This window comes from Babylonia areolata, chromosome 26 (assembly GCF_041734735.1).
Source record: "Babylonia areolata isolate BAREFJ2019XMU chromosome 26, ASM4173473v1, whole genome shotgun sequence".
Lineage (NCBI taxonomy): Eukaryota > Metazoa > Mollusca > Gastropoda > Neogastropoda > Buccinidae > Babylonia > Babylonia areolata.
Window position 1 is genome coordinate 33,284,531 of NC_134901.1, and position 258,730 is coordinate 33,543,260.

General features: G+C 43.3%; 6 protein-coding genes across 16 annotated transcripts in view; 3 read left to right on the forward strand and 3 right to left on the reverse strand.

Moving 5' to 3' along the window:
- The window catches only part of LOC143300447 (E3 ubiquitin-protein ligase Su(dx)-like), a 96,846-nt gene extending 95,929 nt beyond the window's left edge, over nt 1–917 (forward strand). For all 5 annotated transcript variants that reach the window (XM_076614124.1, XM_076614122.1, XM_076614121.1 and 2 more), the window contains exon 20: nt 1–917. This exon is cut by the window's left edge and continues 5,575 nt beyond it. The gene's annotated coding sequence lies outside the window, so the exon portion shown is untranslated.
- A 7,184-nt stretch (nt 918–8,101) lies between these two features.
- LOC143300446 (uncharacterized) lies at nt 8,102–46,656 on the forward strand. Its single transcript, XM_076614120.1, has 4 exons — nt 8,102–8,166; nt 10,595–10,957; nt 23,857–24,015; nt 38,716–46,656. The coding sequence occupies exons 2-4, from the start codon at nt 10,792–10,794 to the stop codon at nt 41,562–41,564; spliced, it is 3,174 nt and encodes a 1,057-aa protein (XP_076470235.1). The 5' UTR covers nt 8,102–8,166; nt 10,595–10,791; the 3' UTR covers nt 41,565–46,656.
- Nucleotides 46,657–50,625: 3,969 nt separating this feature from the next.
- Nucleotides 50,626–81,061, reverse strand: LOC143300449 (uncharacterized). Of its 3 annotated transcripts, none has more exons than XM_076614129.1 (7): nt 80,901–81,061; nt 68,815–68,954; nt 67,468–67,578; nt 66,727–66,807; nt 64,867–64,957; nt 63,123–63,255; nt 50,626–51,047 (listed from the first exon to the last, which is right to left on the reverse strand). In XM_076614129.1, exons 1-7 carry the CDS (start codon nt 80,949–80,951, stop codon nt 50,857–50,859), a joined length of 798 nt encoding a protein of 265 aa, XP_076470244.1. In that variant the 5' UTR covers nt 80,952–81,061; the 3' UTR covers nt 50,626–50,856. The 3 variants fall into 3 exon arrangements, with proteins under 3 accessions (XP_076470244.1, XP_076470245.1, XP_076470246.1); XM_076614131.1 differs by having other exon boundaries at nt 50,882–51,047; nt 63,085–63,255; XM_076614130.1 differs by lacking the exon at nt 66,727–66,807.
- A 15,475-nt stretch (nt 81,062–96,536) lies between these two features.
- LOC143300626 (epithelial splicing regulatory protein 1-like) lies at nt 96,537–186,812 on the reverse strand. 3 transcript variants are annotated; one of them, XM_076614423.1, is made up of 14 exons: nt 186,378–186,812; nt 183,406–183,898; nt 177,372–177,515; nt 168,039–168,267; nt 143,523–143,612; nt 136,627–136,681; nt 134,599–134,709; nt 125,486–125,661; nt 124,989–125,083; nt 119,330–119,545; nt 110,708–110,962; nt 108,680–109,043; nt 107,625–107,941; nt 96,537–106,102 (listed from the first exon to the last, which is right to left on the reverse strand). In XM_076614423.1, exons 2-14 carry the CDS (start codon nt 183,556–183,558, stop codon nt 105,944–105,946), a joined length of 2,364 nt encoding a protein of 787 aa, XP_076470538.1. In that variant the 5' UTR covers nt 183,559–183,898; nt 186,378–186,812; the 3' UTR covers nt 96,537–105,943. The 3 variants fall into 3 exon arrangements, with proteins under 3 accessions (XP_076470538.1, XP_076470539.1, XP_076470540.1); XM_076614424.1 differs by lacking the exon at nt 186,378–186,812 and adding an exon at nt 185,525–185,602; XM_076614425.1 differs by having other exon boundaries at nt 105,967–106,102; nt 107,755–107,941.
- Nucleotides 186,813–203,572: 16,760 nt separating this feature from the next.
- LOC143300225 (putative aminopeptidase NPEPL1) lies at nt 203,573–239,441 on the reverse strand. 2 transcript variants are annotated; one of them, XM_076613802.1, is made up of 12 exons: nt 239,320–239,441; nt 237,744–237,941; nt 237,235–237,417; nt 234,079–234,336; nt 225,245–225,326; nt 222,106–222,248; nt 218,756–218,934; nt 213,390–213,444; nt 210,617–210,698; nt 210,020–210,183; nt 209,618–209,728; nt 203,573–206,404 (listed from the first exon to the last, which is right to left on the reverse strand). In XM_076613802.1, exons 2-12 carry the CDS (start codon nt 237,888–237,890, stop codon nt 206,252–206,254), a joined length of 1,557 nt encoding a protein of 518 aa, XP_076469917.1. In that variant the 5' UTR covers nt 237,891–237,941; nt 239,320–239,441; the 3' UTR covers nt 203,573–206,251. The 2 variants fall into 2 exon arrangements, with proteins under 2 accessions (XP_076469917.1, XP_076469918.1); XM_076613803.1 differs by having other exon boundaries at nt 239,191–239,320.
- An 18,530-nt stretch (nt 239,442–257,971) lies between these two features.
- LOC143300650 (uncharacterized) overlaps nt 257,972–258,730 on the forward strand; it is a 238,561-nt gene continuing 237,802 nt past the window's right edge. For both annotated transcript variants that reach the window (XM_076614474.1, XM_076614476.1), the window contains exon 1: nt 257,972–258,462. In XM_076614474.1, coding sequence (XP_076470589.1) covers nt 258,363–258,462 — 100 coding nt within the window. In that variant the 5' untranslated portion in view covers nt 257,972–258,362. The remainder of the gene's footprint in view (nt 258,463–258,730) is intronic.

Genomic DNA, 258,730 nt, shown 5'->3' on the forward strand with positions numbered 1-258,730 from the left:
GTTTTTTTTGTTGTTGTTGTTGTTTTTATAGTGGATGGGGGTGTGGAGAGTTATTGTTGTTGTGATTTGTTTCTTTATAAGGAATGTATTTACTTCTATCTCAAGAAAATAGTGTTAAAGATATGTTTGTGAACACACAGTAGTCTGCTCAGTCTTTTCTGATATTGCCAACTGTGCAAAGCAAGGCCAAAAATACTGTTCCCTTCAAAGTCCATGTTGAACATGTAATATCAATGCCTGCCTTCCTCTTACCAGCCTGCTGTGGTCTCCAGAGCACCCCTCTCTCTTTCCCCTCCTCCCCCTTTGTTGTGTCCCTTGTTTCCCCCCCCCCCCTCCCCTTCACCTTCCCTGGAGTTTGTTGTGTGGTCAGTTTTGTGGCTTGATGTGTGAACACTGGTCAAAGTGGTGGTGGCTCACTGTCATGTGTTGACATGCATAATCAGTCCTTCTTACCTGGGACATGATTGTACGTAGTAATATCTCTTTGCTGCTCCTCTTCACACTTGATATTTTGGGTTTTTGTGTTTGTTAAATGTGCCTGCAGTGTTCCAAGTTCCAATACGTTTTTGTAACTGAGAGAAGTTCAACTTTCTTTTTGTAAATAGTCATTCTTTTCTCCCTTTTTTCCCCCATGGATCTTTCACTGTTGCACCATTCATGTTGTATGTCTTCAGGGCAGCGAGTAGATGTGTTTAAAGTTTGTGCATATGTACATACACACACACATACACACAGAATGTTTACAGGAATCTGTAACCCTCTTCTTTGTTGCTGTTGATTTGTCAGTCTGATGAATACTTTTTGATTCACTTGTTCTTTTTGTTTGTGAATTCATGTACTGGCAAATCATAGCTCAATTTATTTATTTGTAATATTCAAGAAAGATGTTAACTTAATAAAGTCTCACAATATTTTTATTTTGGATTTTGCATGAATGTTTGTTGGGTTGACATTTCTTGATTTTTTCCTGTTAGTTAGTTGACCAGAGTGGAAGAATATTCAAGACATTCATGTGCACCGGTGGCTATATTTGAAAGACAGAACCAAATTGTCTCCATCAAACAGAAACTTTCAAATACCCTTAGGTTTGATATTTCTTGGAAAGGAAATCAGATCTTTCTAAGTAGCTAAACAAATATAAGCTGATGTGGTAAAGAGGAAAGGTCCAGTACATGGGTACATCCCTCTGTCAGTGTAAAATGGTATCCTTATCTTCAGTACCAGAAAATTCCTCTTTTGTTATCTTTGTTTCTATCTTTTTAAAAATTTTCTTTTCTTTCTGTGGTCTCTTTCATTCTCATTGTCTGCTTAAGAGGTCCATTCATCTGTATGTGTTCAGGAAAACTTAGCACTTCTTGGATGTCTTGTCTTTTGTGGCCGTCTTCTGTTGGAGCAGACTGTGTTATGTTCCTACCAAAGTTTGCTGTTTGAATTTTCTTCACATTATGTAACAAACTGCTTTGTGTTCTTGTCAGGGTTAATTTCAGCAGAAATTAATGTGAAAACTGAATGAAGACAAGTGAAGAAGGAACAACATCTGATATAAACAGTAACAACAACAACAACAAAAATCTTGTGCAGCATATGAGCGTTTTGAAAATGAAATACTTAAAAAACTTTGGAACGCTGCGGAAATGGGAAGATTCGGTAAAGTACTGTTTTCTGATTAGGTTTATAATTATGCAAATTTTAATCATTACATTGCAGGCATATGCTGCAAATTGGATTTACTACATCAGCTATTGTAGCACAGCAGAGTTTGCTGTCGCAAGTTTTTTTGTTTTGTTTTATAATTTTTATTACATGATGATATTAAGGGCTACTTTGGAAATGTTATACTTTCTGCTTTGCAAAAAAACTTAAGTAGAATGTGTGCAAGTGCATGAACATGTGCAAGTGCTTTTACATCTGTGTGTGTGAGTTGGGGGGAAGGAGGGGGGTATTCGCAGCTTGTTCAGGATTGTCAGTTTGTTCAGCTGTGTTCTGCACCCCTCATTTTGGAGATGTCAAGCATATCCATCATACTGATGTTAATAAACTCTTCCATTGTTATCACTATGATGGCAGTTTCTTTATTTCATTTTCTATGATAAAGAAGCATCCTCTCTATTATAGAAAATGAAAAAGAAACGACCACAATAGGGCAGACTAGAATTTCTCTCTTCTACAACCCATTTCCTGATGCCCTCAAGTTCTTTTTTCTTTTAGATATTCATTATCTATTTGATTTCTCTTGTTCTTTCTCTCTCTCCAGATATCTGGTGAGGCATTGACTTGCTCATTTGTTCCTTCCATTTATTTATTTATGTATTTATTAGGAAGTGATCTGTATGTTCATTAAAGTCATTGATTTGATTACTCTATATCTTGATGCATCGGCTACCTTTAAGATGCCACATGCTTTTTTTTCCAGCTTACTGTAATGATGGAAAGCATGTGAAATCAAAATGATTTTGGCAAAAGCCAAAGCATAAACCTTGAGGATGTTACGTAGACAACTATAACAATCATTGTTTTGTGTCTGACTAGCTGAATGATGTCATGACTGTGCTTCATTATGCTTGATTGACACATTACCAGTGTTGATGGTTATTTGCAAGATCTTAAAGTAAACTACATGAATGTTTTTAGTGAGCACAAGAATAGTGCTCAGAGTTTCTCAGTGTTTATTTACTATTGTGAAACATGTGTTGTGCCATGACAGTTGTGTTCTCAGTGTCTATGTGAGCAGAATTTACATTGAATATTTGCCAGATGCAATTGCTGACTGGCAACAGAATCTATATGGGTGGTCAGTGCCCATATTTTACATAATGGATTGAGATCTATATTTTGGAAATCAGTTATAGTGTGGTTTGATGGCACAGCAGGAGCAAGAAACATTCATGTGCTCCCTTCTTATGGTTGACCATTATACACTGTCACTAACAGCACAGTTTCAGTGTCACATACATGCAAATAATGATTAAGTCTTCACTTAAAAGTGTACTCTGCCAAAGAAGTTTTAAAATACTATGCATGAGGAGCAGTGGAGTAATGATAGTTTTCAAGAAACTGCAGTCAGTTTCACTTGGAGATAGCCTTTAAACTTTTTTCTCATGTTTGTTTTCTTTATAAAAAAAAACAACAACAACATTACTAGACTGTAGACGTTATTTACCTCTTTTTTTTTTCTTTTTTTCTTGGGCTGTGAGGTGATCATTCCACATCATTTCCACAGTGGCTCCTGACAAATGTTTGAGGGGCTTCATTTCATCTTAGATGTAATTATTATATTGGAAAATTCACTGAGATCCATCTCTTCACATCATAGCATATCAGCTAAATGATAGTTGTCTCATTCCTTGTTTCTTCCATGTCCTATTTTTGACTGTTCTTATTGTGGTGTATTTCATGATTTGACCTAACTTAACAAGGAAAATGTATACAAACTGAAACAGAGAATGAATTATCAAATTTAAAAGAAAAGTGTAGAATGCCTTTTTTATATAGTTTATTTATTCATCAGTTCATTTTTTTATTATTTTAACCCCTAGGCTGCCTATATGACGAGATAACTCGTCATGGAAAGCATGTACGCTTCGCTGCCACAATGACGAGATAACTCGTCATCGAAATATTCTGACTTTTCCCTACTTTGTATTCAGTTCGTTGACAAAAATGCTGGTAGCTTTAGCTTGGGGAATCTTTCTAGATTCTATTCATAGCTAGAAACACCATCTGCGTCATAAGGCAGTCCTTTATTTGAACGTTTTGGTTGGGTTACTGGCTGCAGTCTTTGCCTGGCTCCTCTCCTCGCTCGCTCAACAAAATGTCGGACTGACTCCGTGCTCAAGACATGCGATTGTGGCGAACTAAATCAGCCAAGATTTCTTTCTTTAGCTGATGCTCAGAAAGAATTGAAGCATAAATTCGAAGGAGAAGACAGTGGTGAACATTTATAGGACAATTTGATAGAAAATAAAGGGAGCAATCAAGAGAGTGGCCAAGATACGACTATCAGTGAGTGACGCCGGCTGTTCAGCTTTAGCGGACGACAGAAGTCACCAAATTTTTAGCAGGCCCCGGTGTGGGCTATTTTCTTGGCACTCGGCCAACGCAGTCTGATGAGAACTGAATCAAGTGACCGTGTGAGAGGGGTGGAGACTGAGGGGGCGTGGCCTCACATCCATATTATCACTTGCAGAAGTCAATGCATTATGTATCTATTTCTTTTTCAGTTTTTTTTATATTGTGGTTGTTCTAGTATGATTTTGTGTGTGCAGATATCCATTTGTCCAGAAAATATGATATTTTAGTGCAAATTACCTGACTAATGTTTGTAATGAACAAGTTGAATATGTGACAAAAAACAAAACACTGATTTCAAAACAACAGCATGTCACTAAAAATATATAAAATGGGAAGACATCATGTGTTTTGTATTCTTTATTCATTTTCCTTTCAGAAAATATATACTTGTATGGGTCTTTCTCCAATAACAAAGAGCACAGAATTTTTTGAAAATGTATACCCGTTTTTTGTGAAAAAACCCTGGCAAATAGAATTCACTTAAATCTTATTTTCCTGGCAGCGAAAGGGTTAATGAATATGTGCAGTCATAGACAAGAAACCAGATACACACACAAAATACACACTACATAAAGGACATGCCAAACGTACTAAAGGGGAAAAAATGCATTAAGGAGAGAAAAGACTATCTTTTCCCATCAGAAAGTTTACAGTATTATAAAGTTTTTTTATTTGAGCATGCATGTTTGTTTCTTAACATTCAAGTTGATATTTTTATAATCTAATTTCATTATTGACATTTCTTTTGGTTCCCCTGGTTGGCTTGTATGGGGGAGGGGGGGTTGTTCTTTTTTGTGTCCAGATTCTTGCTTTTTTCATTCGAATGTGTGAGGGGTTTGTTTGTTTTTGTCTCTTTCTGTAAGCAAACCTTTCTTTTATATTGAAGCTTTTCTGAAGCTTACATGTCTGCTCCCAAATCCTCCCCAAAAATACGCACAAGTTTATTTTATTCATATGGTTTTCAGCAGTTCCTTTCAGTTTTCTGAATTCATTTCTTACATGTTTGTTCTTTGACTGTTTAAGAGGGTTTTTTTATGTTTGGTCATGGAAGGTATAATTGCTTTATGGCAGAATCATAACTTAGGAGACTGATTTTTTTTTTTTTTTTTTTACTACTCTGTCTAGAGCTCTTGTGTTCAAATTCTATGATGAGAGGGAAACATCAGGTTAGTTCAAAAATGGCTCAAGTACCAGACCTGTAATGTTAAAGCCATTTAGAACTATTGTTAAAGCCATTTAGAATTACCCCCAGGATCTCAGCGTATGTAAGGGTTGTGATTGGCTGGCTTGTGTCATGGCAGTGTCAAGATGGTGGCACACAGTACAGTCAGGCCATTGCAGACTGACATGACTGCTAAGAGACAGTCAAGACAACTCAGCAAGCACAAGAGGTTGCATAGTCCTGTCCTTCCCCCCATGTTTTCCCCCCACATATGTTTGGCCTGAGCTCGCAGCAACCATCAGTGTGAATCAAAAACTGATGTAATTACAGTGGACCCTGGTGAAGTGTGTGTGGTGCCAGGGCTTGATGCCAGGAACTACTGTGAAAATTTGGAGTGTGATCCTATCAGTCAAAAACGTGTGTGCAATTGTTCATCTCTCATTGTAAATTATAACAACTGATGCACATGCTTCTGTTTTATTTACAGTGTCTGATCTGGGAGGCATATGTCATGATATACTGTTGAGTGTCATTGCATTAATCGGGAATAGCTCCTACGATCAGTCTTGTCTTTTGTAAATAAACCAAATTCTTATTTCCAGTGTGTGTGTATGTGTGTTCGAGTGTGGTTTGCTGTTAGGTTGATGTTAAACCTGAAGATGATGTTAAACCAAATATTTTTTTATTCAAATGTACTATATATTTTAATCCAAATCTTTTTTCATTAACAGATAATGAAATTGAAAATGTAATGGTGAAAAGGAAACAGAATGAATTTTTAGTGGTGGTTCTTCTTGTAATCATCTGCTATAGTAGTTAATGTAACTAGATGTTCATCCATAATTTCTTCAATCAAAATGAAAATGCACACAATGACCTTTCGGAATATTGGTAAGACCTATGGACACAGATCGTTTTCTTTTCAATCGCCAAAGACGAGGAACAAACTCCCTGATAACCTCCGTCATTCTGATTCCCTCGCATCTTTTAAATCTCGTCTCAAAACTCACCTTTTCCCTCAGCAATAAGTTCAATTGTGGCAGGTCCACTTCCTTTTCGTTAGGTGTGCTTGACTATGTGTGTATACATATGTATGTGTACATAACTACATGCATGTATATGAATGTGTATTGTGTGTGCGTGTGTTTATGTAAGTTTGTGCCTGCCTATGTGTGCGTATGTGTTAGGGTAGCTGTTAGATACACATGTATGTTAAAATGTATGTATGCAGTGTGTGCGTGCGTGCGTGCGTGTGTGTGTGTGGTCACATTTTGGTGTGTGTATGTAACATAGATATAATGTTTTATGTTATCAAAAGCGTTTTTGTAAAGCACCAAGAGCAGATTTCTGGATAGTGTGCTATATAAGTATCCATTATTATTATTATTATTATTATTAATATTGCATGGAAAGGTCAACGATAAAAATGTTACTGATGTCATCAGTAAATCAGCTCTCCTCAATCCATGGATTTCCCCCCCTAAAAATGAATAGAATGGAGTCCATTGACTCATTTCTTTCTTTCAAATTAATTTTACACAGAATACTCACTGCAGAGTTACACAGAATGGTCATACTTTGGAATCCACGTACAGCTGCCAAATTGGTTGATAAAAAAAAAAAGGTTATACATGAGAAACCCCATTCCCAGCCATACAGTGGTATGTGGGAGTTACAGCCCATGAACACAGGAGTAGAGGAAAGGAGATAATACTCGTATCAAATCAGGTTTAGCAGCAAACCATCAACATGTCCCCAAGTCACCATAGATCAATGAGGTGAAAATATGCTATGAAGTTGAATGGAAAAACAATCAGGAAAGCAAATGCAGCACACTTTACAAATTTACCTCTCTAGCCTGATAGTATGGAAGTATAAATGACAGTGGTGTCAACTGGCTGATATCTATAGGCATGCCTGCAAATCAGCATGCCAGATGACTCAAACTCTGGGAGTCCAGAGTGGCATGATTAAAAGTACTACCTCCAGAGCTAAAAAGTACATGCACTTAACAGGCACTGCCTTGTATATGTAAGTATTGAGGGAAATGAGCAAGTCAACAGACTTGCTGGTAGTGCAATCGGCAGTCCACAGCTAGGAAGATCTGAAGTTGCTGGGTATGTTGAGAATCATGAACAAGGCCATCACATCTCAGAAATACTTGGCTGAAGAAAGAAGCTGGCTGCATTCATGTGTGTGTTTGTAATTCTGTGTATGAGTGTGGGTAGTGGGAGTGAGTGTGGCTGTGTAAAGTATGCAGGTGCTTTAAGAGTCAGTGGAATGTGCATACTTGTATGGTGACCTTTGTGTGTCTGCACATTATACAGCCAAAGACACTTAACGAATCACCAGAAACATTCAAAATTGCATCCAGATTTCTTTACATCCGACATGCTGGTTATAACAAATTTCTATCAGATTGCTTTGATATATCCCGTGTGTCCTCTCTCTCTCTCACACACACACTCATGTGCACGCCTGCATACATGGGCAGTATACAATCCTAATTAATCACTAAACTAATGTGCCACTATACTGCTTTTTTTCCGTGTATTTATCCCACAAAACAATCCATGGCAATGAAACCAACAAGTGCAATAATTTTGGACATTGCTCATTGCTTCTTTTAGAGTGCGAGTACAACTATTGTATAGGTCTTGCAGTACCTGCAGGCATGACATCCATGTCCCTTTTTTCCTTTTTTTTTTTTTTTTTTTTTTTTTGTTGTTGTTGTTGTTGTTGTTTTGTTTAAATAACAACAACTACAAAACAAAACAAACAATAACAAAAAAAACACTTTTTTTAAAGGGACATAAATGTTATCACGCACGATGTGATAGGATCGCCTCCCTTGGACAATCTGGGCGAGAACGCCAAACCGGATGTTTGACGCTGGTGAATATTTATGTCCGTGGTGTACCACACAAGACGAGGTGAGTCCACAAGTAATTCAAAGTTTCAGTTTTGAGTCGGGTCATTGTGACAATGACATTTTATATGCATTGTTATGAGAGTTTAGCATGTTCAACCGTGGAAACAAACAATATCACAGATTCGGTTCCTACCCATCTTGAGTGAGATTTTCGTGAGAATTTAGTTTCGATTTATCATTCTTTTTCCACAAGGCTAATTTCAGTCAGCTGGCTGATCTGATTTCACTGAAGTCAGTGCTGATAACATATGTTAATGACATGATAGAAGATATTGGAAAATTTTGTGGGGAAAAGTGTCTGGTCTTTGAACTTTAGCCATGTTTGAACTTGAAGAGAAACTGATTGGACTTGGTGGAAAATGTTTCTTGTATGTTTTTACTGCGAAGAAATCATGTTTAAAACTTTGATAATATCATGCACCAGTATGTGTGAACTGATGAATAACAGAAAACTGAAAAGAAAAAGTCTACAGGTCCAGGTACAATATTTGCTTTTCCATGTAGATATATAAATAATATATTAAAGGTATATTTTCCACCCGTACTTTCGTTTTGGTCTGAACACCTTGATTGTGAAACTGTAGTTTACCCAGTTTGAAGAAGCAGCCTATTATTTCATGATTGAGAAAGCACAGAGAAGAGTAACAAAGTGAAAACCAGGGATTACAAAGGTATTCTTGTAAAGACACAATGGAATAACAGTAACACACAGTCCCATTACTAAAATGAAGAATAGAGGTGACTGATGTTTAGAAAGGCGGTCAAGATGTAACTTTAGATAATGTAAAAATATAATTTCTTCAAATTAGTTCAGAATGACAAAAAATGGTGGTGCACTAACTTTAGAAAATTCTCCTTTTGATTATTATAACAGATTTTTTTCCTGGATGGAACACATTGCATGCAAACTAAAAGAATGCACAAAGTACCACACCCAAGGTCTTACTCTTATTCAATAATTGATGTTAATTTTTACTAAATAGATGGCAATGAAAGAAATGCTGTTTGAATGTGATGATTTTCTTAATATATATATATTTTTTTTTAAATCTGAGTACATGACCTGAAGCCATTGAACTTTGAAGAGGAAAAAAATCATACAAAGATATGGGATGTAGAAAACCTTATGGAATCTTAGTCATCCCAATTTTTAACTAAACTGTATTTGTAAGTGACAGGTGCAGTGGTCAAATCATCAGAGCACTATATGTCAGCTAGAAACAGCGCTCTCCAGATGGAAGAAGCGAACATTTATTGGGATTCATGCTGCTTGTATCATTGAAGAGTTCTGTTCCTTGGACAGCCATCCATCTCTTCTGTCTACATCAGACAAATAAAAAAGCTGGCTGGAGATGGCTTGTTGCCAGTGTGAACACTTACCGCCAGCATACATGGTGGGAAAGTGCTAAATGATGTGTGCACAATTTTCAGCCAGTTGCTGGCAGCTGCTGGCAGCAACTGGCAGGGTTTAGTGTGAAGGTAGCCTCATGCTTTCTCACATCCAACCTTGTTTTGTGATCAGTTCCTTTCTTTTGAGTTCATTCCTAAACTCAAAACTCAAGTTGCTGGTCAAAATCACACCAGTCTTGCTTATCATTGCATGCATTGTGTTGCTTTGCAGCTTGCAAGTAGCCAACATTGGATGTGCAAGGACAGTCAGTTCTTGACAGGCCCTCCACAGTAGTGGCCCCCTGTTGGTGATGATGGCAGTGATCCCTCAGACTGGCGATGGTGGCATAAACATATTCTTTATTGACAACGATAAGTCAGAGCAAAATGGCATGCAGTACATCACCCCTTAAAACCTGGTTAAGAATTAGAGGATTACAAACAGAAGTCAGCTAGCCCAGCCTGGGAGGCAGAGTGAAGAATGGAGTCAACCAATAATCCTAGCTCCCAATACACCCAGAAACCAACAGAGACAGGGATGGGTTTAGCTTCTACCATAAACCCAGCAGGTGACATACCCAACAAGTCCCTCCCTGCCTCAGTTGTGTGAAGAGGCAACAACAACTTGGTCAAACATTGGCGTGGTCCTCTCTTGTCATACCATATACCCCAGATGGCAAATTCTGAATTTTATTTTTTATAATATTTGAATAAGAAATGGAAATATTTCTTATGTTCCACCCCTCTTGAAGTCTTTCCATTCAAGGTTTAAATAAAATAAAAAAAAGATGAACCAGAATTGTACTGTTAAAACAATGAGAGACCTTTAGCCTGCATAGGTAAAGATACTTTCTTAAACTTTTCAAGTTAGGCATATGTTTTTCCTTCACTTGGACTTGGGGTATGAATACAATGCACTTTTTATATTGGTACTGTAGTGTTGATGGAGAATAAAGAGGCACGCAGGGAATGCCATTATGTTGAAAGGCTAAGATATTTACACCTTGCTCCGAAATTGATTTTTTTTTTTTTTTTTTCAGACTTTCAGATTCATCTCAAAATGAACCTGTAATCTTCACAGAAGATAAGGTCAGGATGCAGCTAAACCCATCAAGAGCTGAACCAAGTGATGGCACAGACATCACAGACATGATCTGATGCTCCAGAATCTGAAATCTTGGTTCCAGTTGTTGAGCGCCAAAACTTGCAAACCGTTCTGGCAGAGTCTGAGGAAGAAATGGATCAGAATGAAGAAGAGCTCAGACTTTCACCCATGGAGGAGGAAGAAGAGCTCACACTATCAGCAGTGGAAGAAGAGGAAGAGGAGAGGCTTGCACAAACATTGACTTTGCTCCAGACAGACCATTCCAGCTCTGAGGTTACAAAGATGGCTCAAGTAAATGGTATGTTCCTTCAGTCCTGTTTATCTTGCTTTGTAATTATTGCTCAAGAAATCACTTTTCTATGTCATTTGTTACTCTGCTTCTGGTACTTGCTGATTGTTCACATGCACATCCTGTATATCATGATATGTATAGTGTTGAGCTCTGTCATAGTGTCAGCATTCGTTTGCAGTCAACAAAAGCTAACAGCATATTCCGTTTGAGGTCTGACCGGAGTCTTTACTAGCCTATAACTTGATAAAACCATTTTTAAGAAAATAAAAGTCCTCTTGATCAGTCCAGTCATTTCATTATCTTTATTTAGTTCAACAGCAACAAAAAAGTTATAGGAATTGAAGGATAATAAGTGTCAAATATGACACCAAGATCATTTTTTCTTCACATTTATGAATACACCATTATCATTATTTACCAACATGGAGTAATCATTACAACTGTACAAGCATTATCATTTCCAGTATTCAGCACAAATATTATTAAAGCACAGGTTGTACTCCTTTGCCAGTTAATGAGTTATGTCTATTTGCAAGGTCGAAAGTTCCCTAGCTTAGCAGGCAAATTCCACACATTCAAGATTATCTTGTGAATGGACTTTGGGATTGGTAATATCTGTATCTTTTATTTCAGAATACTTTTTATTTCATTTTAAATCAAGCAGTCAGTTATGTGTGCTGAGTAATGGATTTGCAGTTGTGCCCCACTGAGCACTGATATGTACATGAAGCACATACACCTGTATGAGGGCATGCACACATTCATTGAATATTATATTATATATCACTGAAAATTACTGTTGTTGGTAAATGGAAAATCATTTTACAGGAAGTAGGTTCTTTGTTTAAATATACTTATGTGTCCTCATTATGTCACCTGCAGTCTCCCACCTTCTCCTGTCCCCTCATGGCAGTTCCGTCTGAGACATTTAGTTCAGAATCCGGCACATCATGATGTCGGAGGGTGAGAAATCAAAACGAGCACAATCTCACTGTTTGACCAGTACTCTAAACTGTGCCCGCTGTGTCTGCAAGTGTCTGTCTGGAAGCATGCTTAGCGAGAGAATAGCGCAGCTGCCACCTCCCACAAACCACATAGTGTTATTTGCAGAGCACCAGAGTCTGATATATAGATAGATATATATATATATACACACACACATACACACATATATATATAGAGAGAGATATATATATATATGTGTGTGTGTGTGTGTGTTTTGAGAGACAGATGTTTGTGTGTGTGTTCATCTTCAGTTTAACGTCTTTCCACTTGAAGTGATATTAGACGGGAAAAAAAGAGAGAGAGAGAGAGAGAAATATTTTCATGTCTTTAGATCCCAGTGGAAAGTTAATAATGGACTGCATACTACCTGCTTTGTGTATGTGAAGTTTGGAACCACATCATTAGACACACGTGTCAATAAGTACGAACAGCCATGACAAAAGGAGAGAGACACAGAGAGAGGGGGATAGGAGGAGGGAGGCGGATGATGGAGACAGATTTATAAATCATATGCACATCGCACATATCGCCGCATGTCATGCCATAGACCCTGACAGCAATGATACATAGATACGTACATCATCACACATACAAGCTGTTTTGCATATGTGTTTTCTTCTTTATGATGACTGACAAAGACGGAAACAATGACACCAACATTTAGACGCATAAGAGAGGAACGGAACGGAATGGTTTATTCACATATAGGCCTCAGCCCCGCGTGAAGGGGATCACATGAACATTGTGCAAACAAGTATAAATATGGATAACAAAACATATAATCATATTCATTTCACGAAATAGCAATTTCTCTATGTTTGAAAGCCTTATACAAAAACAAAGAAAAATCACGAACTTCCTTACTATTGCTTGACAACATAAGTAGACTTAATCTAAACAGGGAGGGGTGTTTGTAATATTTTGGTTTTATAAACATTTCACGAATATTTGTTAGTGCCGGGCAACAAAGGACAAAATGTACCTCATTTTCTTGGGATTCATTACACAATGGACAGACTAACTCCTTTTCACTAAATGATTTGTACCTTGAGCGATGCGTTGTCAATTCAGATATTCCTAATCTAAACTTCGTTATAATAAATTTCAAGTGTCTATCTATATCTAGCAGCAAATAATGTTTTAAATCCTGTACACTGCAGAACGTTCTATACATATCAAATCTATTGCTAGTGTGAATGTGATTATACCACGTTTGCCATCTGCAATCGATCAGCCTTTGGCGGAAAACAGATACAAAACCATTAACACAACCAACGCCCTGTTCCATCCACACAAAGCCAAATCCATATTCAAACAAACAAAGACGAACCTAAGTTACCCAGTTTTTCTTTCCCTTATTATCTAAATCATACAACATTTTATAAGCCTTAAACGGTATTCTGTTATCTTCCATTCGTACAATTTTAAGCCAGTAGCGAATACAGTTCACAATAGAGTTTATATATATTGGATAACGATTTGTTTCACCATAAACAAGGTCATTTGGCGTTCGCATATCGACTCCTAAAAATTTCTTTAAAGCCATTAAATGAACTGATTCACAATGAAAAACAGAATTATCAAGCCCCCATAACTCAGATCCATATTGCACTATTGGTTGTATTTGGCAGTCAAAAAGCTTAATGAATAAATGAAATGAATTATTGTTTAACGTATATAATCTTTTCATAGCACATATCAGAGCACCTTTTGCTTTACTTGCAAGTTCCTTGCAAGCAGCACCAAAACTTAAGCGTGTTGAAAATATAATTCCTAAATATTTATATACATTAACAACAGGTAATGTAGCACCATCATAAAACCACCGTTCTCTTACACTTAATATCCACCTTTCCGAAATACTGTGATGTTACTTTTAGACATATTTACCTTTAGCTGAAGAGATGTTGTTGCACGCTGTAGACTATTTAATTGTGTTTGTAGGCCTATAACTGTCTCTGAAATCAAAATGACATCATCGGCTAACAAAAGAATAAATAATTCAAAAGCATCAAGTGAAAGCATAGCGCCATGCCTACCATTATTAATTACTTCTATTGCTAATTCGTTTATGAATAAAGAAAAAAGAACTGGGCTGCATGCATCACCTTGTTTAACCCCAGAAGTACATGTTATGTAATCTGTCAGTTTGGCACCACATCGGACTCTAGCTTTAACCTCATCAGACATACTTTTGATACACCTATATAATTTACCTGTTATACCATTCTTTAAGAGAACTGGCCAAAGGAGATTTCTATTTATGGAATCAAAAGCCTTTTCAAAATCTATAAATGCTACATATAATTTACGATTGTATGAAAATTGTTTTTGAACTAGAGCTAGCAAGGTGTACATGTGGTCGATTGTTGAGTATCCCGTCTTAAACCCTGCTTGACATTCACCTGTAATATTATTTTCTTCCACCCACTCCTGTAATCTATTATTAATTATTATTCCGAATAACTTACTACTCACATTAGTCAAAGAAATTCCTCTATAATTATTGGGGTCACTAATATCGCCTTTTTTAAAAATAGGTTGAATTACAGATTCAGCCCAGCTATCTGGATATATACCATGATCAAAAATTCTATTAAGCATTCTAAAGAAAAAGTGCACAACCTGATCATTTGCGTTCTTAAATAGTTCGGCAATGATACCATCAGGACCTGCCGCTTTTCGACTTTTTAATTTTCTAAAAGCAAGTAATATTTCTTCTTTAGAAATTGGACGATTAACATATCCTTCTAATTCAACATCAGGTGTCTCATCATTCTGAATACCATTTGTATCTTTTTCTAATAAGGCTTGAAAATGCTGAAACCACGTGTCAACTGAAATGGTATTTCTAGGCTGTTTTCTTTTAAACGATGATCCACGAACAGCATCCCAAAATTCTTTTTGATTATTGACTGTCATTATAAGTTTATCTAACATAGACCTATTATACTGTTTCTTCTTTCTTCTGAGTAGATATTTATATTCACGTCTAGTAATTACATATTCTGTATTATCTTGAACCTTTAATGTATGACGACATCTTCGTAACAGTCTCCTAGTTTTCCGTTTAAAAAGTTCACATTCCTGATCAAACCAGTCATTCTTCTTCTTAACACTGTTGAAAGACACACGTTTTTTCATACATTCTGCACTCTCTCTGATACACTCATTGAACATTCCAAGAGCGTTATTAACATCAATATCAATTAAATTAATTGCTACGTCTATTTTCATTCGCTTATCTTCATTACATAGAGTAGTGGTATACACATCAGCATATTCATCATTCCATACAAATTTATCTGTAACACAACGTTTTTCTTGTATATTAACATCACAGAAGTTTTCATTTGGAACAGCAACTCGCATTCTCACAGGCAAATGGTCAGAATCAATACGTTCAATAACAGATAGTTCACATGAATCATATAATAATGTAAACAGTTCATTTGATAATATAAAGTAATCGATAACACTGCTTCCGGAGTCAGACATGTATGTATAGAAACCTTCTAGGTCACCTTTACACATGCCATTTAAAATGTTCAAACCTAAAGCAGTACACATATTCAGTAGTAATTTTCCATAATTATTCAGATTACAGTCATTCGAAGAACGAAAAGTATTAAGAGATTGTCTTTTGTGTTGTACATTAAACATATCTTCTACGGAATAATCTGGAGACATATTTGAAGTTCTGCTATTTAGGTCACCACTTAGAATAACATAAACTTCTTTCTCTAACAATAAATCAGTCAAACATTCTTCAAGAGCACTAATTCCATTGTCAATATCAAAATAAACATAAAAAGGAGAACCTTCCGTGGTATGTATGAACATACATAGAGAACATCTTTATCAAGTCCAAATAGCTGTTTATCAGTCAACAGAGCACAAACATTTATATATATCGTGTCAATATGTTTAACATAAGAAAGAAACTCATTTCTTACCAAACAAAGTAATCCACCTGATCGTCTCCCTTGTTTAGTGAATTTTACGGCTGGTTTACTAAAGACTGAATACCCTGTAAATACATCAAACTGACAATCTTCCACAAACGTTTCTACTAAACAAACGAAATCAAATCCACAAACAAACGAAATAAAATCAGGATTGACAATTTTAGGCAGCAAACCATGTACATTCCACAACAAAAAGGAGAAGGGTTTATTTACATTTCCACGCAACACATCCTGCACGTGCTCGTTTGTGTTGTCAGCCGATTGCTCGGCTTCGCTGACCTGACCTACATGACCGGGTTCGTGTGTGTCACTGACAATTGTGACAGGTGAACATACACACGGTGTGCGGTTATTTTTGTTCCCTTCCCCAGCAGGAGAGAAACATTTCACTGGCCGGCCATCTTCCTACCTGGATTCCTGTAAGGTATCCTGGTTGCCAGGAAAAAACTTCTTGCCATCGATTAGGAGGTGGTCATAGACCATTGTGGCCCTTTTCCCCTCATTTCTGGCCTTCTTCAGATGAGGGGAAAGCTTGCGCCTTACCTCCCTAACTCGATAGGAGAAATCCTCCCCCACAAACACATTAGTGCCCTGCAGTTTCTTCTTGGCTTTCAGTATCTGTACCTTGTCTTTGTAGAAACAACACTTTGCTATGATAGGGGAGTCTGGCCTACCATTCAGACGATGGACCCGGTCCAGTTCAACATGTTGACTCATGTCCAGTTTGTCAGTCAAAAGGTCTTGCACCTTTCCCTCACACTGGTCATTTGTCTCGTTTTGACCTCTGCTTATTCCATAAAATATCAAATTGTTCCGTTTAGACCTGCCCTCCAGATCATCAGTTTTCTGTCTAACTGATCAATTCTAGACATAAGTTCAGAATTTGTCCTGACTAGGCCCTCGTTTTCTTTTCTGAGTACCTTGACTTCTTCCCTCAGATCTTTTATTCCATCAGACAGTGTGCCACATGGTTCAGTGAGTTCTTTCATAGACTGTTCCATACCACAGACTGTACTGTTCATATCACTAAACTTACTGTCTAATGACTGCAGCATGTCGATGACGTCAGCAAGGGTAGGTTGCTGTGAGGAGGAAGTTGTCTGCCCACTGCTGTCGGAGGTGGTGGTCCTGTCCGTGCTGGCCCTGCGTCTGCTGCTGCCCAGCCTGGTCTGCCTCATGCCGTCCGACTTGGGTCCAGGTCCGGGTCCAGGGTTCTGCTCCACATCCCCACACCTCAACAGCAAACTGCCCCAGAACAATAAAGTGAGGAGCAGGCCAAGGGTGACACCGTGCAATTTTGTCCGCGGTGTCAACATGGCGATGCGCAGACTTTTCTTCTCAGCGGCCCGCTTCATCATAAAGGAGATGAATACAGAGATAAAAGAGCCACATACCGCCCGAAAAGTAAGCAGTGCCGAAGGCATGGTACCTTATGTCAGTGCTGGCAAGAGATAACCTCAAATGACTGCATCTGTGCGACACAATTTACGAAATTAGCAGGACGTCGTGACCTGTGACCTGCTCGCTTCGAAGGTCAGTTCACGCCCCCCTGCATAAGAGAGGGAGAGAGAGATAGACTGACAGGGAAATAGACTGAAAAGAGATGACAGACATAGAGAGAGAGGGACACACACACACACACACACACACACACACACACACACACACACACGGGTGCCAAATACATATGTCATGCCACAGATCCGGACAGCAGTGATGCATGGATACATCATCATGCATACACATTTTTTTGCATGTGAGTTTTCTTTACCTGAAGACAAAGACAGCAACAATAATACACACGCAAAGACCCATGCAAGAGAGAAAGAGAAGCAGAGAGTGAAAGTCAGACAGAAAGAGAGTGAGTAAAAATGTATTCCAAAATATTTCCCACGGGCGCACATGGAAAAAAACAACAAAAGGGTCCAAGGTAATCAAGAAAGCATGAGCGCTCGCAAGAGAGAGAGAGAGAGAGAGATTGCTGTACACATTTTGAACAAACCATGCCAGAGACCCAGACAAATTGATACACACATCTGCATGCATAAAATGTTGTTTACAAAGACAACACCAACACTAAATGCATCACGTAACAAGAACAGGACAACAACAACAACAATAGCCTACTCGCGTAACAGTCACCATCATCCTTGTTTTCTCCAGCTGTACACTGTGCCATCACTTGGTACAATCAAACTTGCCAGTACTTCCAATTGTCTCATTGAGAATGTGAGGTCACACACACTTACCTCAGTTACAATACCTTTCCGGCAAAATTCACACTGTTGACTTGCTGACCCACGCTGTCTTTTCACTTCATAACATTTTAGCAACAGATTTGCCAACTGTACCTATGTATACAAATGACTAGTAAACTTTTAGCCTGACTTCAGATAAAAGATAGGCTAGAATTGGCTGTGATAGGCCTGACTTTAACCTGTTTCTTCATCTTCAGACTCAAAGTCCTTAAAGTCCTTCTCTCACTGACTTAGTCACTGTTCGATTGCTTGAGATATTTTTTCTTAATCTTATCACAAGCTTAAAACCCAAGCCATGCATGGTTCTAGATATCTAATCAAATATTTACAACAATAACAACTTACATAGATGTCAACTAACACATAGATACATACAAAGTTTAGACATCCATATATTGCTTTCATGTGATTATGCACATGATAAGATCTATCATCTACACACACAAACTCCTATTTATTGTCTCTGGTGAATGAAATTTGCGTCCACTAATATATCTATCTATCTATCTATATATATATGTGACCAAGCGCGCTATGCTTGCTCCAACACTATTCACGCACAAGCTACAGCAGACGACGTTTTCCCTCCTAACCCGCACACAGAATGTGTGATGTCACTCCGCTTACATCATTTTGTCCTCGCCAGATCACCTGCTGAAGGCTCGACCAGTGTCGCGTCGCGGTACGTCATTGGCTGAGAAGAAACTTGTGTTTCTGTTCCACCGTAATTAATTAATAACTCTTTTGTCAGATCAGTAAATTACAAGTATTATATACTGGCAGAATCATCGCAATTCCATCTTTAAGTCTGTTCCATTTATGTTTGCCTATGTTACACTGATTTAACGCAGTTTGTAATTTTCAGCGACGAGCTTGTTAAAACTGACCCTGTTCAGGTGACTTAAATTAAGATTATAAATTCATCTTAAATAACCAACACTTCATTTTATACTCATTATAAAGTAGGTGTTGAGCTCTTTCTTTTGCAACTTATCCGACGTAAATCGGTTCAGGAATCATTTAGAAATCTGTCTCTGAACACCTTTAAACAAACACAATTGTCATCAGATTCTCCGTGATTAGTGACGATCTGCTTGCAAGCACACGTGACGGCCTTTGCAGTCCACTAAACTTGCATAAATTGGCACAGTGAGGGATGAGTGGTCATTTCATACCTGGTCAGTCATCTGACCAGAGCCTGCTCTCTCTCTCTCTCTCTTGCTGCATAGAGCAGTGTGTTGTGTCGTGTGTGCCCCCACAACGGCTGACACCTCGCTACGTATTGCTGCACTGTCTTCTTCTTAGTCTTCTCATTATTACTTCTTCTCAGTCTTCTCTTCTTAGTTTTCTCTTATGTTCTTATAACTATTGTAAATAAAACAATAGAAAACCCCATTTGTGACTGGCCTCTATATGTTCCTGGCCTGTGCGTGGGATCTTGTCTATCCTTTCATTCAATCAATCATTTAGTTAAGTCTTTTGTGCCGTACCCTTGAATAACCACTCGGTACACGGCCACAATATATATATATATATATATATTTTTTTTTTTTTTTTTTTTTTAGAGAGAGAGAGAGAGAGAGATTGCAAGTAAATTAGGGATTCAAAAGCTCAAGATCAAAATTAATTCAGATTGCACTCTCTTTGTCTCTCTGTATCCATTCTCTCCCTGTTCCCCTCTCTCTTACTCATATGCACCGATAACCGATCTGCATGTAAGTGTGTGTGTGAGAGAGAGAGAGAGAGAGAGTGCGTGCTTGTGTGCGTGCGTGTGTGTGTGTCTGTTTCTCTGTGTGTGTGTGTCTGTGTGTACCCGAGCATGCATGTGTGTGCGCATGGGATCATAACTCTTTGTTCTGTGGCTGAGAAAACACGTTCTGTAACGAGGGTGCTACAATTGTCAGCTGTTCTGTCAAGAGAGTCTTGAGCAGTTGTTTGCTCCTCAGCCCCCACACTTTCCTCAACAAATTGTTGACAGTGGCATGTGTCTCCTCGCCTCCCTGTTCCCCTAACAGTGCCATTCCTGTTCCCCATCTTCTGATCCAGGGAGTGCAGTGCTGTTAAAACAGATGTTGCTTTGGAATCACTGCAATGTTGGGGAAGACTTGTCTGTAAAATGCCATGTAGATGTTGCTTTGGAATCACTGCAATGTTGGGGAAGACTTGTCTGTAAAATGCCATGTAGCTTTGGATTGATTTTTCTATGTCTTCAACCTCATCTTCACAGATGGCTCGTTAGTGTGATATGCGCTGATGCACATCTGAATAAAAAGAGTTCAGATGAGTAAATTTACCGCAGATAACTCTGGCCCTTTCCTGAATGTCCTTGTTTTTGGTGGCCTCAACAGTCTTGTCAATGACACTCTGACAGATACTTCTGTACACATCTTTCTTCAGATATTTGTTGCAGTGGTTTCCGACCAATGCCCTTGCGTGGTAAGTTTGGGGGCAGATCCTGTTTTCCTGCAGTCTTGTCCAGATTTGCAGCAATTGGCCCAGTTTGAATTGGCAATGAAGTCATTTTTGTTTTGTTTCTTTGATAACTTCTTTTTGTTTCTCAATCTTTTTCTGAAGCTGTTTGCTGTTCTTGCGTTTTGCTTGGCAGTTGAGATTTTTCAGATAACTCTGCTGCCCCCTGAGCTTCTTGATGTCCATGACATGTTTCTGAAATGGTGCAGAGAAGCTGTCAAATTGGGTACCGTCTCTATCACTGGCAACTGATTTTGCTAGCTGTTCATCCAAATTATGACATTGTTCTTCCAACAAGTCATGATGTTTCTTGACAATGCCCAGCAAGATATGAAGGTAGGGTGGTGTCACCTGCTCCAGGTCTATGTCTAATACTGGTTTTCTGACCACATTGTTGTACAACTGTGCATTTTTCTTGTTTTTTCCTGCACGGCGATACTTCCTGTAATCACTCTTGATTTGAGCGACTGACCTTAGTTTGATGTTTCCTTCATTGCATTCGGGGGGATGTTGGATCACTGATTTTGTTGCTGTACAGTACAGACATGGATGGATTCCCTGTGCACCTGACAAGCCATACAGTTTGGTCAAGAATTCATAATCCCCGAAGGCAAAAACGCGTGTTTGTTTGCCTCTCCACTGCATGGTCTCAAGTTCAGTGATTTGGTCTTTGTATGGACCTAGTAGCCTTCTCAGGTTCTCTGGAGTGTCTTTGCATTCAGCAATATTAAAGACGCTAGTATTGAACTTTGAATTGGCATTGACTAGGTTTGCTAATTGGAGCATCAGTTTGAATGACCCACCACCATGATCACTGCCAATCTTAATCCAAATTTCGTCCTCTGGAATGCTGCCATCATGCCATGACAGTTGACCTTGACTGTCATAATCATCCAGCAGTTTGGTGACATAATGTGGGACATTCTTGATTCCTGCACACGATGTTGGAACCAGCTCCATCTGCTTTGCATCCTTATTCCAGATTTCTAGAGTTCTCATCTGGCCTTCTACTCCTGCATGCTGTGCTTTCAGTTTTGCTGCTTTTTCTTTTCACTGGCGTAATGTACCCCAAGCCTTCTGTAGAGACATTTCAGCATTCTGTATTTTGTCAAACTGATGCCTAATATTGAATGCACTGCTGCACCTTCTTCTGCTGTTACAGACACTGGGCCACATCGGGCCTCACTAAGGACCAGTTGTTACCGTGCCTTGCATGCTGTCTTCAGTTCTGTGCCCTGTTGCTTGGCTGCATCTTGTTCCGTGTCTCCAGATACATTCAGCCGGATTTTGTTCATAACTTTTGCTCTCTTCTTTCTCAGTGGTGTTCGGGCCTGTGCTGATCTTTTCTGGGGTTTCGTTATTTTTTGGAAGATGAGTGGTTGTCCACCAGTTTGGCACTTGATGGTCATTCTATCTTTGGACTCTGACAGCTTAATGTAGGCACATTTTGTGAAATACCTTTCTTCTGGTTTCGTCAATGGTGCCTTCAGACGACTCAAAGGCCTCAGAATGTGATTTTTGAATAGAGACAGTGCTTTATCTACACCAGAGCGAACTCGCCAAAGTTTAGGTGCAACTTTAAAATGTTTAACTGGCGTTGAAGTAGAATCCAATGTGTCAGAAAAGGAAACGTCTTGAACAGGCTGGTGATCTGGTTGGGGGCTTGGTCTTAAACTGAAACTTTTTTTTTGTTTTTTCTCTGGTCGTCTGCCTTTGCTCTGCTGTTTAAAATGTGAACAAGCTGCACACTGGCTGGCTGGGACACTGGGGTCAAAGTGACACCACAAATATGACATTGTTTCAATATCTGCTGACGTGCAGGCTATTGTTGTGGATGTGTTTTCACGTTTTGGTAGAAATTGTATCTTTGTGAAACAAGAAGCACAGATTGAGTTTGAGTGCACTCTCTCCGTATCTTCCAACACATTCAAGCTGAAAAACGTGTTGATTTCTGAAGCAACACTGACACATGTTTTCTGTTGTTTGCTCCTATCTTTTTCTGATCTCTTGGACCTTCTCCCACACAGTCTGCATAAGGAATTTAAACGCTCTAAACGTTCAGATAGTGAATGATCACTTTGATCCATCTTGATGGAATCGGCCCCCCAAAATAAAACCGACACGAACAAAACAGATAATATCGACAAACAAGTATTTGTTGTTGAAACAACTACTACTTTCCACAAATTAGAATGACAGACAACTGCTTGTTGCTACAACTAATTGATTCTACGACTTATCTCCATTTATACAAAAGTAACGCTGATATACAATTATTTGCTACAACAGTAACGTATTTATTCTACTTCTTCATCCTTATTCCAAATGACATACAACCATCTGTTACTTCAACAACTTACACTACTTTATTATTATTATTTGTATTGTTATTATCATTAAATAATATACGGTCTCAGATTAAAGCCAAAGAGATATTATGCCCCCGGCCCCGGCCACCCCTCCCTCTCCCAAGCGTGTCAGCATCAACACTCACCAGTGCACCGCGGGTGAGAAAACTTGTGCACAGGATCTTCACTGGCTGGCTCAGTGAACCCCAGCACACATCAGTTACACACACTTGAAATAACAAGTAAAATCTTTACTCACAGACCTATATTTTGTCCCAAATTTTTCCAGCTTACACAAGACACATTAAACAACAAAATGTAGAAATATCTAGTCTCTGAAAACTTGATGTCAAAAATTAATCAGTTTTAACACCACTAAACACAGCATGCCCGCTCGATACACACACAACAGCACAGTGCGAAAGCGTGGGAAAGAAGCGGCGGGAAGGGAGAAAGAGGCCGTGAGTGGTACAAAGGTCTGGCACAAGCCAGCTTCAGTAGATTTGGAAGAGGGTAAACTGCCGTGCCCTCTCCCCTCCCACCACACACACAAAAAAGATTTTGATTTATTTCCGAATGGTACATAAAAAATATGAGAAGAGAACAAGTTCTGGTAAACTGATTTGGATGGCAGCACATTTGAAACTGAGAGAATGTGTATTGTGTTGAACAGTGCATATTAAATAGAGTGAACATTGTGTATTGATAGATCTGAATGCATGTATGTCTTCCACACAAGGATTTTGCAAGGCTGTTTTTCTGTGAAGGTAATTACATAGTAAACACCTTCACTTTTTTTCTTTTCTTTTCTTTAAAAAAAAAGTTTTTGTTGTGTTTGTTTTTGACACTGTTTACAGATGCTCAGATGATCATGGTTTGGGGTCTGAACCCCAGCACAACTGATGAGTCAGTCAAGTACTATTTTGAGAACACAAGGAAAAGTGGGGGAGGTCCAGTGGAGACAGTGGAGAGACTGAAAGAAAGCACAGCTCTTGTTTGCTTCATGAACACACAGGGTGGGTGATTCTAACTGGTCCACAATCTGATGTAGTGTGCAATTTTTGTGATGTGCATGATGGAAAATAAAACTTTACTTATTTTTTTTATGTACAGTTTTCAACATGGAGTTGTTTATTTACCACATGCACTGAACACAAGATACCTTACTGATGTGAACGTAATGTCTACTAATGCTTTAATTTAACAATGATATTTGTACAATGTTTTATAAGTTTGACACTGTGACAGTTTAACCAGTTCAGTGCCAAAGAGTTTAACCCTTACATTGCCAGCTATGTTCAAGCTGCTAACATCTGCTAGCTGGCTAAGTCAGCTGTACAGTACAGCTGAAAACCGGCTGTGCAGCAGAGCAGCCAGTGGGAATGTGGGGTACTCGTTTTTTTCACTGCCATGTTGCATGAAGTCTTCTCCGCTGTCACTGTCAGCAGCAAAATCATTTTCTGCCAATACTTGCAGTTTGCTGTCCCATATGGCATGGTCTAAAGTGAGACTGCTGGTTAAAATCTCAATCGGTTGAAGAGCTCGCCATCGTTTAAAGTAAGTTTTAAAAAAAAAGCTGCTGAAAATCACTCCAGACCGCACGAGAGTTGATTCAACAAGGAGAAGGATGTTTCCGGTACATGTGGCAGGAAGTGCCCACTAAGTTTGGCGTTATTTTTTGAAGAGTAGCGCAAGTTTGTTAACTCTAATGCACAAGTTGCCAACCGGCAACAGCAGCATTCTCCCTACAAGTTGCCGCACGGCGGTGCGGTGACTGTGGTGTTCTTGATGCAAGTCGCTGAGTAGCGACAACAGCGACCAAAGGGTTAAAAAAAAAAAAAAGTGCTCTCCCTTTTCCAGGGGATTTTTAGGATTCAGGGGTAATTGAATTAAAAAAAATTGCACAAAAATTACCGGAGTTACAGAACAAAAATAAAAGTTTTTGTGAAGGAAAAAAAATAGTGAATTCTAAATCTGGGCTTTTGTACCAAATATTTTGAACCAAGATCACTATTCAGGCATTTCAAAGTGAAGATGATAATTTTTATGCATTTTAGAGTCTATTTCCATCTTCAGAGAATGATACTCAAAAAGAAAACAATCAAAATACAGCTGGAAATGCATGTTTAATTACACACACTTAACCGTGACCCAACTAGTGCAGACTCCGACAGGGGTCTGACATTCCTGTCCTGTGCAAGCTACTATCCGCCTATGCGGAGAAACGAAAGTACTATGGCCGATAACCTCCTGGAAGTAGGTAACCTCCCCTTTGTCCCGCTAGCTAGCGCCCTCTTTTTCTGGCAGCCATCATGACTCCTGTTCCTGTGCTCTTCATACGGCTAAGTTTTTTTGTATTTTCTGCCTGCCTGTCGATTCTCTGGCGTTCTTGTTTGTTGTCAAATTATGTCTCCAACCAGGTCACATAATTATGTAGCTCGATTGGGGAATCGTGCTAAAATCAAGGCGCGATCGCAATCGATTCGCTGACACTCTGGGCCCTCTACTCCTGGCCCTCTCAACAACGCCAACCCACCGCCTCCTCCACTTCTTCCGCTCCCTCCGGTCGACTCCCGACCTCCACCACCTCCTACACCTCCTCTGGTGACTTCTAGAGGTTTGTTGCCACACACTCAGGTCAGTGTTGCCTTTAATGTCATTTTTATCGATCCACGAACGCACTCGACGCGATCCGCGTTTTCTCGGCCCTGCCAGTCGGCAGTGTACGAGTCGACCTCCTCTATCTCTTTACCCATACCCACAGTTGCACCAATGGAATGTGCCACAATCCCTTTGGGGAAACAACACCACACACACACACACACACACACAAAAAAAAAATGCTTGTTTTGGATCTGCACGCTAGACTGGGCCCTATGTGCGATGCGTCCGTGGTGGTGGCCGTGACATTGGATCACGCGACCCCCCACACAGCATGCCTCGACCGTCTCGGATCCATTGGCGACCGAGGCGCGTAGGGATGCCCTCCCCTGGTGTAGGGAGGAAGGTGGACCACTAGGGGACACGCTTGCCCATACGCGTGCACCCACCTCCTCGTCCCGAGCCAAGGGAGGCAACCCCTGCTTCGGCACCCTTGCCGGTGACCGCCGCAGTTATTTCCCTTGCACCGGCACTGCTCCTCGCCTATTGTGTGGGTGCGTGCATGGTCCCACCAAGCTATGACCCCATCTGCCAAACCACCGCTTGCTGCTGTTTCCCGTCCACTAATGGCGTCTCAGCAAGCTGCTCAACCAAACAATCTGCAACTCATCGCTAACTTGAGGCAGCAGTTATGCACCACTCTGCTTCCCGGTGCCACACCTTGCGCCTGCACCGCCCCTCGCCCACAGAGCAGGCATGTGCACGCCCCATTTGAACTTCGGCGGTGCTGGATTCTTCTGCCCCATTGCCTAACTCTGCTGTTACCCAGACTAATATCGGCACTTCCACGTTGGAGTGTCTCTTAATAACTCGATCCTGCCTCTCGGCAGTGCTCAGGCCGATCTTGTCTATCCCTTTATCCGTCAACACACAACAGCTGAATGTCGGTCCTCTCGCAGGAGCTATTCGCGGGAATGGACCGCCGTTCAGCTAAAGGGGGATGCACATCCCATGGCAAGCTGACGGACTTGTCACCCCCTCGTCCACGACGCCCATAACACTGGATTATGGCGCTGTCATGCCACATGCCCCAACTGTCTTGCGTCCAATGGCGACCGATTCGGGTTGGGATGCCCACAGCACTAAGGGACATTATAATTATTCCCCTTGCGGCCGTTTTCACCTGTGTCAGTTACGGTGGCATTGAACCACGGACTCTCACACGCAGCATGACACTTCTCCCTCTACAGCGAGGACATATCGCACCAGGGGATATGTGCTCTAAAGACACCACCCTTTTCGATGATTGTCGGTGCCAAGGGAGGCAACTCCGCATTTGTAACCTAGGCGGTTGAAGCTGTAGTTACTTTCGCCGACACAGCACGTCACTCCTGCCCCCCGTACTGTCCACCAACGATGTTTTCTTTCGATTACTCATTGGGTCCTGATGCCCAGTCATGGACTTTATACATCTTTGCATAGCAACTGCACCTTTCTTGCTGTTTCTCAGGCTATTGGCCTCTGAACTTTGGGGTTCTTCATCCCCCCACACTTGCACACAGTCCTCTGCAGGCAACCATCCCTATTACCATTCTCTTCCGGTTATACACAATAACAGGAAATAAATCACAATAATTCCCCTTCTATTCTTTTTGATTTCTTATCAAAAAAAAAAAAAATATATATATATATATATATATATATAATAAAATGAAAATAAAATAAAACAAAAAATATTGTGTTTATATATATATATATATATATATATATATATATATATATATATATATATATATACCATATCTTGCTACATTTAGACACATTTCTATTTACACTTATAGATGTATACTTATCCCTTGGTATACATATGTGTGTGCGCTTACGGGATAGGTTCATACGACTTTCATGTTAACATGTACAATTTTATTTCTATCTCTCTTCATAGACATCTATTCATTGAGATTCCCTACATAGCAATATAGACACACTTGCAATTGCATCATTCTGTTCACATGCCCAGATCTCTCTGTGTCTACATACTAGCACTATATTCATATGCGTATGTACATCTCTTATATATAGGTGCATACACAGATGCCTTCCCATGACGGATTATGCACACTTACCCATTTACTTGGGTATATCTGTGCACGCTACACGTTTGCTTACACAGCCGCTTATTTCTCGTGACTAGATCTCTTGTCATGTCATTGGCATATTCCTGACACCATCACTTTAGTTGATGTAAGTTTATAATCCCATTGCACATATATGTATTCATTTTCATAAATTCATCCCTACCTCGCTTTCGGAGGACGACTGCACTCACAGACAAAACTGCCTCATTCACACCTGAATGTATGCTCTTTCACATATCAGTAGTGGCTGGTCCTTAGGGACCCACACACACTCCCTTCCCACCCACAGGGCTAAGGATGCCCTCTCTTGGTGCATGGAGGGACAAGGCAACCCAACTCATTCGCCTGCAACAATCACCCACAGGGCTAGAGATGCCCTAACTTGGCACAAGGAGGGATGAGGCAGTCCAACTTAGAGGTGCCACTCCGGACATGCATGCCCTTCATTCTTTCCAAGTTTTAGCGGGCCCAAAAACTGCCCACTGAGCAGGAGACAATCACCATCTCTTCCACTCCTCACCAGTAGCAGAAGTCCTGGGTAATAACTGTTTGGTGTCATATACTGTACCATGTCAAACTGATGCAAACTAGGCCTATTGGTTTGCTCTGCTTGGCCAAATTTCGCGCGGCTAACAGTGAAAAGATGGGCCCACCGCTCTCAGCCAATCAAACGCCTCTAAAAACTATAAGCGCTTAATCATTCCTTTGGCCAAGGCTCTCCACGCCATCTTGTCAGGTTTACGCTCTGTCTCGTCTTACGCTTTTTTCGGCTGTTCAGCGTATCCTTTTGGCCTTATTTTGTTGCATGCGGCTTGTGTTTATTGTATTCTTACATTCTGTGTACTCGATTCGACTCGGCACCCTCGATTCGTTCGATTTTTTCTGCCTCTAAGTCGATCCTGTCTTTCCTTTCTCTGTTGGGGGTCGGATTTTCGCTGGGTGCCTAAGCGCGGGTTCCATGCCTCGTGTGCCATACCACGAAGGCAGGGAATCATGATGCTGGGATTGAGACTCGGTAAGAGACTCTCCCAGGCCCGGAGCTCATGATTCCTCCCGATACGGACCGCGGCGATGCGTCGTTAGACGCTGATCGCGGAGGCGACGTTCGTACCAGTAAAACGGTCATGAAGGGGACCGGGGGGAAAGAGGTACGAGCGTCGCCTCCCGAGGTGTCCCAGCGCGAGGCAGGGAGAAGGGGGAATGGCAAGTCATCTCCGTGCTGTGGGGACTCGCAGCTAGGCGCGGACTCCCGAGGGGAGGCCGCGCCCGGCCATTACCCGGGTCCCCACTCGGAGACGGCCCTCACGTGCCCCATTGTTGTTCCCCCTCCTCCCTTCTCTGTCGACCCCCCTCCCCCACCTCCTTTTGGGGGGGGAGAAAAATTTGGTTCCGGGGGGGGATCTCTACTTTGCCCACCCCGGGCCAAGCCACCCCAGTCTCCCCACGGGAGGGGATTCGGGGCGCGTGGCAACCTGCTCTGCAGGTCTTCCCGCTATCCGGCCGGTCTCCCCTGCTGGGGGAGGCCCGTGCGTGTCAGGCGGTTCCGGGCAGTCAGCCCGCTCGTCTTCGGGCGGGACTGACACCCAAGTCGGACCTGACCTCCCTCCGACTTGGCCAGGTTGTTCCCTTCATGGAGGTCAATGCACCAGTGACCCTTGGGGTTTGGGTCACAGTATGGCTGGTGCCCACGGGTAGTTACCCCCATTCTACCCGTACTGGGGCGCATCTAGGATGCACACTGGGTTGCCGGGAGCACCAAGGGCCAGCCCCTTGTCCGCTCCCCACCGGACCCAACCCAGCACATCTCACAGGGTGACACACACAGCCCCGACAAGTGGGATCGACTTCTTGTCGGTCAGGTCGAGTTCCTCGACCAATATTGCCACTCTGTCCACAAATCGGGCCTCTGTCAACCCACAGGTGACCACCACGGTCACAACGGCCTCCTTGTCAGGACCGACGGCTGCTCAGGGGCCCTACTCGGCCCGGCGGAGCCGGCAGTCCCCACCTGCCCAGCCCTCGGTCCTACAGTGAGATGAGTGGGTGTTTGTCCCCACACAGCACTCGTGGGTCACTCTTGCATCCAGGGACGCCCTCTCTGAAAAGGTGTGGCACCCACCATCCCAAGCATGGTTGGACCTACGGTCCACACGCTCCCCACCCGCTTCAGGTGTCAAGGACATAACAGTGGCGGCCATGGTCCCGGCTCGGGATCGTCCCAGCTCATCCCGCTGGGCTGACCACAGCTCACAGGACGCCCCAGTGGGTACATCCACTTGGGATGGCACCCAGCAGGGGATGGACTGCGAACAAGAGTGGGAGCCCCAGTCTTCGGATGAGGACGAACAAGCAGATGAGCACTCTTCGCCCACATCCCAGGGGGGACAGATTGAGCCCGTGCCTCCCTAGGGACCAGCCTGAACCAAACCCGGACTTTGCCGAGCTCGAACTGACCCTCCCCAATAGGGCCACGTATGCCGAATCAGTCCCTCAGGCTACTTTGTTACCTTTGACCCTCCTTACGCCATGTGACTCTAACTCCAGAACCACAAGGCAACTCAGAGTGCCAGAAATGGTGCAGGTATGGCTTATTAAGTCAGCCCGCACTGTCAGGGGTGCTGCTTCCATCCCTCCTCCAGGCAGGGAGTCCCTCTCTGCCCCGGGCGCCTTTTCCCCGGGAAAGTTTCTTACAGATTCCTACAAGGGAGGGTTGTGGTCCTGGTACACACAGGACCACCCTGCCTACAGCGGAGCAGAGCCCTCCGCACAGGACAGGATGTTGGTCTCACAGCGCACCACCTTCCCCACTTCAGCTAACCTATCCTTTAAAACGTTAGCAGAGTGGGACAAATTGGCCCGCCGCTGTCCCCTCGAGGTTTCCACGGCGTACACCTTCGACACGTTCCTTCACAGGGCCAATGAGCTGTGCGAACAGTGTCCAGTTAATCAGGACAAGGGGTCTCCTTCCTCTGTCCCGCCGGGCCTCTTCACCGACCAGAGGTTACACGCTTTTGGCAATAGGGTAGCATCTGGTCTCACGGCAGCTGCAGACACAGCTACCAGCCTTCACTTCAATACTGTGCTAGCGCGGCGTGATGCCATTTTCAGCCTCTCTAACATTCCTGTGGAGGAGAGGGCTGCCCTGCGGTCCATCCCAGCACAGCAGCACTCCCTCTTCGGCCAGTTCCCGCTCCATTTTGTCAGCCACAGGGCAGAGACAAACAGGGAGGTGGCCTCATATTTGGCCCACACCTCTCATGGGCTCCAGGGTTCTATGCCATTGAAGAGACTGGCCACCAGGGCCCCTCCATATACCACGCCGCCTGTCAAGGCAGCGTGTGCCGAATCAGTGGCAGAGGAATAAACCACCTTAGGTCTGTCCAAGCCGACCGGCCATGCCCAAGGCCAGAAGGCAGCACCCCCAATGACTGGGCCCCGATTCAGCACCGCCAGTCGTTCAGCCCCTCCAAGTAGGAAACTTGTCCCGGCATGCACATCAGTGGTGTGCTCTGGGACTCAACGACGGGATTATGTCGGTGCTAGAGTCGGGGTACATGCTGTCTTGGGTGGAGGATCTCCCCCCTCTAAAGATCCACTCTTCCTCCTTAGGTGCCCAGCTCGACGGAGCAGGAGAACGTCCTAGAAAAAGAGATATCGCACCCACTCCTCATGGGGCTATATCTCAACTCTCGGACCGGGCCCCGGTTTTTACGGCTGGTTGTTGGTGATTCCAAAGGTCTCGGGAGGGTGGAGACCAGTTTTGGACTTGTCCCCCCTCAACAAATTCCTCCCCAAAATCAAACTCAAGATGGACACACAGGCACAGATTCGGGAGACCATCCAACAAGGTGATTGGCCTACCTCTATCAATCTGGAAGATGCTTATTTTCATATACTCATCCATTCGGCATCCCGTCGGTACCTGAGGTTCGTGTGGAGGGACAAGGGGATCCAGTTCCCGGCCCTCCCATTTGGTCTGTCCCTTGCCCCTTTCCTGTCTACCAAGGTGGTGCGGGAATTGGTGTCCATCGTCCGCTCGGAATCCATTTGTCTCTGTGTGTACCTGGACGACTTGCTTATCCTGGCCCAGTCGCAGGCCCGGTGCCTGAGTCATACGGCCAGACTTCTAGACCTTTGCTCCCAACTGGGCTTCCTCATGGACCAGCAGATATGCGATCTGTCCCCATGTCAGTCCTTCGACTTCTTAGGGATGAGATTCGACATGCGGTCTATGATAGTCTCTCTGGCGCCAGATCACTGGTACCGTCTGGCAGGCCTCCTCAGCCACTGGCGCCACTCCTCCCAAGATACAGCGCAGACACTTTCTTCCCTCTTGGGCATGATGGAGTCCACGGCACCTCTCATTCCCCTGGACAGGGTTCTCAAGCGCCCTCTCCAGAGGATACTGAGGTTACGCCGGTCCCAGAGCACTCAGCCATGGGATACCCAGATATGGCTGGGCGAGTGGTTCCTCGAGGTGACATCAGAGTGGTTAATCACCCCCTTTGGACACAGGGGGTGCCCTTAGCCCCACCTACTCTTCAGGTGGCACTCTTCACAGACGCCTCCTCCCTGGGCTGGGGAGCCCACATGGACTCACTCTATGCAGCAGGGACTTGGTCCCCGGAGGAGCGCCTATGCCACATCAATGTTCTGGAACTGGAGGCAGTTCGCAGGACTCTCCTGCACTTCATGGGGGAGGCCACTGGCAAGACCATCCGCTTGTTCACGGACAAGACGACGGTCGCATGTTATGTGAACAAATGGGGGGAGCGCACTCGGCAGACCTCTCAATGCGGACTGAGGCTCTCCTCCGTTTGGTGCCACAGCAAGGGCATTGCACTTTCAGCGAGACACTGAGCAGGAAAAACCAACTTCTTGGCAGATGCTCTTAGCAGGCCCAAGAGTGTCATGCGCACAGAGTGCACCCTGGACAAGGACAGCCTTCAGGGGGTGTGGGAACAGTGGTTTCGGCCGATGGTGGACCTTGTTCAACAAGAGACTTCCCACTTCCGTGTCTTCGGTTGCCGACCCAGAAGCGTGGGCAGTGGATGCTCTCTCTCTAGATTGGAGCAGTCTGATTGCCTCCGCGTTTCCTCCCTTTCCAATTCTGTCCAAGGTGATACGGAAAGACAGATTGGAACACCCGCAGCCGATCCTCATTGCGCCGAAATGGCCAGCCCAGACCTGGTTTCCGGACCTTCAGTCCCTGACACATGTTCCCACCCCTGGAACTTGAAACCAAATCTCATCTGCTGAGGCAGCCTCACTCGGGCACTCCGCATTCCAATCCTCAACTGCTCCACCAGCACGCATGGCTGCTGTGCGGTCGGAACTGTCAGCATCACCATTGAAGTCCTCGACCCCTCGGTCGGCCTCTGTGTCGGCTGTGCTGACCCAGGGGTCTGCCTCCTCTGACCTCCTCTCCATAGTCACCAGAGCAAGGAGGCAGGGAATGGAGACTTTGTATGACTTTCGCTGGAAGATATGGTTGCGGTGGTGTACAGCTCAGGGCATTACCCCTACGAACCTTACGAGCATGCAGCTGGCCAACTTTCTGGCTCTCTGCTCCTCGGTTCATCCTGTCTGCTAGTTCTGTGCGAGGGTACAGGTCTGCCTTCTGTACCACAATGCAAACAGCTAGGTGGTTCCGCCTTTGAAGTGGATTGCCTGCTCAGAGAGGTGGCTAGGGGTGCCCCTCTGAAGGAAGCTAGAGACCCCAGAAGAGTGCCCCTCTGGGACTTGTTCCTGGTGCTGGATTTCATTCGAAAACAGCCCTTCCTACCATTGGGGACTATTCCTGTTGACATCCTCACCCTCAAGACCACTTTCCTTCTGTGGCTGGCCACAGGCAGTCGTAGAAGTGAGCTGCACGGGCTTAGTGGAATGCCACAAGATCTGGCCTTCCACAGAAATGGTTCCATCACTATTCGTTTCCTTCCAGAGTTTCTGGCTAAGAACCAAGACCCTGAGGTTCCTTCCCCCTCTCCGAGGGTCAGACATTTGTCTGATATTCTTGCCCAAGATGATGAGGATAGGCACCTGTCCTGTTCGGTGTCTCAAATATTATTGGGATAGGTCTCGCCATAGGCGTTCTTCTCAGAGGTGTCTGCTCATCTCCCTCAATGAGAATTACAAGAAAGACATCGCTGCAGGCACCATTTCCCGCCAGGTTTCCCAAGTCATGCGTAGAGCCTACTCTCATGCACACAGGGATATCAGCTGTCTTCATCCCAGGGCACACGAAGTGCGGGCCATAGCTACTTCGGCTGCTTTCCAGCACTCAGTGCCAACGCAGCATGTCTTGGAGGCAGCCTTCTGGCGGTCTGAGAATCCCTTCATCAACTTCTACCTCAGGAATTTCCGTATGACCAGGGCTGACGGTTCCAAGGGGATTTCCTTTGTCGCGGCTAACACTGCCGTCTCAGTTACAAGGGCTCCCCATATGAACCAGTAGGCGTTGCCCGCCTCCATTTGCTTTAAATTCTGCATCAGTTTGACATGGTACAGTATATGACACCAAAAGGAGGAGTTTGTATTATACTCCATGTTTGGTGTTAAATATACTTACCATGTCAAACTCGAATGCCCGCCCGTCCGTCCCCGCGTCTCCGCCGTGGTTCTCATGGGGCATTTTTGTTCATGGCCACGGAATGATTAAGCGCTTATAGTTTTTAGAGGCGTTTGATTGGCTGAGAGCGGTGGGCCCATCTTTTCACTGTTAGCCGCGCGAAATTTGGCCAAGCAGAGCAAACCAATAGGCCTAGTTTGCATCAGTTTGACATGGTAAGTATATTTAACACCAAACATGGAGTATAATACAAACTCCTCCTTTTCCCTCTACACTCGGGAGAATGGCATATTGACTAGGACGGATACGTCTCACAAAGCACAACGAACCGTTCATTACCCACAGGGATGTACCTTTCTGCCCACTCATACTGACATGGCAGTTGCTGCATTCAAGCACATTAGTTAGCCCCATCACCTTGCTTGAACAGAGATCCAGCATCAATGTCTCAAACAATTGGCGTTCGAAAGCACTTTCTGCACTTGGTCTTCCCTGCCTGATCCTTTCAGCCTCAACACACAACCACTGCTGTGGTTACAGAGGGGCATTCCTTCTCAAGCACGGTCTTTCCAACGAGACACTTCCAGGGGTTTCTAGCCTAGGCAGGCTATCCCATCATGGAGCCCCAGCCTTCAGTCAAGGGCCTGTCAGAGGATGACTTTGTTGTCACTTCGGAAGTAAGCACCATGTCTTTCAGACACATGGCTGCACCACAAGACCCCGTCATCTCCTTCCGGCCCCCTTACATTTCAACATAACCTGCATGGTGGACACCTTCATCCCTCAAGCACACAGCAGCTGTTTCCTGATTTACCCATGCTGACTGGTGTCCTCCTAGGACCAGTATATGATAATCAGTCGTGTACGACAATGACCATCAGATCAGCAGAGCAGGCAACTGCTGTCCTGAATATTCGGGCTGGAATCTGATTGTACAATTTATAGTAGAGAGTGTTTTGCCCAAGTTGCATCCCCAGTCCCTCGGTCAAGAGGGCCTTAGGACTCACCATAGGGACGGATCCAAAAGGCTACTTAGCCCTCAAGGCTACAGCACTAAGTCCCAGTGCACTTTGACTTCTAGTCTGAGAGACATAGTCCTTCATGAAAGACTAAGCTGCTAATGATTTCACTTTGCAATTCAGAAACCGCTGATAATACAGCTCTCACTTTACTGTTGGCCATGCTGAAAACGCATGTCAGATCAGTGATTTGATGTAAATGGCTAGTACAACACATCTACAGTCAATTTCCTCCATCCCAGACTTAGTGCGCACCACACACAGCCAGAGGCCTGTCATGGATCCGGTCCCCTTTCTCACTACTAAAGAACCTTCAGCAAAAATTTTCCCCATGGAAACCCTCTTCCATTTGGAATTCCACCACAGAATGAGACTCAGTGACCTGTGGGCACATGAAGTGCACTCCCACAGCCTGATCCATCCCAGCCATTGACTGCCGACAACTTTCTGCAGGTTGCTCCAACACGCCACACTCAGGTAGAGAAGCCACCAAGCCTTCCACATGCCCCTTTATGATGGTACCTACCTGGGCAATTACACAGCCTTGCCCCAGAGACACCAGGGACCTCAAGTCTGTTGTTGCCAAATGTCTGCCCTTCTATGCATAGGCAACATGCCAGTGCTGTCTTGTTTGGCAATGACAGAAAAGTGGGGGGGTTGGGGAGGGAGCGCCTATTGCCTGTCAGCTCCCATGGAGGAGCTCTACAGATCTGGCTGTCACACCTAAGGCAAGCCCAACATGGGGGCCTACCTCTGTCTTGTGCCACAGTTTCTTCTAAACACATATACCACTTCCACTATCAGCCCACAACCGATGTGGAATCATCAGATTAAACCACATGTGCACCTCCTTGCATTGATGCTCAACCGCGCTCAAGTGAGACAACCCTATAGGGTATGTGTTTCCTTCCCTTCCTTTAATTCGAAGGGCTCTCAGTAAAGTGTGGATTCAACACACCGACCCGATTTTCTTTGCGCTACATTTATCAATACAGCTGCGGACCTCAGTCTTCTTTGCCCGCACCAATATCCTTAGGTGACACAGTACACTCTACCTTCATCGAATTCTACTTGAGGGACATCTATCGCTTTAGGGATGATGGCTCAAGAGGCGTTGCCTCTGCAGTGGTCACACAACAGGCCATTGCAGCGCACTGGCAATAGAACAGAAGGATTGAGACTTGATGCCTCCTCAGCCAGAGCACATGAAGTCAGAGCATGGCCCTCTTCTCTTGCCTTAGCGCACTCAACACAGCTGCAAGACATCATGGATGCTGCATACTGGAAAAACCCTGCTACCTTCATCGACTTCTACCTGAGAGACGTCACACGCTTGCGAGATGATGGCTCAAGAGGCATCACTTCTGTGGTAGTTGCACAACAGGCCATCGCAGCACACAGACAGTAGAACAGGCGAGCCCTCCACCTTGTCACGTTGTTCTGCACTAGTTGGGTCACGGTTAAGCATGTGTAATTAAAAGGAAATTTTCTATCTAAAATTACATTTAAATAACATACTTACTGTGACCCAAATTTAAGACCCGCCCGTCCTCCCCGCTTCCTGTTCTCCCTGCTCGCTGCGCTGGTGATGGCATATTGCCGTCAAAAGAGGGCGCTAGCTAGCGGGACAAAGGGGAGGTTACCTACTTCCAGGAGGTTATTGGCCGTAGTACTTTCGTTTCTCCGCATAGGCGGATAGTAGTTTGCACAGGACAGGAATGTCAGACCCCTGCCGGAATCTGCACTAGTCGGGTCATGGTAAGTATATTATTTAAACTTAATTTTAAATAGAAAATTTCCTTTTAGTATCTGTTATATACCTCTAAAGGAAAAGAAAATGGCTTGTAAGTTCATGATAAAAATCACAACACTTGTAGTCATGTAAGTGAATAACTGTCCCAGCAATGACATGTGGGTTTGGTCAAGATAAAAAGTCAATCATGTTCTCAGAGTGTGAGCCATCAAGCTTTTCTTACACCTAAGAGCATCCTCCTTTAGTGGAGAGAGCGCTTTGATGATTTTCCATTCCTCCTGGATGTAACTGATCCGACAAAGTGTCTGCTGTGCACCTGGTTTGTCTCTACTACAAAGAGAAAACTCGTAAGAAAACAGATAAGCTACAAAAAGAATGAAAAAGCAAAAAAAGACGACAAAATGTAATTCCTGTCTATCGCCTGTCAAACCTGAATTTCAAGAAAAACATGTATGATTGGCTGTTGCCGTTCCCGGCAGTTGATCACTGTGAAAAGACAGCTGAGTGACAGGTAGGTGCCACATCCCCTCCCCACCTTCTTTCTTGCCTTCGACGTATTGCCTTACACCACTCCTCCCTCTCTTCTCAAATTACATGGAAGTGCTGTGCCTTCAATGTCAGTCATGGTCACTCCCTTAGAACTGATGTCTGATTGGATAGATGGATTGAAAAAAGAGTCCTGTGTTATCAGTTTCATCACTGTTGTCACCGCCTTTCAGTTCAAACATATCAAAAGACAAGACAGATCCATCTCTCATGGTTATACAAAATCATCAGCACAGCTTGCAAAGTTGTGTGAATCTGCTAACTGGGACCACTGTCATCACTTGATGTCCAATGCCTTTCTTTTCATACATGCACTCCAAGTAGTCCAGTTAACAAATTATTATTGAGAAAAAAGGGGTCTTCCACCTGATGAATGCTCACTTGAATTGTATGTTTATAATCCAGACATTCATAGCCTGTTCATGTTCATTGTACCAAACTCCAGTGATGGAAAAATTGAAATACATGCAGGGTGTCAGTGGATGTCTTATAGTTACTTTGGCAACACTTTTTGCAGAACGTCAGCTGACGTCTCATAGGCACTCAACTGGTTAAACTAACCATTCAGAGTCTTTTTATGTTTATTGTACCAAACTCTGATGAAGGAAAAATTGAAATACACGCTTGACATCAGTGGATGTCTTAAAGGCACTGTGGCAACACTTTTTGCAGGACGTCAGCTGATGTCTTATACTCAGCTGGTTAAAATGACTTACTATATTCAAATGTATTCATTTAAAAAACTAGTACATTAAAGACAACCTATAAATGTTAATAGAAATCTATGTTTGTACCTTATTTGAGAATTAATGTGTAATAATCATAATGTGGTGTAAAATCACCACTGATTTATTTTTTTGTAATGCTGTAACAAAAATTGTAACCCAAAGATGGAATTATAAATTCAAAAAGGAAAAAAGGTATTTATAATGTTTTTAAAAAATCTAACATCTTTGCTGAATATTAACATTATTTTCAATGGAAAAACTCAAAACAGATAAAAAGCAAACTTAAAATTTTTCTGTCCATAATTTCACTGCCATTTTTTAATAGTCCTTTGTTTAATACAGTCTTACATTTGTTTTCAGATGCTGAATCTGTGCTCAGAAAAACACAGCTTAAGCTGGAGGGCAGTATACTTCATGCATGTTCACTTTGCTGTGGGAATGAACATCTTGCCACAAGCAGTGTTCCATTGCAAGCACTGAACCCAGTAGCTGACCTTGCAAGCACTGGTTTTTCAGACAATCAACAAGAGGATTTGGGTAAAAGAACAGAATGTGACAAATGCACTGAAGGCCTGAACCCTGATTCCCAGCTTAATGCAGCGACTTTCACAAGAAAACAAAGTATACCAAATTTAAATTTGTGTCAGGTGAAGATTTTGAGCAACCCAAAGGTATTAGATAAGATACACAGAGCATACCCTGGTGTGAGAGTCTGTGTAGACATGACCATTCAGACTGCTCATGTCAAAGCATTAGAGAATGAAAAGCAAGCCTGCGCTTACATCCAGTCATTGATCAGTACTGCTGGGGAAGTGAAACTTGCTCTGAGTCCAGGTCTTTCCAAGATGCATGAAAAAGAACAACACATGGATTGGATCAAGAGAACCATGATAGACCACCTGGATCTAGTGTGTCACTGGGAACTGCAAGGTCAATCCTTGATCATCTGTGCTCAGAGTTCCAGTCTCCGTCTGCTGGAACACATGTTCAGGTCCATGTTTGTTGAGATCAATGTCCGTCTGGAAAAGTGGGAAGTGAGTTTGCTGAATAGCACATGGACCATGTTTCTGGAAGTTCTGCACAAAGACAGACCAGAGGGCCCAACCCCAGTATTGCTCCTTGACACTGAGACTGTCACCATCGTGGACATCCCATCCAGTATCAGTCAGACACAGCTGGTGTTGAGACAGTTTCTGGATGAGCACAGAAATCATGTCATGTCATCAGCTGGGATTTCTGTGAAGAAACAGGTTTCACATGCTCCGGTTTGTAGAGACATACCAAATCTGAAGGCAGGACAGCTGAAAGTACTGAGCTCTCCATTAACTCTTGAGAAATGGTACAAGGACTATCCAGATCTGGAGGTGTGTGTTGACCACGAGAAAAAGGTGGCAGTTATTAAAGCCTCAGAAATCACCATGAAAAAGGCCTTTCTTGAACTTATGTACTTTGTGACACGTGTCAGAGAGGTAAAAATTCCCTTGAGCCCTGCACTTGTCCAGATGTATGAGAAGGAAGACACCAAAGAATGGATTCAGAGAGTGCTGGTTGGTAGAAAAGAAGCTGGCTGTCACTGGGAACTCTGTGATCAGCACGTTGTTGTCAGTGCTCAGAGCTCGGATCTTTTTCATTTAGAACAGACCTTCCAGTCCATGTTTAAGGAAGTCACAGTTCAGCTTGAAGGATGGGAAATGAGAGTGGTGAATTCAAGTGTGTGGGTGTCATTTGTTGACAGTAAACAGAGGAACAGAGGGGAAAGCCCAGCACCCATACTGCTGCTTGACAATGACAAAGTTGTTATTGTTGATCTTCCAGAAAAAGTGGGCCCTACACAGTTGGCTCTAAGACAGTTTCTGGATGGTCAAAATACAAACATTACTGACCCACCAATGGTTGAGAGAGATTCTAGTCTGCAAGTTAAGTATTTTTCCCTCCGTGTTCTTGAAAACTACATTCCATATTTGAAACCTGGACAGCTGAGTATTTTAAGCAATCCCAAAGCACTTGATAAGTTGCACAGGCAGTACCCTAGCTTAACTGTTTGTACTGACATAGACAGACAGGCAGCCTTGGTCAGGGCCTCAGAAAATGTGATGCAGGAAGCATTCCATGACGTCCTGTGCTACATAACACACATCAAAGAAGTTCAGGTTCTTCTGACCCCAGCACTTGTTCAGATGTATGAGAAAGCTTGCAACAGGGAATGGGTCCAGAAATGTTGCATTGACAAGTATGACTTGGTGTGTCACTGGGACATCCATGGTCAGCACCTCAGCATAAGTGCCCACAGAGTCAATATTCAGCGCATGGAAAAGATGTTTAGGTCTCTTTTCAAAGAGGTGACGGTGCATCTGGACAAGCAAGAAGTCAGAACGTTGACACCTTCCATGTGCCTATCATTTTTGGAGAGTCACCAAAGATCTAGACAAGATGGCCCAACACCTGTTCTGCTGTTGCCTGAAAGTAATTGTGCTATACTTGTTGATATTCCCTCCAGAGTGGGTGCTACACAGCTGGCTCTGAAACAGTTTCTGAATGAACTCATTCAGGATGACTTAACATCTGCAGACATCACATGTACTTCCCCTCTTGTTCCACCTGTAATCGAAAATAACATTTCAAACCTGAGCCCAGCACAGCTAAGAGTGTTGAGTTGCCCAGCAGCATTTAAGAAATTAAACACAGAATACCCAGATGTGCAGATTAGTGTGAACAGAGACATGACAGCAATTGTCAGAGCTCCAGAAGACATCATGCAGAAAGCCTTCAGTGATGTGCTGTCTTCTGTCAAGGACATAAGAGAGCTGAAGGTTCCACTCAGTCCTGCTCTGAGTCAAATGTTTGAGAAAGAGGACAGCAAGGAGTGGATACAAAACACACTGATTGACAAGTACAAACTGTTGTGTCACTGGGAAACCTGTGATCAGCACCTTGTCATCAGTGCTCAGAGCGCTGACCTGTTTCGTTTGGAGCATCTCTTCAAGCTGGTGTTCAAAGAGGTCAGTGTCAGCCTGAAGGAATGGAAAGCTGGAACACTGTCACACCCTGTTTGGAGATCCTACATAAGAGAACAGGAGAGGGATAGAAAAGGGAGCCCCAAACCACTGCTGCTGCAAAATGATGACATGGTTACCATTGTTGACACCACAGCCAGAGTGAAGCAAACACAGCTGGCTCTGATTCAGTTACTGAATGATCTAGCAGGTTGATTAACTTCCAGTTTGAGTCATCTGACACTGTTTACACTGTCTTTGTAACTCAGTTTTAAATACTTGTTAGAGGAATGTTGTGCCCAAAAAGTGGGAGTGATGAAACTGTTTACATCTCATTTTTGGTGTGTTTCTGCTGTCGTGTGGCTTGAAATGAATGTTTTGGGTAACTCCATTCCACCTTGGGTCGGAATACAGATTTTACTTAACCTGTCATTGAGTGGTTGGGTATACATGTATTTATGTTTTTTCTCTATTTCTTTTCATTTACTTTTTTGTTTGCTATCGTTGCTGTTTGGACCTCTTGCTGTTTGCCACATTGGTTCATCAGTCCTCCATAATTTGTTGGTTCACTTGTTTTTAACTACATGCACAGTGCTTGTGGGGTTTTTGTTTGTTTGGTTTTTTATTCCTTTGCTTTTCGCATGTGGGTTTCACATCTCTCTCATACAGTTTGCAATGAATGGACCATAGACAGTATGCAGTGAATGGACTAGGTTGGCTTTTTACGTAAATTAACAAAATATCAGATACATATTTCTCTAATTCTCAGCATTTGAAATGTGAAAGGTACTAGTGGTGCTACTGATCATGGTTCACCTTTTCCTTGACTGAAGCATGGCTTTGGTCACACAGTTATGGACAGAGAAAAGGCTGCCAACAAACAAAAAGTATTCCCATCCTGTCAGTTCAGGAAACATTCCCTTCATGTGAAAGTAACCCCCTCCCCCATCCGTGGAAGAAAAGGCTGCCACGTGCATACATTTGTGAATTGGTGTTGGAATGGCAAAAAATGCCAGTTTCATGCTTTGCATTTCAAAGTGATTGGGGAGTGTTTTTTCCTTGCTTTGATATGGCCTGTTTTTGTAGCATTCACATTTTCAGTGACATAGTACGAGGCTCCAACACATAACAACTAAAGCATTTGCTCTCTACCACTCTTCTTTAGGCCAACACCATTGTGGCGTTTTATCATTCTGAAGTTATGATTTTAAATTTGGGAGCCAGCAGTCAGTCACTCTGTGCCTGGCTGAAGTGATACTTGTGTTGATTTAATGAGGGAAACTTTACGGGGCAAAAAAAAATTTAGTTGAGGTATATAGTGTGCATTTACATGGGGTTGAATTAAGTGGGGAAAATTGATTGAGATCGAGGCGGCTTCTAGCCAGGACCAAAGAATTATATCAAATTGCCCAATGACATATTTATTATGTGACTATACTTTGGCTTCTGTATTCCCATGGTTAGTAGTTTGGGTGGGCACTGGCTCCCCATCATGCAGTGTTGTTTTCCAAGGTGGCTTGTGTTTTTTTATTTTTGATTACAAGTTGTATATTTTAATCTCTTCAGTGCCCCATGAGGAAAATGTGAGTCGGCAAAAATGCTTCGCTATTTGCCCCATATATATGTCCACATCATTTCAGCGTTACATGTTGTGTATGTGTCCCAATAGTCACCAGTCAGAAACCTTAATATGTCTACTTTCATTATCTGCATGGGACAACAGCCAGTCACGCTTTGTATGGTCATTACTGGATGATAATATTGTCAGTATCCCTTTAAGAAAATTTCAAGACATTGGATGACAAAGCACAATCTGGCTCCAGTGGCTTAAAACAGCAGCTTGTTGCTAACAACACCCTTTGTGATTTTATCACCCAAGATGTTGCAGAAGCTTTACAAGTCAGTGCAGTCGATAAGAGTCAGTGCTTATGGTGACAAAATCTTGTCAGATGGCTTGCTCGATGCAAATGAAAGTGAAATACATAGGGTGGGGGTGGGGTTAGTTGTAGAGCTAGATGTTGCTGGAGGGTGGGGGTAGTTGTCGAGCTAGATGTTGCTGGAGGGTGGGGGTAGTTGTCAAGCCCTGTTTCCTTGTTTAAGACAGGAGAGGAGGGAGAGATGGACGAAGGCTGTGAATAATGTGTATTGCATAAATCACTTGAGAAGTGTGTTGTTTTTTAATCATGCTGGCATTGATCAAAACGGATCAGCTATTGCTGGCAGGTCAAATTCTGAACAGTACTCAACCCCATCCCCTGCACTGTGTTCCAGCTAGGTCACGGTTTACCTCTTTGATATTGTCTGAAAGTGAGCAAGAGGTAAGTGGACATGGCACAGGCAGGGGTGGTATGTGAAGGATGTGTGTGTGCTTGTGCATTTGTGTGATTTCTCTTTCTCAGAAAAAAACTAAAACTAAAGGAATAGTTTGCGGACTACATTTCTACAGCAGTTGCCAAGAAACCTTGAGTGAATGAAAGGCTGAAAATGTGTTGAGTACCAGAGCGTATGATTAAATTTAATGACTTATGTGTACATAAGGTCCGGTATGGTGATACATTTAGTTTTTAGCTTTCATATATTTTCTAGGTTTATTTCTGCAGCCTTCAACTATAACACTACATAACAAATACTACATAACACTACATAACAAAGAGAATGTGAAATTTGTTTTTCTCACATTTATGGTTCACTTACTACGAACCAGTGTGTTAAGTGAGCTTCAAACTATCATGAAATGATAGTCTGTTCATTTTCTTTTATGGGTTATGTGTACTTTCTTGCATTAGTTAGCACACAAGCCAAAATAATACCCGACACTGAAGAGGTTAATTTGATTTTGCACAACAGGCTGTCTACCAGGGTAGAGCCAGCCAGCTGCTGCCATTTGGTGCTCATCAGTTGTTTCCTGTGTCATTCAATCAGATTTCAGGCACACACACATACACACTTGGACAGACATGTAACATTTTATGTGTATGACCATTTTGTTTATTTCTGTTTCTCATCTGACGGTGATGGATTAAATAGAGTAATGATTAATTTAAGCCTTATATATATATATATACATATATTAGTTTTAACACAGTAGTCAAATTAAGCATTGTTTTAATGTTGAATGAAGTTATTTTGTGTCTTCGTCTTGTTTTTTTTGTTGTTGTTTTTTTGTAATTGTCAGCCATGGTAAATGGTTTAATGGTTTTAGTAAGTAACTGCTTTTTTGTTATTAAATTATGTGATACATAAAGAACTAATTTATGCAGTATTACGTGCAAAATGTTATTTTGAATGTTTTTAAAAGCATTTATCATACAGTTTTGTAATATTATGTATAGGATGCAATTTTCAAGTGTCTGCATAAATAGCTTTTAATTTCCAAAGATTTAAAAAAATTTTTAATCACTGATTTATGGTATGGAATAGAAGCAGATATGACAGCTAAATATCATGTCAGACTGAATCTCTGACTGCTGAATCTATGTAAAAATATACAAGAGAAATGAAGAAAGTCTAGATAAAAAAAGACAACAAAATACTAGGTTGTAAAACAAGAATCACTTTTGATAAGAAGCATTCAATGTTTACGACCATAGGTCTGTCTTTAGGGACAGTGTTAACTGGAAATGAGAATTAACAGTCCCTGAAGACAAACATATGGTCTGAATGGTTGGACTCTTCTTATCAAATGTTTGTCTTGTTTTACAGCCTGCAGTCCATTTGTACGTTAGGAGCATGAACTATCAAATATGTAATCACAGCATCTTTGCTCTTTAACAGACAAGAGTGCAGGTAACCAATGTGCTCCATCTCACCAAGAATTGACAGCCACTGTGCTCACTAGAGCCTTTTATTACTGGATTGCAGGACTACCAGTTCTGAACACAATTCATGTAGTGCTTCCTGCACTTTTAACCCATTCATTCATTGTCTGCCATGACTGCAATTTAATGCAAATAACGAAAATTGAAATAACAAATTTTTGCCCACTTATCCAGTGCTGTCCTGTTTAAATTGCTATTCACAAAACTGGTACATTTGTTCCTTGGAGCATGGAATTAGATTAAAATGGGAGCCTGTTGCACAGATGAACTCCTCCGTATCTATACCCCGTCTCGCCAGCTCCGTTCTTCCTCTGATACTTGACTTCTCAGGATACCTCACGTAAGAAGTAAGACATATGGACACAGATTGTTTTCTTTTCAATCGCCAAAGACGTGGAACAAGCTCCCTGATAACCTCTGTCATTCTGATTTCCTCGCATCTTTTAAATCTCGTCTCAAAACTCACCTTTTCCCCCAGCAATAAATTCAATTGTGGCAGGTCCACTTTGCGTTAGCTGCGGTTGACTATGTGTGTATACATACGTATGTGTACATAACTACATGCATGTATATGAATGTGTATAGTGTGTGCATGTGTTTATGTAAGTTTGTGCCTGCCTATGTGCGTATATGTGTCAGGGTAGCTGTTAGATACACATGTATGTTAAAATGTATTATGCATTGTGTGTGTGTGTGTAACATTGATGTAATGTTTTATGTTAACAAAAGCGTTTTTGTAAAGCACCTAGAGCAGATTTCTGGATAGTGTGCTATATAAGTATCCATTATTATTAAGATGACTGAGGGCTATAATGTTTATGCAAAATCAAACTGGGTGGGCATGTTTGGTTGCTTCATCATAGTACATATAGGACACCTTCGATGTCAGGGAAGGGTGTTTATCTCGACAATGTATGTGCATATTGATGCGATTATATATATATATATATATATATATATATATATATATATATATATATATATATATATATATATATAAGACATCCAGTGAAAAGACCAACTTCTTGCATGCTGTCCAAAAGTAGTTAAGAACCATATACGTGGGCTAATATTTCACAATATTTTTTAACTGCAGAAAAATTGAATTTGGTTCATAACTTCTTTTTGACAGAATCATTGTTTTTGTAATGCCTCCACTTTTGCCTGTTTCTTCCCTTTTTTAAATCCCCTCTTCCATCACCTTAAAAAAAATTTAAAAAAAAAAAAAAAAAATCCTCTTCCTCTTTCTTTTCCCCCCTCTTCTTTGTAAAATCTTGAGGGGAAAAAGCTGGACAGAAACAATTTTTTGTGGGAAAATATTTGAAGAGTTGAAGTCCATTTACATGTTTATAAATATTGACTTCTCTTTCTGTTATGTAAAAAATGTCTCACAAAACATACTGATGGTTTAGAATGCAATGACACTCATTTGTAAAACTTCGTTTTCATTAAATCAGACTTTTCATCACAGATGAACGATTGAAAGTCCACCTTTTTGTTTTGGGTATTTCTGTGTTGTTTCTGATGCCTATCTCAAGCTGTGGCTGAACATGGATTGCATTTGTCCATCATCTGTTCCTCTCCCATCTTTGGCTTCTTTCTCCATCTCATCTCTGTGATCATTCATTTCTTTTGATTTGCTTTGTGTTCTGCAGTCATCCAATCTGTTGATGCATGTTTTTTTTCTATGGGCATTGTTTATTGTTTGTTTATTGTTGCTTATGGTCCAGCTGACTGCACAGGGCCATATCAGGAATGTCAAACCATACAAATGCTCATCTGTGTCAACACAAAATTGTCACATCTTTTAAAAAAAAAAAGAAAAAAAGAAGAAAAAAAAAGATAAACCCACAAAACACAGTTCACAACACATATCATAACCATTTAGCTCCTCAGGGCAAATAAGACTATGCCATGCTGAGGAAGTAAGCCCTTCTGCTTAATTTATCATCCCCAGATTTTTAAAAATCCTAAAAATGGAGAGAGAAAAAAAAGTACTTCAAAGCCAAACAAAAAATACATGAAAAGGCTCTATTGGCAAATAACACTGCAGAATGGACAGCAAGTGCCGATCCCAATGTTTACAATTTCACTACCTAATCGCCAGAGCAAAGCAGCACAGATAGTACATCATAGAATGCAGAAAAGAGAAAAAAAAGTGTCAAGGCTTGTTGAAAAAAGAAAGGGGAATAGATGAGAAGGCAGAAAAAGCAGACAACAGTGAAGGAAGAAGAAAAAAAGAAGATAGAAATAAAGAGAGCAATAGAGGAAATTTCTAGCACTGATTTTCCAGGAGGTGGGGATACTAATTATACTGAAAGACCTCCAGCATTCTCAAATATTATTTGGTTGAGATTTCCATAATGTACATAAATTACAAATAGCTAAAACCAAATCCATGCACTCAATAAACAAACTGAAACGAACTAAAAATGTAATGTTTGTAAGTATGTATTACTTAACTTACTTTTTCCTTTTTGCACTTACTGCTGACTTTGCACACACACACTGCTAACTCATACACACACACAAACTACTACATGTGCATGGACATGGAAATGTACATTTACATAGAAATGTAATCATCCCCCCCTCCACCTACCCCCGCCCCCAGCAAACATACACAGATTTCACAAACACCTGCAAACACTTCCCCTGCACGATTACAACCCTCTCCATCCAAGTATTTCATGAAGGATCCAATAACTGCTCTGGGTGTGGACAGGGAACACCAAACTGCCGACAAAGTTTGCGTAACATTTTTTCATATTCCTTGTTCAACCTTGATGACTGTTGCAGTGTGTACTTCAGATCTTCCAGTTCGTCAAAAAACCCTGTAACAAGAAAGGTGATGATATAACAACAATGCAGATGATGCTCACACCTTCCAGACAAGGAGCTCATGGCATTTACACACACACAAAAAGTTACACATACATACACAAATACTCAAGAACAAAAAAACAGACAAACAAGCACACGCACACACATATGCGTGTGTGTGCACACAAACAAACACAACCAACAAAAGTGGCCTCTTGTGGACCTGAAATCTGACAGCATTGATTCTGAAATCTTTTTTTAAGTTCAATTCAACAACAAAACAAAAACCCCCAACTGAAATCACTTTGTATGTTCTTGCTGTTTGGAAAAGAGAATACTTGATTAATATGATTTAAAGAGAGGGTATCAATTAAAACACATTCAACCACACAATGAATAAATATTCTGAGTAAGCTCAAACATGTATGATCATTTTACTATCCCATTATTACATATGTATTTTCAGGGGAAGTCCCCTAAGCGCGTTGGGTTACGCTGCTGGTCAGGCATCTGCTTGGCAGATGTGGTGTAGCGAATATGGATTTGTCCGAACGCAGTGACGCCTCCTTGAGCTACTGATACTGAGTTTTGGTCAGCCTTGTCTATACTGGTCTGTGCAAATCTTGAGATAACAGCCTGCATGTGGCCGTGTGCCTTAGGCGATGGCAACATCTGCTTTACCACCAAGTTAAAAGATTTTATAAAATAATCAAGATTTATATAAAAAAAAATTATTTAAAAAAATATATAACCCCCCCCCAACACACACACACAAATGATTTAAACTGAATGACCCTATTGCAGGCCAAGTTTCTGCCGGCTGAGCCCTTTGAACACAATCTTAGCAGATGTGGAGAAAGTGGATAGATTGCTTTGTGCTTAAGATGATGGCAACGTCTCCTTTACCACAGACTTGAAAGAGTTTCTTAAATGCCTGAAATATACCAAAATAATATGATTTAAAAGGCATTTCTTACCTCTAATAACGCTACCGAATTTTCATGCTTAAAAAACGTGTTAGATATTAATTTTTGAACGTCATTTGGGTATCCAGACTGGCGGTGTTGGTAAGACTGTTAGCTATCACCCAAACATGCTACGTTTGAATCTGCTTTCATACCTCATATTTTTCAACCTGAAGCTTTATTAATTCAAAAACCGAACAAATTTTAATGACTTCAACTCTTTTAGATTAGATTTCATTTATATTTTTATTTATCATATTTTATGTGTGTATCACAAGTGAGACTTGAAGGCCTTGCCTCTCATCTTTTTTTTATTTTCATGAGTAGGCACACACACATTAAAATTAATGACTACATCTGTACTGAGACAAGATAAACAGCATGGGCAAAATAACACTGATATAACAAAACTGTTCAGCCATCAAGCATCTTTCTCCTTCTCTTATAATATAACCTGCAAAAACTTGAACACTGACCATTTGGGGGGCAGAAAAATGAAAATATTCATACACATTAAGGAAATATAGGCACAGACCAGTCTGCACAATCTAATGATCTGGACGACTGGACCAAAATCAATGCACCAATCCTCATTGTGATCAAAACTTTTGTGATGAACATTTCTCACACCATTTCTGACCTTTCTGTATCAAATCCCTTTTTAGTTCTGACAGGTGAACAGCCTACAAAACTTGAAAAATACCTATGACAAATCACACAAATAAAATATGTAATAAGCTTAGCATTCACTTAACATTTAACGTAAAAAATAAAGGCCCACACAAGACTGGCCTGCATACTTATTTCTGAAACAAAAGCTTTCATTTTGTATTTTATTGTCTTGAGTGAAATATCATACCACCACCAAAAACAACCACCATCAAACAAACAAAAAAGAGAATAACATTCAGTGTCAACTCGCACTCCGTTGCTTGGAGAATTCTATGGTACTGTATTACTTTCTGTCACAACAGATTTCTTTCTGTGAAATTCGGGCTGCACTTCCTGGAGAGTGTGCATGCTACCACAGTGCAGTGCTACCCTTTTTCAAGCATCAGTCTCTCAATTTTTTACAAAAAATATCACATCTGCCATCACTGTTCAGCCAGCAGCTCAGGTCTCTAAACAATACTAGATATGAGCATAACTGAATTCTGACTTGACAGTACCGTGAACAAATTTCACATGGTCTGTTTTGATAAACTCATTGAAGGCATGTCTGCAGAATCTCCCCACCTCTCTTTTTAAAAAAAAGTCATCTACTCTGATAATCACACTCAACACTTGTTTGACGACCCATGTGTTATCCGTTTGTTTATTTGACCTGACCTTATTTTCAGAAGATTTGAAAGTACTTTTTCCTCTTTCACTCCAAAAAATGACAGAAAACAGGCTGCAGCAGAGTCTGTTCCAGTAATAATCACCACACATCAATTTAATCTCAGGGTCTTTCCATCCAGCTTCAAACCCAGGAGAAAATCTGAAAAATAAGGTACTATGAAAAGCTGAAAAGATACTGGGATTGCTTGACTGTCAGTAAGAATGGCTCCAACAGTTGTCTAGAGATCAGTTTATTATTTATTTTCAGTGGATCAAGTTGTACCTGTCTCCACCCCCCCCCCCCCCCCCCCACCAACCCCCTTCCCCCTCAATCCTCTCACCCATATCTGGAGCCCCATGAACCTTCAGCTCACCTTATCGAAGTCAATCAGTTCTTGTCTTACCTTGTCCAAGCCTTTCAGTTCCTGTCTCACCCTGTCCAAGCCTTTCAGTTCCTGCGTCCATGCCCTTCAGTTCCTGTCTCACCTTGTCCAAGCCTTTCAGTTCCTGTCTCACCTTGTCCAAGCCTTTCAGTTCCTGTCTCACCCTGTTCAAGCCTTTCAGTTCCTGCGTCCAAGCCTTTCAGTTCCTGCGTCCATGCCTTTCAGTTCCTGTCTCACCTTGTCCAAGCCTTTCAGTTCCTGCGTCCATGCCTTTCAGTTCCTGTCTCACCTTGTCCAAGCCTTTCAGTTCCTGTCTCAGCTTCTTGTTCTCTTTGCTCAGCTTGTTTCTCTCCTCCACCACATCCCTCAGCACCCAGTCGTCAACACAACCTGTCACACAAACATCATCACCAGTATGTGTCTGTGTGTGTGCCACAAGGTTCTGGTGAAACATTGTAATCATCATCACATGGAGAGAAAACACTATTCACTGCTGCATCACATATCTGGATATTGCAAGATGATGATGCTTGTCAGGGTGATAGTAAGAGACCCTATGAAAGAGACCCTACAGTTCATCCAGGCATTATTTCTTTACTTACTTCTACTGTCATCACTATCACCATTCCTCAACACTGAAGTTATGATTATTCCTACCAAGCATTTCCCTCTAACACTGGCCAAACAAATCCCCACTTTCCAACCAAAAACACCATCTCAAAAATCAAAAGTAATTCTGCTAGATGAGAAAAATCATACAAGTACAGAGTAAATTATTTCCACATAAGCAAAAGAAATCACATGGTACAGAATCATTCTGAACTGTTTTATAACAAAAAAGTGAAATGTGTATTTTATTACAAAAAACAACATATATATATATATATATATATATGTGTGTGTGTGTGTGTGTGTGTGTGTGTGTGCACATATATATATATATAAATTATATATATATATATATATATAAATTATATATATATATATATGCAGTTCTACAATACTGGACACATTTTCAGGACATGCAATACAAAAATTAAAAGTTCAAGAAAACATGTCAAAAGGGTACAGGTTCTGTGTCGGTCATCAGTCATTGAAACAATTTTAAAATGACCCATCGATGTGGCAGCCAGTCGAAAACTTGACTTATTCTTTTTGACTCACTTGTGTAAACAAAGTGAGTCTATGTTTTAACCCGGTGTTCGGTTGTCTGTGTGTGTGTGTGTGTGTGTGTGTCTGTGGTAAACTTTAACATTGCCATTTTCTCTGCAAATACTTTGTCAGTTGACACCAAATTTGGCATAAAAATAGGAAAAATTCAGATCTTTCCAGTCATCTTGTTTAAAACAATATTGCACCTCTGGGATGGGCACAAAAAAATATAAAAAAGAAGCCAAATTATATGCAAACTGAATTTACTGTTATATTTGTATTTTTTATATTCTCTAAACTTGGCACTTTGACCTGATATTCTGACACAACAACAAGAGCAGTCTTTTTTTATCATTTTTTGTTCAAACAGGAACTTCTTTTGCTAAGCATGGAAGTTATATTTATTTTGCATGTCTTTGGTGCAGATAGTAAAAAAGGGAAATTAATCAGTAATCTAAGGGGGGTGATTTGCTTTAAACTGATCTTTCTCATCTTAAACATTACATTTTGAAATTATACTCAATACATAAAAAGCTTGTGTGTTTTACTCTCAATGTACAGGGCTTTCACTATGTTCATTCGCCCAAGTGGTCTTTTTCGGAAAATACTAAAATCAATACAACGAGTGGACTTTATAGATCTATTGGCTGAGCCCTGAAGGTCATGGGCAAAAATCAATTGCGTACACATATTTATACGTATATACATATTCAAAGCGCATCCTCATATTCTTCGCGAATGCAAACGATGCCATTTTGTTTCAAGTTGTTGGCCTGCCTGTTCAATCCTATATTCAATGGACAATACACGACAACATGTGATGGAAAGTTGGAGAAGGAGACCGTTAAATATTTATTCAGAGAAAGATTTGTGAATGCCTCATCACTTACTGGATTATGCCCCAAACTGCCATAAAAATATCCACAGAATCAGTCGGAATTCACAGTTAAAAATAATAAACCATGAGAGTTAATGCCCTTGAACTGATGAAATGTAAAAATTTCCAGTCTTGACTTTTCACAAAATGAAGTCCTTTTCACTTCATATGACGTTTAGAAGTACTTGTACTTGGCTGTACATGGTATTAGTTTAACAAAATACTCAATTTTCATATCAACTTTAAACAAGAGAGGCAAGGCCTTCAAGACTCACTTGTGACATGCACTTTCTTCAACAATTGAATCAAAACACACAAAAAATCAATTGCAAAACAAAAGTCATGTGCATCTCCCAACAGAAAATACAGACCACACAAAGTTGTGTTGGATTTCACACTGTTTATCTTATTTTTATTTTTTTCACTTTTTTTTTCAAAATTATAGTCACAAAGGAAAAAAAAATCACACTTGCTTTTGTTTAAATGAAAGAGGAAATGCACCTAAGTGTGACCAACATACAGACACACACAAGATAGGTAATAAAGTTAAGTTACATTTTATACATGTATAAATATATAAGATGTAACTGTACTTTTTGTTAAACTATTATGTAATGCATTATAAGCTTAATCATAGAGAAAACAACAAATATAATGTGAAAAAGCTCAATATGGGTATTAACAATGTGCCTGTGTGCTTTATGATTACAATTAGTATTAGAAAAAATTACATGCACAACACATTTTCATCATATTGCAGATTTTTGTGATAACCCTGATTCAGTAAGACTCAACACACACACACACATATATTTATAATTACTTCATAATCTAGACCATTTTTTAAAACACTCTTTTTCTGATGTAAACTTCAAAGTCTTACATACACCTATTTGAGTATGCAGCTGCATTACATGCTCACACATGAAAATAAAAATTTAAATGATAAATATAGGTCAGTTACATTTTATACATGTATTTATATAAAATACATTTAATAAATATCTATGTATCCTTATGTATAAAGATTTTTTCTTGTAATCTCTCTCTCTCTGTATAAATTCTGCTGTGAGATGTGTTCGATACTGGTTAAAACTTTTAAAAATGAACGAAGATAGACTACCACAGAAATCTTATATGTTGTATGATTTAGATGTTAGAGGAAAAAGAAACTGGGCTTCAAATATACGAACTTGTCTATGTGAATTGGGATTTGAATATGTATGGGAATATCAAGGAGACGGTAATGAGAATATGTTTCTGAAATCTTTTCGTCAATGTTTAATAGACTGTAGATGGCAAAACTGGGAAAGTCATGTCCAATCCAGTGATCGATTTTGTTCCTATAGAGCTTATACTTCTACACATTTAGTTAAAAATTATCTTTTGCTTAATATTGACAAACACTTACGATTCATATTAACACGATTTAGATTTGGTATTTCTGAAATCAATTTGCACAGGTATCGCTATAAAAATGTTAATCATTTAGAGAACCTGTGCCCTTTGTGCAAAGAGTCAACGGAAGATGTTCATTTTGTTCTGAAGTGTCCCATATTGCATAATATTTGTTTCAAAGAAATATTATGAACGCCCTTGTTTGTTTAAGTTTTGTCTATTGATGGCATCATCTGATGACGGTGTTATAAGAAATCTCGCATTGTACTTATATAAAGCTTTTAAGTTAAGAGAAATAGTATTGTCCTAATTTCTATAGTTTAATTGTGTAAGCAGTTGAATGCTTATTGCCAGTTACGGTAATGTATACATATCTTGTTATCGCCCCTCATTCATATGGGGCTATGGCCTTAATGAATAAATCATCTGCGTCTCTGTGTGTGTGTGTGTGTGTGTGTGTGTGTGTCATGCACCTCTAATTCAGTAAATACATTCCACATTTGAAACTATTCTGTGTTCAAAACATGTGTACACAAATACATAATAATAATAATAATAATAATTATTATTATTATATATATATGTGTGTTTATATATATATATATATATATATATATATATATATAAACACAACAAACTTTCATTTATATCTATTATCCTCATGAATAAAGAATTTCCTCTTGTAATCTCTGTCTGTCTCTTTCTCATACGCATCTAATTCAGTAAATACATTCCACATTTGAATCTATTTTGTTACAGAACCTCACACACACACACACACACACACACATGTGAGCACAACAAACAACTCTTTCATTTAATAAATATTTATGTATCCTCATGTATAAAGATTTTTTTCTTGTTATCTCTCTCTCTCTCTCATGTGTGTGTGTGTGTGTGTGTGTGAGCGAGTTTGAAGAAATTCAATATCAAAGTTCAAATTCACAAGACATGTCATAGTATTCATATCTATATTAAATTGTATGATATGAATAATATTGATTAAACCCACACATGTTCTGATCTTGATTATAAAGATGATATCAAGTTGACTGGATCTGTTGTTCAGGATAGCTGTGTGTCGTTTTCGTAGTGCAGGCCCGGGGTAGTCTGCCGCTGATGCAGAAACTGGGCCAGTGGGGACTTGTCAGACTGGTCAGTTTTGAGGCTGACTGATTTCATCAGTGGTTGCTGTCTATGCCGTTGTTGTTCTTCTTTCCCTTCTCTACTGCCTTAATGTGTTGTCGAACACAGTGTGTAACAAGCATTGTCTGCTACAAGCATGACTGACATCAGTCTCGGGGTAAATGACACCCCATTTTGCCAACTAATTATATAGTTTTAAAGTTGATGTGAAAATTGAGTATTTTGTTAAACTAATAACATGTAGAGCCAAGTATGAGTACTTCTAAACGTCGTATGAAGTGAACAGGACTTCATTTTGAGAAAAGTCAAGACTGGACATTTTTACGATTATCAAGGGTATTAACTCTCATGGTTTATTATTTTTAACTGTGAATTTGGACTGATTTTGTTCATGTTTTTATGGCAGTTTGAGGCATAATCCAGTAAGTGATGAGGCGTTCACAAAACTGTCTCTGAATAAATATTTAATGGTCTCCTTCTCCAGCTTTCCATCACATGTTATCGTGGGGGTTAGGGGGTGCACGGGAGGGGTAGTACCTCTAGAGGGGGGGCTTGTCACGCTCTTCCGGGAGTGGTTCGTCCTCTGTTGGTCCCCACCAGCACCCAGCTCTCACCTATGGGTCCTAGAAGCTGCTAGCATGCAGCAGCGCCCAACCCCCAGGCAAAGGCTTTGACAGGTTGGCTAAACTAAGTGAGGGTAGCCGACGGGTCTCAAACCCTTGGTGAGTTAGGGCTTGTCTACCCAAGCATGTGAAGACTGGATCCGGCGGACTCTGCGGTAGAAACCTTCATGGTTCAACGGAGAGGAAGGTGGTTGCAGCAGAGCACTGTGGAGTGCTGAGGGCAGGATGAGGCACATAGGACATCCCGGTCATCCACTGCATCCGTTTCCATCTCCAGTCGTCTTGACCTCGTCTTGCCACTGGATACAGACGGTCTCGGACAAGAGAGTGAGGTCAACGGTGCGCAACTCCTCCTCACTATAAACAAAGTCATCGCGCAAGTCATCAGTCATCCTTCATCCCACACCATCATTTTCCCCAAGCCCTGTGGCGACAGGCGAGCGACGAAGTGACAGGTGTGGGTACACTGGCAGTCGTAGCCACGGACCTGCACACAAGCAGCTCGGGCCATAGGGTCGTTTTTCACCGACTGGAGCAGCGTTAGAGATCGGCAGCCCCCTGAGCGACTGAGCAGCCCTCTTCAGGACAGCACTGCTCACCTCCATGGCATGAGGAGGGGGCTAGAAAAGGTGCCCTAAACATTGCCTGCTCCACACCACCCTAGTCAGCATACCACGGCTGATGGGGACCCTACTCAAGCGGTCGACACCCAAAGGAAAGAAAGAAGAAAACAAGGAGCACCCCATTGACCATTGCCACATGGAACGTGTGTACGCTTCTGGACAGAGGCAACTCAGCCAGACCACAGAGACGCACAGCGCTCATTGCGAGTGAATTAGCCAGGTACAACATCAACATCGCTGCCTTAAGTAAGACCAGACTGGCAGAAGAAGGCGAACTCTGTGAGCGAGGCGCAGGCTACACCTTCTTTTGGAGTGGTCGCGGACCTGAAGAGAGATGTGAGGCTGGAGTTGGCTTTGCAGTGAAGACAACCCTCGTTGGCAAGCTGGCTGGCCCCCTGAAAGGAGTGAACGATCGCCTGATGACGATGAAACTCCCTTTATGCAACGGGAAGAAGTTTACCACCATTGTCAGCACCTACGTGCCCACCATGACCAACCCAGATGAGATCAAGGACAAGTTCTACGAGGACCTGAACACTGTCATCACCACTGTTCCCAATGCAGACAAGCTCATCATTCTTGGTGACTTTAACGCGAGAGTTGGTTGTGACAGCACCTCCTGGGAAGGCGTGATTGGGAACCATGGGGTTGATAACTGTAACAGCAATGGCCAACTACTTCTCCAGACATGTGCCGAGCACGACCTTCTTATCACAAACACCATCTTCTGCCTCCCTACCCGTAACAGGACGTCATGGATGCATCCTCGCTCTGGGCATTGGCATCTCATCAACTTTGTCATCGTCAGGAAGAGGGACAGGCAGGACGTACGAGTCACGAGGGCCATGTGCGGCGCCGAGTGCTGGACAGACCACCGCCTTATCGTCTCCAAGCTCAACCTCCGCATCCAGCCCAAGAGACGGCCTCAGGGCATGAAAGCACTCAAACGCCTGAATGTGAACAAGCTGGAGCTAAGCAACATCAAGCAGAGCTTTGCTGACACCCTGGAGGAACGCCTTGAGTCCACCGTGCTGGACAACCAGAATGTGGAGGCAGCATGGGGCGCACTGCATGAGACAGTGTACAACACTGCCATGGAGTGCCTGGGGCCTTCTGTCAGGAAGCACAAAGACTGGTTTGATGAGAACTGCACTGAGATCAAGCAGCTGCTAGAAGACAAACACCAAGCCTACAGAGCCCACATTGAAGATCCCAAGTCACAGTCAAAGAAAGACATACTGAAGAGCGCACGCAGCACCATCCAGCTGAAGTTGCGGCAGATGCAGGATTCCTGGTTGAGCAACAAAGCTGATGAGATCCAGGGCTTTGCAAACAGGAATGACATGAAGAACTTCTACAACGGCCTGAAAGAAGTCTACGGTCCCACCACCTCCGGATCTGCTCCACTCCTCAGTGCTGATGGTTCTACCCTGATCACTGACAAGGACGGGATCCTTGAGAGATGGGCTGAACACTTTGACAGCGTACTGAACCGCCCCTCCACCATCAATGATAAAGCCATCGACCGACTCCCCCAGGTGCCAGTCAGTGAGTCGTTGGATGCCATTCCAACTTTGGAGGAGACCCAGAAAGCTATCCGCCTGCTATCCAATGGCAAAGCCCCTGGCTCAGACTCCATTCCAGCTGAGGTCTACAAAGAAAGTGGTATGGCGCTGACTGAGAAGCTTCATCAGCTGTTCCAGCTCATCTGGCAGCATGAGGCAGTTCCACAGGACTTCAAAGACGCTTCCATCATACACCTATACAAGCGCAAAGGAAATCGTCAGGCCTGTGACAACCATCGTGGAATATCCCTGCTGTCCGTCGCAGGCAAGACTCTGGCCAGAGTGCTACTCAACCATCTCATAGCGCACCTTGAGCAAGGTCTCCTACCAGAGAGCCACTGTGGCTTCCGGAAAGAACGCGGGACTATCGACATGGTGTTTGCTGCCAAGCAGCTCCAGGAGAAGTGTCAGGAACAGAACGCCGACCTTTACTCCACCTATGTTGATCTGACCAAGGCCTTCGATACTGTTAGCAGTGATGGCCTTTGGAGAATCATGGCGAAGTACGGGTGTCCCAGAAAGTTCATCACCATCATACGGCAACTACACGATGGGATGCTGGCCCGAGTCCAAGACAACGGAGAGACTTCAGAACCATTCCCTGTCTCCAACGGAGTCAAGCAAGGGTGTGCTCTTGCCCCCACTCTGTTCAGTCTCATGTTTTCAGCCATGCTGACAGATGCCTTCAGAGACGCTGACGTAGGCATTGGCATCAGGTACCGCACAGATGGCTCACTCTTTAACCTCAGGAGGCTTCAAGCAAAAACCAAGGTGAGGACAGACACCGTCAACAACTTCCTGTTTGCTGATGACCGCTCTCAACGCTGCCTCCGAAGCTGACATCCAACACAGTGTCGACAAGTTCTCTGCTGCCTGTGATAATTTTGGCCTCACAATCAGCACAAAGAAGACTGAGATGATGCACCAGCCAGCTCCAGGAAAGCCTTACGTTGAACCAAGCATCTTCATCAACGGGCAACGACTGAACGCAGTGGACAAGTTCATATACCTGGGCAGTACACTCTCTCACACAGTTGTCATCGACGACGAGGTGAATGCCAGACTCGCCAAAGCCAGTGCTGCCTTCGGCAGACTCCATAAGAACGTTTGGAACAGGAGAGGCATCACCCTGGAGACGAAGCTCAAAGTATACAAGGCCATAGTTCTCACCACACTGCTCTATGGATGTGAATCATGGATGGTCTACAAACGCCACACCAAAAAGCTGAACCACTTCCACACCACCAGCCTCAGAAAACTTCTCAGCATAAAGTGGCAAGAGAAGATCCCTGACACAGAGGTGCTCACTCGTGCAAACCTGCCCAGCATCTACACCATCTTGATGCAGGCCATGTAGTTCGCATGCCAGACCACCGGCTCCCCAAGAAACTGCTGTACGGCGAACTCCAACATGGCAAGCGCTCCCATGGAGGCCAAAAGCAGCGCTTCAAAGACACTCTGAAAGCTTCTCTGAAGGCCTTCAACATCAGCCACGACACATGGGAGCTGAATGCAATGGACAGACCAAAGTGGCGTTCAGCTGTCCACAAAGGCGCCAAATCCTGTGAGGCCAACAGAATCGCTGCAGCAGGGCAATGCAGACAGGCCAGGAAAAGCAGTGCCAGCAAGTCCTCGACAGCCGCCACCATCCCCTGTCCACACTGCGTCAGAACCTTCCAGGCGCGGATTGGCCTGATCAGTCATCTGCGCACCCACAGAGCCCAACCCACCCACCCCTAGGATGACTAGATGGTCCTCGTCGATCCCGACGGACGAACCACGCCACACATGTTATCGTGTATTGTTGATTGAATATTGGATTGAACGGGCAGGTCAACTACTTGAAACAAAATGTCGCCCTTCGATGTTGCGAGCACGTGCTTTGAATATGTATAAATATGTGTGCGCAATTGATTTTTGCCCATGACCTTCAGGGCTCAGCCAATAGATCGTAGTACTGATTTTAGTATTTTCTGAAAAAGACCACTTGGGCGAATGAACATAGTGAAAGCCCTGTATACTGAAAGTAAAACACACAAGCTTTTTATGTGTTGAGTATATTTCAAAATGTAATGTTTAAGATGAGAAAGATCAGTTTAAAGCAAATTAACCCCCCTAGCATTAATTACAGATTAATTTCCCCTTTTTACTATCTGCACCAAAGACTTGCAAAATAAATAACTTCCATGCTTAGCAAAAGAAGTTTCTGTTTGAACAAAAAATGATAAAAATGACTGCTCTTGTTGTTGCGTCAGAATATCAGATCAAAGTGCCAAGTTTAGAGAATTAAAAAAAAAAAAAAAAAAAAAAAAATATATATATATATATATATATATATATATATAAAACAGTAAATTCAGTTTGCATATAATTTGGCTTCTTTTTTTAATTTTTTTGTGCCCATCCCAGAGGTGCAATATTGTTTCAAACAAGATGACTGGAAAGAACTGAATTTTTGCTATTTTTATGCCAAATTTGGTGTCAACTGACAAAGTATTTGCAGAGAAAATGGCAATGTTAAAGTTTACCACGAACAAAACACACATACACACACACACACACAGACAACCGAACACCAGGTTAAAACATAGACTCACTTTATTTAAACATGTGAGTCAATAAAACTATAAAACTCGAATGAACATAAAAGAGAAATTGAATTGACCGTGTCAACCAGGTGTAACTAAACTTGTACGTCTATCTAGATCCAGAGAAAACAGCTAAATGTTGCAGTGTGATTGTGGCAATAGCGACGTCTCCTTTACCGCGGACTTAAAAAGAATTTTTAATTGCCCTTAAAGATTTTTTGAATGCCCAAGATACACCAGAATAATATGATTTAAACAGCGTTCTCACTGCGAATACCACAATCGATTTATCGCCCTTTAAAAAAGCATGTTTAAATGTTATATTTTTGAACGTCAGTTAAGGAGCCATGATAGTGTAATGGGTAAGACAGTTTCTTCTCATCCGAACACGCGGGGTTTGAATCTGTCGTTAGGATTTTTTTCTTTTCTTTTTCTTTTAACCCAAAGCTTTATAATAACAAATATAGAACACATTTAAATTAGATTTTTTTTAAAGTGTATCACAAGTGAGCCTTGAAAGCCTTGCCTCTCTTCGTTTTTTGGATAAAATCGGTCAAGCTGACAGCACTTTTGTAGATTTCTCTTATTCTCCTGCAAAACAATCACAATTGCTGTTTCAGACTGAAAAATCTGAATATATAATTGTTACTGTTCTCTGAAATTTGACATCTAGCAGACGAACACTGTGAAAAAAAACAAAAAAACAAACTTGAACCGAGCCAGGAGACCTTACATTTACATAAAGGCATCGTCGCTTGCAAATTGTTAACTGTTGTGGAATACAGTGCCAATTTTTCTTTTTACTCTCCTGCTAGTCTCATTGTTGTAAATTGAGAATGGCTTCGATACATGCAGAAAATTTTGCAGTAAGAAATCATCATCTGCATCAATGAGCATGATGCTGAAAGGAACTGCCTACTGTCAAAAAAGACTGAATTAGTTTTACAGAACAGCTGGAGTGTCTTCCATTCTGCACATGTCTGAATTTCAGAAATTTCTATTTCTATGCCTATATTCCATTGATGTTATGCAAGAGTGTGAGCCTTTCAAGTAAAATCAAAATCCAATCAAGATATATGTACAAGCGCACTTTAAAGTGCATGACCATTTTTATTTTGTCATTTTTCGTATTCAGGGCATATTTCTGTTTCCATAACCAAACGTACATATACTGATCTTTTTTCCTGTGTATACACAAGAACGGATTAAAACAGGTCCACACATTATGCTGGCATGTTACTTATAGGGCATTTTAGAGACATTTTTCAACTGTGAAGATTTGAATTTCCACAGACAAAAGTGTTTTTCTAGTACACTGGTATTCGACAAATGCAAGTGACGGTGACACTGTAGATCTGACTTTCAGTTGTATTGCTTTGCTTTTCGTTATGCTTTTTCCTTCACATCAACTGGACCATAATGTAAACATTTACTATCCAGAGCAGTTAAATAAGTCAGTGTTTCAACATTAAAGAATAAAGTTTAGTAATGACTGTTGTATTTTCCCTGTTCATCATAGCATAACAAACATTAGCGCATAGTCTCTTTACACACACACACACATATATATATATAGAGAGAAAGATAGATAGATAGATAGACAGATAGATAGATATATAAACCTGTATGCACCTGTCTGTCTACCTTCATGACCAAGAAAGGAAAGCAGTACATACTTTTGTTTTCATGGATTACATGTTTGAAATTGTATCAAATGTATCAGTGATAAACAATCAACAATAAACAAACAAAAAATCACATATTTTATTTGACTGTTCAACTCAAACATTTCATACAGAATGGACTGCAACAAAATTCTTGTTCTGTTCAGGGCAACAGGGGATATCTTGCTAATTTGTTACAAGCATAGATTTAGTTCGAGCTCTACCCATAAGCCCTTTCTGGCATTTTGTTATAATTTGTATGCTGATTCTTATATTTGCTATTGTAATTTTTTTTTTTTTTTTTTTTTTTAATTATAAATGTTCAGTCATTGTGAATGATCATTCTGACATAATCAAAAGCTTAACCATATATAAAAATGATCAATGTTAAATATAATGCTAGTCATAAAAAGGATTTGTGTTGTAAAAGTTGTTAAATATGTGCAATCACAAAGTGGATGTTAGTCTGCAAGGAACTTTTCTAAATTATTGAAAATCAGATGCATTACATGACCAATAAAAATCACTAAAAGAAAGAAATACATTTAACCTTTTTTTCTTCTTTAGCATGCAAGAAATAAAAATATTTCTTTAAAATCTCAGGCAGAGAATGTCCTAAATGACAAAACATTCAAACTGTAAAAGGAAAAACATCTCATCCACAAATTCTAGTGCCATGTAATGTGCTTAATTTACCATGATAAAAAAACAACAACTCTAAAACAGCACTACAAATCACAATACAGTTCATTCCTAGCACCAGTGTTTACAGCAGTCAAGTGCCAAACTACCTGAAAAACACCAGACTTTTCATAGTACAGAAACACACCCATCTCACAACTCTGCCGCTCTGTTGTCTTCCCTGTGTGTCTGGGTCCTCTCAACGCCCACAGCTGCCTCTCCAGCACAGTTATCTTCTCCTGTTCCTCTTTTAACTGCTTCTCCAGTCCAATAATTTTCACCTGCAAACAGTAGAAAATATATTTACATCAGTTTATATCAGTATACTGAAATAAAAGGAAAGCATGACCTTAAGAGGGAAAGCTAACAAGTCAGTAAACTTTACACACATGCACAAGACAGAAAACATACATGCACACATACACATGCATAATATTGAATGAAGTTTGCACTCTTAACCCAAAACTTCACAACTTGTATAGACGATGATGATGATATAGATACTTATATGGCGCCTGTCTTTGGTCAGAGAACAAAGTCTAAGCACTTTACAAACATGGAGTCATTTGCACAACAGGCTGCCAACCTGGGCAGAGCCAATAGGCAGCTGTCACTGAGCGCTCACCATTCATTGCCTGTGTCATTCAATCAGGTTTCAGTCATGCACACATACAAACACAGACATGTAACATTCTACAGTTTTGGGGTGTGTGCATGCTGGGTATGTTCTTGTTTCCATGACCCACCGAATGCTGACATGGATTACAGGATCTTTAACTCAGGCAAGAAACCAGTGCTCTACCCATTTGACCACCACATATGTATAAAGGTACAAATGCACACCACCACATGTGTATAAAGGTACAAATGCACACCACCAACTCTTGCCATTTAAAAACAAGAAAAAAAATATGTTGTACTTGAGAGTACTTTGAACTATATTCACAAACTCACTATATTCTATATTCACCAACATGAGAGGTGAAGTGCACATGAGGTACAACAATCGAAAAGCACATTTCTCAAGCAACTGACAGGTACTCAACAAACTTCAAAGCAAAAACCAAAGCTCTCAAATCAACTGAAAGAGAGACTGCAACTAACCTGTCAAAAACAAGACCAAAAGTTGTCATCTTCACTGATGCTCTCGCTATCCCAAGATCACTCCAAAACCCCCTCCAAAAGCCAGATGAACTTGCCTCCCAACTGATGGACCTTGAATCCCAAAGAGTCCTGACACTGCAGTGGATGCCTGCCTGTTGCAGGGTCCATAGAAATGACAGCTGACAGACTGACAAAGTAGGAAGGACAGCTGGAACAGGAAAGCAAGCAGGTCTGTACACCAGAAGAAAAGACCACCATCTAACCCTTCCACAAGAGCCCAACAGACACTTACCACCATCCAACATGACCAAGTCATTCAGTTCACTCTCAGAACTGGGTGCAACAGAATGAACACCCACATGTTCAACAAAATGAAGACAGACACTCGAGAGTCGGGAGAGATGTCCAGGCCACTTGCAACACTGCCCACTGCACAACAGTCCACAACAGACGGTATGGCCAGACCAGTTCTGCTGAGCAACAAACAGTATGGAGACCTGAGGCCCCAGCTGAGGACTGCCACGTTCATACAGGCACTCAACATCCCCCCGCAGTGATCAAAGAATAATATACTTCCATGTTGTAACATCTAAAAGAAAAACTTCATAGATCAGACTTTATAATACTTTAATAATCACTATCACATGAAATCTACTTTTGAAATGAAAGCAACCCCAGGTTTTAGAATAAAACCAGTTCTGTGCTCCTGAATAAAAAGGCATTTGTGCTTTGAGATGAAAACACAAGCTTTAAAATATTACCACATTCATGCGTTGAAGAACACTTACAGTCATCTCTGAAATTGTCTCGGCTTGTGTCATGTTCTGCTTTACTTCCTTCTCGTATCTTCGCAGCAGCTGAGCATGCATGTTTATCATTCTGTAACAACAGAAAAGTTTTAAGATAACCACTAAACATCAATTAATTTTAATAAGGTCTAATCTCTCTCCTTTGTGTCCAGTCCCTCTTGTCTCTGTTCTCATATTCTGAGCATGTACTGTGATCACTGCTGTTGTGTAAGGTTGCATCCAATATCTAAATAAATGAACCAGTAATTTTTTTTTTTTGAGGGGGGGGGGGGGGGTAAAATTAATGAAACCAATAGTGAGGGTGGGGAGGGTGTCATAAAATCAGTAAGTTGTCTTCTGATCCAGTGTTCACCAGTGATCAGGGTTCAAGGCCCTACTTCAGCATGGCACTGTATCCTTGGGAAAGGCACTTTACTCCTATTTTCCTTGCACCAGCCAAGTGTAAGTGGGTACCTGATTAAGTTAGGGAAGGTTAAAATAGTGAAAGGAGAGAACTGGTCCCCTCCTTCCCATGCCCTGGACACAGTAGATAAAAATGCACCAGCTCATTGGCTGTAAAAGGCTATGGAACCTTTAACCTTTTTAACCTAAGCCTATAGAATGTTTTCTTTTCAATTTATTGAATATACAGTCCAAATAATGTTTTGGCATCTGAGGTAACACAAAAAGAAAAAAAATGCAAGGGTGAACAGATCTAGTCTACTGAACACAGCAGGTTAGTTGAAAACACTCTTGCTTTACTGGATTAAAAATATGATAATCCATAAACATAAGAGATGAACACAAACGCATAAACTTGTGATACTTAAAAAGGGTAAAACAAAACATGAAGTTAAACTACGAAGTATATCTGCACAATATCACCGCATCCTCCATACATTTTAACAAACTGCCTGCCTTGGGATGTGAGACTTACTTGCTTTTGCTGCACTGTTATATGCCAAAATGATGTATCTCTAATGTCCAATTTTCATTAGCAAATCACTGTTGATAGTTAAAAGGAAACGACCAACTTTGTTAATCCCTGACTGAAGATTGTTCTCATCCCTTGGACTTGTATGGTCTGTACTGTATGACTCATAGGCAGTGGGAAATTTCGAATTCACTTGCAGATGTGGTTGATCAAAATGATGTTGTCCAGCAAAGTTTGATCTTGGCTCAGTTTTAGAAGGTTTACAGCCTTAGAATTTGTTCCGGAAATACAGAAAGATATGGACACTGAGGAAGAAAGCCTGTGGAGTCATTATGATGATGATTCAGGACCAGATGTGGATAATGATAACAGTCACAACCAACTTCATGATACAGAGTGAAAGTAACAGTGATGTAAATTTTGTGTTGGAGACTGTTCAGTCTGCATCTGAAGCAGGCCAGGAGTAAAGTGACAGTGAACACAAACCAGTTGCCAGCACAAGCACTGTCACTCTACATATGTATCTAGGAAAGGGAAGGGGGATGAAGGAAGGGGTGGTCAGTCAAGCTTGCAACCACCGGGGCGGTGGGGGTGAAAGGGGGGTGATGGGGGCATGTGAGTTTCTTTTAATCAAGCTGTGGTATAATACTGGGCCATGGCACCCAACGAAAACAAATTTTGACTGGAAATACTGGAATTAATTGTGATGCAGAGAATTTTTAACCACTTGATTTCATGGACATATTCTTTGACTCGGATTTAAAAACAACAATAAGAACAATTATACAAAAGAATTATAATAGCTTCATCAGCCGCATAAAGTACAATGTACAAGCAATCATCATGCAAAATTTCAGGGAGATATCTTTGTATCTGAGGAAGGAATGCACTTAGGTGATGATGATCATGATGATATGGATACTTACACAGCACCTGTCCTCAGTTGGACACCAAGCTCTAAGCGCTTTACAACCACGGAGCCTTCCTGGGTTGAAGCTGACTGATGGCTGCCATTTGGACGCTAATCATTTGTTTCATGTGTCATTCAATCAGGTTTCAGTCATGCACACATAAACTCATACAGACATGCAACATTTTAAAATTTACCCAGCCATGTAGGCAGCCATACTCTGTTTTCAGGGGCATGCATGCTGGGTATGTTCATGTTTCCATAACCCACCAAACACCAACATGGATTACAGGATCTTTAACATGCGTATTTAATCTTCTACATGCGTATACACACGAAAGGGGGTTCAGGCACTAGCAGGTCTGCACATATGTTGACCTGGGAGATCGGAAAAATCTCCACCCTTTACCCACCAGGTGCTGTTACCGAGATTCAAACCCGGGACCCTCAGATTGAAAGTCCAACGCTTTAACCACTCAACTATTGTGCCCCAAACCCCAATTTTTCCGCAGCACACAGGAATGACAAAATTGTCCAAATGTTCAGCAGGCAAAGGGTTAAACTATGACATGCATTCTATCACTCTCCTATCCCCACCCCCTCACACACCCACTCAAGCATACAAACTAACTGTTCATGTTTCCATTCACAACAGCCATTAAAAATGGTGATACCATTTTATCTAAAGCCTTTTCAGCAACAGGCAACGATACAGTATGCTAAGAACAAAATAATACAAGAGTAACATTCTTGGTACTTATTTGTCTTGTCCAGATCAGCCTCTGTGGACTTATACTCTGGTCTGGATGGCAGCACTCCATAACCACTTCTGGAAGTCCAAAGCCGTACTTCAGTTTGTGTGCTGGAACTAAATTTCATATCACAGCAATTGAATTTAAAGATTTCTAAGCAATATATTGCATGATATATAGGAAATGCTTTGAAATGAAAAACACTATTACCACCACAAATAATCAACTTTCACACACATATGGACAGAGAATGAGTAAAAACCTCCCATGTAATAATAATTCTTCCACATCTATTGTCAGTTAGCCGGAAAGATATAAAATTGATGATGTATGTCTGGTAGGAATTACTTACCACACTGCAGGAGATTAATCACTCCTCATCTTCACAATGTTACAAAGTTTACTTGTATAGTTGTAAAACTACAACTACCACTAACAATAATAATGGTGATGTTAATGATACAAAGATGAGGATGACAAAATCAGAAATGCTTATACAGAGAAAGAGTAAGGGACATTAAAATATTCATACTGCACTTTGCTTTAATTTTGTTTTTAAATCCACATGAAAGTAAAATTAGCTGTTCTGTTTGGTACAACAAAAATGGACATTCCAACTGATGAAAAACGAAATGAAATCAGTACAATATTGTTAATAGCAAAACTGTCCATCTTCAAATTTAAATACGGCAAGCGCAAAAATCTTGGCCTTATCTTTGAATCAGAGCTCAGCCTACGTAACCTATGATCAGTATCCGTTAAGATACCACAACACTGAGTCAGGCCCACAAAAAATCCTGAGGGTAGTATTCAGTGTGCACATACATATTATTGTACTTAGGTGTAGAGCTTGTGGAGAGGGAGGGGATTGAGTGAGTAAAGGAGACACAGAGAGAGAGATAGTGACAGGGTGTGTGTGTGTGTATATACCATGCTTCTCTTTCAGGGAATATGATTTTGTGTGAAGCCATCATGTATGTGTAATATATGTTGCATGGTCTTGTAAGTGTTTGAACATGCCATTGGGAAGAAGACAGATTAAAAATATGAGAAAAAAAAAGAAAAGACAACAGAAAGGAGAAAAAATGATGGAAGGAACAAACAAACAAACAAAAAAAAACAAAAAAAAAAGATAAAAAAAACAACAACAACAACAAAAAAAGATACGAAAGAGAGAGAGAAAAAACAAAAACAAAAACAAAAAAACAAACAATCAGAAAGAACCTTCCAGGGATGCTGAAACTATCCTGCTCATTTGCAGAACTTTCAGGCATCCACTGATTTCTCCTAAAAATTAAAATTAAAATAAATAAAAAATTAGCTGACTGATGTTCAAAGAGCACAAGACCTACTCTCTGGTGGTGCAGTAGGCTCTTAGCAATGCTTCCATCTTGTTCTTTTCAACCAACACCCCCAGCTTCTCCTCCATGTCCTCTTTGGCCTGCTTCAGCTGACGCACCTTCTTCCACAATGCTGTATTCTCCGAGGTGAGCTGCAAAATTAGAAAAACAGTAAACAGCAAATTTATTCCAACATCATTCACAACTTTTTTTTTTCTTGTTTACATATATCTCATTATCAATTCAATCTGGTTTGCAGACAATCAACTTAAATATAGCATAATTCTGCTACAATGAGTATCAATGATTAGAGACCTGACACTGACTGAGCCAGGAACAGACTAAGAGTTAAGGTCATATGCAAATAAAGGGTCACAGATTTCAAATGGTGCTGGCAGACCTGATGAAAACCAAACTGCCTTTGTGCCTGTTTATGGTGTCTGTTAGATGATTATGATATCCTTGTTATGGAAAATCAAAGGAATTCACAATATTACTATAAATGATTATCTTCTAGATTTAGAATTAGACCTATCTAAAAATGCCAGACACTTGAATTCAGAATTTTTTCTCTCTCTTTTTTGTGACTGGGCATGCACTGCAAGAAAATAACAAGCTGAAAAATGCTGACATGGTTTAATGCTACATGTATTTTGTTTGTCAATAGTTACAAAAGTAGTTATCTGAAAAAGCTGCAGGGCATTGTTGGCATTCATCTGAATGAACTGCTTGCTAAGAACTAGAAAAAAAACAAGAAAACTTTTCTTCTACTTTGATTACCTTATGCTGTGAAAAAGTGTTTTCACAACATTCAGCTTTGAAACATTCAAAGCTGTGGCAAGTATGTGTGCAAAAAGCTGCAAGGTCAGCAACAGACATCTCACATGAGAGGGCATTAAGACTGATATGCTCTGACATGTAATATCTGAAAGCTGTGCAGATTTAAGATATAAGGAAAAATAACATCCTTTAATACCCTCCCATCCCATTGTTAAGATTCATCCTGTCAAATAATGAAATAAAAAACAGAGAGAAAATTAAAATCTTTAAAAATATGTTCTCCTGTAAACCTTTTGAGCATTCTGCGTAATCATTAGTTTACTGTAATTAATCAGATGTTAACCTAAGATGGAATCGAACCTTTCAGAAATGGGAATGGGGAAATATGAAATAATGCATTTCTTTGTAAAGATTTCCTTTTGCTAGGTTCTCTCCAAGTCTAAGAATTATTTTTCTCCAACTCTTGTTTTCATCAACATATGTGAGAAATTTATGTGTAGGCTTACTTGGGATGAATTTTTAAAGTAAGTTCTCTAGTCTTTGCCTTCAAAATTTAAAATTGGTGAGTCCAATAATTTCATTGATTCAGCAAAACAGAACATTGGTATGTTACAACTAACATAACTTGACAATGGTGATCCAGCAGATCTATACAATTTATTGTCAGGTCAGGTCATTAGATCTGCTACTGGTAACCTGAAATCCAGTACAACCTGTTCAGGGTCGGATTGCCGGCGACTAAACCGGCACTCCCATCGCTCCCTTCCAGGACTGGTGAGGTGGGTGGCTAGACACCCTTATGGAAATAAAAACGAGATCCATAAAAGGGCGTCGGCTCAGGAGAGCCACCGACGGCCATCTAGCTCCACTGTGCTGTGTGCATGCCACACGCAGTTGGCCCCCTGGGTGTGTCTACCCATGCATGCGAAGTCTGGATCCAGTAGAATCTGCGGAAGAAACCTGGTGGTGTGTGTCCATCGAGATCGATGATGACCATCGTTGTCATCCAGCTGGGGGATGGGGGGAGGGTGGTGGGGGGGGGGATGCTCATGAATCTATCTGTGAGTGCGCAGATGGCTGAATAGTCCAATCTGCGCACGAAATGTTCGCTGACAGTTGGGGCAGACAAGAACAGGCATATCATTGTCAGGGAGCTTGTTTGCCCGTGACTTTCTGGCCTGCCTCTTCTGAACAGCTGCAGCAGTCCTGTTGGCCTCGCACAACTTGGCACCTTTGTGCACAGCAGTGCGCCATTTGTCACGGTCCGCTGCAGATTCCTCCCAGGAGTCAGGGTTGATATCAAACGCTTTCAGAGAGACTTTCAGAGTATCTCTGAAGCGCTTCTTCTGACCTCCGTGTGATCTCTTCCCTTGTTGCAGCTCGCCATAGAAGAGCCTTTTGGGCAGCCGATGGTCTGGCATGCGCGCCACGTGTCCAGCCCAGCGAAGCTGGGACTGCATCAGGATGGTGAAGATGCTGGGAAGGGTGGCTTTTGCAAGCACCTCCGTGTCTGGGGTCCTGTCTTGCCACTTGATGTTCAGTAGCTTCCTTAGGCATGTTGTGTGGAAGTGGTTCAGCTTCTTGGCATGTCGTTGGTACACTGTCCAAGTTTCGCAGGCGTACAGTAGTGTGGGGAGAACTACTGCTCTGTACACCTTTAGTTTGGTCTCAAGACCAATGCCTCTTCTGTTCCAGACATTTGCATAGAGTCTACCAAAAGTTGCGCTTGCTCTTGCAATCCTGACGTTCACTTCATCGTCAATGGTCGCATTTTGTGACAATGTGCTGCCAAGGTATGTGAACCGCTCCACCACACTGAGTCTCTGACCGTTGACTGTGATGTTGGGCTCAACGTAGGGTTTCCCTGGGGCTGGCTGATGGAGAACTTCAGTTTTCCTCGTGCTGATGGTAAGGCCGAAGTTCCTGCTGGCAGTGGCAAATTTGTCCACGCTGAGTTGCATGTCAGCTTCAGATCCAGCGTTGAGGGCACAATCATCAGCAAACAAAAAGTCTCTGATGATGTCTGTCATGACCTTCGTTTTTGCTTGAAGCCTTCTGAGGTTAAACAGCTTGCCATCTGTTCGGTACTTTAGGCCAATTCCAACATCGCCATCTCTGAAGGCATCAGTAAGCATTGCAGAGAACATGAGGCTGAACAGTGTTGGAGCCAGGACGCAGCCTTGCTTGACACCATTTGTGACAGGAAAAGCAGCAGATGTTTCACCATTGTCCTGGACTCGAGCCTGCATGCCTTCATGGAATTGGCTGACCAAGGAAATAAATTTCCGAGGGCATCCGTACTTGGCCATGATCTTCCACAGTCCCTCTCTACTCACGGTGTCGAAGGCTTTAGTGAGGTCAACATAGGTGGAGAACAGAGCAGCATTTTGCTCCTGACATTTCTCTTGCAGCTGCCTTGCAGCAAACACCATGTCGGTGGTTCCGCGCTCTTTCCGGAATCCACATTGGCTCTCAGGCAAATGACCTTGGTCAAGGTGTGCTGTGAGGCGGTTTAGTAAGATCCTGGCAAGTATCTTGCCTGCGATAGAGAGCAAGGAAATGCCCCGATGGTTATCACAGGCTTGCCGGTTCCCCTTTCGCTTGTACAGGTGAATGATAGATGCATCTTTGAAATCCTGGGGGATCGTCTCTTCTTTCCACATGAGTGAGTACAGCTGATGGAGCTTCTCAGTCAGCACAGTGCCTCCATCCTTGTAGACCTCTGCTGGTATGGAGTCTGAGCCAGGTGCTTTGCCACTGGATAGCAGACGGATTGCTTTCTGGGTCTCAAGAAGTGTTGGCGGATCGTCCAGTGCTTCGTTGATGGGGACTTGTGGGAGCCGGTCTATGGCTTCATCATTTATGGAGGAAGGGCGATTTAAGACACTGTTGAAGTGCTCAGCCCAGCGTTTGAGAATTTTCTCCTTCTCGGTGATCAAGGTATTCCCATCTGCACTGAGGAGGGGGGATGATCCTGAGGTTGTGGGACCGTAGACTTCTTTTAAGGCATCATAGAACCTCTTCATATCGTGCCTGTCAGCATATCCCTGGATCTCATCGGCTTTGTCGCTCAACCACTTATCCTGCATCTGACGTAACTTTTGCTGAACAGTCCTGCGGATGGCATTGTACGCATCCTTTTTTGATGTGGACTTTGGGTTACTCAGGTGGGCTTGATGCAGACGGCGTTTCTCATCCAGAAGCTGCTTGATTTCCTCACAGTTTTCATCAAACCAGTCTTTGTGCTTTCTGGTCATGGGTCCCAGGGTCTCTGAAGCTGTACTATAGATCATCTCGCGCAAGGTCCTCCAGTCAGATTCCACATTCTGGTTGTCCAGAGAGGCGGATTCCAGACGATCTTCCAGCAGCTCCACAAAGGTCTGTTTGATGGTGATGTTTTTCAGCTGAGCAATGTTGAGCCGTTTTGGAGCCTTCTGGCCTTGGGGGCGTCTCTTGGGCTGGATTCGAATATTCAGCTTCGAGACTACAAGGCGATGGTCTGTCCAACACTCGGCGCCGCACATGGTCTTTGTCACACGTACATCTTGCCTATCCCTTTTCCTGACGATGACGTAATCGATGAGATGCCAATGCTTTGAGCGAGGGTGCATCCATGACGTCCTGTTACGGGTAGGGAGGCAGAAAACTGTGTTGGTTATCAGCAGTTCGTGCTCTGCACAGGTCTGAAGCAAAAGCAATCCATTTGGGTTACAGTGGCCCACACCATGCTTTCCAATCACTCCATCCCAGGAGATGTAGTCAGAGCCAACTCTAGCATTGAAGTCCCCAAGAATGATGAGCTTGTCTGCTTTAGGGATAGCAGCAATGACAGAGTGAAGGTCCTCGTAGAACTTCGCCTTCACTTCATCCGGGTTGGTCATGGTTGGGGCGTAGGCACTGACAATGGTGAGGTGCTTCTGGCCAGATGCCAGTGGGAGTTTCATGGTCATAAGCCTATCGTTGACTCCCTTTGGGATTCCTGCTAGCTTGCTGACAAGTGCTGTTTTTACTGCAAAACCAACGCCAGCCTCACGTCGCTCTTCGCTTCCTCGTCCACTCCAGAAGAAGGTGTAACCAGATCCCCGTTCACAGAGCTCACCTTCGCCTGCAAGCCGAGTCTCACTCAAGGCTGCGATGTCGATGTTGTATCTGGCGAGTTCGGATGCAACTAGTGCCGTTCTCCTTTGGGGTCTGTCCACGTTATCTCTGTCCAGGAGAGTCCTTATGTTCCAGGCACCAATGGTGAGAGGAACGATCCTTGTTTTTTTCTTTTCTTTCTCTTTGTTTCGACCGCTGATGTAGGGTCCCCGCCAGCCGCGGTATGCTGGCCAGGGCGATATGGAGCAGGCAATTTTTAGGGCACCTTTTCTAGCCCCTTCCTCATGCCAGGGAGGTGAGCAGTGCATTCCTAAAGAGGGCTGCTCAGACGCTCAGACGGCTGCCGAGCTCCATCGCTGCTCCTGTCGATGAAGAACGACCCTATGGCCTGAACCGCCTGCGTGCAGGTCTGCGGCTGCGACTGCCAGTGTACCCACACCTGTCGTTTCGTCGCTCGCCTGTCGCCACAGGACTTGGGGGTGATGAAATGATGAAGGATGAAAGGTCAGTATGGATGACTGATGACTTGCGCGATGAGTTTGTTTAAAGTGAAGAGGAGTTGCGCAACGTCGACCTCACTCTCTCGTCCGGGTCCACCAATTTCCAGTGGCAAGACTAAGTCGAGACAACTGGAGGATGAGCACGGATGCAGTGGATGACCAAGATATCCTTTCGGTGTCTCATCTTGCTCTCTGCACTCCACAGTGCGTTGCTGTATCCGCCTTCCTCTCCGTTGAACCGTTAGGTTTCTTCCGCAGATTCTACCGGATCCAGACTTCGCATGCATGGGTAGACACACCCCGGGGGCCAACTGTGTGTGTGGCATGCACACAGCACGGTGGAGCTAGATGGCCGTCGGTGGCTCTCCTGAGCCGACGCCCTTTTATGGATCTCGTTTTTAATTCCATAAGGGTGTCTAGCCACCCGCCTCACCAGTCCCGGAAGGGAGTGGTGAGAGTGCCGGTTTAGTCGCCGGCAATCCGACCCTGAACAGGTTGTACTGGATTTCAGGTTACCAGTAGCAGATCTAGTGACCTGACCTGACAATCAACCTATTGGTTCAACGGAGAAGAAGGCAGTTACAGCAACGCACTGTGGAGTGCAGAGAGCAAGATGAGACACCGAAAGGATATCTTGGTCATCCACTGCATCTGTGCTCATCTTCCAGTCGTCTCGACTTAGTCTTGCCACTGGAAATTGGTGGACCCGGACGAGAGAGTGAGGTTGACGTTGCGCAACTCCTCTTCACTTTAAACAAACTCATCGCGCAAGTCATCAGTCATCCTTAATGACCTTTAATCCTTCATCATTTCATCACCCCTAAGTCCTGCGGCGACAGGCGAGCGACGAAACGACAGGTGTGGGTACACTGGCAGTCGCAGCTGCAGACCTGCACGCAGGCGGCTCAGGCCATAGGGTCATTCTTCATCGACAGGAGCAGCGATGGAGCTCGGCAGCCGTCTGAGCAGCCCTCTTTAGGAATGCACTGCTCACCTCCCTGGCATGAGGAAGGGGCTAGAAAAGGTGCCCTAAAAATTGCCTGCTCCATATCACCCTGGCCAGCATAACGCGGCTGGCGGGGACCCTACATCAGCGGTCGAAACAAAGAGAAAGAAAAGAAAAAAACAAGGATCGTTCCTCTCACCATTGGTGCTTGGAACATGAGGACTCTCCTGGACAGAGATAACGCGGACAGTCCCCCAAAGGAGAACGGCACTAGTTGCATCCGAACTCGCCAGATACAACATCGACATCGCAGCCTTGAGTGAGACTTGGCTTGCAGGCGAAGGTGAGCTCTGTGAACGGGGATCTGGTTACACCTTCTTCTGGAGTGGACGAGGAAGCGAAGAGCGATGTGAGGCTGGCGTTGGTTTTGCAGTAAAAACAGCACTTGTCAGCAAGCTAGCTGGAATCCCAAAGGGAGTCAACGATAGGCTTATGAAACTCCCACTGGCATCTGGCCAGAAGCACCTCACCATTGTCAGTGCCTACGCCCCAACCATGACCAACCCGGATGAAGTGAAGGTGAAGTTCTACGAGGACCTTCACTCTGTCATTGCTGCTATCCCTAAAGCAGACAAGCTCATCATTCTTGGGGACTTCAATGCTAGAGTTGGCTCTGACTACATCTCCTGGGATGGAGTGATTGGAAAGCATGGCGTGGGCCACTACAACCCAAATGGATTGCTTTTGCTTCAGACCTGTGCAGAGCACGAACTGCTGATAACCAACACAGTTTTCTGCCTCCCTACCCGTAACAGGACGTCATGGATGCACCCTCGCTCAAAGCATTGACATCTCATTGATTACGTCATCGTCAGGAAAAGGGATAGGCAAGATGTACGTGTGACAAAGACCATGTGCGGTGCTGGACAGACCATCACCTTGTAGTCTCGAAGCTGAATATTTGAATCCAGCCCAAGAGATGCCCCCAAGGCCAGAAGGCTCCAAAATGGCTCAACATTGCTAAGCTGAAAAACATCACCATCAAAAAGACCTTTGTGGAGCTGCTGGAAGATCGTCTGGAATCCGCCTCTCTGGACAACCAGAATGTGGAGTCACTGGAGGACCCTGCGTGAGCTGATCTATAGTACAGCTTCAGAGACCCTGGGACCCATGATCAGAAAGCACAAAGACTGGTTTGATGAAAACTGTGATGAAATCAAGCAGCTTCTGGATGAGAAACGCCGTCTGCATCAAGCCTACCTGAGCAACCCAAAGTCCACATCAAAAAAGGATGCGTACAATGCCATCCGCAGGACAGTTCAGCAAAAGTTACATCAGATGCAGGATAAGTGGCTGAGTGACAAAGCTGATGAGTTCCAGGGATATGCTGACAGGCACGATATGAAGAGGTTCTATGATACCTTAAAAGAAGTCTACGGCCCCACATCCTCAGGATCATCCCCCCTCCTCAGTGCAGATGGGAATACCTTGATCACCGAGAAGGAGAAAATTCTCAAACGGTGGGCTGAGCACTTCAACAGTGTCTTAAATCGCCCTTCCTCCATAAATGATGAAGCCATAGACCGTCTCCCACAAGTCCCCATCAACGAAGCACTGGACGATCCGCCAACACTTCTTGAGACCCAGAAAGCAATCCGTCTGCTATCCAGTGGCAAAGCACCTGGCTCAGACTCCATACCAGCAGAGGTCTACAAGGATGGAGGCACTGTGCTGACTGAGAAGCTCCATCCCATCAGCTGTACTCACTCATGTGGAAAGAAGAGACGATCCCCCAGGATTTCAAAGATGCATCTATCATTCACTTGTACAAGCGAAAGGGGAACCGGCAAGCCTGTGATAACCATCGGGGCATTTCCTTGCTCTCCGTCGCAGGCAAGATACTTGCCAGGATCCTACTAAACCGCCTCACAGCACACCTTGACCAAGGTCATTTGCCTGAGAGCCAATGTGGATTCCGGAAAGAGCGCGGAACCACCGACATGGTGTTTGCTGCAAGGCAGCTGCAAGAGAAATGTCAGGAGCAAAATGCTGATCTGTTCTCCACCTATGTCGACCTCACTAAAGCCTTCGACACCGTGAGTAGAGAGGGACTGTGGAAGATCATGGCCAAGTACGGATGCCCTCGGAAATTTATTTCCTTGGTCAGCCAATTCCATGAAAGCATGCAGGCTCGAGTGCAGGACAATGGCGAAACATCTGCTCCTTTTCCTGTCACAAATGGTGTCAAGCAAGGCTGCGTTCTGGCTCCAACACTGTTCAGCCTCATGTTCTCTGCAATGCTTACTGATGCCTTCAGAGATGGCGATGTTGGAATCGGCCTAAAGTACTGAACAGATGGCAAGCTGTTTAACGTCAGAAGGCTTCAAGCAAAAACGAAGGTCATGACTGACATCATCAGAGACTTTTTGTTTGCTGATGATTGTGCCCTCAACGCTGGATCTGAAGCTGACATGCAACTCAGCGTCGACAAGTTTGCCACTGCCAGCAGGAACTTCGGCCTTACCATCAGCACGAGGAAAACTGAAGTTCTCCATCAGCCAGCCCCAGGGAAACCCCACATTGAGTCCAACATCACAGTCAACGGTCAGAGACTCAGTGCGGTGGAGCGGTTCACATACCTTGGCAGCACACTGTCACGAAATGCGACCATCGACGATGAAGTGAACGTCAGGATTGCAAGAGCAAGCGCAACTTTTGGTAGACTCTATGCAAATGTCTGGAACAGAACAGGCATTGGTCTTGAGACCAAACTGAAGGTCTACAGAGCAGTAGTTCTCCCCACACTACTGTACGCCTGCGGAACTTGGACAGTGTACCAACGACATGCCAAAAAGCTGAACCACTTTCACACAACATACCTAAGGAAGCTACTGAACATCAAGTGGCAAGACAGGACCCCAGACACGGAGGTGCTTGCAAAAGCCACCCTTCCCAGCATCTCCACCATCCTGATGCAGTCCCAGCTTCGCTGGGCTGGACACGTGGTGCGCATGCCAGACCATCGGCTGCCCAAAAGGCTCTTCTATGGCGAGCTGCAACAAGGGAAGAGATCACACGGAGGTCAGAAGAAGCGCTTCAGAGATACTCTGAAAGTCTCTCTGAAAGCATTTGATATAAACCCTGACTCCTGGGAGGAATCTGCAGTGGACCGTGACAAATGGCGCGCTGCTGTGCACAAAGGTGCCAAGTTGTGCAAGGCCAACAGGACTGCTACAGCTGTTCAGAAGAGGCAGGCCAGAAAGTCACGGGCAAACAAGCTCCCTGACAATGATATGCCTGTCTTTGTCTGCCCCAACTGTCAGCAAACATTTTGTGCGCAGATTGGACTATTCAGCCATCTGCGCACTCACAGATAGATTCATGAGCATCCTCCCCCCCACCCCACCACCACCCTCCCCCCAACCCCCAGCTGAATGACAACAATGGTCATCATCGATATCGATGGACACACACCACCACCACAATTTATTTGGATTTTTGTAAAGATTTCAACAGTCTACCAAGACTGTTATGGAAACCAGAAGCTTATGGTATAGTCACTAGCTTAGACAAATGGACAAGAGATTTTTTGATAGAAAGAACTAAAAAAGTCAGCTGGTGAAGAGTACTCGCTGGAGGCTGATGTTCATAGTGAATATCACAGGGAAGTATTCTAGGACCAATACTTTTTACTATCTTTATAAATGACCTTCCAGACTGCGTAAAATCATCTTGAAAAAGTGTTGCTGATGATACCAAAATATATATAATAAGATATGCAACAGTAACATACTGCAACAAGATGTAGACAAACTCCAGGCATGGACAGAGAAATGGAATCTGTATTCTAATGTTGCAAATGCAAAGTGATGCATACTGGCAGAAGAAAACAAAACAAAACACACACTTTGCAACCAAATAATGCTCTAAACACAGTAAAATCATGTGAAAATGAAAAAGATAACGAGTCACTTTTGACAGAAATCTTTCATTTGACCTGCAGATTCAGAAATGTGCACGTAAATACAGCAAACCAAATGACTGGAATAGTCAAAAGAACATTTACTTATCTTGAACATGATATGTGTTTGTAAAATTATACAAAGCTCTGGTGCAATCTCACTTGGAGTATGGAAACATTGTGTGGTTCCCCAATCTGAAGTGACAATCTATTGCAATTGAGAAGGTGCAAAAAAGAGCCACAAAGCTTGTAAATGAATGTAGGCACATGACAATTATTTGGCTGATAAACTTATTTAAAATCATTTCCCTTATGGGTAGAAGGAAATATGGTGACCTCACTGAGACATAAACATTTTAAAGGTCATCTGGATGTGTCTTGTTCTTCTCTGCACCTCAGTACAGCTCCACAAGAAACACTGATGGAAAAAGTTTTGTGCAACATTCAAATACTAATACAAGAAATTTTTACTTCAGTAATAAAGTTGTAAATGTATGGAATGAACTCATCTAAAACAAGCACCATCTACTAATTCATTCAAGAATCAACTGGACAATTCTATAAATTTCATAACTATTTTCAGAGTTAGATAAATAAACTGGAAAATGAAGCATCAAACCTTGACCAAAACTTGTACCAAAATATATTATGAACGAAATTAGGAACTATTTAAAAGCTTCAAAGTTTGATTTGTCCCTGTCGTAGAACAGTGGTACTTTATTACTTAAGTCCTTCGTTACTCAAAAGCAACTCAAGGCAGAGAGGAGAAAGCTACTTCATTTTGGGCAATGTCCTATTTTAGCATCCTAAAATATTTTCAAAATAGCTGCATATGGGACTCGATCCTCTATCAATATGAAGCTCAGTGCTTCGCGGAGATCCTGACGAAACTGTCAGTAATCGTTACATATGATAATTTTGGTGGGAGTATGTCAGTAAATAAATTAAAAAGAAAAGAAGAAAAGAAAAGTGGGAGTTCGTTGGTAATTTTGGTGGAATATTTGGCAAATATAGAGTCAGGAGGAGATGTTGAGGGTTATGTGACCCATCTGTGGATCAAGAGTTTGATTCCTGGTTGGATTTTTCTGTGCGCGGTTCTATCAGCCATCACAGTGAAAAGTTCATGCAGGACAGCTGCGAATGCAAACTCGAGAATCATGGAAGGTCCGTATAGACTGTCATTGACCGATAATTGAATGTTACATCCGTTAATTATTTGGGACCGATGTCGAGCTGTGTCGAGCTGTTCGCTGCACATCGATCGTGGTTCGATGCCCTGCGCCGGCTAAACATTTTAGCGTCCTAAAATTGTTTAAATCTAAACGAAATTTGTCACGTGTTTTGCAATGAAGGGGCATTATAAATGACATGTTACGTGTAGTCTAACCTTCCAATCAAGAAACAGGCACAACACATAACATGAACCCGAACCGACACTTGTCTCAAGCCGCCTTGTTTTTTGTTTACATTTTAATGGTTTGCGGGACCAAAACGGAAAGAGCAAAGTGGCGGCAAGTTAGGTGACTGAATCCGCAACAAAATCGAGCAAAATAATGTCGAAAACCGCTGAAAATGGGTTACAACATCTACTGATGGCAATATCGTTTCATCGCATCTATGCACAAAAATTGCAAAATATCAATATGAGGTGTTCATGAAATAGGAACGGAAATACCCACGATGATATGTCCACACAACTTTTAGTTTCAGTTTGAATCTCCACCGCAAAATTTGCTCAATTTAGTGCGCGAAACTGATCACTCAGTCACGAACACAAGAAAAATGTATGTCTGCAAAGACGCTGGGAAAATACCTTTGAACAGCAGTGTATCGTTGGAATACTCATGTTCAATGGTCCGTACATTTAGCCCAATATAAAATTTCAGACTGGTGAACACCAGAACAACAGGTCCGACGACAGTTTCAAACTTAATTGCGTGTTTCAGCTTGCCCCAACCCACTTGCAACAAAGTGATCTCCCTCAACGACTTTCGATTTTCTATTCAGTTGCAGGCGTTCTCGTGTCTTTTTATATGATCGTATACAAATACAGCTCGAACGCGCTTTTTTTTTCTTTTTTTCTTTTTTTCGGGGGGTCGGGAATGGGGTGTGGGGGGTGGGGCGTGGAAGGGGACAGAAAGGTGGTTGGCAGTTAGGATTCCTCCCTTACTTTCTTCTCTCTTTCATTCTGTCTTTCGTCTCCTTGCCTTAACTATCCCTATAATTTAAATCTCTGTACATTTTCGATCAAGTCGTTTTCGAAGGTAAAGGGACCAGACCACATTGCCATATTCCAGTATTAGTCTTATCAATGATTTCGATAATGGCAGCATGAGATCCTTATTTTTATATTTTTTATATTTTTTATTTTTTTTATTATTTTTTTATTTCCGGCACAGTCGCCAGTATTTTTTCCCCCTCCACTAGACCTTGAGTGGTGGTCTGGACGCTAGTCATTCGGATGAGACGATAAACCAAGGTCCCGTGTACAGCATGCACTTAGCGCACGTAAAAGAACCCATGGCAACAAAAGGGTTGTCCCTGGCAAAATTCTGTTAAAAAAATCCACTTCAACAGGAAAACATGAAAAACTGCAGGCAGGAAAAATTACAAAAAAAAGAAAAAGAAAAAAAAGGGTGGCGCTCTCGGTGTAACGACGCGCTCTCCCTGGGGAAAGCAGCCCGAATTTCACACAGAGACATCTGTTGTGACAGAAAGGGTGATACAACATTTTAGACTGGATGGGAAACCATTGTTACTGATCCAGGCTTTGACACACAACAGACAGACCTGGAGGAATCTGGTGAACATTATTTATTTTTTGTTATTTTATTTATTTATTTATTTGTTTATTTATTTTTTTTTCCCCCTCAAGGCCTGACTAAGCGCGTTGGGTTACACTGCTGGTCATGCATCTGCTTGGCAGATGTGGTGTAGCGTATATGGATTTGACCGAACGCAGTGACGCCTTCTTGAGCTACTGATACAGTTAATGATATTATTTTTATACTGGATAAAATGGGTGATCATGCCTGCTATTCTATTTACTTTAAAAAAAAAATTAGATATATATGTATATATATATATATATATATATTTTTTTTTTTTTAATGCAGCATTAATAAATAATGTGATGTTGAAAAGTTAAATTTTTATCCACCAAAATTCCCAAATCTTTTTCAAACTGAGTTAAATTCTTCTATATCATCAGAGTGACATGATAAGTGTATTTTTGGTTATCTTTACCAATGTGAAGTACTTTACATTTTTCATTGTTAAGCTTAATTTGCCAAGTCTCTGTCCATTTGATTGGTCTATCTATACTTTCTTAGAGCAGAATTTGTTTTTCTTCATTATTCATTCCACAGTAAGCCTTTGTGTCATCAGCAAATATTTATACAAAACACTCCAACACATCTGGCATATCATTAATAAAGTAAATGAATAATGTGGGCCCCAGAACACTTCCCTGGGGAACTCCACTGGTTACATCTGATGTGCCTGACCTCTCATCTGAAATGCTTACATACTGGCTTCTGTTATGTAAAAAGTTTTCTATCCAACTAAGCAAACTACATCTTATACCATAGCCCTCCATTTTGTGTATCAGTCGTTTATGTGGCACCTTATCAAAGGCCTTTTGAAGGTCTAAGTATACAATGTCTATAGGCATATTGTTGTTTATCATAATCATTGGGGGTTAGGGGGTGCATGGGAGGAGTACTACCTCTAGAGGGGGGGTGGGGGGGGGGCTTGTCACGCTCTTCCGGGAGTGGTTCGTCCTCTGTGGTTCATCCTCTGTTGGTCCCCACCGGCACCCAGCTCTCACTAAGGGTCCTAGAAGCTGCTAGCATGCGGCAGCGCCCAACCCCCGGGCAACGACTTTGACAGGCTGGCTAAACTAGGTGAGGGTAGCCAACGGGTCTCAAACCCTCGGTGAGTTATGGCTTGTCTACCCAAGCATGTGAAGACTGCCGGGATCCGGCGGACTCTCGGAAGAAAACTTCATGGTTCAACGGAGAGGAAGGCGGTTGCAGCAGAGCACTGTGGAGTGCTGAGGGCAGGATGAGGCACATAGGACATCCTGGTCATCCACTGCATCCGTTTCCATCTCCAGTCGTCTTGACCTCGTCTTGCCACTGGATACAGACGGTCTCGGACAAGAGAGTGAGGTCGACGGTGCGCAACTCCTCCTCACTATAAACAAAGTCATCGCGCAAGTCATCAGTCGTCATCCTTCATCCCATACCATCATTTTCCCCAAGCCCTGTGGCGACAGGCGAGCGACGAAGCGACAGGTGTGGGTACACTGGCAGTCGTAGCCGCGGACCTGCACACAGGTGGCTCAGGCCATAGGGTCGTTTTTCACCGACTGGAGCAGCGGTGGAGATCGGCAGCCCTGAGCGACTGAGCAGCCCTCTTCAAGACAGCACTGCTCACCTCCATGGCATGAGGAGGGGGCTAGAAAAGGTGCCCTAAACATTGCCTGCTCCACACCACCCTTGTCAGCATACCACGGCTGACGGGGACCCTACTCAAGCGGTCGATACACAAAGGAAAGAAAGAAGAAAACAAGGAGCACCCCATTGACCATTGCCACATGGAACGTGCGTACGCTTCTGGACAGAGGCGACTCGGACAGACCACAGAAACGCACAGCACTCATTGCGAGTGAACTAGCCAGGTACAACATCGACATCGCTGCCTTAAGTGAGACCAGACTGGCAGAAGAAGGCGAACTCTGTGAGCGAGGCGCAGGCTACACCTTCTTTTGGAGTGGTCGCGGACCTGAAGAGAGACGTGAGGCTGGAGTTGGCTTTGCAGTGAAGACAACCCTCGTTAGCAAGCTGGCTGGCCCCCCGAAAGGAGTGAACGATCGCCTGATGACGATGAAACTCCCTTTATGCAACGGGAAGAAGTTTACCACCATTGTGAGCGCCTACGCTCCCACCATGACGAACCCGGATGAGATCAAGGACAAGTTCTACGAGGACCTGAACGCTGTCATCACCACAGTTTCCAACGCAGACAAGCTCATCATTCTTGGTGACTTTAACGCGAGAGTTGGCACCTCCTGGGAAGGCGTGATTGGGAAGCATGGGGTTGGCAACTGTAGCAGCAATGGTCAACTACTTCTCCAGACATGTGCTGAGCACGACCTTCTTATCACAAACACCGTCTTCTGCCTCCCTACCCGTAACAGGACGTCATGGATGCATCCTCGGTCTGGGCATTGGCATCTCATCGACTTTGTCATCGTCAGGAAGAAGGACAGGCAGGACGTACGAGTCACGAGGGCCATGTGCGGCGCCGAGTGCTGGACAGACCACCGCCTTATCGTCTCCAAACTCAACCTCCGCATCCAGCCCAAGAGACGGCCTCAGGGCATGAAAGCACCCAAACGCCTGACTGTCAACAAGCTGGAGCTAGGCAACATCAAGCAGAGCTTTGCTGACACCCTGGAGGAACGCCTTGAGTCCACCGTGCTGGACAACCAGAATGTGGAGGCAGCATGGGGCGCACTGCATGAGACAGTGTACAACACTGCCATGGAGTGCCTGGGGCTTTCTGTCAGGAAGCACAAAGACTGGTTTGATGAGAACTGCACTGAGATCAAGCAGCTGCTAGAAGACAAACGCCAAGCCTTCAGAGCCCACATTGAAGATCCCAAGTCACAGTCAAAGAAAGACATACTGAAGAGCACATGCAGCGCCATCCAGCTGAAGCTGCGGCAGATGCAGGATTCCTGGTTGAGCAACAAATCTGATGAGATCCAGGGCTTTGCAGACAGGAACGACATGAAGAACTTTTATAACGGCCTGAAAGAAGTCTACGGTCCCACCACCTCCGGATCTGCTCCACTCCTCAGTGCTGATGGTTCTACTCTAATCACTGACAAGGACGGGATCCTTGAGAGATGGGCTGAACACTTTGACAGCGTACTGAACCGCCCTTCCACCATCAAGGATGAAGCCATCGACCGACTCCCCCAGGTGCCAGTCAGTGAGTCGTTGGATGCCATTCCAACTTTGGAGGAGATCCAGAAAGCTATCCTTCTGCTATCCAATGGCAAAGCCCCTGGCTCAGACTCCATTCCAGCTGAGGTCTACAAAGAAAGTGGTAAGGCGCTGACTGAGAAGCTTCATCAGCTATTCCAGCTCATCTGGCAGCATGAGGCAGTTCCACAGGACTTCAAAGACGCTTCCATCATACACCTATACAAGCGCAAAGGAAATCGTCAGGCCTGTGACAACCATCGTGGAATATCCCTGCTGTCCGTCGCAGGCAAGACTCTGGCCAGAGTGCTACTCAACCGTCTCATAGCGCACCTTGAGCAAGGTCTCCTACCAGAGAGCCAGTGTGGCTTCCGGAAAGAACGCGGGACTATCAACATGGTGTTTGCTGCCAGGCAGCTCCAGGAGAAGTGTCAGGAACAGAACGCCGACCTTTACTCCACCTATGTCGATCTGACTAAGGCCTTTGATACTGTTAGCAGAGATGGCCTATGGAGAATCATGGCGAAGTACGGATGTCCCAAAAAGTTCATCACCATCATATGGCAACTACACGATGGGATGCTGGCCCGAGTCCAAGACAACGGAGAGACTTCAGAACCATTCCCTGTCTCCAACGGAGTCAAGCAAGGGTGTGTTCTTGCCCCCACCCTGTTCAGTCTCATGTTTTCAGCCATGCTGACAGATGCCTTCAGAGACGCTGATGTAGGCATTGGCATCAGGTACGACGCACAGATGGCTCACTCTTCAACCTCAGGAGGCTTCAAGCAAAAACCAAGGTGAGGACAGACACCGTCAATGACTTCCTGTTTGCTGATGACTGGGCTCTCAATGCTGCCTCCGAAGCTGACATGCAACACAGCGTCGACAAGTTCTCTGCTGCCTGTGACAACTTTGGCCTCACAATCAGCACAAAGAAGACTGAGGTGATGCACCAGCCAGCTCCAAGAAAGCCTTACGGTGAACCAAACATCTTCATCAACGGGCAACGACTGATTGCGGTGGACAAGTTCACATACTTGGGCAGTACACTCTCTCGCACAGTTGTCATCGACGACGAGATGAATGCCAGACTCGCCAAAGCCAGCGCTGCCTTCGGCAGACTCCATAAGAACGTTTGGAGCAGGAGAGGCATCACCCTGGAGACGAAGCTCAAAGTATACAAGGCCATAGTTCTCACCACACTGCTCTATGGATGTGAATCATGGACGGTCTACAAACGCCACGCCAAAAAGCTGAACCACTTCCACACCACCAGCCTCAGAAAACTTCTCGGCATAAAGTGGCAAGAGAAGATCCCTGACACAGAGGTGCTCACTCATGCAAACTTGCCCAGCATCTACACCATCTTGATGCAGGCCCAGCTGCGCTGGGCAGGCCATGTAGTTCGCATGCCAGACCACCGGCTCCCCGAGAAACTGCTGTACGGCGAACTCCAACATGGCAAGCGCTCCCATGGAGGCCAAAAGAAGCGCTTCAAAGACACTCTGAAAGCTTGTCTGAAGGCCTTCAACATCAGACACGACACATGGGAGCTGAATGGAATGGACAGACCAAAGTGGCGTTCAGCTGTCCACAAAGGCGCCAAATCCTGTGAGGCCAACAGAATCGCTGCAGCAGAGCAACGCAGACAGGCCAGGAAAAGTAGTGCCAGCAAGTCCTCGACAGCCGCCACCATCCCCTGTCCACACTGCGTCAGAAGCTTCCGGGCGCGGATTGGCTTGACCAGTCATCTGCGCACCCACAGAGCCCAACCCACCCACCCCCAGGATGACTAGATGGTCCTCGTCGATCCCGACAGACGAACCACACATAATCATTCAGTCTTGAATAGTATCTAATAACTGTGTAACACAAGACCTTCCAGATGTAAATCCAAACTGGGAATTTGATAAAAGATTATTCTCAGTTAAATGCTTATTCAGCATATCTCTGATAATACCACAGATGTAAGACTAACTGGTCTGCAGTTACTTGGTTCATTCTTATTGCCTTTTTTGAAGATAGGTTTGACCTCTGCTAGTTTCCAGCTGTGTGGTACTTTTCCTTCCTTCAAACTTTTATCAAATAAGAATTTCAAAGGGAAAGAAAGAGTATCCCTTGTCTCCTTTAAAATCCTGGTGTGTACTCCATCTGGACCTGGTGACTTAGAGATGTTTAAACAAGCCAGTTTATCAATGACTTGCTTTTCTGAGATTTCTATATCAACTAAGGTATTGTCTGTTCTTTTTGGGAAGTGTGGGAAATCTTCTTCAGTAAAAACACTTGTGAAAAAATCATTTAAGACCTCTGCCTTTTCTTGATTACTTGTCTGTTAGGGTTCCATCCAGCTTAATGAGGTTTGATATACCCTCTCTTGGTTTTGTTTTGGATGCAACATACGCATAGAAACTTTTGGGATAATTTTTTTTATATTTCTAGCCAGCTTCATTTCATGTTGTTTTACTGATTTTTGCAGAGCCCATTTCACTTGATTTCTGGCATGTGTATGCATTATAGTTTTCCTTAGTCCTGAATTTCTTTAGGTTTTAAAGGTTTTGCGCTATAATCAGATTTGATCTAGTATAGTCTGTGGACTTCCTCTGGAATAAATTTCTTGATGGAAAATATCTGCAACAGAATATATTTTTCTATACACTCATTTATTTTGCTTTCAGTTATACTCCAACACTGATTTGTGTTTAGTTCCTGTGTCAATATGTTTTTCCAATCCACACTGTCAAGGAATTTTCTAGCCCCTTCATAGTCCCCTTCAAGTTTGTTCCACATGTATTTTTTGACCCACTTTATTTGCTCATTTTTAACATTATCTGATGACAGTTGTAAATCAAAACAAAATATAACATGATAGCTCTTTCCAACAAGAGGAAAGACTACTAGGTTTTCAATGTAATATCTATTACTTTTTTTTATATTTTTTATACAAAGTATGAGATCTTTTAATTAAAAAAAGAAAGAAAAAAAAATCCACACCTTGACCTTTGTACTTTTTTTTTTCTTTTCAATTTTCCCTTGTTGGTTCTTCAATCTCTCTTTCAATAGTCTTGATTGCAATATGTATGTCTGTACTTTGGTCCCTGTCTCTGTCCCCAGGAGTCAGCCAGTCATGACAGAGAGTCCACACACACACACACGTGTGTGTGTGTGTGTAAAGTGCTTAAAATACGGAATGTCTGCATGCACAAAACTTAGTCATTTTTATGCACTGCTGATGACTGTACGAAATTGTTGACACACGTGCATGCACACACACTTCCCAATATATAAATATATGCATGCATTTCTTCTTTCCTTTGACATCTTTCCATTTGTGATATTAGATGGTTCAAGCATGCTTGTGTGTGTATTAATGTTTGTATGTACATTTCTTTAGTGCCTCCATCTTATGAGTGCACATTATTTGACTTCAACAGTTACCTCACTTTCAAACAAATCAAACACTGAGGAAGACAAGTGGTTTATTTCTGAAGCAACAAAAGTCACAGTGCTGAATTCAGACAGTCAGGGTCTCCAACACACATTTTTTCTGACAACATCAAATTTTAAAAGACTTAAGAATCCTAATCCATAAGACTGACCAAAGCACATGAAAAAAAACAACATAGAAAAGGGTGGGGTGGAATGTTGAGCAGAGAGAGAGAGAGAGAGAGAGAGAGAGAGAGACGAGGTGGGTACCTAACACTGCACATGATGAAATAACTGATATATCATACCCAATAAATGTCTCCAATTTTCGTATCATATAAAACAGGCACTAGCACATCACAGCCTAATTTTCTGGAATGGGATGGAACACCTATAAATAATTTTACAACAAAAATGGAATGCTGCTTTTTCTTCACAATTTCTTTTAATTATACACAAGTGTCACCAGTATTTCACTTGAAAGATGTGCTATTTCAAGTCGAACCAACAAGGTTATGGTAAAGAAAAATATGTTACCAAATATGGAATGCATAGTCATTATGTGTTCTCATTATTACAGCCATTTTGATAGTTGAGATATATGTTGTTCAGAGCCTCACCTGCTAATGGAACGCTTTGTTTCGTAAATAATTTCTGATCTATTCTACAGTTTTCTCACATACATCATTTTGTTTTCCAAGTTGCATCAATGAGATTAACATCTGGGGTACTTTTAATCACTGTTCTTATTCATTCCATGGACAAATTGTGACACATTTGAAGTGTCAGTTGCAGTTTCTACACTTGTGCAGAATGTACAAAGTCACTGTATTGAATGATATTGATAGAAAAAAAAATTACACTCACTGAACATAAAATACCCATAACCACATCATCAGTGTTGAACTACCTCCATGCCACTTTACTTACTCACAGATGAGAGCTATAGGTTTAGATTTAAACATAGTCATTTTTCTGCAAACTTAATCATACATCATTGCAAACCCGACAGATTAATTTCATTATCAATGCCAAACGAAATTGTCAAGCTTTTCTTTTTCCTCCTCCTTCACCTTCTCATCCTATTCCTCTTTTTGCAGCCTCCCCCTCCCTTCTTCTCCCCACCTTGTCCCCACTGCTCTAGCTGTTCCTTTCCCATTAACCCTGCCCACTTCTCCCTCTCTTTTCTCCCCCTTACCCACCTAGTGCCCTGTCCCTTTCCCATCAACCCTGCCCCCTCTCGTCTCCCCCCTTACTGCCCACTTCCCCCTTACTTCCCACTTCCTTTCCCATCAACCCTGCCCCCTCTCGTCTCCCCCCTTACTGCCCACTTCCCCCTTACTGCCCACTTCCTTTCCCATCAACCCTGCCCCCTCTCGTCTCCCCCCTTACTGCCCACTTCCCCCTTACTGCCCACTTCCTTTCCCATCAACCCTGCCCCCTCTCGTCTCCCCCCTTACTGCCCACTTCCCCCTTACTGCCCACTTCCTTTCCCATCAACCCTGCCCCCTCTCGTCTCCCCCCTTACTGCCCACTTCCCCCTTACTGCCCACTTCCTTTCCCATCAACCCTGCCCCCTCTCGTCTCCCCCCTTACTGCCCACTTCCCCCTTACTGCCCACTTCCTTTCCCATCAACCCTGCCCCCTCTCGTCTCCCCCCTTACTGCCCACTTCCTTTCCCATCAACCCTGCCCCCTCTCGTCTCCCCCCTTACTGCCCACTTCCTTTCCCATCAACCCTGCCCCCTCTCGTCTCCCCCCTTACTGCCCACTTCCTTTCCCATCAACTCTGCCCCCTCTCGTCTCCCCCCTTACTGCCCACTTCCTTTCCCATCAACCCTGCCCCCTCTCGTCTCCCCCCTTACTGCCCACTTCCTTTCCCATCAACTCTGCCCCCTCTCGTCTCCCCCCTTACTGCCCACTTCCTTTCCCATCAACCCTGCCCCTTCTCGTCTCCCCCCTTACTGCCCACTTCCCCCTTACTGCCCACTTCCTTTCCCATCAACCCTGCCCCCTCTCGTCTCCCCCCTTACTGCCCACTTCCTTTCCCATCAACCCTGCCCCTTCTCGTCTCCCCCCTTACTGCCCACTTCCCCCTTACTGCCCACTTCCTTTCCCATCAACCCTGCCCCCTCTCGTCTCCCCCCTTACTGCCCACTTCCTTTCCCATCAACCCTGCCCCTTCTCGTCTCCCCCCTTACTGCCCACTTCCCCCTTACTGCCCACTTCCTTTCCCATCAACCCTGCCCCCTCTCGTCTCCCCCCTTACTGCCCACTTCCCCCTTACTGCCCACTTCCTTTCCCATCAACCCTGCCCCCTCTCGTCTCCCCCCTTACTGCCCACTTCCCCCTTACTGCCCACTTCCTTTCCCATCAACCCTGCCCCCTCTCGTCTCCCCCCTTACTGCCCACTTCCTTTCCCATCAACCCTGCCCCCTCTCGTCTCCCCCCTTCTGCCTGGTTCCGTCCCCATTAACCTCCCCCCCTCCTAGCCATTTAATAATGGATCACATACCTTGCTCCTGTATCTTTAAAAGTACAAGAAAAGAAAAGAGAAAGACAGAATGACTAAATGAATAAAAGCAAAATGCAACAACAGAGGGATGCGGTAAGAGTGGAAAGGAGAAAGTTACGGAGAGATGGAATGAAGGCAAAAAAGAATCCAAGAAATAATGAGTCAATAAAAGAAAACAGGAAGAAAGAAAGCTAGGCAAGGAGAAAGAAGAGAAAAGTAAGACTATGACACTGATCATATTAATCATTAACAATATGCCAAGCTTCAACAAAATGGTTTCTACAACCACATATTTTTGACACATTATTTTTTCCTCCTTCTCCTCCTGATTGTAATGATGATGACAATGCAACACAACAACATCAATAATAATAATAATGGTAATAGCTTTAACAGAGCACAGATAATAATCAAAATAGTTTCAATAATAGTCAAAGCATTTATACATCTACATACAATTATGTGAGCCAGATATTTGCATTATGAACAATTGCAATTCTCTTTTTCACATTGTTTTAACAAGGCAGCAGTCCAGCTAAATAGTAACTCACACATCCATTCCATCCTCAAAAGAAGATAATGAAAAGCAATGAGAATAAAGAAGAAACAACAGAAAGTAAGTGGGGAGGGTGGGGGGTGGGAAGGGAGAGAAAATGGTGAGGAGTGTCAAATCTTTTCAGGCATGATTACACAAAACATTTGCTCACTGGCATATAGCACATGTATGGTTATTAATGTTTTTGTTTTGTTTTTATTAAAAAATTTTTTTTTCACCCAACACATGATTGTGTTGACACCCAGAGAATTATGGGTTTAGGGAGTGGGGGTGTAGCTCACTTTTTTTTTTTATAGATCAGTAGTGTTGGGAGGTGGAGAAGGGAGCGTGTGTGGGGAAGTAGGGTGGGGAGTTGGGAGGGGGCAGGTGGGCAGTTTAGCATAAGGCTTATGGGAATAGGGAAATAAATGGTGGGGGGAAGGTTTGGTGCACAGGCTACATGAAGAGGAAAAGAGATGGTGGGGGACAGGTTTGGTGCACAGGCTACATGAAGAGGAAAAGAGATGGTGGGGGACAGGTTTGGTGCACAGGCTACATGAAGAGGAAAAGAGATGGTGGGGGACAGGTTTGGTGCACGGGCTACATAAAGAGGAAAAGAGATGGTGGGGGACAGGTTTGGTGCACAGGCTACAGGACGAGGGAAAGAGATGGTGGGGGACAGGTTTGGTGCACAGGCTACATGAAGAGGGAAAGAGATGGTGGGGGACAGGTTTGGTGCACAGGCTACATGAAGAGGAAAAGAGATGGTGGGGGACAGGTTTGGTGCACAGGCTACATAGAGGGAAAGAGATGGTGGGGGGAAGGTTTGGTGCACAGGCTACATAAAGAGGAAAAGAGATGGTGGGGGACAGGTTTGGTGCACAGGCTACAGGACGAGGGAAAGAGATGGTGGGGGACAGGTTTGGTGCACAGGCTACATAAAGAGGAAAAGAGATGGTGGGGGACAGGTTTGGTGCACAGGCTACAGGACGAGGGAAAGAGATGGTGGGGGACAGGTTTGGTGCACAGGCTACATGAAGAGGAAAAGAGATGGTGGGGGACAGGTTTGGTGCACAGGCTACAGGACGAGGGAAAGAGATGGTGGGGGACAGGTTTGGTGCACAGGCTACATGAAGAGGAAAAGAGATGGTGGGGGACAGGTTTGGTGCACAGGCTACATAAAGAGGAAAAGAGATGGTGGGGGACAGGTTTGGTGCACAGACTACATGAAGAGGAAAAGAGATGGTGGGGGGAAGGTTTGGTGCACAGGCTACAGGACGAGGGAAAGAGATGGTGGGGGACAGGTTTGGTGCACAGGCTACATAAAAAGGGAAAGAGATGGTGGGGGAAAGGTTTGGTGCACAGGCTACATGAAGAGGAAAAGAGATGGTGGGAGACAGGTTTGGTGCACAGGCTACATAAAGAGGGAAAGAGATGGTGGGGGACAGGTTTGGTGCACAGGCTACATGAAGAGGAAAAGAGATGGTGGGGGACAGGTTTGGTGAACAGGCTACAGGACGAGGGAAAGAGATGGTGGGGGAAAGGTTTGGTGCACAGGCTACATGAAGAGGAAAAGAGATGGTGGGGGACAGGTTTGGTGCACAGGCTACATAAAGAGGAAAAGAGATGCTGGGGGACAGGTTTGGTGCACAGGCTAAAGGACGAGGGAAAGAGATGGTGGGGGACAGGTTTGGTGCACAGGCTACAGGACGAGGGAAAGAGATGGTGGGGGACAGGTTTGGTGCACAGGCTACATAAAGAGGGAAAGAGATGGTGGGGGACAGGTTTGGTGCACAGGCTACATAAAGAGGGAAAGAGATGGTGGGGGACAGGTTTGGTGCACAGGCTACAGGACGAGGGAAAGAGATGGTGGGGGACAGGTTTGGTGCACAGGCTACATGAAGAGGGAAAGAGATGGTGGGGGACAGGTTTGGTGCACAGGCTACATAAAGAGGAAAAGAGATGGTGGGGGACAGGTTTGGTGCACAGGCTACATAAAGAGGGAAAGAGATGGTAAGGGACAGGTTTGGTGCACAGGCTACATAAAGAGGGAAAGAGATGGTAAGGGACAGGTTTGGTGCACAGGCTACAGGACGAGGGAAAGAGATGGTGGGGGACAGGTTTGGTGCACAGGCTACATGAAGAGGAAAAGAGATGGTGGGGGACAGGTTTGGTGCACAGGCTACATGAAGAGGAAAAGAGATGGTGGGGGACAGGTTTGGTGCACAGGCTACATGAAGAGGAAAAGAGATGGTGGGGGACAGGTTTGGTGCACGGGCTACATAAAGAGGAAAAGAGATGGTGGGGGACAGGTTTGGTGCACAGGCTACAGGACGAGGGAAAGAGATGGTGGGGGACAGGTTTGGTGCACAGGCTACATGAAGAGGGAAAGAGATGGTGGGGGACAGGTTTGGTGCACAGGCTACATGAAGAGGAAAAGAGATGGTGGGGGACAGGTTTGGTGCACAGGCTACATAGAGGGAAAGAGATGGTGGGGGGAAGGTTTGGTGCACAGGCTACATAAAGAGGAAAAGAGATGGTGGGGGACAGGTTTGGTGCACAGGCTACAGGACGAGGGAAAGAGATGGTGGGGGACAGGTTTGGTGCACAGGCTACATAAAGAGGAAAAGAGATGGTGGGGGACAGGTTTGGTGCACAGGCTACAGGACGAGGGAAAGAGATGGTGGGGGACAGGTTTGGTGCACAGGCTACATGAAGAGGAAAAGAGATGGTGGGGGACAGGTTTGGTGCACAGGCTACAGGACGAGGGAAAGAGATGGTGGGGGACAGGTTTGGTGCACAGGCTACATGAAGAGGAAAAGAGATGGTGGGGGACAGGTTTGGTGCACAGGCTACATAAAGAGGAAAAGAGATGGTGGGGGACAGGTTTGGTGCACAGACTACATGAAGAGGAAAAGAGATGGTGGGGGGAAGGTTTGGTGCACAGGCTACAGGACGAGGGAAAGAGATGGTGGGGGACAGGTTTGGTGCACAGGCTACATAAAAAGGGAAAGAGATGGTGGGGGAAAGGTTTGGTGCACAGGCTACATGAAGAGGAAAAGAGATGGTGGGAGACAGGTTTGGTGCACAGGCTACATAAAGAGGGAAAGAGATGGTGGGGGACAGGTTTGGTGCACAGGCTACATGAAGAGGAAAAGAGATGGTGGGGGACAGGTTTGGTGAACAGGCTACAGGACGAGGGAAAGAGATGGTGGGGGAAAGGTTTGGTGCACAGGCTACATGAAGAGGAAAAGAGATGGTGGGGGACAGGTTTGGTGCACAGGCTACATAAAGAGGAAAAGAGATGCTGGGGGACAGGTTTGGTGCACAGGCTAAAGGACGAGGGAAAGAGATGGTGGGGGACAGGTTTGGTGCACAGGCTACAGGACGAGGGAAAGAGATGGTGGGGGACAGGTTTGGTGCACAGGCTACATAAAGAGGGAAAGAGATGGTGGGGGACAGGTTTGGTGCACAGGCTACATAAAGAGGGAAAGAGATGGTGGGGGACAGGTTTGGTGCACAGGCTACAGGACGAGGGAAAGAGATGGTGGGGGACAGGTTTGGTGCACAGGCTACATGAAGAGGGAAAGAGATGGTGGGGGACAGGTTTGGTGCACAGGCTACATAAAGAGGAAAAGAGATGGTGGGGGACAGGTTTGGTGCACAGGCTACATAAAGAGGGAAAGAGATGGTAAGGGACAGGTTTGGTGCACAGGCTACATAAAGAGGGAAAGAGATGGTAAGGGACAGGTTTGGTGCACAGGCTACAGGACGAGGGAAAGAGATGGTGGGGGACAGGTTTGGTGCACAGGCTACATGAAGAGGAAAAGAGATGGTGGGGGACAGGTTTGGTGCACAGGCTACAGGACGAGGGAAAGAGATGGTGGGGGACAGGTTTGGTGCACAGGCTACAGGACGAGGGAAAGAGATGGTAGGGGACAGGTTTGGTGCACAGGCTACATGAAGAGGAAAAGAGATGGTGGGGGACAGGTTTGGTGCACAGGCTACATGAAGAGGAAAAGAGATGGTGGGAGACAGGTTTGGTGCACAGGCTACATGAAGAGGGAAAGAGATGGTGGGGGACAGGTTTGGTGCACAGGCTACATAAAGAGGAAAAGAGATGGTGGGGGACAGGTTTGGTGCACAGGCTACATAAAGAGGAAAAGAGATGGTGGGGGACAGGTTTGGTGCACAGGCTACAGGACGAGGGAAAGAGATGGTGGGGGACAGGTTTGGTGCACAGGCTACATAAAGAGGGAAAGAGATGGTGGGGGACAGGTTTGGTGCACAGGCTACATGAAGAGGGAAAGAGATGGTGGGGGACAGGTTTGGTGCACAGGCTACATAAAGAGGAAAAGAGATGGTGGGGGACAGGTTTGGTGCACAGGCTACATAAAGAGGGAAAGAGATGGTGGGGGACAGGTTTTGTGCACAGGCTACATGAAGAGGGAAAGAGATGGTGGGGGACAGGTTTGGTGTACAGGCTACAGGACGAGGGAAAGAGATGGTGGGGGACAGGTTTGGTGCACAGGCTACAGGATGAGGGAAAGAGATGGTGGGGGACAGGTTTGGTGCACAGGCTACATGAAGAGGGAAAGAGATGGTGGGGGACAGGTTTTGTGCACAGGTTACATAAAGAGGAAAAGAGATGGTGGGGGACAGGTTTGGTGCACAGGCTACATAAAGAGGGAAAGAGATGGTGGGGGACAGGTTTGGTGAACAGGCTACAGGACGAGGGAAAGAGATGGTGGGGGACAGGTTTGGTGCACAGGCTACAGGACGAGGAAAAGAGATGGTGGGGGACAGGTTTTGTGCACAGGCTACATGAAGAGGAAAAGAGATGGTGGGGGACAGGTTTGGTGCACAGGCTACATAAAGAGGGAAAGAGATGGTAAGGGACAGGTTTGGTGCACAGGCTACAGGACGAGGGAAAGAGATGGTGGGGGACAGGTTTGGTGTACAGGCTACATGAAGAGGAAAAGAGATGGTGGGTGGCAGGTTTGGTGCACAGGCTACATAAAGAGGAAAAGAGATGGTGGGGGACATGTTTGGCATGAGAGGGATGGGAAGAGGCCAAGGTAGGGGTGGGGGTGGGGTGGGGAGGAGGGGTGTATCTGAATAATCAACAAATGCATAGCCAACTTGTAATTGAATACCTCTGAGGAAGCACATAGACTAACAACATCAACGTTGAGGCAATTCTGCATGAGTTAAATTGGACATAAAACTAATCTAACATCAAGCTATATCTATACATTCTTATGTATATATATGAAGAGAGATGGATATATATATATATATTCTTCTCTTTTTTTAAAAATACACATGAGCATTAATCACTCGATAAATATCTCACAGATGTAGCAACTGATCAACATCACATTGACCAGAGGTATATTGTCAAAATGTTGTGTACAACAGGAAAAACCATGCACATTTACAAGGTAATCTTAATATACACACAAAAATCTACAGAAACAAAAATTCAGGTCACATTTTTTTTTACTCCATGAACACCTTGGACAAGCAAAATGAAATCACTCTGATGCACAAAACCAGAGTATATACACATCTGAAGAACAACAGCAGCAAAGAATTACATAGTTAACTCTAGACAATGAAATACATATGCTGCTGAAACTTTCTATTGCACACGCTTTGAAAAAAAAAGTGTGTTTTCATGTAGTGGTTAAAACTGACTGTGGAGTTGGGTGGTATAAAATGTAACTTAAAAAAATGGGGAAATGAGAGAAGAGAATGAAATAATACAAGAAGAAAGAAAAGAAAGAAAAAAGAAATGAAAAAAGAAACAAACAGAAGATCTTGATTCCATAAGCATGTTCATCTTAAACAAGAATCTGAAAGAAGGGGAAAAAAAGAAAAACGGGGGAAAACAATTGTAAAAATGGCCAGTTAATATGAGAGTCCCTACTCTCAAAGTCTGCTGCAAATTGCAGTTCTCTATCTCTCTTCCCATCATGTGGTATGTTTGTTACAACATACATGTGTGCAGCAAATTTACAATAACAACAGTGGGCAAGAAATTATATGACATGACATTGTTCAGCAAACCACACAGGGCCATATCAGGACTACACCACCATATAAATGTTCAACTGCGTCAAAGACAAAACTGTCATTGTCACTTATAATTCAGCTGACTGCATACGGCCATATCAGGACTGTCCACTACACAAATGTCCAACTGCATTAAAAAAAACAAAACCTGTCACATACACAAAAATCCCATTAAGATAAACCTAAAAAAAAACAAAAACAAACCAAGTCATGACACACTATCCTAACCATTTAGCTGATTCGGGCACATAAGATTATGCTGTGCTGAGGATGTCAACCATTCTATTTAATCAATCACTGCCAGATTACTAAAAATTGTAAAACAGAAGAAAAAAACCAATTAATACTTCAAGCCAAACAAAAAATACATGAAAAATGGCCAAAAAGGCAAATAACACTGCAGAATGGGCAGCTAGTGCCCATCCCAGTGTTTACAATCTCACTACCTAATCGCCAGAGCAACATAGCACAGACAGTACATCACAGACTGTGGAAAAGAGAAAGAAAGTGTCAAGGCCTGCTCGAAAAAAAAAAGGGGGGGGGGGGTATGGACTGGGAAGGCAGAAAAAGACAACGACAGTGAAGGAAGAAAAAAGGCAGAGACAAAGAGAGCAACAGAAAAGAGGAAATTTCTAGCACAGAATTTCCAGAAGGCGGGGAAGCTGTTTATCCTGAAAGACCCCCCAGCTCCCACAGGGGAGGTCAGAAGAGTAAAACCTGTTTAAAAATATATCAAGCCATGACTTTCCTATAAAAACAGAGATAATCATGTACTGATGAATAAGGCCAATAAGATTATTTGCAAATGCATGTGTGCACACGTGCAGGCACATATACAAACTGGCTGGAGAACGGCAAGAATAAATATATACTTGGTGTGATCATTTCATATCAAATCTCTCTCTCTCTCTCACTCTTTCTTTTTATTGAGATTCTTTCTCTGTACTCTTTGTGACAATAATGTTAACCTTTGATGATAGTATCAGTAACAGCAGCAATAATTACAGAATAATAATTTGAATAAATAAATCTTTAAATGAATAAATAATTTAACAAATTAACATATAAATAAATGGAGGACAAAACTGCAATAACTCTTCCTTTTTATTTATTTATTTTCAAAATCAGGTAAAGGTATAAGAATGCAAATGATGTTTTCAAAAACCAGTCTGCATTCATTTGTGCTATAGTCATATTGAAAGAAGAGAGGGGTATGGGGGGACAGACAGACAGGTGGTCAGATAAAATGAACACTGATAAAGGAGAAAATATCAAAGGAAACAAAAAGAAGAGGAAAGTAAGGAAAGAAGGCACAATATGCAATAACTGCTACTTTTTGGCCATCATTTCTCATCATATATTTCAAACCAATGTTGTGTACATAAAGCATATGAAATATATATATATATATATACATATGTTGGTGGAGTCTCAAACTGAACAATTACTGTCTTACTATTACATAGTTATGAACCCAACTTCTACAGAATATAAAAAGTGTCTTTGAACACAAGAGCACAATCATAACCAGTTAAAAACAAATCAAAGTTTTCTGTTGTTTTTTGTTTGTTTACCCTTTGCCAAAGCATCAATCATAAATCATTACAATAGTGCTCAAAAACACAAAACAGATTATTCTATCTAAGAAGGATGGGCAGGAAGGGAAGTTTGAATACCCATATATGCTTTGAATGTGTATGCACGTTGGCCCAGTCATTTGCACTTTGCCAGCATGACCTCACAGGCTACCCGCTAGCTTCAAAAGAAAAGTAAATGAAAGTAAAAAAGAGTAAAACTGAATAAAGTCTTTTGATTTTTTTAATGACTAAGAATAAATGAGGGTATACTATTAAAAAAGCTAGGCTGTTATTGTTAAAACCTCTATTGCTCAAAATCAGTTATTGCTGAAAACAGTTGAAAACAACACAAACAAATCTTGGAAGCAATGAACATAAAGATATTTAGGAACAACAACACATATACAAAAACAAACACAAGTCTCCATTTGTCTGATAATTGTAAGGTGATAATTATTTCACATGTAAGCTGTGGATTATTTTCTTACCCTGCCAAACTGACTAGAATAAAAATGTGTGTTTTGCAAGTTGATAAAAAGCAGACATCAAAAGCCTATCACACACTGAGATATATTTCTGTCCATACTAGTTTGTATAATGAGACATATCGCAATGGAAGTTAAGAAATACAACTAATTTACAGACACACAAAAAGGATACACAAACATAATGAATCATTCAAGAAAATTATGAGATAAAAGTATAATATATAACATTTGATAAAATCATTAACATTTGATAGAATCATAGGCAAATGGTAAAAATATTTAACATTTACTAACATTATTAGTAAACAGTTGAATAACAACTTGCTCAAAAACAAAACATCACATGCGTAGCTGAGTATGCATGTACAAAACAGCTTTCCAAGCTTTTAGTGTTCAGTGTTAAAAATCAAAGGTTATGGCTGTGGTTGGGGGGTGTTTTTTTTAGAGCTAAGAATTCAGTAAAAAGGCAAGTGAGGAAAAAGAACAAATCAATCATCTTATATCAGGAAAAAAAATTACACAGCAACAAGAAGTCAATACCTCCATAGACACACATGTTAAGGTATACCTGTTGTATCAGTTATCTTGGTTTGTGATTTTTGTCACTGATAAAATTTTAAAAATCTAAATAACACTCTACGTACTGTACTTAGCAGTAACCACCTTTCCTCTCCCCACTCTTCTCTCCCTGTGACACACCAAGCAAATATTTGCTGGTGTTCCCAATGTGCACAGGAGAAAAATACTAAGCCAATAGTAAAGCAGTAAAATATATATCAAAATGGAAAGTACAAGTTGCTGATACATCATTGCTCTTTGCAACTTATGCTCAGGGACCAATAAAGATGCAAGGGAAGTAACCCCCAAAGACGAGTGCACAGCCTGTAGATGGCCAGTCGGCTCAGCTGTCTCCAAACCCAAGCATTGTTAGACAAATGCAAACCCCGAAACAATGTATGGGAAACTCTGATTGATCAATAACTTCATACAACAAAGCCTGCAGCAAGATCAATATGCACATGACCACACAGCCACATGTGAGTGAGGTTGGGTCTGATCCAAACCAGATGGTGTGACTGACTTCAGATCTGACTGATCCAAACCAGATGTTGCCCCAAGCTGTGAGATGCCAGCTTTGCTCCTTTTGTTGAAACCAACTTGGTTTTCTCCCTCTATCAGCTGATAAGGACTGAGCAAACTGAGCATGTGTCAATTCTTAAGGGACAGATGTTAAACATTTAACCCTTTCGCTGCCAGGAAAATAAGATTTAAGTGAAATCTATTTGCCAGGGTTTTTTCACAAAAAACGGGTATAAATTTTCAAAAAATTCTGTGCTCTTTGTTATTGGAGAAAGACCCATAAAAGTATATATTTTCTGAAAGGGAAATGAATAAAGAATACAAAACACATGATGTTTTCCCATTTTATGCATTTTAAGTGACATGCTGTTGTTTTGAAATCAGTGTTTTGTTTTTTGTCACATTTTCAACTTGTTCATTGCAAACATTAGTCTGGTAATTTGCACAAAAATATCATTTTCTGGACAAATGGATATCTGCACACACAAAATCATACTAGAACAACCACAATATAAAAAAAACTAAAAAAGAAATAGATGCATTGTGACTTCTGCAAGTGATAATATGGATGTGAGGCCACGCCCCCTCAGTCTCCACCCCCCTCCTCTTCACCCCTCTCACACCGTCACTTCATCAGACCGCGTTGGCTGAGTGCCAAGAAAATAGCTCATATGGTGCCCTGCTAAAAATTCGTCTGCTAGAGTTGAACAGCCTGCATCACTCACTGATAGTTGTATCTTGGCCACTCTCTTGATTGCTCCCTTTATTTTCTATCAAATCGTCCTATAAATGTTCACCACTGTCTTCTCCTTCGAATTTATGCTCCAATTCTTTCTGAGCATTAGCTAAAGAAAGTAATCTTGGTTGATTTAGTTCGCCACGAGCGCATGTCTTGAGGACGGAGTCAGTCCGACATTTTGTTGAGCGAGCGAGGAGAGGAGCCAGGCAAAGACTGCGGCCAGTAACCCAACCAAAACGTTCAAATAAAGGACTGCCTTATGACGCAGATGGTGTTTCTAGCTATGAATAGAATCCAGAAAGATTCCCCAAGCTAAAGCTACCAGCATTTTTGTCAACGAACTGAATGCAAAGCAGGGAAAAGTCAGAATATTTCGATGACGAGTTATCTCGTCATGCAGGCAGCGAAGCATACATGCTTGCCATGACGAGTTATCTCGTCATGCAGGCAGCCTAGGGGTTAAAAACTGACAATAATGAACAAATTTCAAGATTATGAACGCTACAAACAACAACAACAACAACAAAACAAAAACAAAACAAAAAAACACTGATCTAACTAAATCATTTAATCATTGATCTTAAGAAAAATTGAAAAGGAAAACAAAATCTTAGCTGAATTGATCTAACTAAATCATTTAATCATTGATCTTAAGAAAAATTGAAAAGAAAAACAAAATCTGAGCTGAAATGCATCAACTATAAAAGTTAGTGCTGAAATATATACACTTATTCCAGATTCTGGTAAATCTGCTGAACAAACAAGACTGAACAAAAGAAACAAATGTGAAATCTGTATGTCCATTCAAGGGAAACAATATGTACACAACATAACAATACTTTCATAAACATGAACTTCAATTTCATCAACCACAACTTTCAATATCCACATGCAGTCAAACTTGTGCATAATCAAATCTATGATACATTACATATTCAATAACAATAACTTACTTTAACATTCCAAAGAAAGTGGAAGACAGGAGACCAGTCAAAACAACCTGATATGCTGAAAGATATTAAGGCAAAACTGGTTTTAAAAACTGCATGCAAGGGCTGATTATGTCTGTAAACTCTTAAAAACTGGAGCAAAATCTTGTTCAGTGATATGGTGAGTTGGTCACTTTAGTATAAAAAAAAAGAAAAAGAAAAGAATGGAAGACACAGAAGAAACGGGATGGAGGGAACAGAGGAAGTGAAAGAGTTGTTGGAGGAAATGAATGATAAAACAAAATCTACCCACAATTTTTTTTTCTTGTCAATAATCTTATAAGGGAATGTAAACATAAATGGAATGTTTTGGTCAATACAGATCCACTGATGTTAGTGAACATATGCACGTAAGCATGTGCCTACACACTGCTCACATGCCTATTTATGTGTGCATGCATGCATGCGTGCGTGCATGCATGCGTGCGTGTGTGTGTGTGTGTGTGTGTGTGTGTGTGTGTGTGTGTGTGTGTGTGTGTGTGTGTGTGTGTGTGTGTGTGTTTGAGTGCATGTGAGTGTGCATGTATCTGTGAGTCATACAAAGATCGAATGGATGTTTTTGAGAAACGAAAAGTTACAATCTTAAAACTGCTATTGTATGATGTGTAAATTCAACAGCATATCTATGTTAGTTTGGAACAGTGGGAAAAACACTGGTGTATGATATCATAGTTACACAATATTCTGGGAAATGTAAATGAAGCAGTCAACTAATCAGCTTGGAGAAAAAAGATAACATCATATAACAATATAAATATGACACAAAGGAAGATCAAAGTTTTTAGAAATCAAACTCATCAAAAGCATAACCATAAAGTACAATCATGCTTAAATAACATGTATATCCAAGAAAAAAATAAACAGTCTATGTACAATAGAATATAATAGTTCTTTTTGTCATGGTTTAAACTCTTTTTAGAATCAGTGTATCTTTATATTATCAGCGTCTTCAACAGTAAGTATATGTAAAAGAATTAGAAAAGATGTCAGAGACATTGGAAGCACAGTCTTTTAGTAACTTTGCATGCACTGAAAATTGAAGTTAAACAATAATTAGATAATTTTCTTCAGTTGAAGAACACCACAAACTGGTGAGAAAAATGGCGCTGTGGATGAAAAAGGCACAGAAACCATATGACAGAGGTGCAGAAGGAGGGGCAATAAAAAAAAGTGTGTGTGTGTGTGGGAGGGGGGGGGGGTATTAACAGGAGAAGGAAGAAGAGGGGGAGAGGGAGAGGGACAATATAAAAAAAGAAGCAATAAACAGTTCAACAGGACAAGACCAAAAAACCAAAAAACAGCAAACAACATAGCAGCATTTTTTTCAGGATAAAATGTGTAATTCTCTGTAAATACACATTCTGGAATCAGCTTTAATAATAATAACAATCATCAAATGTCTTGCTTTTTCAAACAAGCGTAATTTTTCATTGATACACACTTTAGAATAAACTTTCATACTGATAACAACAATTAATAGCATTAGAATGTCTTTCTTTTTCAAACAAGTGTAATTCTCTATTGATACACACTCTAGAAACTTTCATATAATACTAATAATAATGACAAGAAAATGTCTTTCTTTTTCAAACAGGTGTAATTCTCTAGAGATACACACTCGAGAAACTTTCATATAATTCTAATAATAACAACAAGAAAATGTCTTGCTTTTTCAAACAAGTGTCTCTCTAGAATCAATTTTCATAATGATAACAATAATAATGACAAGAAAATGTCTTGCTTTTAGCAACAAATATTGATCATTATTTCCAATGTTTAAAACATGTGTTCACACGAGCCAACAGACACAAGCCTGTTTGTATATTTGAATCGACAGACTCATGCCAAAAAGAAAAAAATTTTCATTCCACGTAAACTTTCAGATCAATAGATTTGTCAAGAATGTACAGGAATATCTTTAAAAAATACAATAAACATAAAGTTAAAAGTAAACAAAATCAATAAACAACGGGTAAATCTTTCATAAAATGTGTCAACAAGAGCAAATAAGTCATGTTTCAAGAGAAAAAAGAGAGGCTGTTGTCATTAAAACAGATAAATATTTTTGCATAAGTGTTGAATGAAATATATTCACTGAAGCATTGTACAATTTCATAAACATGTAATTTCCTGGCACAAGCAATGATGCAAGTTAAAAATGTCAATATGTACAACATTTTTATACAGGCAGTTTCAAATGTGTGCTGAATTATCTAAAAACGAGAGGCAAAGCCTTCACAATGATTCCTACTGATGGGGGGGAAGGTAGAGGTGTTACAAATACTTACCTATGTATTGAACCAAATCATATTTTTGCTTACCATCTGTCACAAGTGTTTGTCAAACTGAAAGTTGTGTGCTGGAAACATCAGCCCACTCAGTCAGCATTTTGTTTGATATATGAATAAACAGATCTATCAAAGTTCAAACTTTCCCTGTCTTCATCATGACTTTCCGTCTTTGATAAATCTCAGCTAATTCTCCAAACACTTGTGCAACACTCCACAAACACAAATGTTTTGGTAATCTTCTATCTTTAGAGTTATTTTCTTGCATACTAACAATTGAATTACTGCTAATACACAATATGTAGGCCTAAACTGTACAAGTTATATTTTTTCCTCATCATCAAAAACTATTTTTTTGTAGATCTACTGAAAAATTGTCATTCATACAAGGCAATCATATCCAAACAGATCTACATTTCATCAATATCCAAACAATTTATACATTTGTATCTCAGAAATTTAAACTAGTCTCTGACCTGTTCCCATCTTTTCAACAACTCTATTGCTCAGATACTGCATAAGAGAAGTAACTATCAACTGATATTTTCATCAAGTTCATACTAGTTAATTCAGCATCCAGATTCAAATACTGATTAGTGTCATTTTGTGTGCTCTGTTGGTCAAAGAAATATAATGTCATGCTGTCTTAAACCACATTTCTATACACTTCTCTGGCAACAAAACAGGAACTACCCTAGAAAATCTGGCTTATCTGGAGACTATGAAATAAACATTCCCAATCCGAAAACATGCTTCAATCTGGAACACTTTCACCTGTGTAACTGGTATGTATGCACAGATTTTTGTGTGTGTTTAATCCAAACATACACACATATATATATATGTATATATATAGAGAGATAGACAGATAGATAACAAAATCAGATTTACTTTGTTTACATATGTGAGCCAAAAAAACAACAATAAACAATCAATCATAATAATAAGGCCGTGACCAGATGGCACTCCATGATTATAAGTCAGATAAATAAATCAACTTGTGCTTTTGTACTCATGATTAGAACTGACTGGTCTGATAAGTCCTTCTTTCATGATGATATTTACAATGCTAAGATCTTGACGAACAGTCTTCAGAGACAAGTTAGACGACTTCCAACCATTCCCAGTTGGTCACCCTTCCCTGACTTCTTATGCCATGAAGAGCTCAATGAACCGATTTCCAAGATGGCGGCGGTTACGTTCAATAATCGCACGTTCAGCCTCAGCCCTTGTTGCAAAAGTGACCAAAGCATCCCCGTTAGGCTTCCCCTCTGCATTTGTTTGAAGTTGAACAGACTCCGCAGTCACCTGCAAAAATAAAATGATAAAGACAGTGCTGTATTAGCTGAATAGAATGTTTATTTGTACATTCATGAAGTGTTAGTTTGAGAGCTTCAGATATTCTTTGGACATTGTTAATCTGTCCAGACCACAACACATAAAACAATACAAACTAAAATTCTGTGAAATTTTAAAGTCTGCATTTAAAACAAGCTATTTCCTGTGGGTGTGTGAATTAATACATGAGTACTTGTGTGCCTGTATGTGCATGTGTGTGTGTATGCATGTGTAAAACACCTTTCATTGTCCACATTCTCAGTGAAATGTTTTGCATGTTGCAGTTACAACTACCAGATACGCATAAACATCATCATGTATCAAAATTATGGTCCATAAATGTAATTAAATAGATATATGGAATTTTGGTGCTTGACATTCATAACAGACAAAATGAACACTCCAAAGCAGTAACCATTATCATCATGGTATTACTCTCGTCACATACACTCACTCACACACACACACACACACACACACACACACACACACACACACACACACACACACACACTATTCTTTCAGTCCTAAACTGCTTGAGGGTGCAAAGAAAACTGAATGGAAATCAAAGCAAATTTAACCTAAACAAAAGAAAAGAAAAGAAAACAAAAACACACAAAAGAAAACAAAATGAAAAGCAAAATGAGAGAGACATGGGGGAAAGAAAGAGAATGGGAGGTAGACTACCATAATGCATTGAGAGCCACAGCCTTTATTAAACGTTACAACAGTGGAAAAACTAAGCTGCTCTTTTATCATATCATGGAAATTTTGAGGATTTTCATACAACAGAAATGTTTGTTTGGATATTGGCTAAAAAATATGGAAAACCTAGTTTATTTCATAATATTTCAGATAATATTCCTTGCTGTTGTATATATCGGTGATACAACTTCAAATGCGTTTTTTTTTTAAATTGTTTTTTGTTTTTTTGTTAATTGACATCAACTAGTTTAAGATTAGATAAATGAAATAGTTTCCTTACTCTGTTGAACCAGTTTGATTTTACATTTGATTCATACCACCATTAAAAATCATGTCAAAGATAAATGGATGCTGTGCAAGCCTTTTGTGGGGACATGCAAATTAATTGATCCAAGCCTGGGAAACTGGATGCAGGCTTTGTAATACAACGTTTTCAGATTTGTTTCATTTTGCTTTAGAAAAAATTAGACCAGCGCAAATGTTGAAAGAACAAAATGAAACAGAATTCAGCTTAACTAGAAAGGACATTTTCAATCCAGCTAAAAACAAAATTCAATAATACTCAAACTGAATGAACAGAAAAAAGAATGTAAACAGAAGTATGGAACTGAACCAAAGGAACCAAGGAAAAAACCAAAAGAACTAAGAACACTGTAATAACAGCCTCCCCAAACCAGTAATGAACCAAACGACAAGGAGTTGTTTTTTTCACTTGTCCACCTCTGCGCCTGTGCATGTGTCAGAACTCAGTATTTTAAACATCATGCGCCTTGTGGTCTATATATACCTCAGGAAAGCCCTGGAAATAGTTCACTACATCAGTGATGGTAACGTTATAAGGCAGGCCTCGCATTATGATGGCACAGGGGGCGGTATGAGTGAAGTAGGTCTGGGGGGACACAGGGGGGCTCGGGTACCAGTAGAGCATGGGTGGGTAGAAGGCAGGTCTCTGTGCAGGCTGGGCCATGGGAGCAGCAGCAGCAACAGTGGCAGGGGAGAAGGTGGCGGCGGCAGGGGGCAGGTGGTGCTGGGGCAGTTGTGTCACCTGCATGGTGCCCACCTGGGCAGGTGATGGAGATGTCAGCTGTAGTGTTGGGGCCGTCACTGCCAGGCAGAAATTATTGCACTGTGCACACTTTGTGATAATATATCACTGCACAACACCACACAACTTCATACAAAACCACACAACATACTCCATATAACACAATACAATTTCACACAACATAGCTCCACAACAAGAGAATATCCACCCCCCCCCCCCCTGCCCCCCTGCCTCCAAACCCACTCTGGAGAATAATTCTTCCTTGCAAGCGTGTTTGTGATGGTTTTTATGGAAAGATTGGAGTGAGTAACCACATCACCTTTGCATGAAACCATGAACCCCATGAAGGATTCTTCTTGGCAAGTATATGTATGCCTTGTGCTATGAAAGGGTAGGAAGAGAAAAATCATTTCTTTTGATGAAAATTATAACCAATGAATGATTCTGCTTTGTAAGTATGTGTGTGCTTTGTTTGGACAGACTGATACAAGTATAAAACCGTAACTTTACAGAAAATCAAAATCATAACAACTGTGAAATATACATATATCTGTATGTATATATCATATGTGTGTGTATATATATATATATATATATATATATATATATATATATATATATATATATTTCTTTTTTCAATAACAAAGAAAATCATACCTCACACAAACACTCAACATAAAAAACGTTCTTAATTCTCCTCCCAAGTTCCCCCTGCTGCAACAACACAAACATCCCCTGTCCTCCCATCCCTCCCCCTCCATCACCACACTCCTCCATCCCTAACAAAACACACTCACCCATGCCGCTGGGTGAGATCATGGGTCGCTGTTGCAGAGACATGGTCATGGGCACCGGGGGCCCTGCAGGCACCACAGACATGGATGACACCACCGGCATGGAGGACACCGGTGCCATCTGCGGTACCTGTGCTACCTGTGGCAGCTGGGCCACCTGGGGCATGAAGGGGCCGGTCAGCCCCGCCGTCAGGTCCGCAATGCTGTTGGCCAGCACCAGACTCATGTCGTCGCCTGAGCACTGGAGGACATCGATGATGCGTTTCTTGTTGGCGTAGATCATGGGCCGGCGGTGGCGGTTAAGCACTGTAACCAGGGCAGCATCTTCCGAGTCCAACTGAATGAAGGCTTCCCCAGATGGCTCTCCCTGAAACCATCAACACTCCTGTTTAGTGGACAGGGCTCCACACAATGTAGGAGTGACATTCTAATTTCTCTGAAATGGTGAAAGTTCTGATTTTGGATACAAGGCACTTCAGTTTGTCTCGTCCATGTAGAATTACTCTGGTGAGTTATGTCCATATAGAATTACTCTGGTGAGTTATGTCCATATAGAATTACTCTGGTGAGTCATGTCCATGTAGGATTTTCAGGTATAACTTTTCAGCTCAAATTTAATTTTTGGGAGTTTTTCTTGTGCCATTTACCTTATTTTTTAATTGTCAGAAAGAAAATGTTTTACTGTAGACCAGGTTTTGTTTAACAGTTTATTTCTGAAAAAGTAAATCACATCCCTCTGCATACTGTGATTTAAACTTTGCTTATAATAAATGCATTTCAACATCCAGTGTTCATATTGTCAATAAATAAAATTTAAAAAAAAACATTCTCTTGAACTGTCTCTAATGTTCTGTTGTTTTTTTTGCTGCACAATATTTCATGCTGTCTCAATATCACTACCCATCCCAAATCCACACAACCTGGCTTGTCTTCGTCCCAAAATTGGATTTCCCTGGCAACAGGCTACCTGAATGCAACCTTCTCTGTCCACATGCCTCCAACATTCACTCACACCCACACTCACGCCCACTGGGTGTACAGGACTGACCTGTTAGCACACGTTAAGGAATAGTATGCAAACTGCCACTACACCGATTCCCACTTTTATATATTCCTCTTCATGAATCCTTGCACAGCCACCAACCTGAGAACTGTGGATCATGAGGACATTTGGGTGTTTAATATACTGAAGTACTGCCCCAAGTAGCTTAAGAATATCTGTTATGTTCTACTTCAAGTACTTGGTTCCAAAATCCATTTTCACTGTTAACAGTTGGCCACTCCCTAAAAATCCATATCCAACTCACCACTCCACCTGTATCCTTCTGATCTCAATGTTGTCTGAACTCAGATAAGTTTTGGTTTCTCAAGGAGGCATCACTCTGTTCAGACAAATGCATATATGCTACACCACATATGCTGGGCAGATACCTGACAGCAGCATAACCCAACGTGCTTGTCAGGCCTTGAGTGCATGCTTATATATTTGTGCATGTATCAAAGTGGATTTGTGTTTACACAATTTTGCCAGAGGATAACACTCTCCTTGCCATGCATTCCTTTTCAGTGCACCAAGTGTGTGCTACACACGGGACCTCAGTTTATCGTCTCATCAGAATGACTAGACACTCACTTTGATTTTCCAGTAAACCTGGGAGAAAGGGCAAGAGTTGGATTCGAACCCACACCCTCACAGACTCTCTGTATTGGCAAGCATCTTACTATTCTGCCATGTTCCTCCTGAACTCAGATAAACCATAAGCAACATGAAAGAGAGAGAAAAATAAAAAAGCTACCAACCAAATCCATGCTCATACACATCAATTCACCCTCACCACACCACAACATCATCAACTTTGAGATGGCTCATGACTGGCTGGCCCATAAACAACATGGACTGAAGCCACTACCTCTGGGAGCCGCTAAAGGGGCACAGAAAATGGGGCAGGAAAAGTAAGAAAGGACAGACAGACAGCAAGGAAACCAAAGAAAAACAGAATCCATGCTGGTGACCAGCACACAGCCCCTGACCTGAGCAGTGTAGACCATGTGGACACCCTGGTACTGGATGTACTGGGAGAACTCCCCCAGGTAGGTGAGGATGTCTGTCACCTGTGCCCCACCCGGCAGGTTCCGCAGGCGGATGCAGTCCCTGCGTGTGCCGGCTGTGATGAAGTTCTGTGGGATGAGGGGGATGGTGCTGGGGGAGAACTGGGCGAGGAGGGTGGAGGTCAGCTGATTGTCTGGAGGGTCAGGGTTGCGGGGGTCCATGCTTCGGTTCAGAACCTGGCCGATTTCGGTGGGTTTTTTTTTTATAATGATGTAGTGTTTTGAAACGTGAGACAGACAAGGAGTGGTGTAGGGGGAGAGAATGGAGGCAGAGAGAGAGAGAGAAGGAGAGGTAGAGAGGCAGAGAGAGAGAGATGGAGAGGTAGAGAGGCACAGAGAGAGATGGAGAGGTAGAGAGGCAGGGAGAGAGAGATGGAGAGGTAGAGAGGCAGAGAGAGAGAGAAGGAGAGGTAGAGAGGCACAGAGAGAGAGATGGAGAGGTACTGAACACTGAACACTTTAATGTCAATAGCTTTACAGCCCTAATGACATGGGGGTTCATAATACAAATAACAACATGCATCAATAGTAATAATATTGATGAAAACCAAAGCCAAAACGAAATCAATCAATCTGTGCAACAAAGTGCAGTTCGACCATCCATTCAAAGTAATGGCATGTAGTGAGAAATAAAAACAAAAACATATATAAATGTATAACATAAATATTTTCCATATGAGAATGACAACACAGATTTCACTTTTCACAATGAGCAACACCTGATACTATTTTATTATTGTTGAGTTTTTTTCGTCGCATGTTATTTGCTTCTGCAATATATTTTGCAAGTGACTGTAGTGAAGTTTCCTGATTTAGATTAAGCACTCCAAAAATATCTTCATTCTTTGCTGAATTTGTTTTAAATACAACACATTTTTCTCGAATATCGTCATAAGCTTTACAACTAAACAAAAAATGCAATTCATCCTCCCTTGAATGACCGCACATCGGACAAGGGGAGAGTAACGAGGGCTCAGTCTGAAACCACTTTTCATAAGCATTCAAACCAATCGTTCTCGTTGTAGAGAGGCAGAGAGAGAGAGAAGGAGAGGTAGAGAGGCAGAGAGAGAGAGAGAAGGAGAGGTAGAGAGGCACAGAGAGAGAGATGGAGAGGTAGAGAGGCAGAAAGAGAGATGGAGAGGTAGAGAGGCAGAGAGAGAGAGGTGGAGAGGTAGAGAGGCAGAGAGAGAGAGAGGAGAGGTAGAGAGGCAGAGAGAGAGAGGTGGAGAGGTAGAGAGGCAGAGAGAGAGAGGAGAGGTAGAGAGGCAGAGAGAGAGAGGTGGAGAGGTAGAGAGGCAGAGAGAGAGAGGAGAGGTAGAGAGGCAGAGAGAGAGAGGTGGAGAGGTAGAGAGGCAGAGAGAGAGAGGAGAGGTAGAGAGGCAGAGAGAGAGAGAGAGAGAGATGGAGAGGTAGAGAGAGAGAGAGAGATGGAGAGGTAGAGAGGCAGAGATGGAGAGGTAGAGAGGTAGAGAGGCAGAGAGAGAGAGATTGAGAGGTAGAGAGAGAGAGAAGGAAAGGTAGAGAGGCAGAGAGAGAGAGAAGGAGAGGTAGAGAGGCAGAGAGAGAGAGAATGAATGAATGAATCTTTATTTTCCAACGGTGAAGATATTAGCACTTTGGCCGACTTACACATCTGCTGTTGTTCAAAGAGACACACAAACATGTAGGCATATAAATGTAGTTATACTTAATACTTAATACATGTATAATGTACAAGTATAACACAGCGTCAAACAGAGACACAACATCACTCACATCTGTACGGAACGGAAGCGAGTAACACACACACGCACACACACACCAAGGGAAAAACAACAACAAAACCCTAGCATGAATGCTACACATGAATGATTCAAGTGAAATTAACACAGAAAAGTAATGATAAAAAATTTTAGAGAAGGAGAGGTAGAGAGGCAGAGAGAGAGAGAGAGAGAGAAAGAGAGGCACAGAGAGAGAGAGAGAGAGAGAGAGAGAGAGAGATGGAGAGGTAGAGGTAGAGAGGCAGAGAGAGATGGAGAGGTAGAGAGGCAGAGAGAAAGAAGGAGAGGTAGGGAGGCAGAGAGAGAGAGAGAGAGAGAGAGAAAGAGAGGCAGAGAGAGAGAGAGAGAGAGATGGAGAGGTAGAGGTAGAGAGGCAGAGAGAGATGGAGAGGTAGAGAGGCAGAGAGAAAGAAGGAGAGGTAGGGAGGCAGAGAGAGATGGAGAGGTAGAGAGGCAGAGAGAGAGAAGGAGAGGTAGGGAGGCAGAGAGAGAGAGAGATAGAGAGGTAGAAAAGCAGAGAGAGAGAGAGAGAGAGAAGGAGAGGTAGAGAGGCAGAGAGAGAGAGAGAGAGAGAGAGAAGGAGAGGTAGAGAGGCACAGAGAGAGAGAGAGAGAAGGAGAGGCAGAGAGAGAGAGAGAGAGAGAGAGAGAAGGAGAGGTAGAGAGGCACAGAGAGAGAGAGAGATGGAGAGGTAGAGAGGCAGAGAGAGAGAGAGAGAAGGAGAGGTAGAGAGGCACAGAGAGAGAGAGGAGAGGTAGGGAGGCAGGGAGAGAGAGAAGGAGAGGTAGAGAGGCAGAGAGAGAGAGAGAGAGAGAGAGAGAGAGAAGGAGAGGTAGAGAGGCACAGAGAGAGAGAGAGAAGGAGAGGTAGTGAGGCAGGGAGAGAGAGATGGAGAGGTAGAGAGACAGAGAGAGAGAGAGATGGAGAGGTAGAGAGGCAGAGAGAGAGAGAGAGAAGGAGAGGTAGAGAGGCAGGGAGAGAGAGATGGAGAGGTAGAGAGGCAGAGAGAGAGAGAGATGGAGAGGTAGAGAGGCACACAGAGAGAGAGGAGAGGTAGAGAGGCAGGGAGAGAGAGATGGAGAGGTAGAGAGGCAGAGAGAGAGAGACAGAGAGGCAGAGAGAGAGAGAGATGGAGAGGTAGAGAGGCAGAGAGAGAGAGAGAGAGATGGAGAGGTAGAGAGGCAGAGAGAGAAAGAGATGGAGAGGTAGAGAGGCAGAGAGAGAGAGAGAGAGATGGAGAGGGAGAGAGAGAGAGAGAGAGAGATGGAGAGGCAGAGAGGCAGAATCAGAGAGATGGAGAGGTAGAGAGGCAGAGAGAGAGAGAGATGGAGAGGTAGAGAGAGAGATGGAGAGATAGAGAGGCAGAGAGACAGATGGAGAGGTAGAGAGGCAGAGAGAGAGAGATGGAGAGGTAGAGAGGCAGAGAGTGAGAGAGAGAGATGAAGAGGCAGAATCAGAGAGATGGAGAGGCAGAGAGAGAGAGATGGAGAGGTAGAGAGAGAGAGATGGAGAGGTAGAGAGGCAGAGAGAGAGAGAGAGATGGAGAGGTAGAGAGGCAGAGAGAGAGAGAGAGATGGAGAGGCAGAATCAGAGATGGAGAGGTAGAGAGGCAGAGAGAGAGAGAGGGAGAGGCAGAGAGAGAGATGGAGAGGTAGAGAGAGAGAGATGGAGAGGTAGAGAGGCACAGAGAGAGAGAGAGATGGAGAGGTAGAGAGAGAGATGGTGAGGTAGAGAGAGAGATGGAGAGGTAGAAAGGCAGAGAGAGAGAGAGAGAGAGAGAGAGAGAGAGAGAGAGAGAGAGAGAGAGAGAGAGAGAGAGATGGAGAGGTAGAGAGGCAGAGAGAGAGAGAGATGGAGAGGTAGAGAGGCAGAATGAGAGAGATGGAGAGGTAGAGAGGCAGAGAGAGAGATGGAGAGGTAGAGAGGCAGAGAGAGAGGAGAGGCAGAGAGAGAGAGATGGAGAGGTAGAGAGGCAGAGAGAGAGAGATGGCGAGGTAGAGAGGCAGAATGAGAGAGATGGAGAGGTAGAGAGGCAGAGAGAGAGAGAGAGAGATAAGATAAGATAAGAATAACTTTATTATCTCCAACTGGAGAAATTTGGTCAGGTGCATTATCACAACATAGACAAGTAAACAACATGGGGACCATAACTGTAAAAGTCAACAACTTTTACGAATATTACGAAGATACAAATGTAAAAAAAAAATATCACATATACCGTTTCATACATACATCCACACACTGCAGGTAATAACTAGTATTCTTGATGTAAAAACAGAAAGAATTAAGAAACATTATCTGAATATAATTATAAACATAGCCTACTATACTGCACACTGATTATACTCGTATAGACAGATAAGATAAGAATAAAGATAAATTGCGTTAAACCGCAACCAGATAATCAGCACACACCCGCACACACACACACCCTACCCACCCCACACACGCGGATTACTTGATTAAACAAGAGTAATAAACATATGTTCTCAAATAAAAGCATTTCACATATTTGCTTTTAAAAACATTGCAATTAATTATTACATCGTAATTATTAACAGAAATATATTTAGAATATGGACGTTAGCATTAGACATATTCCATTGTACATTCATCCTGCATATTGCACATTATTCCTCCTACATATTGCACATTCATTATAACCAATTGTCACGTTTTTAAGCTCAGTAAACACACACACACACACACACACACACACACACACACACACACACACACACCACAACTAGAACAAGGTACAACCTATCATGCACGGACTTTCACATGTCTCACATGAGAGTGCGCGCGCGCGCGCCACACACACACACACACACACACACAGACAGTTCTCAAGAATTTAAAAGGTGGATTGAACGTGGAATAAAAGTCTTCAGAGCTCTGGATTTCAACTTAAAAGTTCTGTAGCGTCGTCCTGATAGGCAATAGCTCATAATACTTTGCTAAAATATGAGTGTCGTCAGTTGCTATCTGCCTGCTTTTTTTAACCACTCGACTTTCATACAGCTCTTGCATAATAGCTTGTTTCACTCTTACAATTTTACTGCATACACTCATGACATCGTTCAAAACACACTTACTCCTCACTCCCAAACTTCCATTCCAGCACACAAATGAAACTGTGAGCATGGACTCGATACAACATCGATAATAACTCTGAAGAATATTTGAATTTATACCAACATTTCTAAGCTTCTGTAAACAAAAAATTCTAGATTGACATTTCTTATGAATGGAATCAACATTTCTGTCAAAAGTCAGCTTATTGTCTAAGATGGTCCCAAAATATCTTTTTTTGTTTTTTTTTGTTTTTGTTTGTTTGTTTGTTTGTTCCTTCCATCACCATTTTTCTCCTTTCTGTTGTCTTTTCTTTCTCTTTCTTTTTTTTTCTTCTCTCATCTCTTTATTCTGCCTTCTCTCTCTCTCTCTCTCTCTCTCTCTCTTTCTTCCCCCTGTAATCTGTCTTCTTACCATTGCCATGCTCAAACATTGTCAAGGTCATGCAACATATAAAATCACATACAAGGTAGTTTCATGCACAATGTCTGAAAGAGGCGAGGTAGACACGATCTCATTCTCTCTCTCTCTCTCTCTCTCTCTCTCTGGAGGCATTAGCTTTACGGAACGTCTTTAAATGTACACATTTAAATTCACCACTTGAGTTTGGTTTTTTTTTATGGATCCATATAAGTGCTCGGGTATCTTGGTAGACATAGATCACATCTTACGTAATTTCAGCTCAGTTTCAAAGATAAGATACTGATTCTTACACTTACCATATCTGAATTTAGAAATAGACAGTTTTGCTATCAACAGAGTCGTGTTGATTTTTTTCTCTTTTCATGATCTGGGATATCCATTTTCGTTGTACCAAACAACGCTACTTTTTCATTCACAGGGATCAGTGTATTGTAACGGGAGAGAATGAACTGTTTCACATGTTTCCAAAAGTCAGATAGTTTGGGGCAAGAGTAAAAGGCGTGTTCAATGTAATCAGTTTCTTGACACCAGTTGCAGGTGTTTGTGTTTGACACCCCCATTTTTGCAAGCAGAATATTCGTTGGGTAAATGTTATGGATAAATTTGAAGTGGAGTATTCTCAGACGGGATTCATTTGTGCATTCATAAGCTAGGTTGAAATAGTCTTTGATATTGATGTCTAGTTTGCGCTTCCAAAATTGTGTTGCACATATTTCATGGTTTTGTTTGAGGGCAAAGTGTTTTCGGATTTGTTTGTTAGATAACGTAGTGAGGTATCCCTCTGTTGTTGCAATGTCTTTGGGGGTATCCTCTTTGTGGGCATCGTTATATAGATGCTGTTTCCATTGTTCTGGTATTGCGTTTATGATGGCATTGTATTCGAAAAGAAGGCCCGGGTCAGTGCCCTGTTTGCGTTCTACTTCTTTGTATGTCATTACATTTCCATGCTGCCAAAGATCCTGTACGATAAGAATGCCTTTTTTACTCCATTTGGGAAAGTGTAACACATTACCTTTGTATTTTACATTTTTGTTGTTCCATAGCGGTTCCGTTTTTATATTTTCTATCGGTCTGTCTTTGTTAAGAACGGCTACTAACTACTCCCTAAATATCTACATTCATTGACCCTCTCCACTGTTTGACCATCAATAACAAGGTTAGCTACAGGCAAGGGGTCTTTCCGAAAATCTATTAACATTTCTTTCAAGTTGTTTTCAATACGTTGAGATCCAGATAGTTTTTCTCACACCAAGAACAGAACTTTTTAATTTCACTGAAATAAATAGCATCAGAGTTGGACAGATCTTCAACTGCTGAATCATCAGAATATTTTATGACAGGAATTTCCTCCGAGTCCGTGCCTCTGCCGTCATTTGTGTACAGTGTGAAAAGAACAGGGGACAGCACTGTACCTTGGGGTGCACCAGTAGAAGTAGATTTTAGAGAAGAGTGGGCAGAATGAAAGCGGACGGACTGAGTTCTATTGAGAAGAAAACTTACTATCCAAAGAGTAAGCTTCGGATCAACATCCATGCCTAGCAGTTTGAGGGCAAGGAGATGAGGTTGTATTGTGTTAAAAGCAGAAGAGAAGTCAACAAAAAGGATACGAACAAAAGATCCCGTGTTATTCAAATGAAGGAAAGCATTATGAAGGAGAGTTAGGATAGCATCGTCAGTACTTCTGTGTGCTTTATAAGCAAACTGAAGAGAGTCAAGCTGCTGTTCAGTGAAAGAAAGAAGATGGCAGAGAATAATTTTTTCAAAGCATTTCATCACTACTGAAGTCAAGGCAACAGGACGGTAATCATTTAGTGCAGCTGGGTTCTTTTTCTTGGGGATAGGACAGATAGAGATGGAGAGGTAGAGAGGCAGAGAGAGAGAGAAGGAGAGGTAGAGGCAGACTCGGAGAGAGAGAGAGAGAGAGAGAGAGAGAGAGAGAGAGAGAAGGAGAGGTAGACTCAAAGAGAGAGAGAGAGAGAGAGAGAGAGCAAAAGGGAGGGTGGAAGGCAGTTGGGGGGGGGGGGGGGGGAGAAAGAGAACACAGAGAGAGAGAGAGAGGTGAGACAGAAACAGAGAGAGAGGGGTAGGAAAGAAGCAGAGAGAAAAGGAGAGAGATAAGTGCAAACTGAGAGAGAGAGAGAGAGAGAGGTGGGAATGGAAGAGAGAGAAAGGAATCTCAAATGATTTATTGTAGGCCTTGGATCCTCACAAGAAAAGTAAACATTTAACCCTTTGAGCCCTGACCACCGCTTTACTGGTGGTAGAGAAAAATGACATAATGCCTAGCCACCGGTTGAGCGGTGCGTAAACACTTGTGTCATGTTTTGCTATTGGTTGACTTATATTGAAGAGCCAATCAGAAAAACCGTAATATTCTGACATCAGCGAACGTAGTACCAACACAGCCGTGCCTTTTCACTGTGTTTTGTGCATGTGCTTTGGATAAAAAAGATTGATTTCAATATAAGTCAACCAATAGCAAAACATGACACAAGTTTTTACGCACCGCTCAACCGGTGGCTAGGCATTATGTCATTTTTCTCTACCACCGGTAAAGCAGTGGTCAGGGCACTCTTTTTATATCTGCCGTGACACATTAAATACCAATTATTTGCAAATTTTGGCTCAGGAGCTCAGGCAGAAGGGTTAAAATTGCTCAGGAACTCAGGGCTCAAAGGGTTAAGCACTGAGGATTTCAAGATTGGTTTTCTGCTCATCAATATTGCTGTGTAAAAATCTTGTATTCATCACAAAAATTTTATTTTCTGCAGCCACAAGCAAAGTGAATTTAAACATGGATGGGTGCCCATAACAGTTAATTGGAACTGATTTGAAGTCCATCACTACTTTGGACACTGATGCAGAAAATACATTTCCATTTCTGGTACATCGGTACTAAAAGGGACTGGATAAAGAAAGGAAGGAAAGAGAGACAAAGAGAGAACTCGAACTCCAACATTTTACTGATGGTTAAAAGGATAAGCTAAAAGCTTCTTTCATCAACACAGTCTGAGGAAAAACAAAACAAGAATGAGAGGTGCAGGGAGGCAGAGAGTACAGAGTCAGGCGGACAAGTCAGACAAAGTGAGACAGAAAAAAGAAAAAAAAAGGATTGTGCTGCACTGTGACAGTGTGCTTACCCAGGGAAGAGCAGTTTGAAGTTTGACACACAGAGAAATCTGTTGTGACTATAAAAAATATAACACAATACGATATGATATGTTACGTCACAGCACAGCACAGCACAGCACAACACAATGCCACACAAACAGGGGAACACACTCACCTGCTGAACCTCAGCCGTGGTGCTCTTGAACAGCTCAATGTAGCGGGTGCCCATCATCTCACGGTGTTTCTTCAGTGCCTTCAGGGACTCCTCCTCGTTGGAGAAAAGCACAAAGGCATCGCCTGTGGACCTGCCGTCCGGGTAGTGCACAAACAGGATCCCATCCTCCCCGTCCAGCACCTCTGAGGCGTTGGGGTCCCGCGTGAAGAACTCCAGCTGTGCCGGTTGGGTTTTTGGGGGGTTGTTTATTTTTGGTTGGTGGTTGGGGGAGGGAAGAAAGAGAGAAGGAAAACAATGTTGATGAGCTGTCTGGGCACAACACGAGCAATTTCAGCCTTTTGGGGAAGAGAAAAGAGTACAAGATTTGTTTAATACACCTGAGCTGGTTAGGTGGGGAGGGGATGATAGATATTGAGATGAGGAAGGGAGAGGGGTAAAGACAGAAGGAGGGAGGGGAGAGACTTGAAAGAGAGGGAGATGGTCAGGGTAGACAGCAGGAGAGAATGAGAGGGAGGATGGGAAAGGTGAAAGAGTGTGTGGGAAGGAGAGAGAGTGGACAGACAGATGGAGACAGACAGATAGGCAGACAGAACAGGAAGAATTCAAGGTGTGTTTTGGGTTTGTTTTTTCTGATATTGAAAAGAAAGAAAGAAAAAAGGTCAGGGTGGGGGGAAAGAGAAGATGATATAAGACCAAAAAGAAAAACAATATTATGATTAACAACCAAAACAACAATAACAATGACGGCGACAATAACGATGCTGATGATTTTGATGGTAATGCTGTGTTGATCAAATATTTTCTTATTGCGCTGGATCAACCAGACAATATCAAACTGGACCAATGAAACCAAAATGTGATAAGATAACACAATAGGAGAGGAGAGAGAGGGGGGGGGGGGGGTGGGGGTGGTGGAGAAGAGATGAATGGAACGAAGGTGGAAATAACTCTACATTATTTTCTCCCAGGTGTACAGAACACAATGCAGATCATATCATCAAATTCATTGGCACTACTCTAGATATCAACAGATGTCTGATATTATGCTGATTTGTTTCCCTTCGATATCAACAACAGGCTGATTTGTTTCCCTTTGATATCAACACCAGGAAGTGTATTTGAAATGAATGTGTTTTTATTTTATCATTTCTACAGCGATATTACTTTTTTTTTTTAAAGGAGGAATGCAAGTGCATTTTCTGACCAATTCATACTTTTCCTGCTGAAAATATACTTTTGCAACAGAAATTGGCATCTCTGTATGAATTTTGGTCTTTTCCTTTTCTTTCTTTCTTTTAGTGAGAATTGCAACAATTATAATTTTACTTCCATAATGGAAGCATTATCTCCCCACTCCCACCCTGTTTATTCTTTCCAGGATTTTTATGATGAAGTTGATAGTAAAGTCTAGATATGTAAAAAAGAAAAGAAAAGAAAAGAAAAAGAAAATGCTGTTGATATATTTGTAACATTTTAAAAATGTAATCAGCAGACTTGACTATAACAATCAATCATATTTTTCATCTTCACAACCCTATGCTTCCACCCTGCCTCCCACCACCCTTAAGAAACTTTTTAACCTCCACCCCCACCCAACCCCTACCCTGCTTCTTATTTTCTTTTCCAGATGTATTTCTGAAAATGAAATTGTGCAGAACTGAATCTTACAGGTGGTAAGATTTGAAATTATCTTATTGTGTGTTGTTGTTTTTTCAACATAGAACTCTGCCACAATAAAAACCCTAACAGTAACAAATTGGTTACACACTGCAAACACAAAAAAGTGAAACAAACAAACAAACAAAACAAAACAAACAAACAAACAACAAACAAAAAAACAAAAAACAAAAAAAAAGAGATAGAGAGAAGAAGAAGAAGAAGAAGAAGAAGAAGAAGAAGAAGAAAGCAGCCAAAGAACAGACAGTATATAACTGGTCCATACAATATTTCTGCCATAGATTCCTTCCATCTATCTAACCATTGCTAATCTACATTTTTCACTCATCAGTTTAAGGAAAATTTTATATAAAAGCCTAAATCCTCCTAAGCTTTCTCACTGCTGTCATCATTACTACCATCAAACAACAAAATAAACATAGATCATATCCAATAACTTTCAGGTGAAAGTTTCAAGAACTGATATCAGCACTGAACTGATTTCCTGTAAAACATGAATGTATTTCTTATTACAAGACCACCATCAAATATGCAACTTACATCTGCAAATACATATATATACAAAGGGTCATACACAGACACAAATGGATGTCACACACACACACAAACACACACATTTATTAACAACAGGGTGGGTTTGTTGGATAATATTTAAGTGAACAAACATGTATATGTCCAAGCCATTTCCCATGAAGCAAACACAAAACAGTAAACAGTCCAGCTAAGCCCTGGCGTTCTTCTTTTTTCCATTAAAAAATCACATGCCTCCTTTTCCATCCTCCCCCTCTCTCGCCACATCCCAAACCTTAGTTCCAACAAACACCACATGTTCTCCTGTATCCAGTATTGGCCAAATAGGCCAAATTTTGGACCAAGAGGAATGTTTAATTTATCAAAAAATCAATAATTAATCAAGTAGTCTTATGTTCCCTCTCCCTCCGTGCATGCACAAACACCAACCAGTATATCTAAATGCCCCTTCTGCCAACGTAAACCATTTTCCCAAACCGAAAAACCTCTTCTTCTTTTTTTTTTTGAAAGAAAATAAAAGGAAGTTGAAGAGAGAGAGAGAGAGAGAGAGAGAGAGAGAGAGAGAGAAATTCATGATATTACATGGAAACTATCATTTTTGCGAGGTGATCTGTTTTGAACCAAGAACCAAGTCACAAAGTGCTACACTATAGAAGAGGCTACTGAATCTTATTTGTCAATCCTCCTAATTTTGTCACTGGGTTTCAAATTTCCTGGATGCAGAACTGTGATGTAAAAATCTGATTCGACTTTAACCATGAGTACCAGCATTTCCAAACATTCCCCCACGGTGTTACAGAGCTCTGAAAGTTTGTTTTATGCACCCCCAACCTTAGGCGTAGTCTTCAAAATGAAAGAAATCGAAGTAACATATATCAGAAAGCCTCTAAAATACTTTGCAAATATCTACACAAGCTTACAAATTGCCAGGAACAAGCAAAATGTAATGCACAAGCTCAAACACGATTATGATTGTACAATTATGGATTAACTACAGAATATAGCCTGTTAAAGGCTTGGGTAAGGCTTTCACAGATTTTTTTGTGTAGTTATCAAAGTGACATGCACATGTACAGCAGTTTTCCCATGTCAGTATTAGGTGTTGTGATTTTTGGCCTCCCTCGGTCTCCAAACAGGTTAGAGACAAAACCTGGTTGCTCCATAACACAGATATTTGTAACATCAAGCTATTGATAACATCAAGGCAACATAAGACTGGGAAAAGAATGTGAATGCTACAACCCACATAAATACAATATCATATTTGTATTGAAATATTCTCAGTGATCAAAGATGGCTATCACCTTTACCAGTTACCATAGTGGTAACATTTTTTAGAATACAAACAGTGAAAGATTCAAATGTTTGCTGCATAAATGAAATTGAAAGTTTCTTGTTTAGCAGTGAATATTCAACTAGACTAAGGAGTAAATTTACTTCATGTGATAAACACTTGGTTTTGTGATTTCCTTGATACTCTCCAAACTTAACAAATCAGATCAATAATATTTCTAACAACCTGATTGACAAAGAGCAAAGAATATGTAAGTGCAGAGTAAATCAGAGGGAAAAAAAACAAAACAAGATCCTTGTTAATCAATGTGTTGAGAGATAAACATGGGGAAAATGCATGAGCATATACAGCACACAGGGCCAGTCTGACACAGCCGACCAGCCACATGTACCCATGACTGGGAAGAAAGACAGTCAACAACAGGATCAACCCCTTCCTTCAACCGAGCAAGAAAATCAAGCTGCCAACAGATTAAAGCGTATGGTTAACTCTTACAATCGGTGTCACCCCAGTATGGCAAATACAAAGAAGAAATCATGTCTCTACAAGTTTCTATAGCACCTCTACCACTCTCCAGAGAACCTCCTGCCAAGTGATCCAGAGAAATAAAACCACAAATTCCCGGATGCGCTCAGACACAATTATGTCACCAAAGGCTATCTGATTCAAAGAAATGACATCATTCTCAACTTCTCCGTGAGTTCAATGGCCTTGTGGGATTATATTCTGCCCCACTGTTTCAGAAAGATGAACTTTATTTTGTGTTAACAGTATTTAGTATTTGTAATTTTTAACAAGTTTTGGGTTTTTAATCATCTAGAATCAGAGAAACCTGTTCAGTGAAGTAAGCAACAGGGACTGCATAATCACTTAGCTGTGGGATTTTCAAAGGGCTGTATCAGCGCTGTGCAAATATACATATATATGCACACTGTCTTTTTCAGTGTATTAATGTAGAAAGGTTTGGTTCATTTGTATATTTCATTGACTATGTTTGTTTGTTTTTTTAATTCCCCTGTCCAATGTGTAAAGTAAAGGTATGTATAAAGGCGCAATGAACTCTTCCAGAGAAGTTGATGAGGATCCCTGACCAGAAACTTACCTGTCATGTGACGTGTATCTGTGCAGTCTAATGCACAGAGAACACCGGCTGCAATAATGAAAATGGCAGAACATGACCTCTGAATGGAGTATGCCTTGATAATGAACAGGTTTAGGCAGAAAGATCCCTCCCAGTTATAGTTCTTTCTGTGGTCAAACTGAAGGTTTTTCCAGCAATATTTCAGTGTTCTTCTTTTTTGAACTGGCAAACAGAATTGGAGGACTTTACCATTGGTACTGGATGTGGAGAGTTAATATGCTGGCTAAATAATCCTATGCACATTGTTTTCTTTGTTTCTTTTTACATATCATTTTCATCCTTTTTATGATTACTTTTAAGTGTGCATTAAAAAAGCACATACGATGAATTATCAAATTGCCACCTCTTTGTCTCTCCTCTTGCATGTATATTAAAAAAACTCATTTGAGGAAACACTGCGCCATTCTATGTTTGGCTTTCTCCCTCCTCCACCCACACACATATCCATAAACTAGCAAAATACAATACTGTCATAAACATTGACAGTCTGACACCTTAGAGCATCTTTTGATTTTAGCTTTTTGAATACTAACCCTATTTCCCTCTTCTGTTCACCAGTGCTATACTGTGCTTGTGACCACAACACTGTCTAAAACATTTAAACATCGCCCAAAGAACTTCTTAGACCATCTTCCCAAACACAACCACCCTCCCACCATGTATACACTAAAAGCAAAAGGGAGAGTAGAAGCTAGTTTTCTTGCAGTTTTTTTCCAGGCTCTGGCAACCGATTCATGTCTGCTCAATCATAAGTCGCCACTTATCTGCTGTCAGAACAGAATTTATGTATATGAAAAATGAAGTGTTGAGTACTGCTGTGATGACTGGGAAACAGGCACTACAAACAACAACAAAAAGATTACTTGCAAAAAAAATGACTATCTTTGGGCACACACAGTTGGTTACAGCTCGCACTTTTGAAATCATGTCTGTGAATGAAATTCTTTGATGCAAAGGAGAGAAGAGAGAGGGAGATGTGTCATGGAGCATGAGAAATACAAAGGAAGAGAACTTACCACTTGCGCTGTGGTGGCAGTGAAGGGGAGACCACGCATCCGGATGATAGTCTGGCCGCCACGTGACAGGAAGGCCTGCGCTTCAGTGTTGCTGCCTGCAAGACAAACAGGGCGATGGGTCAGAGGTCATTTCTTTGTACATTTTTCTTCCCATACTGGCGAAGTGGGACTTATCAACCAAGAAACTACTATCTGCGAATCTGATCAACATGTCCAAAAGCAGGGAATACCTAGAGTTGTTATTGTATTGTTCATATTGTTCTTTTTGTTATTGTATTATTCATATTGTTCTTTACTGTACTGTATTGTACTGTACTGAACTGAGCTGTACTTAATTGTATTGTATGTATGGTATTGTATTACACTGTATTGTATTGTGTTGTCAACAGATTTCACTTCATCCACTTTGGCTGCTCACCATGGAGAAAGATGTTCGCCACAAAGCAGTGCCACCTTTTTTTTTTTTAACCAATTAAATTTTTCACCAGAAACCTCACCCCCAGCCACATTGATGAAGTCTTTGCCGGAGGCCTTGTAGACCTCGATGTAGCGCTGACCGATGTGATGCTTGTGTCGCTTGAGGGCCAGGTCCCGCTGCTCCTCACTCTCAAAGCGGATCAGTGCCTCCCCGTTCCTCCGACCCTGGGGGCTCAGGCACAGCGCCACGCCAGCCCTGTCATCAGCATTGTGTATTGTACACCCAGTTGTAGTCACTCTCTTTGTACTGCACTGTGTTGTATTGCATTGTACTGTACTGCACTGTGTTGTATTGCATTGTACTGTACTGCACTGTGTTGTATTGCATTGCACTGTGTTGTATTGCATTGCACTGTGTTGTATTGCATTGTACTGTACTGCACTGTGTTGTATTGCATTGCACTGTGTTGTATTGCATTGCACTGTGTTGTATTGCATTGTACTGTACTGCACTGTGTTGTATTGCATTGCACTGTGTTGTATTGCATTGTACTGTACTGCACTGTGTTGTATTGCATTGCACTGTACTGCACTGTGTTGTATTACATTGTACTGTACTGCACTGTGTTGTATTACATTGTACTGTACTGCACTGTGTTGTATTGCATTGTACTGTACTGCACTGTGTTGTATTACATTGTACTGTACTGCACTGTGTTGTATTGCATTGCACTGTACTGCACTGTGTTGTATTGCATTGCACTGTACTGCACTGTGTTGTATTGCATTGCACTGTACTGCACTGTGTTGTATTGCATTGCACTGTACTGCACTGTGTTGTATTACATTGTACTGTACTGCACTGTGTTGTATTGCATTGCACTGTACTGCACTGTGTTGTATTACATTGTACTGTACTGCACTGTGTTGTATTACATTGTACTGTACTGCACTGTGTTGTATTGCATTGTACTGTACTGCACTGTGTTGTATTGCATTGTACTGTACTGCACTGTGTTGTATTGCATTGCACTGTACTGCACTGTGTTGTATTGCATTGCACTGCACTGCACTGTGTTGTATTGCATTGTACTGTACTGCACTGTGTTGTATTACATTGTACTGTACTGCACTGTGTTGTATTGCATTGCACTGTGTTGTATTACATTGCACTGCACTGCACTGTGTTGTATTGCATTGTACTGTACTGCACTGTGTTGTATTGCATTGCACTGTGTTGTATTGCATTGTACTGTACTGCACTGTGTATTGCATTGTACTGTACTGCACTGTGTTGTATTGCATTGCACTGTGTTGTATTGCATTGCACTGTGTTGTATTACATTGTACTGTACTGCACTGTGTTGTATTGCATTGTACTGTACTGCACTGTGTTGTATTGCATTGCACTGTGTTGTATTGCATTGCACTGTGTTGTATTGCATTGTACTGTACTGCACTGTGTTGTATTGCATTGTACTGTACTGCACTGTGTTGTATTGCATTGCACTGTATTGCACTGTGTTGTATTACATTGTACTGTACTGCACTGTGTTGTATTACATTGTACTGTACTGGACTGTGTTGTATTGCATTGCACTGCACTGCACTGTGTTGTATTGCATTGCACTGTACTGCACTGTGTTGTATTGCATTGTACTGTACTGCACTGTGTTGTATTGCATTGTACTGTACTGCACTGTGTTGTATTGCATTGTACTGTACTGCACTGTGTTGTATTGCACAATTGTCCTGTATTGAATTGTTTGAAATGTTTTGCAATGCTTTCTTGTATTGTTTTGTATGATGTATAATGTCATCACATGGTACTGCACTGCATTTAAAAAAAAATCTTCCCAGTTCCATGCAGGGCAGGAGAATATAGTATGGCACTGTATACCACTGTATGACAAGGAAAGTCTTGACAGGCTAAATGCGGCATGATGCATTGTTGATGTTATACTCTTTTGCATTATATCATACTGTGAAGCACTTTGATATACTGTATTGTGCTGTGTTTTGTTCTCTTGCTCCTAGTTTGCTTTACTGTCAATGTGGTATTTAGTATGGCGTTGTATTACCCTGATGGATATTGTTCATCTGATGTCCAAGGTAGGTCCTTGACTGTGTAGCTTGAGCTGCCTCATGGATTGAAAGCCTGAAGTGTCTAGCCATTTAAGGTTTTCTTGTTTTTTAATATGTCTGACCTGTGCCTGTAGAATCTGTGTTGTGGTGTCATGCTTATTTCTCTTTTGTTCTACTTGTCACCACATTTGCTGGCAGTCAGTGAGGCAGATGAGGTAGGGGGGTGGGGGGGGGGGGGAGGAAAAGAAAAGGATTATCTGTTTAAACAATCACAGGCTATTGCCTCTAATTAAGACCTGAAGTCCGTGGTTGCAAACACATAACACTGAAAAACCATAATAGAAGGAGAGGGGGGGAATGAGAACGGGAACACGAGAAGAAAATATGAGACAGACATACAGAAAAAGACAGAGCAAGAGATGAAGATGGAACCAGAGAGGGGGAGGGCAGAAAGGGAGGGAGAGAGGGGAGAAAACAGAGGAAGCAAGAGAGAGAGAGAGAGACAGGGGGGGGGGGGAGAGAGAGGGGAGAAAACAGAGGAAGCAAGAGAGAGAGAGAGAGACAAGAGGGGGGGGGGGTGGAGAGAGGGGAGAAAACAGAGGAAGCAAGAGAGAGAGAGAGAGAGAGAGGGGGGGGGGGGGGAGAGGGGAGAAAACAGAGGAAGCAAGAGAGAGAGAGAGAGAGACAGGGGGGGGGGGGAGAGGGGAGAAAACAGAGGAAGCAAGAGAGAGAGAGAGAGAGAGACAGGGGGGGGGGGGGAGAGGGGAGAAAACAGAGGAAGCAAGAGAGAGAGAGAGAGAGAGAGACAGGGGGGGGGGGAGAGAGGGGAGAAAACAGAGGAAGCAAGAGAGAGAGAGAGAGACGGGGGGGGGGGGGGGGGGGGGAGGGAGAAAACAGAGGAAGCAAGAGAGAGAGAGAGAGAGAGAGACAGGGGGGGGGAGGGGAGAAAACAGAGGAAGCAAGAGAGAGAGAGAGAGACAGGGGGGGGGAGAGGGGAGAAAACAGAGGAAGCAAGAGAGAGAGAGAGAGACAGGGGGGGGGGAGAAAACAGAGGAAGCAAGAGAGAGAGAGAGAGACAGGGGGGGGGAGAGAGAGGGGAGAAAACAGAGGAAGCAAGAGAGAGAGAGAGAGAGAGACGGGGGGGGGGGGGGGGGGGGAGAGAGAGAGAGGGGAGAAAACAGAGGAAGCAAGAGAGAGAGAGAGGCGGTGGGAAGAGACAAAGGGATTGAATACATTCACTCAAACAACTAATCAAAACACGGAAGGAAATAACAACCGTATTCACCCAAAACTATTCACTCAAGATATAAAATACATGAAATATCACTTTCTCTACTTATATACAATGGGAAGAGTTGGCTGTGATAAAGATACTGGTGCTGTAACTAGTTTTTATGCTCTCTTATTGATTACTTTATTGGTCTGTATGCTTTGCTATGCAGTGTACGAGATCTATATGTGGAGCCATTTGATGCATTGTTTTCTGATGTACATAATACTGTGACATTGGGTGTATTAGATAACCCACAAATAGTACCAGTGAGTGTGGTCAAGGAAATTCACATGCTGAATATTTACTCTGAGAAAACTAAGAAATGGGATAACACTAAATGTAAAAGTGTTCAAAGAAGTGTTGCTTAGTAATGATATAAAATCTTTGAACAAGTCCATTGACTATTCCATGGTTCAGGAGGCCAATAAGAAGATACAGTACCAAAAGGAATGAGGATTGGAGAGGCAAGTAAAGAATTTCAGAAAACATTATGAACCAGTGCTAGACAAATGAAAAGAAAATGCAAAAAGAATTAAGACAAATGCACTCTATTAATTGCAAAGATTGCAGAGTTCAATTCAAAGGACTATTGTCCAATAGATTTAAGACTTTGTTAGAGCGCTTCAAACACCTAAATATTGAAACATAAGAAAAAGATGAGAATCCACATATTACCTTTTAATATGAACTTTGACACTGACTTCCTTAATGCTCCAATAACTGTCAATGATGTTGAAAGAGCTGTTAAACATTTAAGGAACGGAAAGTCAGCTGGTACTGATATGATATACGGTGAATATCTTAAAAATAGTAAACCAGAATATTCAGTCACACTTTGCAAACTGTTCAACAAACAAAGTTCTTGATTCTGGTGATATACCAGAAGAATGGGTAACTGGCATGATTTATTTATGAAGGAAAAGGGAACAAAAATGATTGTGATAATTACAGATGTATCACACTTCTAAGTTGTCTTGGCAAATCATTTACTGGTAAATCAAGTAACAGACTTACAGAATTTATTGAAAGTAACAAAATATTACTGAATAATCAAGCTGGGTTTTGAAAAAAAAACATTCTACTTTTGACAATGCTTTTGTGTTGAAAGTGCTGACTGACATTTTCAAACAGCAGAAGAAAAAGTTATGTAGTGGTTTTGTTGACTATAAGAAAGCCTTTGATTCTGTGTGGCGGTATGGACTATGAATAAAACTAATGGGGGGCAATATCAATAGTAAGATTTTAAATGCTGTTATGAAAATGACTGTATCAAGTCATGTCTGTTCAATGGTGATAACTGATCCGAATTTTTCATAAGTTTTAAAGGGGTATGTCAAGGAGAAAATATCTGCTTTTCTGTTTATATCTGAATAATCTGGAGATGCTTTTGCTAACACATGGTTGCCATCCTGTAACCATTCACACTAAAAACAAAAATGAGTTCGATGGTGAAAATAGTTCTTCGGCATAATGTATGTTTATTAGTTATCTTGTATGCAGATTCAAAGCAGGGTTTTTGAAAGCATAAGTATACCTTATTACAGTTATTGTGTCGAATGGAAACTTGAAGTCAATGTCTAAAAAAAACCAAAACTGTAAACAGAATACACAAGCTCTGTTTAAATTCGGTTTAGAAACAACAGACGTTGTCAATTCATTTATGTACCTTGGAATAGAACTCATGAGGACTGGAACATTATTTCAAGCTAAAAAGAAAGCATATGACCACGCTTATATGGCAATGTTTTCATTGTTACAAACTGCAAGAAAGCAGAAACTATCCCTGCACGTTGTTTTACACATGTATCAGAAAATGGGTATACCACGAGCCGCCGTGGCAAAGTGGACTGACGGCTGGGAGGACGCGGATTCGAATTCCAGCGGAGGTGGGTTTTTCGGCCTGTGGCCGGCTAGTACCAAGAGTTGAGTGTGCTATGGGCTTAAATGGGGAGACTGGGACCACACAGTTGAGTATCATCCACTTCAAGGATGCGTCTTTGGGTGTGTTGCTCTAATTACCTGACCAACACTGCACGTGTCTGTATCTCTCGGGCCTGGTTAACGCTGGGATATCATTATGATAGGAAGCGTAGAGTACAACCTTGTCACGCAGTCCCAAACCAAAATGGACCTCCATAGCAACATCGTCATCATCATCGTCATCCTCCTCCTCCTTCATCGTCATCAATACTAAACAAAATAGTCTCAAAGTCTGTGGCCTTTTATGCCCTGCTCTCATGGTGACCTCAGTTTCGATACCCCTCCACTTCCGTGCTTGGGGTGAGTCCTGTCAATGTCATCAGTGTCGGCAGATTCATGGGGGGCTGTTGTTTGAGGGGCGTGGTGGCGGTCTCCACTCGGAGGGACGCTCACTCAGTCTGGCTCCGCAACTAAGCCATTATTGTCGTTAGTAGGGGACTTAGTAGGTGGTGTCCTAAGTACGTTAAAACAGAACAGGCACCACTGAACACCACCAAAGTGACTCAGCAGCAGTGCAGGGTCTCCTCTGGTGTGTGGCCTCCTGTGACCTAACATCGATGGCTCCCTGTGGACTGCCGACGCTGGAACTGCGACGGACGAACCCAGGTGTGGCCGTGTATGGGGGAATCTAAATGAGCGGTGTGGGAGTAATGCCACTGAAACGGTGCAGATGATGGGGCAGAAAAAAAAGGTGGTTATACCTGTTCCACAACATGGGTGTGAAATATGGACACATGAGAATTTTAATGTGTTAGAAAAAAAATGCGAATGAAATTTCTGTAAACACTTTTCCATTTACAGTACACCAAAACACAATGTCAAATATGCTGCTTGGATCTCAGTACTTGTTAAGTTTAGAATGGTGCGCTTTTGGTCATAATTGATTGACAATGCAACTGATAAATTATCATGAAAAGCGTATTCTGTTTTACACAAATTCTTTTCATATACAGATTTCCCATCAAAGTGGCTAAATTTCATCAAGAATATTTTGATTAACAGTGGTTACAACTGTGTTTGGTTTTCACAAATTCCATGGTAATGATTTATTTTTTCAAAATATCAAACAAAGTCTAGAAGATATGTACATTCAATCATGGAGAAAATCACTTGAAGACAGTACTATATGTCTGTTCTATAGTAGCATAACTAACTTTTGTCAAGAAAAATATATCTCACAACTTCGAGATATACATGCATATATCCTTTAATAAAGTCTCGTTCCAGTGATCATAAACTGCAAATCGAAACAGGAAGAGACGGTGAATACAGAGAAAACTGAATTTGCATGGAGTGTAATATGGGAACTATTGGGGATAATTTAATTTTGTTTTAGAATGCCCTAAAATATTGCAATTCGGAATATATTGATAAATTATTAATCACGTATATGTCAATATATGTCGGTTTGCAATTAATTTTGTGTTGGGAAGAAAATTCATAAAAATTGGAATGGGTTAATAACTTTAGTTACATCTAGAACAGTCTTGTCAATGTCATGAAGTATGATTTGTTTTTGTTGGAAATCGTTATCATTAGCGTATGTGCGCCCGTCCGGGCGCGCGGATGTGTGTGTGTGCGCGCGTACGTGTGTGCGTGCGTGTGCGTGCGTGTTTCAGTGACTATGTTGAACTGAAGATGTCATTCAATGAGTATGTATTGTTGTATCCTCCACACCCTAAAAGAGACAAAGGGACTAAATTTCTTTGACTCTGAATCAAAATGACGTAACTGGTCGACTTGATCTGTGCTGTGATTTTCATAGCAATAACCACTCGATAAAGACTTCAATGCGAACGTAAAACGTGTTTAGAATGACGTAACTCGTGAAGACATGCGGTGACGTTATTGACCATTGGCAGTGTGTCGAGAACTGCAACATTAACCAAGTTTACCATTAATTTACATAATTTACCATCATATCTCGGGAATGTAAGAGAAATATATGTAAAGGAGCGTCTAGATTTCATTTCCGATCCATGTTTACCCAAGGAGGAACCGGGGGTGGATTCAATACATGATCTTAGACAATTCTAAGGGTTAGAAAAACATAATTTAAAAACAAACGGAAAAATCGGTACTGCTATTCCCAAATGGATGAGATAATTTTGGTCTGGTTTGATTGGTATAATAATTACATGGTATGGTATGGTACTATGGTCACGGTGTGGTACGGTATGGTACGATGCGCTGCCGGTATTGTATTGTACTGTATTGTATTGTATTGTACTGTATTGTATTGTACTGTATTGTATTGTATTGTACTGTACTGTATTGTATTGTATTGTATTGTATTGTATTATATTTCATGACAATTCCGAATTACCTTGCATTCCATATTTTGTACTGTAGGCCTATCACACGTCATCACAGAGCCGGCCGACATTTCCACTGTCTTGCAATTTTCAATCCACTTCCTAACGCATTTCTATTTGCAAGATTCACGCTGATCACCCTCCCACCTCTTTCCCTTCCCCTCACGCCCCACCCCATCCCGGAAACTAGTGGATCGCACTGTGCAACGTCACTCTTATTTTGTCCCGGGGACAAGAGTTTACATGGGGGAGGGAGTTTCAATACTCCCAGCACCGCGTTTCCCCCTCTTCCGTTGAGGACTTATTACTGATCGAGTTCAATAAAACTGGTAACATCTGGAGCGCCATGCCCCTACCCCCACTCCTCCCTATCCCCACCCCGCCGGCCGCCCCGCTAGTCACCCTTCCCAGCCCTCCCTCCCCAATCCTCCCTTTAAATCAGTCGAAGGAAGGGGGTGGGGGATGGATATGCTTTGTGCTCGAAGCAACAGCTTATAGCAACAGATTATTGGCTTCCCCAAGCTGTTCATACAGTATGGTGGGAGGAGTTGGGGGGGACAGGAAGGGAGGGGGGAGGAGGGCGGAGAAGTGGAGGGCGGGACAAAGCCAAGGTGGGCGAGGTAGAAAAAAAAAAGTCAACTGGCCACATTTCAACTGCAATGGGAAAAATCAACTTCACTGAGGTTGAAATGGACACACACACTCTCTCTCTCTCTCTCCCCCCCCCCCCTCTCTCTCTGTTGGATGACATGACTGTGCATGATTACTGATTAGCATGGAATTTACTTATTTGTTCACACCTCTCCAAATGGGGCTTTGACCTTAAACTGAATAAACTAATTAATTAATTCATTCATTCATTATCAGTCTTTCACACACACACACACACACACCGGTAATCACTGACAGGAGACAAAGATGGAGGAAAATGAAAAGACAGATCGATCATACATACATCTCCCCCTCTCTCTCTCTCCCTCTCTCTCTCTCTACACACACACACACACACACATATATATATATATATATACATACATATATATGTCATAATCTCTCTCTCTCCACGCACACACACACTGACACACACACACACACACACACACACAAATATATATATATATATATATATATATATATGTATATATGTGTGTGTCATAATCTCTCTCTCTCTCCGCACACACACACACATGCACACTGATATATTAGTATATATATAAATGTCATATACATGTGTGTATATATGTATGTATGTGTGTGGGGGATGGGGGGGGGGGAGAGAGAAAGAGAGAGAGATGATGATGACAGACGGTGATATAAGACAGCACGTTATGTAGAAGCAGCAACAACTCAGTATTAGCAGTGACAACAATAAAACAACAGTGTCACAGCCCCGCCCCCTTCCCCCAACCCCAGCAGCCTTCCCGCTGCCCCCCCCCCCAACCCAACCCCCTCCCCCCAACCCCAGCTCCCCGCCAAATACAACCAAAAACAACAAAACACAAACAGACAAAACAAAGCACAAAACAGATGATGAACTGACTTGGCGATGTTGAGGCCTTTGAAGAAGCGAGCGATGTCCTGGTCAGAAGATTGCCATGGCAACCCACGTGCTCGGACCACGGTGTTATCGTCCACCACTTCCGTCTTCATGCTGCATGGGAAAGGAAAGAAAACAAACAATTCATGGTAAGCAAAACAGTAGGCAAATAAAATTAGGTAAAGAAATATCTAGCAGATTAATAAACTAATATGAAGTGAAAAACAAAACAAAACAAAAACAAACAACCAACAGCAAATATAAAAGCGAAATGAATAAACCAACAATTAAAAAAAAAAATATACTGCCCATGTCAGCGCTAGTTTTCATGATACAGGTTAACACTCTTTACTGTTCATGTAAGTTACTTCTATCCCCTTTTCGTCCTTTAGACTCTGACTCGCGCGCATGCGCTCACACGCATACAGTACACAGACGCGGCGCACACACACACACACACACACATAGGTTTTACAGGCATGTGTGTGTGTGTGGGCGCGCGCGCACACACACACACACACACACAAGTACATTGGTTTTTCTCTCTCTCACACACACACACTGGTTTCACACACACACACACACACACACACGCACACGTGTGTGTGTGTGTGTGTGTGTGTGTGTGTATTACATACATACATACATATCAGTATATATATACATTTTTCTAATACGAGATATCGACAACGTCCCCCCAACCCGGCCTGCCCTTCCCTCTTTCTACCCTCCCTCCATCCCTCTCTCTCTACTCCTCCATCCCTCCCTCTCTACTCCTCTCTCTCTACTCCTCCATCCCTCTCTCTCTACTCCTCCATCCCTCCCTCTCTACTCCTCCATCCCTCTCTCTCTACTCCTCTCTCTCTACTCCTCCATCCCTCTCTCTCTACTCCTCCATCCCTCCCTCTCTACTCCTCCATCCCTCTCTCTCTACTCCTCTCTCTCTACTCCTCCATCCCTCTCTCTCTACTCCTCCATCCCTCTCTCTCTACTCCTCCATCCCTCCCTCTCTACTCCTCTCTCTCTACTCCTCCATCCCTCCCTCTCTACTCCTCCATCCCTCTCTCTCTACTCCTCTCTCTCTCTACTCCTCCATCCCTCTCTCTCTACTCCTCTCTCTCTACTCCTCCATCCCTCCCTCTCTACTCCTCCATCCCTCTCTCTCTACTCCTCCATCCCTCCCTCCCTCTCTACTCCTCCATCCCTCTCTCTCTACTCCTCCCTCTCTACTCCTCCATCCCTCTCTCTCTACTCCTCCATCCCTCCCTCTCTACTCCCTCCATCCCTCTCTCTCTACTCCCTCCATCCCTCCCTCTCTACTCCCTCCATCCCTCTCTCTCTACTCATCTATCCCCCTCTCTCTACTCCTCCATCCCTCTCTCTCTACTCATCCATCCCTACTCCCTCCATCCCTCTCTCTCTACTCCCTCCATCCCCCTCTCTCTCTCTACTCCTCCATCCCTACTCCCTCCATCCCTCTCTCTCTACTCCCTCCATCCCTCTCTCTCTACTCCTCCATCCCTCTCTCTCTACTCATCCATCCCTACTCCCTCCATCCCTCTCTACTCCTCCATCCCCCTCTCTCTACTCCTCCATCCCTCTCTCTCTACTCCTCCATCCCTACTCCCTCCATCCCTCTCTCTCTACTCCCTCCATCCCCCTCTCTCTACTCCTCCATCCCTCTCTCTCTACTCCTCCATCCCTACTCCCTCCATCCCCCTCTCTCTCTCTACTCCTCCATCCCTACTCCCTCCATCCCTCTCTCTCTACTCCTCCATCCCTCTCTCTCTACTCATCCATCCCTACTCCCTCCATCCCTCTCTCTCTACTCCTCCATCCCTCTCTCTCTCTCTACTTCTCCATCCATCTTTCTACTCATCCATCCTCCATCCCTCTCTTTCTACTCCTCCATCCCTACTCCCTCCATCCCTCTCTCTCTACTCCTCCATCCTCCATCCCTCTCTACTCCCTCCATCCCTCCCTCTCTATCTTTCTCAAAATAGTGCATAAAAAAGCACACAGAGACATTACCATATTCCTCCTTCCAATCTCTCGTTCACGACTTGTGGCTCACCGAATATGTGACCTGAAACACACAAGGACATGGCTGCTGTTAGTTCACACGTGTCACTATTTTCATTCTACCTAAAAAAAAAAAAACGTTGACAAGAGACATGGATATCGGTGAGGTATATATCGATGTGTATGACGAGTCACATTCTGGGTGTGTGGAGTGTTGTGGGGGTGTCACGCGTATGTGTGTGAGGGGGCGGGGAGGGGGAGGGGGATGGAGGTAAGAATGAAAAAGAATACACTGTATTACGCATCAACACGATGACAGTGATGGTGGCAGTAACAACAGGAGTACTGACAACACTAGTGTTTTAAACAACTAGTAACAAAACAGTAGCAAGCGTGGTAGAACATGAACATTAGAATTTTTAGGAGAAGGAGGAGGATAAGAGTATGATATGACTGGATAATATAAAGTGGATGGATCTGGGTTCTAATGTTATTAATCATTAATTATGTATTGTTGTAACCGCTTTTGAGGGTTGCTGATAGCCCACTCTACCCAGTACAGAACTGTTGAAAGAAGGTTTTGTTGCTTACGTTCCAAGGGTAGTTACGGAGCGTTTGCAAGCATACACACGCGCGAGCCCGTACACACACACACACACACACACACGAGTCCGTGTCACTATATGTGTTCCCATGGAAACAGAATAAAAATAGATTGCTGGCAGTCCGTGACATCAACAGCTTGTATGGACACATGCAGAACTTTGACAATGAACAATGCAACAGCTGGTTGCTGCAGCCCCGGTCTGTCTGTGTTTCTCTGTCGCTGTGTCTCCTTCAACCCTCCCTCTCCGCCTCTCTGCGTCATTTTCACTTTCATCGGGTTGTTGTTTTTATGTCCTCTCTCTTTATCGGAATAGCAACCTTGTGATAAGTGTAACCAATTAAAACAACAACTGATGATAAAGAGTAAGCTAGATCTTATCATTATTGTATACATTTTGATGATTTTGTTTTGGTTGTGCTGTGCTTGCATGTCCACGTTCACCCATTCGCGAGGTCTACGGCATAATAATGAACAAATGATTCTCTCTCTCTCTCTCTCTCACACACACATACACACACACAAACACTAAATAGTGTACAGAGAAGTGCTGCTTCACTACAGTTAAACGTATGGCTAGAAGCAACATAACTGCGTTTACAATGGGGGATACCTTGCGATGAGAGAAAGATGCACATGCAGTAGAATAACAATATCTGTGGTTAATGTGTACAGATATTTGGGTGTATACTTCTCTACACGTTTAAGTTTCGCTTTTGCGTGTAAAGCAAATAGTGCTTTGTTTCGCATTATGAAGAAACTGTCTTTGTTACAAAAACGAATCCCTCGTGCTGTTTAAAAAAAAAAAAAAATTCGATGCTCAGATCCAACCCATTGTACAATATGAAGCTGAAATATAGGGCCTTTATCCTGCTGCTGCACACTGTGAAAAAATCCATCTTTTTGATCATAAGAAATTTCTTGGAGTATCGCCACAAACACCTAACGATTTAGTGTATGGTGAAACACTAGATACCCTGTATCACTGCTTTCTAGAGTTAACTGCATGGAGTATTGGTTGAAGCTAACTCAAATGGATACACACAGGCTGCCACATAAGGCTGATATGTTGCTGGGAATTGGATAATACAGACAAGAGAAACTGGGCTTCAAATGTGAGAATTATTCTGTTTGAATTTGGGTTTGGTTATAAACAGTTGGGATGAATCAAAATGTCGAAGAAAGATATAAATGGTTTTGTTCAAATATTTCGCGAAAGAATAACTGATTGCTGGTGGTAAAATTGGAATCGTTATGTTCAACATAGTGAAAGATTGAACTGTTACAGAATGTTTTGTCTTGTACGTTGTTTGCCAACTTATGTCAATACATGCCGACAGACATTTGAAGCGCATTATGACCAAATTTTGGTTTGGTATTTCTGATATATTCGTCCATCCTAATCGCTATCGACAGACATACACTCGAAATTTGAAATGTCCAATATGTAAATCTTCAACAGAGGACAAAATTCTTGTCCTGGATTGGGTGATATCTAAGATAAGTTTATACCACCTGAGTATAAAAAGAAGTATAAAATACTGATTTTTTCCATTGATTGCATTGTTGTCATTAAGAAACGAACCATCGGTTTGTTGTTGTTTTTTTTTAGAGCTACAAAGCATTAAAAAGACGATGTGCATTTGCAGCATAAAAAATGTTGATACATTTCTGTTATGTTAATGTACACCCTCTTCTGAGTGGCCATCGCTCACACACACACACACACACACACATGCATACAAGCATGCACACACACACGCGCGCACATACACACACACACACACGCACGCACACACACACACACGCACGCATACACGCACGCACGCACACACACGCACACACGCACGCACACACACGCACGCACGCACGCACGAACGCACACACACACACACTTGTGTTTCGCTCTTCTTCTCTTAATCCCCCCTCCTCTGCCCTCCCGTTTCGCTTTCGATTGCTCCTTCCCTCTTTGCTGTCTCTGTCTCTGTCTGTCTCTCTCGTCTCTATGTAAATAGTTTGCTCGTGCGAATCCATTCAACATCCACATGTTAACTAGCAGAACTAGTTTTCAGTCTTTTTAACCCTGGGCTGGAGAAAGAAGCTGCAAGACAAGCTGTTCAAAAGAAACGCTTTTGATTCTCCTATCTTTCCGCCTACGCCTGTCTTAACCCAAGAAAGAAAATCCCCAAATGAGCATATCGAACAAGCATAGCTACTTCTGTAATCATTATCCTTTTGCTTTTTCTTAATTCCCCAAACCCCCCACTCCCCCTGACACAGTTCAAATTCCTACCACAGTGGTATGCAAGGACGTTTGTGATGTGATGGAATGAAACGCCTGACCCTCAACAAAAACAAACAAACAAAAACAGATGAAAAATTAATTATCAGTGGGGTGGGGAGGAACCTCGACCTACGTTCAACCTTTTTTTTTTTCTACTCAAGGAAGGGCGAGCATACACTTCGTGGTGTGTTCCGCTTCATTGGGAACGAGATTAAAGATCCTGTCCCGGAACCTGTTCAACCAGAAACAGAACACGTTTAACACAGAGCAGAGACAGACACACACACAACCCCTTCTTGTCTCACCACGCCCCTCCCCCCAACCCCCTCTCATCTTCACACGCCCACCATACACAAACACAGAAACGCGCGCGCGCGCACACACACACACACACAAACACACACAATCGTGCGCGTGGGAGATTGAAAGTTGCGAACTGTCAGCGATGTTTGTACGTTTTGTGTCTTTTTGGGTGACTACTTTCGACGCTGCATGCATCAAATTTCACTCTCGTGTGTGTGTGTGTGTGTGTGTGTGTGTGTGTGTGTGTGTGTGTGTGTGTGTGTGCGTGCGTGCGTGCGTGCGTGCGTGCGTGCGTGCGTGTGTGTGTGTGTGTGTGTGTGTGTGTGTGTAAGACAGAGGGAATGGCGGACACACCGATGTTGGTCAATATCAACATGGATGAACAGCGTACGTGTGATGGAGACAGTCATTTGTAAGTCGGTCAAGAGTAAGCGGACACACCGACAAACAAGACATACATATTATTTGTGATGAAAACAGAGACATAGGTGTCTGTTAATCAGAAAGAACACAAGCAAACAGACAGACACATGTTAGTTAAGACGTATGAATTATGTGTGATGAGAGAGAGAGAGAGAGAGAGAGAGAGAGAGAGACAGGCAGACAGACAGACATAGAGCGGCGACAGAGAGAGACAGAGACAGAGAGACAGAGGGATGTTAGCTGATTTTGATTGTTTAATCTGCTGTCTTTGCTTCAGTACAGATGTAATCGTTATAACTTTCTCTCAATAAAATAAAATAAAATAAGATAAAATAAAGCAGCAATTAAAACGTTCACTTGAAACATGGAAGCTCCAGCCAACGAGTGCGGACCTGCGTGTTTATGTGTATGTACATGTGTCTGTGTGTGTGTGTGTGAACACAACACAATAATCATTGTAATAATATGACAGACAGACAGACAGACAGACAGAGACAAACAGGCAGAGAGAGAGAGACAGAGACAGAGACAGAGAGACAGAGAGAGAAGACAAGACAAGACAAATTCTTTATTATCGAGGATAATAGATAAGCACTGGCGCGCTTTTTTTTCATCCAGTCCCAGGCCTGAAACAGGGTCTACACTACACGATACTACATTGTATATGTCATTGCATGCACTACACAATGCTACTTAAAATCATAGAATGCGAATACTATACTACATAAAGGCATAAGCACGGTAAAAATAACACACACACACACACACACATACAGAGGCACAAGCATGGTATTAATAATCGACATATAAAAAACAACAACAACAAAACAAACAAACAAAACCAACCAACCAAACAAAAAAAACAACCCCAGAACACACACACACACACACTCTCTCTCTCACGCACACACACACTTACACACTCATAAGCATACATTGTGTATGTTAACAAATACTTTTCTAATGTAAATATAAAATAGTAAGTCTAATAAAAAATACACATAGTAATAACAGGCGGGGTGGGGGGTGGGGGGGGGGGGGGAGGGGGGATGCTCATTGCCAAAGGAAGCATAATTCAACAAATAAAATAGTATGAGAATAAAAGTGTCACACTCTCTCATCACACGTAATTCATATGTCTTAATATAACTACATTTAATGGAACGAAATGAAAGAAATGAGAGAGAGAGAGAGAGAGAGAGAGAGAGAGAGAGAGAGAGAGAGAGAGAGAGAGAGAGAGAGAGAGAGAGAGAGAGAGAGAGAACACGAACACGAACACCAATGTTATGTCACTGGCTCTATACTGACGGAGCTTACAGATATGTAACATAGGATACAATTTGTTCCAAGTAATAATTCGGAACTGAAGAATGAAACGTTGACAAAACTTTTAATGAACCCATCATATTTAATGTTTAAAAAAGCACAGAATATTTTCCGTGCTTTATTTAGGTACAAAGATAAAATAAAGAGATTTCTTTTTTTCTCTTTTTATTTTTATTTTTTAATAATTTTTTTTGATACATTTCTAGTTGTTACCAGATTATTAAGCCTGAAACCATATGAATCTACTGAATAATACTTAGGCCTTAGGCTGTACAAATTTCACTCTAAGTTTATACAAAACTTGAAATGATCATGCTAGTCTTGCCGCCTACAGTCAATAGTTCTCTGTTAAAAAAAAAACTTGTCATGAAAAGTGAAATACTTTGCACACCTCAACTGTCCCAAACAAATGCAAAATCATATGAATGCAAACACTGACGGACACTGGATGTGAACGTCCTGTTACACATCAATCATCATCTGTTACTTGACATCTTGTAGCTTGTTGATCTACAGACATACACACACTGTCAGACAACACAGACAATCATACAGAAATACACACACTGTCACACAACACAGACAATCATACAGAAATACACACACTGTCACACAACACAGACAATCATACAGAAATACACACACTGTCATACAACACAGACAATCATACAGAAATACACACACTGTCACACAACACAGACAATCATACAGAAATACACACACTGTCACACAACACAGACAATCATACAGAAATACACACACTGTCATACAACACAGACAATCATACAGAAATACACACACTGTCACACAACACAGACAATCATACAGAAATACACACACTGTCACACAACACAGACAATCTTACAGAAATACACACACTGTCACACAACACAGACAATCATACAGAAATACACACACTGTCACACAACACAGACAATCATACAGAAATACACACACTGTCACACAACACAGACAATCATACAGAAATACACACACTGTCACACAACACAGACAATCTTACAGAAATACACACACTGTCACACAACACAGACAATCATACAGAAATACACACACTGTCACACAACACAGACAATCATACAGAAATACACACACTGTCACACAACACAGACAATCATACAGAAATACACACACTATCACACAACACAGACAATCTTACAGAAATACACACACTGTCACACAACACAGACAATCATACAGAAATACACACACTGTCACACAACACAGACAATCATACAGAATAACACATGTCAACAACACAGACATCATACAGAATACACACATTTCACACAACAAGCAATCTTACAGAAATACACACACTGTCACACAACACAGACAATCATACAGAAATACAACAGTACAACACAACAACATACAAAATACACACACTGTCACACACACAGACAATCAACAGAATACACAATACACACACTGTCACACAACACAGACAAATACAGAAAAACACACTGTCACACAACACAGACAATCATACAATACACTGCAACAACAGACAATCAGCAGAAATAACACACTGTCACACACGACAATCACGAATACCACACTGTCACACAACACAGACAATCATGCAGAATAACAGTCAACACACAGACTCATACAGAACACATGTCACCAACAGCATATCAGAAATCAACTGTCACACAACACAGACAATCATACAGAAATCCCACGTACACAACGACAATATAAGAATACACACACTGACACACACAGACAATCATACAGAAATACACACACTGTCACACAACACAGACAATCATACAGAAATACACACACTGTCACACAACACAGACAATCATGCAGAAATAAACACACTGTCATACAAACCCACAGACGACAGAGACAAACGCACAGACAAGACAGACAGACAGGCAGGCAGACAGACAGGCAGGCAGGCAGGCAGACAGACAGACAGACAGAAGCACTGACCATCGTTGAGCAGTCTGGACACAATGGCGGCCATCTCCTGACACTGGCGGACCCCATACTCCAAGGACTGAGCCTCCTCCAGGCCCAGGTCTGAGGCCAAGGTCAAGGACAATGCCTTCTCTCCGCTTTGCTCTCGGCCTATTCCTTCATGCATTCGTTCGTTCGTTCGTTTATTCATTGAATCATTCCATTCATCGCTCATTCACTTGGTAAAATTGCGTAGATAGGTAAGGTTGGTGGGCAGCGTAGGTATGATTATAGGTTGGCGTAAAAGAGGTGGTAGAAATTGATAGGAATTAGTTTACCTCGAGAGTGGCTGTAGATATAGGGGACAGCTACGTTACATATGGTACATACTGATTTACAGGTCACCAGACAACTGGCTTTTGTTGTTGTTTTATTTTTTTAACTATGAAGACAGTAGAAGGGAGGAAAGAGAGTGAGAGTGAGAGACAGACAGACAGACAGACAGATGTCAGAAAACAGACAGACAGATGTCAGAAAACAGACAGACAGATGACAGAAAAGCAAACATACATACAGACAGACAAGCAAACAGACAGACAGATGACAGAAAACAGACAGACAGACAGACAGACAGATGACAGAAAACAAACAGACAGACAGAAAACAAACAGACAGACAGACAGACAGATGACAGAAAACAGACAGACAGAAAAGCAAACAGACAGACAGACAGACAGAAAAGCAAACAGACAGACAGAAAAGCAAACAGACAGACAGACAGATGACAGAAAAGCAAACAGACAGACAGACAGAGAGACAGACAGACAGACAGATGAAAGAAAAGCAAACAAACAGACAGACAGACAAACAGACAGATGACAGAAAAGCAAACAAACAGACAGACAGACAAACAGATGACAGAAAAGCAAACAGACAGACAGACAGATGACAGAAAAACAAACAGACAGACAGACAGACGACAGAAAACAAACAGACAGACAGATGGCAGAAAAACAAACAGACAGATGACAGAAAAAAAACAGACAGACAGACAGATAACAGAAAAAAACAGACAGACATACAGACAGACAGATGACAGAAAAGCAAACAGACAGACAGACAGACGACAGAAAACAAACAGACAGACAGACAGACAGACGACAGAAAACAAACAGACAGACAGACAGACGACAGAAAACAAACAGACAGTCAGATGGCAGAAAAACAGACAGACAGATGACAGAAAAAAAACAGACAGACAGACAGATGACAGAAAAGCAGACAGACAGACAAACAAACAGACAGACAGATGACAGAAAAACAAACAGATGACAGAAAAAAACAGACAGACAGACAGATGACAGAAAAGCAAACAGACAGACAAACAAACAGACAGACAGATGACAGAAAAGCAAACAGACAGACAGACATACAGACAGACAGATGACAGAAAAGCAAACAGACAGACAGACAGACGACAGAAAACAAACAGACAGACAGACAGACAGACGACAGAAAACAAACAGACAGACAGACAGACGACAGAAAACAAACAGACAGTCAGATGGCAGAAAAACAGACAGACAGATGACAGAAAAACAAACAGATGACAGAAAAAAACAGACAGACAGACAGATGACAGAAAAGCAAACAGACAGACAGACAGACAGACAGACAGACAGATAGAAAAGCAAACATACAGACAGACAGATGACAGAAAATAAACAGACAGACAGACAAATGACAGAAAAGCAGACAGACAGACAAACAAACAGACAGACAGATGACAGAAAAACAAACAGATGACAGAAAAAACAGACAGACAGACAGATAACAGAAAAAAACAGACAGACAGACAGACAGATGACAGAAAAAAACAGACAGACATATAACAGAAAAAAACAGACAGACAGACAGACAGATGACAGAAAAGCAGACAGACAGACAAACAAACAGACAGACAGATGACAGAAAAACAAACAGATGACAGAAAAAAAAAGACAGACAGACAGATAACAGAAAAAAACAGACAGACAGACAGACAGACAGATGACAGAAAAGCAGACAGACAGACAGACAAACAGACAGACAGATGACAGAAAAACAGATGACAGAAAAAAAACAGACAGACAGATGACAGAAAAGCAAACAGACAGACAGATAGAAAAGCAAACATACAGACAGACAGATGACAGAAAATAAACATACAGACAGACAGATGACAGAAAAGCAGACAGACAGACAGACAGACAGATGACAGAAAAACAAACAGATGACAGAAAAAAACAGACAGACAGACAGATGACAGAAAAGCAAACAGACAGACAGACAGACAAATGACAGAAAAACAGACCGACAGATGACAGAAAAACAGACAGACATACAGATGACAGAAAAACAGACAGACAGACAGACAGATGACAGAAAAACAGACAGACAGACAGATGACAGAAAAACAAACAGACAGACAGACAGATGACAGAAAACAGACAGACAGACAGATGACAGAAAAACAGACAGACAGACAGATGACAGAAAACAGACAGATGACAGAAAAACAGACAGACAGACAGATGACAGAAAAACAAACAGACAGACAGAGATAACAGAACCAAAGAAGGTGACAGGCAAGAGAGTTTACTCTGTCATTCAACTTTCAGTTCAGGAAAGCGAATTTCATTTTACCAAAGTATTGAGACCAGCACAATAACTAAAACGCCTCTTTATAGCCAGCCCTGGAGTACTTAATCAATAAGAAGAGAGGGCTTATGAGAAAAAAGGAAAGAAAGAGAAAAGTGTGTGTGTGTGTGTGTGTGTGTGTGTGTGTGTGAGACAGATAAAGAGAGAGAGAGAGACAGACAGACAGACAGACACAAAGAGAGACACAGAGAGAGGAGACAGAGAAAGCAAGAGAGAAACAGTTAACCTTTTTCGATTCATGTTTTTTAAAAAAAGAAAGAAAAGAAAAAAAAAATTAAGCAACAGGCACCAAAAAACCAGGTGCACGAACAAGCATAGATAAGAGACAATAAAGAAGATGAGGGCGGTGAGGGAGAGGGACAGAGGCGTATTTCACAAACTATCCATGATTTGAAAAATAACCCTGACAGAAAACGGTACAGTCCGAAACCCATCAGCAACGAACTGAACAATGAGGTCAGTCACAGAGACATTCAGTCACAGAGACATGCAGACACAGAGACATTCAGTCACACAGACATTCAGTCACAGAGACATTCAGGTAGAGACATTCAGTCACACAGACATTTAGTCAGAGAGACATTCAGGTAGAGACATTCAGTCACACAGACATTCAGTCAGAGAGACATTCAGGTAAAGACATTCAGTCACACAGACATTCAGTCACACAGACATTCAGTCACACAGACATTCAGGTAGAGACATTCAGTCACAGAGACATTCGGGTAGAGACATTCGGTCACAGAGACAGTCAGTCACAGAGACATTCAGGTAGAGACATTCAGGTTGAGACATTCAGTCACAGAGACATTCAGGTAGAGACATTCAGGTTGAGACATTCAGTCACAGAGACATTCAGGTAGAGACATTCAGTCACAGAGACATTCAGGTAGAAACATTCAGTCACAGAGACAGTCAGTCACAGAGACATTCAGGAAGAGATAATCAGTCACAGAGACATTCAGGTAGAGACATTCAGTCACAGAGACATTCAGTCACAGAGACATTCAGTCACAGAGACATTCAGGTAGAGACATTCAGTCACAGAGACATTCAGTCACAGAGACATTCAGGTAGAGACATTCAGTCACAGAGACATTCAGGTAGAGACAGTCAGTCACAGAGACATTCAGGTAGAGACATTCAGTCACAGAGATATTCAGTCACAGAGACAGTCAGTCACAGAGACATTCAGGAAGAGATAATCAGTCACAGAGACATTCAGGTAGAAACATTCAGTCACAGAGACAGTCAGTCACAGAGACATTCAGGTAGAGACATTCAGTCACAGAGACATTCAGGTAGAAACATTCAGTCACAGAGACAGTCAGTCACAGAGACAGTCAGTCACAGAGACATTCAGGAAGAGATAATCAGTCACAGAGACATTCAGGTAGAGACATTCAGTCACAGAGACAGTCAGTCACAGAGACAGTCAGGTAGAGACAGTCAGTCACAGAGACATTCGGTCACAGAGACATTCAGTCACAGAGATATTCAGGTAGAGACATTCAGTCACAGAGACATTCGGTCACAGAGACAGTCAGTCACAGAGACAGTCAGTCACAGAGACATTCAGTCACAGAGACAGTCAGTCACAGAGACATTCGGTCACAGAGACATTCAGTCACAGAGACATTCGGTCACAGAGACATTCAGTCACAGAGACAGTCAGTCACAGAGACATTCAGGTAGAGACATTCAGTCACAGAGACATTCGGGTAGAGACATTCAGTCACAGAGACATTCAGGTAGATATATTCAGTCACAGAGACATTCAGTCACAGAGACAGTCAGTCACAGAGACATTCAGGCAGAGACATTCAGTCACAGAGACATTCAGGTAGAGACATTCAGTCACAGAGACATTCAGGTAGATATATTCAGTCACAGAGACATTCAGTCACAGAGACATTCGGGTAGAGACAGTCAGTTACTGAGACAGTAAAACAGAGACATTCAGGTAGATATATTCAGTCACAGAGACATTCAGGTAGATATATTCAGTCACAGAGACATTCAGTCACAGAGACATTCGGGTAGAGACAGTCAGTTACTGAGACAGTAAAACAGAGACATTCAGGTAGAGATATTCAGTCACAGAGACAGTCAGTCACAGAGACAGTCAGTCACAGAGACATTCAGGTAGAGACAGTCAGTCAGAGAGACATTCAGGTAGAGACAGTCAGTCAGAGAGACATTCAGGTAGAGACAGTCAGTCAGAGAGACATTCAGGTAGAGACAGTCAGTCACAGAGACAGTCAGTCACAGAGACATTCAGGTAGAGACATTCAGTCACAGAGACATTCAGGTAGAGACATTCAGTCACAGAGACAGTCAGTCACAGAGACAGTCAGTCACAGAGACATTCAGGTAGAGACAGTCAGTCACAGAGACATTCAGGTAGAGACAGTCAGTCACAGAGACATTCAGGTAGAGACATTCAGTCACAGAGACAGTCAGTCACAGAGACATTCAGTCACAGAGACATTCAGGTAGAGACATTCAGTCACAGAGACAGTCAGGTAGAGACAGTCAGTCACAGAGACATTCAGGTAGAGACAGTCAGTCACAGAGACATTCAGGTAGAGACATTCAGTCACAGAGACATTCAGGTAGAGACAGTCAGTCACAGAGACATTCAGGTAGAGACATTCAGTCACAGAGACATTCAGGTAGAGACATTCAGTCACAGAGACAGTCAGTCACAGAGACATTCAGTCACAGAGACAGTCAGGTAGAGACATTCAGTCACAGAGACAGTCAGGTAGAGACAGTCAGTCACAGAGACATTCAGGTAGAGACAGTCAGTCACAGAGACATTCAGTCACAGAGACATTCAGGTAGAGACAGTCAGTCACAGAGACATTCAGGTAGAGACAGTCAGTCACAGAGACATTCAGGTAGAGACATTCAGTCACAGAGACATTCAGTCACAGAGACAGTCAGTCACAGAGACAGTCAGTCACAGAGACATTCAGGTAGAGACAGTCAGTCACAGAGACATTCAGGTAGAGACATTCAGTCACAGAGACATTCAGTCACAGAGACAGTCAGTCACAGAGACATTCAGGTAGAGACAGTCAGTCACAGAGACATTCAGGTAGAGACAGTCAGTCACAGAGACATTCAGTCACAGAGACATTCAGTCACAGAGACATTCAGTCACAGAGACATTCAGGTAGAGACATTCAGTCACAGAGACATTCAGTCACAGAGACATTCAGGTAGAGACAGTCAGTCACAGAGACAGTCAGTCACAGAGACAGAGTCAGTTGCATCTGTTTTTAACATTTTTTTCTGTGTCCGTTCGGTCAGTCCTTAGAGGAAAGACAACTGCTGTGCTCGTGGTGAGGAAGTCTGGCTGTTCCTCGTTACCCTCCCATTGTGCGGGTCAGAGAGGGAGTTGAGTGGCGTGGGGGTGGGGGTGGAGAGAAAGAAATTGGTACTTTTCACACGAATCGTTCAAATGTGAATTTGCACTCTTCCTGTGTTATCGCGCACTAGTATTTTACATCCTGTATCTCTTATCTCCCTCTTACCGCCCTCTCCACCCCACCTCCACGCCCTCTGCCACCGCCCCTCCCAACACCCCACCATCTCCCGCCTCTCTCTCTCATTCACTGTTTTTCTCACTTGTACTGCCTTCCCGCCTTCCCAACCCTTCTCTATCTCCCTCTCTCTTACTCATTTTTCTTCAGTACACCAGAAAAAATGCAGTGACACACACACACACACACACACAACTGAAACAGTCACTGCTCTCAATCTTTCCAACCACGATCATGGAAAAGTAATCATTTCTCTATTTGCTTTCTAGCAAGCTTGAACTGAACGCCTCACAAGAACAGCCAAGAATCTCAACACGATAAACTCTTACCTCTTTATAAACAGTCACCCCTTAATAGCGTATCCAAAACATGGGCCTGCTACTACCAGTTCAACATGATAAACTCGTTTCCTCTTTACTAAACAGTCACTCTCCCAATTCTGAAGCAATACATACAATTCTGCACGCCATGAAAAGAGTGAAGGGGTGTGATGGACATTTTCTACTCCGCTTCAAAGCCCTTCACAAAACTGGGGTCGCTACAACTGGAACAAATGACACCTCTCTTCAATAGACAGCGTCTCGTCAACTCTTTGACAGTCGGCGTTGACCTGAAAGAAGCTTCTGCAGGTGACTGCGGGTACCCCGGGTGTATTAAATATCCGACAGCATGAATGGAGCAGGAGGGAGAAGGGGGTACAGTGCGGATGGGAGTGTGGAGGAGACGGTTGGACTCGGGGGCGGGTGGAGGGGAACGAGGGGGTAAGTACCACCAGTGTAAACTCAACGGGTGTTTTTGCTTCCTACGTCCCTCCAGTATTTCGTTAACCGAACGCCGATCCCATGTCAGCTTTTTGTTGGAGTTCCTAAATCAGTTTGTTGATAAAAAGCTGGGGTGCGGGGAGTGGGGTGGGGCTCTTCTAGTTTTATGAATCAAAACCAATGGGTGGGTGGGGAAGCGTGGCGTAGGGTTGACATGTTCTTGGGTGATAAGAGAACCGACAGTAGCGGCGGAGTGTCGGTGAGTGGGCAGCTCCCATTGATGAAAGAGATAGGTGAAGATGACGACACACACACACACATTATACCTCTGTGTTTGCGTGCGTGCGTGCGTGCGTGTGTGTGTGTGTGTGTGTGTGTGTGTGTGTGTGTGTGTGTGTGTGTGTGTGTGTGTGTGTGTGCGTGTGTGTGCTAATATCTGACTCTATATTTGATCTCCAGACACAGTTAAATATTGTGTCTGATACAGCTAAACGTCATGATCTTGTAAATACGGATAAATCCAATTTTGTTAATTGTGGTTATCATACCCAGAGGGAAAGATTTTTTTTAATGGAAATGATCTGAAATTTATAAATATGCACAAATACTTTGGCATCTTTTTTACAACCAAACTGAGTTTTGCACACACTATGTTTGACCTTGCAGAAAGAGAAAAAAACGAAACGAATGCAATCATTTGGATGTTGTGGTCGATTGGTGAGCATTCGCCAACAATCTCTTTAAGCTCTCTGATTGCCAAATACAGCCAGTCTTGACTTATGGGGCTGAAGTCTGGGGACTGACAAAGTCAAGATCAAATAGAAAGAGTCCATGTGTTTGCTCTGAAAAGATTCATGGGATTAAATAAAATTAAAAAATTAAAAAATCACCAAAACACTTAATAAACGGGGAAACGGGAAGACAGACATCCTTTATATATTGCAACACATGTTAAATGCGTGAAATTCTGCTCACGAGTTGTGCAAATGTAAAACAGTAGATATCCTACGAAAGTTTATGGTATACTTCTGAACCTGCAGAACCAGAATTTTGTCTTGGGCATTTCAAGTTAGAAAACTTTTGTACCAATTGGTTTTGGAGAAGTTTGGGAACCTCAAGGGGCTGATAATTCGGAAATGTTTCTGACGGGTTTCAAACAGAGACTTATCGACTGCTTTAAACAAGACTGGCATGCTAGTTTAGAGTCGCCAGTGTGAACGAAAGAATTGTTTAAAACGGTCTCTTTTTGCATTCAAAGTTTTTAGAAATTAGACAAAATATGTGAATGCGATTCCATGTCGACAATGATATATATATATAATTCTAGCATTTTCATGTTTTCCTTCGCTCACTCCATTGCATGGGTGAATGGACTGGCAATTAAATTATCCTGCGTCCTGTGTGTGTGTGTGTCTCTCTCTCTGTCTCTCTCTCTCTCTCCACACACACACACAAACACACACACACACACACATATTATATATATATATATATATATATATATATATATATATATATATATATATACCGACAGAGAGACACACATAGAGATAGTGAGACAAATGAATACAGAATTTGAGAGGCGGGGAAGGGGGAGGGGGATACAGACATGTGTACAGAACAGAACAGACCGAAGACAGACAGGAAGCAGGTACACAGACTGAATAACGGTCCACAAATCTATACATTAAACAAGATCTACTGCCTATCCTACAACCTTCAACAAGCAGGCAACCAAGCAACGGATGTCAGCCGTGAAACCCATGAATTATACGTACACATGTCACCCTGCCACATAAAGTATGTAGATTTTAATGCCCCCATCCTACAGCCTAGAGGTTATTATAATACCACATCTTTTATAAGAGGAGGGAAGCATGGAGCATGCAGGGTTCGTGTTGTCGTCAGTCTTTCTGTGTGTCTGTCTTCCTGCCTACACTCCCTGTCTGTCTGTCTGTCTGCCTGCCTGTCTGCCCCTCTCCCTGCCCCAAGTGTGGGCCGTGCACATAACGTGCTTATTGCTCTCATCACTTCCTTTGTGTTTGCACCGTGTACTGGATGGTCATGTGTGTGTGTGTTTGCACCGTGTACTGGATGGTCATGTGTGTGTGTGTTTGCACCGTGTACTGGATGCTAATGTGTGCTTCTGGATCATTTCTTGTGGGTCCTCTTTCACTCTTTCTCTGTCTGTCTGTCTGTCCACCTGCTTATCTGTTTCTGTGTCTGTGTGTGGGTGGTGGTGGTGGTGATGGTGGATGTATTACTGAGGGTAAAACGATAACCTTCTTTTCAACGTGCCTTCACGCCAAAAATAAATGAATAAAAAAAATACATAAATGAAATGAAAATTAGAATTATGTTTTTTTTTAATTTACGGAAAACAGAAAATTAATTTCTTTATCACAGTCTATTCAGTACACACAGTGGACACAGTTTCTATCTCCTGACTAAGGTGAATCGTGACGAGCTGGGAGATTGAAGGCACGCCCTTTGGAATTTAAAGCTGCCATAACTTGTTCACCTCCACCTCTCCACCATACTCTCTCCTTCCTTGTGTGTGTGTGTGTGTGTGTGTGTGTGTGTGTGTGTGTGTGTGTGTGTGTCTGTGTGTCTCTATGTTGTGTGTGTTTAGATCCGTGTGTGCGCGCGAGGTATAAAGAGCCGACAAGGGAAAGAACCCGAAACAAGGGTCCTCACCGTCTTCCTCACTTATGCATCGCTTGTTATCAAGGGGATGAAAGAATTGAGGAGGGGGGTGGGGGTGTATGGTATGTGTGTGTGTGTGTGTGTGTGTGTGTGCGATGGTGGAGGACAGGGGGGGGGGAACGGGGGGGAGGCGGAAGGGAAAGAGAGGGCCGAAGACGCAAAAAGGCGTCAATATCGGTTGACACTGGGTGCAATGCTCTCCCCCCCCCCCCTCCCCCCCGAGTCCCTGTGTCTGTCAAAAGCTGTTGCGCGGTCTGTTTTAAAGCATGCTGTGGGAACGTGTAGACAGTTTGGGTGTTAAATGTTTGATGGTGTGTCTATTGGGAATGAGAAGGGTGGGACATGGCCATGGTGGCTCTCTCTCTGTGTGAAAGAGAGAGTTCGTGAGAAAGAAAACGACAGACTAGAAGGAGAGAGAGAAAGAAAGAAGAGACAGAGACAGAAATGCAGGGAAGCAGCCAAAGCAGTAAAAACGTGCTTGCTCTCGGAAAACATTATTGTCAAGCCGCTGAAAACTCGATGACATTACTGATGTTAGCATAGATGGTGCACGGAAAATGTTCGTGCGTCCGCGCGCGTCCGCATGTGTGTGCGTGTGCGCGTATGTGTGAATGCGACGCGTGCGCGCGCGTGCGTGTGTATGTGTGTGTGTGTGTGCGCCCGCGCGCGCGACGTGCGTGCGTCAGTGCAACTCCTTTTGGTGACGACGTCATAGAAATAAAATGGGTCTTTAAAAAATGACGATCATCAAATATCTGTGAACGCCTTTAGGCACAGTGGAAAATCCTCTCTTCCGTGTGTGTGTGTGTGTGTGTGTGTGTGTTATGTGTCGTGTATGTGTGTGTGTGTGTGTGTGTGTGTGTGTGTGTGAGCGCGCGCGCGCGCGTGTGTGACACAGAGAGAGAGAGAGAGACAGTGTGTGTGTGTGTGTGTGTGTGTGCGTGTGCATGCGTGAGAGCGTTGATGCTTACGTGCTTTTGTGTGTGCGTGCGCGCGCGCGCGCGCTTGTGTGTGTGTTTGTGTGTGTGTGTGTGAGAGAGCGCGCGCGCCGCCGCCACCGAAATAAAATGCAAAGAGGGATTTAACAACAACAACAAAAGTTGACGCCAAACTGTCTCTGATAATTAATGTGCTTTTCTGTCTCTGTACCCCCCTCCCTTTCCTTCTCACTTCTCTTCCTCACTGCCCCCCCCCCGCACCCCCCCCCTCTCCCCATACCCACACCCCCCTCCATTTCCTTCTCACTTCTCTTCCTCACTGCCCCCCCCCCCCTTCCTTTCCTTCTCACTTCTCTTCCTCACTGCCCTCCCCCCCATACCCCCCCCCTTCCTTTCCTTCTCACTTCTCTTCCTCACTGCCATACCCCCCCATACCCCCCCCTTCCTTTCCTTCTCACTTCTCTTCCTCACTGCCCTCCCCCCATACCCACCCCCCTCCCTTTCCTTCTCACTTCTCTTCCTCACTGCCCTCCCCCCCATACCCACCCCCCTCCCTTTCCTTCTCACTTCTCTTCCTCACTGCCCTCCCCCCCATACCCACCCCCCTCCCTTTCCTTCTCACTTCTCTTCCTCACTGCCCTCCCCCCCCCATACCCACCCCCCTCCCTTTCCTTCTCACTTCTCTTCCTCACTGCCCTCCCCCCCATACCCACCCCCCTCCCTTTCCTTCTCACTTCTCTTCCTCACTGCCCTCCCCCCCATACCCACCCCCCTCCCTTTCCTTCTCACTTCTCTTCCTCACTGCCCTCCCCCCCCCATACCCACCCCCCTCCCTTTCCTTCTCTTCCTCACTGCCCTCCCCCCCATACCCACCCCCCTCCCTTTCCTTCTCACTTCTCTTCCTCACTGCCCTCCCCCCATACCCACCCCCCTCCCTTTCCTTCTCACTTCTCTTCCTCACTGCCCTCCCCCCCCCATACCCACCCCCTCCCTTTCCTTCTCACTTCTCTTTCTCACTGCCCTCCCCCCCCATACCCACCCCCCTCCCTTTCCTTCTCTTCCTCACTGCCCCCCCTCCCCCCCATACCCACACCCCCCTCCCTTTCCTTCTCTCTTCTCTTCCTAACTGCCCCCCCCCCCCCCCATACCCCCCTCCCTTTCCTTCTCTTCCTAACTGCCCCCCCCCCATACCCCCCTCCCTTTCCTTCTCTTCCTCACTGCCCCCCCCCCCTACCTCCCTCCCTTTCCTTCTCTTCCTCACTGCCCCCCCCCCCATACCCCCCTCCCTTTCCTTCTCTTCCTCACTGCCCCCCCCTACCCCCCTCCCGTTCCTCACTGCTCCCCCCCCACCCCCCTCCCGTTCCTTCTCTTCCTCACTGCTCCCCCCCCTACCCCCCTCCCGTTCCTTCTCTTCCTCACTGCTCCCCCCCCATACCCCCCTCTCTTCCCTTCTCTCTTCTCTTCCTCACTGCCCCCCCCCCCCCACCCCCCTCCCTTTCTCTCTTCTCTTCCTCACCGCGCCTCCCCCTCCCCCACTTTACACTATGGGCTTCCATCCTCCCATCGGAGTTATTTATTATTCTGCTCTCTTCGTCTGTCTGTCTGTGTGACGTCCTGAAGGTAGGCAGGTCACGTCAAGAAGGGATGTCACACCTGTGTATGGCAAGGTGAGGAGGCCTCCGGGCATCCCCCTACCCCACCCACCCACCTCTCCCCTCTCTCTCGGCCTGCCCTGAGATCTTGTCACATCATCCATCAGTATGGGAGCCAACGGCTCCGCCTTCCCACAACATCGCCTGGAGCGCTGTGTTGGGGAAGTGAACGTCAAAGTCTGCTGACTGACTGGACCGCTCGTCGTTTACGTCTTGCTTGGGGGAGCGGGGGTGAGGGGGAGGGGGGTCTGTACTTGGTGACGAACAGAAGAGAGGGTCTGTATGTGCGGAGTTTATGTGACATCCCCCCCCCCCCCCCCGCCCCTCTCTCTCTGTCTGTTCTCCCCCTCCCTCTCCTCCCCTCTCTCACAAACACACTCACAACAATAACACCAACAACGGCAGCAGAGTTCTGAGTCCTTATGCTCCCACAGTTTGCCCCCCACCCCCTTCCCCCCACCTCATCACACACGGTCTCTCTTTCAACTTCCTAATTAATTCTTTTTTATGTTGTTGTTGGTGGTCAACGGTGGCTGGTGACGGTGTGTGTGTGTGTGTGTGTGTGTATGCGCGCGCGTGCGCGCATGCGGGGGATAGTGGTGGTGGCTGGGCGTGAGTGCGCGTCTGTCTGTGTGCGTGTATATATGCTGTGCGTGCACATGTTTATATACCTTAAGATGAATCATCATGTGCCTATGACTCCTACAAGCTGAGACTCTGGACAAGGTTTGTGAAATGGACGCAGGTTGTCTTTGTGGCACACATCTTCCTTCGTTGTCTTCCCCAGGCTGACTGACTGTTTTCAGCGTCATCAGGAAGAACGCAGGACGTGTGTGTGTTTGTGTGAGCAGCTCTTTACCTTGGCCTCTGCTCCTTTCCGTCTCTGTTAGACAAACTGTCCTTCTTTTCCGATGATTTCCCACCCCCTCTTTCTGTCTGTCTGTCTCTCGCTTGCTCCATTTTCTCTTTCTACTTCTTCTCTTCCTATTTCACTATCATGTGAGTGACTGAATGAAAAATGTCGACGAAAGAACGAAAAACCAAGACAGCGAAAATAGGACTGGTTTGATGAAGAGGAAACAAGGAAAAGATTCTGGGCTCTCTCTCTCCCTCTCTCTCCCTCAGTGAAACAAGGGAATGCCTGCAGTCCTAGCCTGTTTTCGTTATTCATATACGAATTAGCATTAGAAGTCATCGAAATGGGAAAACATGGTGCTACATTTACAGATGCTTTTATTGAATTATTTATCTTACTACTAGCTGACGACAAAGTTCTGCTCTAAGCGACAGTTATAGGATTACAAACACAGCTCAGTCACTTAAAAACTGCAGCTAGTAAATTACAGTTACGGATGAACTTGAATGAAAAAAACATTGTTGTGTTTAGGAAAGGGGGTGTTTGGCGGTAAGGGAGAAATGGTTCTTTGATGGCAGGTATACTGCGCTGTCTGTTGTGAATGTAAAAAATACCTCGGAATTCTTTTCTCTTCTCGTCTGAGTTTTGTGGCTGCATGTAAAGATCTATCGAGGAGAGTAAAAATACACTGATGTTTGTTATGAAGAAATTATTTGTGTTGAATAACAAATCTCTAGATCTGGACCTTTTTGTCATTTCTTTTCTATCCGAATACAATCCACTGTGCAATACGGTTCTGAATTGTGGGGTTTACATAAGAAATCCATTGTTCATTGTGAATGGGCACATTTGTTTGGGCTGAAGATCTTTTTCTTGGCGGTGAAGGGGGACGGAGGTGGGGAGGGGGTGGGGGGTGGCACAAGAACACCGAATGACTTATATTACAGAGAGACAGATATCAAGATTATATTAATTCTGCAGTTATATTATATGTATGAAATAGTGGCTGGAATTACTGAGATGAATAATGACTGGCTTCCACGAAAGGCTTATCATAATCATGGTGTATGATTTATACGTGAGAGGTAAAATCAACTGGGTATCTAACATAAATACGTGTTTATTTGAACTTGGGTTTGGGTGTACGTGGTTTATCAAAGGGTAGAGACGGAATTGTGGCTATGTTCCTCAAACTACCAACACACTGCAGATGGCAAACTTGGGAAAGCCATTCCAAAGCCAGTGATAGACTGATATTGATAGAGTTCATAGTTCAACAGATTTTGTGAAGAAATATCTTTCTCCAAATACTGATCGACATTGCGATTTATGTTAACTGAATGTAGATTTGGTATATCCGAAGTTAACGTACATGCTTGTCGCCACAAACATGTTCATGACGCAGCATTGTTGTTTCCACTGTGCAAATATTAAGTTGAGGATGAAGTCCGTTTTGTTTTGAAATGTCCTGTTCTGAGTTATTTCCGAGTTGGGTTTTTACGGAAGAAATATTACAAAAAGATATGTTTATTTTGACGGAGTCTGTTGATGGCATCCAAGTAATGAAACAACTGTGTGCAAGTTTGCATTATATTTATATAAAGCATTGAGATTGAGAGAGACATTGTGTCGTGATATTTCTGTCACAGAAACTTAAACCTGACTAGTTTTTGTTCATCAAAATTCATATTGGCCCTCTTCATATGGGGCTAATGCATTAAGATGAATAAAATATCCTCTCTCTCTCTCTCTCCACCCACCACCCCTATCTCCTCTTCCACTCCTCTCTGCAAGATGAACTTGTGGTTGCTATGTGTTAACAATGAAGACGGATAGGTGCTGTAGCACAGAGAGCACAACTGTCAACAGTAACCTGTCGTCAACAGACAAGAACCCTTTGGTTAAACCCCCGCCCCACCTCCTGAGTGTACGACATACGACCTCATTTACCGGTGCCAAGGAAATCTTCTGACCTCCCCTCTCCTTTAGTTTTTATCCCGGTGGTAAATTCTGGTAAATCTGAGATAGAACCGTAGTTTTGTTTGTATAAAAAGTTGTACCTTTGCCTGCACTATAAACTGGTCCAGCACAACACTGCCCACTACACCACAGTACAACACCGTGCTGCACAATTCAGCACAGCACAGCGCAGCCCGACACAGTATTCACAACTGAGTGACCTCATTCAAGGCCAAGACACGACACAAAACAACACCAGACCAGACAGGACGTGACAGTCATGACTGGCACTCTATCTCGGGACATGGGACAGAACCGGGGTAATTCTGACGGTATGTTTTCTTCCTTTTTTCTCTTCTTTCTTTTATTCTCCCGGGGGCAACAAGTTTGGGAGGGGGGTGGGGGGGGGGAGACCAGTTGGGCCACCAATCTGTCAAACTACTCGCTCCTCTGCTTTTCGACACTATCATTTGGAACTTGAGTAGTAAGAGGGTGCTCACGTTAGCGTATCCGTTGGTTCAAAACTCAAAAGGCGATGTTGGTGGTTGTGGTTGTAGCGGTGGGGAGAGAAGTGGTGGTCACGGGGTTGGTGGTACTGACAGCATGCTGTGTAGTGGCACTGTTCAAGGCGACAGGAGACAAGTGGTGGTCACGGGGTTGGTGGTGCTGACAGCATGCTGTGGCACTGTTCAAGGCGACAGGAGACATGTGGTGGTCACGGGGTTGGTGGTGCTGACAGCATGCTGTGGCACTGTTCAAGGCGACAGGAGACATGTGGTGGTCACTGGGTTGGTGGTGCTGACAGCATGCTGTGGCACTGTTCAAGGCGACAGGAGACATGTGGTGGTCACGGGGTTGGTGGTGCTGACAGCATGCTGTAGCACTGTTCAAGGCGACAGGAGACATGTGGTGGTCACGGGGTTGGTGGTGCTGACAGCATGCTGTGGCACTGTTCAAGGCGACAGGAGACATGTGGTGGTCACGGGGTTGGTGGTGCTGACAGCATGCTGTGGCACTGTTCAAGGCGACAGGAGACATGTGGTGGTCACGGGGTTGGTGGTGCTGACAGCATGCTGTGGCACTGTTCAAGGCGACAGGAGACAAGACGAACTGTGCGCTTCCAGGGACTAGCGATTTCAGACCGAGGTCAAAACTATGTCTCTGCTACACACACACACACACACACACACACATACACGCGCGTGCTATTGAAAAGAAAAAAAGGAAGAAGTGGAGGACAGACAATGACACAGACCAGCAAAGAAAGATAATGAGTAGGACCGAGAGAGAGAGAGACAGAGACAGAAAGAGACAGAGATAGACAGAGACAGAGAGAGACAGACTGACAGACAGATTCAAAACATAATTTTTCATGCCAAGCTGTAAAGTGACTTCATTTCTCACGGGATCATGGGAAACAACTGGGTATTTTTCGAGCTGTGACAGGCACAAGGACTCACAGTTTTCCACACAAGGTACAGTAAGGAAACAGTCGTGCCCAAACTGGACCCGAAGACAAGAAAACCCAGGCGTCTATGCTCTATGCTTATCTTTTCAAGCCCTCCTCCAATTATATTCTTTGAGCGCACAAACGATTGCTTCATTTCCCTGTACCATTTACCTGCACAAAATTCACGGTTAGCTTTAGAGTTAATTCGCAGCTTGTGAGACGACCCTCAATACCTTAACCACCCTCAAGCGGCTCCCTCAATTGACGGGGGCAGAACCATGCCAGTGTCTCGGCGATTAATACGCTGGGCCTGACTGTGCAATTAGGCGATTTGTGCTGCTAACACTTCATGGTCCTTCTCCCAGCTACCCGTCACCGACACGTGGAATTAACTTTGCGTTAAGTGTAGTGCCGTGAAAGCTAAACACACACACACACACACACAGAGAGAGATACATTTCTCCAACCACCTCCCACACACACAAATACAGACACAGACAGACGGGTAGACAGAGAGAGAGAGAGAGAGCACAGAGATGCAGATAGAGAAAGCATGTACCTACCGCCCGCCCCCCTCCCTCCTGCCCCTCTCAGACAGATGGATAGACAAACAGACAGAACTAGAACACACATAATGTGAACACGATTTCTTCAGACCACCGGCCCTTAGAAACAGGCCAAAGATGTTCGTTAAAGATGAAAAGGAAACGAAGGTAACCATGCTATTGACTCAATGATACCTACATGCAGGTGTGAGATATCACAGCACACATACATTTTTCTGACTGTTCCACTATCACTCACTTGCAAGATGTCTTCGATGAAGTGCATAAAAAATGGACCTACATGGCGAGTATACGAACAAGTACCAGCGGTCCAAAATGTAATACATCAATGAATTACCGACACAGACAAACACAAACACACAAAAACAACCCCCACCCTCCACACCCTGCCCATCCAAATCAACCAGACCGTATCTAACGGCTTATTTTCCTCCGACGTGAAACTGATACACTTTTACGACCTGACGTGCCACACAAAATACATTGTGCACGGTGATTAGGGGGTTAACACGGGTACTTCGAGAAACGGTTCTTGTTTTGTGCGACGTGTAAAGCATACTGGTTAATAACCAAACCGACCATCGTTCTTGGTTTTTAGTAGCAGTTGAAGGGATAAACTCAGAGCTGCTGGTTCTTTCTGGATCTGCCGGTCTTCTTTCAGCAGGTCATAATTTCCCAGGGCAAGTGTGAACGAGTCCAACTTGGCTGTGGCCTCCTCAAACAGACGGGTATAAAAAATATAATTATCTGAACGTTTCTGAACAAGGCTCGGGTAGGTCGGTGATTTACTTTCGAGGTTTAACGTGGACACTGACCAACCTCAAGGGACATGACAGGCGGGGATCCCAGGAGTGTGGGTGTGGTATGGGTGTGGGTGTGGAGGGGAAGGGGAGGAGGAATGCTGCGGGAAGGATTGGAAGGGGTCTATCTGGCATTACACTGCCACCACAACAACTGACACACATTATTAACTCCATTCAAAATATTCCACTCACTCCACTCGGGCTCATTACATAACTGAAAAAAGAAAGAAAGAAAAAGACAGCGGCAAAGACAACGGAAAGATGGTGAAAAAAAAGAACTTTTTTTTCTATTTCCCTTTAAATGTTGGGGCAGCAAGACTGGAACCTTAACCTGGTGAGGGCGACGCGGGGGGCACACTGCACAGCCACCAGACAGGCTGGCACCAGGACCTGGCCCTGAGCTATATGGTGTAAGTCCCTGAGCACTGAGCTATATGGTGTAAGGCCCTGAGCACTGAGCTATTGACGGATGTTACTGAGCACTGAGCAATGAAGTCCCTGAGCACTGAACTATGTGACGGATGTTCCTGAAATCCCTGAGCACTAAGCAATGAAGTCCCTGAGCACTGAGCAATGTGACGGATGTTTCTTAAGTCCCTGAGCACTGAGCTACGAAGTCCCTGAGCACTGAGCTACGAAGTCCCTGAGCACTGAGCAATGAAGTCCCTGAGCACTGAGCAATGAAGTCCCTGAGCACTGAGCAATGAAGTCCCTGAGCACTGAGCTATGTGGCGGAAGTCCCTGAGCAACAGCCCTCCGGATGAGTGGAATGAGAGAAATCACCTCTGAAGCCTTCTTCTCTTTTAAAATTTTTATTTTTTAAATCATTTTTAACTTTTTACAAAGCGGACATTTTCACTTTTGCTTTGTAATTGTCCCCGCTTTCCAGCCACAGTCCGGAACATCCCCCCTCCACCTCCCCCCCCCCCCCGACCCCCCTCCTCCCGTCCCATACACACCTCCTCTTGCACTAGAATGGGCACACTGAATGCTACATGTTTGTGAAAAGATAAAGTTAATGCTGTGTACTGAATAACATACAATGTGTGCAAAAACAACAACCAAAAAGACAACAGTACAAGCCACGAAATGGTTTTCTGTATCACAATTCTGTGTTTCCAAATATTTCAGTCACAAAATAGAAATGCACCGTATCCGCCAAAAACAACAAAAGTAGAGAGAGAGAGAGTGTGTGTGTAGAAAGGGAGAGGACAGACAGAGGTGGAAGGGTGTGTGGAGGGACTTAGAGAGAGAGAGAGGAGGGGTGGGGGGGTTGGACATAAAGAGTGAGGGAGGGAGAGACAGAGTCAAGATGCGGTGAACAGTGCCGTTCTCGTGTCGTCATGTAAGTAGTGTTTGTAGTTTGGATAATCCAACAATCGTTCAACCTTCACAAACCCTGAACCCCTAACCCCTTCATTCCATGTCACAACATGCTTTTCGGTCTGTCTCCCCCTCCACACCCTCTCCACCTATCTCTGTCTTTCTATGCAAAAGTCTCAAGAAGCTGTAAGAGTTAAAGCCTATCGTACAATAACTACATTTTCGTCTCTCTCTATCCTCTGTGTCTCTCAAACGCTCTTTCCAAAACAAAAGCCAACAGCTTCTACGTGAACTTCGATTGTGCGACATACAGACATTTTCGCTCCTACAAGAATGATTGACAGCCAACAGCTGAATAATCTTGCCTACACGTAAAAATTCAAACGGTTTATGACGTCATGAAAACAAGATGGTTATGATACATATAAGAAACTTAGATGTTCTTTGAAATCAGATTTATAGATAGGATACACCCACCACAACAAAATAATACACTGGTAGTATATTTTAAAAACATTATGGATTAACGACATTTTTAGTTTGCTTTTCTTCTTCTTCTTTACTTTCTTTTTAAAAAAGCATAAAGCAAATATTTAACTCTATGTACCTGTGCATGGGAATCTGTACAATTGTTTTAAACCAGTGTGAACGGAGATGTCTTGACTAACTGTAAACAGGTGCCCGAAGAACTGCTACCTTGTGGCGAGGGGGCTTGCGTGCCTCAGGGACCCCACAGAATGTGTTTGTGCGCGCATGCACGCGGGCGTGCATTCTAGATTTCTGTCTGTTTTGTATGCTTTTCCGCCTCTCTGTCTGTCTCCTCTGCTCCATCACCCTCCTATCACACACACACACACATTTTCGCAAAAGATCTCTTCATCGAAACGCCAAGTTCTCTCTCTCTCTCTCTCTCTCTCTTCCCCTCCCCCGCCCCCCTCGTGTTTTTTCCCCTTTCCCAGTTGACTTGTCCACCCTCTCCCCATAAAAAAAAGAAAAAAGAAAAGAAAAGAAAAGAAATTTCTCTTCACCTCCCTCACCAGACCACCCTTTCCCATTGCTCTATGAGGCGGAGAGCCGCAAAGCAAATGGACTGGCTGATTCAATATTTGCAGACTCTTGGTCACTACTTGCTTTCTTCTCTTCTCTGTGCGTGCGTGCGTGCGAGTGTGTGTGTGTGTGTGTGTGTGTGTGTGTGTGTGTTTGTGTGTGTGTGCGCGAGCGCGTGTGTGTGTGATGTGTGTGTGTGTGTGTATGTGTGTGTGTGTGTGTGACGTGGGGGGCGGAGGCGGAGGCTTGGCCAGTTGGAGAGAAGGCAAATGGTTGTGGAAAAGAGGGAGTCAGAAAAAACTATTGCGAGCGTCACAACTTGTTTGCATTAAAAAAAAAATCTGACCTCGTCCTACTTTTTACACACATGACATAGTCTGAGGCGTGTCATTTCAAAACAGCTTATGTCATTACTCGGGCACCCTGTCTTATCTATGGATGGACATGCGTGCATGACAATGATAAGAGAGACATGGACACACACTCGAAAAGAAGAAAAATCAACAACAAATAATAATGGAAATGAAGGAAAGATATGAAGAAAGGAAAGAAGAACTGAAAAGACAGGGAAAAAAAACAAAGAAAGAAAAAAGAAAGAAGAGGAAAAGGAAAGTAGTATACAGGACATGAAAACACTCTGAGCTGGTGTAAACGGAACTCATTCAGCATGTCTTCTCACAGTGTGACAACGGATACCAACTGATCGTGAAGTCACAGTTCACAGTGCACCACACGATGCACATTCCAAGCAGTTTCTTCTTCACTAAGTTCACAACGACAGACCAGATTAAACCATTACACACACACACACACACACACACACACACACAGAGAGAGAGAGAGAGAGAGTGTGTGTGTGTGTGTGTTAAGTACCACATCAGCGACAGACGTAGGATGCGAATGACACACGCAAAAGTGTGACTTGTCACACCTCTTCGTACGAGTTCAGAGTCTCTCTTGTCTCTGTCTCTCTCTCTCATTTATCCCTGTACGTTACACAAATTGCTTTGCTAAAACCGTGTTGTTTCTTCCCACCGCCTTCAGCCACTGACTGTACCCCACTCCCCAACACTTGTATCTGCCACCCTTCCTTCCCACACCCCCCTTACCAAAGCCAACTTGCGACGTTGACTCGAGCAGAACAGCCCCCACCCCCACCCCTACCTCACGGCGCTTTTTTTTCTTTCTCCGTTTACATTCCGCTCAGAAAAAGAAGAAAAAAAAAAGAGAGAGAGAGAGAGAAAACACACACACACACACACACACACACAAACACGACGAATGCGTGTACGTTCATGGCTTAATTGTTCGGTGTCAATCGGAGGTGTGTGCGAATGTCGTGTGGGAACAGCTGTGTGTGTGCGGGGAGGGGTGCGTGTGTGTGTGTGTGTGTGTGTGGGAGGGGGTGGGGTCTGAGGTGTTGTTGTTTGTGAGAATGCATGGGTATCTGTGTGTACGTATAAAGTTGAAGATAGTGAATGTTTGTTGTTGTTGTTGTGTGTGTGTTATGTGTGCATCTGTGTTATGTTTATGGGACAAACACACACACACACACACACACACACACACACACACACACACAGACTGTGTACGCATTTTGGCACTTGCCCCAAGTGAAGAGGTGCTATGTACACCACCATTAAACATACAAGTGCATTAATGTGAAGTACAACATGATCTGTCGCAACATCAATGCTTTGTGCAGGTAACGTGACAATTATTTTGTGTGTGCTTTCATTGACAGACTGAGAGAAACAGACAGACAGACAGAAGATGGGGACAGAAAGAGACAAACGGATAGAAAAATAGAAACAGCTAGAGATACAGATACCGGTAAAGTGTTTTGAAAACGCCATGCTAACGTCGATCGTCTCAAGAATAGGAGAACATTAGCAATTCTCTCTCTCTCTCTCTCTCTCTCTCTCTGTGTGTGTGTGTGTGTGTGTGTGTGTGTGTGTGTGTGTGTGTGTGTGTGTGTTTTCCACCACCACCTTCACCAGATAGGGTAGTGGACAGGTGGGTGGCTCTGTACTTAAAAATGGAAGGGATCCTGAGTCCTGCACGAAGAACACACTGACCACATAGAAAGAAACGCACACAAAAATGTAAAGAAACTTAGAAAGAAAGCAACAGCACTGAAATGATACAAGTTTCGTGGCTGTCAAGTGCAAACGGTTTTGCCACTTTTTCTTCTCCACGACAAGCCCTTACATAACAATAACACGAGCAAGAGAGGCAAGGCCTTCAAGACTCACTTCTGACAAAAACTGTGTCCAGTAAAGGAATCACGAAAAAAAAGAAGAAAAGATTAAAAAAAATAGTTAAATTGGGTCCTCTATTAAATATTAGTACGCGTTGAAAAAACAAAAAAAACAAAACAACAACAAAAAAACCCTGCCAGCGGGATCGAACCACTGATGTTCAGTTCAAGAATAAGTAGTCTAATCCCCAACGATACGTGGCCTCTGACATCAATCGACCAAATTTAATATTTAAAGGTACGGGTCTTTTTTTAGCGCGATAAAAAATATTATTCTTGAGATAATGACACAACTTAAATCATGTTTTCTTTTCATATATCAGTTATTTTTAAGAAATTCTTTTAATTCGTCCGTAAAGGAGACGTTGACATCGCCTCGGGCACGCTGCAACATCTACAGATCTGCACAAACCAGTCCCGACGACAAAAGGCTTAGTGACTGAAACTAAAAGAAACGTTTGATTCTTCTTTTATGTTCATTCCAGTTAATTCAGTATCCACTTTGGAATATTCATATGCAGTAAACACGTCAATGGTGTAGTTAGTGTTACTGTATCTGTTTTGTGCAGAATTCGCATTTCTTTTCTTCTAATTGCGAACAAGAAAAACGATGTCATGCCAACTTTTCATATATAGCCTACGTTCTGGAAAATTGAACAGGATTTGTAGAGTTTTCGGAATCCGGAACGAGCCTGAACGAAGTAAACCGTTATTGATCCGGAAATACGGCTTCATTCGGGAGACTTACAACCTATTGTTGGTATGACTGTGAAGATTCTTTTCCTACTATGTTTAAGCCAAATTTGGTATTGGCAGACAAATTATTTCCAGAGAAAATGGCAATGTTAAAGTTTACCATGGACACACAGACACACACATACACACAGACAACCAAACACCGGGTTATCATATAGAAAAAAATAAGAAAAAAGAAAAAGAAAGTATTCCCTCACTGTGAACAAATGCAGGAAGCGAGACACTGTGTCTGTACTTCAACATGCTCTTCCTCTGCTCTTTTGAGGACATGGAATACGTGATCGACATGAGAACTCTGGCAGTCCGTTCATAACGGAAAAAGGGGGGAAGTGGGGGAAGGAGGGATTTAATGGTCAGACAGGCGGCTTGTGTCCACGACAGTAAACCTCCCGTTGCTTGTATTCACTGCCTGATTAACTAAAATCCTTCCACTAACACTGCTTTAAAACGACTACGGTAATTGTACTGAATGTACTGCCCTGAGGTGTGCTATGCTGTGCTGTACCGTATTGAACTGTACTGTAAGTCTACTGTTGTATTTTATTTTGTGTCGCTCCGTACTATCCATGGGAACTGGGGACAGCAGCTACTCTGGCAGTGTACAACAGTGTTCATACTGGCCAACTATGTCATAGCGCCTGGGCAAGAGAGAAAATGGCACAGTGAAGGGGTCAACAGCGAGGAATATGAGTGACGGGGGGTGGAGCGAGTAACATACAAATTCACACAAGTGACGGAGAAACAGACACAGAGAGAGGGTGAAGGGAAGGAGGAGGAGGAGTAGGAGGAGAAGGAGGAGAGAAGAGGAGACACAGAGAGAGAGAGAGAGAGACAGACAGACAGACAGACAGAGACAGAGACAGAGGGGCAGATGGTCACGGACTTACCATGTGATTTGTTGAATCAAAAGGTCAGTTTTGTCATTGGCGTTTGGAGCCGAAGTCAGCACACATATTCACACACCTGACATTCTCTCTCTCTCTTTCCCTTCTTTCTCACCACAACCAGTTCCTTTCCACCACCAACCATGTTCACAACCATTCCCTTCTGAACGCCCCCCCTCACCGCCCCCTCACACACACACCCACCTCTTTCCCACATTCACCTCCTTCCTCCCTCAATCTTGCAAAACACCCAGCACACCAGCCAAAGGATACAGTCCCCCCCTTCCCCCTCCCCCATCAGTCCCCCAGAGCACCCAGCACACCAACCAAAGGATACAGTCCAGTATGCACTTGATGCTGTCCACGGGGCCTGCCCTGTCGTACCGCTTACGGAACTCCTTGCGGAGGTCGTAGAACTTGTTGTAGTAGGTTGGCAGGGTGGTGTTCTTGGAGCACGCCTCGTGGTGCAGGCACTGGCGAATATGGCACTGCCCGTCCGTCATGAACACGAACGACCGCCCCCCTTGGTCCGGGTGTACGCCCTTGGCCACCAGAAAGCGATCCAGCTGCAACAGAACACGCTGAGATAACTGGAGGCAATACATGTCACGATACTGTGGGACTGTCAAAACATTCATGTGCGGGTTTAGGAGGTAGGTGGGGTGGGGGTGGGGGGGGGGGTCTTTTCTTTTAATATCTGGATGATGCGTATTTCTATTTCAAAGAAAATACCAAGGACAACAGCACGGACAGTTATTTTGTTCAAACGATATATGTCGTACTATCTTCGGGCTAAAGGATACCGGGGGAAAATGAAAAGGAGATCAGTAAGTTCAGATGTCCACACTGTAATTTCCTTCGGGAAAATAGGAAACTGCTATTCACTTGACAACGGGATACAACAGGATATCAAGGACAAGTGCATGGAAAGTTAGTTCTTTCGGAAGATCTGCATTGTGATTTTGTCAGTGAAAAAGAAGTTTTCTCGGCGAGAAAATTACACCCAACAGGCACCTGAAAAAACAACACTTGAACAGCTTCTTCAAAATGTCAACACATAAGTTTTATCTTCAGAAGATAGGTTACTTAATTTTTTGTGAAAAGGGTAATCATCTAACAAAACTAAATCACAATAGAGTGTAGATATTTTTCTGTCAAAATTATAAAAGTAATTGAATCTGACTCCACTGATCTGCTGAGTAACATGCCAAATGAAACAAAGACTATAGCTGATAGATAGCTGGGTGTTTTCTGTTTGTCGCGACCAGTGGACACTCGCACGTGTGTACACTGACGCGAGCATATGTGCATGCATGTGTGTGTATGTGAGTGGGTGTGTGTGTGTGTGTGTGAAGGGGACAACTGTGAAACAGCACGGAACGGCACAGTTCACCACATCACAGCACTACACAGCAGGACATGACAGCACAACACATTCAGCACAGCACAACACAACACAGCACAACACATTCAGCACAACACAGCACAGCACAGCACAACACTACAACCTAAAAATGACAGTCACGTATAACATCACAAAGCGATATATTACGCCTTAATATACTCATGTCTCACGCGAATGGGTGGACGAAATAAATGTGGAGTCCAATAATACGGGTATACAATGGAGTATCTCAATCTAACTAAAAGTTTGCTGTTGTTGCACCGGCTGTATTTAGCGTGGACGATTAGCAACCGAACACACTTCGCTTCACTCACAACATGTATTGAAACTTATTTCACTTTGTCTGTTTGCAGTCTGTTTCCTTTCAACACTTTCTATTTTCAAGCTGGCCGATCTTCATCCTGACCTGTAAGTCTCGACCTGATCTCAGTAATTGTCATTCAGTGCATCGTGCCCTACCATGGGATAATGCATCGCAGTGCTTGTCATATTTGTTGTACTCGTGATACTTTTATGTTGTTGTCAACAACTCTGTGTGGTATTCGGGCTGCTGTCCTCGGGGACAGCGCTTCGCCACAGAACGGCGCCACCTTTTTCTTCTTTTTCTTTCCCACTGTCTGCAAATGTATTACTTTGTTTTACAACGTGGATTTTTCTACAGAATGTTCCTTGGAACAACCCTTGTTGCCGTTGGTTCTTTTGCGTGCTGCACACAGAGCCTCAGTTTACAGCACCGTCCGCACGGCATCGTGTCCTGCGAGGCATGGCATGCCATCGTATCATATCGGACGACATCGCATTGTGTTCTGATGCATCGCACCGCATGACACAGCCCTGTATCCGTCCCATCGGACCGCAACGGGCCCTACCACACCGCTGGTATTGTCGCATCGTACATCGTACATGATCGTTTTGTGTCATGGTCCTGTCGTGTCATGTCGGCCAGAGTGCATGTCTACGTGCACGTGCAGAAACAGTGGGCGCTGAATTGTTCATGGAAGCGCTGCATTGTGCACCAACAGTTTATGAGATTTTCGGTCTCGACACAAAGAATGACGTCATCCTTTCCACACCTCTCCCTTCCTAGTTTTCTCCTGTTGTCCTGCTCTCATGAAAATGACGATGACATAAAATGACGTCACTGACAGCCATACCACCCCCTTCCTCTCTCCTGTCTGTCTGTCTCTTCGGATCCTATTCATATTCATACTGCCTTCGTATTCTTTGTCCTTCTGTTTGAATTGACAGTATTACTGTTTCACTGATCTTTCCTTTTCCCTTCTTGTTTCTTCGGTTCTTCACACAGCATAAGGCCTACAGTGATTCACACAGCAATAGGCCTACAGTGATTCACACAGCATAAGACCTACAGTGATTCACACAGCATAAGACCTACAGTGATTCACACAGCATTAGGCCTAGTGATTCACACAGCATAAGGCCTACAGTGATTCACACAGCATAAGGCCTAAGGCCTACAGTGATTCACACAGCATAAGGCCTACAGTGATTCACACAGCATTAGGCCTACAGTGATTCACACAGCATTGCATTCTGGTTTATACTTGTAACATAGTGCACACTTGCTTATTGTGTGGTTATATGTTGTCCACCTTCCTCACTCACGAGGGGCTGTCTAAATGTGAATAACTGTCTGTCTGTCTGTCTGTCTCTCTCTCTCGTGTGTGTGTGTGTGTGTGTGTGTGTGTGTGTGTGTGTGTGTGTGTGTGTGTGTGTGAGAGAGAGAGAGAGAGAGAGAGAGAGAGAGAGAGAGAGAGAGAAAATTAGTTACTGTTTCTTCTTGTGTGTGTGTGTTTTGTTTTTTTTAGGTTTTGCATAAACCCCCTTCGGTTTGGACCAACGCCTTCAACCGAATAAAACGTTTGTATTTTGTCTCCCCTCGTCCACCTATTTCTCTGTCTGTCTGTCTGTCTGTCTGTCCCTCTCTGTGTGTGATTGTTAAACAAGTTTGTCTACTCTTGAATTTTGGCCGGTTGAACGATAATCATTGATGATACCCGAATAACCCCTTTGACATTTTACCAGCTTGTCTGATTCTCTTGAGATTTGCCAGCACGCTAATTCATAATTATTGTTACAATGTTCTTGCTGTTGATATATCAGATTGTACCCCCTCCGACCCCACACCGCCCCCCTGACCGCACCCAGACCCCCGCCCCATCACCCTCCCAACCCCTTCCCATGTGTTTGTATAATGGCCTGAGGCCAATGTACAGTAAACCATTGTCTCTCTCTCTCTCTCACACACACACACACACACACACACACACATATATATATATATATATATATATATATATATATATATATCTTCATAACATACACCCTTCGTGGAAAACGCTGTGCATTATTTATGATTTACATCACGTTTTTCAAGTGAGTTAGCATATATCCATTATGCATGAATGTCTCGTGAGCTCCATATACAGCTAGCTGGCTTGCATACACCCTTCATACACATGAACTCGTGAACAGACGCAAAAATTAACAAAGAGATATGTCTACGTCTTAACAGGATGTAATGATAAAAAAAAGAAGGAAGAAGAAGGAGGAGGAGGAAGAGGAGGTGATGGTGATAAAGAAACAGGAGAAAGGGAGGAGAAGCCAGCAGCAACAGGATGAGGAGAGCAATGTATGTAGTATTTGGGTGACGGTTCCCGCCTCTCCCCCCCACATGGAGTTAAGGCCACAGAAGTATGTGCTCCAAACCCCGTGGTTGTTCAATAATGTGAACGTTGTTGGACACCAATGTAGGACAATCACGTCAACCACTGCCTCACTCCACCTCACGATGTAGTACGATCAGTCTTCAGATTTGTTTTTAATTAATGGTGGCGAAGAAAGAAAGACAGATAGATAATAAGATTATTGCTGTTGGGGTTACATCAGAAGAAAAGATGGTGAAACAGTTACGGGCTCTCTCCCTCTCTCTATGTCTCTCCCTCCCTCTCTGTCTGTCTCTCTGTCTCCCCCCTCTTTTTCTCTCCCCTCCGCCCCCCCCCCCCCCCCTCTCTCTCTCTCTTCTCCTCTGCCTTATTCCGTTCAATTGCCCTCCCCCCCCACCCACCCTTTTTTTTCGAGTTTCAGGAGCGTGAGATACAAAAAGTTGACCACAGGGTCAGTCTGGTACACATCCTTTCCAACGCACGTAACACACTGAGCTGCAACCCTGACTTCAAGTCTGTGCGGGCCACCTCAGTTATTCAGTTTGAGACAGGAAAAATAGGGAAGGGGGTGGAAGGGGGGAAGGCGTGAGGTGGGGGGTGGGCTGGGGGGGGGGGGCACAGAGACAGAAAAACGGACAGAGATGGGGGAACGCCTTAACCTTCCTGCCACAACTGACTGGTGCCAAAACAAACACACCGAGGGTCTCCCCCCCCCCCCCCACACACACACACCCTCTCTCTCCCCTCAGCAGTTTAGCGACATACACCCACGCCACGCGCCCGGGTTCAACTCCCGTCCACACAGCACCGTTCACACAGCACCGTCCACACAGCACCGTCCAAGGTTCATTCCTCTGCGGTCTCTGTGTCATCAGTCACAGCCCTGGAGGTGGGACACACGTCAGGTTGCCATGAGGACACCCATCAGAGGATACCCCCCCCCTCCCCCCTCCCCCCCCATGAAGCAGACTCTGGAGTTGAGCTCCTTCTGCCAAGCATAGGTGTGAAGGAAAGGATGGCTGGTGTGTTTGCCCCTGCTGCCCGCTGTTCTCCTTAAAGTCTCGTCCCCTGTGAACGGCCAGTTACTGCCCCTTGTTCTTTCAGCATCTCAAAGAATCAACAAACTGGTGATAAAGCGTTCCTGACAGAGGTACAGATAATGAACCTATACGTGCCGCTTTTTTTCCCTCGAAGGTATTGTATTACATATCACTTTGTTTAAAATATCGGTATATTGAAGTATGAAGAAAAGAAAAAAAGATTGCGACTTGACGTGCAGTGGTCTGCAGTTTTCGGGGTTAGGGAGAATGCACAGCTACACCATTCACAGCACTCCCCAGGAAAGGAGTATATACGTGAAACGTCGCTTGCCAAACCTGCAGGTGTCAGGAAAAGATGTGCACCTTCCCTATAAAAGCCTGCTTGTTTGAACATGATTTATAAAGGAAAAACACAGACGTAAAGTGGATCTCTCTCTCTCTCTCTCTCTCACGTCTTAACAGACCTTTCTGTTCGCCACTGTTGTGCAAGCTTTGCTGTTGATGTTGTTTTCATAGCAAATTGTTTTTATTCTGTGTTAAGGGAATGAGTTTACACAAGACCACAATTTGTTTAAACTGTCATATACCTTTAAAAGTTAATATATGAAGGTAATCACCCCAACCACTGAGAGAGGGGGAGAAAGAGTGTGTGAGACAGACAGAAACAAAGAGACAGACAGACGGGATACAGGAAGAAAAGATACAGAGACAGTACCAGGGAGACTGTCAGAAGAAGACGATGATGATGATGATGACAGTGACGACAAAACATGAGAAACAGAGACAAGAACACAAAGAAGAAACAGAAACGACCCCTCCGAATCAAAATGCGATCGACAACAAATTCTCTGTGTGATAATTAAAGTAAAAAATAATTTTAAAAAACCCACCTCACCTCTTCTTCACATGGCAGTAGTATGTCAGTCACACGTACACAGCACAATACTTCATAACCAGTGTTGCTGATTCAATCTGTCAGAACTACGCACCTTTCTAAAGCGAAACTATCAACATACTGCACTGAAATGATAGCCTTTCCGGTTTCATACAATGGCAAGAACAATGTTTCATATAATGGAAGAGAAAATAACCTTGGTCCAATCGAAACCTAATCAAATATGACACAAACGTTCTGAAACAATCGGACAAACCATCAACAAATAACACACATAAAGATACTCATTCAAATCGAAACCTGATAAAATCTGACACGAGTGTTGTTTAAAAAAACAACAACAACAACAAAAAGAGAGAACATAAAAACAAGTCGACCAACCAAAAGCACAAACAAATAAAAGAAGTGATATAATGAATTTTATCCATTTCAATGCGGTTTTGTTGTTACATTTTCTTGTTTTGAAGCTCTCCAAAAATTGTTAACTGCAGAAGATAGCTGAGTCATTCAAGCAACATGCACTTGACGTGATCTTTCTTGGGAGGAAGGTGGCAGAATGGCCAAGTCCGTGAAGCGTGAGCGTCCTGTCATTCGGATGAGACGATAAACCGAGGTCCCGCGTGCAGCACGCACTTGGCGCACTGAAAAAGAACTCATGGCAACAAAAGTGTTGTCCTCTGGCAGAATTCTGTAGAAGAAATCCACTCTGATAGGTACACAAATAATTATGTAAGCGTGCACTCAAGGCCTGACTAAGCCTAGCATATGTGGTATATGGATTTGTCCGAACGCAGTGACAGCTCGTTGAGAAACTGAAAACTGAAACTTTCTCAGTGTTTGTCACTTACTGCCCTCACTACCAATCATGATGGAAAAAAAATCATGCCAATCTGAGCAGCAAAAACCTCAGTTTCTGTTTCAGTTACAAGGAGGTGTCAACGCGTGTGGAGTGATCCATAAACGCTACACCACATGTGCGTGTATCATTTTATGTTCATTTATTTATTTTTTGCATAAAAAGCAGATGCCTGAATCTCACATAAAGCCGACACGCTGGTCGGGCCTGGAGAGCTGACCCAGGCCAGGTTTGTGGAGAACTAGTTAACAGGAAAGGGAACGAAACAGCATTCAGAGTAACTAGTGACAAATTAACAAGAAAATACTTTAAGATATGATAATGTATGGGGTACTGGGAGGAAGGAAATAAGAATAAAAATGGGCCACGTTCAGCGAACTTTACACTCACACACGCGTGCATGCTCACACAAGCGTGCAAATGTGCTCACACACACACACACACACACACACACACACACTCGCGCGCGCGCGCACACACACACACACACACACACACACACACACACCACACACCACACACGCAGCCGAGAGACAGAAAATCAATATTGGTTTGTTGTTGTTGTTTTCACCTCACGCTCAAAACTATTAACAAGATTCTCGTCTCTTTCCTGGATAACATTCCCGCTCCACCCCACCCTAATAGCCGCACCCACCCTCCTCCTCCGTACTCTACATTTGGTATCCCACACCCACACCCACCTCTCCCCCCGTCTCCCCTACTCTGCCAACCGCATGTGACGACGTTGTTCCCTTTTCCAAAGTGACTAAGACAGGAATTCCGGTATCAAAATGACTATCCTCGCTACCTTTCGGCAAAAAGATGAGATCAAACGGTTAGGATCCCGGTCGCTTTGGGCGAAACGACAAGATCCTTGGTCCCAAGAACACCCCCTCCCTCCTTCCCCCACGCCAACCCGCCCCCCCCCACCCCCGCCCCAATCCGCCCCCCCCCCCTCCTCCTCCATCTCTCCCCCCGTGGCTCTAGCTCCTGTGATGGATGAGTGAGGAAGGCAGACGTTTGGTCATCAAGGCAGACAGACTGATGGGTGAAGAGATACAAACGGATCTGAGGGACGATTGACACAGATAGCCCTCCACCCCCTCCCCTCTCTCTGTATTCTTGTCGATCTCATCACGTTTCCTTCCTACCTTTCTGATTCATTGTTCCTTCCCCCACCCCTCCTTCTTCATTTTCTTCTTCTTTTTTTCTACTTCGTTCCATTGTTTTGTTTTTACGATTTTATAAAAATATTATTTGTTGTTGTTGTGAGAGCATGATGAAAAGAAGCTCGTAGCTTTTTTCTTTTTTTTTAACTCTCAGTAAAAACATTCCAGTTCAAGTTAGTTCGTAGTTCTCTCTGTCTCTGTTGGTTGCTCCTTTTTGCCCAAAGGGCTAAATATATATATATATATATATATATATATATATATATATATATATATATCTGTGTGTGTGTATGTGTGTAAGATTTTTTTTTTTAAACAAAGTAGTTAATCCACTGCCCTGTTCAAATAAAATTCGTTTCTTTTTGTGTCGTCTCTCTTCTCTACTTTTTTGTATATCTATATGCAATATGACCCGTGCATGTCTTTATTATGGATCTATATGCAATATGACCCATGCATGTCTTAATTATGGATCTATATGCAATATGACCCATGCATGTCTTAATTATGGATCTATATGCAATATGACCCGTACATGTCTTAATTATGGATCTATATGCAATATGACCCGTGCATGTCTTAATTATGGATCTATATGCAATATGACCCGTGCATGTCTTAATTATGGATCTATATGCAATATGACCCGTGCATGTCTTAATTATGGATCTATATGCAATATGACCCGTGCATGTCTTTATTATGGATCTATATGCAATATGACCCGTGCATGTCTTAATTATGGATCTATATGCAATATGACCCGTGCATGTCTTAATTATGGATCAATATGCAATATGATCCGTGCATGTCTTAATTATGGATCAATATGCAATATGATCCGTGCATGTCTTAATTATGGATGTATATGCAATATGACCCGTGCTTGTTTTTATTTTGAATGTATATATGCAATATGACCCGTGCATGTCCTTATTATGAATGTATTTGCAATATGAATTGTGCATGTCTTTATTATGAATGTATATGCAATGTGACCTGTGCATATCTTTATTTTGAATGTATATGCAATGTGACCTGTGCATATCTTTATTTTGAATGTATATGCAATATGACCTGTGCATATTTTTATTTTCATTTTTCTATGTAAAAAAAAAAAAAAAAAGGATTAAAAAAATTTAAGAATATTCTGCAACCTAAATGAAATGAAAATCGTTTCGTTTCGTTTCGTCTCGTCTCTCTCTGTGTGTGTGTGTGTGTGTGTGTGTTTGTGTGTGTGTGTGTGTGTGTGTGTCTGTGTGTGTGTCTGTGTCTGTGTCTGTGTGTCTGTTTGGGAGGCGGGAGGCGGGTGGCGCGCGTGCTTGAGCCTCAAGACCTTACTTCTTTCCTCTTTTGAGTAATTTCTATTCTGGTTTCATAACCCTTCATCATTTATACGTAGGCTTACACCATGCACAACAATTTGATTTCAACTCGGATTCGTCGCCTTTCTGCTAAACAGCAGCTAATGTTGCAAAGAGAAATGTTTTAGGAGGGAGAACATAGCCAGTTCCAAGGAAAAATAAAAAGGCTATTAATCTATTCATTTTTGTTTGCTTCTGTCTTTCCTGTTCATCCATCCATCCTTGCATTCTTCCTTCCTTCCTGAAGCGCTCACCTCTTCCAACACCACGTCCAGTGGCTGACCATTCCGTACGGCGTTTTCATCCAGCCCTGTTTCCTCCTTGCAGTCATCCGTCAGAATGGTCTCCGTCAGTTCGTTGGGCTGTGGTTTGACGTAGTGAGACTGCAGCGACACCACCTGCAGAAGAGAGGAGGAGGTGGAGTTTGTTTAATGTCCAGTCACACGTATCGAGAGAGAGAGAGAGAGAGAGAGAGAGGGCGTAACTGTTTTACCATCTTTTCTTCTGATGTAACATCAATAACAATTATCGTTACATATACTGTATACATATATTTGAGTATTATCGTTTAGAAGAGGAGGGGGATGGGGGACGAACGGTGAGTTGGGGGAAACCGGGTATGTGAGGGAGAGGAGGGTGGGTGAAATTTGAAAAAAAAAAAATCTAAATACAGTTACAGAAAATTATTAAAAGGACTTCGTAAAAGAGATATCGTTAATCTAACAAGTGAAACAACTGACAATGAATGCTAAAAGTCAAAATCATCAACGTTCTCAGTCACATGTGAACACACACTCAGCAACAACTCTCGAAAACGTATGGGAAAATTTTATATATCTATCTATCTATCTATATATCTATATATATATATATATGTGTGTGTGTGTGTGTGTGTGTGTGTGTGTGTTACATATATATATATATATATATATGTGTGTGTGTGTGTGTGTGTGTGTGTCTGTGTGTCCGTGGTAAACTTTAACATTGGCATTTTCTCTGCAAATACTTTGTCAGTTGACACCAAATTAGGCATGAAAATAGGAAAAATTCAGTTCTTTCCAGTCATCTTGTTTAAAACAATATTGCACCTCTGGGATGGGAACAAAAAAAAAAAAAAAAAATGAAGCCTAATTATATGCAAACTGCATTTACTGTTATATATATATTTTTTGTATTCTCTAAACTTGGCACTTTGATCTGATATTTTGACCCAACAACAAGAGCAGTCATTATTATCATTTTTTGTTCAAACAAGAACTTCTTTTGCTAAGCATGGAAGTTTTATTTATTTTGCAAACGTTTTGGTGCAGATAGTAAAAAAGGGAAATTACTCTGTAATTAATGTTAGGGGGCTTAATTCGCTTTAAACTGATCTTTCTTATCTTAAACATTACATTTTGAAATTATACTCAATACATAAAAAGCTTGGATTTTTTTAATTTTAAGTGTATCACAAGTGAGTCTTGAAGGCCTTGCCTCTCTTGTGTTTGATGAAACTGCACTGTGTTAATTCTATATGGCTGCACTTGTAATTTATATGCAAGGAAGCAATTGGGTTAACACTCATAAATGGTTGGGGGTATTTCCCCCTTCTTCTTTCACGGGGTCAGACTATAGTACTTTAATAGCCACTAGTTGCAAAAAAAAAAAAAAAAAAAAAAAAAAGAAGAAGAAAAAAAGGGGGAATCGGAATCGACAAGGGTACAAAGGCTTTTCAAGTTCTTAGGGAGGTATTTCCTTTACTTTTTTTTTACATTGCTTTACACTTTCGTTTGTATACTTTACTTTTTATACTTAACACTATTTTTCAGTCGACCGTGCTTCGTTATTTTACTTTAAACTTAGTATTGTAATGTACATTTTCTACTTTACTTTAAACCTTAAAGTTTACATTTCTTTCACACTTTCATAATTGTCGTTATGCTGTACTGTAAGCTTGTACTTTACTGTAAACTTAAAAGCTGATATTTCTTTTACATTTTCATTACTGTACTTTACACGTCACTTTGAAAGCTTTACATTTTATATCATACACTTGACTGTACTTTGCACTTTATGCTGTTCTTTCTTTACGCTTTTGTACTTTGTAGTTTATTCTAGTATTTACGTGCTTCACTTCACACTTTGTACGTAAACATTTTGTATTTCACACTTTATGCTCTATTTTATTTCACATTTTGTTTTAAAACATTGTATTTTACTTTACTTTAAACATTACACTTAGCACTTCACTTACAGAACACTTTATACTTTAGTTACTGAGTGAAGCCCATCTGACCACGAAGGTCATACCAAGGGCATCGACACATACAAGATAGACACTGCACAAGGTCCGAGACCCACACACAACAAATCCATACATCCACGTGTCTCATTTGAAACATGTTAAATTCAGCAGTTATCAAGACAGCAGGCTACAGCACAAAGATCAGTGAGATCAAACTCTCCATGTCGTGTTCAATGAGTGGCCAATGCCTCTCACTGTCTCATTTAACAAAAGTGTACAGATCTGAAAGGCAAAGCAAAATATAAATGCATTTCTTAAAAAAATGCTCATCTACATGATCTAGTACCCAAGAAAGCATAACAAATGTTTGGGGCTAACAACACTGAAACCCTGGCGAGATGGCAAAAAACAAACAAACAAACAAACAAAAACCCCAACAAAAACAACCCTGAAGAGATGGCAAGAAAAAAACAACCAAAACAACTACAACAACAAAACAAAAACAAAAACAAACCTGAAAAACAATGGGACAAATAGATATATTAGGAAAAAATAAAAATAAAAAGAAGAATTTTCTAGCGTTGTTGTTTTGTTTTGTTTTGTTTTCAGAAGGAACTTTCTTCCACCTTGTCCAGCCTTAATAACACCACCACCGAAGGACATGGTAAAGGCTAAAAAGTCAGGTGGTGAACAATGCTCCATGTTGATGTCACAGTGGTCAGAAGGCAGTGTATCACTTTGCAAAAGGGTAAAACCTGTCGTAGAGAAGGGCGTACGGTAAAAGGTAAAAATGTTGGGAAGGATTTGATTCCTCTGCTTCAAGTTATGGGACTCCAGTGCCACTACGTGTGTATACATAGTAGAGATGGGATAAGTGAATATACGCCACGAAACTTCTCTCTCTCTCTCTCTCTCTCTCTCTCTCTCTCTATATATATATATATATATATATATATATATATATATATTCTTGGTACATTGGAGCACACTGGTACCACTTGTTAAACTGGGGTAGGACATAACACTAAAAACATGGTGCAGGGTGCCTCGCTAGACGCGAACAGGATATAAAACACACAGCGCTGTGAAGATTCAGATAGCACAGCACTTGTGGAAGTGTCAAAATGGACCATCACGCGCGCTTCGGCGCCTTCGTCAAACTGACTGAGCAGAAAACGCAACACTTGCAAAAGTGGTAGACCATGTCGCTGTGAAATACTGGCATTGTGAAATGAGGAACGATACTTTTTTCATGCACAATTCTTCGTTTAAGCGTCGCTTTTTTTGTTTGTTTTTGATTTGCGTGTGTGATTACATTCGTCATTTAAAAAAAAAAAATCCAATTAGCTCTGGTTCTTTCCTCTCTCTCTCTCTCTCTCTCTCTCTCTCTTACGTGTGTCATGAAACAAGCCCCTGATACATTCATTGTATCAACTAGAAAGGTTTGACTAGATCTTTCGCTGTGTTCCATCAAAGTGTGGAGCAAAACAAGTTAACGGATACATCAGCTAAACACGGCACTTCACAACGAGCTGTTAGTCAAGAATATAGACTTCTTATTTATCACGAAATTCAATTTTCGTACTTTTTATGTCTGCAAATGTTGTTTCTTTTTTTTTTTCTTTTTTCTTTTTTCCCCAAACCCATTTTGAAAGAGTTTCTTATTCACGAAATCCAGAAACTATCGATTCTAATCTCAGCAAACTGTCCCAGGCACTGAGTCCAACCTGTGATGTTTCTCGGTCATGTGCTCATATATATATATATATATATATATATATATATATATATATATATAGAGAGAGAGAGAGAGAGAGAGAGAGAGAGAGAGAGAGAAACCGGTCGATAACTGCGAAATCTATACGGCAATGTTCACGTTGAACTGTATAAATTTCAGCCAAATGATAACATCAGTTGTTGAAGTCATTAGTCTATGTAGCCTGCAGTGGGACTCTTGTTTATTCATTCCTTGTGTTTGTGTTGGGTCGGGGGCGGGGAGGGGTGGAGTTTGGGGGGTTGTGTGTGTGTGTGTGTGTGTGTGTGTGTGTGTGTGTGTGTGTGTGTGTGTGACGGTGTGTTGTGTTGTGTGTGCGTGACTGTGTTTGTGACGGCGCGCGCGCGTGTGTGTGTGGTTGGTGTTTATGTGTGCGTGTGTATATTTGGGGAAGGAGGGGGCGCGGGGGGCTGGGGGGAGGGGAGTGGTTAGTGTAGTGTGGTGTGGTGTGGTGTGGTGTTGTGTGGTGGTGGTGGTGGTGGTGGTGGTGGTGGTGGTGGTGTGTGTGTGTGTGTGTGTGTGTGTGTGTGTGTGTGTGTGTGTGTGTGTGGTTGGTGTGTATGTGTGCGTGCCGAGCGTGCGTGTGTGTCGAGCGTGCGTGTGTGTATAGGGGGTGGGGAGGGTGGGGGTAAGTGTATAGTATGGTGTGGTGGTGGTGGTGGTGGTGGTGGTGGTGGTGTGTGTGTGTGTGTGTGTGTGTGTGTGTGTGTGTGTGTGTGTGTGTGTGTGTGTGTGTGTGTGACTCTTTTGGAGCAAGACAATAAACCACAATGACAGTGAAACAATTCAGCCTCCACAGTCCACATACATGTGATGCACTCGAAAAAAGTGACTTGTATTCGTGCGTTCAGTCTTGAATTTATCCAGATAATTTTGTTCTCAAATTACTGTTGTATATATGCGGGGGTTTTTGTTTGGGTTTTTTTTGGGGGGGTGGGGGGTGGGGGTGGATTACAGTGTTATGGGGAAGAGGTTCAAAGGCTACACTTCAAAATCATACCCAGTTGAATATTTTCCTGTGTTTGTGGTCTAGAACAGTTTTAAGGTTTTATTTGGAGGTGTACAACACACACACACACACACACACACACACACACACACACACACACACACACACACACACACACACAGGCAAGTAGATGGGGAGTTGGAGGGGAGAATACAGATTAGGACTGGGGGCAGAACAGACATGGGAACAAACCATAAGCTGTGACACCGACAGGGCAACACGTGCGAAGAGTGGCAACACGTGGACATTATTGATTGTGTGCGTTGTGGATAGATCTCCGGGCGGCGGGTGTGTTTTATTGACGGACCCCCCGTGCAACAGGTTGCGGGTGTTGTTTTTTTTATACGTTTGTTGTTGTTGTTGTTTGGTTGTTGTTTTTTGTGCTTCAAGCCTATTTATTCTAAGGCACGTGTGCACATGTTGTAGCGCACACCGTCACGTACCCTGCCGCCCTCTCTCCCTCTCCCCACCTCCTAACACCACCAGGCGCGCGCGTGCCTCTGTGTATCTGCGTGTATGTGTATAACAGCAGTACTGAATAATATGAGCAGACCTAGCTGAAATAAAAACAAAAACAGGAAGAAGAAAACAGCAGAAAACGCATCACAAACAGTGCTTCTGGTGAACTGGCAATAATAATAATAATAGTTACGAAAGTTATCATTGTACTACTTGTAGCACTGGCAGTAACATTAATAGTAATAATAGTGGGTAGTTGTATTGTGACAGTAGAAGGCACAGCAGCAGCAGCAGCAGCAGCAACAACAACAGTGGTAGACAAAAAAAGAACAGCTTAACAAACACTATCACTAGCAATTTAAAAAAAATGTATATTTGAAAAAAAAAGAGAAAAAAAAGAACTTCACTAAACCACTCATTGGTATTAGTGAGACAAAGAAGGCACACAACTTCCAGCTCAGAAAAAAAAATCTTGTGCTTTTGTCTCACTAAAAGTAAGAGGGGGCATCTGTTCTCGTTTACTTGTTTGGTAAGCAACGCTATCAAAACAAACAATTGAAGGCTGTTAAAGCAAACAAACAAACAACAATCTACTTGACGGTTTGTGTGATGAACAACAAAACGAACAACCAAAGAATGAAAAGGAAACCAATCGAATGATACGCCACAAAAAAGGAACCCAACACACACACACACACACACGTACGCACGTACGCACACTCCCACTCCCACCCACATACACACACAGACACGCACCCCCCTCCTTTCCCCAACACACACACACGCAACGCGATGAGCCGTACACAACTGCCCCCTCACCTTGTTGTTGTAGACGTCAAAGAGGAGATAGACTAGGAGGACGATCTGCTCCTCATCGGAGCCCAGTTCTTCTCCGTTCTTTCCCCCGGACACACAGAACAGCATCACCAGATGCGAGGGGGCCCCGGCAGCGTTTCCTGTCTTCTGCAGCATGACGGCAACGTGTGTGGTCCCTAGATCTAATCTCCGGTCCTGACCCTTCACCAGCTTCCCTTCCCGTGGAGACTTCAAAAATCTTTCTTTCAGTGGACCTTCAGTAACTTTCCAGACAGGAGTTTTGACTGTTGAAGTAAACAACAAACGTTCAGTCAGGTCCGATCTACTTGTTGATTCTGTCGTGCATTCCTGCAGTCCGTTCACCGAGAATGTAAAGACGACATCCTTTTGTCAAGCAGCCTTCTTGATTAATTCGTGGGTGGTTGAAGTGTTCAACAGTTCCGGAGGTTGAAGAGCTTTCTGTTGGGACCAAGATGATTTTATGATTTGTGAGATCCTGAAAAAAAGAATAAATGAATTTTTAAAAGATTTAAAAAGTCATGCAGTTTGAAAAGTCTATAGGCCTATATACGCAAGAGGGAAAGAGAGCGAGCGAGAGGGACAGTGGTTCGTATGTTTTGTTTGTGCTTGCTTTCACCCAGAAGTCGTTGACTCGTCATGTACTAACGTGCGCCTTGGCACAAGTGTGCATGCATGTGTGAAGGCATACGCCTCAGAATGTGCAAATGCTCGCGCGCGTGCGTGCTTTCTATGCATTTTTCAGTTTTTCTACCGTGCTGGTTGTGTTTGTTTTGAAACGTTTGGAGAAGGGGTCAGGAAATTTTAGCTCACATCAAAACGTCCAAAAAGACCACTGCGGAATTTTTTCCACACTGAAAGAAAAGTCAGGTGTTAGTGTGATCTTTCATGTCAGTGTCTAATTTAACGCACATGCTGTGTCGAGTGTCAAATTGTATGACAGAAGGACATTTCTAAAAATACTCATTGAATTAAAAGTAAACATTATATGCGTTTATTCATTTAAAAAAAGAAAAACAAGCAAAAAACACAAGCAAATAACTTAGTTATGTTTATTGTTAATGTTGACTGTATTCAGATTTGTAAAAAAAATCTTTTCATGTATTTTTTTTCCATCTATTCTCAATTGTCACATTAAATTTATATACAAAATAAAACGGTGGTCGACCCAAGAAAGTCCGGGAAAACACACCAAAAAAAAAGAAGAAAAAAAAGAAGTAAACATTATATATATATATATATATATATATATATATATATATATATATATATATATATATACATATTCACACTTGACCTGCCCACAGCGATTGCTGTGGGGGCGGAAGTTTGTTGCCGTTGTAGCGGATTAGATATGTACATGTCATATATATATATATATATATATATATATATATATTATAATGTCTTGCAATATTTACTGCTTGCTTTCTGTTTCTGACAAGTCTACGTTCTTCTTCTGACTATGACACTCTGCACGCCTCGCACACACACACACACACACACACACACACACACAGACGTTTGATAGTCCGTCGTGTTCGACTATGACCACAAGAGGAGGTAACTGCTGTCCAGACTGTCTTGGCTAGAATTTGATTATAGTGGAGAGTGTCTTGCCTAAGTTAATCCTCACTCTCTCGGCCAAGAGGGTTTTAGGACGGTCGGTGTTGGGGTGGTTCCCAAAGGCCAACCAGCCCACGAGGTTGCAGCACTAAAAGCAATTTTGCCTCCTAGTTAGAGAGTCACAGTCCTTCACAAAAGACTAAGCTGTAAATGATTTCCCATTGCATTGGAGAAACCATTGATAATACAGCTCTCATTTTGCTGTTGGTACACATACGCATACACAAAGCACTATGTGACTTTCCAAAGTGTGTGTGTGTGTGTGCGCGCGCGCGTATTTTGTAACCGTGTGTGTGTGTGTGTGTGTGACTGACTCCATACGCGCGTGTGCACGACAGTATGTGTATGCAGTTGGCGGTGTTTGTCCTTCGCTATGTACACGTGGCAGTGTATGCGTGTGAGCGATCCATTTGTCCACATCGCCAAGCTGTCTCCGCAGAACAAAACGACGAAACACACACACACACAAAGAACACACCGCCCGCGCGACAATCCCAAGTCACTGCCTGCTCCCACACAGCGATAAACTAACTTTCTTTTCTTTTCCCCACTCATCTGACATGCTTTCTTTTCGGCCATGCAACACATCTTATACCTGGCTCGACGGGTCTCCCCTCTCCCCGTCCCTCCTCTGCCAACGTGTTATCTCCGCCCTCAGCCTGCCAGGTTATGTACATACAGGATTTAAACAGAAGCCCCCTATTCAAATCATTTCTATGGGCGGCTGGGGGTCATAACTGGTGCAGTGCGTACCTCTCTACCTGTGTCCCTGGACTGTCAAGGAGAGCGTTTCCTTTCTGATCCGTTTCCTTTTCTGTCTTTCTTCTTCTTCTTCTTCTCAGACATTGGCTTTAATGTAATTGACAGTAGCCTAAATCGAGTTGGATCTGCAAAAGCTAATAAAATATACGAATTCCCCCCTGAAATCGACCATATATTTATATTCTTCACACTCAAGGAATAGAACCTCATCGTAAAGTGGAGGGACGTCAGACAAAACAACAACAAACAAACAAAAAACCACCCTTGCTGAATGCTTTGCAGTGACAGCCACCCTCCCCCTCCTTATCATTTTCAGTCCTCGCTTTCTCAGCCCCCGGACCCCTTCACCCCGCCCCCCAACTTTCCTCCTCTCTGTGGCCCGGTGTCCACTCTGCATCAACGTCTGACAGTGTAGGGGACGAGGTAGTTAGGTACAGCACTATAATTATACCTGGGACAAAGAATACACTTTGAACTTTACTCCAGCAGTGAGACCCCCGTCTGGTATGTATACATGTAGCCACACACCCACACCACAAACATAATGAGCGGCAAACAATCCACGTTACCTGTCACTAAGTGTGCCTTCCTCCAGCAAACAATAGGCTTCACCTGGTAGCTGGCGAACACGGAAAAAAACACTAAAGTTTTCGTCGCACAAATAGAGCGTGACTGGAAAGACAGACACACCGACGACTGACGTTTCTCTTTGCCCTCATCACACAAACTTCAACTGACTGACACACCTTCTTCCACTAACTTGCTTGGCGAGAGACAGAAGACAGGACGAGGATTCAATTGGAGCTCGTGGGCGAAACTTGAACAACTTAACATCAGTGACAGCCCCACGTAAACTGTAACGGGTCTGTGGTTCAACACACCGATGGTCAGCACACGATCTGTCTCTCGTCCCCCGGTGGCTTCTCTCTCTCTGTCTCTCTCTCTCAACCCCCCTGCCTGAAAAATGTGGAAGAGCCAGAGCCTTTTCGCCGTCTTGCCGTGTGTCCGTCCCTCCCACGTTTGTACCTGTGAGCCTGCCTTGCTTGCGACGAAGCGAACAGTTCGCTGGGGGCCGCGGTGAGTGCTAGGGTTCGATGCGAGAGTCAAAAGGGGTGTTTGTGAATTTTATGCATTTTTTGTTGTTTTGTTTTGTTTTTTGTTTTTTTTAAACATAGTTTCTTGTCCTTCTGTCCGGATGACTGTATTGTTAAACCAGAAAGCTAAGTTCGGACCTCCCCACACACACACCCACAACACACACACAGAATCTAATATGATGATATGACATGTGAAAAGTCTTTATGAAATAAAACTATTCAGTACTGCTACTACCACCACCACCACCACAACAACAACAACAACTGCTACTACTACACAAATACAATCCCGAACCAAGGGCAAAGAAAAAATTTCTCTTGAGACAGAGATCAATACAGAGCGAGTGTACATTATACATAACTGAAAGTGAGACGTGGAATTAAAGAAGGAATGAACACACACACACACACACACACACACACACACACACACACACCACACACACACACACACACACACACACACACACACACACACACACCGCACATGCACACAGACAAACAGCGTGCATTGTCTGTCCGTCGGTCTGCTCTCTCTCTCTCTCTCTCTCTCTCTCTCTCTCTCTCTCCCCTCTCTCCTACTCCCCCCCCCCCCCCCACTCCTCTCTCTCACCAAATGAATATCATCCATTTGACGACAGCATTGACTCAGTATAGTTTAAGATCACACACACACACACACACACACACACACACACACACACACACACACACACAGTACAGTGTCTGTGTGTCTGTCTCTGTGTGTCTGTGTGTGTGTGTGTCTCTCTCTCTCTCTTTCTCTCCACGTAACATCCTTTTGACATTAGCAATAACCATAGTTTAAGATGAAACACACACACACACACACACACACACACACACACGGGCAGAATCACTCGCAGGAGAGTCGGGTCGGACAGCGTGACAAAGCGACGGGAACTAAAGTATCTGTCCGGCTGTTGCCGCAGTGGGCTGTCGGACGGCCATGAGAGGCAGCACAAGCTGTTGTCCACAGGGTCGCTGTTTTAGGCCCCATGTTGAGACTGGGGGAAATATGTTGCACTTAATGGTGGAAGGGGTCAGCAGCCATGTGTGTGTGATACTGCTGTTCACACTGATGTCGCATGGTCTCTATATGTACGCGCACGCGCAGAGGAGCGTCTCAGTGCGCGTGCGAGACCGATCGCTGGATGGCCCGGGGAGCTGACGCATGTGCGCGTGTGAATGTGTACTTAGAAAATCACGCAGAGGCTATGTTTATGTCTTCTTCGTGCGCACGTGCACTTGGGGACGGCAGTGAGAGGATGGGAATAAAGTATATTTACATGGATAAACAGGGACTTGCATTGTTATTGTTTATCATATGTAAACTGGCGAGACTGTCCTGAAATCTTCATCGTTGTGTATCTAATATACCACTCTGTATCAGTGTTTTCGTCCCCCACACACCCATCCCCTCCCCCTCTCCCCCCAGCTTGTCCCCCACCCTACCCCCGAACCCCACCCGCCCCCTCCCTAGCTTGTCTCTGCAAGTTCCACACTTGGGTTGCCTTCCTAGCACTCATGAGCAAGATACTGCACAGATTCGCAGCACGCAGCTCTTTTCAAATAGCCGTGCAAGACTCGAAATGTCGACGGACGGCTACATTTGGACGATGCAGTTTGCTTCATGAAGAGTAATGTGTCGAACAAGTTTGCTTCACTCTTAATCATCGTCGTCATCTACTCAGCTCATCCTAGTCATCATCGTCTTCAGTCTGCATCAGTGGTTTTCATTATCGTTATGTTGTGGTGAAGATTGATAATGAGACAATCGTGATAACACCCAGAACATAAATGTGAGGAGAATAACAGTGAAGATAATGATGAAAATTAGAATGGTATGGAGGCGAATTCTTAATAGGGAGTTTGTTGTAAGGATGCAACGATGATTATTAGAATAAACGACGGATTGCGAATGTAATGATGGCGACTGTCCGAAGAAATGACATACAATAACATTGAAGAAGATGATACTACTAATAATAAAGACTGAAGTGTTATGATTTTACAATGTCGTTGATGGGGAAAAAAACCACCTCCAAAATAAAACGTCGATAAGAATCAAATAATGAATGTGGTCAGAACAGTATGACGATAAAGCGGTGGAGTCGAAAATAATGACGATGGTGATAATGACCAAATTGATGTCATGATAGCGCCTGGCTTCTCCCACAGATCTGCTGTCTGCACGGGCACAGGTACCGGTGAAGTGAAGCTAGTTAACCCCTGACGGCTGGCGCCCTTAGGGTCACGTTATGTTCTGTGCGGGTCGTTAGGGTCTATATCTGGTTGTTCTGTAAGTTTGTTCGGGGCCATATTTTGTTGTTCTGACGGAAAGGTTGTTGGGTCTATATTAATTTTTTTTTTTTGTTCTGTAAGGTTGTTGGGGGCCATATTTTGTTTGTTGTGTATTGTTGGGGGCCATATTTTGTTTGTTGTGTAAGGTTGTTGGGGGCCATATTTTGTTTGTTGTGTAAGGTTGTTGGGGGCCATATTTTGTTGTTGTGCAAGGTTGTTGGGGGCCATATTTTGTTGTTGTGCAAGGTTGTTGGGGGCCATATTTTGTTGTTGTGCAAGGTTGTTGGGGGCCATATTTTGTTGTTGTGCAAGGTTGTTGGGGGCCATATTTTGTTGTTGTGTAAGGTTGTTGGGGGCCATATTTTGTTGTTCTGACGGCAAGGTTGTTGGGGGCCATATTTTGTTGTTGTGCAAGGTTGTTGGGGGCCATATTTTGTTGTTGTGTAAGGTTGTTGGGGGCCATATTTTGTTGTTCTGACGGCAAGGTTGTTGGGGGCCATATTTTGTTGTTGTGCAAGGTTGTTGGGGGCCATATTTTGTTGTTGTGCAAGGTTGTTGGGGGCCATATTTTGTTGTTGTGTAAGATTGTTGGGGGCCATATTTTGTTGTTCTGACGGCAAGGTTGTTGGGGGCCATATTTTGTTGTTGTGCAAGGTTGTTTGGGGCCATATTTTGTTGTTGTGCAAGGTTGTTGGGGGCCATATTTTGTTGTTGTGCAAGGTTGTTGGGGGCCATATTTTGTTGTTGTGCAAGGTTGTTGGGGGCCATATTTTGTTGTTGTGTAAGGTTGTTGGGGGCCATATTTTGTTGTTGTGCAAGGTTGTTGGGGGCCATATTTTGTTGTTGTGTAAGGTTGTTGGGAGCCATATTTTGTTGTTGTGTAAGGTTGTTGGGGGCCATATTTTGTTGTTGTGTAAGGTTGTTGGGGGCCATATTTTGTTGTTGTGTAAGGTTGTAAGGGGCCATATTTTGTTGTTGTGTAAGGTTGTTGGGGGCCATATTTTGTTGTTGTGGGGGCCGTTAGGGTCATAATTTGTTGTTCTGTGGGGTCATTAGGGTAATAGTTTGTGGGGTCGTTAGGGTCATAGTTTGTTCTGTGGGGTCATTCGGGTCGTAGTTTGTTCTGTGGGGTAATTAGGGCCATAGTTTGTTCTGTGGGGTCATTAGGGTCATAGTTTGTTGGTCTGTGGGGTCGTTCGGGGGTCATAATTTGTTCTGTGGAGTCGTTAGGGTCATATTTTGTTGTTCTGTGGGGTCGTTAGGGTCGTAGTTTGTTCTGTAGGGTCATTAGGATCGTAGTTTGCTCTGTGGGGTAATTAGGGTCACAGTTTGTTATGTGGGGTCATCAGGGTCATAGTTTGTTTGGTCTGTGGGGTCGTTATGGTCATAGTTTGTTCTGTGGGGTCATTAGGGTAATGGTTTGGAGGTCAGTGGGGTCGTTAAGGGGTCATAGTTTGTTCTGTGGGGTCACTTGGTAATGTTTTGTTGTTCTGTGGGGTCGTTAGGGTCACAGTTTATTGTGGGGTCGTTAGGGGCCATAGTTTGTTCTGTGGGGTCATTAGGGCCATAGTTTCTTCTTTGGGGTAATTAAGGGGTCATAGCTTGTTCGGTGGGGTCGTTAGGGTCATAGTCGGTTATGTGGGGTCGTCAGGGGGTCATAGTCGGTCCTGTGGGGTCGTTAGGGGTAATAGTCGGTTCTGTGGAGGTCGTTAGGGGGTAATAGTTTGTTCTGTGGGGGGTCGTTAGGGGGTCATAGTTTGTTCTGTGTGTGTGTGTGTGTGTGGGGGGGGGGTTTCGTTAGGGGGTAATAGTTTGTTCTGTGGGGTCGCTAGGGTCATAGTTTGTTCTGTGGGGTCATTAGGGCCATAGTTTGTTCGCCTGTGGGGTCGTTAGGGGCCATAGTTTGTTCTGTGGGGTCGTTAGGGTCATAGTTTGTTCTGTGGAGTCATTAGGGTCATAGTTCTGTGGGGTCATCAGGCTAATAATGTGTTGGTCTGTAGGGTTTTTAGGGGGTCATAGTTTGCTGTTCTGTGGGGGGTCGTTAGGGGTCATAGTTTGTTTTGTGGGGGTCATAAGGGCCATAGTTTTCTGGTCCTTGGGGTCGTTAGGGGGTAATAGTTTGGTGTTCTGTGGGGGTCATTAGGGCCATAGTTTGTTGGTCTGTGGGGTTATTAGGGGGGTCACAGTTTGTTCTGTGGGGTCGTTTGGGTAATAGTTTTTGTTTCTGTGGGGTCATTAGGGTAGTAGTATTTTTTCTGTGGGGTCATAGTTTGTTGGTCTGTGGGGTCGTTAGGGTATCATATTTTGTTCTGTGGGATCATTAGGGTCATAGTTTGTTGTTCTGTGGGGTGGTTAGGAGGTCATAGTTTGTTGCTCTGTGGGGTCGTTAGGGGGTCACAGTTCGTTGTTCTGTGGGGTCGATAGGATCATAGTCGTTATGTGGGGGTCGTTATGGTCATAGTTTGTTGTTCTGTGAGATCGTTAGGGGTAAAAATTTGTTACGTATGGTCGTTAGGGGTCAATGTTGTCGTGTGGGGTCGTTAGGGTCAAAATTTGGTATGTGGGATCGTTAGAGCCATCGTTATGTGGGGTCGCTAGGGTCATTGTTGTCATGTGGGGTCGTTGGGGGTCATAGGTGTTATGTGAGGTCGTTAGGGGTCATAGTTGTTATGTGGGGTTGTTAGGGGTCATTGTTGTGTGGTGTTGCAGGAGTCATTGTTACGTGGGGTCGCTAGGGGTCATTGTTGTTACGTGGTGTCGTTAGGGGCCATATTTTGTTGTTCTGACGGAAAGGTTGTTGGGTCTATATTAATTTTTTTTTTGTTCTGTAAGGTTGTTGGGGGCCATATTTTGTTTGTTGTGTATTGTTGGGGGCCATATTTTGTTTGTTGTGTAAGGTTGTTGGTGGCCATATTTTGTTGTTCTGACGGTAAGGTTGTTGGGGGCCATATTTTGTTGTTGTGCAAGGTTGTTGGGGGCCATATTTTGTTTGTTGTGCAAGGTTGTTGGGGGCCATATTTTGTTTGTTGTGCAAGGTTGTTGGGGGCCATATTTTGTTGTTGTGCAAGGTTGTTGGGGGCCATATTTTGTTGTTGTGCAAGGTTGTTGGGGGCCATATTTTGTTGTTGTGTAAGGTTGTTGGGGGCCATATTTTGTTGTTCTGACGGCAAGGTTGTTGGGGGCCATATTTTGTTGTTGTGCAAGGTTGTTGGGGGCCATATTTTGTTGTTGTGTAAGGTTGTTGGGGGCCATATTTTGTTGTTCTGACGGCAAGGTTGTTGGGGGCCATATTTTGTTGTTGTGCAAGGTTGTTGGGGGCCATATTTTGTTGTTGTGCAAGGTTGTTGGGGGCCATATTTTGTTGTTGTGTAAGATTGTTGGGGGCCATATTTTGTTGTTCTGACGGCAAGGTTGTTGGGGGCCATATTTTGTTGTTGTGCAAGGTTGTTGGGGGCCATATTTTGTTGTTGTGCAAGGTTGTTGGGGGCCATATTTTGTTGTTGTGTAAGGTTGTTGGGAGCCATATTTTGTTGTTGTGTAAGGTTGTTGGGGGCCATATTTTGTTGTTGTGTAAGGTTGTTGGGGGCCATATTTTGTTGTTGTGTAAGGTTGTAAGGGGCCATATTTTGTTGTTGTGTAAGGTTGTTGGGGGCCATATTTTGTTGTTGTGGGGGCCGTTAGGGTCATAATTTGTTGTTCTGTGGGGTCATTAGGGTAATAGTTTGTGGGGTCGTTAGGGTCATAGTTTGTTCTGTGGGGTCATTCGGGTCGTAGTTTGTTCTGTGGGGTAATTAGGGCCATAGTTTGTTCTGTGGGGTCATTAGGGTCATAGTTTGTTGGTCTGTGGGGTCGTTCGGGGGTCATAATTTGTTCTGTGGAGTCGTTAGGGTCATATTTTGTTGTTCTGTGGGGTCGTTAGGGTCGTAGTTTGTTCTGTAGGGTCATTAGGATCGTAGTTTGCTCTGTGGGGTAATTAGGGTCACAGTTTGTTATGTGGGGTCATCAGGGTCATAGTTTGTTTGGTCTGTGGGGTCGTTATGGTCATAGTTTGTTCTGTGGGGTCATTAGGGTAATGGTTTGGAGGTCAGTGGGGTCGTTAAGGGGTCATAGTTTGTTCTGTGGGGTCACTTGGTAATGTTTTGTTGTTCTGTGGGGTCGTTAGGGTCACAGTTTATTGTGGGGTCGTTAGGGGCCATAGTTTGTTCTGTGGGGTCATTAGGGCCATAGTTTCTTCTTTGGGGTAATTAAGGGGTCATAGCTTGTTCGGTGGGGTCGTTAGGGTCATAGTCGGTTATGTGGGGTCGTCAGGGGGTCATAGTCGGTCCTGTGGGGTCGTTAGGGGTAATAGTCGGTTCTGTGGAGGTCGTTAGGGGGTAATAGTTTGTTCTATGGGGGGTCGTTAGGGGGTCATAGTTTGTTCTGTGTGTGTGTGTGTGTGTGTGTGTGTGTGTGTGTGTGTGTGTGTGGTTTCGTTAGGGGGTAATAGTTTGTTCTGTGGGGTCGCTAGGGTCATAGTTTGTTCTGTGGGGTCATTAGGGCCATAGTTTGTTCTGTGGGGTCATTAGGGTCATAGTTTGTTGGTCTGTGGGGTCGTTCGGGGGTCATAATTTGTTCTGTGGAGTCGTTAGGGTCATATTTTGTTGTTCTGTGGGGTCGTTAGGGTCGTAGTTTGTTCTGTAGGGTCATTAGGATCGTAGTTTGCTCTGTGGGGTAATTAGGGTCACAGTTTGTTATGTGGGGTCATCAGGGTCATAGTTTGTTTGGTCTGTGGGGTCGTTATGGTCATAGTTTGTTCTGTGGGGTCATTAGGGTAATGGTTTGGAGGTCAGTGGGGTCGTTAAGGGGTCATAGTTTGTTCTGTGGGGTCACTTGGTAATGTTTTGTTGTTCTGTGGGGTCGTTAGGGTCACAGTTTATTGTGGGGTCGTTAGGGGCCATAGTTTGTTCTGTGGGGTCATTAGGGCCATAGTTTCTTCTTTGGGGTAATTAAGGGGTCATAGCTTGTTCGGTGGGGTCGCTAGGGTCATAGTCGGTTATGTGGGGTCGTCAGGGGGTCATAGTCGGTCCTGTGGGGTCGTTAGGGGTAATAGTCGGTTCTGTGGAGGTCGTTAGGGGGTAATAGTTTGTTCTGTGGGGGGTCGTTAGGGGGTCATAGTTTGTTCTGTGTGTGTGTGTGTGTGTGTGGGGGGGGTTTTCGTTAGGGGGTAATAGTTTGTTCTGTGGGGTCGCTAGGGTCATAGTTTGTTCTGTGGGGTCATTAGGGCCATAGTTTGTTCGCCTGTGGGGTCGTTAGGGGCCATAGTTTGTTCTGTGGGGTCGTTAGGGTCATAGTTTGTTCTGTGGAGTCATTAGGGTCATAGTTCTGTGGGGTCATCAGGCTAATAATGTGTTGGTCTGTAGGGTTTTTAGGGGGTCATAGTTTGCTGTTCTGTGGGGGGTCGTTAGGGGTCATAGTTTGTTTTGTGGGGGTCATAAGGGCCATAGTTTTCTGGTCCTTGGGGTCGTTAGGGGGTAATAGTTTGGTGTTCTGTGGGGGTCATTAGGGCCATAGTTTGTTGGTCTGTGGGGTTATTAGGGGGGTCACAGTTTGTTCTGTGGGGTCGTTTGGGTAATAGTTTTTGTTTCTGTGGGGTCATTAGGGTAGTAGTATTTTTTCTGTGGGGTCATAGTTTGTTGGTCTGTGGGGTCGTTAGGGTATCATATTTTGTTCTGTGGGATCATTAGGGTCATAGTTTGTTGTTCTGTGGGGTGGTTAGGAGGTCATAGTTTGTTGCTCTGTGGGGTCGTTAGGGGGTCACAGTTCGTTGTTCTGTGGGGTCGATAGGATCATAGTCGTTATGTGGGGGTCGTTATGGTCATAGTTTGTTGTTCTGTGAGATCGTTAGGGGTAAAAATTTGTTACGTATGGTCGTTAGGGGTCAATGTTGTCGTGTGGGGTCGTTAGGGTCAAAATTTGGTATGTGGGATCGTTAGAGCCATCGTTATGTGGGGTCGCTAGGGTCATTGTTGTCATGTGGGGTCGTTGGGGGTCATAGGTGTTATGTGAGGTCGTTAGGGGTCATAGTTGTTATGTGGGGTTGTTAGGGGTCATTGTTGTGTGGTGTTGCAGGAGTCATTGTTACGTGGGGTCGCTAGGGGTCATTGTTGTTACGTGGTGTCGTTAGGGGCCATATTTTGTTGTTCTGACGGAAAGGTTGTTGGGTCTATATTAATTTTTTTTTTGTTCTGTAAGGTTGTTGGGGGCCATATTTTGTTTGTTGTGTAAGGTTGTTGGGGGCCATATTTTGTTGTTCTGACGGTAAGGTTGTTGGGGGCCATATTTTGTTGTTGTGCAAGGTTGTTGGGGGCCATATTTTGTTGTTCTGACGGTAAGGTTGTTGGGGGCCATATTTTGTTGTTGTGCAAGGTTGTTGGGGGCCATATTTTGTTTGTTGTGCAAGGTTGTTGGGGGCCATATTTTATTTGTTGTGCAAGGTTGTTGGGGGCCATATTTTGTTGTTGTGCAAGGTTGTTGGGGGCCATATTTTGTTGTTGTGCAAGGTTGTTGGGGGCCATATTTTGTTGTTGTGTAAGGTTGTTGGGGGCCATATTTTGTTGTTCTGACGGCAAGGTTGTTGGGGGCCATATTTTGTTGTTGTGCAAGGTTGTTGGGGGCCATATTTTGTTGTTGTGTAAGGTTGTTGGGGGCCATATTTTGTTGTTCTGACGGCAAGGTTGTTGGGGGCCATATTTTGTTGTTGTGCAAGGTTGTTGGGGGCCATATTTTGTTGTTGTGCAAGGTTGTTGGGGGCCATATTTTGTTGTTGTGTAAGATTGTTGGGGGCCATATTTTGTTGTTCTGACGGCAAGGTTGTTGGGGGCCATATTTTGTTGTTGTGCAAGGTTGTTGGGGGCCATATTTTGTTGTTGTGCAAGGTTGTTGGGGGCCATATTTTGTTGTTGTGTAAGGTTGTTGGGGGCCATATTTTGTTGTTGTGCAAGGTTGTTGGGGGCCATATTTTGTTGTTGTGTAAGGTTGTTGGGAGCCATATTTTGTTGTTGTGTAAGGTTGTTGGGGGCCATATTTTGTTGTTGTGTAAGGTTGTTGGGGGCCATATTTTGTTGTTGTGTAAGGTTGTAAGGGGCCATATTTTGTTGTTGTGTAAGGTTGTTGGGGGCCATATTTTGTTGTTGTGGGGGCCGTTAGGGTCATAATTTGTTGTTCTGTGGGGTCATTAGGGTAATAGTTTGTGGGGTCGTTAGGGTCATAGTTTGTTCTGTGGGGTCATTCGGGTCGTAGTTTGTTCTGTGGGGTCATTAGGGCCATAGTTTGTTCTGTGGGGTCATTAGGGTCATAGTTTGTTGGTCTGTGGGGTCGTTCGGGGGTCATAATTTGTTCTGTGGAGTCGTTAGGGTCATATTTTGTTGTTCTGTGGGGTCGTTAGGGTCGTAGTTTGTTCTGTAGGGTCATTAGGATCGTAGTTTGCTCTGTGGGGTAATTAGGGTCACAGTTTGTTATGTAGGGTCATCAGGGTCATAGTTTGTTTGGTCTGTGGGGTCGTTATGGTCATAGTTTGTTCTGTGGGGTCATTAGGGTAATGGTTTGGAGGTCAGTGGGGTCGTTAAGGGGTCATAGTTTGTTCTGTGGGGTCACTTGGTAATGTTTTGTTGTTCTGTGGGGTCGTTAGGGTCACAGTTTATTGTGGGGTCGTTAGGGGCCATAGTTTGTTCTGTGGGGTCATTAGGGCCATAGTTTCTTCTTTGGGGTAATTAAGGGGTCATAGCTTGTTCGGTGGGGTCGTTAGGGTCATAGTCGGTTATGTGGGGTCGTCAGGGGGTCATAGTCGGTCCTGTGGGGTCGTTAGGGGTAATAGTCGGTTCTGTGGAGGTCGTTAGGGGGTAATAGTTTGTTCTGTGGGGGGTCGTTAGGGGGTCATAGTTTGTTCTGTGTGTGTGTGTGTGTGTGTGTGTGTGGGGGGGGGGGTTCGTTAGGGGGTAATAGTTTGTTCTGTGGGGTCGCTAGGGTCATAGTTTGTTCTGTGGGGTCATTAGGGCCATAGTTTGTTCGCCTGTGGGGTCGTTAGGGGCCATAGTTTGTTCTGTGGGGTCGTTAGGGTCATAGTTTGTTCTGTGGAGTCATTAGGGTCATAGTTCTGTGGGGTCATCAGGCTAATAATGTGTTGGTCTGTAGGGTAGTTAGGGGGTCATAGTTTGCTGTTCTGTGGGGGTCGTTAGGGGTCATAGTTTGTTTTGTGGGGGTCATAAGGGCCATAGTTTTCTGGTCCTTGGGGTCGTTAGGGGGTAATAGTTTGGTGTTCTGTGGGGGTCATTAGGGCCATAGTTTGTTGGTCTGTGGGGTTATTAGGGGGGTAACAGTTTGTTCTGTGGGGTCGTTTGGGTAATAGTTTTTGTTTCTGTGGGGTCATTAGGGTAGTAGTATTTTTTCTGTGGGGTCATAGTTTGTTGGTCTGTGGGGTCGTTAGGGTATCATATTTTGTTCTGTGGGATCATTAGGGTCATAGTTTGTTGTTCTGTGGGGTGGTTAGGAGGTCATAGTTTGTTGCTCTGTGGGGTCGTTAGGGGGTCACAGTTCGTTGTTCTGTGGGGTCGATAGGATCATAGTCGTTATGTGGGGGTCGTTATGGTCATAGTTTGTTGTTCTGTGAGATCGTTAGGGGTAAAAATTTGTTACGTATGGTCGTTAGGGGTCAATGTTGTCGTGTGGGGTCGTTAGGGTCAAAATTTGGTATGTGGGATCGTTAGAGCCATCGTTATGTGGGGTCGCTAGGGTCATTGTTGTCATGTGGGGTCGTTGGGGGTCATAGGTGTTATGTGAGGTCGTTAGGGGTCATAGTTGTTATGTGGGGTTGTTAGGGGTCATTGTTGTGTGGTGTTGCAGGAGTCATTGTTACGTGGGGTCACTAGGGGTCATTGTTGTTACGTGGTGTCGTTAGGAGTCATTGTCATGTGAGGTCGCTAGGGGTCATTATTATGTGGGATCGTTAGGGGTTGTTGTTGTCAGGTGGGGTCGCCCAGGGTCATTGTTATGTGGGGTCGTTAGGAGTCGTGGTTATGTGGGGTCGTTAGGGTCATTGTTGTTATGTGGTGTCGCTAGGGTAATTATTATGTGGGGTCGTTAGGGTCATTGTTATCATGTGGGGTCGCTAAGGGTCATTGTTATATATGGGGGTCGTTAGGGTCATTGTTGCTATGTGGTGCCGCTAGGGGGTCACTATCATGTGGTGTCGCTAGGGGTCATTGTTATGTGGGGTCGCTGGGGGTCATTGTTGTTATGTGGGGGTCATCAGGGGTCACGGTTTGTTGACTACCCAAACCTATGTTGAAGTGGCAGGCTATCTGCTGTGAGTGTTAGTACCTTTTTAACATGTGTCATCATTACAGCCCACACTACCTGGTCGCCTGAAACTAAAAGGTCCACAGTGGCCGACAGAAAAGCGAGCTGAGACGATACTGTTGAATGTCCTCGTGCTGTTCTTGTCAGACACACCTGTTGAACACACAAGTTTTTGTGTTGGCTGGAGCAGGAAAGAGGGCAGTGTGTGAGAGAGGGAGAGACGGGAATGGAAGGGGGTGGTTGGGGGGAGATGGGGGGGGGAGGGGGTTAGTGTGTGTGTGTGTGTGGAGGGGCGGGGGGTGTGGGTGGGGGCGGAGGGAAGAGTGGGGAAGGGTCGGATAGCGAAGCAAGAAGTTTTGAAGAATTTCTTCTTTTATTTTTATAATGCGTTTGTTTTTCAGATCTTTGTCTCTCGCTCGTGTACACAAATATGCACACATGTGATAGAAAGAGAGAGAGAGAGAGAGAGAGAGAGAGAGAGAGAGAGAGATGCTTTGATGTTTTAATGTTGACGACACAAGTGGTCCACAGCACAGAGTTGAGATAATTCAAAAAAAGCAAATGCATATCGATGTCTTTTTGCATATAGTGTTTCTCTACTACACTCTCTCACTTCATGTTCATTCAATTTAACTCAACCCGTCCACCATCCCCCCTTCCCCCACACATGCTACTAACACATGCACTCACAACTAGCTCTGAAAAACCACTCATGCATAATATCAACAAGAGAAAATAAACAAACAGGCCCTGCCCAAGTGCCTGTGGAAAGAAGGATGGAAAGCAATTGTCACTGAATAATTTGGCTACAGTAATTGTAAAGGATTGTTTTCATCAGTAGAGATTTCCCAGATTTTATTTGCTGCGATGATGAATTTTGCTTGGTTCTGTACATTTGTTATTATTGAGATCTTTCTGATATAAAATAACAAAACAACGGTGGATAGTTTGCATCTATACATGAAAAAACAAAACATTTGCCAAGTCTGGTTGAGTGTCTGACAGTGGAACAAAAAAATAACAGAAAATGCACATTCTTAACTGGGGTTTGAAATTTATTGCAGTGGACATGTTACACACCGAATCTTTATATAAAGATATAATCTCTGTATTTCTTTATCGACACAGACAACAGATAGTCCTCAAAACGTGAAGTCTGTTTCAGACGTTTGTTGTTTTCAAAACGTTAACTGTGACTATGATGGATTTTGTCATGCCATTCTTGTGTTTTGCAGTCTTGCTTAATTCCTTTTGGAAACATGTTTTATTTCCCATCCATTGAGAAAACCAAACTATTCCAAAATCAAAACTGCACAGTACCTGCCTGATTGATGTTGCCCAAGTTTTAAGCGTTTTAATTAATTCATATATGACTTATCTTGTGTCTTGCAATTCCATGATTTTCAAGTGGTGTTTCATTGAGTTTATAGTTACGTTTATGTACAGGGGACATCTGCCTGATTCCTCGTATATCATTGTATTTGGAGTTTTAAGACTATTACAGAGGGCTTTCTTGCACGCATACACGTGTACTTCAGTCGTTCGGATATTCCCCAGATCTCAGCACTGTATGTCAAAGCCGGCTTATCTACTGGTCAAACAAATTTAAAAAACTAAACAAAAAAACAAACCAAAAACAAAACAAAAAAACCCTTAATATTTGTACAGCCAACTTTCCATACGGCTTTCAATATTTTTCTTACTTTTTTCTTTGCTTTTACAGTCATCTCTTTTAGACCATTTTCAACAGATAACTTTGTAGTTAGATTGTACCTGAGGTAAGCATATGAATTTACGACTACCAGCTGTTGGCCATTCAAATACCATTTTTCGTATTTTGATTAATGTTCCCCTTTTCTGAAAACCATGGTATTTGTCTTTTCCATATTCACTATTTGTCCTAGTGTCTGTGACGATTGTGCTTGAACACTGCGTTTATTTTGAAGTCCAACACTGTTGTGACAAAACAGAAATACAAAACAGCAGTGGAAAAATTTTCCTAATAAGATTTGATGCAACAGTCCGTGTTTCCCCTCTCTTGTTTGACTCCTGTTGGACATTCAAAACAGTCTGTCAAATCGCCACCTGATCTTACACAACACAAGACGTAATGTGTTGGCCCAGAGGTAATGTGTCCACCTAGGAAGCGAGAGAATCTGAGCGCGCTGGTTTGAATTACAGCTCAGTCGCCAATATTTCCCCCCCCTCCACTAGACCTTGAGTGGTGGTCTGGACACTAGTCATTTGGATGAGACGATAAACCGAGGTCCAGTGTGCAGCATGCACTTAACGCACATAAAAGAACCCATGGCAATAAAAGGGTTGTCCCTGGCAAAATTCAGTAGAAAAACCCACTTCGATAGGAAAAACAAATAAAACTGCAAACAGGGGAAAATACAAAAAAAATGGGTGGCACTTTCATTGTAACGACGCGCTCTCCCTGGGGAGACCAGCCTGAATTTCACACAGAGAAATCTTTTGTGACAAAAAAGTGAAATACAAATACAAATACATACACGTTTCTGATGATTTTCAGCATCTCGACAGATAACCCTTTTGACTGAAGCGAGAGAGAGAGAGGGAGACATGCGCGCACACCACAGGCTCACGTTTGTAGCATTTTTTTCTAATTTAAATGTATACATGTATCGTGTGTGTGTGTGTGTGTGTGTGTGTGTATGTGTGTGCGTGTGTGTGTACGTGTTGCATGTGTGTTTGCTTGTGAGTATGTTTTTGTGTTTGTGTGTGCGTGTGTGTGTGAGTGTGTGTGAGCATATGCATGAATGATCTTTTCACAAAAAAGATTTAAGATTCGATTCAGAGAGTTATGGTAAAACACATTTATGATTGTATGAATGTCATACATTCTGATTTCTTATAACAATTTGTTTGTACATACAAGGAAAACACATCTGGCTTTGGACACTTTTCCATCTATCTACCACTAAACATTAATTTAAATGTAATAATGCATATCAAATGAATATCGAACAGACCATTTAAAGTGCTTACTGATTCCCTGAATACCTCAACAATAAATGTACAGCACTAGACATTATATGCCATCACTTGTACCGTTGTATGCACACATCATTTCACTTTCCACGACAAAAAGGTTAGATCCTCTTTCCATTATCATGTTCTGTGAATGATTGTGTGTGTGTGTGTGTGTGTGTTCTTTGAAACTAAAGCTTGCTTTGAACATAAAGAAAACCTATGTGCTGTTTTTTGAACACTCATAGGATTTATGGTAGTAGTAAGTGCTAATAATTGACACAATTTGGCGGTGATATACAAAGAGACCATGCAGACTATTGTAAATCACTTTGCTGGTGATTTTTATCAGTGCACATTGCATACCCCAGTAAGTCAGCATTATATATTCATTATTGTAAATCACTTTGCTGGTGATTTTTATCAGTGCAGATTGCATACCCCAGTAAGTCAGCATTATATATTCATTCACCAGAAGAGGCCTATCAAGCACACATGTAAAGGCTTAAAAAATGCAAGAGTATATTCTAAGTATGTATTCATATTGAATTTTTCTTTTAAACACGTTCATGTTTAGGAGAAATACTCTAAAATAAAACATTTATGAAGAAACTGGAATATACACATAATTATAGATTTGTTTTGTTTTCTGTTTGGAACTGATTTCTACAATTGTGCTTGTGTCCTATATGTACTGATCTTTTGACACAACAACAAAACAACAGAGCTTAACTGCTTGATGATTCTCCATGAAGTCAGGTTTCTGTTTTTATTCTGCTATAATTTTTTTTTTTAAACAGAGATAATAAGGTACTTGACTGCAAAACAATTCTTGATAAAGTTAGTTTTGTTTCATTCTGTAATCATTTTTCTTATAATCAGCCAAGCAGAACAAGTATGCACTGTTTGTTTCGTCCCTTGGAACTGTGCAAAAAGATGGCATGATCATGTCACTAAATTGTCTACGACTGGGCAGAATGAGTCTTGTTTTAGTTTTTTGTTTGATTGTGTGCACTCGAGTTATGTGGGAATGGATCATCTGAGTTTGTATGGCAATTTGGATGTTGATGATCTTACGAACTATTGTGCATTTCTGGTGCACTGTCCCAAAATGCTTTTACACAGAGTGAACATTGGCTGATCAGTGCATGTGTGAGTGTATGTAAGTTGTGTAGGTGTGTTTGTGTGTATGCAAGAGAGCTATTAATGTTCATCTGGGTAAAAATAACTTGCACTCTTTTTCATCCACTTAGCTTGTTGCTTTTCAAATTAAATGGTTGTAAATTTATCATGTATTCAGTTATTCTGGGCATATTAAGTAAAATTCTCCATGCTCAAACAAAAAGTTTTTTAATAATTAAAAACTTGAACTCATGTATTCATACAAGTGAGAGGAGAGAGATGTGTATTTGTAAATATGCATGAATGCACATTTGTGTCTGTAAGCTTACTTCTGTATGTCACTGCCTGTGAGCAATATTCATTCGTGTGCTGTATTGCATTGCGTTGCCTTGCTTTTGCGTTGGGTTGTGGTGTGTGTGTGTGGGTGTGTGCGTGCTTGCGCATGCATGCATATGTGTTGTTTTTTCCTAACTCCTTTCAGTAGACTGATAATGAAAGTACTTCACAGAGGTACAGTTTGAATGCTGTGGTGCTCCATGGTGAGAAAACATGAGAAAGAATAACCACAGTGAGCTGGTTAACGGAGGACCAGCAAAACAAGACGTGAACCAAGAACACAAGAAACAAATTCATAATGAAACTGTATTGTGTAATGTGGCTTTATACATTTACAATGCCTTAAAAAGATTGCGTATTGCTATTAAGTTACAGTAATGATACGAATTGTCCATTATAATAATCATCTGAAGCTTTTATATTTAGCACTGTATTTTTGGTAAACTAATTGTTTGATTGGTATATGACTTTCCCTTCAGTTAGGGGCTTAGGCCTAAATCTGAATAAACCATTTTGTTTTGTTTAAAAAAGAAAATAAAAAGAAACACATTCATTCACAGATTGTTTCTACATGATTTTTATTTCAATTAAGTTGTGTCGGTATGCTGGTTACAAAATGATTTGACCATTCACAGTCTGATGCAAGATCCCATCACTGAAAGTAAATAACATTTGAAAAAACAAACAAACAAAAGCTCCATGCCACAATTCCTTCAAAACATCTCTGTAACATTCCCCTATCAGCACACTCCATATCAGTCCTTTCCCATTTTTCGTTTCAAACTTGACTGTGATGACTGAGCTTTTCATTTCCATTTGCTGGGTGCATGACCGGATAATATGGGATACACTTGTGGATACACACAAACCCTGAACCATGTGTATATTAACAATGGAAAAACAATGAAATCATTCTCACTATTGAGCAGTCTCAATTGTGACATGCTTTCTTCAACAACCACAAAACATTAAAAAAAAAAGATAAAAAAAAAAGGATTTAAAAAATCTTTAGTTCACACCTTCAAACCAGTTTTGGACACTATGAAACATAATCCTTGATGTTAAACCCAACGCTGGAAAAGGTCCCATCACATCGTGCGCTCATTAGCAAAAGAGCGATCGCATAAATCAGCAAAACTGCTGTTTATTCAGAGTGCAGTGCTGACAAAAAAATGTTCTATCAAAAGTGAATGGGACATCATAGGGAAGTACAAGGTCCTGCCATATTTCACAAACACAGTTACATCAAATCAATGCATCTCTCATCAGGGATACACTGATCAAACAAGACACAGTATGGAAGCATTCAGTCCATTCTGGGGAATAACTATCAGTAAAAATCACACCATGTTCACATTTTCCCTGTTTTGCAATCTTTAGATATTTAGATTCTCTATGAGAAGACAAATAAAATGTCCATGAATACTTCAATTACAGCCATTTTTCTGCCTTCTCATCTGACTTAGGACACAATATCCATATGCAGACCTGATGCACATTCGTCTTTCCTTTATTTTGATGAATGAAATCCCCCCACCCCCCAAAACAGCCACTGACCATTATTTGTAAGCCTATAACAGTTTGGTTACTTGTTCAAAAGACAGCCAATTTGACAGCTGATCAGCAAATCACACACACAGCTGTGAACCATGTACTGTGGCAGGGACACACCCATTCTGAATGATTTTTATAAACTCAAGTTCAGATTGTCTCTCAACTCAGTATATGACTAAAAGTGCACAACATGAACTGTTTGCCTTAGTTCTCTGGGTGTCATCAATCTGAAGACGCAGACTGCTAAATGAACATTTAAATAAAAACAAAGGGGGAAGGGAGACAGTTGTATATTGCCATCACAAAGGGCACAGGCAATTCTAATCACCAGTGCCAACCATACCCCCATTCAGTCAAGAACGAGAAAGGGGGTACCTAGTTCATAGGCCTTGGAAAACCTCCCTTTTAGAGCCAAGGAATTTTTTTTTCAATGCCAGCATGAGGTGTGTTGTTCCCATCTCACAAAGACCACCTCTGATCCTGCCTACCATTTTCTGTAGAAGTTAAAAGAACAATAATGGAAAGCCAGTGTATATATCACAACACATGACACCCATGTAGGAGGTAAAGTGAAGGACATGTCCAGTTTATGGGGAGTACATCTGAGTGTTTCAGAGCATGCCATGCATCGTTTCAATCACAGCAAAGTCCAATTGTTATATATCAACAAACATGCACTGAAAAAACACAAAAACAACATCCTATGCTTTCAAGTAACTTTTTCATAGTTATACTAAAAATTATTCAAAAAATAAAATTTCAAATAACAGTTATTGTGTTCCACAGACAAGAAACCAACCAATACACTCAAACCAGAATCAACACAAACTGTCAACATAAAGCTGATCAACACAATAATCATTTCTTTTTCCTCATACTGTCACCAGACATGGACACAGCATTTACAAAACACACCAGCATAAAAACTGGATAATACTTAAATAGTAAATAAACATGGGGGTAAATGTATATAAAAACAACCAGACAAAATGCATGCAGCTGTCTGACATGTGGAGTGATGGCCTAGAGGTAACGCGTCCGCCTAGGAAATGAGAGAATCTGAGCACGCTGGTTCGAATCACGACTCAGCCGCCGATATTTTTTCCCCCTCCACTAGACCTTGAGTGGTGGTCTGGACGCTAGTCATTCGGATGAGACGATAAACCAAGGTCCTGTGTGCAGCATGCACTTAGCGCACGTAAAAGAACCCACGGCAACAAAAGGATTGTTCCTGGTAAAATTCTGTAGAAAAATCCACTTTGATAGGAAAAGCAAATAAAACTGCACGCAGGAAAAAATACAAAAAAATGGGTGGCGCTGTAGTGTAGCGACATGCTCTCCCTGGGGAGAGCAGCCCGAATTTCACACAGAGAAATCTGTCGTGATAAAAAGAAATACAAATACAAATACACAAGACAGACCAACTGTGTTCTGTTAACTTGCAAGAAAATCATTCCTGTCTCAAACTTCACAAAACACTCAGTCTGCAAATATGACTTGAACAATTTTCAAACTGATTATTACATATAAAGTACATGAACAATGACAATGAATAAAAGTGCATATGCTCCAAAACTGACAATCAAAACAACAAAAACTAAACCGACAAACATGATGTTCCTCAGTAAAACAGGCAAACTGGCCGAGAGAGAATCAACGACCTTGGCACTAGGCCTCCAGGGTCATCAGTTCAGTCGGATTTTCTTGGGTGCGTTCCCCGTGTCATTGACCTCATTAGCCGTCATGTCGGGCCCGATGCTGCGCAGCAGTCTGTTGTTGGACATGGAGCCGAAGAGTGTGGTGAGCAGTGCCACTCCGTACCCTGTGGCCCTCTCTCCCTGAAACAGCACAGAGACACAGTTATCATAGTGACATGATCACACAGTGACACGGTCATCACACAGTGATATGGTTATCACACAGTGACACTTATCACACAGTGACACGGTTATCACAGTTACATGATGATGATCACACAGTGACACGGTTAACACACAGTGACAAGGTTATCACTTAGTGACATGATCACAAAGTGACATGGTTATCACACAGTGACACAATTATCGCACAGTGACACAGTTATCATTTAGTGACATGATCACAGTTACACAGTTATCACACACAGTAACAAGGTTATCACGCACAGTGACACGGTTATCACAGTGACAAGGTTATCACACAGTGACACGGTTATCACACAGTGACACAGTTATCACAATGACAAGGTTATCACACACAGTGACAAGGTTATCACACGCAGTGACATGGTTAACATACAGTGACACAGTTATCACACACAGTGATAGGACTATGACACAGCAACACAGTTATCACATAGTGACACAGTTATCACACACAGTTATCACATAGTGACATGGTTATCACACACAGTGACACGGTTATCACACACAGTGACACGGTTATCGCACAGACATGTTCATCACACACAGTGACAGGATTATCACACAGTGACATGGTTATCACAGAGAGACATGGTTATCACACAGTGACACAGTTATTACACACAGTGACAGGGTTATCACACACAGTGACACATTCATCACATGCAGTGATATGTTCATCACACACACAGGGACAGTTATTGCACAGTGACATGGTTATCACACAGTGACATGCACAGTGACATGGTTATCACACAGTGACATGCACAGTGACATGGTTATCACACGCAGTGACATGGTTATCAAACACACAGTGACACAGTTATCACACATACAGTGGCATGGTTATAAGACACAGTGACATGGTTATCACAGTGACACAGTTATCACACACAGTGACACAGTTATCACACACAGTGACACTGTTATCACAGACAGTGACACAGTTATCATACAGTGGCATGTTCATCACACACAGTGACACATTTATCACACACAGCAACACTGTTATCACACACAGTGACACTGTTATCATACACACAGTGGCATAGTTATCAGTGGCAGGGTTATCACACACACAGTGACATAGTTAACACACATAGTTAACTGTTCATCACACAGTCAACAGTTAATAGTGAACAGTAAACAGTTTATCGCACACAATGAACGTTTCGTTTATCACACAAAGAGTGAACAGCTGATCACACAGGTGTCGGCAAACACTTCTTGCCACATTGTAAAGTCCACTGATAACAACTGCATTGGGGATGGACAATAAGGGAGGGAAAGCAACTGACCGGGGGTGGTGGTGGATGATGGGGATGGAGGCAACTGACAGGGGTGGTGGTGGATGATGGGGATGGAGGCAATTGACAGGGGTGGTGGTGGATGATGGGGATGGAGGCAACTGACAGGGGTGGTGGTGGATGATGGGGATGGAGGCAATTGACAGGGGTGGTGGTGGATGATGGGGATGGAGGCAACTGACAGGGGTGGTGGTGGATGATGGGGATGGAGGCAACTGACAGGGGTGGTGGTGGATGATGGGGATGGAGGCAACTGACAGGGGTGGTGGTGGATGATGGGGATGGAGGCAACTGACAGGGGTGGTGGTGGATGATGTGGATGGAGGCAATTGACAGGGGTGGTGGTGGATGATGTGGATGGAGGCAACTGACAGGGGTGGTGGTGGATGATGTGGATGGAGGCAACTGACAGGGATGGTGGATGATGTGGATGGAGGCAACTGACAGGGATGGTGGATGATGGGGATGGAGGCAACTGACAGGGATGGTGGATGATGGGGATGGAGGCAACTGACAGGGATGGTGGTGGATGATGTGGATGGAGGCAACTGACAGGGATGGTGGATGATGGGGATGGAGGCAACTGACAGGGATGGTGGATGATGGGGATGGAGGCAACTGACAGGGATGGTGGATGATGGGGATGGAGGCAATTGACAGGGGTGGTGGTGGATGATGGGGATGGAGGCAACTGACAGGGATGGTGGATGATGGGGATGGAGGCAACTGACAGGGGTGGTGGTGGATGATGGGGATGGAGGCAATTGACAGGGGTGGTGGTGGATGATGGGGATGGAGGCGTGGGAAGGATACATCAATAGATACTAATAAAAAAAAAACAACACAATCAAAACAAAACATTCATAGCAACTGGAAAGGGTAAGGATGAAAAGTACATCAACAGATTCCAAGAAGATAAAAAACCACCACCTTGTATCATTTCATTCACCAACCTCCTAAACTGAATTCAGTATCTTACTGAATGATTCCCATCACCAACCTCCTAAACTGAATTCAGTATCTTACTAAATGATTCCCATCAACAACCTCCTATACTGAATTCAGTATCTTACTGAATGATTCCCATCAACAACCTCCTAAACTGAATTCAGTATCTTACTAAATGATTCCCATCAACAACCTCCTATACTGAATTCAGTATCTTACTGAATGATTCCCATCAACAACCTCCTAAACTGAATTCAGTATCTTACTAAATGATTCCCATCAACAACCTCCTATACTGAATTCAGTATCTTACTGAATGATTCCCATCAACAACCTCCTATACTGAATTCAGTGTCTTACTGAATGATTCCCATCAACAACCTCCTAAACTGAATTCAGTATCTTACTGAATGATTCCCAGTCATGATTTCTTCATAAACCCAGTAGATATCAGATCTAAATGAACAGGCTGGATACTTCATAAAAAAAAGAAAACAAAAACAAAACAAAAAAAACAAAAAAACAAATCCTCCAAAACACCAAAGCCTAAAAAATACTTTCCCATAACCCCTCTCTCCTGTTATTTCACTCCATCCCACTCCCAGGACAAAGCAGACATTTCATTCAAGAAAAGTAACAATAACTTTTCCATATCTGGTACATCATTCAAGACGCCATTCAACATGTGTCCATTCTCTTAGTTTTCTGTCTGTATGTTTCACAGTTTTGCCAGTAGAAAATTAGGAACGAAGGAGTGAAACGTTTCCTGGCTGCGGGGATGTCAGGAAGGGATAACGAAGGAAGAAGGAACTGTAGGACAGAAAGGTGAAAGAAAGAAAAAACAAACAAACAAAAAACAAAACAATGAAAAGCAAGCCAGCCCAGCACTACTGACCACACAGACAGGGGAAGCCATGTCGATGTGGAGCCAGGTGCCCATGAAGTCAAAGCCGATGTGACTGTGGATGAACAGCCCTGCACATGACACCTGCGCATTGCTACGCTCCTGCAACAGCCATATTAACATGTTTATTCACAACAGGTGACCAGATGACCAAATCCACCATCAGCCACAATATCATGTTTATTCACATCAAGTTTAACAACAAAATCTACCATCAGCCAGAATTTCATATTTATTCACTACAAGTTTAAAATGAAATCCATCAAAGGCAAAATTTACGATTTCTTCATTCTGAGACAACCACAGCCACTCACAGCCACAGCCATTCAGATAATGCCACAGCCACTCACAGCCACAACCACTCACAGAAACAGACAAGCCACAGCCACTCACAGCCACAGAGTTCTTCATGTCGGCCATCACAGACGAGAACTCGACAAAGTGCAGCTCTGGGGTGTAGGGCAGAGCATGCACCAGGTCCCCTGACCTTCGACCTGCGCTTGTACACAGAGACTCCATGTCGTCCGAGTTGGTCACAATGCTGGCATGGTATTTGCCTGCACATGCATGCTGGAGATGATGATACAATATATATATTTATATCCATACATTTTTGTGAAATATCCAAAGAAAAGTTTATGTACACAAAAGGGATTTGTTTTTCTTGAGTCAGGTTCTACAACTTCCAGCAAGAATGAAACAAGTCAGCAGTTATTCTGGTATCAATGTTAAATTTTCACCACCACTTTTTGTTTTTTTGTTTGTTTTTCAAACACATAAAGCTCTTTGTTGATGAGTACTGGTTAAGGGTTTTATTATAATTCCAAGATTTTTCAGATGCTGAAGGGCAAAACATTATTTATCCAAGATTTTTCCAGTCCTGGAAATAGTTCTTTCATTTTACCAAGGCTTTTCCAGACTTCCATGACTGTACAGAAACCCTGCATAAACCAAGTGATCAAAATGCTCTGACACAGGTGTGTAACCTACCTGTAGCGATGCCCTGGGCTCCAGTGAGAGTGGCCATATCCACAATGGTCTCACACTTCAAGTCTTTCTGAGCGTATGCCACCTGTCACATGTATACACATACTGTCGTGTCAACATGATACCTAACTTTCTCTTTATTCTCACCATTCAGTGATGCACTAAACAAAGAAGGCAGTGCATGTAGAAACGGGCCCATAATCACAATGCAAGGTCCCCAGTGCCACAGGCACTATGCCATGCCACTGCTAACAGGAGTCCTGAGTGTAACAGACCACAGCATTTCATCCAAACAAACACCATCACAGTGGAGTGATGGCCTACTAGTAGCGCATCTGCCTAGGAAGCGAGAAAATTTGAGCGCACTAGTTTGAATCCCATAGTCGCCAGTATTTTCTCCCCCTCCACTAGACCTTCAATGGTGGTCTGGATGCTAGTCATCTGGATGAGACGATAAACAGAGGTCCCATGTAAAAGAACCCACGGCAACAGAAGGGTTGTCCCTGGCAAAATTCTATACATGTTGTTTTTTCATGCCTACAGGAATGTTATTATGCACTGGTGTATATGTATTGTTCCATGTGAGGCGCTTAGATCCCATTGTACGGGGAGTTTGCACCATATAGGTACTACCTATTATTATTATTATTATTATCTATCACTGTCATTATTATTATCATCATCATTATCACATTGCTACACCCACATACACTACACACTAAGACCAACATGAAATAAAATAACAAAAAAGTTGAGAGACAAATTATTCAGGAAGAGACAAAGTATACAAGTAAACAGGAGAGAGACAAAGTGAACAGGACAGAGATAAAGTGAACAGGACAGAGACAAAGTGAACAGGACAGAGATAAAGTGAACAGGACAGAGACAAGTGAACAGGACAGAGACAAAGTGAACAGGACAAAGTGAACAGGACAGAGACAAAGTGAACAGGACAAAGTCAACAGGACAGAGATAAAGTGAACAGGACAGAGACAAAGTGAACAGGACAAAGTGAACAGGACAGAGATAAAGTGAACAGGACAGAGATAAAGTGAACAGGACAGAGACAAAGTGAACAGGATAGAGACAAAGTGAACAGGACAAAGTCAACAGGACAGAGATAAAGTGAACAGGACAGAGACAAAGTGAACAGGACAAAGTGAACAGGACAGAGACAAAGTGAACAGGACAGAGACAAAGTGAACAGGACAGAGATAAAGTGAACAGGACAGAGACAAAGTGAACAGGACAAAGTGAACAGGACAGAGACAAAGGGAACAGGACAGAGACAAAGTGAACAGGACAGAGACAAAGTGAACAGGACAAAGTGAACAGGACAGAGATAAAGTGAACAGGACAGAGACAAAGTGAACAGGACAAAGTGAACAGGACAGAGACAAAGTGAACAGGACAGAGACAAAGTGAACAGGACAAAGTGAACAGGACAGAGACAAAGTGAACAGGACAGAGATAAAGTGAACAGGACAGAGACAAAGTGAACAGGACAAAGTGAACAGGACAGAGACAAAGTGAACAGGACAGAGATAAAGGGAACAGGACAGAGACAAAGTGAACAGGACAGAGACAAAGTGAACAGGACAAAGTGAACAGGACAGAGACAAAGTGAACAGGACAAAGTGAACAGGACAGAGACAAAGTGAACAGGACAGAGACAAAGTGAACAGGACAAAGTGAACAGGACAGAGACAAAGTGAACAGGACAGAGACAAAGAGAACAGGACAGAGACAAAGTGAACAGGACAGAGACAAAGTGAACAGGACAAAGTCAACAGGACAGAGATAAAGTGAACAGGACAGAGACAAAGTGAACAGGACAAAGTGAACAGGACAGAGACAAAGTGAACAGGACAGAGACAAAGAGAACAGGACAGAGACAAAGTGAACAGGACAGAGACAAAGTGAACAGGACAAAGTGAACAGGACAGAGACAAAGTGAACAGGAAAGACAGAGACAAAGTGAACAGGACAGAGACAAAGAGAACAGGACAGACAGAGACAAAGAGAACAGGACAGAGACAAAGTGAACAGGACAGGGACAAAGTGAACTGGACAGAGACAAAGGGAACAGGAAAGACAGAGACAAAGTGAACAGGACAGACAGAGACAAAGAGAACAGGACAGACAGAGACAAAGTGAACAAGACAGAGACAAAGTGAACAGAAGAAAGTGAACAGGACAGAGACAAAATGAATAGGACAGAAACAAAGTGAACAGGACAGAGACAAAGTGAACAGGACAAGACAAAGAGAACAGGACAGACAACGTGAACAGGACAGACAAAGAGAACAGGACAGACAGAGACAAAGTGAACAGGACAGACAGAGACAAAGTGAACAGGACAGAGACAAAGTGAACAGGACAGACAGAGACAAAGTGAACAGGAGAGACAGAGACAAAGTGAACAGGACAGGGACAAAGTGAACAGGACAGACAGAGACAAAGTTAACAGGACAAAGACAAAGTGAACAAGACAAAGTGAACAAGACAGAGACAAAGTGAAGAGGACAGAGACAAAGTGAACAGGACAGGGACAAAGTGAACAGGACAGAGACAAAGTGAACAGGACAGACAGAGACAAAGTGAACAGGACAGACAGAGACAAAGTGAACAGGACAGGGACAAAGTGAACAGGAAAGACAGAGACAAAGTGAACAAGACAAAGTGGACAGGACAGACAGAGACAAAGTGAACAAGACAGATAAAGTGAACAGGACAGGGACAAAGTGAACAGGACAGAGACAAAGTGAGCGCTCACCCCATCCCCAAGGACCAGTCTGCCCTCTGCATCAGTGTTGTTGATTTCCACCGTCCTGCCACACGTCATAATGTATTGACACATGTCATGAATTCACACGTCATGTACTGACACACGTCATGTACTGACACACGTCACATATTGACACACACACATCATGTATTGACACACACTTCATGTATTAGCATACATGTATTGACACACACACACATCAAGACTGTATTGACACACACATCATGTAGTAATGACACACATGTCAAACATTGACACACATCATGTACTGACACACACATGTACTGACACACACACACATCAAGACTGTATTGACACACACATCATGTAATGACACACATGTCAAACATTGACACACATCATGTACTGACACACACATCATGTACTGACACACATACACTGACACACATGATCATGTAATGACACACACATTATACATTGACACACACGATCATGCAATGACATACACATCATGCATTGACACACATGATGTACTGACACACATGATCATGTAATGACACACACATCATGTAATGACATACACATTATGTATTGACACACATGATGTATCGACACACATGATCATGTAATGACACACACATCATGTAACGACACACACATGATGTATTGACACACATGATCATGTAATGACTAACACATTATGTATTGACACACACGTCATGTGTTGACAAATCACCATGCACTGACACACACATCACCATGTAATGCACGCAAACAAAGACCGAGATAAGCTGGGTGGTTATTCAAATCAAAATAAAATCAAACACTGAAACAGGGCAAAGTCTGATGGTGGAACTTTTTTTTATATTCAAATTTCTAGACAGCCAGAAATGATAGAATTCTGGAAAGGAGGGAGGAATATGATAGACAAGGAACCTTTCACAAGGCACTTTGCAACAGGAAGAACAGTATGTCTCCTTGTCTATTTCTGTTCACTTATCTATTCTGTATTTCAGTAAAGTTCCTGAAGACTACAAGTCAGCCCATTTACAATCACAAAAATATTGTGAAAGAAATCAATTTTCAACATTGTCCATGTCATTTGCAATCAGCATGTGAAGTTCTACACAGGACAATACAAATGGATGGAAGTAAAACTGATCATGAAAAAGGTTGGGGAGAAACCCCCCCCAGAAATTTCCAGTCTGAACCCGTTAAAATTGAACATGGAGTCCCACAGGGATCTGTTTTAGGCCCAGTGCTCTTCACACTGTACACTGCTCCTCTCGCTGAAATTATCAACCGCCATAATGTCAGTCATCATTCCTATGCTGATGACACTCAACTCCAGAAGAGTGATACACCTGAAAAACTGTCGTCGCTCTTGCAAGAAACATCTAACTGCTTCCTGGATATTCAAAATTGGATGACTCTAAATAAGTTACAATTGAACATGGACAAAACTGAAGCAATGATCATAGGAACTAAGCAAAAACTCTCTTCCATTACAACTGACACAATCAAACTTGGCAGTACATCCATCCCTCTTTCCAGTTCAGTCAGGAACCTCGGCGTTGTCCATGCAAAAATTTATCAATCAGACATGTCAATCCTGCTACTGTCAACTGTGACACATCAGTTCCATCCGGAAATATTTGTCCATTGACGCAACATCTAGACTTGTTTCTCTCATTCTCTCTCGCCTTGACTACTGTAACTCTCTATTGTCTGGTTTAGTAGTAATGAAAATAATGATAAAATAATAATAATAATAAATAAATAATTAAATAAATAAGACAACAATGATGATAAATAAGCAAATAAATATAAAACATGAAGACACACATTCACACATACACCCACACATGTATAACAGATATGCCCCAAAAACGCAGTTTCACAGATATGAAAGCACAGTCAAATACATATAAACGTACATGAGCTCCAACACACACACCACAAATTACCCTGCACTTCCTCTACCCCCTCCTCCACACACTCATTTCTAGTCTATGTATCGCAGCTTCCACGGCACACACACACACACACACACACACATTATTTTCATTACTACTACCTTTTTTTTTCTTTCTTTTTTTTTTAATATCATAATTATTATTTATTTATTTATTTATGTAAGCTATATATATATATATATATATATATATATATATATATATATATATATATTTTTTTTTTTTTTTTCTCAAGGCCTGACTAAGCGCATTGGGTTACGCTGCTGGTCAGGCATCTGCTTGGCAGATGTGGTGTAGCGTATATGGATTTGTCCGAACGCAGTGATGCCTCCTTGAGCTACTGAAACTGAAACTGTCTGGTTTGCCTGCTTCATCCATTCAGTCCCTTCAGCACATAAAAAACTCTGCTGCCCAACTCGTCCTCAGAAAGAAAAGATCTGAGCATATCACTCCTCTTCTGCGACATCTCCACTGGCTCCCTGTCTCACACCGAATAAAGTACAAGATCAGCACTATATGCTACAAATGTATTCACAAATCAGCCCCTTCCTATCTCTGTGGCTGCCTTCACCCCTACATTCCATCTCGCTCACTACGATCAGCTTCGGATCCACTCCATTTACGCATACCCAGATTAAAACTCTCGACTGTTGGCCACTGTTCTTTCTCTGTCTCTGGACCTTGCAATTGGAATGAACTTCCTCTTTCGCTTCGTCAAGTCTCCACACTCAGCTCTTTTAAGTCTGGCCTTAAAACCCACCTCTTCCCAAAATAGCCTCCCTTCCCTGCCTCTTCCTGGTCTTCAGTTTCTCCAGTTTTAGAGTTATGCGAGCGTGAGAATGACTGGTGCGAAAGCTCTTACATTTGTCTCTGCACAAGATTCAGCGCTATATAAATACCATTATTATTATTATTAAAGGGGAAATGCAAACTTTAAAACTGAGAAGGAGGCCAAGAACTGTGAAAATACTGATGATAATTTCGTTTGGAAATAGGTCTGCAGAAGAATAAAGGCAAATAATTTCAGTTTCAGTTTCAGTAGCTCAAGGAGGCGTCACTGCGCTCGGACAAATCCATATACGCTACACCACATCTGCCAAGCAGATGCCTGACCAGCAGCATAACCCAACGTGCTTAGTCAGGCCTTGAGAAAAAAAAAGGTGAATAAATAATAGATAAGCTTACATAAATAAATAAATAATAATTATGATATATAAAAAAAAAGGTAGTAGTAATGATAATAATAATAAAATACTACTACTACTAATAAATAAATAAATAAGACAACAATGATGATAAATAAGCAAATAAATATAAAACATGAAGACACACATTCACACATACACCCACACATGCATAACAGATATGCACCAAACATGCAGTTTCACAGATATGAAAGCACAGTCAAATACATATAAACGTACATGAGCTCCAGCACACACACACACACACACACCACACACATTACCCTGCACCTCCTCTACCCCCCTCCTCCACACACTCATTTCTAGTCTATGTATCGCAGCTTACATGGCACACACACACACACGCAAACACACACACACACACACAGATGAACACTTACTTGTACAAGTAAACACATACGCCCATATCTCCCACCCCCAACCCCACACACATATATACAAAGATATATATATATACGTTCCAATATCCTGTTGCTCCCACAGTGTAGGCATGCATGCACTCACATACCTCCTCCTCTACCCCACCTCCTCCCCGCACCCCCACCTCCCCCTCACACACACACGCACAGAACTCTCCTGACACTTGTGTACACTTACACTCTCACGCATGCACAAACGCACTCAAAAACACAGACCCACACATACACACAAACACACACACGCACAGAGGCTACAACTGACTGGCCGCAAGAGGGATGGGAAAAGATCTCCGATGCCAAGAATGCGGCATCTAGTGTGTTGCTCAGTCTATTGTATTTGGAAAAGCCCACAGAGACTCTGTTCTGTTTTGAAGAAATTTGCGCAGTGTTGGTGTGGAAATGATGCCGATATTTGTTTGATTTGCAAAGCATCGTGCTCTACCTTTCATGTTAGACTTACGGCCGCTCCCTCTCTCTGCTTTTATTTCTTTGAGGCGATCGATGGTGTGATGGCCTTGTACCTGTTCTTTTTGATATTCTTTGACTTTTCTGAGGATTTCCGATTTTGCTAGATGGAGGCCGCTCGCTGGTGTTGCGTTACCAGCAAGTCTGTCAGCTCGCTCATTTCCCTTGACTCCTGCATGTCCCGGGCAGTATAACCATGTGAGTTTTTTAATCTGAAAGTTGCGCATTGCCTTATGCCACTCTGGGCTTCCCATTCCATTTTCAATTTTCTGTATGAGGTTCATTGAGTTGGTTAGAATCATGGCATGTTGGTTTCCGGGCGTATGGATGGACGATAGCCACTGGAGGGCACGTGTCACAGATTCAACTTCCATCGTTAGGCTGGAGGTTGTGACTTTGTAGGCAGCATTCTCTTCCCTAACTGTTTTTCCATTTTGTTTTGCAGTGAATTCCCAACTGGATTGGTCTTTGGTGACTGAGCCATCTGTGTATATGATGATGTCCTCTTCTTTACTGTTTTCTTCTATGAGTAGCTTCACTTCCGCATCAGTTTTGCCCTCTGGCCATTCCCGACAATGTCTTCCTAGAGTCGGTGAAATGGCTGTGTTGAATAGATGGTTGAGGTTTTCGGGGTTTTTCTCCCATTCGTTTGTTTCTTTCAGGTCTTGTAGTCGGCATACAACCAATTTTAAATCATATAACAGAGAGAGAAGGAAAGAGAGAGAGAGAATGGGAGCATTGTGTGTGTGTGTGTGTGTGTATGTAAAATGCCTCTCAATCTGCATTTATCTTTCTGAACTCATTCCAAGACAGGACAGGCAAACGCAAAGTCCTCACAACTATTCAGAGGAACATAGGACTGAACACATGTCAGAATACATCTTTTCTCTCTTTTATAAAGATTCCAAGTATAACCATGACATATTTCTCCACATATCAACACATCCATGCCAGAATATATCTTGAACACTATTCTGCCCAAGCCTTTTTCGTTGAGTTGCCTGCCTCTGTTCAAGCAATTTTTACGTATGTGCTGATGCAAGAGGCTATGGTCAGCAGAAAAATGTGCATAAAATCTTTAAATATGGGTGGATTTTAATCAAATTTGGCATTGTTATTAAAAAAAATAATTATAGTTTAGTACTGAAGCCTTTAAAGGCAGGAAATCTATAATTAGTCATTGCAAATTATTGCTAAAATAAAATAAAAGAAAACAGAAAAAACATGCATAAAACATGCTTTTTGTGAATATTAGTGCAATGAACTCACTTGCCAGAGTACACCTCAAACAACTACGCCCCAAGTGAACATCAGGACAATGAACTCACCTGCCAGAATACATCCTGACGATATCGTCTGGTCGCTGAGCATCTGGCCCCACAGCATTCTCTGCCAGACAGAAGATGGCGTGCAGGTTCTCCTTGAAGCCCAGCTTGACAGCGCTGTAGAACGCTCCCAGAATGCCCGCTGCTCCCCCACAGTCCCTCTTCATGCCGCTCATACCTGTCTGATGTCACACACACACACCAGCCAGTCTCTTATCTGTCTGATGGCACACACACACACACCTGCCAGTCTCATACCTGTCTGATGGCACACACACACACACCTGCCAGTCTCTTATCTGTCTGATGGCACACACACACACCTCCCAGTCTCATACCTGTCTGATGGCACACACACCACCTGCCAGTCTATACTGTCTGATGGCACACACACCCACCCTGCCAGTCTCTTACCTGTCTGATGGCACACACACACACAACCTGCAGTCTCATACCTGCCTGATGGCACACACACACACACAACACCTGCCAGTATCTTACCTGTCTGATAACACACACACACCTGCCAGTCTCTTACCTGTCTGATGGCAACACACACCTGCCAGTCTCTTACCTGTCTGATGGCCACACACACACACACCTGCCAGTCTCTTACCTGTTGATGGCACACACACACCTGCCAGTCTCTACCTGTCTGATGGCACACACACACACCTGCCAGTCTCTTACCTGTCTGATGGCACACACACACCTGCCAGTCTCTTACCTGTCTGATGGCACACACACACACCTGCCATCTCTTACCTGTTGATGGCACACACACACACCTGCCAGTCTCTTACCTGTCTGATGGCACACACCACCACACCTGCCAGTTCATACCTGTCTGATAGCACACACACACACACCCGCCAGTCTCTTACCTGTCTGATGGCACACACACACACACACCTGCCAGTCTCATACCTGTCTGATGGCACACACACACACACACACACACCTGCCAGTCTCATACCTGTCTGATAACACACACACACACACACCAGCCAGTCTCATACCTGTCTGATGGCACACACACACACACACACACCTGCCAGTCTCATACCTGTCTGATAACACACACACACACACACACACACACACACCAGCCAGTCTCATACCTGTCTGATAGCACACACACACACACCTGCCAGTCTCATACCTGTCTGATGGCACACACACACACCTGCCAGTCTCTTACCTGTCTGATGGCATGCACACACACACACCAGCCAGTCTCATACCTGTCTGATGGCACACACACACACCAGCCAGTCTCATACCTGTCTGATGGCACACACACACACACCAGCCAGTCTCTTACCTGTCTGATGGCACACACACACCAGCCAGTCTCATACCTGTCTGATGGCATGCACCCACACCTGCCAGTCTCATACCTGTCTGATGGCACACACACACACCAGCCAGTCTCATACCTGTCTGATGGCATGCACACACACACACCAGCCAGTCTCATACCTGTCTGATGGCACACACACACACACACACCTGCCAGTCTCATACCTGTCTGATAACACACACACACACACACCAGCCAGTCTCATACCTGTCTGATGGCACACACACACACACACACACACCTGCCAGTCTCATACCTGTCTGATAACACACACACACACACACACCAGCCAGTCTCATACCTGTCTGATAGCACACACACACACACACCTGCCAGTCTCATACCTGTCTGATAGCACACACACACACACACCTGCCAGTCTCATACCTGTCTGATGGCACACACACACACACCTGCCAGTCTCATACCTGTCTGATGGCATGCACACACACCTGCCAGTTAGTCTCTTACCTGTCTGATAAAGCACACACACCTGCGAGTCTCTTACCTGTCTGATGGCATACACACACACCAGCCAGTCTCATACCTGTCTGATGGCATGCACACACACACACCTGCCAGTCTCATACCTGTCTGATAGCACACACACACACCTGCCAGTCTCATACCTGTCTGATAGCACACACACACACACCAGCCAGTCTCATACCTGTCTGATGGCACACACACACACACACACACCTGCCAGTCTCATACCTGTCTGATAGCACACACACACACACCAGCCAGTCTCATACCGGTCTGATAGCACACACACACACACACCTACCAGTCTCATACCTGTCTGATAGCACACACACACACACACCTGCCAGTCTCATACCTGTCTGATAGCACACACACACACACCAGCCAGTCTCATACCTGTCTGATGGTACACACACACACCAGCCAGTCTCTTACCTGTCTGATGGCACACACACACACCTGCCAGTCTCATACCTGTCTGACGGCATGCATACACACCTGCCAGTTAGTCTCTTACCTGTCTGATAAACCACACACACCAGCCAGTCTCATACCTGTCTGATGGCACACACACACACCTGCCAGTCTCATACCTGTCTGATGACATGCACACACACCTGCCAGTTAGTCTCTTACCTGTCTGATAAAGCACACACACCTGCCAGTCTCTTACCTGTCTGATAAAGCACTCGCACCTGCCAGTCTCTTCATACCTGTGATAGCACAGACACACTTGCCAGTCTCTTCATTCTTCATACCTGTGATAGCACAGACAAACTTGCCAGTCTCTTAATACCTGTCTGATAACACACACATCTGCTAGTCTACTCATACCTGTTTGATAGCACACACACACACCTCACCTGCTAGTCTCCTCATACCTGTCTGACAGAGCACACGCACACCTACTGATCTCCTCAAGATGTCTAATAGTACACACACAGAACAGAGGCAGCTAATGCCTGCCTTTCCGTAACTCCGATAAGGCCTTCAGGCCCAATAGCAAACACAACTGTGAACCCCTAACTAGACTTGAGAGCAGCTTTTCTGTTATTCCAGACTGGTTATATTTCTGAAGATATCCTTCTAATCAAGATTGGTCATTCTTCTGCAGACATCTTTCTATCTTTTTTTTGTGCAAGATATGTTCAGGAACAACCTACTTACAAAAACATGTGTGCACATGTGCAAACATACACACACACACACACACACACACCAGACATGCCTTCCCAATTTTATTTTCATGAAACAAAAATATCACACAAAAATCAGTACAGCACAATTTTTATAAATATTCCAAGAAAGATCGGGTGATTAAAATTTTTTGACACTTTTCTGGGACACTGCATTGCAAACAGTATTCACATACTGTCAAGTTTACAAATTCTTCACTCAGAAAAAAATACTGACAGTCAGTTATGATAAACAGGTCAGATAACACACACATACACACACACACACTCACATACACACACACACACACACACACAGAACATACCTTGGATTTAAGACAGAGGCCACCAGTGTCATAGACGATGCCCTTGCCGACCCAGGCGATGTTCTGAACAGCCCCTGCAGGTTTGTGGCTCAAAACCACCATAGCTGGGGGACGCAGCGCCGCCTTGCCCACACCGTATATTCCTGCAGCCCATGAAACCATTCATTAGTGTTGTCGGTTGTTGCTACTTGACCATTGCCTATTGTTGCCGCTTGCCTATTGTCTGTTTGTCTATCGTCTGTTGTTATTTGCCTACTGTCTGTAATTGTTTGCCTAATGTTTGTTGTTGCTGTTTGCCTATTGTCTATTTCTGCTGTTTGCCAACTGTCTGTTTCTGCTGTTTGCCAACTGTTTCTGCTGTCTGTTGCTGCTGTTTGCCAACTGTCTGTTTCTGCTGTTTGCCTGACGTCTGTTGCTGCTGTTTGCCTACTGTCTGTTTCTGCTGTTTGCCTAATGTCTGTTTCTGCTGTTTGCCTAATGTCTGTTTCTGCTGTTTGCCTAACATCTGTTGCTGCTGTTTGCCTAATGTCTGTAGTTATTGTCTGCCTATTGTCTGAGTTATTGTTTGCCTATTGTCTGTTGCTGCTGTTTGCCTATTGTCGGTTTCTGCTGTTTGCCTGCCGCTGTTTGCCTACTGTTTGTAGTTGCTGTTTGCCTACTGTCTGTTTCTGCTATTTGCCTAGTGTCTGTTGCTGCTGTTTGTCTATTGTCTGTAGTTGTTGTTTGCCTATTGTCTGTAGTTGCTGTTTGCCTACTGTTTCTGCTGTCTGCCTACTGTCTGTTTCTGCTGTCTGCCTACTGTCTGTAGTTGCTGTTTGCCTACTGTTTCTGCTGTCTGCCTACTGTCTGTTTCTGCTGTCTGCCTACTGTCTGTAGTTGCTGTTTGCCTACTGTTTCTGCTGTCTGCCTACTGTCTGTTTCTGCTGTCTGCCTACTGTCTGTAGTTGCTGTTTGCCTACTGTTTCTGCTGTCTGCCTACTGTCTGTTTCTGCTGTCTGCCTACTGTCTGTAGTTGCTGTTTGCCTACTGTTTCTGCTGTCTGCCTACTGTCTGTTTCTGCTGTCTGCCTACTGTCTGTTTCTGCTGTCTGCCTACTGTCTGTAGTTGCTGTTTGCCTACTGTTTCTGCTGTCTGCCTACTGTCTGTTTCTGCTGTCTGCCTACTGTCTGTAGTTGCTGTTTGCCTACTGTTTCTGCTGTCTGCCTACTGTCTGTTTCTGCTGTCTACCCAGCGTCTTTTGCTGCTGTCTGCCTATTGTCTGTAGTTGCTGTCTGCCTAGCATCTGTTTCTGCTGTCTGCCTAGCGTCTGTTTCTGCTGTCTGTCTACTGTCTGTTTCTGCTGTCTGCCTTCTGCCCGTTTCTGCTGTCTGCCTAGCGTCTGTTTCTGCTGTCTGCCTAATGTCTGTTTCTGCTGTCTGCCTTCTGCCTGTTTCTGCTGTCTGCCTAATGTCTGTTTCTGCTGTCTGCCTAGCGTCTATTTCTGCCTAGCATCTGTTTCTGCTGTCTGCCTAGCATCTGTTTCTGCTGTTTGCCTATTGTCTGTAGTTGCTGTTTGCCTACTGTCTGTTTCTGCTGTCTGCCTAGCGTCTGTTTCTGCTGTCTGCCTACTGTCGGTTTCTGCTGTTTGCCTAGTGTCTATTTCTGCCTAGCGTCTGTTTCTGCTGTCTGCCTAGCGTCTGTTTCTGCTGTCTGCCTAATGTCTGTTTCTGCTGTCTGCCTAGCGTCTATTTCTGCCTAGCGTCTGTTTCTGCTGTCTGCCTAGCATCTGTTTCTGCTGTTTGCCTATTGTCTGTAGTTGCTGTTTGCCTACTGTCTGTTTCTGCTGTCTGCCTAGCGTCTGTTTCTGCTGTCTGCCTACTGTCGGCTTCTGCTGTTTGCCTATTGCCTGTTCTCTGGTTCTTCTGTCATTAAAACATAATTAACAAGAGAGGCAAGGCCTTCAAGACTCACTTGTGATACACTTTAAAAAAAAATCCAAGCTTTTTATGTATTGAGTATAATGCATTTACTGTTATATTTATATTTTTTATATTCTCTAAACTTGGCACTTTGATCTGATATTTGACCCAACAAAAGATCTGTCATTATTATCATTTTTTGTTCAAACAGGAACTTCTTTTGCTAAGCATGGAAGTTTTGCTTATTGCAAACGTTTTGGTGCAGACAGTAAAACAAGGGAAATTCCTCTGCTGGGGGCCTTAGTTTGCTTTAAACTGATCTTTCTCATCTTAAACATTACATTTTGAAATTATACTAAATACATAAAAAGCTTGGATTTAAAAAAAAAAAAGTGCATCACAAGTGAGTCTTGAAGGCCTTGCCTCTCTTGTTTCAAAATGTAATGTTGAAGATGAGAAAGATCAATTTAAAGCAAATTAAATCCCCTAGCATTAATTAGAGTAATTTCTCTTTTTTACTATCTGCACCAAAACGTTTGCAAAATAAATAAAACTTCCATGCTTAGCAAAAGAAGTTCCTGTTTGAACAAAAAATGATAATTATGACTGCTCTTGTTGTTGGGTCGAATATCAGATCGAAGTGCCAAGTTTAGAGAATACAAAAAATATAAATATAACAGTAAATGCAGTTTGCATATAATTAGGCTTCATTTTTTATTTTTTTGTGCCCATCCCAGAGGTGCAATATTGTTTTAAACAAGATGACTAAAAAGAAATGAATTTTTCCTATTTTTATGCCTAATTTGGTGTCGACTGACAAAGTATTTGCAGAGAAAATGTCAATGTTAAAGTTTACCACGAACACACAGACAACCGAACACCGGGTTAAAACATAGACTCACTTTGTTTACACAATTGAGTCAAAAAAGTAGTGGACAAATAAATGTATACACCAATACATAATTAAACAACTGAAAACAAAAACAAAACAAGCAAACAAGCAACAACTGTAAGGCAACAGCAACAACAAGAAGACAACCAAATATATATCTGAGGATCATTGCAAAATATAATGAGCAGCAGTTCATAAAAAACAATAAATAAACAAGTACAAAAAAAAACCCCACCCCAAAACATAAGATTACAAAAAAAGCAACAAATAAAGTAATACTTGTTTCACCTGATACTGAACGTTGTATTGACTCTCTATTTGTGCCAATGTCACAGTGACCAGCACTCACCTCCAAATCCTCTCTGCTTCAGCTCCTCTCCCTGAATGACTTCTGCTGTAATGCCCAGCTGGTCTCCCACAGTTTTGATTTCCTGTATCAGGGCATCAATCATTCACATCAACTTCACATCAATCATGGCATTCAGATCAATCGTATTCACAAAATATCCACATCAGTCATACTTCATGGCACTGACATAAATCGTAACATTTACACAATATTTACATCAATCATACTTTATAGCACTGAGATCAATCGTAACATTTATATGATACTCACATCAATCATACTTCACAGCACTGAGATCAGCTGCAACAATCTCATCAAATTGATACTCACATCAATCATACTTCACACCACTGAGATCAATTGCAACAATCTCAAATTCAATCCCACTCTAAAATTCACATCAGTTACAATACTCAAAAACTCACAGACGGGGAGAGGAAAATATGAATGAAACATAGATGGAGGAGAGAAAAAATGAAAAAATCTAACCAGGTATCAACACCTAATAGCAATATGCTCTGACATCATAACTAACAAGTAAACATGTGTAAACAGACAACTCAGTACTGACAATGAGAGCAATATCTATACAAAGGTGTCAATGCCCTAATCTTCTAGAAGAAATTACAAAGAAGAAACACTATTTGCACACATTATTAAGGAGCCTGTTATTTTGATTAAACAATTTACTGTAGACCATACAATGATATACAAAACTGTCAATAGATAGAAATCATACTATTAAAAATTCCAGCCAGATACTCCCAAAACTGATTCTATGTGTGTGCATACAAGTGAGACAGAACCACAGAAAGACAGGCAGAGCAAGAGGTATAAGAGATACAGTGAGAGAAAAAGACAGACGGGGAGAGGAAAATATGAATGAAACATAGATGGAGGAGAGAAAAAAATGAAAAAATCTAAATGAAAAAAGACAGACAGACAGACAGGCCGACAGTCTGTGTGGGAGAAAAAGAAAATTTTTTTGATTTTTTTAAATTTTAAACCACATGGATAGACTGACAGAAACTGAGGCAGCCATAGTGAAATAGAAAGGCAGGCAGACAATGTGTCTTGAGTGAATCTGAGAGAGAAGGTGACGTCATAGAAGTCAAATGACTCAAGTATACACCAGGGCTTGACATTAACTTCTTTTCCCACTTGTCCAGTCGGGCAAGTCACTGGAAAATTCACTTTCCCGGCCAGAATTTTCACTTGCCCAACTTCCAGAAACTTACATGCATCACCAAATGCTCACATGTGTACACACAAACAAGTAGTCAAACCCTTTTCTTTAACTGATGTTTGTTTTGTTGGATTTCACCAAAGATAACTGTTGTTTTGAACAGCCAAAATAAGTTTTATCTCAGTCTCACTAGACAAAAACTGCGTTTGGCATGTTTTTGCAGTTGACTGTCAGCCACAGAAATTAGTTCTTTTTTTAACCTCCACTGCAAACAGCAACATGCAGAGTTAAAAAGAAAAGCCAAGTGGAAAGACGTTAAACTGAAGAAGAAAAGCCAGCATTTGTACTGTGAGACAATCAATGTCAGGATTTGACAGATCCAAGTACGAATCTGTTAGATGGGGTCAACAGTTACTGTTTCTCACTTGCCTGGTAGGGCAACTCTTTTGAAAATTCTTGTGCCAGGATGGCCACACCAGGATGGGTTTCAGGGGGAGGGGGGGTGAAGGAATGAGAAGGGGGGAGGATTGTGGAGGTCATGTCTGTGTTGACTTGGTTTTAGTTATGATTCTACAGAATGGCTGTTTCCTTTTTGATTAACCAGCTTGACCTCAACACTGAGATGCGAGGGAGAGAGAGTGAGAGACTGAATGAGACAGAGAGACTGAATGAGGGAGAAAGGCAGACAGTTCACGGTCAAAGAAATGGAGGGGAGGGTGGTGGAGGGATAGCGTGGCAGTGATTTTGACAACCTTGCCAGTGAGGTGTAGGTGGGGGTGGGGGGTGGGGGAGGGGAAGATGGGCACGGCCATCCATGTAGGTTGCCCTCTTGGACTGACTACAGACAGGCCTGGCTGGCTATCATGTAATACCGACGGGCAGGTAAATGAAATGAAATGAAATTATGGTGCTTAGAGCCTCGCCGACCACTAAGGCCATCTCAAGGCTATCGCCGCGTTTAACTACTACAAGGATAAAAAAAACAAACAATTAAAACGAGTCACCACTTCAAATTTTCCACTCCAAAGTTAAAAAAAAACTTCCATAGTTTAAAACCTTCAAATCTGGTTAAAAATGTTCACTTCTTTTAAGAAGTCCATCAGCGCCCACAGAGGGACATCACGAAACAAGGTCTTCAAAGAAACCACCGTGTAATGTCTGTGTCTAACGTCATGCAGATCCCAACAGTCAAGGAGCACGTGTTTCACGGTGAGAGGCTCATCACAGGGAATACATCGAGGGGCCTCTTCCCCCTTTAACAAGAAAGAATGAGTAAAAAAAGTGTGCCCCGCACGCAGTCTGCACAGCACAGACTCCTCCTTTCTGTTCTTCACCCCCGAAGGGAGGGTCTCTTTTAGGTCTGGACGGATCTGGAAGAGCTTGTTGTCCGTCTGGGTGTTCCACTCCTCTTGCCAAAGATCCTTAACATAAGTGTTCACCTTCCGCTTCATGTCTGTGTATGGTACAAAGGATCTGGATAATTCTTTCTTTACAGCGTTCCTGGCCAGCAGGTCCGCCCTTTCGTTACCACGAATGCCAACATGTCCGGGAACCCAGGCCAACACAAACTCGTATCCTTTCTTCGTTGTGAGAGTAAAAGCTTCATAAAATTCCAGCAGTTTGGGATGAGTGATATTTCTGCAGGCGATCGCCTCCAGGGCTGACAAGGAGTCGGAAAAGATCATGAATCTCTTTTGTTTCGAAGAGAGAACCATTTTTACCGCCAGAACCAGTGCGGTCAGTTCCGCAGTGTACACTGAGCTGTCAGACAGGATGTGTTCCGTTGAGGGCCGGTCAGGAAAGGCGGGACAGAACGCAGATGCAGCGACTCCGTCCTCTGACTTGGAACCGTCAGTGAAGATACTTTGAAAAGTGGGGAATTTGTGGCAGAGTTCCGAAAAGTAAGTTCTGTAGGCCAGAGAGCTGGTGGAGTCTTTACGGTATGAGGCCAGATCGAATCGGACCTCAGGTGTTCTAAAGGTCCACGGAGGGCTGTCAGGGAACTTAGAGAAATCTGAGATGCCACCGACATCCAGATCGGCATTTTCTAAGTGCGGCTGAATGCGGAGTCCGAGAGGAGGTATGCAGTTTGGGTTGTCCTTAAATTTCTTATCGAAAGGGTTGTTGAATACAGCGTCGTAAGCAGGGTTTGTAGGTTCAGAAAACAATTTCAAATAATAGTTTAGGGTCAGCTTCAGTCTGCGGTTGGAGAGAGGCGGTTCCCCCGCCTCTGCGTACAGGCTGTGCACAGGGGTGGTGCGGAAAGCACCTAAGCTGAGACGGAGCCCTTGATGGTGTATAGGGTCCAACAGTTTCAGGTAAGACGGTCTGGCCGAGCCGTATACTACACTTCCGTAATCCAGTTTGGACCGGACCAGGGCTCTGTAGAGGTGCAAGAGAGTTCTCTTATCAGCACCCCAGTCCGTGTGTGCTACAACTCGAATGATGTTCAGGGCTTTTTGGCAAGATATTTTCAGCTGTTTAATATGGCTGAGGAAGTTCAGCTTCTGATCAAAGACGACCCCTAAAAATTTGGCTTCCTTGACCGCCGAGATGGTGGATTTTCCCAGACGGATTTCAGGGTCTGGATAGAACTGGCGAAAATTATGAAAATGAATACATTCAGTTTTGGAGGACGAAAATGTGAAGCCATTCTCCTCTGCCCAACACTGGATTTTGTTGACGCAGAGCTGAAGCCATCGCTGGATGCTGGCATACGTGCTGCCAGTTGCATACAAGGCAAAATCGTCCACGAACAGCGAGCTGTCCGATCCCTTCTGAACGGATTGAACGATGTCATTAATTTTGATGCTGAAAAGAGCCGGCGACAGGATGCTCCCTTGTGGGACACCCAGCTCCTGCTCGTGAATGTCAGACAGGGTGGTGCCGACCCTCACCTGGAATTGTCTGTCTTGCAAAAAATTGTGGATGAACTGGGGCAGGTGTCCTCGGAAGCCGAGCTTGTGCAGGTCCGAGAGGATTCCAAATTTCCAGGTGGTATCGTAAGCTTTCTCCAAGTAAAAAATATGGCCACCACATGCTGTTTGTTTACAAAGGCATTTCTTACAGTGGTTTCCAGACGAACCAGATGGCCAATAGTAGAGCGATGCTTGCGGAAACCGCACTGTTCTTTCGCCAGAAGGCTGTCGGTCTCTAGTTTCCACATCAGTCTACCGTTAACCATCTTCTCCATCAGTTTGCAGATGCAGCTGGTCAGTGCTATTGGGCGGTAGTTGGAGGGGTTCGAGGGGTCTTTTCCCGGTTTCGGCAGCGGGATTATGAGGGCTTTCCGCCAGGAGGGTGGAAAAAAGCCTGTGATCCAGATGTGGTTATAAACTTTGAGCAGGGTGTCCACACAGGTTTGGGGAAGATGCTTTAAGAGTTTATAATGGACCTTGTCCATTCCTGGACAGGAATCCGTACAGGTCTGAAGGGCAGATTTAAGTTCATTCATTGTGAAAGGAAGGTTGTAATTCTCTGTGTTATCGGAAGAGAAGTTACAGGGTGTTTTTTCTGACAGGTTTTTGGTTTTAAGAAACCGAGCAGATTTGTTAGCAGATCTCGAGTTCTGTTCAATTGTGGAGGCAAGCAAATTGGCAACTGCTTTCTTCTCTGTGACCAGAGTGTCTGAAAGTTTAAGATGATGAAAGGTTGGGCATACGTTTTTGCCCTTAATTCTTTTTAAAACCCTCCACACTTTCTTCTTGGGTGTGTTGGAGGTTAAGGAAGAGCAAAAATCTCTCCATGACTTTCTCTGGCTCTTTTTAAAAACATACCTGGCTTTTGCCCTCAGCTGTTGATGGGTTCGAACGCTATCGGTCTCCGAAAGACGCGTCGCTGCGCTCTCTTCCGAGACTTACGGGCCTCCCGACATTCCGCGTTAAACCAGGGCGTTCTTGGCACCTGAGGCTTGAGGTAGATGATGGGACTGCTGCTTTGGCGCAATCTAAAACGATCCGAGTCAGAGTGTCAGCAGGGTCCTTGCTTTTCAATACTGTTTCTTCCTGCAGCTCCGCTCTTATCTTCCTGGTAAAAATTCCCCAGTCTGCTTTGTCATAGTTCAGGCGGTCAGGCAAAGAGTCACCTTCTCCATCTGTGGGGCGGAGGACGACAGGAAAGTGGTCACTCCCGTGCAGATCGTCGTGCACTTTCCACTCGTAGTCCAGGACCAACGATGGATCGCAGACCGACAGATCTAAACACGAGAGCTTTCCAGAGGACAGATGAAGGTAAGTGGGAGACTTGTCGTTAAGACAGCACAAGTCCATATCGGAAAGAAGGTTTTCCAAGAGAAGACCTCGGGCTGATGTCATCTCACTTCCCCAGAGCGGGGAGTGTCCACTGAAGTCGCCCAACAGTAAAAACGGACGTGGGAGCTGGTCGACCAGGTTCATGAGGTCCTGCCTCAGAACACGGACGGCAGGAGGAAGGTACAGAGAGCAGACAGTGATGGTTTTCTCAAGTGTGACTCTGACTGCCACCACCTGTAAAGGGGTGCTTAACGGAACTGTACTGTATAAAAGGGACTTGTGTATAAAAAGAACGACACCTCCCGTCAATCCCTCTTGCTTCGGTTGAGCGGGTTTAAAAACGGAGTTAAAACCAGAGAGAGATAAAACCTTGCCATCTCTTTGCAGAGTCTCCTGCAGCGCCAGCACTGAAGGTTTCAAAGCACAACAAAGCAGCTGAAGTTCCTGTATATTGGCGAAGAACCCCCGGATGTTCCAGTGGATCACTGCCATTAAAAAGGTTTAAAAAAGTAAAGCAGCAGCCTAATCCATCGCTACCTCCTGCTCCTCTGCTTGCGGTGGCTCAAGGTCGGCCAAGATCGAGTACTTGTTTTTCGAATTTAATTTTTCTGATTCTGACCAAGTAGGAATATCCACCACCTCGGCTCTTCCCGATCCCGCAACCGTCCCCTCCTTGAGTTTTGGAGGTACGGGGGGTTTCTGGCCACTTCTGCCAGCCCGAGGGCCAGGCAGACGAGAGGCGGGGCGAGGGGGTCCGGGGGGTGGGGTGGGGCGGGAGGCCTCCGCCCGAGGCTTTCCGCTCCCGCCCAGCAGCCCCTGAGGACTGCCGCACAGGATGGGAAGGGGTGGACACGGCGCCTCCACCCAAGGCCAACGGTTCTGACAAGGTAGGCACGTCGTCCGTCTGCGTCCCTGTGGACGTCGTCTGGACTGCGACGTCAACCATCCTGGGTCTGACAACAGAGGCGTAAGACGCCTTAGGCGACGCAGCCTCCACCTGTTTCCTTGCCTCAAAGAATGATATCTTCTTTTCTGTCTTCACCTTCTGGATTTCCTTTTCCTTTCTCCAGGCGGGGCAGTCTTTCGATGAGGACGGGTGGCCGCCTCCGCAGTTTGCACAACGGGCTGGACTGACGCATTCGCCCTGGTGCGCCGTCTTTGAACAGGTGCCACACGCCTCTTCCTCCTTGCATCGGTCTCTCACGTGTCCAAATTTCTGGCATTTGAAACATCTTAGAGGGGACGGCATGTACAGGCTTACACTCACCATCAGGTATCCGACTCGAATATCCTTGGGGACATTTGGGCAGCAGAAGGTGAGGAAGAATGTGTTGGTCGGGACTCTGTCCGACCCCTTCTTCACCATCACCCTGTACACGTCGGTCACTCCCTGAGAGGACAACTCGCTCTTGATTTCTGCTTCAGACACTCCTCTCAACTCCGGGCATCTGATAACCCCCTTTGAGCAGTTGAGACCTTTGTGAGGGGAAACCCTCACCGCCCTATCCACAAAAGTGGTTGCCTTGAGCAGAAGCTGTGTCTGCCTTTTAGATTCTGTCTCCACTAAAAACGCTCCGCTCCTCAGCCTCTTGATGGATTTCAGCGATCCCGCCAGACACTGGAAGCCCTTCTGGATAGCGAAGGGGCTGAGAGCCGACAAGGGCTTGTCGTCATCAGCGCCCTCCATCACAAGCCACAACGGCCAAAATCCAGAGGTCTCAACGACCTCCGAATCTGAGTCCGAATCGTCTGTTCCTTTTCTTCTTTTTGCGAGTTTAGGGGGGTTTATTTGTTTAGAATTCATGTTTAAATAATTGTATATTCATCCCTCCCTTACCCACCCACCATGGGGTCAAACTTAGGGGCCAGGGTCAAGGGAACACCAGCTTGACCCCTTCCAGGTTTCGGGAGGGATACACGACCAACAGCCTAACTCCAACGTGTTCCACCCCGATCATGCCCAGCTCCCGGGGACAGGGAACCGAGCACTACGGGGGTTATCTTCGTTAGCCTCTAAACTGCCAGTCTTGACCCAGCCCCACGAAGGGGTAGCCGATTGACACACACGGGCCAATGTGTGCCGCCTGTCTTAGGAGAGGTCCGAGCCAAAGGGATGTGTTGACAGCAGTGTGCTCTCTCAATCCCCAGGATCTCATTCCCATCCATCACAGGTCGCACTGCACGGCACACACGGTGGGCCTGAAGAAGGCCACAGAGAAAAAAGAATGTGGAAAAGAAGGCTTGATGGGGAGCTGAGGACAGAAAAGAGGCGGTAAAAAGAAGAACAGAGAATAGCGAAAGGGACAGTGGGTCACGTTTAGTTTGGGCCTCACTCACGACCTGTTCGGCATGGGAAGCCCTATCAGGGGCATCAGTACAAAAACCACCACTTATTCAGCCCTAACAGCTACGATGGCTATGTAGGCTGTCAATTAAGACCTGGGACCAGAGCAGCAAAACCCCAAGAAGCACTGATGCCCCCACCGACATAGCTTGCTCGATCACTGGCCACTAAGCCTCCCGACCACGACAAGGTAGTGACCCTCCCGGGAGAGGGTCAAGAGAACACCAGCCTGACCCCCTCCAGGTTTCGGGAGGGACGGGCAGGTGCTGGCAGTGAACTTTTCACTTTCCTCCAAATAACCCATCGCCACGCCAGGAGCGTCAAAACTCCCACTTTGTTGTTGTGACCAGAAAACTCTGGTTGGCCAAAATATTTTTTTCTTTCCTCATAAGTTGTACTGAAATCTATTTTCGCGTACTGGTGTATTCTAAGTCAAAATGATGTACAAATTACCCCAAAACGGTACTGGTAAACTGGTCTGTCATGAAGCAAACTCTGTTTTCTGTTTTTCTGTCTGTTTAAAGTGGAACAACATTAGAGTACGTTGCGACGTGATTTTTTTAGTTGTGATGTGATGGGCGGAAGATGAACTATGCTATAAGAAAAATTACCATTGGCTCTCCAAAAAATAGCAACCAATGGCAGATCACCTTTTAGAGCTGCATGATAACTCTCTTTTTCCGGTGACCACTTGTCACAGTCAGACTCAAAACATCGTCTGCTAGAGGAAGAGTGTCAGCCGATCGGTATCAGGAGCGTGATGGATATTTTTGAAAACAAAACATGCTAGTCTTGGAAAATATAACTTGCCCGGTCGGGCTAGTTTGGTAAGGGCAATACTTGCCCGACACGATGATCTACTTGCCCCGGGCAGTCGGGCAGCCGTTAATGTCGAGCCCTGATACACACATCCCTGAGAAAGTCAGAAGCAGACGACCAGTCTGCAAACCAGAGAGACACAAAGAGGAGAAACCACACGGACACTCACAGAGACAGACACAGAGACGGAAAAGTATACATGTTCCAACAAACACGTCACCATGGGACCCCTGACCTCTACAAATGCGTCTGTGTGCATCTCGGAGCACGGCATGTCCGTGATCTTGGCAGCCAGGCGCACACCCTCGCTGGCTGCTGTGAGGGCCTGGATGTCTTCAGGAGTCAGGGTCTCCTCCTTTCCTGGCCCCACCAGCACTACCTCCACCATCACCACACGGGGCTCATCCGACATGTTGCTTTTGCCCGAGTACAGGGGGAAGGCACGGGCGATGGCACAGGCGGAGGCAAAGAGATCAGCACGTTCACATACCAGCTGTGGACAGAAATCAGAATTCAAAATGTTTTTATTCAAGGATTAAGATTTTATGCATGCCCTATTCTTCCATATTATTTTTTTTGTCCTTGCTAATCTACATCCATTACATATATTTGTATTTGTATTGTTTTTTTATCACAACAGATTTCTCTGTGTGAAATTCGGGCTGCTCTCCCCAGGGAGAGCGCGTCACTACACTACAGCGCCACCCATTTTTTGTGTGTTTTTTTTCCTGTGTGCAGTTTTATTTGTTTTTCCTATCGAAGTGGATTTTTCTACAGAATTTTTGCCAGGAACAACCCTTTTGTTGTTGTGGGTTCTTTTAGGTGCACTAAGTGCATGCTGCACATGGGAACTCGGTTTATCGTCTCATCCGAATGACTAGCGTCCAGACCACCACTCAAGGTCTAATGGAGGGGGAGAAAATATCGGTGGCTGAGCTGTGATTTGAACCAGCGCGCTCAGATTCTCTTGCTTCCTAGGCAGACGTGTTACCTCTAGGCCATCACTCCACTGTGATGGAAGAGGAAGAATGACAGAACAACATGCATGATGAACACACACACAAATTCACAGGCATATAGGAGAGTGAGAGAGAGGGGTGTGGTGAGAGAGAGAGGGAGAGGGAGAGAGGGAGGGAGGGAAGTGGTAGAGAGAAAGTTTGCTAAACATGAACAACATTGTATCATGAAGAAACATTTCAAAACATGACAGCATTAGACATCCACCCACCCATTCAGATGCAAACATACCACTGCACAAGTATACAAAAAACAACAACAAATAATTAAATCATTCAATTCCTTCACTAAAAAAACCCCACCAAATACTAATTAGTAATAAATGATGACAAACCCCTTGAAATGACAATGAGCAGATCAATAAAACAGTCCACCACAGTGCAGCATTCAGAGAACAGAGAACAGAGCCAGGAGGCCGTGGTTTCCCCTTCTCTGTGGTCCTGGACTGCAGCTCCAACGTACATGTATCATGGATGGGCTTCTTCTGTGTGGCCATTCTTACCCCACCATTTCCATTTCACAATTGGGAATGTGCATGCTGGGTACATGCTGGGTATGTTCCTGTTTGTGTTTCCATTACCCACTGAACACTGACATTGATTACAGCACCTTCAGCATATGATCTTCTGCATGTGTATACACATGAATAGTTTTGAGGCACAAGCAAGTATGCATAATCATGATGACCTGGGAGACTGAAAAAAAAACCAAACCCACCTTAGCTCACCAGGTGATGCAACCACGATTCAAACCCGATTCACAGATTGAAAGTCAACCAACCCATGGCCATTGCGCTCCTTGGTTTTGGGATAATACCCCATCAAAAGTTATCACTTTGAGATTGATGTACCCTGACCAGCTCTTACTCAGGACTGATTATGCTGTAAGTTCAAACAGGAAGACTGAGTTAGTAAGTCTACACTTAGTGTCATCCATTTCACAGATGTTATCTTTGAAAATGTTGCTAAAATTTTCAAACCATCACTGCAGGTTTTGTTATTCCCTGGAGAGAAAGACAGCATCCAGTTGTGTCATACTGCCCTAAACCAAACTGATTCTTGGTATTGACACCAACCCCTAAACCTTACCATCAGGAAGAGATGATGAAAAAAAATCCTAACAAATTGAAACTTTCATAATTTTCACTAACACACTATAGACTACACTCTCTCTCTTTGATTCAATGTGATGATAACAATAACTGTGGCCACCATGACTGATAAAGAGTTAGTACTTGCAGAGATTGCACTAACTTATGTTTCTCCTTTGTGACCTTGTAGTAAAAACATGACCATCATTCACAGTATTCTTTCCTGAAGATCTAGCAGCTTTTCTTTTTGTCTTTATTTTTGCAGCATGTCATACTCTCCATCTCCATCTCCATCAGTCTCACACATTCACTGGTGACAGACAGCCATCTTTTGAGTGATTCTAACAAAGTGTGAAATTTATTTAGGATCCTGTCATTCGTCTCTCAAGGCCTAGCAAAAAAGAATTCTAATCATGTCACACCTCTTTTGCATCAGTTACACTGGCTTTCTATAGAGTCCCGCATTCACCATAAACTAGCGTCTCTTGCCTTCCAACATTTTGGTGAATCTCTTCCCCTGTATCTCTCCTCTGTGCTGGAAATGTACGAACCATGTAGATCCTGTTTTGAACTGTTACTTAAAGTCCCAAGAACTAATTTAAAATGTGCAGGGAAAAGGTCTTTTAGGGCTCAAGTACCCCAAATTTGGAATTCTTTGCCATTGTCCCTCAGAAATGCTTCTGATCTCCAGACCTTAAAGTCAGATCCACAAACATTTCTGTACTCAGCATGATGGATAGTCCAAAGTCTGTTCGCCACATGGAGTTTTATGCTAGAGATATTTATACTCAGGTAATCCTGTTTTAGTGCAGTTGATATATTTAATGTGTCTGGGCGAACACGTGTGTGTGTGTGTGTGTGTGTGTGCGTGCACACGCATGAGTGTGCGTGCACATGTGTGTGTGTCTAAAAAATGTGTGTTTTTAAGGAATGTATTTCTTTTTAATCTAGGCATTATTTACTTGATATTTTTATTGTTTGGTAACTCATGCTTTTTTTATTCATTCTGTAAACACACTGGACTGAGCTGTTGTAATGTTTTATTCTATGTTTATATCTGGCTCGATGATGTAAGGCGCTTTGAGCAGCATTAGTACTGGATATCGCACCACAGAAAAGTTATGAATTATTTTATGTTGGGTTTATGCCAAGGTCAGGTAACTTCTCCCATCATTCTTTCTTTCTTCAAAGGTACTGTGACCAATATTTCTGACTGAATATGAAATGCTTTAACCACTTGTATGTTGAAACCATCACCCTTAACAATAACACTCTAATACCCACCACAATGAACTCCTCTCCCCCAACCAAGATGCTCTTGACAATCTTGGTGAGGTGGTGAGCCCGTGATGGTGTATTGTGTCGACTACATTTCGACGGCAGAGCAGCCACTGTGGCACTTTGAAACCACAGCGAGCAGGAGTCTGTGGGGGATGGGTGAAGGGTTGCCACACCGTTGTAAAACATCTGGAGGAGAAGAGGAAAAAGAAAGCTGATCATAGCATGCCTGAGACTGTCAAAGCTGACATGAACTAGTGCTTAGTGTTTTCATTCCTTTTTAATAAATCTTATCTATAATTTGGATGTAAAACATAATTGCTATTATTTTATAATAACTTCCATTTCCCAAGAAAGAATCAAATATTCTTGATTCTTGAATGTGTGTGTGTGTGTGTGTGTGTGTGTGTGTGCGTGCGAGATATCCTGTCTGTAGTATATGTGAAAAATGTGTATGTGTGTTAAACAATCATCATATCATGTCTATTGACAATAACATGATTTCACACCATTACCTCGAAGTCCACACGATTCCCAAACTTGACCTTGATGTCTTCAAAGTTCAGCAAGTTCAGGTGTTTCACCTGCCCCACAACCAGAACTCCGTGTGCGGCTGGGTCAGACGGAGTCAGCGTGCCTGAGAATTTCAGCGTGGCAGCCATCTTTAACTAGGAGAAGAACTTTCCCCACCGGCTTGCACAGAGTTTTCCGTTCTGAGACATGGAGACCAAAGTTTGGGTGCACATTTTGTTAGGCCAGCTTCAATTTGTAAGAGTCAAAACTTCTACAAAAAACACCAACACCTCCCTTCTGACAACCTTCCCCTCACCCCCACCACCCTGTGGCAGTACTCAGTACAGCACTGACAGTCTCTCTACTGTTCATAAGAAATTATGGCAGACTCCTGACTTGTGGCAAGACAAAGACAGCAGATTATTAATATTGTGCTGTGTGGTGGGTTTTTTTTTTTTTTTTAATAATTTTTTTGTTATTCCTTCACTTCAGTGTTTATATATGCATGTTTTTAAACATTGGTTTCTTCATTGTGCAGGTGCATGTTTTATATGGAAAGGTGCTTTGTAAATTAAATAATTATTATTTTCATAAATTTATCAACTGAAGAATGGTGCCTTGGAGCAATGAGTGTCCTCAGTTTTATAACCATTCCCTTTCAATAAAAATAAAATTCACAACAATTGAACAAACATATTCCAAACAATTACAACAAATATCAGAACTGCTTCTGAAATCAATAAATTGTTTGGTGAAGACAATGGCAATATAATTATACATACATACATACATACATACATACATATATATATATATATATATATATATATATATATATATATATATATATATATCCACATTTCTTCCCCTGTACTTATCCCTTTATAAGATGAAAAAACTTGTAAACTGGTCAATAAGATTGCGATATACTACATTTCTTCCCCTCCACTCTTTGACTAGCTTACTTTACCGTTTACATCTCTTGAATGGGGAGAAGGGGAAGAAATGATATATTGCAATGTCATTTGAACAAATTTACGATTTTCCGTCTGTGAAACAAAACTGAATGGAAAGAACACAGAGGAAGAAATGTGGATATCTGCCCCACAGTCATCATAATACAATGAACAAGGGCTACAAACGTTATCATGGATAGCAGGTCGGCATGCCATGTGCTCTACTCTGATGCTACGTCTCCTACGGAGTATAGTGCTTACAGAGTCGTGCATCTGGGGTGAGTGACAAAGAATCGGTCGAGAGGAAGACTAGCTCTTTCCGCTGGAAACATAATAGAATTTGTATCCTATCAACCCCTCGTTCAAAGCTGACTTTATTACTTATTTTTAGACATACCAACACACAATGAACACAGACTGTGAGATACACACGGGAGTCAAACTTAAGAACAATGAATCTGACAACAGGAACATAATGTTTTGTTCAAGTTACCTGGAACGCGCCCAGTAGGTGTTGTAAATGAACCTATGGACGACAAAATAAGACACATAAACTGTTTTTTTAATAATGTAATTGTTTAACTGACAACCAGACTTATCATGCGCTAACTTGCATACTCACGAGTTCTTTCCGGATACCGGAGGAAGTACCTGTTTGCCTGGGGCAAGGGAGGTAAGAAGTGGAAAGCCAAACGAGCTGCCATGTGCGCAAAACGAATCCTGGTTTTTCAATTATACACTTGGTTTTGTTAACAAAAAAGGGTGGGATAGATTGATACAAATAAATAAGCGTTCATTGTGTTTTACATGCAATGAGTATGTTATTTCTCCAGATAGTGTGAACATCTGAAAAATAGTGGATCAGGTTTAAAAATAGCAGTTAAAACATTGTGAAACAAGGAATACCTGGAGAACATAAGAGATATGAGCTAAAATCAAAGCAAAATTCCCACTGCTGCCATCCTACAAATATTGCAGATGTTGCAATTCAATGTCAATCCAGTGCTTCATTTTTTTAATTTCGAATCCAGTTTTTCCTAAATCCGTATCACAGCTTCACACCAGTATTTCTTTTAACGAGCAAATCTTTCAAACGAGAGTTAAGAAGCACAAGAATGAGATAAGATACATTAGAAAAAAAAGAAAAGAAAAGAAATCCCGCTGTCTGACGCATTTCAGTCATGACTTTCACTAAGAGTCGATGACATAAAATAGTCACTGATGACACTGTGGGTTCAAAATTGTCGTCTGCAACGTATGCCGCTGAGTTTCTGTAAACGCTCATGCAGTGCTTGACCACGCAATTGGATATTGCCATTATGTATAAAAACATGATGATCATACATTCAGAAGGAAATTAAACAATCACGAATCATTGTTCTACAGTAACGAAACAATTCATCTCCAACTGTGCAAATATTTTGCATGGTAAACAACTGCGAATAACACGTTGAAAGTTTGTTAATTGTTGTTTCCCTTGAAACGTTGCCACTGTAGAAAAGACAGAGGAAGTGAATGACAAATCTGTCAATGAAAACAAAACATAATTTGTTTACACACCAAGAAGTCTTGTACATATACCTGTTCATATTATTATCGATTATTGCAATTAAGGGACGGAACTCTTTTCTTCTTCTAACCCCACTCCCATCCCTCTTGTTAGCAAAAGAAATGAAAAAGATCGGAAAACAAAATAAGAATACGACGAAAACTGTTTCTCGTGCGCGCGCGCGCGCGCGCGTGTGTGTGTGAATTTCTTTATCTTAAAAACGACAACAAACATTTAAAACAAAAAAAACGATGAAACGACTCTCTGTTTCCTTTTCTTTGTTACGCTGCTGGTCAGGCATCTGCTTGGCAGATGTGGTGTAGCGTATATGGTTTTGTCCGAACGCAGTGACGCCTCCTTGAGCTACTGAAACTGAAACTTCAAATCGAGAAATAAGAAGAAGAAGAAGAAGACCCCAACACCTTTTGCAATTGCAGTCTACAAACGTGTGACAGGGAATCGTACTTCTGGCCAATCTGTACGATGATGGTGTTTGCCAGTGGTCAGAACAGCTCTGGGGACTTCCCAGCAGCCATTGTCGCCAGCCAACTTTGCCAAATGTGCGCCATTTCTTTCTGGAAATAAGGAATGAACTGGGGGAGAAGGGGTGGGGGGGAAGGGATAATGAATGGATGGGAAGCACTTTTTTCTTGTTCCCCAAAGAAATGAGGTGTTGCCAGTGATGGAACAGGGACAACAGTCCTGCTCCTGGGGACTGGGGACTGAGTGAACTGGGATGTGTGCCAGTACAGTGTGTGCAGTTTGTTCCGTCTCTTTTTCTTTCTCTTTTCTTTCTTCGTTTCTTTCCGCTGTTTTTTTTTTTTTTTTTTTTTTTTTTCTTCTTTGAGTTTCGCAGCAGAGAGCCAGAATGTATGCAGTGGCTGTCTTTCTTTCTGACCTTCTTTTTTTTTTCTTTTGGCTTTTTATTCTTCCTTCTTTCGGCTTCTTTTCTTTCCCTCTTTCTTCAGTTCTCAGTCTTTCACTCCTTCCTGAATTCAGTTTATTCCTCCCTTCTTTCTTGAGAATGAACAAGAAAAGGAGAACTGTGATTTCTGCACTCTCAGTTATATTTTTGTTGTTGTTGTTGTTGTTCAGTGGGGGTCACGTTATCATAATTCACGAGACCCGGCGTAATAGGCAATGATTCCAACGGGTTCCCAGAAAGAGAACGCTTCTGTGGAGCACTGATTACAACAAACACGGTAACCGTGAACAGAACACTTCAGCGGAGTCAGTAGTGAAGACAACGAGCACGGTAAGGAGAACGCTTTAGAAGAGCTTTGAATACAACACTTACGGTACTAAACAGAACGCTCACATATGGAGCTGTGAATACATCACTGACATTCGATAAACAGAACAGTCTAGTGACTGCAACACATAATTGTGATAACTTGGACATGTCGCTTCAGATTACAGCTGAATACGGTAACCTGGGTGCTCTAGTGCATTGAGCATCAAATACAACACATTCACAGTGTCAGAAAGCTGAATGATTCAGTGGAACATTTAGTATAACACATATGGTAAACAGAGAGATACAGTTGAGCTTTGAATACAATACATACGGTAAACAATGTTTCAGTGGAGCGTTGAAACTTGAACAATTATGCAAGAAAAGTAGACAGAAGGTAAACACTAATAAGTGATAACGCTTCAGTGAAGGACATACATGGCTTTGTTTGGGAGGGTGGAGGGGGCGGAGGTGAGGTGGGTGGGGGCAGGGGGGCGGAGGGGGGTGGGGGTATAAGTAGGCGCCTGGCACTGTATCAAAGTATACCTTTCTTTGTTGGTTTATTTACTTATCTATTGATTTGTTTGTTTGATCAGGTATTCCGCGTGTTGTTTATTTGTGCTGACAAGTCATCTTCCTGTTTTCTTTCCCCTGTGTGTGTGTGTGTGTGTGTGTGTGTGTGTGTGTGTGTGTGTGTGTGTGTGTGTGTGTGTCTGTGTCTGTGTCTGTGTCTGTGTCTGTGTGTGTGTGTGTGTGTGTTTCAGTTTTGCGCTGCCTTTTTCCCCCCCTTTTTTTTTCTTTCTTTCTTTTCTTTCCTCCCATTCCGACGTTCATTTACTCCTACCTTTATCATTCTTCTCCTGTTATAATGTTTACCGAAGGCAAGACCCATTTTTCCTGGTTTGACATGCATGCCTTTTTAATGTTTTGAAAGCTGCCACACAGTGGTGAGCGGAAATTGTATCTGATTTATTCATTTGTTTGATCACCTTAATTTCCCCTTTTGCCAGAGGTGAGCGGCGGAGAGAAGAAGAGGAATGACAGAGGGGAGCGCGGGTGGGTGGGGGGATGGTGGTGGTGGTGGTGACACGATCCAGAAAACATGATTGACGGCAGCTGGATGGTGAAATGAGAAACGTGAGTGCAGAGAGGGGAAAGAAGAACATGTGGAGGGAGACTGAAACACCGTCAACAACGTAGCAAGAGAAAAATAAAGAAATGGGAGTGCTGGTGCATTTCACATTCTCTTACAATTCTCTTACAACAAGTCTGCATTCTCCTCATACGCGCACATTTACAGATGCACACACACCAAGCCCATATTAATACGCTCCCGTGCGTGCCCGCCATACAAGTGTGCACACGCACGGATACAGTGCACCACACACACACACACACACACACACGCACGCACGCACGCACACACACACACACACACACACACACACACACACACACACCGTCTGATGTAATATAACTAAATGAACAGATTCCCTCTCCGTCACATGTGCCCGCCTCCCTCACTCCATCCCACTCTCTGTCTGTCTGTCTGCCTCTGTTTGTCTGTCTGTCTCTCTGCCGTCTCTCTCTCTCTCTCTCTCTCTCTCCTTATATCTGTCTGTCTGTCTCACCTCTCACATAATGTCGTTTTGATGTGAGCCAACAGTTTGTTCGTTTTGACGAAATATCGCGTTTGTCTTGTTGCTGCTTGTGTTCTTTATATACATGGGTGTCCCCAAAAAACTGAACCGCTTTTTGACAAGTATTTTCTCAGTGACAGAGAAACCGAATTCACTGAAAATTTTCACACAATAATCTTAGGGTATCACCAATAAGTCTGCAAAATATCTAAAAGTTCGGACGCAAATTAACCGAGTATTGTCAAATTCAAAACAGCATATCAAAAAGTCCAATATCAGAGCTGTGCAATGTGACCTTCATCGTGTTCATGCCAGCTGCCAGGTGTTGGCATCTGTCAATCAGTGTCAGTCTAAAAATAGCGTGTCTGGGTGTCAAGTCAGTTCATTTCTTTAAAAAAAATTTTTTTTTTAATTGTCATCTCTATCCAAAATCAGTTCTGTCCAAAGTTTCAGTTTGAAAGGATCAACCATGCCTGTGAGTGAAAGTGATAAGGTTACCATTGAAAACTGTTTCAAGGAGAAAGTGAGTTTTCTTCTCATATTGAATTTTTTGACATGCTGTTTTGAATTTGACAATACTCGCTTGATTTGCGTCCGAACTTTTCTATAGTTTGCAGACTTGTTGATGATACCCTAAGGTTATTGTGTGAAAATTTTTCAATGAATTCGGTTTCTCTGTCACTGAGAAAATACTTGTCAAAAAGCGGTTCACATTTTTGGGGACACCCGATATATTGTGTATCGTGTTCAACAGCCGTAGTCACCGGTAAGGGGCAAAGCTTTAAATCCGTCACCGGTAAGGGGCAAAGCTTTAAATCATCGTCTGATTTAATCTCATCTTATTCTACTTTGTGTGTGTGTGTGTGTGTGTGTGTGTGTGTGTGTGTGTGTGTGTGTGTGTGTGTGTGTGTGTATTACACACCATCAGTAAAGATTGATATCACATCTGCAAGGTCGTCTTTGAAGAGCACGGCAAAATTTATTGATAGGTGACTTTGTTTCTCCTTGTATGACCTCCTGCATGCTGTCGTATACATCAGCTTACTGAAAAGAAATTGGTAAAAAGCCTTTTCTGTTAGTTTTCTTTTATCATGTTGTTTACCATCTTCCCTTAATCTTGTTCCTTACTGGAGAATAGGTTGATAAAATATGTCTATAATCATAATAATTATGATTATAAAATAAATGAGTATCATGAAATTGAGGTTATTCTACTGAAGATCAAAGTAAGTTTACTACTACTGGTGTGTGTCCATCGAGATCGATGATGACCATCGTTGTCATCCAGCTGGGGGATGGGGGGAGGGTGGTGGTGGGGTGGGGGGGAGGATGCTCATGAATCTATCTGTGAATGCGCAGATGGCTGAATAGTCCAATCTGCGCACGAAATGTTCGCTGACAGTTGGGGCAGACAAAGACAGGCATACCATTGTCAGGGAGCTTGTTTGCCCGTGACTTTCTGGCCTGCCTCTTCTGAACAGCTGCAGCAGTCCTGTTGGCCTCACACAACTTGGCGCCTTTGTGCACAGCAGCGCGCCATTTGTCACGGTCCACTGCAGATTCCTCCCAGGAGTCAGGGTTGATATCAAACGCTTTCAGAGAGACTTTCAGAGTATCTCTGAAGCGCTTCTTCTGACCTCCGTGTGATCTCTTCCCTTGTTGCAGCTCGCCATAGAAGAGCCTTTTGGGCAGCCGATGGTCTGGCACGCGCGCCACGTGTCCAGCCCAGCGAAGCTGGGACTGCATCAGGATGGTGGAGATGCTGGGAAGGGTGGCTTTTGCGAGCACCTCTGTGTCTGGGGTCTTGTCTTGCCACTTGATGATCAGTAGCTTCCTGAGGCATGTTGTGTGGAAGTGGTTCAGCTTCTTGGCATGTCGTTGGTACACTGTCCAAGTTTCGCAGGCGTACAGTAGTGTGGGGACAACTACTGCTATGTAGACCTTTAGCTTGGTCTCAAGACTAATGCCTCTTCTGTTCCAGACATTTGCATTGAGTCTACCAAAAGTTGCGCTTGCTCTTGCAATCCTGACGTTCACTTCATCGTCGATGGTCGCATTTCGTGACAGTGTGCTGCCAAGGTATGTGAACCGCTCCACCGCACTGAGTCTCTGACCGTTGACTGTGATGTTGGGCTCAACGTAGGGTTTCCCTGGGGCTGGCTGATGGAGAACTTCAGTTTTGCTCGTGCTGATGGTAAGGCCGAAGTTCCTGCTGGCAGTGGCAAACTTGTCGACGCTGAGTTGCATGTCAGCTTCAGATCCAGCGTTGAGGGCACAACCATCAGCAAACAAAAAGTCTCTGATGATGTCTGTCATGACCTTCGTTTTTGCTTGAAGCCTTCTGAGGTTAAACAACTTGCCATCTGTTCGGTACTTTAGGCCGATTCCAACATCGCCATCTCTGAAGGCATCAGTAAGCATTGCAGAGAACATGAGGCTGAACAGCGTTGAAGCCAGGACGCAGCCTTGCTTGACACCATTTGTGACAGCAAAAGGAGCAGATGTTTCGCCTTTGTCCTGGACTCGAGCCTGCATGCCTTCATGGAATTGGCTGACCAAGGAAATAAATTTCCGAGGACATTCGTACTTGGCCATGATCTTCCACAGTCCCTCTCTACTCACGGTGTCGAAGGCCTTAGTGAGGTCGACATAGGTGGAGAACAGATCAGCATTTTGCTCCTGACATTTCTCTTGCAGCTGCCTTGCAGCAAACACCGTGTCGGTGGTTCCGCGCTCTTTCCGGAATCCACATTGGCTCTCAGGCAAATGACCTTGGTCAAGGTGTGCTGTGAGGCGGTTTAGTAGGATCCTGGCAAGTATCTTGCCTGCGATGGAGAGCAAGGAAATGCCCCGATGGTTATCACAGGCTTGCCGGTTCCCCTTTCGCTTGTACAAGTGAATGATAGATGCATCTTTGAAATCCTGGGGGATCGTCTCTTCTTTCCACATGAGTGAGTACAGCTGATGGAGCTTCTCAGTCAGCACAGTGCCTCCATCCTTGTAGACCTCTGCTGGTATGGAGTCTGAGCCAGGTGCTTTGCCACTGGATAGCAGACAGATTGCTTTCTGGGTCTCAAGAGGTGTTGGCGGATCATCCAGTGCTTCGTTGATGGGGACTTGTGGGAGACGGTCTATGGCTTCATCATTTATGGAGGAAGGGCGATTTAAGACACTGTTTAAGTGCTCAGCCCAGCGTTCGAGAATTTTCTCCTTCTCGGTGATCAAGGTATTCCCATCTGCACTGAGGAGGGGGGATGATCCTGAGGATGTGGGGCCGTAGACTTCCTTTAAGGCATCATAGAACCTCTTCATATCGTGCCTGTCAGCATATCCCTGGATCTCATCAGCTTTGTCACTCAGCCACTTATCCTGCATCTGGCGTAACTTTTGCTGAACAGTCCTGCGGATGGCATCGTACGCATCCTTTTTTGATGTGGACTTTCGGTTGCTCAGGTAGGCTTGATGCAGACGGCGTTTCTCATCCAGAAGCTGCTTGATTTCATCACAGTTTTCATCAAACTAGTCTTTGTGCTTTCTGATCATGGGTCCCAGGGTCTCTGAAGCTGTACTATAGATCAGCTCACGCGGGATCCTCCAGTCAGACCCCACATTCTGGTTGTCCAGAGAGGCGGATTCCAGACGATCTTCCAGCAGCTCCACAAAGGACTGTTTGATGGTGATGTTTTTCAGCTTAGCGATGTTGAGCCGTTTTGGAGCCTTCTGGCCTTGGGGGCGTCTCTTGGGCTGGATTCGAATATTCAGCTTCGAGACTACAAGGCGATGGTCTGTCCAACACTCGACGCCGCACATGGTCTTTGTTACACGTACATCTTGCCTATCCCTTTTCCTGAGGATGACATAATCGATGAGATGCCAATGCTTTGAGCGAGGGTGCATCCATGACGTCCTGTTACGGGTAGGGAGACAGAAAACTGTGTTGGTTATCAGCAGTTCGTGCTCTGCACAGGTCTGAAGCAAAAGCAGTCCATTTGGGTTGCAGTGGCCCACACCGTGCTTTCCAATCACTCCATCCCAGGAGATGTAGTCACAGCCAACTCTAGCATTGAAGTCCCCAAGAATGATGAGCTTGTCTGCTTTAGGGATAGCAGCAATGACAGAGTGAAGGTCCTCGTAGAACTTCGCCTTCACTTCATCCGGGTTGGTCATGGTTGGGGCGTAGGCACTGACAATGGTGAGGTGCTTCTGGCCAGATGCCAGTGGGAGTTTCATGGTCATAAGCCTATCGTTGACTCCCTTTGGGATTCCAACTAGCTTGCTGACAAGTGCTGTTTTTACTGCAAAACCAACGCCAGCCTCACGTCGCTCTTCGCTTCCTCGTCCACTCCAGAAGAAGGTGTAACCAGATCCCTGTTCACAGAGCTCGCCTTCACCTGCAAGCCGAGTCTCACTCAAGGCTGTGATGTCAATGTTGTATCTGGCGAGTTCGGATGCAACTAGTGCCTTTCTCCTTTGGGGTCTGTCCGTGTTATCTCTGTCCAGGAGAGTCGTTATGTTCCAAGCACCAATGGTGAGAGGAACGATCCTTGTTTTTTTCTTTTCTTTCTTGTTGTTTCGACCGCTGATGTAGGGTCCCCGCCAGCCGCGGTATGCTGGCCAGGGTGATATGGAGCAGGCAATTTTTAGGGCACCTTTTCTAGCCCCTTCCTCATGCCAGGGAGGTGAGCAGTGCATTCCTAAAGAGGGCTGCTCAGACGCTCAGACGGCTGCTGAGCTCCATTGCTTCTCCTGTCGACGAAGAACGACCCTATGGCCTGAGCCGCCTGCGTGCAGGTCTGCGGCTGCGACTGCCAGTGTACCCACACCTGTCGTTTTGTCGCTCGCCTGTCGCCACAGGACTTGGGGGTGATGAAATGATGAAGGATGAAAGGTCATTTTGGATGACTGATGACTTGCGCGATGAGTTTGTTTAAAGTGAAGAGGAGTTGCGCAACGTCGACCTCACTCTCTCGTCCGGGTCCACCAATTTCCAGTGGCAAGACTAAGTCGAGACGACTGGAGGATGAGCACGGATGCAGTGGATGACCAAGATATCCTTTCGGTGTCTCATCTTGCTCTCTGCACTCCACAGTGCGTTGCTGTAACCGCCTTCCTCTCCGTTGAACCGATAGGTTTCTTCCGCAGATTCTGCCGGATCCAGACTTCGCATGCATGGGTAGACACACCCCAGGGGCCAACTGCGTGTGGCATGCACACAGCACGGTGGAGCTAGATGGCCGTCGGTGGCTCTCCTGAGCCAACGCCCTTTTATGGATCTCCATAAGGGTGTCTAGCCACCCGCCTCACCAGTCCCGGAAGGGAGCGGTGGGAGTGCCGGTTTAGTCGCCGGCAATCCGACCCTGAACAGGTTGTACTGGATTACAGGTTACCAGTAGCAGATCTAATGACCTGACCTGACTACTACTACTACTACTAAAATGAAGGCTGATAAATTACAGCCGCGGGACCACCATCTCAGATTTGGCTCACCGTGCATTACAATAAACTATACGAATTTACGAATGAGTGACATGAAAGTATGTACAAATAAATCAACACAGGCAATATCACAGTCTCGCGTCACATTGGCCCAAATTACAGGAAGATGAAATACGAGGGATGTCCATTAAAGATTTCCCCTGACTCACTTCCGTTTACTGTATGAGGCTGAAATTGCACATGTATAACAATACACATCTTTGTGGTTCACGTGATAATTTGCATCTCTGAACTCGTAATTATTTCTCCTTTACAGGTGCTATGGTGGAGTAAGGAGTGATAACGGAGCCAGCTGAATGCAGTGTGGTCATCAAGTTTCTGTACTTGAGGCCGCACACCAAGGGGGACGTTCCATAGGAAAGAGACTTATGGGGAGGATGCCCCATTGTATGACGTAGCGAAGCTCTGGCATCGTCAGTTCAGGTGTGGTCAGACATCGTTGGAAACGGCTCCCATTCCTGGGCAACTACAGTCCGCCATTGATGAAGACTGACACCATCCAGCAAGTGGAGGCCGCCATTTTGGAGGATTGCCACATAACGATTCGCAGAAATATCAAGATCAGTGTGGGGTCTGTGGAAAAAATCATCCATGACCATTTGTACATGCGGAAGCTGCCGTGTCTGCATGATCGATTCCCCGGTTGCTCACACCGGCTTTCCAGAAGCAGGAACGAGTCACGTGCTCCCAGGCTCTTTTGGCCATGTGCCAAGAAAACGAGGAGGACTTGGACAGACTAATCACGGATATGATCCAGATACTAAAGCCCAGTCGAAGCAATAGGAGCAATTTGACTCACCATGTCCAAATAAGGCACGTGTCCAACCCTCTGTCCCAGCAACGCTGTAACCGTTTTATTTGGGATCCGTTCAACGCGTTCGATATTTTCAAAAGGAAGGCGTTAGATATGGTCCATCTTCTGTGTTTCCTCCATCCTTAAGGTTCCCATGTCCATCACCACCCCTTGTCAGATGTGGTGCAGTGTCCTGGATTTTCCGCACGAGTGAGACCACAGTGTTCAAACTGCCGAACGGGACTTGTCTGATCCACAATGCAGGACTCCCTCTCTGCAACCCCCAAGTGTGATCTAAAGGGAATAAATTCCCTCACGGCACCCCCTACTGGGATCTAAAGGGAATGAATTTCCTCACGACACCCCTACTGGGATCTAAAGGGAATTAATTCCCTCACGCTACCCCCAAGTGGGATCTAAAGGGAATGAATTCCCTCACGGCACCCCCTATTGGGATCAACAGGGAATGAACTCCCTCATGGCACCTCCTAGTGGGATCTAAAGGGAATGAATTCCCTCACGCTATCCCCTTGTGGGATCTAAATGGAATGAATTCCCTCACGGCACCTCCTACTGGGATCTAAGGGGAATGGATTCCCCCATGGCACCCCCTAGTGGGATCTAAAGGGAATGGATCCTTCACGACAACCCCTAGTAGGATCCGAAGGGAAGGGAGATATCGAAGAGGATTTGTGCACACCACGCCAGTTGCTGAAGATGCGGAGAAAAGAGTGTGAAAAGTTTTACACGACACAAGACTTCTCCAGGGTTTCTGTCCTTGGTTCCTCTCCAGGGTTTCTGTCCTTGGTTCCTCTCCAGGAGTTCCTTCCTGGGTTACTCACAGGGTTCCTGTCCTGGGTTCCTTCTTTGGGTTTCTGTCCTGGGTTCCTCTCCAGGGGTTTCTGTCCTGGGTTCCTCCCTTTGGTTCTGTCCTGGATTCCTTTCCAGGGTTCCTGTCCTGGGTTCCTTCCTTGGGTTTCTGTCCTGGGTTCCTCTCCAGGGGTTCCTGTCCTGGGTTCCTCCCTTGGATTCTGTCCTGGGTTCCTCTCCAGGGTTTCTGTCTTGGGTTCCTCTCCAGGGGTTTCTATCCTGGGTTCCACTCCAGGGGTTTCTGTCCTGGGTTCCTCCCCAGGGTTCTTGTCCTGGGTTCATCCCTAAGGTTCATCTCCAGGGGTTTCTGTCCTGGGTTCCTCTCCAGGGGTTTTGACAGGGCTTTCTTCCCCTTGTCCTGCTCCAAGGGAACTCACCCCTGCAGCAAGCGATACCTGGCTGGGTGGGTTTGTCGACCGCAGACCTGGCGTTTTCGCTTCTCACTGTGTGCGTGCGTGTGCGTGTGCGTGTGTGCGTGCGTGTGTGTGTGCGTGTGTGTGTGTGTGTGTGTGTGTGTGTGTGTGTGTGACCGTGTGCATGTGTGCGTGTGTGTGTGCGTGTGTGTGTGCGTGTGTGCGTGTGTGTGTGCGTGTGAGTGTGTGCGTGTGTGTGTGCGTGTGTGCGTGTGAGTGTGCGTGTGTGTGTGCGTGTTTGTGTGTGTGTGTGTGCGTGTGTGTGTGTGTGTAATATTTTTGAGAGGCAGAGACAGACTGACATACAGACAGAGACAGTAACACACACAGACACAGACACAGACACACACACACACACACACACACACTTAACAAGAGACAGACAAACGGAAACACCCCCCCCCCCCGCCCCCCTCCCTCTCCCCCCCCCCCCAAACAACACACACACACACACATACACACACACACACACTCACACACACACACACACACACACACACACACACACACACACACACACACACACACACACGTGATCATGAGGCAAAATAAAAAAAAAATAAAAAAGAAGAAAAACACAGACACCCTCCCCCCTCCCGCCACCTACACCACCGTCCCCGATCACCCCTCCCCACCCGTCCACCTCCACCCCACGAGTTACCCACCCACCCTCTCCAACTCACTTCCAGACGGACGTGTCTCTTCAGACCTCCTCACAGCTGAGATGCTTACCGGCCCAGCAACCCAGACCAGCTACCATACCCCACTGCTGCCTGTCTGTGTCGCCGAGAAGCATACCTCCCACTTAGAGCTGCAGGTATAGTAGTGGTCTATCTCTGTGGTCGGATTTCCAGATCCCCCTGCCCCCCCCCCTCTCCAGCCCCCCCTTACCCCCCACGACCCCCCACTGGCGCTCCTGTTGTTCGCCTGTTTGGTTTCCTTTCGCTCGACTTCGTCAGCGAGTGCAACGCCCGTTTGCTCCGGGGCACATTGGGCAGTGCGCCGTGAAGTTGTTTGGATGTGATGAAGAGTAGGGTCTGTATTGCTTACTCCCCTTCCCCTCCCCCCCTCTCCCCACCCCTCCTCCTCTCCTTCCACTCTGAGGTTACAAGGGGAAGTAGGCGGGTAACGTGCATGTTGGGAATAATAATGATAATGGCAATATCCACAATTTTCCCCCTCAAGACGGAGTGAGTAGTTCTCGGCACAACACGGCGTGGACGTTCACTCCGTCAGTTACACAGGGAACGGAGGGGAAGAAATGTGGCTACTGCTATGATGATAATCATAAAGAAGAGAAAGAAGAAGTAGAGGATAACGCCGACATCAGTAACAAGGACAACGACAATAATAGCCGAATAATGATAATGGCCCATACCCCTAGCTTTTCAGAAACAGCTAGTTTGGGCTTTGAAATCACAATTCGTTATGATTATTTCCTTCCACCGATTGCTTTGATTGAAGGATGTGCGTATTTCCTCAGTTCCCTGATGACGCCCTGCGTGAGAAACTGAGAGAAAAGGGAAATGGCGACAGTCAGCTTCTTTTCTTTTCTTTTTTTCCCCGGCATCAGTTTTCTGTTGTCCTCTTCCGGGGATCTACCCCGTTGGAATTATTTTCATGGAGTGGTGCATGTAGTCCCAGGCTTTATCCTGTGTTGTATACATGTTTTTCTTTTTCTGAAGGTCCAATAACCTTTTGCAGTCACCAGGGGAGTAGATTCATACATCCTCTCCTTCCACTGTTCAAAGTGAACATACACATTCCCATCTGGGTGGAATGTGGAAAATCTGGGTAAAGCGCCTTTCACATGGTCACGTCACAATGCTAGAACAGGGGGTCTTGAACCCTCATCACTGGTGTTTGTCACAGCGTTTCTCTCTGTCTCTCTCGCTCACACACACACACACGTGTACACACACACACACACACACACACACACAGGGGGTGACACGGGAAGGCCGAGGATTCCGTTCAGCAGTCCACCATATCTACGTATCAGTGCGTCAATGCAGGGACGTGAACAGGCCTCAGAACAGATAGATCACCGTGTCACCATTACTCTGGTGTATGGAAGGGGGTTCCGTTTGGGTCACCCTGTCCTTATCAGTATGTGTGGCTTTATGTATGTGTCTTTGTCTTCGTCTTGATTTAGATTATGTACATAGCGTCCAGTATCACAACTGAGACTGAAGAAAACATCCATGAACAGTATCTCAGAATGATTGTGTATTAATGTGAAATAGAATCAACAATTAGATGATTTCTTGTGATGCTGTGACAAAATTGTAAACCCAAAGGTGGAATGAAAAAAGAGCCTGAGTTAAAGATGACAATAATAATAATAATAATAATAATAATAATAATAATAATAATATTGACATCAACAGTAGTGGTGGTGGTGGCGGTGGTAGTAGTTTATCAACAAATGACTACAAACTAACAAGGTGTTGGAGGTGCGCTGTACCCCTTTCAGCGAGGAGGGGGCGGCCACTGAGATGTATATTCTATTTTTAGATCAGTGTGTGTGTGTGTGGGGGGGGGGGGGGCGGGGTTATCAGATCCCAGTGTTCCACCCATTATCCCTTTCCCCTTCCCACAGGGAGTGGGCAGTGCCACATTGTGTGTAACTGAGTCATCGAGATTTACCTGAAAGGTCAAGTCGGAAGGAAGTTCTACGAAACAGGAGGGCACCCCGAGAGAAGTACGATAAAGATCCTGTAATCCATGTCAGCGTTCGGTGGGTTATGGAAACAAGAACATACCCAGCATGCACATCCCCGAAAACGGAGTGTGGCTGCCTACAGGGCGGGGTTGAAAACGGTCATACACGTAAAGCCCAATCGTTTACATACGAGTGAACGTGGGAGTTGCAGCCCACGAACGAAGAAGAAGAAGAATTACGATAGAGTTCGCACATTCCATCGTCATTGTGATACGGTGTTGGCGCTCTGTCTGTCGGTATACCTATACACTGTGTGCTGCGAAAGAGTGCCGGGTGCGAACTGACAAGTTGTGTTGCCAGCAGACAGCATGATTACATCATACAGTGACACACATGACACACGCGTTCCGCTTTGTGAGCATTCCATGTGTTCCTGATTGTCTGCCTGTGACAATCGAACTGCATGGGCGAGGCAATGAAGGAAGGAATTTTTGTTTAATGTCCCGTCACACATATCGGTGATTGAAGACATTTTGTAAAAGTATTTATGAATACATCTGAGTATTATCGGTTAGAAGGGGTGGGAGATGTGGATGAATGGAGGGTTTGGGGAAACTGGGCAAATGAGGGTAAAAATGTGGCTGAAATTTGAAAGAAAAACAAAACAAACAAACAAACAAAAAAAAACCCTCTAAATACAGTTACAGGAAATTACTTAAAGGACTTCGTAAAAGAGAAGTCGTTAAACTGACAAGCGAAACAACTGATAATGAATGCAAAAAGTCAAAAACATCAACGTTCTCAGTCACTTGTGAAGACACACTTTCGTGTACAAAAGGCTTCATCAAGCTACAGTGAAAAATTATATGCTCAATTGTCAGGTTATTAAAGCATATACACTTGACATTAGAACAATACTTGGTCCGTAATGAATTTGATAATAGTCTGAGAGCTAAGCTCAGAATTGGTCTGCGAATCGGACCAAAGTCTGAGAGAGTCAACTGACGAGGTTTTAGACTTGAATTCAAGCACCTATAAAAGTCTCTTTCTAGTATATTGCTTATTTCCTTGTATGACAATGGGCAATATACTTTTATACTATCTATATGATTTTTTGCTCCCTTTTTTGCTGCGCTATCTGCTTGGTCGTTATAACGGAATCCAGTGTGGGATGGTATCCAACAAAAATCAACATTTGTACCCTTCACAAATAGGGAGTGCAATAAATACCTAATTTCAAAAAATAAATCTTCTCTTTGATTATTCTCAAAAAGGAGCAAACCTTTTAAGACAGATTGAGAATCAACACAAAATAGGATATTACTTAGTATGATTGGTATATCAACAAGATGATTTAAAGCCATAAGGATGGCCACCAATTCAGCTGTAAAAATAGAATGTCCCTTACCTAAATAATATGATTTTTCTGTTTTTAGGTCAGGAATGACAAAAGCAGATCCTGCACTGCTATCATCCAGGACCGAGCCATCAGTGCAAACTTTTAAATGATAATCAAAATTTTCTTCTAATTCAATTCTGACAGATGCTGCTATTATATGTGGAGATTCTCCTTTTGTTGTGTCAAAAGCACATATGTTGACGTTTGCTTTTGTTAACTCCCAGGGAGGGACAGGTGGCACCAGAACACGAGGTGCCATATCATGCAAATCAATGTCTGAAGAATTTAAAATATCTGACACATATGTGCGAATGGTTTGTAGATTTGAATTATTTTGTGCATTTTTTGGAAAATCAATATCAGACCTAATATTTAATTCCTCAAAATCATCCACTGCTGTACATCTCACAATATATTTAGCAGAACTTAATTTTCTGATTTCATCTAGTGGTAGAATACCCGCAAGCTTATAGGCTTCTGAGGTCTTAGTATGCACAGGTACCCCTAAAGCCAGTTTCACAGCTTTACTGTCAATTATTCGCAGCTTCTTTAGGAACGTCGGCGGGGCAGAAAAGAAAATTTCTTGACCGTAGGTCAATCTTGATCTTACGAGAGATGTCGCTAAATGTAAACGAATTTTGGAGTCTTGTCCCCAAGGAGAGTGACTTACAATTTTTAAGAAATTTAAACTTTTAACTGCTTTAGTCACCATTGAATCAATGTGTTTCTTCCAGTTTAGTTTTGAAGTAAATAGGATCCCAAGAAATTTGATTTCCGACTTGAAAAATATTTCACGTCCTCCTAAAAAAAAACGTGGTAGTTTGCTGGGATTATAACCATTATTAAAGAGGATCAAATGTGTTTTTTCTACAGAAAATTCAAAACCATTAGATTGCATATAGCTACTCAGTCTATCGAGTTCACCCTGAAAATGTTTCTGTACATAATTTATGTAATGTAGGCTTGTCCTTTTCCTCAAGGATGTCTGAATCCATATAGCAATATCATCAGCATATTGAGCCAGCTTGGTAGATGATGAAAAACATGTATGTAAATCATAAAGCATAATGTTGAACAACAATGGAGAAATAATGGAACCCTGCGGGATTCCCATGTTGATAGGCCTAGAGGTTGATAAAGTTACTCCCACTTTTGCCACTATATATCTCCCACTTAAAAAGGATTTAACATAGTCATAAACATGACCCGACAGACCAATTTGTTTCAGCTTAAATAACAGTCTGCTATGCCACACTCGGTCATAAGCTTTAGTAAGATCGAAGAAGGACGCAAGGATACTTTTTCGCTTAGAAAACTGTTTTTTAATTTGGGTAGTGAGACGGGTCAGATGATCAATTGTAGATCTTCCGTGTTAGTACACGCGTTCCGCACACCGGCACACACACACGCGCGTGCGTGACTCTGACGGATGTTAGTATTGGTAGAGGTGTGTGTGTGTATGTGTGTGTGTGTGTGTGTGTGTGTGTGTGTGGTGCACGCATCAGGCATGTGTCTGTGTGTGGCGGACGCGCATGTGCGAGCGTATGTGTGTGTGCTGTGTGTGTGTGTGTGTGTGTGTGTGTGTGTGTGTGTGTGTGAGTGTGTGTGTGAGTGTGAGTGTGTGTGTGTGTGTGTGTGTGTGTGTGTGTGTGTGTGTGTGTAATAGCGTGCGCTCGCGCACCATTCAAGGAAGGAAAATCAAATAGTATAACAATCACTTCATCATACAGTTTCACGAGTCCACAAAATTATCCCCCCCCCCCTCCCCCCCCATCTCTCTCTCTCTCTCTGTCTCTGCCTATCTGCGTCTCTGTGTCTGTCTCGCTCTGTGTGCGCGCGCCTCAGTGTGTCAATGGTCAGTAGTGTGTGTGTGTGTGTGTGTGTGTGTGTGTGTGTGTGTGTGTGCGCGCGCGCGCGCGCGCGCGTGTGTGTGTGCCGGTGTGCGGAACGCGTGTACTAACACGACTGCTGGGAAGGAAAAAAAATCAAGGACATCACCTTAATCACTTTGTTCATCTCTTGAAAAAAAACGAAACAACTAAACACACACACACACACACAAACACACACACATCCAAACATACAATACCAATCACAGACACTCTCTTCACTCTTTAATTAACACTAACATTAAAATTCTCCCCATAAAAACTCCTCACCGCCAAGCGCCTGTGACAGAGAGCTCAGCAGCCTCTAGTCTTGGTGTCCTCTCCTCCTCTTTCCCTCTCTCCATCCCTCCCTTCCCAAACCCCACCCCCCGCCACCCACTCTCTCTGAAACGAAGGGGGTGGGGGGAGAGGAGGAGGGATGAAACCACGGATCGATGCCAGAGTGTGCTCCGGGTGACGGCACTGTCGCAATGTGTGCTGGCCAAAAACCTGGGGACACAGAGGGCCTCGTCCCCGCTGCCGCCCCCCATCCACCTCCCCACCACTCCCCGACCACACCGAGAGACACCCTTCACCCACCACTACCACGCTTCGCACACCACCATAACCACCACCACGCTCCACAGACCCAGACCAACACCATCAACACTGACGAATAACTGCTGCATGGTTGCTGTACAGCAGAAACGGACTTCACTAAAAGAAAACGCACCCACGCACGCACGCACGCATGCACACACGCAAGCACACACGACATGCGGGGCGCGAGAAAGCAGAGGACAACTCCATCAGAGTGGCGTTCCCACATCGACCTCATCTTCCTGTGAACTCTTTCTGTGACCCCCTCCCCCTTCCCCTCTCCCTTCACCCGCACGACTGTCATGTCAAGGAGTGGAGGGGTGTCCCCGCGGAAAAGAACTCCCAGACTCACAGACTCCGGCGTCAGTCCCAACGATGACTAAATTTCCTTCCAGCTAATGATTCCATTAACGACGGACGCGCGCCAGGCTTGAAGCAAGAAGGTGAAGCGGCAAGACAAGTGAGTGGCAGCAGCACTGTGTGAACATCTACAGTCCCCCCCCCCCCCCAACTCCCTCCTCCTCCACACCCACCTACCACCACCCTCTGACATGTCCACAACAAGCAGGCGTGGGATTAAAGCGGTAAAAAAAAAAAAAAGGTAAAGAAAAGCGGTGGTGTTCTGTGTGTGTGTGTGTGTGCGCGCTGCTGGCTAGGCGGTGGTGGCAGAGGGGCAGATGAATCAGCAAAGAGAGAAGAGAGAGGAAGGCCACTTGCAAGACGTCAGACAGACCAGCTACAGAGAGAGGGAGAGAGCGGAGACAACGTGGAGTTCAGTGCAGTGTGAAGTCTCCTAGTGTGTGTGTGTGTGTGTGTGTGAAGGAACAGCAGACAACGATGTCAGCGCGGCCAGTGTGTGTGTGTGGCCTTTGTGCTGGAAGAGCGCGCCTCCGTGAACACTGAACACAGGCCCTGTTAGAAGGCCCCCTCCCCTCACTCACACCAACAGAAGAAAAAGGAGCGCGGAACGGAGTATGGATTGAATGGCGGATATTAGGGCGAAGGATTAACGGTGCAGGGTTTAGGAGGAGAGCCGGGGCGCTGTCTGTATAAACACCTGTGTTCCACCTTTCTGTGTTGACATAGCCTGCCTGCCGTGTGTGCCGGAAGTGTTTTCAAAAAGACCGGGCGGTTCGCGATGGCGCAGCCCCATCATGACTGGATACTGCAGTCAGCCAGTGTTCTGTGGATCTGTACCCTGCTGCTGAGCGAGTCACAGAGCAAAAAGACACAGACATGTAAGTACACATTCCTACTCTTGTAAGTGTATAGTTGCTTTATGCGCATGTACACATACACATGTATAAATGCTCATCAGTGTATGTACACATTGGTGCACACATGTAAACACTTTATGCACATCAGTCTAAGTGAACATTATTTTATACACTGAGTTTTATTCATACACATGTAAGTGAAAATTATTCTGTACACATCAGTGATATTTCACTGACATCAGTTTATATACGCATGTGCACTTATGAATAAATTAATAGGCACGTAAGT

Excerpts from the sequence above, each read along its gene's own strand:
- LOC143300446 (XM_076614120.1), top strand. The coding sequence starts at position 10,792 with ATGGATCAGAATGAAGAAGAGCTCAGACTTTCACCCATGGAGGAGGAA. Across the intron at positions 10,958-23,856 it reads AAAGATGGCTCAAGTAAATG|ATGCTCAGATGATCATGGTT; the intron begins GTATGTTCCTTC and ends CACTGTTTACAG. Across the intron at positions 24,016-38,715 it reads TTGCTTCATGAACACACAGG|ATGCTGAATCTGTGCTCAGA; the intron begins GTGGGTGATTCT and ends ATTTGTTTTCAG.
- LOC143300449 (XM_076614129.1), bottom strand. The coding sequence starts at position 80,951 with ATGTACGGACCATTGAACATGAGTATTCCAACGATACACTGCTGTTCA. Across the intron at positions 68,955-80,900 it reads CGATACACTGCTGTTCAAAG|CTCACCTCGGAGAATACAGC; the intron begins GTATTTTCCCAG and ends CTAATTTTGCAG. Across the intron at positions 64,958-66,726 it reads CAACTGAGGACAGGTGCTGT|AATGATAAACATGCATGCTC; the intron begins GTAAGTATCCAT and ends CTGTTGTTACAG.
- LOC143300626 (XM_076614423.1), bottom strand. The coding sequence starts at position 183,558 with ATGCTGCAGAAGACAGGAAACGCTGCCGGGGCCCCCTCGCATCTGGTG. Across the intron at positions 143,613-168,038 it reads CATCAAGTGCATACTGGACT|ACCTGGGCCTGGAGGAGGCT; the intron begins GTATCCTTTGGT and ends CCTTGGCCTCAG. Across the intron at positions 106,103-107,624 it reads ATTTCCAGGGCTTTCCTGAG|GTGACTGCGGAGTCTGTTCA; the intron begins GTATATATAGAC and ends TTATTTTTGCAG.
- LOC143300225 (XM_076613802.1), bottom strand. The coding sequence starts at position 237,890 with ATGGCTGCCACGCTGAAATTCTCAGGCACGCTGACTCCGTCTGACCCA. Across the intron at positions 222,249-225,244 it reads GAAGCAGAGAGGATTTGGAG|GAATATACGGTGTGGGCAAG; the intron begins GTGAGTGCTGGT and ends CATGGGCTGCAG. Across the intron at positions 209,729-210,019 it reads ACATGAAGAACTCTGTGGCT|GAGCGTAGCAATGCGCAGGT; the intron begins GTGAGTGGCTGT and ends TGGCTGTTGCAG.